General features: G+C 38.9%; 7 protein-coding genes, 1 long non-coding RNA gene, 1 other non-coding gene and 1 pseudogene across 28 annotated transcripts; 5 read left to right on the top strand and 5 right to left on the bottom strand.

Moving 5' to 3' along the window:
• Nucleotides 1–3,029: 3,029 nt before the first annotated feature.
• Ap1g1 (adaptor related protein complex 1 subunit gamma 1) lies at nucleotides 3,030–83,136 on the bottom strand. 2 transcript variants are annotated; one of them, XM_005318394.4, is made up of 23 exons: nucleotides 82,827–83,136; nucleotides 56,133–56,336; nucleotides 47,517–47,641; nucleotides 44,267–44,408; nucleotides 41,071–41,167; nucleotides 39,881–39,957; nucleotides 36,588–36,683; nucleotides 36,050–36,130; nucleotides 35,762–35,860; nucleotides 31,726–31,781; nucleotides 30,516–30,629; nucleotides 28,094–28,234; nucleotides 24,812–24,866; nucleotides 21,629–21,751; nucleotides 21,369–21,458; nucleotides 20,036–20,163; nucleotides 18,427–18,531; nucleotides 17,385–17,526; nucleotides 17,065–17,191; nucleotides 12,406–12,513; nucleotides 12,114–12,274; nucleotides 9,442–9,540; nucleotides 3,030–7,161 (listed from the first exon to the last, which is right to left on the bottom strand). In XM_005318394.4, exons 2-23 carry the CDS (start codon nucleotides 56,331–56,333, stop codon nucleotides 7,060–7,062), a joined length of 2,469 nt encoding a protein of 822 aa, XP_005318451.1. In that variant the 5' UTR covers nucleotides 56,334–56,336; nucleotides 82,827–83,136; the 3' UTR covers nucleotides 3,030–7,059. The 2 variants fall into 2 exon arrangements, with proteins under 2 accessions (XP_005318451.1, XP_077888743.1); XM_078032617.1 differs by lacking the exon at nucleotides 82,827–83,136 and adding an exon at nucleotides 82,145–82,166.
• On the bottom strand, nucleotides 30,131–30,215 carry LOC120888199 (small nucleolar RNA SNORD71). Its single transcript, XR_005731697.1, has one exon. It is a non-coding gene; the product is annotated as a small nucleolar RNA SNORD71 (small nucleolar RNA).
• Nucleotides 83,137–86,795: 3,659 nt separating the features above from the next.
• LOC101965498 (IST1 homolog) lies at nucleotides 86,796–113,269 on the bottom strand. Of its 7 annotated transcripts, none has more exons than XM_078032623.1 (10): nucleotides 112,926–113,266; nucleotides 109,778–109,877; nucleotides 108,916–109,051; nucleotides 105,539–105,719; nucleotides 101,756–101,843; nucleotides 100,971–101,054; nucleotides 99,514–99,624; nucleotides 93,687–93,875; nucleotides 89,533–89,578; nucleotides 86,796–87,630 (listed from the first exon to the last, which is right to left on the bottom strand). In XM_078032623.1, exons 3-10 carry the CDS (start codon nucleotides 109,001–109,003, stop codon nucleotides 87,440–87,442), a joined length of 978 nt encoding a protein of 325 aa, XP_077888749.1. In that variant the 5' UTR covers nucleotides 109,004–109,051; nucleotides 109,778–109,877; nucleotides 112,926–113,266; the 3' UTR covers nucleotides 86,796–87,439. The 7 variants fall into 7 exon arrangements, with proteins under 7 accessions (XP_077888749.1, XP_077888750.1, XP_013221126.1 ...); XM_078032624.1 differs by having other exon boundaries at nucleotides 112,946–113,266; XM_013365672.4 differs by lacking the exon at nucleotides 109,778–109,877 and having other exon boundaries at nucleotides 112,819–113,266.
• Nucleotides 102,256–102,847, top strand: LOC110597154 (E3 ubiquitin-protein ligase TRIM13-like; annotated as a pseudogene).
• Atxn1l (ataxin 1 like) lies at nucleotides 113,198–124,526 on the top strand. 2 transcript variants are annotated; one of them, XM_013366148.4, is made up of 3 exons: nucleotides 113,198–113,420; nucleotides 115,692–115,753; nucleotides 117,110–124,526. In XM_013366148.4, exon 3 carries the CDS (start codon nucleotides 117,230–117,232, stop codon nucleotides 119,297–119,299), a length of 2,070 nt encoding a protein of 689 aa, XP_013221602.1. In that variant the 5' UTR covers nucleotides 113,198–113,420; nucleotides 115,692–115,753; nucleotides 117,110–117,229; the 3' UTR covers nucleotides 119,300–124,526. The 2 variants fall into 2 exon arrangements, with proteins under 2 accessions (XP_013221602.1, XP_005318449.1); XM_005318392.4 differs by having other exon boundaries at nucleotides 113,201–113,420; nucleotides 117,113–124,526.
• Nucleotides 124,527–126,485: 1,959 nt separating this feature from the next.
• On the bottom strand, nucleotides 126,486–147,338 carry Znf821 (zinc finger protein 821). Of its 7 annotated transcripts, none has more exons than XM_021721714.3 (9): nucleotides 147,197–147,338; nucleotides 146,469–146,531; nucleotides 145,204–145,318; nucleotides 143,565–143,681; nucleotides 134,819–134,944; nucleotides 132,061–132,206; nucleotides 130,780–130,884; nucleotides 128,207–128,373; nucleotides 126,486–127,449 (listed from the first exon to the last, which is right to left on the bottom strand). In XM_021721714.3, the coding sequence occupies exons 4-9, from the start codon at nucleotides 143,602–143,604 to the stop codon at nucleotides 126,795–126,797; spliced, it is 1,239 nt and encodes a 412-aa protein (XP_021577389.1). In that variant the 5' UTR covers nucleotides 143,605–143,681; nucleotides 145,204–145,318; nucleotides 146,469–146,531; nucleotides 147,197–147,338; the 3' UTR covers nucleotides 126,486–126,794. The 7 variants fall into 7 exon arrangements, with proteins under 7 accessions (XP_021577389.1, XP_021577391.1, XP_077888744.1 ...); XM_021721716.3 differs by having other exon boundaries at nucleotides 145,204–145,288; XM_078032618.1 differs by lacking the exon at nucleotides 134,819–134,944.
• Nucleotides 147,339–157,993: 10,655 nt separating this feature from the next.
• Ist1 (IST1 factor associated with ESCRT-III) lies at nucleotides 157,994–176,295 on the top strand. 6 transcript variants are annotated; one of them, XM_078032620.1, is made up of 11 exons: nucleotides 158,050–158,147; nucleotides 162,590–162,970; nucleotides 164,401–164,503; nucleotides 165,286–165,466; nucleotides 165,888–165,975; nucleotides 169,134–169,217; nucleotides 169,759–169,869; nucleotides 170,898–171,113; nucleotides 171,964–172,056; nucleotides 173,442–173,490; nucleotides 174,927–176,295. In XM_078032620.1, the coding sequence occupies exons 3-11, from the start codon at nucleotides 164,416–164,418 to the stop codon at nucleotides 175,124–175,126; spliced, it is 1,110 nt and encodes a 369-aa protein (XP_077888746.1). In that variant the 5' UTR covers nucleotides 158,050–158,147; nucleotides 162,590–162,970; nucleotides 164,401–164,415; the 3' UTR covers nucleotides 175,127–176,295. The 6 variants fall into 6 exon arrangements, with proteins under 6 accessions (XP_005318445.2, XP_077888746.1, XP_040135085.2 ...); XM_040279146.2 differs by lacking the exon at nucleotides 162,590–162,970 and adding an exon at nucleotides 159,815–159,946 and having other exon boundaries at nucleotides 158,067–158,147; XM_078032621.1 differs by lacking the exon at nucleotides 158,050–158,147 and adding an exon at nucleotides 159,829–159,946.
• Nucleotides 176,296–188,567: 12,272 nt separating this feature from the next.
• Dhodh (dihydroorotate dehydrogenase (quinone)) lies at nucleotides 188,568–204,049 on the top strand. Its single transcript, XM_005318387.5, has 9 exons — nucleotides 188,568–188,695; nucleotides 191,634–191,846; nucleotides 194,358–194,557; nucleotides 196,904–196,986; nucleotides 199,445–199,632; nucleotides 200,205–200,318; nucleotides 201,001–201,154; nucleotides 201,322–201,481; nucleotides 202,370–204,049. The coding sequence occupies exons 1-9, from the start codon at nucleotides 188,675–188,677 to the stop codon at nucleotides 202,422–202,424; spliced, it is 1,188 nt and encodes a 395-aa protein (XP_005318444.1). The 5' UTR covers nucleotides 188,568–188,674; the 3' UTR covers nucleotides 202,425–204,049.
• A 564-nt stretch (nucleotides 204,050–204,613) lies between these two features.
• Nucleotides 204,614–214,980, bottom strand: LOC144370899 (uncharacterized). The gene is made up of 2 exons (XR_013430977.1): nucleotides 214,180–214,980; nucleotides 204,614–208,819 (listed from the first exon to the last, which is right to left on the bottom strand). It is a non-coding gene; the product is annotated as an uncharacterized LOC144370899 (long non-coding RNA).
• A 5,495-nt stretch (nucleotides 214,981–220,475) lies between these two features.
• On the top strand, nucleotides 220,476–225,207 carry LOC101976500 (haptoglobin). The gene is made up of 5 exons (XM_005318386.5): nucleotides 220,476–220,598; nucleotides 222,179–222,261; nucleotides 222,527–222,628; nucleotides 223,299–223,373; nucleotides 224,262–225,207. The coding sequence occupies exons 1-5, from the start codon at nucleotides 220,594–220,596 to the stop codon at nucleotides 225,038–225,040; spliced, it is 1,044 nt and encodes a 347-aa protein (XP_005318443.1). The 5' UTR covers nucleotides 220,476–220,593; the 3' UTR covers nucleotides 225,041–225,207.
• The last annotated feature ends 1,652 nt before the right edge of the window (nucleotides 225,208–226,859 follow it).

Raw genomic sequence — 226,859 nt, 5'->3', positions numbered from 1 at the left:
AAAATTCCAATCTCCAAGCAATCAAGTATTGGTTTCATAATGCAGTAAAATGATTTTGTCTCTCTCCCCAAGTCTGGTATAAGGTGGAAAAAAAGTTCTTACATTGGTACCTGGGTTTTCCTTCTACTTTGAAATTATTTTCAAGAAAGCTAGTCAGAACCAATCAGAGTGGCTCATGCCTGTAATCCCAGCAGCTCAGGAGGCTGAGGCAGGAGGATCCCAAGTTCAAGGCCAGCTTCAACAATTCAACAAGGCTCTAAGAAACTTAGTGAGACCTGGTCACAAAATAAAACATAAAAAGGGCTGGGAATATGCTTCAGCTTTTCAATCCCCAGAACCAATTTTAAAAAGAAAGAAAGCTACTCAGTGTAGTTGGATTTCCATTTCAGTGTTTATTAGATCATTTTTTCCAGCAAGAACTCTGGTGTCCCAGCACGGTGGCACATACCTGTAATCCCAGCAACTCTGGGGGCTGAGGTAGGAGGATTGAAAGCTCAAGGCCAGCTTCAGCAATTTAGGAAGGCCCCATCTCAAAATAAAAAATAAAAAAGGACTGTGGATATAGCTTAATGATCAAGTACCCCTGAGTTCAATCCCTAGTACCAAAAGAATGGAACTCTGGTGTACATGGGACAAGCACCAATTGGAGCAGAAGTAGACTTGACCAAGGGTAGACAAGTAGTTAAGGAAAAAAAAAAATTTTTTTTTTCAGAGCAATTACTTCTAAAAGTCTGTTTCTTTGAGGTATTACCTTTTCCAGATCGCTTTACTGATTTAACAAGAAAAGTAAAAGATCTTGTCCCAGGACCAAAGTTTGAGATCATGCTGGGGAGCAGCACTGGCAGATGGTTATCTTTTTTAATTAATGGGATAGTACCGCTTTTAAGAGGAGACAGGGGAAAGCCACCAGACCAAAAGTCCCAGAGGATCATTCAATGATTAAAGGTCCCATGATTAAAAGTCCAATCTAGAAGTGACATTCAGTTGATTATTTTCTTTTTAAATCATGTACAGTCATTAACATTGCATATGTTGTTTCAAAGGTCACACATTCATGCTCTCCTCCAATTTAAGGCAATGTGCATTATGTATGCCAAGCATTATGTAACTTTGATTTCTGGAAATGGAAGCAGCTGAGACTAACCCTAAAAATAAATTGCTCTGGGGTTTTTTTTTGGGGGGGGGCAAAAACCCATATGCTGTCAATGCAGGTTCATCATTACAAAAATCACGGTTTGGCTCATGCCAAGAGACAGAGAAGTCATTAGAAATCCTCTTCTCCATATCCTCCCAATAGCAGCTATGCACATTCCCTGCATCCCCAGTTGCATGCACATTCTTTATGCCAGAAGGTTTTCCCAATCTTCACTACAAAATAGGAGGGAAACCTGGAGAAGGAAAGCTCACGTCTATTAGATTTTTGTACAAGTTATATATTATGTCTTACTTATTTAGTAAGTCTTACCTATAATTAATTAAAACTAGTTCCCATTCCATCAATAATCACAAAATCATATGTAGGCCTAAATCCATGTTTTTCTTTTCTTACCACTGATTAAGCAGATTTACGCATTTTTTATTTCGGTTCCCCAAATAAACAGACAACATTTACCTGGCTTCAAAGTCTGAAAGAAATTTGTCCTTGAATACTTTTTTCTTTTTTTTTTTAAATTTGTTAGGGATCTAACCCAGGGCCTCCTAGACAAGCACTCTACCACTGAACTACAACTATTCAATGTAGTTGGATTTCCAAAAATTGAAAATTTTTGCTTTTCACATATGATGATAGAAGAGCAACTCGGAAGACTAAGGCAGGAAGATTACAAGTCCAAGGCCAGCCTCAGCAACTTAGTTAGAACTTGTCTCAAAGTTAAAAAAAAATTAAAATATTAAAAATTTAAAGGAGATAGTAGGGGATTGGGAATGTCGTCAGTGATAAAGCACTTGTCTTGCATGCACAAGGCCTTGTTCAATCAGAAAAACACACCAAATATGGGGACAGTTGAACTGAGTGAGATCATAGCATGAAAAACCCTAAAAGTGCTTAAAATTAGTTTGGTCCTTCTGCACTTAAATTGAAATATAAGCACTGTTCATTATACTGTTAAGTAAATGTCTGGTGTCTATTTATTGGCTAATCTTTTATATTTTCATCTAATTATATGTAGATGATGGTTTCAAGTAAATTTAACATTATAAACATAAATTAATTTTAATTAAGCCATATAGAAGGCAAGATTATAGAAGTGTTACTTATCAAATTCTGCCAAAGGGCACTTCTGTGTTAACCTGATAACTGCTAAGGCCTACACCCTTCTCCTTTTCAATCAAGCAACAGTCACATCCTCCCCTTTCTCACTTAAGGGACTTTCAGGGCATGAGAGTAATAGAAAACCTAAAGCTTTCAACCTCCGAAATGGAATTCATATTTAAATACAAATTGGATGGGCTCAATGGCACACACCAATAATCCCAGCAACTCTGGGAGCTGAGGTGATCCAAGTGAGGCCAATCTCAGCAATTTAGCAAGCCCTAAGCAACTTAGCAAGACCCTGTCTCAAAATAAAAGGAGCTGGGGATTTGGTTAGTGGTAAAGCACCTTTGGGATCAACCCCTAGTAACCTACCCCCCAAAAAGAAAAAGTTTGAAATATAACTCATTTTGACTGGTCAAGCCTTCGTCTTCCTGGTCAAAGATATACTGGAACAATTCACAAAAAGCAGTTTACAACTGAAATCCCATGAGTGTGACAACCCTTAATGTACAATTCACCTTGATATGATTTCTTTGGCTTATTTCAAAATTCACTATGTAGAGAATAGAAGCATGGAAAATCACAATACAGTTAAAAATGTCCAATTGCTCTTATGACTTTTTCATTGTCTACAACAAGTTCTCTAACTGTTCAGATTTCTCTCTAGGTGATATTTCTGTATAAAAGGAACATTAACAGATTAAGTTTAGCTCAAAGCTCTTGAGAAGAATTCATCCAAGGCTTCTAGTTCACTTATAAGAAGTAAGGAAGCAAATTTTAAATCATTGAGTATTGACTTTTTATTATTAGTCACTGTTCATAATTTGGTTCAACCAAAAGACAATACACACAGCAGAATTCTAATGCATCCCATGTAAATGTTTACATCCATTTTATTCCTCACTCGCCTCTAAGACTTATCATTTAATTTTAAATTCTTTTTACATCTCAAAAATATGTCTGCAATAATTAGAACTTCATTAGCTGTCCCACGTGGAAACAGCCTTTTAATATTTTTTACAGTAAAGAAGAGGTGATGGGGCTTATTGAAAAGGTAACTTACAACATTATGAAAGAAAAGGGGACTTATAGGAACACAGTGGGAATTCACACAGGAAAAAGTCCAGAAGCTCTTTCCCATGAGGTCTCCAAATAAAAACAAAAACACAAAGCGCAAATGCAGGTCTGAAAAAAACAAAACTCCAATGCTCCATCTTGAAGCCAGAATCAGCCTCGTGGAAGTTTGTGAAGCAACTACACAAGCTGCTTCTGCATTTACTTCTGTTTAAATGTTCCAGGTCCTGGAACCTTGTCAATGGGACCCACTCACTGCTATTGCTTGAAAACGTTTTGCACTTCCAGTTCTATAAGCAGCCCCACCCTCCTCAGCCAAAGATGATCAGAAGTGTTTTATTAAACTTCAGGGCTTTTTGAGTAACAATAATCCTTCCAACTCCTAAACTCATAAATACACAGACATGTATAACTGTTCCCCAACCATCCACTTATTACTTCCTAACTCTCAGTTTAGGACACAGTGGTTAAAATACATTCGCTAGAAAAAAATAAGCACATTCAAACTCCTTGTTTTCCCTAGTTCTTATGGCCCAAATATAACCCAAAGCAGAAGATAATGAAGTTGAACCTCAAAAGCAGTATTCCCTAACTTCCAACTCCTCTAGAAGAACATGAAAAGGAAAAGTATGTCATGTAATAGACAGAAATGTTCAAACTATTAGTGCTGAACAGTTTTAGGTCTGTTTTCATCCATGAGTGGAACAAACAAAGGGTATGAACCAAACCTTTAACTTAGCAAGAGGAAATAATTTCCTCTTGAATGTTAACATTGAGGAATGTTTCTTTAAGTGAGAAAGACTTTAAAATGAACAGATGATCACTATACACAGCATAAAACTTCCATGACTATCCAAACCACCTCAAAATAACAGCACCAAGGCATTGTAGGAGAAGCTTCAAAAGGGACAGCACCCTTTCTATGTTTTTTGAAATTACTTATATGAATTCTCCCGTAAGATTACTGGGGATGGGAGGGAGGACAGAATACAAACTACTCTCAAAAAGGGACAATGAGGTACAAGTGCATGTGAAATTGCCGAAGTAAGCGTGTGAGGGTCCACTGCTTATCACCCTGGGATTATTAAATAGCCACAGAAATCACCCTTTCTTCACAATGGCTCTGGAGTTGTAAAATCCATCCTAATTTGCTCCCCCTTGAATGGTTATACTCTAGAAAGAAATTATTGAAATGTGAAAGTGTTCACAGAAATTAAGAGATTTCTCCTTCTAGCTGCAAGGCCAAGTGAGAAGAGAACTAATGCTGATCCTAGAAACTAAGGCACGCTGAAGCTTTCAAAGATCAATCATTTGAAACAGTCTTCACAACCATCAGTATCCTAGGCAGTTCCATGGCGCTAGTCCTTCAGTATGGTGCTCAAGTTCAGTCTCTTAACTCTTATTCTACACAGCACCCCGTGTGTTAAGGCCATGATTATTTAATTCCTTTTAGACAAAGCCAGGGATGATCATAAATTCTACCTCAAAACTCTGATCACCCAAGCAGATGCTTTGTAGTACAGTAGACCCTTTGCAGCTCCATTAGCTAGCACTGTCTTACAGAATATTCTTGAGCAGATTTCTTCAGAGAATCAACTTGGTTCAACTAAAAAACAAAAACACAAAAAACCTGAGCTGGTTAGCTACAAATGTAAGGGAGAAAATAAAGCCTCTACACAAAGAGGAATGTTAAGACAAATTCTATTCAAGAAATCCACCAATATTATGTTAATCCTATCATGTTTCACAGCATTAAATATCCATCCAATGAAATCTGTCTGCGAAGAACCTTTAAAGGCTATTTTTCATTGCACAGGCAGAGCGTTTTTCAGAAGTATGCACTAGTTAACACTTATTTTGCCAAAAACAGGAGATCATATCCTATTCTTGACTCCGTCAACCAGTTACCCAGTGGAGTAAGTTTTAGCAGATCTTGCTCCTATATACTTTTAAGACCAGAAATTTTCCCTTTTGGAGCCTTTAGTTCAACTCCAGTTTGTCAAATGTCAGGAATAGTCTAGCATCTGATACAGAGCTAGGTTTGACAAGACACTGAAGATTTTAAGTAAAGGCTTGGTGAAATGAAAGGGAAAGAAAGATTTAAAACTGAAGTGAAAGTAGTCATTGTGTACAATACAGTAACAATTGCAAACATTTTAAAAGCAAGGTGGGCCCCACTTTCTCTTTGTTCTGCAATATATAAGACATGGTGCCTGTATACTTGAACGTACATAGTACATCCAACACGTACCAAAGGAGAATTATTTCACCTCATTCCAGCAACTCCATTTTAAGGTTTGATAACGCAAGGGTCCTTTCTAAAAAGCACTCGGCACTCTTACTAGTTTAAAAAGCTCAAGTCTTTAATGCAGATATTCATGAGATTGGTTTCTTTCGAGAGACTAATTTCTCAGACTCAGGAAAGTATATTCCTACTCTATGGTGACCATAAGATTCTTCTGACATAGGGGGCAAGGAAGCTACAAGGCTTCATTCCAACACCATGAAGTACAATATAGGAAAGATTTCTTTAACCGTGTGGTCTTTATTTCAGTGCCAGTGTTACAGATACAACACAAATGTTCCAGTTAGAAGAAGGAATTCAAACGGAATGCCAAGGTCCAAGCCAGGCTCAGGAAATAAAAAGGGAGGTTTGGAGTAATGGATGACTCCTGTATGCTCCAGGATGAGTCTGACACTCACTCATCCTATGGGCAAAGGTGTAGTTAAGGAGTCTGCTCTTTGAAACTGGTGGACTCCTCTTTCCACCCATTTACCACAGTTCAAATGGGCAAGTGATGGGCTTGGGAGAAACTTTAAAATTTGTGATGGGAATAGCTCATTAATAAGTATTAATGCATCTTTTAGAAGGTGTCCACTTTGCACTTTAAGTGGAATTTACTTTGAAAATCATGGAGAGTATTCATGACTACAGCTAAGGAATGGAGAGAAAAGGGGAGCTGGAAGAGCCTTGGAAATTTCTATTACAAATAGAGCACCATATCCTTCATGCCAATCTCAACAAAAGCTCTTTTTAACTGCATCTGTCCAGTGTTTACAAATAACCTCTCAAGGTCTAACCAGTTCTTGATAACAAACATACATACATACATGTGTGTCTGTCTCTGTGTATACAGCAATGCACAGAAAAGGCTACCAGGAGCCTAATGCCTCTTTCAAACATTGGGGGAACCAGAGAAAAAGGCAGGGCTCCCTAATGTCCATTGTTATATTTCCATTCCAAATGCCAGATGTAAAAAGCGCCTGAAGATGGTCACCCAGCTAGTGAGGAATAAATACCCCACCTTGCCCAGTCCACAGAGAAACAACAGTAGAAAGAAGGGGCACTCTTTGCTGCAGAGACAGAGTGAGTGTTTTCTCGCCAAGAATTCCAGTCCTCTCCTCCAGACCAGCTGCTAATTGCCTCAGGGGCCCAGGGAATGTTGATTCCGGCTGCAAAAGTGGGAGGGGTGGAGAAGTGTGGAAAAGGGAGAAGAGGAAGAAGAGTGCAAAGTAGCCTCCAGAAGCAGCCAGCCTCAACAGTGGAGGAGAGGACATTAGTCTTTAACAATGCTTCAAGGTCAGCAATAACTTCAGGAAAATCCTCCTCAACAGTTCTCTTCAGCTCCTGATGCCCATGGTACAGTTGGGGGGGACTTGCCAGCAATCACAACCTCCTTCTCAGAGTTCCTTTGATTGAGTGGGGTAAGAATGAGAATGGTGCCAGACCCTCATTGCCAGGACTGAGGGGGAAAGTTGTTCACCTCTGCTAGATCTTGCATTGCTGAGCCCTTGTGATTATATGTGAGCTTGATCCGCATTCGCAGCTGTTGCTGTGAATGTGAAAGAGAATCACAAATTAATACACTGAAATAAAATACCCACAATATGTCCAGTCCACAAATAGACCATTTAAGAGATAGACCATTGGGCTGGGAATGTGGCTCAGGCGGTAGCGCGCTCCTCTGGCATGCGTGCAGCCCGGGTTCGATCCTCAGCACCACATACCAACAAAGATGTTGTGTCCGCCGAGAACTAAGAAATAAATATTAAAAATTCTCTCTCTCTCTCCTCTCTCACTCTCTCTAAAAAAAAAAAAAAAAAAAAGAAAGAAACTACTACTGTAGTCTCTCTCTCTCTCTCTCTCTCTCTCTCTCTCTTAAAAAAAAAAAAAAAAAAAAAAAAAAAAAAAAAAAAAAAAAAAAAGAGATAGACCATTTAAAAGAGAGAGAAAGAGAGAGAGAGAGAGAAAGAGGGGGGGGGGAGAGAGAGAGAGAGAGAGAGAGAGAGAGAGAGAGAGAGAGAGAGAGAGAGAGAGAGGGAGAGAGGGAGAGAGAGAGAGAGAAAGAGAGATATCTCACTATGCTGCTCAGGCTGGCACTGAAGCCTTTTTTTTTAGGGGCTGGGGATGTGGCTCAAGCGGTAGCGCGCTTGCCTGGCATGAGTGCGGCCCGGGTTCAATCCTCAGCACCACATACAAAGATGTTGTGTCCACCAAAAACTAAAAAATAAATATTAAAAAATTCTCTCTCCCTCTCTCTCTTTTTAAAAAAAAAAATTTATTTTTTAGTTTTAGATGGACACAATATCTATTTTATTTTTATGTGGTGCTGAGGATCGAACCCAGTGCCTCATGCATGCCAGGCGAGCAGGATACCACTTGAGCCACATCCCAAGCCCCTGGCACTGAGATCTTGAGCTCAAGCAATCGATCCTATCTCAGCCTCACAAGCAGGCAGGCCTAAAAGCATGCACCACCATGCTCAGCTCTACAAAACCTTTAATCATAAAGGTGAAAAAAATTACTAAAAAAAAAAAAAAAAAGGATTACAGGCATGGTGGCCCTGTAACCCCAGCCCTGTAATCCCAGCAGCTCAAGAGGCTGAAGCAAGAGGATCACAAGTTCAAAGCCAGCCTCAACAATATCAAGACACTAAAGCAATTCAGTGGGACCCTGTCTCTAAACAAAAACACAAAATAGGGCTGGGGATGTGGCTCAGTGGTTGAGTGCCCCCTGTCACCCCGCCCCCCCAAAAAGGCAAACCACCAAAATGCCTAGTTGTCTAGCTTTGAGCCAAGAGACAACATCATGCCTTCAAGCAGAGGAAGTGCATCTCAAAAAAACAAACTGTGGGCCCAGAAGTGCATTAAAAAGACAGAATCACTCAAGAGCATTTGCTGAGTGCTTTTTGAAAAAAACCTCAACACTTGTGTCCAAAGTTTTTAGAAAATTAGGTAAACACACACACATCTCATGTTCTGCATTCAGATAAATAGTTGCTTTGCCTGTGAAACCTACAGCAAAACTGAATATAAGCTTTTTCCATTCCCAAAGCATAAATTCAGAAATAGCAGCCATAGTTACAAGAGAATATAATTCTTTTTTTTTATGTTTTACTTTATGTGGCATATTTAAAAAATTAATGTGCTAAGAAAGTTTTTACTATATGTATAAGGGGGCCAAAGGAATCTGTGCTTGTACTAATGACAGATGCTCCAAATACAGTAAATAGCAAAGGAAAGGCAAAGTGTTACAAGAGTATAAAATTATGCTGGTCATTTTAAGTAACTACTAGAAATCTTTCAGGGTAAAAAAATTATCTGAACCATTTTCAAGAACTATCTGAAAATCAATCAGTTAATTACTATTAAATAAAATCAATTTACTTCTTTGAGAAGATATACTAAAAATATTGCTTCATTTCAGTTTCTAAAGCTTTTTTCATGTGACTGCTTCAAGTTTTTATACCTCCACTTTTGCTATCCATACTTAGTAATTATAGCAGTAAATGTGGATATTTGGTTCAACAAATGCTCTTACCTCAAATTTCAACTTTGGCATAGATTTATATGTCTAAGCTTCCCCCTCTCCTCAAAACTATACCTTTAATCCTCAAAATAGAGAAAAATTTTAGCTGCATTTTAATAAGATGTCACTAATCCATTTGAGGTCTCTGGGCTCCATTTATTTTCTACAAAAGAACAAGGAAGTTAGACCATGCGTTTTCATAGATCTCTGACTATGAAAAACCCAGAAAAACAAAGCAAAAAAGTATATTTCAGGAAGCAAGCTTATATCTTGTTCAGATACTGACTTCAAATATGCTACTCACCTTCTGTGGGTTCAGAACTTTGATGACTTGTGTGATGGTCCCCGTATTAAATGCTGGGACAATGCTGCTGCTAGGAGACAGAAGCTGCAGCTGGAATGTCTAAGGAAAACAAAGGGCTTCTTCAGAAAAAGTTACACACAGTGTTATGTCAAAGATATCAACAAATAAGAAAAATACATCCAGCTGATGGATCAATCAACAGATTTACTGTTTTGTTTCCACATACTTCATAGTATGCAAATTGTCACTCATTGTTTATTTTGTTTTGGGGTTGTGCTAGGGATCAAACCACCAAGCTACATTCTCAGTTCATATTCACAGAATTCATAAACACGCACAGTTAGGTCTTTGATCATGAAAACTAGCAATGAGCCATTCTCCCCTTTCTAGCAGAAGGAATTTTAGCCTAATACTTTTCAAAAATTCACCAATTCTTGTTGTGAAAACTTCATTTTGATAGTAACTGATCAACTATGAAAGAAAAAAATGGGTGCCAATGGAGGGGAAAGAAAAAAAAAAAGAGAAACCTAAGAAAAAGCTTTCTAAAAATAGCAATCCAACATTCCCGTCACTAATTATAGGCCTTTATGTTTTAATGTAATTGAATATCTAGACTTCAACTTTTTCTTTTCTAAAGCTTGCATAATCTGGAATGTGTCAAGGCCTTCCCCTGCATGAGAGGTGGAGGAAAGGTTTTGAAAGAGCCAGCTTGTTAATATGTAAATAGAATACTTTAGGATTCTGTTAGGGACATAAGACTGCAACAGAAAAAGGAACAATGCAGAACTAGCCTGTACTGCAAGACTCAGATGAGGCAAACACCATAATTTGTTGTGTGTTGGTGGATTTTATTTGTTTACAGAGATGAGAGGGAAAGTGCTACGAGCAAGCTAACTAAAGCATACTGTACTAAGTAGCTATTTTATATATCATAACTTTAAAAACCTTTCCTAAGAGAGAGACTGACAGTTTTCTCTAAAGCCAAACATTACAACAAGATCAAAGATTCAATCTCTTTCCTTTTTTGAGGTACTGGAGCTGAACCCAAGGGTGCTCTACCAGTGAGATACATCCCCAGCCCCTTTATTTTATTTTGAAACAACATCTCATTAAGTTGCTGAAGCTGGCCTCAAACTTGCAATCCTCCTGCCTCAGCCTACTGAATCACTGGGATTACAGGCATGCATCACAGCACCTAAAGATTTAATCTCAAAAGCACAGACTTAGTATATTGGCTCTTTTTAATAATTCTACTGTCAAGATGAATTATGTTTTCTTAAATGATATTCATTACTACTATATTTCATTAAATTTAAGGTACTATCCATTGTAATTCACAGCATTATTTTATGTAACACTGAGAACGAAAACAGGCTACCCATGAAACTATGAAAAGATAACAATTTTAAAATGTACCCCAATTTCAGATATATTAAAAATGAAAATAGTACCTACAGTAAGACATATGAAATGTGATATTTTGAAGTTCAAGACATATCAAGAAACATCATCAATATGCAGAGTGCAGTAAAACACCAATAATAAGGCTATGCTTTAGTAGCAAAGGTAGCTTGCTAGGATGGCAGCCTAAAGTAACAAGTATAAAATCCTAAATTACAGTAGCTACCACTTAACTAAGCACTAAACACATAAGAGATGCTTCAAACAGCACCCAGCACAAAAAAAATAAAAATCATTTATTCCACAAATCAACCCTATGAAGTAGCTATCACTATCACTGCTCCCTTTGCAAATGAAGAAACTAAGATTAAGTAACTTGATTTCATTTCATACAACTAGCATTAAAATCCAAACAGAATGGCTCTTAAGAGTTTATTAGTGGTTCTAATTAACTTGACATGACAGCTTTAAAACAACTGCATGACAGGCCTGTAATTCTAGCGACTTGAGGCTGAGGTAGGAGGATCCTAAGTTAAAGGCCAGCCAGCTTTGGCAAGACTTTATCTGGAAAAAATAAAAAGGCTGGGGAATATAGCTCAGTGGTAGAGCAACTCTACATTCAATCCCCGTACCTCAAAAAAAAAAAAAAAAAAAGGTCCATGTTATTTTGGCTCCTAAAAATTGTAAGCAAAGAAGGCTGAAAGTCAGCAGTAATCACAAATAAATCATCATCAATGTCTAAAAGCTTGCTGTCTGAAAGTTATCAAAGGGTAGCCAAATACCTGTTTTTTGTAAATAACCTTTTCTTGGAACAGAGCCACACTCATTCATTCACATATTGTCTGCAGCTGTTTATACACATTAACAACAGAACTGGGTAACAGCAAGGAACATATATACATATGCCCTAAAATAATCACTAGCTGGTCTTTTATAGAGAAATTTTGCTCGATCCTCATTCTAAACTATTCTTTATTCAAAAACATATTCTTTAAGATTTGGTATAAACAAAACCCTCAATTCACAAAAACAAAGAGTCATTATGTATCAATAGTAAAGCAGATGTTAATTAAGGATAAACTTTTCTTTCCAATACTGAGAAAAAAAATTAGTGACATGCTTCAATAAACCATAATAGTTTCAATATTATTTAAATTAAATCTACAAATTTAATCTCTAAACATTAAAATATATCCTTCATCAAATGCAAGAGGAAAAAGTCAGCTCGTCTTCAATCAAAGGGAAAAAAAGGAACAAAGACATTAAAGTACCTTTGGTACTGCAGCCTGGAAAACAAAGTCTGTCATGTCTAGCTCTGTGCTGTTAGAGGCCTGTATCGTTATCACAGTTACACTGGGGTTGGTGTTTGACCGTTCAAAGGTGAATTCTATCTTCAAACCGTTCTTACTGTATGCTGTGATGGAGGGGATGCCTGCGAAAGTACAGGAAGATCAGCCTTATTGTAGTTGGCCTAATGCTTCAAGAATAATTATTTCTTTTCCTTAAAAACCACCTCTCATTGCTCTGTGCTCCACGTGATGATGATAACAAAAATAACTATACCTGCAGCGATGTCATTGAAGAGAGGCTGGGATGAAAGGCCATCCAACAAGAAAGGGGGCTGGGATATCTGTGGGACTGAGGAAGGGGCAGGAGCAGCAGCAGGAGCACCTAAAGGAATTTTCCAATGGAAGTCAACTTTAGCAAGCATGACAAACTCATCAAGAAAACACAAATTATTACAATCTCAGGTTAAGGAAAGGATTCTTTAAACAATATGCAAAATGCACAGGCCAAAAAGGAAAATAATTAAAAATTCAAATACGTTAGATTGACTTAACTTCTGTTCATTAGAAACCACCATAAGGGGGAAAGAAAAAAAAAAAAGAAAAAAGACCACAAGCAGGAGAAAATGAATGCTATATAATAATGAACAAGTTAAGTATTCACAACTATACATATCTTCTTCTACAAATCAGCAGAAAAAGAAAACCCAACTAAAAAAAATGCTAAGGTACACATGAAGCAATTTATAAAAGAGGGTACCTGAATTTAAAGGAGATCTTATAAAATGGATGCTCAATCTGACCACAGTAATGATGGAAATGGAATTTAAAGCCACAATGAGATGCTACTTCCATCCATCAAAATAGTGAAAATTCCAACGTCTGATAATAAAAATATGGAGCAATGGAGACTTTTATGCTCTACTAAAGAAATGTAAACTGGTGCAACTAAATTAGAAAACAATTTGATAATAGGAGAGTTGAACATCACTATACCTTCTTAAACTAAGCTCCTCAACATTTAACACTAATGAAAATTCTTTGAAAATTCTAGAAAATTCTTTGCAGTAGGGGGCTGGTGCATCATAGAATATTTAGTAGCACCCCTGGCTACTAAATATCCACTAGGTAAGAACCACTGCCTTTCTTAGTAATGCTTTTTATTAGGTCTTGCATATGTACATAGGAAACATATATAAAAATTATTCCAAGCAAGATAGTTTCTAACTGAACAACAGGAAAGAATCAAAATGTCCACCATCAGCATAATGGTTAAGTCAACTATGACATACTAACAATAAAATAACAAACACAACAAAGAAAATGTGAATTCACTAAAAATACACTTGTGAATTATTTATGGATTTTTCTCACAAATATAGTGCTTAGCAAAAAAAAGCAAGACACACAAAAAAGAACACATGCAGTTAGACACCATTTCTAAAAAGGTAAAAACTGGCAAAACAATACAACTGTACACTCAATTAAGGAATGATAAACATCAATGTGTTTACCAGCTGATTTAGGATAGTAAGCAGTTACCTATGGAATCAAGAGGAAAGTGGGGTTGTACAGCACTTGCCTAGCATGCACAAGGCCCTAGGTTAAGTTCAAACCCCATCACCACAAAAAAAGAAATAAATTTTAAATAAAGAGGAAAGAGAGTGGGGGAAAAACAAACCCAAAATATAACCTTCCATACTATTTTTATTTTACAGGCTAGGTAAATCAAGACATTTATTGAGTTTTATAGATGTTAAAAAATGCATAATAAGGTGGGGAGGGGGTCTGGGGATATAGTTCAGTTGGTAGAGTGCTTGCCTCAAAGGCACAAAGCCCTGGATTCAATCCCTAGCACCCCACCAAAAAAAATGCATAATAAAATTTTACCACATATGTACATTGGGAGGAGGGGGTGAGAGTGGAGTGGGGGTGGGGCATGCCACTCTACCACTTTTATCTGATCCTCCTAAATAAGAACAAAGCATGCATCGTACAATAGAAGTCAAGTCACAGAACATGACTATAAGCTGAAAAAAATTAAGATTTTAAGAAAATTCAGCAAAATATAGAAAACACATTTTGTGTTTATAAAGATTTCAAACAACTTACAAAATTAACTGAAAATACATCATTTTTAAAAGAATGATAGCTCAGTGCAGAGCACATGCTTATATGTGCAAAGCCCTATGTTTAATTCCTACAGCTCAAAAAAACAAACAAAAAAATTTAACACAATGAAATAAAGACAGAGTGGGATATATCTTTTACAAAACCAAAAAAAAAAAAAAAAAGATACTAAAGAACACTAGAAAAAAAATCCAGCATACCAAAAATTAGCAAAGAGGATAGAAATATAGATGGTTAAGCAAAGCACAAGAAGCAAAAACAAACAAGAACACCACAGAATACCCATCCAAGTAGATTATCAATGAAATATACAAAGACATATTCATATAATTCTCCTAGCTTTATAAAGCTTACATAGTAATTTCCCCACCAATTCCCACTTTCAGAAGAATTTTAGAAATGTGTTCTTACAGAAAATTCGAGGCTAAATAAGATCTATGCATAACAGATGGGTCCCTAACTCCCTCAAATTTTAGCTTTTGTCTCCTGTAAAAAGTTTAGTAATTAGTTTTGAGGAGCAACAGAAACTCCCTACTGTCAAACCCTCTTAAAATACATACTAACTCTATTTCCAAATTTCCAATCATTTTATATTACTGAATAATAAGTTATAACTTATCAATTATCAATTAAAGAATCTAGAATTAAAAATTTTAGCCTTAAAAAATGTAAAGAAACTAGGAAGACATTTAAAACATATTATGAACAAGGAAAAGGAAATCTAGGCTTTTAATATTTTATCATTTTGCTTTTAGATACAACATTATAGAAACAACAAACAACAAAAATAAAATGAAATATTAAGGCTCTACAATAAATGAGTCAGAATACAAAAAAGTTCAAACAGGATTTTCACCTGTAATACAAATATAAGTATAAACATTAAACATTCCCTGATTAAAAAACATTAATAAAAAAGAGCGGAAATTTTCATCTTATTTAGGAAGGCCTTTTCATTTGTTTTCTTTTGTGGGGAGGGCAGTACCAGGAATTAAACCCGGGGGTGCTTAACCACTGAACCACATCCCCATCCCCATCCCTTTTATTTTGAGATAGGGTCTCACTAAGTTGCTGAGGCTGGCCTCAAATTTACAACCCTCTTGCCTGAGCCTCCCAAGTCACTGGAATTACAGGCATGTACCACCACACTTGACTCTATTAAGGTTTTTTTAAAAAATATTTATTTCTTTTAGTGGTACACAATACCTTTGTTTTTTAAAAAATATTTATTATTTTTTAGTTGTAGTTGGACACAATATCTTTGTTTCTATTTATTTATTTTTATATGGTGCTGAGAATGGAACCCAGGGCCTCGCACGTACTAGGTGAGCGTTCTACCACTGAGCCACAACCCCAGCCCTCTATTAAAGTTTTTAAAAATTAATATACAGGGGCTGGCGTTGTGGCTCAGTGGTAAAGTGCTTGCCTACCCCGAAGTGAGGCACTGGGTTCAATTCTCAGCACCACATATAAATAAATAAAATAAAGGTTCATTGACAACTAAAAAATATTTTTTAAAAAATTATATATAATGCTCTACAAACTAGTGGCCATATAAATTAAGGAAATCAACAGCTAATAATATTTTCAGGTGCATACTATGTGTCATGCACTGTATGAGTCAGCAGTCCTCATCAATATCCTATGAGGTAAGTATTAATCATCCTTATTTTAATTAGATTCAGAAAGACTAAGTAACAGTCTAATAATCTTAAAATAAGGACAAACTGATATAATGATATTTGTTGAAGAAACTAGATAAGAAAAACCTAGAAACAAACAAATGCCCAATAGTAAGGAAATGAGTATATAATAGTGCAAACTTGTTGATAAAATATTGAACAACCATTTAAAATTATAAAAATGAAGACTATTGATGTTCTTTTCTAATGATTCAGTATAGTTTTCACATTTAAGCATTTGAAATTTAATATATGTAAATGACTCAAAAGTACATGAAAAGTAGTATTTTAAAATTTTCTTAAGACACAGATATAAATCATAAGCTCAGAAAGCCTGCCATATTAAGAAAAATATCATTTAGTCTGTGATGGTGAGCCTACCTGACCATTCAACATCCTTATCCTATGGCTGCTTTCTACTTGGGTCATATATGTTATAATTCCCATTTTACCTTTAAAAAACACATTTTTCAACTATACTTGACACTGCAATCTACAATAAAAATTATGCTCCACAGTAATAACCTCAAACACAAGGGTTCATATTATTACAGAACAAATGAATTACAAATGTCTACCATTATGAAAAAAGACAAGATAAAATATTCCCAAATGAAAAGTTATATTTGAATTAAAATTATGGACAATTTCTCTTTCAGTTGCTACAATTATTATTAGGAAGGGTAAAAAGGAAGGGAAGAAGAAAGGTAAGCAGTAACAGGTTAATATCTCAACAAAAATGGCCACAGCTATTAAAAACTAACCATGAATAGAAAGACAACCAGAAAAAGTCATGTCTTTAGACACCACCTAAAGGTGAAGGGGACTTGGAATATAATCTTTTCAACCCTGAAAGAGGAAGTTCTTCCCTTTCTATCTTAAAATACTACAAATAATTTACTCTCCAAAAATTAAAAGTCTTCAAGGAATCCCTATGAATTATCTTCATAGATCATTAGCATGGCAGCTTTTTCCCCAGATGTTGTAAAGAGTTTATTCTTGTTTTGTACTCAGCCTTTCCTATCTTCAATTAATTCATGTGCTGGAAAGTTTGTGATCAGTGTAGTTTTTCCACAAGGCCTCTATCACCATCCAAGCTTTAAATAACTCTAATCTGGCCTCACCTGTAAGGGTGATGTCTCCAAGCAAATCAAGAAGTTCTCCACCAGCAGAAGCTGGTTTGCTCGTAGGTGCAGTTGGAATAACAGGTGTTATGTCATTTCCTCCCAACAAATCCAATAAATCATTGGCCTAAATAAGGAAACATTACCTCAATTTGTTACTTGTCTATAAACTTCATCTAATGCAAGGCACTTTTAATACTTTAATAATGAAGGGAATCATCAACCAATCCAAAAGCATTAAAAGTAATCAGCCAAAACAAAATCAGTCACAAGATATGAAGAGATCATTAGGAACCCCAGAGAAACAAGTGCAAGGATACCTGGCTGGTGGGCTGCGGCCCAGAGGGTGGTGGTTTGGTCTCTAGGGGAGCTGGTTCTGTCTCTCCATTTGTCTGCACGATCTCAGTAGGGCCATTTGTGGTCACTTTTTCCATAACAGGCATTCTTTCAAGTAGGGCAGACCTAGAAGAATCTGAAGTGGTTAAATTCTAGGCAGTGAACATAGATTCCCTACACAAAACCATCACTATTAACTATTTTGAAGACTCCTTCTCTCTCAAAACACACACACACACACACACACACACACACACACACACACACACACACACAAAATAGAAGGTAGATTATAATAATACATGACCTAAATTCCTGAATAGATTAAGGGCAGGCAAGAAACTATGCATAAATAAACTGTCCAACTAAATACCAAAACATGTATTTCAATGGTAGAGAGACTGAGATGAAAAAAAGATAAATCAATAGGTGGATATAGCCAGGCATGGTAGTGGCGCATCCCTGTAATCTAGCTACTCAGAAGACAGAGGCAAGCGGTTAGCAAAGTCAAGGCCAGCTTGTATAACTCAGGGAATCCCTGTCTCAAAATAAAATTTAAAAGGGGACTGGGTATATAGCTCAGGGTACAGTGCTTATCTAGAATGCACAAGGTCCTGCATTCAATCCCCAGTACTGTCCAAGGGGGAAAAAAAAGTAGACACTCTGTAATGTGAAAAAAAAAAAATGGCAAATACCAAAATGTTAATAGTAATGGGATATGCATGAGATTATTTCTCTTGAAAGCAATATAACTCCCACTAATTAACCAAATAAAATGGAAAATGTTGCCAACTTTACAAACCTAAAAAGGACAGGGGCGTTGCAACAGAATGAAAGAATACCTTTAATTCATTTCTTTAGGAGACTAGGGGCAGAACAAAAGAAGGAGCCAAGCAATGAGAATTAAGTAGGGTTGGTAGGACCACTTATGGACTGCAAAAGGAATGAGTCTCTCTTAGGGATTATTGTGACAACTTATTTAGGATGCTAAGATGCACATGACATTGCTTATTTTCTATTGCTTACCTCATATGGTCATATTTCTTAAAAAGTGCATTATATTCTACTGCCCTCTGCTGGAGCTCTACATCAATGCTGCTTCCGTAGATGGAAACCACTTTCTTAATTCGGCTGCAGGATAAAATAACACATGATATCAAACACTCAAAAATTCATGAAAAAGAAGAAAGAGTGACTCACCAGTTTTCTGGTTAAAATTTCAAAATACTATTTTCTTAATTTACGTATTTTTTCAAAAACAAAATACTTTTATCTTTATTCATCCAATACTCATCATTCATTATATATTTTAATTGTAAAGTTAGCTTTCTGGCTGATATATATCTCATACCCTAAAATCTACATAAAAGTACCAATTATTACTTTACCCCAAAAGAAACTTATACTGTCCATTATCTTCTTTAATAATAAGCTTTTAGCATCCAAATGCTAACCTCAAATTCTTGGTTCACAATTTAAAAAAGTAAATCAAAAATAAATACCATTTCTTACAAGACCTTACAATAAAAACTGAAGCAGAAAGTCTAGGAGAACTAAGTTTGCTTTAAATATGCTTGGCTGGAAAACTGACCCAAGAATCAACTTTTATTCAAAAAGCCAAAAACAGATTGTAAAGATTTAATCACCCTAATACTTGTGATTCTATTCTGATTCAGACATCTCAAAATACTGTAAGTCAAAAATCCTTATATAGGGAAATAAATTCTCTAATTTAAAAAAGAAAAAAGATATTACAAATCCGATATTCTTTTTTTTGTGTGTGTTGTTGTTGTTGTTGTAGTATATGTACTCAATACCTTTATTTGTTTTTATATGGTGCTAGAATGGAACCCAGTGCCTAACCCTTGTGAGTGGTCTACCACTAAGCCACAGCTCCAGCCCACAAATCTGATTAAAATAAATAAATAAATAAGCTTCAAAAGGGAATGAGGGGGTTAGGCTATAGCTCAGTGTCAAGAGTGCTTCCCTTGCATGTGTGAGGCACTGGGTTCGATCCTCAGCACCACATAAAAATAAACAAATAAAATAAAGGCATGCTGTCCATCTATAACTACAAAAAAAAAGACATTTTTTAAAAAAGAGAATGAGGGGGCTGGGGTTGTGGCTCAGTGATAAGAGCACTCACCTGCCACTCGTGAGGCACTGGGGTTCGATCATCAGCACCACATAAAAATAAAATAAAGGTATTGTGTTCACTTATAACTAAAAAAATATTTTAAAAGATGTGGGGAGGGGGCTGGGGATGTGGCTCAAGCCGTAGCGCACTCGCCTGGCATGCGTGCGGCCCGGGTTGGATCCTCAGCACCGCATACAAACAAAGATGTTGAGTCTGCCGAAAACTAAAAAATAAATTTTAAAATTCTCTCTCTCTCTCTCTCTCTCTCCTCTCACTCTCTCTAAAAAAAAAAAAAAAAAAAAAAAGATGTGGGGAGGAATGAGGTTGGGGGAATGAAGAGAGCAAAGTACAGATGAAATTAATCATTCTGGGTGTGGGATAATAAGTACAGGCAAACTCATTTTATCTTCTCTATGCTTCTATGCTTAAAATTTTCTAAATTAAAATTTCTAAAAATTATAAAAGCATCTATTCACCCTACTTTTCCTCAATACTCACTTTACAGTACAGGTGAAACGAGTAGAAAGCTTCATAATGGCAGTGAGGGCATAACCTCGTGTTACAGAGGTGGACATATTAGAGATTAGGACACTTTCTAAAATATCCAACACTTCATCCTCTGTTACCTGTGGATTGAAAAGAAAAAAATTTAAAAAGACCACACAAATGAATGGTAAGAATAAATGCTTAAATCTAATGATCAAGTCAAAGGATGCTGCCCATCATTTTAAAAGCCTCTATCTAGGCATTATGACACCCACCCATAATCCCACTGACTTGGGAGCATAAGGCAGGGAAATCAAGAGTTCAAAGCCAGCCTCAGCAACTTGTGAGGCCCTAAGCAACTTAGTGAGACCTCGTCTCAAAATAAAAAATAAAATGGTCTGGGATGCACCTTAGTGGTAAACATCCATGGGTTCAATCCCCAATACCCACCCCACTCCACCCCACCACCACCTCCCCCAAAAACCAAAAAGTCTCAAACACAACCTGTACTTTGCCAGGGTAACTGTCAAGCTGTTCCATCAATCAGAATGAGGAGGCTGTGGCTGTGGCTCAGTGATAAGAGCGCTCGCCTTAAGAGCGCTCAATCAGAAGAAAGACCACTGGGGCATATTATAATTTTAAGTGGCAAACATAGAGGAAGACAAGTAAAAGATACAAAGAATTAAAGAACTATTGCCACAATTTTCTCAAAAGTCAGTCCTTTGGGCTGGGGCTGGGGCTCAATGGTAGAGCGCTTGGCTAGCATGTGTGAGGCATTGGGTTCGATCCTCAGCGCCGCATAAAAGTAAATAAATAAAATAAAGGTACTGTGTTCATCTATATATAAAAATCAGTCTTTTCCAGGTGTGGTGGCACACTCCTGTAATCTCAGCAACCCTAGAGGCTGAGGCAGGAGGATCACAAGTTCAAGGCCAGCATCAGCAATTTAGCAAGCACCTAAGCAACTTAGCAAGAACCTGTCTAAAAAAAAAAAAAAATCAAAAAGGGCTGGAGATGTAGCTCAGTGATAAAGCACCCCTGGGTTCAATCCCTAGTACTCCAGAAAATAAAGCCCTTTGATGTAAAAGAAAATGGAAACCTAAGTTTTGGTTTTGGTGGTCGGAACTAAACCCAAGGCTATACACACTCTACTACTGAGGTACATCCCCAGCCCCAGTAAAATGGTTTTTAAATCTCAACACTCCAGTAAGTTCTGTCTTCAAAACTGGCACATTTCCCAGTGTAGTTCCATTATTACTTCTTTACAAACTTTTCAAGTAATCAAAATCAACTCCCATATTAAACCTGTTTTTTCCCCTCCTTAATCAAGAGTGACAAGAGGTACCTGAATAGGCTCTTCCTCTTCACATTGGCCAGATACAAGAAGATCACCATATTCACCTATACACCATGCAGCTACTTGTACCAAAGGTTGCTGTCAAAAGAAAGTCAGGACTTTAATTTTTCCAAAAACACTTAATGCAAATTCATCATCTAATCAAAAAGTCAAAACTGAACACATCTAGAGTGTTAGTAACAGTGGAATACAGAAAAACAAAACTATAATTCTTTCCAAGTATAAACAATGGCAAATGAAGTACTTACTTGAGAATAATCACCAAGAATTGCTTTGTACAATCGCTGAACGGTGTAGGCATGCATCTCCACACTATTGGTTATTAACTGGATCAAATTGGGGACTGCATCATCACGAACATAACTTCCTGCCTAAAAGGAAATTCAGAGTTACGCTTAGAAACACAGAGCAATGGTAACAAATGTTGTTCTTAAAAAGTTTTACCAAATGTTATTGAAAAAACCACTATTAAAAACCACCCTCCAAAAGTCAGATTCCAATTCTCAGGTCTACATGCAGCTTAAAATTCAAAGCCTTACTTTAAAATATGTTGTTAGATTTTAATTTTTAAAAAATCATCTCTTGTTCCAAATTAAAAGCAAAACATAAAGTTTCAAAATTTCAAGAAAGACCTAAAATTTCAAAAGTTTAAGACATTAACTAGGAACTTAATTACAACTACCTGTCACTTATTATAAGTTCCCAACACTGGTGTCTGAATCATATGTGCAAAGTAAATGTCACAGGGAACAAGGGCATCTCTGAACATTGCAAAAGGGCATGTTAAGTTTTTAACAACAAGTTTATATTTAAAATAGCAAAATGTCCTTTATAAACTATTTACAAATCTTATACAATCAATCATAGTCCTAGGAATGGAAGATATTTGTATTTAATTATTCATCCTCCATCGCCCACCCACCTTTTTAATTTGCTCAATTTAATGTTCTCTTAACTATTAGAATTTGAGATAGTATTTGCAATCATGGAACAAAGAAAACCATTTAACCTATTGGGAAAATATACCTTGGGCTTATTATAGCATTATAACAGGCTTTGTAGGACATACAAACAGTGACATGCCTAATATTACCAACCTTGGTCAATGGCCCATTACTGAACAAAATAGCAAAGCTGACTTGTAAGACTGAGACCAGGTCTAATTGTGTATTTTTTTTGAGGGGGGGGGATCTAGCTGATCAGAGTGCTTAGTCCAGTTAAGAAACACAAAGATGGGAAAAGTTTCGAAAAATGATCAAAACCAAAGTGAGAAGCTTTTAAAAAAGAGAGTAAGAAAGAAAAGAAAAAGGTAATGTGTGATGAGACCTGGATATTTACATTCTTCCCTAACTAGAAAAAACAAAGTACCTTTTTTTAATGTGGTGCTGAGGATCAAACCCAGTGCTTCACACATGCTAAGCAAGCGCTCTACCACCAATCCAGAACCCCAGACAACAAAGAGCTTTTCTATTGTTTTTTATTTGTTTGTTTTTGGGGGGGTTTTTGTTTGTTTGGTTTTGGTACCAGGGATTGAGCCCAGAGACATTTAACCACTGAGCCATATCCAATGCCCTTTTTGTATTGTGTTTAGAGACAGAGTCTAACTAAGTTGCTTAGGGTTGCACTAAATTGCTGAGGCTGGCTTTGAACTCAAGATCCTCCTGCCTCAGCCTCCCAAGCAGCTGGGATTACAGGAGTACACCACAGCTCCCAGTAGCAAAGTGCTTTTAAGTAAGATAAAGCATCAGTATGATCTAAATAACAATTACAAATTACTACACAAACATCAATCAGCAGGAAACAGCTTTCCAAATTCCTACTGAAACAAAGAGAAATCACATTCTAGGCCATAAAAGAAAAAAAATCAACAAATTTAAATAATAGAAACCATATAAAGTATGTTCTTAGACTACAATGGCATTAAACTAGGTATCAGTAATGAAAAAGGAGAAAAAAAAAAACCTGGAAAATTCCCAAACATTTGAAGATTAAAACAGCACACATCTAAATAACACAGGGGTCAAAGAAGACATTACAAGAAAATTAGTAGACCAGTATCTCTGAGGAACATGGGTACAAAAATCTTCAACAAAATATTAACAAATCAAACCCCACAATGTACAAAATGAATTATATACCATCATCATGGGATATTTATTCCAGTCACATAGGTTGGTTCAACATTCAAAAATCAATGCAATACAGGCAAAAGAAAAAAAATACAGTATGATATTAAGAAGAGAATGCAGGGGCTGGGGTTGTGGCTCAGTGGTAGAGCGCTCACCAAGCATGTGTGAGGCACTGGGTTCAAGCCTCAGCACCACATAAAGATAAATAAATAAACGTATTGTCTACCTACAACTAAAAAATAAAATAAAAAATAAAAAAAGAAGAGAATGCAAGTCAAATGAAAAAGTTTTAAAAGCAGTATTTTAAAAAAAAGTTTTACATTTTCATAAACATTTTAAAAAGCTCTAATTTTCCTTTTCTTCTAGGCCTTACAAAAATTGTCATGGAGAAAACAAGTTTATTTAAAATATCTTATTAACTTTTTAATATTTTATAGTTGTTGATGGGCTTTTATTTTTTATTTATTTATATGCACTACTGAGAATCAAACCCAGTGCCTCACACGTGGTAGGCAAGCACTCTATACCACTAAGACACAACCCCAGCCCCTCTTATTAACTTTTAACCTTCTAAAAAGTTAATTTATGATAGGCAAACCAGAGTGAGATTTTTTGTTTTTTTAATGTTTGGGGGTTTTTTTAGTATCAGGGATTGAACCCAGGGGTGCTTAACTAGTAACCCAGGGGTGCTTAACTAGTGAGCTACATCCCCAACCCTTTTTATTTATTTATTTTTACTTTGAGACAGGGTCTTGGTTAAGTTGCTTACAGCCTCACAGAGTTGCTGAGGCTGGCTTTGAATTATATACCATAATCATGGGATATTTATTCCAGCCACAGTCCTTACAGTCCTTTTCCTGCAGTCTCCCAGTTGCCAGGATTACAGGCATACACCACTGCACCCAGCTACTCTAGACAAACTAGAAACTACCATGCCCCAGACAGAATTCCATGAAATAAATACATCTAAATCATAATTTTAAAGGTATCATTGCATCCTACTGATGTTTCAAAATTAACCAATTCCTCTTTGGGAATTACTAGTGGTTTCTAGTTTGTCCCTATATAAACAAGATTGCGATGAACACTTTTATATGTACTTTTTAGTGCATTTGGACTTTTTTATTTTTCTACAGCATTTTTCCCATAGCATTTATCCCTTCCCAATATTATATTATATATTTCCCCACAAATTTCCAATCTCTCCTACTAGCATCTAAGATCCAGGCAAACAAGGGCTGTCTACCTCATTTCTCAGTCCACTCCATCACTTAGTAAAGGATGAATGAGAAGGCTACTTACGGTTGTTAGAACACGCATAATTGTGTCTATATGCCACCGTTTGGAAGGTGCATACCTGAGAAAACAATGGCACAAGTAAAAAAATTGAAACTGGTAAACTATACTGTATTTAGTGACTTTTGAAAATCCTGCCCCTATTGTCTGTTCTAGGTTCCCTGGTTAAGTGATTATATTTGGAGACATTTTATCATCGAACCTAGCAGTATTTGTCATTTCGAAGGATGATGAAATACAATCAAACTCAAATGTTTCCCATAAGACTGCAACAGCAGTATCTAGGCTGAAAAATGGGACTTTGTCTCAGTTTCTCAGAAAACAAACCATATACAGTCAGAGCAGGAGGAATAAAGAACAAAAAAGAAAAAGAACTTTCCCCAGACCCAGAAAACACTAGGACTGTGAACTTATTCCCTTAATTTTAGGGTGGAAAAATAGAAAGAATACCCATACAGATAAAATCTTGGGGTACTTCCTCCTTCAAGTTCTACACAAACTTCAATTCAGATGCTATATAACTCTTCCATTCTCTTCAAGCAATAACTTCATAGATGAGAGGTTGAAGAATAGATTAAGAGTTGAATTGATTTTGTAAAGGTGGGATTTTGCTTGGACTTGGCAAACATGCTTAACTGTTGGCTATAATGATTTTCTTATACTTAAGATTAGCAGCCTGAAATAAATGATATATTTTTTAGCCAAAATGATTATAGTATTTCCCCCATATTTTAAACATGCTTTCAAAAAGTTCCAAGCACAGGCAGCAAGGTGGTTCAACATATAGAAATCAATAAATATAATTCATCACATCAAGAGACTTAAAGACATAATAAATGATTATATCAATTGATGAAGAGACATGGAAATCAATAAATATAATTCATCATATCAATAGACTTAAAGACATAATAAGAATCATATGATTATATCAATTGATGCAGAGAAAGCTTTTGACAAAATACAGCACCCTTTAATGTTCAAAACACTAGAAAAACTAGGAATAGTAGGAACATACCTTAATACTGTAAAAGCAATCTATGCTAAACCTAAGGCCAGCAACATTCTAAATGGAGAAACATTTAGTTTTTAGAAGGTATTCCTTCTAAAAACTAAAACAAGACAGGGATGCCCTCTTTCACCACTTCTATTCAACATAGTCCTTCAAACTCTAGCCAGAGGAATTAGACAGAGGAAAAACATTAAAGGGATATGGATAGGAAAAGAATAACTAAAACTATCATTATTTACTGACAACACCATTCTATACTTAGAGGATCCAAAAAACTCCACCAGAAAACTTCTAGAATTAATTAATGAATTGAGCAAAGTAGCAGGACATAAAATCAACACCCATAAATCAAATGCATTTCTATATATCAGTGATGAATCCTCTTAAAGAGAACTTAGGAAAACTATCCCATTCATAATAGCCTCAAAAAAATAATATCTGGGAATCAAATTAACAAGAGGTGAAAGACCTCTGCAATAAAAACAACAAAACACTAAAGAAAGAAATTGAAGAAGACTTAAGAAGATGGAAAGATCTCCCATGCTCTTGGACACGCAAAATTAATATTTTCAAAATGGTCATAATACCAAGAGCACTATACATATTCAATGCAATCCCAGTAAAAATCCCAAAGGCATTCCTTATAGAAATAGAAAAAGCAATCACGAAATTCACTTGGAAAAATAAGAGACCTAGAATAGCCAAAGCAATATTTAGCAAGAAGAGTGAAACAGGAGGCTTCACAATGCCAGACCTTAAACTATACTACAAAGCTATAGTAACAAAACAAAAAACGGTATTGGCACCAAAATAGACATATAGACTAATGGTACAGAATAAAAAACACAGAGACAAACCCACATAAATACGGTTATCTCATACTAGACAAAGGCACCAAAAACAAACATTGGAGAAAAGATAGCCTATTCAACAAATGGTGCTGGGAGATTGGAAATCACATGCAGCAAAATGAAAATGAATCCCTATCTCTCACCATGCACAAAACTCAACTCAAAGTGGATCAAGGACCTAGGAATTAATCCAGAGACTCTCTGCCTAATAAAAGAAAAAGCAGGCCCAAATCTTCATGTTGGATTAGGCCTTGACTTCCTTAACAAGACTCCTAAAGCACAAGAAATAAAATCAAGAATTAATAAATGGGATGGACTCAAACTAAAAAGCTTCTTCTAAGCAAAAGAAACAATCAATGATATGAACAGAGCCTACATTTGGGGAGCAAATTTTTGCCACATACATCAGCTAGAACTCTAATCTCCAGGATATATAAAGAACTCAAAAAACTTAACACCAAAAAAAACAAACAACCCAACTGATAAATGTGCTAAGGAGCTGAACACACACTTCTCAGAAGATATACATTCAATCAACAATTATATGAAAAAATGTTCAACATTTCTAGTAATTAGAGAAATGCAAATCAAACTAAGATTTCATCTCATGCCAGTCAGAATGGCAGTTATCAAGAATATAGACAACAATAAATGTTAGTGAGAATATGGAGGAAAATGCACACTAAAAATACATTATTGGTGGGACTGCAAACTGGTGCAACCAATCTGGAAAGCAGTATGAAGATTCCTTAGAAAACGGAATGGAACCATCATTTGACCCAGCTATCCCACTCTCGGTCTATACCCAAAGGACTTAAAATCAGCATACTGATTTTAAGTAACGCAGCCACATCAATGTTCATAGCAGCTCAATTCACAATAGCTAAACTGTGGAAACAACCTAGATGCCCTTCAATAGACGAATGGATAAAGAAACTGTGGTATATATACACAGTGGAACATTACTCATCATTAAAAGAGAATAAAATTATGGCATTTGCAAGTAAATGGATGGGGTTGGAGAAATATCATCCTAAGCAAAGTAAGTCAATCACAAAAAACCAAAGGCTAAATGTTTTCTCTGATAAGTGGATGCTGATCCATAATGGGGAGGGGGGAGGCATGGGAAAAATGGAATAACTTTGACTGAGGAAAGGGGAGGGAGGGGACAGAGTGGAAGGAGGGTGAATGGGGGCAAGAAAGATGGTGGAATGAGATGGACATCATTACATGTACATATGTGACTGCACCTACAGTATGACGCTACATCATGTATAACCACAGATATGTAAAGTTGTGCTGCAATTGTGTACAATGAAATCAAAATGCATTCTGAGGTCATGTATGCCTAATTAAAATAAATTAATTAATTTTAAAATAAGTTCAAAGCACCTTTTACCAATAAAAGTAAAAATAAAATCTTACTTTTCTGCAGCAAGAAAGATTCCAGATGCACAGTCTGCCTTAAATTCTGGCTCACAGGAATCCAGAAAATAAAGTAATTCCTTCATCATGCCTCGGATATTATTCCCATTTACAAGGGCAAAACTCAATTCCATTGCACGCCTTGCAGAAGGGCAAATTAAAAAAAAAAAATTATGATATTTACAGTGGAAATGAAACAAAGTCCCAGGTATGATGTCCCAGAACACCAAGTGCTGACATATGTGCTAATGTCCTTGTATAATCTTGTGAGTCCAATCTTACAAGCAAGGTAACCAAGGAGATTTATTCTTATGTAATCAAATTTAGTTCTGATATTCTGAATCTTAATTCAACACTTTTCTTCAAAAATCCCTGAGAAATACTTTATTGATGACCAAAAATGCAGTTTTGGATTCAACAATCTAGTCCATAAAACTGAAATTTATAATACCCAAGAGGCTGAAAAAGAGAGGCAACAAAATCATTACCCAATAGTAATTATGTCTTTGCATTATTCCTTAAAATATGATATATTCACTTACCACATTATACTTTTAGAAGATATAACACCATTTACATCAAGATATATGTAAAATTAAAACAAAATGAAAGGGAAAATGAGGGCCTTAAAGAGGAAACAAACATGTGCTATGACTGCAAATAAGATTACCTATAAATGCCTATCAAATTTGGTAACAAATGCAAAATTAAAAATATTTAACATAGCAAAATACTACATGTATTTTTTCATATTGGGTAAAAAAATTAAATACTCCAAATATATTGATTTTCAAAATATAACTATTTGATAATTTCATAATACTTTCATACAAGCAAAACCTCAATCCTAAAATGCAACCTGCTCTAATATAATACTTAATTTATATATATATTAATTCAATCAATCCTATATAATCCTACAAAGTAGGTACTCCTCTATCTGCATTTTACATGCGAGACAACTGAGGCACTGAATGGCTAAGTAATTTGACCCACACTGTCAGTGTAGAACCAGCATTTAAAATGAGGCAGGTCTAGCTCTAGAGTCTAAGCTCTTATTGTTCTATATCCTGTCAAAGAGACAAAGGTTTTAGTTTTGAAATTCAAAGCCCAGTAATAAGCTATAGTAAAACAATAAGAGTCAGAAGGCTTTATTTCTATTCGCAGGACTTCCCCTTACAAAGGTTAAGGTTCAGGGTAAGTAATTTGATCTGGTCAGGACTATATTTTAACTACTATATTTTAACTAACTGGGGGGTAGGAAGTAATTGTCTAACCTCTCTCACTGGCTTCCTCTGAGAACCAACTGAGAATGTGCTTATAAAATCCTATACAAGGGCTGGGGATATAGCTCAGTTGGTAGAGTGCCTGCCTTGCATGCAAAAGGCCCTAGGTTCAATCCCCAGCACCACACACACACACACACAAAAAAAAAAAAAAATAATAATAATAATAATAATAATATATATATATATATATATATATATATCCTATACAAGCTGGACATTGTAGTACATGCTTGTAACCCCAGTGACTTGGGCAGCTGAGGCAGGAGGATTACGAGTTTGAGGGCAGCCTCAGCAATCAACAAGGCCCTATCTCAAAATTTAAAAAGGGCTGGGGATGCAGGTCAGTGTAAGATACCCCTGGGTTCAGTCCCCAGTACCAAAAAATAAAATCCTTTGCAAAGCATTAAATGAAAGTTAGTATTCTGAGTTTAGATCTTATCTTTAGATTGTCCAAGAACTTAGACCCTGATTTGTACAAACAAAAGAAATTCATTATCAAACATTTTGTTAACCGAATGGTTTCAAAGATAGTTTTACAACTACTTTATTCTGTATTTGAACATATAACCAAAATTTCTGCAATGATAACTATGGCTAGGTTTTCTAAGAGGAAAACCAGCAGAGTACACCATTCATTGAGAGAAGAGATTTATATATTTTGACAGTGCTATTGGCTGCCTAACAGTCATTCCTAGATGTGAGAAACAAAGCTACCTCCAGTATGCTAGGTCATAAATACTGTGAAAAATGTGTGCTGTCAGCAATTTGAGTTTCAGCATCGTGTAAGACACTTAGCCGATGGATCACTCCTTATTTTCATCCTCCAACACACAAAGCACAGTATCTGTATTAAGTAAACTTTTGACAACTTATCTGTACTGTTATATTTATCAAAGAATCAAAGACAACTTCAGTGTGCACTTAAGTATTTCCTATTGGTCTCCTAAATTGACCTAAATGCCTAAAAAAAGGATTCACTCTACAGAGAGTTCATTTCTGAACACAATGACTAAAAACATAAAATGTCAACACTCTCTCAGAACTCTTGTATGTAGGGGGGCATAGAATATCAATAACCAGTTTCTCTCACTTTATTTAACAAAAACACTGAACTGAGAGTCTCAGTTTGTTACCGTTTTATTGAGACATCCAAATCTTTTAGACAGTCCACAATTGTGCTTCTGTGCCTCTGTACTGCATTATGATCTGTCTGCACAGTCTTCAACAAAGATGTCAGAGCTACATATCTGGATGAAACAAAGTTGCAGAATAACAGTTAAAATGCAAAATTTTCCTCTGCCTAAATGATGACAAAGATGACTTAATGGATAAGGGCAAGCACATATTGTAAAATATTTAAAAGTAAAGACAGAGTTAATGAGTATAAAGATAACATTTTGAAAGGCATAAAAGACAGCATAATCTATAGTGGCAACCAGGAAAAGCTTTGGATTTAGATTTGCTTTCAAAGTCAAAGTTAAATTTCTAAAAGTAATCAACTTAACTCTTTCAAAATCTTCCAAAACACTAAAACAAAATAAGCACCTATACCTTTATGTACCTTTAAAAGCTGCCTTACCCCCAAAATGCAAGAGGATGTTATTTTAATTTTATCATTTGAGTTTTCTCTGCTTTTATTTAATGGTGGTACCCAAACTGACTCTAAAATATTTGAGGTTTAAGATGCAAGTGCTTAAAAATTCTTTTAGGAGAAGATAATTCAAGGTGCCACAATGTTTATTTCTACATCTTCTCCTGCTTAAGATTATTAGAAAGAAAAATCTTTCCTGATTGGAAAAAAATAGCAAGCAAACTATATATACATGAAAATAACTAAATAAAGATAATATTGATCAATTCAAAAACCAGCTAGATTTCTCAAAGATGTTCCAGATTTACAAATCTGAAAATGTACTTTTCTTACTAATTTAGAGCAAGGGTCAACAAACTATAGCCCACCTGCAAAAATCAAGTCTTCTACTATTTTTGTAAATCAATTTTTATAGAACACAGCCATACTCACTATTCATATATGATTTATGATTAATTTCTTGCTAAAGGACAGAGTTGAACAATTGCTACAGAGACCCTGTAGCCCAAAAAGTCCAAAATACATCCATATGACCCTTTACAGAAAGTTTGCTGACTGACTTATGAATAGGAGTAAAAATTAAAACCATAAAGAAAATCTTCAAATTATTTACAAATTGTTAGTTTTAAGATCAAACTAAAGGTTATGAAATTCTACATATATTGCGTAATACCTATATAATCTTCAGCAAAGGCACTCTTGAAAATACTGAGTTGTAATACTCAATACAAGATATTTTTCAGTAGACTTACCTAATATTTTTGTCATTGTTCAATAAGAAACGACCCAGGATATTTATGGCTAAAACCTAAAAAAAAAGCAAAAGTTAAAAATCTAGAAAATTGAAACATTTACATTATTTCCTAATACTAAAGGATCACTTCTTGGTCCCTGGTGGGGGACCAAATTATTTAAAAGTGACAGTTTGTACCTTTAGACTACTAGAACAAATATATCCAAGGGTAAACTCTTAAAAATCGTATTCTATTTCAACAGTAGCTGTTGGAAGATTCAGTTTCAAGGTTTTAATATTGTTAATAGAAAAATATCATTGGTATGATCCCTTTGGAGAACAACCTGGCAATAATTATAAATATTTAAAATAAAAATCTAGGAAACACTTATTCTCATGAAATGTTTCCAAATTCTAGAATAAAAATAAAAATAAAACCAATTGAGATTTAAAAAAAAAAAGAAAAGAGAAACCAAAGTCCTCTGCTTCAACAATTTCAATTTCAAGGCAGGTGCAGTGTTGCACACCTATAATTCCAGTTACTCAGGAGGCTTAGGCAAGAAGGACTCAAGTTCAAGGACAGCGCCTTCAACTTAGTGAGATGCAATCCCAAAATAAAAAGGGCTGGAGATGTAGCTCAGTGATAGAGCACACCCTGGGTTGAATTATTACCAATACCAGAAAAAATAAAAAATTCAATTCTAGGAATTTATCTGACAAATAATTGTACATATGTATAAAAGTCTGTTGCAGCACTACCAGCATATCATAATGGTAGGAGACATCCTAAATGTGCATTATTAGCAAATCTGCTAAATATACTACTAACACAGCTATACAATGGAATCCTAAGCAGTCATTAAAAAGAATGAATTCAGGGCTGGGGATGTGGCTCAAGCGGTAGCGCGCTCGCCCGGCATGCGTGCGGCCTGGGTTCGATCCTCAGCACCACATACCAACAAGGATGTTGTGTCTGCGGAGAACTAAAATAAATAAATGAATAAATATTAAAAATTCTCTCTCTCTCTCTCTCTCTCTCTCTCTCTCTCCTGTCTCACTCTCTCTTAAAAAAAAAAAAAAAAGAATGAATTCAGACACAAGGTACAGCAAGGATAACCTTAAAGATATCAAGCTAAGTGAAATAAAATAGAAAAGAACAAATTCTATTATGATTACACCTACATAAAATATTATGACACTGTAAAATATATTTGGTCTTTGTCCTCATTGCCTGGAACAAAACTCCTAAATCCCTTGGAATTTATTGGGTCATGGTAACACCTTTAGTTCTAGTGAAGTGATTTTTAATAGGCTCCTAGATAACCTCAAGGTAGGGTTGGTTTGCCATAGAAACCCCAGCGTTGGAGTGTTCAGTCTCATGCCCAGGCTCTAGGGATGGCAGGGGTGCTAAAGGTCATGCTGATGACCAACTGCCAGTGATCCAATTAAGTGTGCCTACATAATGAGGCCTCCATAAAAACTCAAAAGGACAGGGTTCCTAGGAGTTTCTGGACAGATAAACACGTAAGAATTTCCTGAAGAGCATCATACATGTAGAAAGCACAGAAGCCCCCAATCATTCCCACATATCTTGCCTTATAAATCTCTCCCACCTGTAGCCTTTTCAATATCCTTTATAACAAATTGATATACCTAAGTAAAATGTTTCCCTTTGTTCTGAGATACTCTAGTAAATTAATCAAACAAGAGTAGGGAATGATATGAGAACCTAGATTTATAGATGTTTAGTTAAAGCATAGGTCATACACACTTGTGATTGGCATGTGAAACGGGACATAGTATTGTGAGACTTTACCCTTATCCTGTGGGATATGATGCTACCTCCAAGTGATATTGCAAGAAATAAATCAATGTGGAAGACATTCAAGTAGTATCTGCTGGAGAATCACTCATTGTATGAGTAACATTCCTACACATCTGGTGTCAAAAATTAAATGTTGAGCCAGGTACGGTGGCACAGGCATGTAATCCCAGAAGCACCAGAGGCACCAGAGACTCAGACGGAGGATTTCGAGTTCAAAGCCAGCCTCAGCAACGGCGAAGCACTAAGCAACACAGTGAGGCCCTGTCTCTCAATAAATTACAAAATAGGGCTGGGGATGTGGCTCAGTGGTTGAGTGCCCCTAAATTCAATCCCCAGTACCAAAAAAAAAAAAAATTAAGTGTTGAGAAATATGTGAGAAGAGGAGCTAGAAAACACTTTTTTCCCCCATATCTTTTCAGAGGTACCTGAAGTAATCAAATTCACAGAGCAAAAAAACAGAAAGGTAGATGCCAGGGATTTGAGGTAGTATAGAATAAACAGTTATTGTTTAATGAAGACAGAGTTTGGGAAAATGAAAATAAGTTCTGGGGAAAATGGTGGTACAAGCTATACAAACGTATTAATGCCAATAAACTATATACATTTAAAAATGGTAAATTTTATGTTACATATATTTTATCACAATTCAGAAAAAAAAAAGACTGGTCTCCAGACATCAATATGGAATGAACTACAAAATAATGTGAGCTGAACAAAATAAGACATAGAGCAATACCCAAGATATGTTACAATCCTGTCTGAAAAGAAGGAAAAAATTTAACCCAAGTTGCTTTGGTGATATGACTGGCTATTGTAAAGATACTATATTCTGGTTAGTAAATCTGTTTCTTTTAAGATTTTGGGTTATCAACTCTAATATTAATAAATAAATGACTGAATTAATAAATACATTTGGGAGAAGGGACAACTTCTCTTTGCAGAACTCCAATTATTTCATAAAGGAAAAAATGAAGGCTATAGAAAACTACCATTAAAACACTATCCTCATATTACTGCAAGCAAGATCCCCAGATGGGTATCAAAACTGATGGGCAAAAGTCTGTAAACAGAAAATTTACAGTTTCCAAGTGTTTCCCCTCCAAATTAATTACAAGGAAAAAACAGTAACTTTACAGTGAGGAGAACCCAGCAATCATCACCTTAACCAAATGATCAATGATCATAAAATATATTAACCTCACAAATATATTTTATATAACATATATATATATATATATACACACACATTATATATGTATGCATTTCCTGATACAATCAAAATGAGAAGGGGACATCATTTTTGTAATAGTTTTGCCCAAAAAAAAGCATAATCTTACTCTACAAAATTACAAAAAAATATCAGAAAGATTCAAATTGAGGCATATTCTACAAGGTAACTTATCAGTACTTTTCAAAAGTCAAATTCGTGAAACAAAGAAAAACTGAGAAACTGTCAAAGATTAGAGGAAACTACGGAAAAAAGACAATTAAGTGCAGTGTGTGATAATGGACTGGCTCCTAGAACAAAAAATAAACATCAGTAGAAAAATTAGTGAAACATTAATAAAGTTTATAATTTAATTAGTAGTATAGTATTAATATTTATTAGTTTCTCAGTCTTGATAATTATGCTATAATTTTGCAAGGTCTTAACTTGAAACATCCTGGGTGAAGGACATAGTGTATATTAGAACTGTGAAATATTTTTGCAACTCTAAGTCTAAAATTATTTGAAATAAAGAGTTTATTAAAGTGGAGAGAAGAAAAATGCATGCATAGACACATTTAAATATGGATAAAATGTCTAAATATACAATAGAAAATACTACCAGCATTTCCTTCTGGAAGAACTGACAGGCTACACACATGAAAGCTACAAGACAAACATTTTCTTTCCTGTGTACCTTTAGTACTGCTTACTCTATTTGTCCATTCCTTAAAAATAAAAACAAATCTATTCAAATATGTCTTGTTTGAAATTGTGGTTCTAGTAAAAGTTTATTCTGAAATGTTTCTTCGTCTTTACAATCTCAAAATATCTAACTATACCTAAGTCTTCCAGACTATTATCAATGGTAAGCCTTCAATGGGAATAATAATTCACATGCCAAAAACACAGCATTATGCATTTTTACAAAATCTCTTCCTTAAGTCTAATTCCAAATGGAATCCAGTTCCTAGATGATCAATCTAAATAAAATGTTTAGGGCAAAAAATATTTGAGACTTACTCGCAGTCCACTCTCTGATTTAATATCCATGATAGTCAAAACCGTTTCATACAGAATAGCATTTCCTACATTTTTACTAGTCTCTGTATTAGTGGCAACCTGAAAAGACAGAGTATGGTACAAAAGTGAGAAAACAACATTTCCAGAAACTATCCAGAGGCAATGAGTTATTTTGTGATTATGGCCACCAATGAGAAAACAAAGTTGCCTCATATAGTAATCACAATCATTCCACTCCCTGCTAGATGAATATGAGTTTTTCATACAATTCAAGTTGGGTCTACTCACCTGTGCTAATATGTCATTCATAGCTTCACTTGAGTCATCATCATTTCGTCCTAAAATTCTTAACAACCGCAAAATTCGTACCTAATATGCAAAATATGGCAAGGATCAATAAATTATGCCTGGCACAAAGAAATCTTAAATTGGTATGAAATTCAAATAGTTGAAATGAAGTCTTAGACCACATTAAAAATACTAAGTCAGAAGAATTTTAAACACTATTTTTAGAGAAACTATCCATATGCCTCTATGCCTAATAAAGTTCTTAGACAACCCATTCTTCACTGCTCCACAGCTAAAGGATACCACTTGCAGACATATTATGTTGATTCAAGTATCTAAGTAGTGAATGATTCTGACTATTAAAATTGTAGTTTTATTCTATTAAAGTAATAAAATGAAGAACTGTGTCCCTGTTCATTAATATAGTTTGCTTAATTATCTAATTTCTAACCAATACAAATTTAAGGGGAAGAAAATAGCCTATTCAAAATTTATTAAGTTCACATGATATTTATTCAAAATGTTTTATCAACCTCACCTGCAAAAAGGGGTCACTGATACCAGAAACATCATGTTCTGGGGAATATCCGGACATGATGAGGTTCTTTAGAATACGAACTAATTGGGGCACAAGCTGCAGAAAAGAAAGATGCATCAAAAACAAAACAAAGACAAAACAGTGAATACCTAAGAATTTCTCTTGAATAAGCAAGTCCTTTGGTTCAAAAAAGGATGCAAGGGTCTGATCCAGGAAATTCTATTGATACAAATATGGTGCTATATTAATGTTTGAAAAATATAAAGTGGAGTACTTAGGCCAAAAACTCAAGAAATAATATGTATTTTGTCAAAATAAAACAAACCAGACTTTTTTACTCCAGAGTTAAATATGCAAAGATATTACAAATAATGATGGATCCAAAAGCCTACAGGAATCAAGTAAAACATATGCCTGTACACTGCATTTTTACTTCTGTACAACCTGACACATATGGTTGGCAAAAAATGTTAGATACTTCCCAAAGGTCTGCTTTTTTATCCATTCAAATATTTGAATATAAAATGCTATCACAACAAAATATAACTGGTTATCTTATTAAAATTACGGCCTTAAAGCCTACCACCTCAAAAAGAGAAAACTTTTCTCTCCTCTTTAGAGCTAGTTATGTCCTCTTGCAACAAACAGGAAATACCAAAGCCATCAACATTAACTAAGTGAAATAACACATGAAGAAAATATATCTTTTGCCTTAAGAAAATACAAAGTTATAAATAATTTCCCCTCCCTCTTCTTAATTCACATGACACAACTTCGTTGCAACTTAATATCAGCACTTATCTATACACACTTCTTTGTGGCCTGTTTTTTTTTTCAATGAGACTACACATTCCTAATGGTGAGGTGCTCCCTTGTCCATTAGAGTCATGACACATAGAAGAGGCAATGTTATTGCCACACTGAATTTAATAGATGCTTTCTTTATATATTGACATGCATTTCACTTCTGTTGATAATTACTTGATGTTAAAACTCTACTCCAAAAGGTTCACCACAATTAACTTCCCTATTTCCAACTAAAAACTCAACTTATGTAAACAACTCTATTGGCCTAAAATTGAATAAAGAAGTATCCAAAGTGAAACACACTACATCTTTTTGTAGTCTATCTAAATAGTTCCAACTTTGCTATAACTCAATTTTATTTTTTTCACATTGTAATTAGACTCTGTTCCCTCAATACTCTTCAAGCTTCAAAGAGGGCTGAAATTAAAATAAAAATCCAATCTATACTCAAGGCATGCACTCAAAACATTAAGGCCACTTCTAAATGCAAGAGAACACAATCTCTGTGAATTTAAGTAAGTTTGGCCATAATACCTCAGAATTTAGTGAGTCATTAAGTCACCTAATCAAAAATCTAATTCGGACAACTTCAAGAATAAGACAAGATTAAACAATGGAGATGTGTAAATTCTAAACAAATCCTCTTTAAATCTGTCAACTGTGGGAAAACTGTGTAGAGATAAGCAGCTCACCTTGCATACTTCCCAAAGGTCTGCTTTTTTATTTTTTAGTACTATACATAACCCTAATTACTTTTCAAATCTGGTTTAGTTCTTGGAGAAGTCCTTTTTCCTTGGGCTACTAAACTGTTTTATTAACATAAGGCCAGAACATCACATACGATTACCCTGGGACAGAAAACACAAATGTCTAGATGTTCAGCATACAAATTCTTGTAATTCAGATTTAATTTCAGACAAAAATATAAGTTACTAAAACTGATGACAGGACAAACAAAATAAAATGACAAAGGGTAAGGCTGCAGCCATGAAAATCAGTTGGTGCCCACCTACTGTACCTCTAAATCCTTTTAATATTCCAAACATCTAGGCAAGATTATGTCCAGGTAAGAAGAAAATAAAATCTCTAAGTCTGAAGTGAAAGCTCAGTAGCATTCTCAGAGCTTTTAAAAGTATGAAGTTACCCACACATGGCTCTAAAATATCTAATGCAAATAGAAGCAATGTTTTGTGTCCAGGCTCCAGATTGATGTGGAATTGCTATCACCAAAGTAACCAGGAAACCGTTCAAAGTTTCTCAAGTATAGATCAAGGAAAGGCAGAGGAGAGGGCATACAATTCAAGAAAGGCTGCAACTGAAATCCAAGGCTGACTCTGGAGTCAGGAGTTTAAATGACAAGACGAAAACTAGACTGGGTAAAGTTAGCAAAAAACACTAGAACAAATAATCCACAGTATTAAGCACAGCTTCAGCATTAGTATAATTTAAAAGCCACATCTGTGGATGGATACACAAAAGCTTCTAAGGACCTAATGCCAGCATGCACCATCTAAAAGAGTGTTAATTCTTACCTTTTCATTCTAACATACAGCAGGATTCCAAACAGACAACAGGAACAAAACATATAAAGCAAGCATTAGGGACAGATACGGGTCTCATACTATTTTACAATAATTTATCAAGACATGAACATCTAAAGGGGAGGAAAAGAAAAAAATAAAATAAAAAAAATCTGCTATTACATCTAAAATGCAAAATGAGCCCCATTCATGGAGGGATCAGCATCCTATAAAAGAAATTAAATACATGTAATTACTCAAAGAACAAACTTTCTTTGAGTCTTCCTGCCTACTGCCTTCTAAATGAAGTATAGAAATAAAACTGTCCACTTTAAAATGCTAGTAAAGAAGGAGGGGGGAACTTAAGAAAGCTAGGACTTCAGGGCTGGGGTTGTAGCTCGGTGGTAGAGTGCTTGCCTAGCACATGTAAGGAACTGGGTTCAATCCTCAGCACCACATAAATAAATAAACAGATAGATACATAAGTAAATAAAATAAAGGTATTGTGTCCATCTATTTAAAAAAGGAAGAAAGAAAAGGTAGGACTTCCATCAAAGGAGTCAATGGCTTAAAGTGAACATGGGGTAATTAAAAAAAAAAAATCAAATTTTGGTTTGCAGTTTTCACCTTTAAAACAAAGAAAACTATCTGCCTTTAAAAAAAAAATCTACTTGCAATGTGACCTCAGGTTACATTTCCTGACTCAATGTGAAAACAGCAAATAAAACACTTACTATGTCTGCCAACAAGAAAAGAATTCTCTTGGAAAAGGAAAACACTGTATTAATGCCAGTTCTTATATACCTAAATCTGGCTTCCAGCCCTACAACACAGCAGGGCTAGTTAAATCCATTATTCAGCTCCATAGCTTGCTTTCAAAAGAAAGTTGTAAGTGATAAAATCATTTACTTTTCAGGAAATCACTTCCCAATCAAGAAAGGCTTAGGCATACAGAATGGCACCTACCTTTCTGAAATGTGCAAGCATATCTGGGCTGCGCTCACACATTTCTGTGAGAAGGACTACAGATGTGTGAAGGACACCTGAAAGAAAAGAACAAAGGAAAACTAAAAGTAAGCCTCTATGACCCAACTTTGTAGAATAGGGCTTTGGTTCCTGAAGATCAATTCCAAATGGATAGTTGCTACTTCTCCTTTTTAGTCCCCTAAAGAATCTAAGCATTGTGGTGAATACAAAGGAGATACTTACTAGAAGCCTGCTGATTGAATACTGGTGAAGTCAGTCAAATCAGAGTATCTTTAACAACTGTGTGACCAAAATAATTATTTAAAAATGACAACAATACACCTTTCCATCTAAGAATGTCCAAAAGGACATGTTCATAGTCAATGTGTTCTAGACCTCTTCTATTCCATACTTACTCAAAAAACTATTAGCTGAGTTCTGACAGCTTAAAAGACAAAAATCTTAGTAAGATTTTAAATTTTCTGAAAAAAAATATCAAAACTCCAAGATAATAATGAATGACAAGATAAATTTGCTCGTTCCAAAGTCAGTAAAGAGAATCTCACAATACTTTTCACTAAGAGATAAATAAGGGACTAAAATATTCATTTGTTATACAAGTATATTTTGAGAATTCTGGGCAAAGCACTGAATTAATTAAATGAAATACACTGTAGCATTTTTTCCTCTTAGAATTTAAGACACATAAATGTTCTCAGAATTTAGTTTCACTGACTTCAAAATAAGAATAAAATGCTTAATTCCTAATAAGATTTACATAAAGATACCTGAGTATCCATTATAAATTCCTATTAGAAGTAACTAACCCAAAAGATTTTTCATTTATCTCATACTCCTACCACATGACAATGAAGAAAATTACTTTTTATTATAAAATAGCCAAGAAATCAAAAGGTTTTACACATGAAAACAAAGGGTAGAATTAGTCATACATTATTCTGAATATTAACAACTTAAAAGAGGACCAGAGATGAAAGACAAAGTTTGTTATGAAGAATCAATCTAGTTATGAAACTAGTATAAGTGAGCAGAAAAGACCTTGCTAGAAACTATCTAAGCACTGTAGCAAGGCAAGTCCACCATCCTGAGACACAGGCGGTCATAGCCTTAAGTTTTTTCTCTTTCCCTTTCTCCCTTAGTACTTCATGAGTTCATCCAAATCACATTACCATGGTTCTTCTCATTCAATAAATTTTTTGTTGCTGGTAAGAACATCTCCATAAGTTCAGGAACCTTCCTGATGACATGAACAGCACACAGTGCTGCCTATAAAAAAAATAAAAGGACAAAAAATTTATTTCAGGTAAGCCAAGGCAACCAATCTTATAAAAACAACAACAAAAAAACTTCACCAACTAGTTCATCTGCTAGAAAAATAAAGAAGATAGTTTACTGTTTATTTATTAACTGGTTGGAGCTTTCCAGTTCATACTATTGCATTAATGAAGAATTTCTAGCTCACCTGCTGTTCCTCTATTCATATATCGCTAGACAACTGGGTAAAAATTTTCTAAATTAGACCATGGTTAATATGAATTTATCAAAAATTAAACAGAACGTATGCAGAGTTCTGGGGAAGCAAAAAAAAATTAGATAAAGACTTCCATTTCTGATACTCATTCCTCTGAATAAGAAAACCAACAGATATAAATACATCATGAAACTGAAGGATATAAACTGCAAATGCTTTAAATCTGCTGTTAACTTTAACAGCTTCTATACTGACTACAACCAACACTGCCAACATTAAAATCATCTAAGTGGGATACGGACCTAGCTCAGTGGGAGAGCACACAGGTACAAGAGCCTAAATTGAATCCCCAGTATAAGAAAGGAAAAAAGTAGAAGGGAGGAAGAAAGAAAGAAAATAATTTGAAATATACTTAACTAGTCTTCACTAAAGAAAAGATTGTCTTATTAGAAAGAAAAGTACATTTAAAGATCAATTTTCAGGCTGGGATTGTGGCTCAGTGGTATAGCGCTTGCCTAGCATGTGTGAGGCACTGGGTTCGATTCTCAGCATCACATATAAATAAATAAAGGTCCATCAACAACTAATAAAATATTTTTTAAAATAAATAAATTAATTAAATAAAGGCCAATTTTGGGGCTGGGGATGTGGCTCAAGTGGTAGCGCGCTCGCCTGGCATGCGTGCGGCCCAGGTTCGATCCTCAGCACCACATACAAAGATGTTGTGTCCACCGAAAACTAAAAATAATAAGTAAAAAATTCTCTCTCTTAAAAAAAAAAAAAAGGTCAATTTTGTGCCGGGCGCAGTGGTGTATGCCTATAATCTCAGCTGCTCTGGAGGCTGAGACAGGAAGATTGCAAGTTCAAAGCCAGCCTCAGCAACAGTGAGGTGTTAATCAACTCACTGAGATCACTGTCTCTAAATAAAATACAAAATAGGGCTGGGGATGTGGCGCAGTGGTTGAGGGACCCTGAGTTCAATCAACCCCAGTACCTGCCCCGCCCCCAAAAATAGACCAATTTTATTTATCCACCCTAAAGTAACCACAGCTATTATTTTAGTCAAAAACTTTAAAAGTTTAGACAGATTAACAAGATTTCTGTTCATTTCCCCCATGGTGAATTGTGGGGAAGGGGCAGCTAATCCAAAGGAATATTTTATTTAATGCAACAATGTGCCTTATAAGAGTAGCTCACATAGTTAAAAAAAAAATACTGGCTTACAAATTAAGGAAAAATTAAACTCTGCATTTTGGAAGTAGCAAGAGACATCACATTGGAGGTATTCTCAATAAAATCCTCAATTACCAGCTGATTTATCATCAGAAACTAAAGAGGACAAAAGACAGTGGAATGACATCTTTAAAGTACTGAAATAGGGCTGGGGATGGGGCTCAAGTGGTAACAGCGCTTGCCTAGCATGCGTGAGGCACTGGGTTCGAGTTTCAGCACCACATAGAAACAAAATAAAGACATTGTGTTCATCTAAAACTTAAAAATAAATATTTAGAAAAAAAAATAAAGTACTGAAATAAAGACTGTGTACCAAGAATTGTATTTCCAGCAAAACTGTCCTTTCAAAAGGAGAGGAACAGGGATGCATCTCAGTGGTAGAGCAGCTGCTTCCCATGTGCAAAACTCTGTTGCACTGCTTTCCAGAACGGCTGAGAAAGGCACAGTAATGCACAAGCATTTCCTTTTCTCTTCTCTTTTGTAAATGCCAAATGGCAAATTTTTAATTCAGTAATTCTTTCTACATTTATTAAATGATATTGCACATTAAGTAACAGCTTTTCAATTTGCATCTGTTTATTTATCAGTATAGGCTTATCGAGTTCCATTTTACTCAGGGGATTAAAATCAATTGCAATCATTGTTTTATGTTTGCTCAATTTGAATCAAGATAGAAGTCCCAGAACGAAAAGAAGGAAGGGAGGGAGGGACCAACGAACGAACCAACAAACTTTGTTGGCAGCCATCATTAAAGGTATATCATTGAAATGGTTTGGCCCTTTCATTGCTTCTTTCTCACACCATTAAAAAAGAGGCACAGTGGCACGTGCATGTAATCCAAGGAACTTGGAAGTCTGAGACAAGAGCACTGCAAGTTCAAGACCCACCTCAGCAACTTAGTGAGGCCCTAAGCAACTTGGTAAGACACTGTCTCAAAATAAAAAACAAAAAAGGGATGTAATTCAGTGGCAAAGACCCAGTAGTAAGTAAATAAATAAATAAAACAAAGAAAGAGAAAGAAAAAAAAAAAAGGCACAGTAAATGCCAACCAGATGATGATAGGTGTTCATTTCATGGACTTTTAAATTCCATACATTTTGTTTACAAAAGCTTTTGGATTGAAGTATAACTTAAAAACTCAACAAAATGTTTATATCAACAAATGAGTGCAGATAAATTAAGAAAACAGGAATAAGTCTCTTCTATTCTCATCAGATATACCAATTTTAGAAAGTGAGTTCTACATCATTCCCTCAAGGAAACTGCCATTCCAGAGATAAAGGCACTCAAAGACATGAGAGCTAATAGTATAAGAGTTAATTCATGAGCTGGGAGTGTGGCTGTGGCTTAGTGGCAGAGTGTTAGCCTAGCATGCACAGGCCCAGGTTCAATCCCCAGCACAAGAGAAAAAAATTAATTCATAAAGACCTTCCTGTTATCAATTTGTTTTAATATTGTTTAAATTATTTAGGAAGTGATATGCCACCTAGGATATCTAATACACTTGCTTGTTTATAAATAATTTCCTAGAAAAATGTGGAATTAAGATTCACATGTAGCCATTTGAAATATATTTTCTGCAGAGAGAAATACTTTATATCATATGAACTTTCAAAATAGTAATCTGCTTTCTAATCCATATTAATTTCATTAAAAGTTACCTTTTTCCTTAAGTAAGAGTTGGAGGTTTTCAGGAGCTTCTCTACCTCTCCTGCAAGATCTCTGCACATCTCTGAGGAGCCCATGCAGCCGAGGGTACAAAGTGCTAGCCCCTGCACAAACTGTGTGCTATGATTAAGATCACTACAAAAGAGAGAAAGGAGGGAGAAACAAACACACTTTACCTAGTGCTCCCATGAACAAACTTCACAATTCAGTGAACAAGTATAGAATGATTCAAGATTTCTCCAATAATAAAAATGACTAACAGGAGTAATTAGAAGGAAAATGTTTCATCCAAATTTATTACAAATTAGTAGTACAGTGAGCCGAATGACAGTCCCTCCTATAAATTTACACCCAAAGTTTCCAAATACCTAAGTACTAGAAATTGAACAAAATGGGCTGGGGTTGTGGCTCGGAGGTAGAGTGCTCGTCTACCGTGCATGAGGCACTGGGTTCGATCCTCAAAACCACATAAAAATAAAGATATTGTTAAAAAAAAAAAGAGAGAAAGAAAGAAGAAATTGGGCAACATGTTATCTGACAGATGTGAAAGACACCCACATTAAAAAACTTAACAAACCAATGGAAATAAAAACTAGCAACAATAAAAATATGGAACAAAAGTGTTTTAAGAGATGTTTAAATGATCTACTACAAACTATATGATAAGATACACAATAGCCAAAATACTCTTTAAAAAAAAAAATCAGAAAAACAATCTCTACCATAAGAGCATACACAATAGAAATTGTTAGCCTCTACAATCTTTGATCTTACGCTTTAGTATTAACTTTTAAGTTACATTAAATAATTTTTAACATTTTGTTCTTTCAAAAAAATAATTATCAGTATCATGATAAAAAAATAAGCTAATAAAGCCACTTTTAATAAACTAAGCCATATATTTTCAGTGAGCCCCTATATCTGATTGTGCACATACAGATGCTGATTATTTGGTTTCAGTGTGTCCCTCTCCAAGGTTCATGTATTAAAAACTTGGTCCCCAGTATGTTGATATGAGAGACAGTAATAAGTTTTTAGAAGAAGAACTTACTGAGAAGTCATTGGGAACTGATCTTGAAGAGTAAGTTAGTAGAGCCAGACTGGCCCTCCTCTCTCTCTGGCTTCCTGTCTCATCAAGTGCTCTCTCCCTCTCTCATGTATGTGTTACCACCATCATGGTGATGTCAACTAAGTGGCTCTTACTAGAGACCAAACAAATTAGAAAAAATGGAAGGAAAGAAGGAAGGAAGAAATGGAAGGAAGGAAGGAAGGGAGGGAGGAAAGGAGGGAGGGAGGGAGGGAGGGAGGGAAGGAGGGAAGGAAGGAAGAAAAAGAAGGAAGGAAGAAAAGGAAGAAAGAAGGGAGGAAGGGAGGAAGGGAAGATAAAATATTCAAAGCTTGAACTGGTAAACTTGTCTGATTAGTATAATCCTTCTTGTTATCCAGAAGCTGAATTATCCTTTGGGTTATGCTACAAGCTTTCAGAGTATTTCAGAGTATCCTTTAGCCCAGCATGGTTCAAAGGGTCTCTGGAAGACATTAAGACTTTCATAGAAAGTCCACGTGATCCAAACTATTTTCATAATCTTAACACATAATTATTCTATAATCCTAACAAATTATTATTACTATATTGACATTCTGACAACTGATGGTGCAAAAGGAATGGTGCTCATTAGAACAAATCAAAGGAAGGGCACCAAACTCTACTCGTAGTCACCATATTCAAAGCAAACTTTCATTATTAAGCAATAAAAACTGCTGAAAACTATGATGCCCTAAAATACAAACAAACTCACCAAAAACAAAAATCACACATTCATTAGCAGATTAAAAGAAATAACAGGTCAAGCATGATAGCACATACCTGTAATCCCAACAACTCAGGAGGCTGAAGCAGGAGGATCACAAGTTCAAGGTTAGCCTCAGCAACTTATTCGAGCCCTAAGCAACCTAGTGAGATGTTCTTTGTTTGTTTTATACTAGGGATTAAACTCAACCATTGAGCCACATCCCCAACCCTATTTTGTATTTTATTTAGAGACAGGTTCTCACTGAGTTGCTTAGCACCTAGCTCTTGCTGAGGCTGGCTTTGAACCTGCAATCCTCCTGCCTCAGCCTCTCGAGTTGCTGCGATTACAGGTGTACGCATCCAGCCCTAATGAGATCCTGTCTCAAAATAAAAAAATAAAAAAGATTGGGGATGTAGTTCAGTGGTAAAGCAACTCTGGGTTCAATCCCAGTACAAAAAAGAAAGAAAGAGAAGAACAGAATGATCTAAACCATGGAATAAAGTAGTTGATCAATTCTCAATTGTTTAAAAAAGTAATAAAATTCACTTAGGGTTTGGCTAGTGCTTATTAAAACTAAACACAGATGTATTCTTTACTTATGTGCCTCATTCAATTTTTATCAAGCTGCAAACCTACACTTAGGTTTGGTATTAACTCTAATATGAACTTGCTACCAGCCAGAACTGCCAAATTAACATGTGACTAAAAGTGTGAGTTATAAGGGCAACAGAGCATGCAAGAAAATTAAAGCAACTCTCTTAGAGGGTTATCTAAAGTAAATGTATAAAGGAATCATGCTGAACATCTAAAATGTACCCTCCATGACATCAAGGATTTCTGACCATTTTTTTCACTCTCTATTCCAGTGCTTACAATAAAGTTGAATAAATCAATCAACTTAATATTTTCATTATTAATGAAAGTTAAGTTTACAGACTTGCTATATAAAATGGGCTGGAGACATGGCTCAGGGGTTAAGTTCAATCCCTGGTATAAAAAAAAAAGCTACATATTAAAAACAATAAATACAATTCCATACAACTGATCTCAGATGAACTAGACTACACTCTCTTTTTACCTTTAAAACATATTTACTCAGAATATGCGCTAGTTATTTTTTTCACTAGTAATTTTTAATACATATAAAATTTCATTATTCATGGTATTTTAAGTCCAAGAAACTTAAGAATGACCAGATATCACCAATGCTTTTTTTCTCTAAAAGTTCAAATGTTCATTTCATTGAAACATATTCTTATACCTGAAGATACATAATACCTTCATTTTCCTTTGCTCATTAGCCTCTTTACATATTAAGCTACTGAACCAAGAGCAATTCAAATACATTCTATAAATTAAATATAAAATAAGTAAATAAAACCTCTTGAAGTTTTATTGTAAGAAATCCCTAAAAAAGGCAAAGCAGTTGTAAGACAGAGAAAAGACTTACTTTTTGATACAGTTGGTCATAAGAAGATGGACATCTTGTCTTTCATCTAGTAGCAGCATTGCTCCTAAATAGCCAATGCGTTTGTCTGTAAATTTCTGAGAGGCAATAAGCTTTAGGCACTCCAACTGAAAAAAAATAAAAAGAAAAGAAAATGAAATTAAGACCTTGCTGTCTGCTGTCACAATCTAAAAAAAGTAATGCATTTAATCTACAGCCACAGATGACACAGAAGTATAAACCTGTATCGTCAACGCTGTCTAAATAAAAAGGCAAAGAGTTAAAACTTTTGGATATCTTAATATTAGTATTAAGTTCTGGAACAGATTATATTGTCAAGATCTCATAACACCTAGCATTTAAAAAAATCTGTAAGTTTTAACTTAGTTCTACATATTCATACAAACTAGTCAAGTATTATATTAATATATCAAATTTCTAATCTAATCCCTCGCTTATATTAAATGAACACCTAATTCATACATTTAAGGCTTGGTCTATTTTGAAAATCAAAACACTCAATAACTGGAAATAATGTAAGTACCAAACAGTATCCAAAACATCAAGAATGTACAATTAATTGAAGAAAGACAATACCTAAATTTAGTATGTGGAAAGTGCCTCATTTAGAGCTTAACCAAAGTATTATGAGACAGGTGAGGGTTTAAGAATCAAATATAGAAAAAAAAAATCCAGAGGAAAACTCAGTAGTAACATTAACCTAAAATGTTCTACATTTATTCTTTACGTAATTGTCAGAAATAACCCCTCACGGCCTAAAACTCCTTGTAGTTGAACTTGGACTTTCTTGAAAGTCACAATCACTTTGATATACTTTATCATTCCATCTTGACAAAACAGGAAAGGTCAAAACATTCCCACTGGAACAGTGGTTTTCAAAGGGCATAGGCAAGTCAGATTCCCCAAGTCAAGTTTTCAAAACTATGTTCCCCTTTAGAACCATGCATTCTAAGGAAAGGGGCTCCAATGGAGACTTGGGTACACAGGAAGCTAAGATCATGTCAGATTACTTTCCATTACAAATTTATCTAGTAAGTTCAGAAGTGAAATTGAGGGACATAAAACAGTTCCACAAATAGAATTGTTTTGAGCTATTTAAAAACTGCTCTTCAATGTACCTGCATTTTTAAGAAAATACCAACAGTTAGTTGATTATCATGAGTACGCCAAAGTCTCCAAAGGAGACTGACAGAATTATGAATATAAAAGTTATTTCTGAAAGGATATTCACAAAACTGATACCACCAGTTGTTCATAAAGAAACTAAGTGATAGAATGAAAAAGAACAGAAAGGATAGTCTTCATCATAAATCCTTCTGTATCTTTTTTTTTAATATTTATTTATTTTAGTTTTAGGTAGACATAATATATTTTTTTATGTGGTGCTGAGGATCGAACCCAGTGCCTCATGCATGCCAGGCAAGCGCTACCACTTGAGCCACATCCCAAGCCCCTTCTTCTGTACCTTTTAAATTTTCAATCAATTAACTATCATTATCTATAGGATAGTCTTCATCATAAATCCTTCTTCTGTAGCTTTTAAATTTTGAATCAATTAATTATCATTATCTATTCCAAAGAAAAATAAGAGTGGATTAGGAGAAAAAATTAAAATACAAACTGCAGGATGAAGTAATATAATTACTTAGGGAAACTGTTTCCAACTCCAAAGTTGAACATCATATATTTCAAAAAAAATAACCAAAAAAAAAGTATTCAAAAAAATAACCAAAAAAAAAAAGAGTCTCATTAGTTTTATGGAAAAGACTTAAAATTGAACACCAGAATCTTATAAAACTATAAGTCCAGCCAGACACAGTGGCACAAGCCTGTAATTTCAGTGGCTTGGGAAGCTGAAACAGGAGGATTTCGAGTACAAAGCCAGCCTCAGAAATAGCGAGGTGCTAAGCAACTAAATGAGATCCTGTCTCTAAATAAAATACAAAATAGGGCTGGGGATGAGGCTCAGTAGCTGAATGCACCTGAGTTCAATCCCTGGTAACCATCCCCCAAAAAATAAGTCCATTAAATATCAGCCCTTCTTGAATAACTTATATTCATAAAGAAAAATAATTGTGGTATTCAATTTTTGTGGACCCTATAGGAGCTTGCCGAAAATTATGTTTCTAATCTCTAATGGGTTCTCCACAATGGCCGTTTTCTCCTGCTGCCAGTTATCTTACATTATTCTTCTTTTATCAATTTCTCCTTTGCCAGGTCGGGGTTGTGGCTCAGCGAGCACTTGCCTAGCATGCACGAGGCACTGGGTTCGATCCCCAGCACCACATAAAAATGAAAACAAATAAAATAAAGGTATTGTGTCCATCTACAATTAAAAATTTTTTTTTAATTTCTCCTTTGTCAACACCACTTTTAACTTCTGTCTTACTATTCTTGCTTTTTCATAGCAACCTTCTCACCTCTCCCTACCTTTCATCTAAAAGTACTGTTAGTGATCTATTTCCTACTCGGAATTTTTATATTTTCTTCCAATTGTGAGGCTGTTTTGAGGTGCTTGACCTCTATATAGGCATTTTGCTTTAATTTGGTAAACTCCATGTATCAACCAACACTCTCACTGATACACAATTTAAAGGCTATATAAGAAAACCAACATTTATAAGAAATGAAATACACATGACACAGTTATACACAAGTTATGAAAACAATTAGGAAGAGCACCCAATTCAGGTCAGGAAAAGAAAGAAAACATCAGAGAAAGGCTCCTATCTCTTTACATAACACATCATGGAATAGAAAGAAATTAATCTACATTAGGAGCAGAACCTCTTATCTTCCTGATTCTACCTAGAAACTTTAAGCTGTTTTAACAGCCTGGCGCTAGGTTAAGTAACTGAGCCACACAGAAGGACAGAAATTAAGAGTCATACCTCCACACCCTGCCTTTCCTTCAAAGAAAAAAAGTCACTCATTTTTTGCAGGCAAAAAGTGAAGTGGCCTCAGAATTCTATTCAGCAGAAACAAGACAAGTCAGCCACTAGCAATAAGCCTAAGAGACTAAAGCTATCAGCCCCTTTGGGAACAAAAGGACTTAGAAGTGGTTCCCAAACCCGACTGCTCAGAATCACCTGCAAGAGGTTTTGGGTTTTTTTTGTTTGTTTCCATGATCCATCTTTCCATTTACTTTTTTAAATTTTTTATTTGTTTTAATTAGTTATACATGACAGTAGAATTCACTTATATACTTTGATATATCATACATAGATAGGATAGAATTTCTCATTTTTCTGAGTATACATATTGTAGAATCATATTGGTCCTACAGTCACATATGTAAAGTAACAATGTCTGTTTCATTCTACTATCTTTCTTATCCCTACATCCCCTGCCTTCCCCTCCTTTCACTTCCCTCTACCTAATCTAAGGTAAAGCTATGCTTCTTCTTTTTTTTTTTTTTTTGCCTTTATACATGTACTTTGTTTTGGGGAGTTTTGGCATTACAATTCTTAATACACATTTATACCACAATTTTTGTATCTCTTTTTGTATATAAAGTATGTTGACACCTAATTCAAATCTTCATACATGTACTTTGTATAATAATGTCAATCATATTCCACCATCCTTGCTAATCCCCTGACCCCCTCCCTTTCCCTCCCACCCCGTCTGAGAGTTTTGGAACATAAGTCACTCCCAGGAAATTCTAATGGAGTAGATTTAAGATAGAGACTGGCGATTTAATTTTTACATTTTTTTCCTAGATAATTTTGCATGTTCTAATTTTTTTTTAATCTCAAATCAATTTTTAGAAAGAGAACTTTTAAAGGTTTCTGGCCTTGTTAAATTTTCCCAAAGTACAAATGTTGCCTTTTATCAATGTTTAATCTGTTGGGGGGGGGGGCTGTACCCATTCTGTTAGCTATTAGAAATTTCACACAAGGTCAAATGCACGTCTGCATTTGCTTTTAAATTTAACAATGGAGCTTTATGATGTAAACAATCTACAAGTGACTGGTTAGATCTTTTCAAAAGCTTTTACTTTACCTTTAATATTCAGAAATAACTCAATATATAAAAACCAATTATATTGTTATATATCTAGAATATGATTACTAAAATTTTTAAGAACACTCATAGCAATGGTAACAAGAGCTCTGGATAACCTATGAATAAATTTCTCCAAAGACATATAAGACTTTATGTAGAATATTGTATAAAGTTTCAAAAAACCTAAAGAAGTGGAGTGCTATACTACATTGATGGAAGAGATAACTCTTATACACAAGTAATAAGGGACAGCAGGCCAGGTTGGAACCAGGAAGAACAGAATGCTGCCCAACCTGTAAGCGGCCTACTGCTGCCATGTGGAAATGTGGATCCAGACAATCTATTCATAAGAGACACTACAAACCCAGATTCTATGAAAATTTCCTTAATTTAGTTTACATATTAGTAAATTCAAAACTTTTAAAGACTATGCAAGACCAACAAAACACATATATGGAATAATTCGGCCACTGTGCCACCAGTTTTCTACTCCTACAATCTACCTAGCTCAACTTTATTTCTGGATTGTGTTTGGTCCAGATACATCGAAGAGTACACATCTTATTAGAAATCTATTATTGCCTCTGTTATAATGATGTTGAGGATACTATATCCTGAACCCAGGATCTTGAGTATGCTAGACAAGCACTCTACTACTGAGCTACATCACCAGCCCTTTTTTATAATTTTTATTTTTTATTTTGAGATAGGATCTGGTTGAATTCCCCAAGCTGGCCTCAAACTCACAGATCTCCTGCCTCAGCCTCTGGAGTAGCTACGATTATAGGTATATAAAACCAAGCCCTATAAAGATGCTACTTCTGATATTACTAAGATATGCCTAAAATAAAAGATCTTTTATAAGAAAATCTTTTAATAGATTTCAGTGCTTTGAAAAGCTTTGTTTCCTATCCTTGGAATAAAAAAAAATCACAAAATGGGTAACATTTAAAGGTTTTTTATGTACAAAATGTAACTGTCAAACATTGAGTAACTCTTGGGCTGGGGTTGTGGCTCAGTGGCAGAGCACTTGCCTCTCACATGTGAGGCACTGGGTTCAATCCTCAGCACCACATAAAAATAAATAAGCAAAATAAAGATATTATGGGCTGGGGATGTGGCTCAAGCGGTAGCGCGCTCGCCTGGCATGCGTGCGGCCCAGGTTCGATCCTCAGCACCACGTACAAACAAAGATGTTGTGTCTGCCGAAAACTAAAAAAAATAAATATTAAAAATTCTCTCTCTCTCTCTCTCTAAAAAAATAAAATAAAATAAAATAAATAAAGATATTGTTTAAAAAAATTTTTTTTAAATTGAGTAACTCTTAATCTTCATAACAACCCTATGAAGTAGGCATTAGAACTGTCTCCATTTCACAGACGAGGAAATTAAGACACAGAAAGGTTAAAGATCTTGCTCAAAGTCATACAGACAGAAAAATAACAGAGCCAGAATTCATATCCATGCAGTCTGGTTCCTACAGTCTTGCTCTTCAATTCTGACAACCACCACCACAGAATTGATTGTATCTTTTCTTGCCTTGGCTTCCCTACCAAAAGGCCCTATACTGGCCTTATGTTTTGAATTCTTCACTCCCAACTCTTAACCTTGTACTATTCTTTTTCTCAGACACTAGTAATTTATGCTATCTCAAATCTTTTGTACAAAAATACATAATAACAGAAATAGCTATTTCTAGATCTGAACTAAACCCAAAGAGTGCATTTTAGTGTTGTGCGAGGCTAGTTCTAATCCCCTAATGCTTACTAGCTGCATGAGTTTAAACTCTAAATTTCAATTTCAACCATGGGTTTTACTATAAAACGTAAATGAGATTTCTTAAGTATGCCTACTAGACATTTTAAAATTTATACATGGTTCATATTTTATTCCTACTGACAGCATCATATTAGATACTGCAGTAAAAAGTAAAAAGAAACAGGTGAAATTAGTTTTAATAATATATTTTATTTAACCAACATACCTAAAATATCACTTCAATATATAATCACCATAAAATTAGATTTTTTTACACTTTTTTTATACTAAGGCTTCTAAATACAGCATGTACTTTTACACTTTCAGCACATTTCAATTTGTACATATTTTTGTCAGAAATACTTGAACTGTATTTAGATTTCATAAAACTTACAATTGATTAAGTATAATCACATATTCAAATTGTTTAAAACATAAAGTTTTCCAAAACCGAATCAAGTACTCAGAATTTATTTTCCTTCAATATCCACCTCAATTGAACTAGCCACATTTCAAGAGATCAATAGCAACATATACCTACTAGCTACCATAAAGAATAGTCTATCTAACAAATAAAATGCAATTAAAAGGTGTCTGAAATACACAATAAAACAAAAATGGCATTGCTATTCATATATGCAGGCAAGGTATTTAGACATTAACCTTTTTACAGGCATATTATAAAGAAAATTCTTAATAGATTGGGTACCAAATTACTCATATGAATAGGGCAATAACTTATTCAACCAGATGAAACAGGCTAAGAGACTTAACATTCCTATCCCTACTCAGAAAAATCTTTATTTTTGTACCAAAATTTTAGCACAGCTTCCTTGAATAGTCACTTTCTAACTAAAAATTAAGTATTTTATCAAACAATTAAAGTTCCAAAATACCCCAAAATGCAATCCAGACAGACCTAGAAAGCACATTTTATTTCACTGTTATAGAAACCAATATTTAAAAATATACATGTTCTACAAAATGAAATCTTTTCCAAAGTCTTAAACCTACTCTTATAAGATTTGAAGATTCAAGAGTTTGTCTTTAAAGAACTCCACAGAGAATATATAAATATACTGTTTCCAAGACATTAATAGTAGTTATTTCTGAGTGGAAGAATAAGTCTTCCCCTACTAGATTATCTTTGATTTTTATAGTCCAATTCCTAATATGTAAGATTTCTATAAATCTAACCAAATGTTTCTACAAAATATATATATATATAAACCATCAAGAATATATAGGCAACCATTTGCTTTATATAATGTCATGCGCTATATGGATAACCACCTGGATCAAATTCGGATATGATAAAAGCTTGCAACTTGAAACATTAAAACCTTGAACTTTAATTACACTCCTCTCTCTGTAAGAATGAAATATGAAATCTATATCAAAGAAGGTATTTATTACATTTTAAAAAACTGTTTATGACAAGTGTGAAGGAGAAGAATGCTACTATAACACTAATTCTGTCCAAAATCAAACATGTAAATGAATATTATTTATAGGAGATAACTGTTCTTTTTTTCTGCTTCCTTTCTCTGATCCAGTTGTTCTTTCTTCTATTATATAATATTATAATATATAACATAATATTATATTATATAATATATAATATAATATTATATTATATAACAACTCAAATTTTCTTTCTCGAACTAATGCTCTCTTCCCACACACAATCATTTATTTCCTTCTCTTTTTTTAAATATTTTTAGCTGGAGATGGACACAATACTTTTAAATTTTTATGTAGTGCTAAGGATCAAACCCAGTACCTCATATATGTGAAGTGAGTGAGGCAAGCGCTCCACCACTAAGTTACAACCCCAGCCCCTCAATCATTTATTTCTAAAGAGGCTAATCAACCCCCTATGGTGAACATAACACTAACCAAAGCCAGTCTAATAAGATTCAATCCCAGTACTTTGTAGTTTTAACTTGTGGGCAGGAGATCTTCTTCAATTGAAGCTGTTGAGCCAAATGTATGAAAATAAGCTGATGATCATCTTTCCTGATAATTAAATACAAGTTATCTTGGAAAAAGGAAACATAAGTGGTTATTATACTCCTTCTTCCTAATGTTGTACATTCTTTTAATTTTTCATTTGTTCCCTAATAAAACTCTATAGCATATAATTCTTAAATAAAATTTAATAGTGCTAATAAGACATTTAAAAAACAACTCACTATTCCATTCTGTGACAATCATGCTTTCGCAATATAAACATGAAGAAAGCTCTTATCACTGAGAATATCACCTTCAAACCCCAGAATAGATACAATAAATAACATGTATTTGTGTGTATGAGAGAATCAGCAAGCAGACCCACAAAGAAGTTGTAGCAATCCAGACATGACAAAATGAATGCTACAAAATCCAGACAAAAATGAATGCTATTACTTGGCAACTAATTTCTTTATTTAAAAACATTTTCATGAGTTTTTATATATAATATCATGCACAGAGAAAATAACTAAGAAAACATTAACAAATACTTTTTACATACTCCTCATAGTTCAGGTCCTCTGGCAGAATAATCACAAATCACTGATTAATCCTAGTCAATTTTTAAGTAAGGCAGCAAAAGACTCTCTGATCCACATAAAGAGCAATTCCCATTGGAAAGGATAATTGATGGCTATATCAAGACTTTCCAGGTCTGCAGCTTGCTCTTTCAATCTTACCCTCAGTGCCAAAATGATTATAGTAGAAACTAAAAGGCTACCAAAAGTACCTCCCTGCCAGAAAAAGACTGACATTCCCTGAGCTATGGTGTCATTCAAAGATGTGTATCCTTGCTAGATGTGGCCCAACCCATCCTACCTGTCCAAAGTGAGCAGGGTAGCCCAGCATGTGCATATATAGTAATTTTGCCACATTTCGACACCGGTATGTATTGTCTTCTTCTCTAAATGATGACCGGATTGCAGCACATTCTTTTTGGATCATTTCTCGTTCTTCGGCTTGGGTTCGGGCTGTCCGGATGGTCCGGATCAGCTCCCGCAATCTGATGGGGGCTGGCATCCTCTGGATTTGGAAAGACATTAAACAGAGATGTTCACATTTTTTGCTACCAAAACAACCTGTATAACTTCTCATATAAAAATTCTAAATGATAATACAAACAACAATAAGTGTTGGTGAGGATGTGGGGTAAAAGGCACACTCATACATTGCTGGTGGGACTGCAAAATGGTGCAGCCACATGGAAAAAGGTATGGAGATTCCTTGGAAAACTGGGAATGGAACCACCATTTGACCCAGCTATCCCACTCCTCGGTCTATACCCAAAGGACTTAAAAACAACATACTACAGGGACACAGCCACATTAATGTTTATTGTAGCACAATTCACAATAGCTAAACTGTGGAACCAATCTAGATACCCTTCAGTAGATGAATGGATAAAGAAAATATGATTGATATATATATATATATATATATATATATATATATATACACATACACACACACACACACACACAATGGACTATTACTCGGCAATAAAAGAAGAATAAAATCATGGTATTTGCAGGTAAATGGATGGAGTTGGAGAATACAATGCTAAGTGAAATTAGCCAATCTCAAAAAAACAAAATCCTAATGTATTTTCTCTGGTATGAGGAGGCTGATTCATGGTGAGGTTGGGAGGAGGAGCATGGAAAGGTTACATGAACTGTAAATAGGGCAAAGGGAAAGGAGGAGAAGAGAGGGGGCAAAGGAATAAAAAAGATGGTGGAATGAGATGGACATCATTACCCTAGGTACCTATATGAAGACACGAACAGTGTGAATACATTTTGTATACAACCAGAGATATGAAAAATTGTGCTCTATGTGTAATATGAATTGTAATGCATTCTGATGTCATATATAACAAAGTAGAATAAAAGATTTTTTAAAAAATTCTAAATGATTTTAAGAATTCAACATTTACTCAATCTAGTTTGCCTAAACAAAGCAAAGTCTGCTAAACTTCAAAGTGAATTTTGGAAAGGCTACAAACAAAAAAGTTAAAGTGTTAAATGAAGCAAAATAAGACTTAGAAACATCAATATGTAAAGTCCATCACTAGTATACTAATATCTTAGGGTCTAATTCAACACAAATTTTTACTCAATCTTTAAAGCAATAAGAAAAGACATACTATGCCTAAGCTTAATAAAAGAGAAAGTTTCTATTCAACTGCTTTAAATTCAACATAGCTCAACAATGTATCAGATGAATATAATCACAGTGATAGTTCAACTCAACAAAATATGAGAAATTAGGAGAGAGAATCCAGTTCTCAGATTAATCAGTAATCATCTATCCAACAGTAATCATCTCAGAACACTGAATATACTAGGAAAACAAGATGAGGAAAATAATAATAGACCAACCTCAGAGGATATGACTATTAGTGTCATAAACACCTTTTAAAAATAAAAATAATAGACCCATAACAGCCCAATAATTAATGGGAGAGAAGGGTAAAGATGGAGAATGTATACTACCTAAATTCAAGAACTACTACAAAGCTACAGTAATCAAGACAGTGTGGAACTAAACATAAGGACAAACAAAGAATAATGGAGCAAAATGGAAAGTTTAAGAATAGACCCATAGGGCTGGGGTTGTAGCTCAATGGTAAAGTGTTTGCCTCACATGCGTGAGGCACTGGATTCATTCCTCAGCACCATATTAAAAAATAAATAAAAATAAAATAAAGATAATGTGTCCATCTACAACCAAAAACATATTAAAAAAAAAAAAGAATACACCCACACAGGGCTGGAGTCATAGCTCAGTGATAAAGCACTTGCCTAGCATATGAGAGGCACTGGGTTCAATTCTCAGCACCATATATAAACAAATTTAAAAAGTCCATTGATAAGTAAAAAAAGAAAAAAGAAAAAAGAATAGACCCACACAATTATGCTCAACTGATTTTCAACAAACAGCCAAAGTTATTCCACAAGAGAAAGAATAGTCTTTTAACAAATAGTACTACATATCTATTTAGGATAAAAATTAACCTCAATCCTACCCTCACACAATAAACAAAAATTAATTTAAAATAGATGATATGGGCTGGGGTTGTGGCTCAGTGGTAGAGTGCATGCCTTGCATGTGTGAGGCACTGGGTTCGAGTTTCAGCACCACATATAAATAAATAAATAAAATAAAAATCCAACAACAACTAAAAAAACTGAAAAAAAAATAGGTGATATAACTAAATGCCAAAGCAAAAACTAAAAATCTTAAAGAAGAGAAAAAAGGAAAAAATCTTTATGAACTTAGGTTAATCAGAGTTCACACACAACAAAGAATTAAAGAAAAACTCGATGAACTCGACTTTATAAAATTTAAAACTTTCACTCTTGAAAAGACACTATTACGAAAATAAGGTAAGCCACAGAAAGACAAAATAATCACAATATATTTCTGATAAAGGATTTGTATTCAGAATATATAAATTATACAACTCAATAAGACAATATTATTTTTAAATGGATAAAAGATTTGAATAAACACTTTTCCAAAAAAAGATACACAAATAACCATAAGCACATAAAAAGATGTTTAGTATCATTAGTTAGCAAGGAAAATTAAAATCACAATGAGATACCATTCCATACCATTAGAATAGCTAAAATTAAGACTAGACATACCAAGTATCAATGAAGTTGTTCACAGGAATAAAAATGGTTCAACTACTTTGGGAAATAGTTTGATAGTTTTTTATGAAGTTAAACATACATTTAGTGTATGATTCAGCAAATCTGCTCAGTATTTACCTAAGAGAAGAATTTACATGTGAGTAATGAAAATTATATACTCTCCAAAACTCATCTGCTCCATGAAGCTTCATTTATAATTTCCAAGAACTGGAAACAAGCCAAATGTCTATAAACAGGTGAATGGACAATGGTGTGTTCACATAATACAAAGCTTCTCAGAATAAACCAATACACAATATAAACATACTGCTGAGCAAAAGAGAGTACATACTGTATGGTTTCATTTATATGAAACTCTAAGAAACATAAACATGACCTATACTAATGAAGAAGAGATCAATGATGACCTAACTTAGGGCAGGGATAGGGACTGATTTGAAGGGATGGAAGGAAACCTTTTGGAGAGACATAAATGTTTTTGATGCATATATGCACTTCTCAAAATTCACTAAACTAAAATTCACATTTAAATAGGCATATTTTATTGTATGTATTTTATACCTCATTAATGTTGATTAAGAAAATAAAAATAGGGCTGGGGATGTGGCTCAAGCGGTAGCGCGCTCGCCTGGCATGCGTGCGGCCCAGGTTCGATTCTCAGCATCACAAACCAACAAAGATGTTGTGTCCGCCAAGAACTAAAAAATAAATATTAAAAATTCTCTCTCTCTCCTCTCTCACTCTCTCTTAAAAAAAAATAGCCAGCAATGTGGTGCACAAAAATAATCCAAGTGTTTTGGGAGGCAAAGGAAGGAGGTTCCCAACTTCTAAGCCAGCCTGGGCAACTAGACCCTGTCTCAAAACAAATAATAAAGCAGGGGACGGAGTTCTGGGGATGTAGCTCAGTGGTAAAGCACCCCTGTGTTCAATCTCCAGCACAAAAAAAAGAAAAATGAATCAAGCATGTTGTCATATGTTGTTATGGTTTGAATATGAGGTGTTATCCAAGAGCTCATGTGTAAGACAATGCAAGAAAGCTTAGAGGTGAAATGATTGGGTTATGAGAACCGTAACCAATCAGTGAACTAATTCATTGATAGGGATTAATTGAGTGGTAACTAAAGGCAGGTAGGGTATGACTGAAAAAGGTGGGTCATTGGGGTCATGCCTTTGAGGAATATATTTTGCTCTCTTGAGCTTCCTCTATCACACTCTTCAGATACAATGTTCCTCATCACGAACCCCAAGGAAAGGAGTTGGCTGTCTATGAACTGAGAATCTATGAAACCATGAGCCCCAAAATAAACTTTTCTTCCTCTAACATTGTTTTTGTTGGGGCTTTTAGTAAAAGCAGCAAAAAAGCTGACTAAAACGCATGCCTTGTTATACTTGGGAGACAGGAAGAATGCAAATCTGATGACAGCCTGGGCAACTTAACACAAACCCTGTCTCAAAATAAAAAGAGATGGTAGTGTTGCTCATTGGCAAAGCTCTTTCATAGCATGAGCAAGACACCTGGCTTCAATCTCCAGCACCACCATTCAAAAAAAAAAAAAGAAGTAGTTGTTTCTCTGCTAAAAAATAACATTTCTCTACTTCTCTACAAAGACTTCAATGATTCTACCAAAAAAAAAAAAATAGAAAAGGCTTAAATCTAGTCACAGAACATATAATCCAACAGGAAAAGAATCATAAGAGTTTAAGCTAGGGGCTGGGGATGTGGCTCAAGCGGTAGCGCGCTCGCCTGGCACACGTGCGGCCCGGGTTCGATCCCCAGCACCACATATAAACAAAGATGTTGTGTCCGCCAAAAACTAAAAAATAAATAAATATTTAAAAAATTGTCTCTCTCAAAAAAAAAAAAAAAAGAAAGAAAGAAAGAAAATCTGGTTATTAAAAAAAAAAAAGAGTTTAAGCTAGCTGAGAGGAAAATAATTCTCAGCTATCAGTCAAAGAATCACAGAAGTACAGTTCATGACACTAACTGTTTATGGAGGAAGTGGAGGATCCACGCTGTTAACTACTTGTACAAGGTCACAGAGTTAGTTACTGGCCTGACTCACCTCTTAATTCCCCAACAGCACTCTTCCTCCAATACTAGTCTGCTCCTACTTTAGAGAAAAGTAGTGTTTTTTTTTCCTTTAGCAGTTACTACTACTACTTGATACCTTTATGGATCGCCAAACAATATAACAGGTTAGTTAAAATGGCAAAATTCGGGCATATATACAAAACACAATCTACCATCAAAACTGAACAAGTTCTGTGCATGCCTGTAATCCCAGTGGTTCAGGAGGCTGAAACAGGAGGAAAACAAGTTCAAAGCCAGCCTTGGCAATTTAGCAAGATTCTAAGCAATTCAGTGAGACCCTGTCTCTAAATAAAATACAAAAAAGGGCTAGAGATGTGGCTCAGTGCTTAAGTGTCCCTGAGTTCAATCCCTGGTACCAAAAAAATCCTGAACAAGTTCTGGATCCAGAGAAGGTGGAATCAATGCATTCCACCCCTTCTTCCCCTCTAAATGCAACTGTATGTCCTGAATAAAATGCATACCATAATACTTGAAGACTGTGAAAGTAAATAAATGACAGCAATTGAAGAAAGTACAATTTTAAGTTCCACTTAACTGGCAAGAAATCATCATTTTTTTCTCCAATTTTGACCAACCCGGATCCAAAAGCAACCCCAAAACCCATGCTCATTGGATAGAGAAAGAAGGAGCTCTAGGAAAAACCCTCTCTTGCTGGCCCAAGGAGCAGGAAAAGGAAGACCAAGGACAATGAAGTAAATTCTCTTTGGGCTTTTTGTTTTTTCCTTTCCTCTTCCCTTCAAAGCCACTCCTACTGGATACTACAAAAGTGGTGACTACAGCAGAAAGCAAAGGCAGTAACAGCCACCGAAGGCACCTAAAAAAAAAACTGGGAGAGAAAAACTTTCTCTGACCAGTGGAGCTGTGATCCCAAAAGTATTGGGTAAATCACTTTCTTTTCCTTTCCCTTTGTCTCTTTCTTTCTCTTGCCTCCCATTGTGTGATAAAAGGATGAATTCACAAAAAAACATAACTGAACTATTAAAATGCACCTAACAAAGCAGACTCGATGGTGTATGCCTATAATTCCAGCAACTCAGGAGGCTGAGGCAGGAGGATCCCAAATTCAAGGTCTGACTCAGCAATTAAGCAAGGTCCTAAATAACTTAATGAAAACTTGTCTCAAAATGAAAATTAAAAAGGGCTAGGAGTGTAGTTCAGCATCCCTGGGTTCAATCCCCAGTACCAAAAAAAAGAAAAAGAAAGAAAGAAAATTTAATAATACTGAAAAACTTCAGCCAGACAACACTGTAAAAAAGAGAAACAGAAATTCCTAGTGTTTTAGTCAGCTTTCTCGCTGCTGTGCTGAAAGATCCAATCAGAACATTTGTAGAGGAGAAAATATTTATTTGAGGGCTCCCAGTTTCAGAGGTCTTGGTCCACAGAAGGCTAGATCCCATTCCTTGGGGCTTGAGATGAGGCAGAACATCATGGTAAAAGAGTGTGGCAGAGGGATGTGGTTCACATGATGATCAGAAAGTGACAGAGATGTCTCCACTTGTGGTATACAAATATATACCCCAAAGCCATGCCCCAATTCCCACCTCCTCCAGCCAAACCCTACCACTTCAATTACCACTCAGTTAATCCATATCAGGGGATTAATTCACTGATTAAGATTCTTATAACACAATCATTTCTCCTCTGAACCTTTTTGCATTGTCTCACACGTGAGCTTTTAGGGTCACATCCAAACCATTAACACCCAGTATCAGAAATAAAAAGGGATATAACTATAAACAGTAATTAGGTAATATTACAAACAACTTAATGGATATCACAACTGAACATGCATTTGCAATAAAAAGAACTTCACCCTAAATCCTATAGAAATATCATCTCAAAATGGATCATAGAATCCAAAGAGAAAACACAGAACTATAAAACTTTTAAAAGACACAGAAAGAAAAAATAGATCACCAGGGTCTGACAGAGTTCTAACAAAGGCACGACAATATAAAAGGACAAAAAATGAAAAAACTAGACTTCATCAGAATTACAAACTTTTGCACTATGAAAACCACTGTTAAGAAGAAGAGGGCTGGGGGCTGGGGTTGTGGCTCAATGTTGAAGCACTTGCCTAGCCTGTGTGAGGCACTGGGTTTGATCCTCAGCATCACATAAAAATAAATAAATAAAATAAAGGTATTGTGTCCATCTACAACTAAAAATATTTTTAAAAAAATAAAAGAAAAAGAGGGCTGGGATAAAGCTCATATTTGACCAAGGACTTGAATCCAGAATATAAAAAGAACTCTCAAAATGCAACACAGTTCAAACAAACAAACCCAGTTTTTAAAAATGGGCAAAAGACTCAAATGTTTCATTGAAGAAAGAAAGGATGGCAAATAACCACATTTGAAAGATTCTCAAGTATATGAGGCATTAGGAAAATGCAAATTAAAATCACAACTCAGGCAGGAGGTTAGTGAGTTCAAAGCCAGCCTCAGCAAAAGCAAGGTGCTAAGCAACTCAGTGAGACCCTGTCTCTAAATAAAATACAAAGTAGGGCTGGGAATGTGGCTCAGCGGCCTATTGCCCAAGTTTAATCCCTGGTATCACAAAAAAAAAAAAAAATTACAATATGATCCCATAGATAACTATTACAATGGCTAAATACCAAGTGTCAGGAGGATGCAGAGTAAATAGAACTCTCAGACATGGATAGTGGGTCACAAAATGGCACTGTCACTCTAGACAAAGTTGGTAGCTTCTTACAAACTAAAACATACTTACCAAATCACCCACATCCAGAAATTTATCCTGGAGAAATGAAAACTTTAATGTTCACACAACAACCTGTATATGAACTGTCTAGAACAGCTCTGTTCATAACTGCTAAGACCTAAAAACAAAATGTGGTAAATCTTTATTGAAACTATATAGCAATAAAAAAGGAATACTCTATTACTGCATACCATAGCATAAGTCCCAGATATGTTGAAAGCAACAGTCTTAAAAGGTTACCATTGCTGGGGTGTAGCGATGGCACACTTGTAATTCCAGCTACCCAGGAAGCTGAGGCAGGAGGATCACAAATTCCAGGCCAGGCTTGACAACTTAGCAAGACCCTGTCTCAAAATAAAAAATAAAAAGGGCTGGGGATGCAGCTAAGTGAATTCAATCCCCAGTAGGTGTAGTGGCAGCAGGGGAGTTATCAATGATTATAAATGATTCCATTTATAAGCTACTCTTCAACCCCCACCCAGTACTGGTAACTGAACCCAGGTAGTAGAGTAGGCTAAGAAAGCACTTTACAACAGAGCTACCCCAATTCTTCTTATTTTATTTTGACACAGGGTCCTGCTAAGTTGCCAACACTGGCCTGTACTCTCCCTGTTCTCAGCCTTCTCAATAGCTAGGATTAGAGGCATGCACAACCACTCCTGTTCTATGACAGTTTTGCAAAGACAAAATTATAATGACAAAAACATGACCAGTGACTGAAAAGGAACCACAAGAAAAACATTTTTTGAGATGGTGGAATAGTGTCTCCTAATTGTGATTACATAAATCCATACATTTGTTCGAACTCATAACTGTACCCAGAAAAAAACAACTTAACTGTATCTTAATTTACTAATTAAAGTCCTTTAAGAAGTAAACATTAAGCCAGGCTCCATGATGCACACCTGTAATCCCAATAATTTAGGAGGCTGAGTAGAAGAATTACAAATTCAAGGCCAGTATCAGCAATTTAGTAATATCCTTTCTTTTTTCTTTTTACTTATTTTTTTAAAAAAATAAATGACAGCGGAATGCATTACAATTCTTATTACCCATATACAGCAGTTTTTCATATCTCTGGTTGTATAAAAAGTATGTTGACACCAATTCCTGTCTTCAAACATGTACTTTGGATAATGATGTCCATTACATTCCACCATCCTTGCTAACCCTTGCCCCTTTCTTTTCCCTCCCACCCTTCTGCCCTAACTAGAATTTGTCTATTCCTCCCATGCTCCTCATCCCTACCCCACTATGAATCAGCCTCCTTATATCAGAGAAAACATTCGGCATTTGTTTTTTGGGGGAATTGGCTAACTTCACTTAGCATTATCTTCTCCAATGCTACCCATTTACCTGCAAATGCCATGAATAAATGTTGGCAAGGATGTGGGGGAAAAGGGACACTCATACACTGATGGTGGGACTGCAAATTGGTGTAGCCAATATGGAAAGCAGGATGGAGATTCCTTGGAAATCTGGGAATGGAACCACCATTTGACAAAGCTATCCCACTCCTCGTTCTCTACCCAAAGGACTTAAAATCACCATACTACAGGGAAACAGCCAAATCAATGTTTACAGCAGCACAATTCACAATAGCTAACTGTGGAACCAACCTAGATGCCCTTCATTAGATGAATGGATAAAAACAAATGTGGCATATATACACAAAGGAATTTTACTCAGTAGTAATATCCTTTCTCAAAGTAAAAATTTTAAAAGGAACTAGGATGAAGTTCAATGGTAGAGTGCTCCTGGTTGAATCCATAATACAAAAGAAAAAAGTAAACATTAAAATCCCTTCAACTAAATAAAAATGTCCTGGTAACTTATAAAATATATACCTGTCCAGGCATGGTGGCGTATGCCTATAATCCCAGGGGCTCAGGAGGCTGAGACAGGAGAATATCGAGTTCAAAGCCAATTTTAGCAACAGCGAGGTGCTAAGCAACTGAGACCCAGTCTCTAAATAAAATGCAAAACAGAGCTAGGGAATGTGGCTAAGTGATCAAGTGCCCCTTATAAACAAAATATATACCTGGGACTAATGAGAGTTATAATTGTTCTAACATGCTTAAAGGTCTATTTTAACCATTAGTGAAATGACACTTTACTACAAAATCTTGAAAAATCTTGTTATATGTAGTAGTATATTAAGATATAGGCATATTGGTAGGCAAGAACTGACTGAAACCTTTTCTCCTCTAAGTTGTGTTCGGTATATTGGTCACAGTGAAAAAATTCAACAAATGTTTGCTGAGCCTTTTTGTCAATGCCAGACATTCCACTAGGTACTGGGAACTGGTAAGGGCTTAAGAACTCAAAAGTCTAGTGAAAAAAACAGGGTCTTACAATTCCAGTCTTATGATAAAAAGAAACAGAAACTGCTGATCAACGATAAAAAAAAAAAAACTTACATTTATAAGTCAACTTTTGTCCTGGCCAAGCTAGTTTAATATATGACCTTTTTTTCTGTTGTGAAATTAACTGCTTTTTGGATCAACCCAACAACTCAAAATCCCAATTCTAGAAAGAGCTCTTCAGACTAGTACAAGTCTACAATCTCTCCTCTAAAAACCTTTAAGGCAGAATTCAGAATTTTTCAAATTTTATAAAGGTAACACAGGATATATACTATATATAGCATAACTGGCCCACTGTGTCTAAAACAGCACTTTAATTATCAAATGATATTTCCACAGCAACCAATATGAATAGTTAAAACTGAAAGAAATACTACAAATAGTTTTTGCTTTGTTTTGGTGCTAGGAATTTGATACAAGGGCACTCTACCACTAAATTACACACCAGCACTTTACTTTTTAGAGACAAGATCTCACTAAATTACACAGGCTGGCCTCAAATTTGCCATCCTTCTGCCTCAGCATCCCAAGTGGTTGGGATTACAAGTATGTGCCACAGCACTTGTTTACAAACATATTCTTGTAAGTCAGATTTTAAACCAAAAGAAGTACAAAAAACCTCCTAATTCTCAGTGTTGCTGATTTTGTTTTTTAAACTCAGAATTGAGACAAGTGATGTGTGCTGACAACTAAACATGATAATCCTTTGGTAAAAATCACCTGAGCTTGAATCCCTGCTCCACCACTTGCTAGCTCTATATCCTTCAGTAAATGACTGAAACTCTCAGAGCTGTTTTTCTCATCTGTCAAATGGGAAGAGTACCTATTTCAAAGGGTTGTTACAAGAATTCAGTAAGAATAAAACGGGGCTGAGGTTGTGGCTCAGTGGTAGAGAGCTTGCCTAGCATGTGAGGCACTGGGTTCGATCCTCAGCACCACATAGAAAAATAAATAATTAAATAAAGTTATTACGTCCAACTACAACTAAATATTTAAAAAAGAAGAAGAAGAAGAAAACAGGCATGGCTCACATCTGTAATCCCAGCAACTCAGGAAATTGAGGCAGAAAGATTATCAAGTTCATGGCCAGCTTCAGCAATTTAGGAAGACTCTAACTCAAAATAAAATGGTCTGGGGATGTAGCTCAGTAGGAAAGCACCCCTGGGAGCTCAATCCCCAGTACCAAAATACAAAATAATTTATAATAGAAAAGAAAAAATAATTGGGGCTGGGGTTGTGGCTCAGTGGTGGAGAGCTTGCCTCGCATATGTGAGGCACTGGATTCAATCCTCAGCACCACATAAAAATAAATGAAGCTATTGTATCCATGTATAACTAAAAAAAATTAAAAAAGAATTCAATAATTGAGTTATAATGCAAGAAAATAATTCAATAATACACGTAAAATTCAACACAGTGCCTAACACATACTTAAGCACTAAACAGATATTGTCCATTATGTTGGCTAAACTATCCCCAGATAAGTTATCTTGAGCAAAAAGCAACTGCAGAAAAAATACACAGTATTGTTCATAAATATTTAAAAGAACATTTTTTAAATTTAGTTGTAGATGAACACAATACCTTTATTTTATTTATTTATTTATTTTTATGCGGTGCTGAGGATCAAACCCAATGCCTCACACGTGCTAGGCAATCACTCTACCGCTGATCCACAACCCCAGCCCCAAAGAAAATATTCCTTAGAGAAAAGAACAGAAGGGAATAAAAACATTCATGGCAAAACCCAACACACTGGCACATCTAGAAGAGAAGGGAATATGATCAGAACAAAGTGAGATACAGGACACCGGTAATGTTTTATTTCTTACACCTGATAGTGGATGAATAAATGTTTATTATTATTCTCCATGTTTATATCTGAATATTTCATATTAAATTCAAACATATAATCTATGTAAATGGATGTAGACCACATAATCTGGAAAACATCACCTATTTGCTTTTGCTGGTAGTTTGAGGATTTTTTTTTGGGGGGGGGGGGGTTACTTGTTTTGCCAAATACAAAAAAAAAGCCATGAGGGGCTGAGGAATCAGTGATATTGCACCTAGCATGCTCAAGGCCCTGGCCTCAATCCCCACAACCAAAACTATAAAAATAAAACAAAAAATGATTTCTTAAAATATGACATCATAAATAACAATACTTTTTAAAACATGGTATATGAATATATATACATATATATATACACGCAACATATATATATGCTACATAAATATAGCAATGACTCAACTATATAGATCACATTTTTATGATCTCAAATAGCCAATATAGAGATGATCACATCAGCAAACTAAAACACCTATTTTACTCCAAACAGAGGTTCTCTTTCAGTTTGTTCTAGAAAAGAAACTACAAATTAGAAAGAAAAGTGGGGCCAGAATATAGATATTGCTTTCAGAAAGGACACTTAAATAATTAAAAATGTCACCTAATAGCTAAGGAAGTAACAAAAACAGCAGCAAAAATAAATAAATAAAAACCTATAGAGCAGAAACAAGCATTTTAAAAGTATAGTCTGAACATGCATCTATGAATAAGTCAAAATGAAGCCCCCTATTATGTAAAACTATAATGCACTAATAAAAATAATATAGATAGTCTGAGGATATTTAGTGGGCTAGCAAAAAACATTCAATTCTTCCTATGGTTCGAAGAGCACCAATAAATCACAAAGAGACCATAATGTAGTTGTTAGAATTAAGACTTCAATTCATCAAGAAATTGTTAAAATACGATTAACAGTTAACATTTAATGCAGAGGAGGAAAACCCAAATACATAATTGTATCTACAGTAATCAATTTATATAAATTGTGTAATTCAACCCGGGCACAGTAGTCAACATCTGTAATCCCAGAAGCTCACAAGGCTAAACAGGAGGACTGCAAGTTCAAGAACAGTCTCAGCAACTCAGTGAGGCCCTAAGCAACTCATTGTGACCCTGCCTCAAAACAAACAAATAAATAAATAAATAAATAGGTAGAAACGTAGCTTGGTAGTACCCCAGGTTTAATCGCCAGTATCAAAAAAAAAAGGAGTGTAGTTCAAATATTTTATGCCTTGACAATTTAACTACATGACCCAAAGACTAAGAAAGATGTCATGTGTTTCTGTTAATTTCTCCATTTATATCTAAACATTTACATTTAGTATTTCAATGGTCAATGTCTAACTGATCCATATTTTTTATTATGTCTTGTACACTTTATCAAAAATATTTTTGCCAGATGCAGTGATGTACACCTATTACCCCAAGTTACTCAGGAGGCCAATACAGAAGGATCACAAGTTCAAGACTCTTCAGCTACATAATAAAATCTTATCAAAACAAAATTAAGTTTTTTTAAAAAAGTATTGATGCAGCTGAGAGACAGAACACTGACCTAGCATATGTCAGGTCCTGCATTCAATCCCCAGAACCATAATAATAACAACAATATTTATAACAATAGTAATCCTCTTTGTCTTATTTCTAAAAACAAATAATAAAAAATAAAAATACTCAGAATAAGGACAAAAACGTAACAGAAAGATTAAAAAATCTGATTTGTTAAGGCAAAAAGATTATAGATAAATTTATTTCAACTTTCATTAATGGTTATATGATAAACAATGATAAAAATGCTCAGCACAGTGCGCACATTTGTAATCCTAGTGACTTGGGAGGCTGCAGAAGGTGGAAAACAATTTGAGACCAGCCTGGGCAATTTAGCAAAGCCCTAAGCAACTCAAAGACCCTGTCTCAGAATAATAAATTAAAGGGCTGGAGATGTGGCTCTGGGGTAAAGTACCTCTGGGTTCAATTCCCAGTACCAAAAAAAGAAAAGAAACTACAAAGGGAAAAAGAAAATGTAAAATTCAGTTTCACACTGATTTATAGGCCGGGCACAGTGGCCCATGCCTATAATCCCGGCAACTTGGGAGACTGAAGCAGGAGGACAGCAAGTTCAAAGCCAGCCTCAACTTAGCAAGGTCCTAAGCAATTTAGCAAGGCCCTGCATCTAAATAAATATTTTTTTAAAATAAAGTGGGCCTGGGATGTAGCTCAGTGGTAAGTGTCCCTGGGTTCAATCCCTAGAGGCCCCCCCAAAAAAAATTCATTTTAGAAAAATTTCTATGCAAAATAGTTAAATAAAATTATGTTTTGGTCTGGGACTGTAGCTCAGTGGCAGAGCACTTGCCTAGCATGTGTAACGCACTGGGTTTGATCCTTAGCACCACATAAAAATAAATAAAATAATGGCTTTCTGTTAATCTACAACTACAAAAATAATTTTTTAATTTAGGTTTTAGTGCTTAAACTAAATGAAATTACTTTAAATACTGAAATAGTAATCAGAATTACAAATACTAAGAAAAAATCAAAAAGTAGAAAAACTCTCATTGCATATATTTAAATTCTCCTAAATTTATACTCAAAATGGAAGGTATGGCTATTTTCCAAAATCTATACAAGGGGCTGGGGTTATAGCTCAGTGGTAGAACGCTTGCCTTGCACCTGTGAGGCACTGGGTTCAATCCTCAGCACCACATATAAATAAATAAAGATACTATATCCATCTACAACTAAACAAAAAAATATTTTAAATCTATACAAATACCTTTAGGATAAAGATTTTCCACAGTGGAGCATGTTTGTAATCCCAGTGACTCAGGAGGCTGAGGGAGGAGTTCAAAGCCAACCTCAGCAATTTAGCGAGGCCCCAAGCAATTTAGCAAGACCCTGTCTCAAAATAAAACATTTAAAAAAGGTTGGGATGTGGCTCCGTGATTAAGTATCACTTGGTTAGATTCCTAATACAAAAACTTTAATAAAGATATCCCTTATTAGAGCAATACTATTCTTAGGCCATGTCTGCTTTTTTTCTTTGAAATACTCATTTTCTCACTCATATAAGTTCCCCAAGTATAGATCCTTGTCTTTTCATTCTGGTATCCTCCTTACCTATAAAAGCAGAAACTCAATAAATACTGTATTTATTAATCCAAAATGCTACAAGAGTCCTAACTAAAGAAAATCAAGTAAAGCTCTACTGGCTACTCACCAACAACTATGGCAAAAAATCAGACAAGACTCACCCCAGTGCTCTATTGTACCTGGCCCAGATAAATGTCTAATTCAGAACTCTACATGCTCTGAGCTCTGAGCTCCTGACAGCCAACAGCCATGAACACAAAACCAAAAAAAGAGTTCCTGGTGCTGTGAGGTCACCTCTAAACCTAAAAGCATTTGAGTTCTAAATTCAAAAACGAATTCAAAAAGTAATTTCAACATTAAAAGCATCTTTCTTGCTAAACAGTGATGAGAAAAGGACTCAACTAAAGGAATTCAACTTCAATTTTTGCCACTGACAATATTCTGTAATATTTGGTCATAGATTTATAAATATGGCTGAGAAAATTCAAGAGACAACCTAAGTTAATGGTAGGCAGAATCCTTCAAAGAAGTTACCGGCATTCCTTCCTGCAGTCTCCACATGGCCTGTATTTTTATATCATGAGCCACACAGAACCCCTATAACAGATTTTTATTCACATGAATATCTAATTTGCTTTAACACATTTATAATTTACAAAATACTATGCTTTTAGATAATGGTTATCATTAAACTAACAATTTCCCCCCCCTTCATTGTCTTTGTGGGGGTTGGGGTTCGAAAAGAGTGGAGTGGGGAATGAGGAAGATTCACACATTTCCTCAGTATGAAGAAATTTGTTAACAGAAGGGAAATGGTCTACAGAGCAAGAAAGATGGGGAGCAATGTTAGCATACTACTATTTGAACAACAGCCTAAATCTGGGAATAAATATTTTGGTCACTGGAGAGGTAGGCACCACTGTGGCACAAGGATAGTTCTTTATTTATTTATTTATTTATTCATTTAAGAAAGAAAGAGAGAATTTTTTATTTATTTATTTTTTAATTTTCGGTGAACACAACATCTTTATTTCATTTTTATGTGGTGCTGAGGATCGAACCCTGCGCCCCGCGCATGCCAGGTGAGCGAGTTACCGCTTGAGCCACATCCCCAGCCCACAAGGATAGTTCTTACATCAGGTTTAGCCATAATCTAGAATGATAAAACACTCAAGATCAACCAACTTTATATGCTTTAGCTTCAGGTTCACAGTACAACTTTCTTATTATTTATCACTATCTCCACGACCTCAACTTCCAACACCTCCCTACAAGAAACAGTGTGCTATGGAAAGCAGACACAAGTAAAAACGAAGCCCTCTTGAGAATTAAAATACTATTATTATGGGGCTGGGGTTGTGGCTCAGAGGTAGAGCACTGACCTACCATGTGTGAGACATTGGGTTCAATCCTTAGCACCACATAAAATAAAGATAAAATAAAGATATTATGTCCACCAATAACTATAAAATATAAATATTTTTTAAAATACTATTATTCTTACCCACAAAACAGCAAGTTTTCAGTGGTCTGAAACATCCCTAAGTTAACTATTAAAATGGAACTTCTGGACTTTCAAGACTACAGAATAGGCTTCAGGATGTGTGATCACATGGAGATACCAACCACACATCTCTAGGCAGCCAGCTGGCATTCCTCTAAGAGGTCTTAAGTTCAATTCTCCCTAAATTGCCACAGTAATTACTTTTATGTTTAATTATTCATCAACAAAATTCACCATAACAGATTTTTAAAAAAATAAGATACATGTAAATGCAAACATGCTACTGAATGATCCAATAGTCTTAAGATGCATAAAAAGCAATAAAGCCAAGAAAATGATAAGCAAACAAGATAAACATCTAATTTGACATTAAGAAATTTTTCACTCTTCCAACCCTAATGTTATCACAAAAGATGTCCTAAACTTAAGAAGTGCCATCAACTTCTCAAAAAATTTAAGACCCAAAAGGGTCTAGTAAATGTGGAGGGTTATCTGTGTTTATTGGTGCATTATAGTTGATTTTCAGAACTCAAATGCCTTTTAAAACTCTCCATATTTTCTGACATCTTTCAAGTAATGAACACATATAACTTACATAATAAAACTTGCTTTAAAAATTCAAACAAACTATCAAAAACCATAAGAATTAAAGCAAAATCATAAACTATGAAACAATGTCATTCATCTCAAAAGACTTTCTAAAATCTGTTAATTCTGGATACACAGAGGTTGGGGAAAGGTTGTCCACAGAAAACATGGACAGTATAATATTCATTTTTGGAATTAAGATGTCACTCAGTGACAGTACATATCTAGCACACCCAAGCAAAAAGAAAAAAATCACATTTCTGATATTAACTAATTAGAAATAAAGGGGAAAGTTATATTAACAACAGTTATCAAAATAAAATACCTAGAAAAATTTAGTAAGAAGGAATTATACAAAGAAAATTATGAAATATATAAAACATGTATTGAAAGTCTTTGAAGACACCCCCATAAAAAGAAAAATTATCTTCGTTAACCTCCAAAAATTAATGTATAAATACAGCATAATCACAAACAGTGAGCTTTGAGATTTTCAGAACTCAAAAACATTATTTTCAAACAATATGTATACAAGAATGAATACTTAAGAATAGTCAAAAATGAAAAACTACAGTGATAGTTTTTTTGGGGGGAGCTGGGGTTTTTTTTTGGGGGGGGGGTATTTGGTTGGTTGGTTTTTTCAGTACTGAACCCACGGGTTTTCTACACTCAGCTACATCCCCACCCTTTTTTATTTTGAGATAGGGTCTCACTAAGCTGCCCAAACTAGCCTTGAGTTTACAATTCTCCAGCTTTAGCCTCCCAAAATGCTGAGATTACAGATGAGCCCACAGCGCCTGGCTTGATGGGAGCTTTTCTTAACAAAAAGTAACTTTCTACAAATTTATTATATCAAAACAAGGACTGAGGGGCTGGGATTGTGGCTCAGCAGTAGAGCGCTCTCCTAGCACGGGCAGGACTCAGGTTCAATCCTCAGCACCACATTAAAAATAAAGGCATTGTATTGTGTCCATCTACACCTAAAAAATAAATAAATATTTTTTAAAAAATAACAAGGACTGGGGATGTTGCTCAGAGGTAGTGCATTTGCCTCACATGCAAGAGACCCTGGTTCCATCCCCAACATCATAAAAATAAATAAACAAATAAATAATAATTTTAAAATTATTTTAAAACAGTAAAACAAGGGTACAAGATGAGAAAAACAAAACTACTAAAAAGAACAAACATACATGGAAACACAGCATATAACAAGTGGCATTTAATTCACTGAGGAGAATGGTTTGTTTATTAGTCTTGGCATAGCAGCCTGTCTATATAAAGCTAAATCATGTAAGAGCCTCCTTGCCTCATACCATGTAAATGTTAACTCCTGATGAATAAATATACTGTTTATTTTTTTAAACCCCATGGTTAAAAAGAATATTTAAGGCAACATTTGTATATTCTTGGTATGGAAGATCTCTCTAAGTAGCATAGTTTCAGAAGTCATAAAGGAAAAGAGGGGTATATATGACTACTTTAAAACATCTAATACAAGATCAAAAGAAAAATGAAAGACAATACAGTTATACTCTGTGGGAGACCAACCTTGCATGTGACTGGGTCACACTTCCCAGCTGGGTGCTGAGGCACTCAGTCACAGAAAGGTGGTAGAGCTTTCCCCACCCTTCTTAGGTTCGAGGATAGGTGTCTCATGCATGGGTGTGTCTTGCTACAGCCCCATGGGTGAAGCTATGCTCACCTGTTCCTTTGTAATATAACTTGCCCTGTTTAGGATAGAATCTTCCATGGAAGTGCCTTGTATGTGTCCCCTCCTCTTACTGTGCCCTTGGGTGTGGCCTACCCAGGTGTACATCCTGGCCTGACCAGATCTGGGCTCTGACAGCAAGTGGACAGCACCCAGGTGTCCGTCAACCTGCTGACAGTGGACATCATGAAGATAGACTCAGCCCCCTGAAACCTGACCCCTTGCCTCATTTGAATAGCTTCTCCTCAATAAAAGGGGTCAGCGCGTGCTCTTACTCTCTCTCTTCCTGCGGACCCTTAAGGTCAGAGGAGCCATCACTGCAACCCCAAAGAAAAAGGTATTTGTGTCTCTTGTGTGGTTATTTTGTGCAGCCCAGTTAGCCCAGTTCAACTGAGTAACCCCTGAGCTTTTTAGTCGAGAGAACTGAATCCCGGCAATACTCCATTTTTGTATGATGGGTCAAAATGCATTCTACTGTAATATATAACTAATTAGAACAAATTTTAAAAGATAATACATATGCCATATGACAATATTCCATAAGGTGCTCCACAGAGATAAAAGGAAAAAAAAAGACAGTGGAAGTGGAGCATGCAATGGGGAGACTGAGCCAGGAGGACTGCAAGCTCAAGCAAATCACAAATAGAAGCTCAAGGAGAGCCTTTTTATTTAATCTGAGAGGAAGACCTTGTCTCAAATTAAATAAAAAGGCCTGGGGATACAGTTCAGTGGTTAAGGGCCCCTCGGTTTAACCCTCAGTACCCTCCACAAAAAGAAACAGAAATAACTTCAAAAAGAAATGAACCAAGGACCTAAACAGACAATTCTCAATAAAGAAAATCCAAATAGCCAATAAGCATATCAAAAGAGGCTAGCCCCAGTAAAACTGAAATTAAGACAAAACTGAGGGGCTGGGGCTGTAGCTCAGTGGTAGAGCGCTTGCCTAGCTTGTGTGAGACACTGGGTTCACTCCTCAGCACCACATAAAAATAAACAAAATAAAAACATTCTGTGCATCTACAATTTAAAAAAAAAAAAAGACAAAACTGAAGCAACATTTGTCATCTAGCAGACTAGTAAAAATTAAATCAAGTATTTACATGTAGTGGTGTGATGATACAGAGAACTCAATGCTAGTAAAGGTGGAAATTATGACAATCTATTTCAAGAATCATCTGAAAATAATACATTAAAAATATATTTCTGTTAATCCTGAAATCCCACTTTGTAGATTCTAGTCTGTAGAAATGAAAGTATCAACAAATAAGGTAACATGCATGAGTATATTTATTGAAGCACTATGTACAGTGACATAAATCTGAAAACAATCTAAATGTCCACAGGAAAATAGTTGAACAAGTTATGGTACATCCATGCTATAAATCATATTAGGACAGTTTAACATATCAAGGTAGAATTATATTAGGGCTGGGGATGTGGTGTGGCTCAAGCGGTAGCGCACTCGCCTGGCATGCGTGCGGCCCGGGTTCGATCCTCAGCACCACATACAAACAAAGATGTTGTGTCCGCCAAAAACTAAAAAATAAATATTAAAAAATTCTCTAAAAAAAAAAAGGTAGAATTATATTTACTGACCATAACACATCAAGAAAGGTTTGGTATACAGTAATATAATTTGATCTCTCTTTTGTAAAAAATAATTCCTATATACACACATTTATATTAGTACAGAATATACTGCAATATATCATGGAGAGAAACACTGAAGGATGCCCATGATCTGGGTAAATTGGTTTAAGAGCAATAATGAAAATGATTGAAGGAAATTAATAAAATCTTCAGGTGTTTTTTTTTTACTTATTACAATGAACAATTACAATTATTATATTATTTTATAGATTTAAAAAATGAAGCCTGACACAGTGGCACACACCTGTGAATCTCAGCAGCTCAGGAGACTGAAGCAGGAAGATCACAAGTACAAAGCCAGCTTTGGCAACTTAGCAAGGCCTTAAGCAACTCTATGAGACCCTATCTTTAAATTAAACATAAAAAAGGGTTAGGGATGTGGTTCCGTGGTTAAGTGCCCCTGGGTTAAATCCCTGGTACCAAAAAATAAACAAAAGATGAATTTAAAAATTGTTTTAAATATCAGAATGATAAAAATAAATTATTCAAACATAAGAAGGGTACTCAGTAACAAATCACTCAAGTACCATTGTAGGTATTATTAGTTTCCTCAGCATAATGAATTACATAATATATATTCAAAGATAATGGAAAAAACAGATTTCTTATAAGCCACCTGAAGCTTTCACTGAGCGAATCACAAATAGAAAAGATTAACATCTATTTATACCCTAAAATTTTCAAAACTAAGAAGATAAACCAGGCGCATGCCTGTAATCTCAGCGGCTCAGGAGGTTGAGGCAGGAGTATCACAGGTTCAAAACCAGCACTATTGGGGCTGAGGTGGTGGCTCAGTGATAGAGCGCTCGACTACATGTGCGAGACCGTGGGTTTGATCCTCAGCACTATGTAAAAAATAAAATATAGATGTTGTGTTCACCAAAAACTAAAATTATATATATATATACACACATATATATACATATATAAACTGCATTAGCAAAAGTGAGGCACTAAGCAACTTAGTGAGACCTTTAAATAAAATAGGGCTGGGGATGTGGCTCAGTGGTCAAATGCCCCTGAGTTCAATCCCCAGTACCCCCCACCCAAAAAAAGAAATATTTTCTATACCAAAAAACAAACTTAACTGACATCAACTCTACGAGCCATTCGCAAATGACCTGCAGTTGATTCTCATAACTCAATCAGGAACCTGACTGCTTGAGACTCTACCATGGACCAATTACTATCTGTCAGAGTACCTGAACAATTTTTCCACATTATTTTCACTTATCTATTCTGCCAGGTGACCCCTAAGTGTCAGGCACTGTGCAGCGTATAGGAATACCATAAATTTGACAGTTCTAGTTCTTTAGAAGCTGGTGGGGAAAAAAAAGAACAGACAATTCAAATAGTACTTAAAAACTGCTCCGCCCCTTTGCCAGGGTTGCCTGGAGAAAAAAGTACTACACTCCTGTACCCAGAGGGTAGAGAGGAAAAGAAAAATACAAAGATAAGCATTCCAGGTATAGGCAGAACATGAACAATGAGAATGAAAGAATAATCAAGGAATAGCAAAAAGTTCAGTGTGTGTAAATAAAAATAATATAACCAAATGTTAGTAAAATCAAAGTGCAAGCTACTTCCTCATTCTACTTTCTTAAATAATCACCACCACGTATTAAGCTTTCACCATGGAAGAGGTTTCTAAGCACAATTCAAAACTCAAACTCTCACTAGTGGGGAAAAAAATACATTTTTTTGGAGGGGTGGGGGCTTATCAGGGATTGAACCAAGGAGCACTTAACCATTAAGCCACATCCCTGCCTCTTTGTATTTTGAGAGAGGGTCTCACTACGTTGCTAAGATTGAACTGGAATGAGATTGCTTCAGCCTTCGGAGTCACTGAAATTACGTGTATGCACCCCCATGCTCAGCAAAATATGCACTTAAAAATCACATATATTGGGTACTACTAGAAAAAAATAATTCTTACAATAAAGTTCTTTCCCTTCAACAACCATATCAAAACCTAATATTTACAAAGATTCAATTAACTCTACACAGTGTACCTAATTATTTTCAGTTAGTTTTCCCCCAACCAATCATCTCAAACCAGTATTTTTATCATATTTTAAAACAACTTTGGAGTTGTGGCTCGGTGGTAGAGTGCTCGCCTAGCTTGTGTGAGGCCCTGGGTTCGATCCTCAGCGCCACGTATAAATAAAGATATTGTGTGCAACTAAAACTAAAAAATAAATAAATATTTTTAAACATGTAGGAAGAAATCAAATCTTTCACACAGATTTTTTTAAAGTAATTTAAAAAATAGCTTCTCTTTCTTTTCTTCCTCTTGAAACTGCACAATTTCTCAAGTGAGATTTAGGAAATAGCTTCACTAACCTGAGTTGTAAAAGCACTAATGAAGCTTTGTTTGTTGTACAGTCATTTACAAAAATTAGCTCTTAAAACAAATTAATGTATATAATATATTCATTATATACAAACATTGTATAAAGAAGAGGGCAAAAAGTGATTTCACAGTTCCAAAGATCTCAGATCACATCTTTCTCAAATTTGCTTCTCCCAGAAATCCACAACATTAACCTTGAAACCTGACTAGCTGAAAAGCCTGAGCACAGTACTGATGCCCAGAACTACAGGAGTACAAAAAGATATAACAAAGCAAAGCAAACACCTGGCATGTTGCACGGAGACTACTGTGCCAATAACAATAAAGAAAAGGGGTAAAAACTACTTGTCTTTAAGATATCTTTAATTATTCAGTGTACAAGGATCACATATATTTTCTCCATCTTTTAAAACACTATGATTTTTCCTTTCTAAGTCTATTTTTCATTAACATTTATAACACTAATTTTATTTATCCAATGGTCTGAATTAAAAAACAAAGGCAAAACTTCCAAGTACTTAATGAAAAAGCATTTTTCATTTCAATCATCTTAACCTAAACCTTGCCCTTTTATACTAAAGTGTTAGCTAATGTTGACTCAACAAGTTTATGAGCTGATTCCCCCCAACACCCACTTCTGGACCCTTCAAACTTTGACAGGTTTGTTCTAGTAACCAGAACTCATACCAAATTAAGTGTTTTGTGTTACTCCTTCAGTGAAGAAAATAAATTCACATTTTCAAAGTAGAAATGAAGGCTTTTTCTTTTCCTGACTTCAGTCAAATAAAATTTATACACAAAAAGATACCTGGAAAAATCCTAATACATTTTTAAAAAGATAATGATTTTCAAAACTTATAAACCATGAAACATAAGATTATATAAATCAATATTTTCTCTTGATTTTAAAATTCCTTGCTACTTTATAAATATTATCCTGCATAAGAAAATGAATGAGATGAAAGAAAACCAAAATCAAGAGCTGAAAATTCATAAAGCAGTGAAAAATTAAATTACAAACACCTAAAACAGCTAAACAAGTTTCTGATATCTGAGGAAAACTAATATTTTTAGATTTTTCTAAGCTAAATCTAAAGAAAAGAGTTGTAAAGTTTTGATATTAAATCCTGCTGTATACACAAATTTTAAACATCCCCATCAAATGCAAATAAAGGGATTAAGCACTGGGACAATCCATTTTGATATGTGGACTCCTAAGTCAATTTTCTTAATTAAAAATAATCCTTTGAGGGGCTGGGGTCATAGCTCAGTGGTAAAGAACTTGCGTAACATGTGTGAGGCACTGGGTTCAATTCTCAGCACCACACATAAATAAATAAAAGTCCATCAACAACTAAAAATATATATATTTAAAAATAATAATAATAAAAATCCTTTGAGCCAGGTGCAGTCACCTGTAATCCCAGCAGCTCAGGAGGCTGAGGGAAGAGTATAACAGGTTCAAAGCCAGCCTCAGCAAAAGCAAGCCTCTAAGCAACTCATAAGACCCTATCTCTAAATAAAATACAAAATAGGGCTAGGGATGTGGTTCAATGATCGAGTGCCGCTGAGTTCAATCCCAGGTACAAATAAACATATCCTTTGAAAACATTCAACTTGTTAAAATTGCATAGTTTTTATGATTCATTAAACTTGGGGTTTGGTTTTGTTTGCCTATCACTGACTTTGAAAACTCCTTTTTAAAAATTAATGGGCTGGGGCTCAGCAGTTGCACACCTGTCTGGCATGTGTGAAGCACTGGGTTCGATTCTCAGCACTGCATATGAATAAATAAAATAAAGTCTATCAACAACTAAAAAAAAAAATAATTAACACTCCAATGAAATATTACCAAGGCATCACTGGCAATTGTGTACTTTACAGTTTCACTTTGAAATTCACCATCATATGCACAATTGCTGTGAGTAAAACAGATAGGATCAAGAAAAGTAAGTGCTCCCAAAAGAAAATGAATGGAAGTCTCCTGAACACTAATTTTAATTGTACATGCAATTCCCAACAAATTTAGACAAAGTTAGACATCCACATGAGCTGATCAATCAATAATGCACTAAACAGAACTCTGCTATTAATTTGTTAAGGCAAAAAGATACTTTCTCAAAGTAAACTTCAAAGTTTATTTTAAATTCTAGTACGAATGGCTTTTAAATTCTAGTACATTATTCTATAACATGAACTGAGTTAAATAACCACCTGACAGCTCTTACAATACCTTGTTTGAAAAGTGTTATTCAGAACATTTCATTAGTACTAGAAGGAAATAGTAAATGAGTGAGTAGTCCATAAGTACTCAGGATTTGACGGTTCTTTTAAAGCAAAAGGGAAAACTGCAGATTCAGAGTTAATACACTGGCAATAGTCACTAGTATCTAATAATAATATACATATTTGAAGGCTCGCTTAAACAGATACCAAAAACACGAAATATTTATGCTGAAAATATTCCGCCTACCGAGACATCATATGACCTGTAAAGGGATTATCTATACTCTCACTTTATAAGAATAATGAAAATTATTAGAAGATTTTACTCAGTTTTCGTTACAAATTTAAATTGCAATAGTCACCTCGCTGTGATCTCTAATAAGCGGTAAAAATTCAGGCTGAGATGAAATACAGGTGATTCAATCACATTCACCTAACCTGAAATGTAGGAAATAATCAGTCGATTATTGTGAAATGCTTTTTATTCAACCATGCTAGACTGCAAACATACTTTAAGAACACAATAAAAGTGATGGGATTATGGGTACCTTGAGGAGTCATATTTTCCGAACCAAAAGTTAAGGTGTATATAATCTGACAAGTACTACGGAGAATAGTGGAAATGAATTACTTGAAATGTAACCACCCCACGAAAAACCAATACATGACGTCAATACGTGTATTTTTTAGAATCGGTCAGCCAAGACCATTACTGTACAAACATCTGAAAATTAAGACCACTAAGAAATTACTCAGTCCTCTCGTCTATTAACTAATCCCTACAGTAACCCCAAAAAAAGTTACTATTTACGTCAGATTAATATTCTTCACAACTTCCAAACTCAGGGATACACGCCGAACATATAAAACTATCAATTAGTACGAAAAAGCTTAGTTTTTCAGAAGAGAAAACATTTGACAGCTCCTTTCCCCCAAAAGCCATGTAATCTGCTTTATAACCATTACTGCCCAAGTACACTGGAGCGAGCGGGACCTCACAGGGAAGCGTAACCAACCTGACTCTCTCAGGCAATCGGGAAGATCGGGAGAGTCAGTGGAAACTGACGTCCGCAGGACGAGGAGTTTGAGAGAAGGGTGAAGAGCGTAGTCGCAGGGGAGTTGGGGTTTTTTGTTTTGTTTTGTTTTTTTTGTTTTAAGGCGGTAAACTGGGGAAGAAGTTAGTGGAAAGGATAGAGGGAGACGAAGCCGAGGTCCGGCTCCGAGAGGACGGCGTAGCACCGACAGACCGCGATTAACTCAGCATGGGGCAAAGCCGAGAGTTCCGAGACCTGACCTGAACACCAGCTACAAGAACGCTGATACGTGGCTGCGAGAGGACACGCGGGGGTGGGGCCAGCCCCGCTAATTCCTGGGCTCCCTGAATAAGCTTTCAGAGGAGGATCGCAGCCTGAGAAAGTCAATGAGTTCAAGGAGGCCTGCCCTGGCCCGGCAACGCCACAGCAAGGAACGCAGCTGCGCGCGGAACCTCCGGGTCTGAGGCCTCGGGGTCGGCCCTGAGGAAGTCGGAGCAACCCCTGGAGCTCCCGGCCCCTCCTGGCCCAACCTCTGTCCTCTCTTATCACCCCCCACAGGCTGGGACCGGACCCCTGGGACTGACAGGAAGCTTCCGGCCATACGCCCGCGACAGCGGCAGGGCAAAAGAAACAATACGCTCTTAGCGCCGCGAGTGACACTCACCGGCCCGAAACCTCGAATGAAACCAGCAGCTTCGGGGGCGGCGGCAGCAGTGGCAGCAGGAACCGAACATCCAAAATGGCGGCTCCCTCGGCCTCACCACCGCTACTGCAGGCGGAGGGATTCTTAGGAGGAAGGGGGTTTTTAACTAACTTCCCACACTACCTCAATAACTTCGGTCCCTATCTCTCTCTCCTTGTCAATCCTGCGCCCTCTGACTGCAACTCCTCGGGCTTCCCCCCTCGGATTACCCAAGAACTCGGACCCCGCCGAGGACTATTTGCCAACGAGGAGGCGACTGCTCCTGGCAGAGCGACGCAAAGCGTAGCAAGGGTCGGGGCTGTCACTGATGACGCTAGACGCGGCTGCCGAGTCACCGCTGAGATGAGTCTGAGCAAGAAAAATCCGGACTACCCCGGGGACGACGCACTTTGGTTCCGCTTGGAGCGGGAGGGCGGGCGGACTGACGGGCGGGCTAACCAGGAAGTGGTGTGCCACCTGAAAGGGGCGGTGCTAGGCAGAGAAGCTAAGGTTGTGGGAGAGAAGCAGGTGGGGACCAAACGCTTAGCCAGGCTGAGCAAGAGAATCCCAAAGTCGTTCCTGTCACCTTTAAGATCTCAGCTTTCTCTTTAACTTCAAAAACATGCTTCAAAGTCCTCTTGGATTCTATGGTTTTATGGTATCTTTGCAATGAACTTTATGAAAAAAAAAAATTAGATGACAAAGCAGGAGAATAGAGTCCAGGCCTAGTCCTGCCCCTCTTGCTTTGGACAAATCTCTTAAAGTCTCCAAGTCCTGAATTTTCTAGTATGTAAAAAGAGAAGATTTGGACTAATAATAGCTAAAAACTCTTTCAGAATGGGCCTTCTATGACTCCATGAATTAATGACCTGGGCCAAAGAAAATTTGACTAGACAGTTCCTGGCTTGAAAAATAATTACTAACATGTGACAGAGTCTTTTTCATGTGAATGTAAAGAGGTCCTTGAGATCTTGGTACATTTAAAGGTGACCGATCTAGACTAAAATCCTTTAGATTGCCAACGAAGTACTCCCAAAAGTAAATGAAACAAAGCACCAGACTGGATTCCAAAAAGAACCATATTAATTGCAAATCCCAAATTTAAGACCTGAGTGTCATAAACAGGAAGTTGCACCTTCTTCCTTAGGCAATTGCAGGGATTTCAAAACACTTTACAAAAATTGAACTGGGTGTGCTCAGCTGTATAGTTTTGTCCTTGAACTTCCACGGCATGCCAAAAGACTGGAAAGAAAGGAAGCCAAGGGTATAAAAGGATTTATCAATTTTTATTATTAAATGTTGATAACACATTGTTCATAAAGCACCTTCATATGTATAATCTAATTTAACCCTCTGGACAACCTCCTGAGACTGTAAATAATTCAGTTTTTTTAAAAATATTTTTTAGGGGCTGGGGATGTGGCTCAAGCGGTAGCGCGCTCACCTAGCATGCGTGCGGCCCGGGTTCGATCCTCAGCAGCACCACATACCAACAAAGATGTTGTGTCCGCCGAGAACTAAGAAAAACTAAATAAATGTTAAAATTCTCTCTCTCTCTCTCTCTCTGTCCCCCTCTCTCTCACTCACTCTTAAAAAAAAAAAAAAAAAGAAATTAAAAATATTTTTTAGATGTACTTTTATTTTGTTTATTTATGTGCAGTGCTGGGAATCAAACCCAGTGCCGTGCCTCACACATGCTAGGCAAGTGCTCTACCACTGAGCCATAACCCTGGCCCAATAATTCAGTTTTATTTATTTTTTAAATATCTTTTTTAATTGTAGATGGATACACTACGTTTTTTTTATTTTTATGTGGTGCTGTGAATTGAACCCAGTGCCTCACACTTGCTAGGCAAGCGCTCTACCACTGAGTTACAGCATCAGCACATAATTTAGTTTTATAAATAAGGAGATAGAGACTCAGAGAAACTGTGACTTGCTAAAAGTTTCCTTCCCCCACTAGATTTCTGCTATATATCGCCATCTTACATTTTAGAAAATTGTACCCACCAAAACGACAAACACAAACACAAGGGCAAAATCAACCTAGGGCAAATGGATTGAAAAGAGTAATACTTATAGATTCAGACCCTCCTATCCCTCTGCTACACATCAGTAAAGTGTAGCTCTAGATCACATGGTTAGTAAATAGAATAACACTAAAATATCATAAGGATGACAAAATGTGGGTTCCCTTGAGCTGTAGCTATGCATGGAACACATGCCAAATTCAGTTTGAGATTTCCATAAAAGAATAGAGGTTGCAAAGCAGAGTTAGTAAGTATTCCATTTGGAATATCACAAAAATTGTTTAGAGGCCAAAATAAAGTGTTTACCATTAAAAACCAAAAAGAAAAGAAAACCTGTCTTCTTAAGAAGAGCTCTGCTAGGCTCAGTAGTGCACACCTGTAATCCCAGCCACTCAGGAAGCTGAAGTAGGATTGCAAATTCAAAGTCGGCCTCAGCCATTTAGTAAGGCTCTAAGCAGACCCTGTTTCAAAATGAAAATAAAATGCTCTGGGCAAATGGAATATTATTCACCTTTAAAGAACAGTGAAATTATGGCATTTGCCAGTAAATGGATGGAGTTGGAGAATATCATGCTAAATGAAATAAGCCAATCCCCCCAAAAAAACAAAGGCTAAATATTTTCTTTAATATGTGGATGCTAATTCACAACAATGCGGGGTACACAAGAGAAGAATAGCGCTACCTTAGATTAGGTAGAGAGAAGTGAAGGGAGGCGAGGGGAGTGGATATGGGGATAGGAATGATAGTAGAATAAAACACACAAAAAATTATTACTTTATGTATATATGTGACTACATGACCAATGTGATTCTGCAACATGTACACTCAGAAAAATGAGAAATTAAATCCCATCTATGTATGATATATCAAAGTGCATAAATGCATTCTACTGTCATGTGTAACTAATTTTTTTTTTGAATTTTTAATATTTATTTTTTTTAGTTCTCGGCGGACACAACATCTTTGTTGGTATGTGGTGCTGGGGATCGAACCCGGGCCGCACGCATGCCAGGTGAGCGCGCTACCGCTTGAGCCACATCCCCAGCCTGAGCCACATCCCCAGCCCATGTGTAACTAATTAAAACAAATTTAAAAATTAATTTTAAAAAAGGGCTGGGGATGTGGCTCAGTGGGTAAGGTCCCATAGGTTTAATACTCAATACCCACCCCCCATACCATACCAATTGTACCATACCAAATGGCAGATAATCAAAGAGAAATTCGCAACATAAACCTCCTCCCTGTATCTTTTTTATATTTTCTTTTTAATTACCAAATCCCTCACCCATGCAACCCAAAATTAAAAAGAATTGCCCCAATTTATGCCATAATTATCATTAACTTGGAATCTTTGGTTTCTGTGGCTTGTGCTTAAAATTTAGAAAGGCTTACTCCCCAACTTCTAAGACATAACCTCAAATTTCAGATAAGTTACACACATTCATAATGGGGACCATTAGGCTACCAATAAAAATAAAATTATAGCTCTAACTTTATAATCATGGTATAGCAGATTTTTCTAAACAATGTAACTAAAATAAGCTTGTAAAAATTGTGTATACATACAGAAAAATTTGAAAAACAAAATTAAAATATAAAAATGGTTATCTTTGGATGATGGGACTATAGAGGATTTTAATTTTGTTTTATTTTTGCAATCAAAAAGAAAAGTTAAGTTGGACTTGTTTTCTCAGATTCTTCTTTATCTAGTCTCATAAAATCACCAAGATTTAGTCTATTAGACCACAACAAATAATAGAAACTGGATAGGAACCTAAAATTTATTGATCACCTATTAAGACTTTTATATGCACTATTTCTTTAATCCTTATTATTGTCCCCATTTTACAGATGAGAAAAAGAAGCGGCTAGTAAGTGGCAGAGTCTACATTTGAGTCCAGACATACAGGATTCCACTGATTTTCTGGAAACACTTATTTTATTATATATGTACATTCATTCTTCCAAATACTTATTTGTTTTGTTGACTCTTTGGATTTGTTCAGGGTTTGGGTTGGGTTTTTTTGTTTGTTTGTTTGTTTGTTTTTGCAGTACTGGGATCAAATCCAGATCCTCACACATGATAAGCAAACACTCTGCCACTTAGCTATCTTCCCAGCCCCGCAAAACTCATTTATTAAAAGATCTTTTCCTCTAGCTTTTGAGTTCTTTCATATAAATTTGACAGGAGGCACCATTTGCTAAAAGTCATATAGGTAGTATGCAATGGGATTTAAAATTCACACCATTCTGCCTACCTGAAAAAAAAAAGAGATAATTATGGGATAATTAAAGATCCAGAGGAAAATTTATTGACCTCAATTAATAATATTCTGTAGGTCAAGAATCTTCATCTAAGTATTTCAAATTTGAGGGGACAGAAATAATTACAAGTGTGTACACAGACACATTTACACATTATTACAGTAGGCAGAGATATATAGAATTTAAGAAATGGAAGGAATTGTGAACGAGAAAGCTTCAGACCCACACAGAGATGGCTATGCTAAAATTCACACCCAGTCCTGATTCCCAGGCAAATGCTCAATTCAAGGTCCAAGAAATTAATTCATTTTCTTCAGCATTTCAAGTCTCCGGTTAAGGTCTTCCAAGTCAACCTCTTCGGAATCATAAGGGTCGATGGATGGGCTTGCTTGAGGTTTTACATCAGGCAAATTAGACAGCATAAAGTTATGGAAACCAATCTTGGTTCTTGATTCTGGCTTTGAAGAAGTTTGGGGGCTGAGTCCTGGACCTATGTATTTCAATATATGTAATTAAAAGTCATAACAAGGCAGTCCTCCAGAAAAAAATCCCAGCCTCAAAGAAAGAGGCTACTATTGCATTGTGAAGAAATTAAGAATATACTCTTTCAAAATATGCTGAATTGGTCTATTGATTATTTCAAGTTGAAATCACATGTAGCTTCAAAGAGGACTATTTGGCCCATCTTTTCCTACACGCAGCAAGTCATAAAGATTTTCTTGGATGTCCTTCCCAGTCCAAGCCACTAGACTCTGGTAACTGGGGCTTAGTGAACCTCAATAAATGCCTCTAAGTAACCCTTCCTTACCTTCCACTAGCTTTTATTTCCCACCCCATATACCTCTTAGTAATATCCCTAGAATTTACTACTCTCATCCAAAGATCCATTTATCCTGTCATTCCTGCAAATTTATTTTCTAAAAAAAGTATATAAGCATTATGCCTTGGCATAATTGAACTTTACTCTCTAATGTGCAAAAGTAATAAATCTTGGGGCTGAAGTTGTAGCTCAGTGGAAGAGCTCTTGCCTAGCATGCGTGAGGCACTGGGTTTGATCCTCAGCACCACTTAAAAATAAATAAAGGCTTTGTGTCAATATACAATTAAAAATTATAAACAAATAATTCTTGTTGCTTTTATCTTATTAATCAGATCTTATGCTAATTCAGTTTCTAGACCCAGCCCAAAAACCCATTTAAGAACCTAGGGTTGGGAGAGGGGATCACTCCCTCCCCTACAATGGCTTTTAAGAATGCAGCATATGCTATGACTGGAAAACTTAACAATTCTCCCTTCATGCAACAGGTGGTATTGTTTATCATTTGCTGGCAATCTTCTTTAAGGTTCACTGGAGCTTTTAACAAAGGCACAATTTTCAAAATATGTAACAGGACGATCTCTTATAATATTGATTCTTTGTGTTAAAGACTCCCGAAATCTGATGAAAGCAATGAATCCTTTCCCTTACATATCCAAAATTGTGCCTCTCACTTAGTGGACTCTATACCAAGAACCCCTGGTTTAATGCAAACAAAGTTATTCACATTAGAGGCCTTGCCACAGGAACTCTGTATACTTGCATTAGACCAAGTTCCCAGAAGTGAGGCCTCTAATGGGAGTAGTTTTATTTTCCTACTAACTTTTAGCTGCTAATTTTTTGGGGGGATGGACACCAGGAATTGAACCCAGGGTCACTTGATCACTGAGCCACATTTCCAGTCCCATTTTGTATTTTATTTAGAGAAAGGGTCTCACTGAGTTGCTTATTGCCTCGTCGTTATTAAAGCTGGCTTTGAACACACAGTCTTCCTGTCTCAGCCTCCCAAGCTGCTGGGATTATAGGCATGCAGCAACATGCCTGGTTTAGCTACTAATTTTTAAGTCTGAACATTGGAAGGTCTATACCTCCTAAATTGTATCATGGATTTCAAAACACTATCCACATCCATGATGAAAACTGTTAGCTACTATAAAGGAACAACTGTACCCCTGGTAAGTCACTAATATACTTCTCTCACCAGTGTAGACATAGTCTTTTTTTAAAAAATATTTATTTTTTTTTTAGCTTTTTAGGTGGACACAATATCTTTATTTTGTTTTTATGTGGTGCTGAGAATCGAACCCAGTGCCTCACGCATGCTAGGCGAACGAGCTAACACTGAGCCACATCCCCAGCCCCCATAGTCTTATAATAATTGAAATAGGGGCTGGGGTTTGGCTCTGTGGAAGAGCACTTCCCTAGCATGTGTGAGGAACTGGGTTCAATTCTCAGCACCACATATAAATAAATAAATGTCCATTGAAGACTAAAAAGTTATTTAAAAATAATTTTTCAAATATCTTCAGTGAATAGCAAGCAACTCCAACTTCCGCCAGCATTTTCTCTACTTACTAGGAACCAGTGAGGGAAGCAAATCATTCTTCTTATAGTCATCATTCTGAAAGAAAAAAAATCACTAGGAAGTGAATAGTTTGAGTTACAAATGCATATATTTTTCACACAGCAAATCTTCAATAAGTATTTCTTAAAATTAACTTGAAATTAACTAGTACAATCAAGCTTCCTTCTTGTTTAGGGTAAAAATTTTTTTCTCTTAATTAAAAAAAATAATTTATTGTCAACAAAGGTGATATATACAACAGGAAAAGAGGTGAAAGAGAGAGTGGAGGTGAATGGAGCCCCTCTGCAGGGATGGAGTGGGAAGAGGTAATGGAGGCCTCCTAGTGTAGAATCCTAAACAAGTGGGGGAGGAGAGGTGTCCCCTGAGGTAGTGGGACTCAGTTCAAACCCCCTGATGACCACCTCTGTGTAAGGCACTGTGCCAGGGGAGAATGGTGGGGAGCCAAGAGAGTGCGGGAGGAGGTGCAGGGGACAGAGGTGTGGGTCAGTAAAGGACTAGGGTAAGTGTTCTCCACTGGCCCAATGTCCTACCACATGACAGCCTCGGCCACCCTCTACCTGGGATCGGGCCTCAGACCCAGCCAGGGGCAGGCATCCTCCAGTGCTCTGAAGCAAGAGTGGATAGGCACTGCCCTACCCCTCCCTCCTGCCCTGGCACATGGTTTTAAAACTCTGGGTGGCTGAGCTAGGGTAAAATTTTTTTTAATATATTGTTTAATTGTCAATGGATCTTTATTTTATTTATATGTGGTGCTGAGAATCGAACCCAGTGCCTCACGCATGCTAGGCAAGCGCTCTACCACTGAGCCACTAGGGTAAAATTTTATCCCAGCCCTAGGGTAAAATTTTTTAATACCTATGGGCAGAAAGTCTTACGAATGACTACGGGGTTTGCTTTTTCTGTCACCTGTGACCTTTTATAAGACCCAAGAAAATCTTTTATCTCTGTGCCTGAACATGCTATTTGTAAAAATTATTTAGTTTAATAAAATCAGAGAACTCTTCTTCCAAAAATAAATGGTGAGATAAAAAAAAGGAAGAATAGGAAGAAGGGTTATAGATTAAAGATTTAAAATATATATCAACCAAATACAATGTGTAGATCTTTTTGGATCTTAATTTGAATAAAATAAATGCACAAATTGTACTTGTGAGAGAGACTTAATATAGATTGAGCCTTGTATGATATTAAGGAGTTATTTTCATTATACTGAACATAATGACACTGTTTTTTTTAAGAGAGAGAGAGAGAGAGAGAGAGAGAGAGAGAGAGAGAGAGAGAGAGAAAGAGAGAGAGTTTTGTAATATTTATTTTTTAGCTTTCGGCGGACACAACATCTTTGTTTATATGTGGTGCTGAGGATTGAACCCGGGCTGCATGCATGCCAGGCGAGCGCACTACCGCTTGAGCCACATCCCCAGCCCAATGACACTGTTTTATATTATAAAAACAAAGAATATGTGTTAGAGCTACATATAGTCACGTTCACATGACAATGCTTCAGTCAAGAACTGACCACAACATTGTAGTACAAGGCATTACTCACATGTATGTGGTATAAACAAATCTCCTGCACTGATACTTATATAAAAGTACAGCATATACAATATGTACAGCACATAATACTTGATAATGAGTATAAATGACTATGTTATTAATTTACATATTTACTATACTGTATTTTTGTTATTTAAGTTCAGTATAAAACAATATTCTAAGCTACGCTGGCAGCAGCCTCATATATCTTGAGTTTATTTATTTATTCTAATTTATTATACATGACAACAGAATGCATTTCAATTCATAGTACACAGACAGAGCACATTTTCATGTCTCTGGTTGTACACAAAGTAGAATCACACCATTTGTGTCTTCATACATGTACTTGGGGCAATGATGTCCATCTTATTTCACCTTCTTTCCTACCCCCTACTTCCTCCCTTCCTCTCCCTCCCTTTTGTCCTATCTAAAGTTCCTCCATTCCTCCCATGCTCCCCCATCCCCATTATGGATCAGCATCCTCATATCAGAGAAAACATTCAGCATTTGTTTTTTTGGGATTGGCTTACTTCACTTAGCATAATATTCTCCAACTCCATCAATTTACCTGCAAATGCCATGATTTTATTCTCTTTTAATGCTGAGTAATATTTCATTGTGTATATATACCTCAGTTTCTTTATCCATTCATCTACTAAGGGCATCTAGGTTGGTTCCACAATTTAGCTATTATGAATTGTGCTGCTATAAACATTAATGTGACATCATTACTATAGTATGCTGTTTTTAAGTCCTTTGGGTATAAACTAAGGAGTGGGATAACTAGGTCAAATCTTGGTTTCATTTCAAGTTTTCCAAGGAATCTACTGAATCAAGAGGTCATGTCAAGGGCTGTGATTGTACCTTACTGGTACAGCGCTTGCCTCGCACGTGTGAGGCACTGAGTTGGATCCTGAGCACCACATAAAGATAAATAAATAAAGGTATTGTGTCTATCTACAACTAAAAAATTATTTTTAAAAAGAAGGCCATGTCAAAAGGCAGGGAATGATATTGGCCAAATTACATTGCTATATTGTATGTACATATGTAATATGTAACAACAAATCCCATCATTATGTACAACTATAATGCACCAATAAAAATGTAGAAAAACATTTTTTAAATTAAAAAAAGAGGCCATGTTAAGTTATTGGCCTAAACCACCTAGGTTTCTGTAGCTACACTCCTTGATGTTTGCACAACAATGAAATTGCCTAATGACATTTTTCAGAATGCATCCTGTCATTAAGCAACACATGACTATACCAAAATAACTACAGTTGAAATTTTATAATGTCTGAGATTTATAATGTCTGTCTCTTCTCCCATCCTTCTCTAAACAATGTTAGAAAAAGACAAAGGGACAAAATAAGACAAACAGAATGTCAAGAATGGTTGAAAATGAATGATGGTTACATGGCAATTGACTATATTATTCAAATTTTATATATACTTAAAATTGTCCATAATAAAGTTTGTTTATTTTTAAATCAGAGGATATGTATTCCAAGAATAGAAGAAAAAAATACACAAGGTGTAGTTTAGACAAATACTTTTAACAAGGAAAATCAGAGTTAGTTTATGTCTAAAATATAAAATCTTAGAGAAAGAACTTTGGAGTAAAAAATGCCTATAAGGGCCAGCACTGAGGTGCATGCTCAAGAGGCTGAGACAGGAGGATGGTGAGTTCAAAGCCAGCCTCAGCAATGATGAGGTGCTAAGCAACTCAATGAGACCCTGTCTCTAAATAAAATACAAAATAGGGCTGGGTATATGGCTCCACTGAGCGTCCCTGAGTTCAATCTCTGGTATTCAAAAAAAAAAAGACTACAAGGTGAAAAAGAATAAAAGCATTTTTCTTTACATACTGCTGAATGAATAAAGAATAAAGAAAAGTAATGTCTATGGTTCTTTCATTTTTACCTATTTGATCTCTCCAGATTTACGTATGCAAAGTTGTTGTTTAAATTCACTATAAAACAATATTCTATGTTATGCTGGCAACAGTCTCATATATCTTGAGTTTATTGCATCTCTTTTTTAAATTTATTTATTTATACATGACAACAGAATGCATTTCAATTCATAGTACACATATAGAACACTTTTTAAAATTATTTTCAACATGAAAGTAAATTGGTTTCACTATATATGAATTGAATATATCTAATCTGACCTGAGTTTAAATCACTGTACATGAAGGATTTTCAAATGTGTTCAGCTTGTAAGAATGTTCTTTTCAGGGTAGCTGGGGCTGTACTCAGTGGTAGAGCACTTGCCTAGCATGTGTGAGGCACTGGGTTTGAGCCTCAGCACCACATAAAAATAAATAAATAAAATAAAGATATTGTGACCATTCACAACTAAAATAAATAAATAAAATGTTCTTTTCAGTGTATATTTGGTATCATCCAGAGGTTGATAAGAGACAATAGCTTTCTTTACTCATGACTTCAGAATAAAAACACACCAACATCAACTAAATGATTGTAAATACCTCCCTGGCCTTAAGATCATTTTGTTCTCCAAAAGGCCCAGCTAGAAGTATAGTTTAACACTCATGCAGTCCCATTTCAATTTCAGTTTCCCTATCTGTACTGACCTGTCTTTCAGGAGGAAAGGACGGGAAACAAGGGCCTGGGGATGGCACATGTAGGGGCCCTGGTGCAGATATCGGCAAAGCCCCAGGTGGATCACCTGCTCTCACTGCAGTGCTATCTCCTCTGCCAAGGGCATCTTTCTTGACATCCTCTGTAAATCCAACACAGACCAGGTCCGCTGGGGCTTCAGCCTTAGACAAGAGGATAAGAATCCCATCAGGTTTGCAATTTATTATACACTTATTTATTTGCATACTTATTACATATTAAACACTCTTGGAAGTACTGGGAAGAAGTAATGCACAATGCAACAATGTTCCAGCCTTTATGAAGCTTATAGTCTAGTCAGTGACAGTTAAAAGAAAACTTAAGTTTTTCTGGTCGACTGTCTTCTTTTTTTTTAATTTTTATTTTTTATTTTATTTATTCTAATTTGTTACATTTGACAGCAGAATGTAATTAACTGTCTTCTTCTTTCTTCCAATGACTTTGAGTACCAAAGAGGTCAGGCACTGTGGTACACCAATTAAGAGTAATATGCAGGGCTGGGGCTGTAGCTCAGTGGCAGGGCACTTGTTAGGCACTGGGTTTGATCCTTAGCCCCACATAAAAATAAACAAATAAAATAAAGGCTTTTGTCCATTTTTTTAAAAAATTAATAAGAGTAATATGTAGGTCTGGCGTTGTGACTCAGTGGCAGAGCACATGCCTAGTACGTGTGAGGCACTGGGTTCAATCTTCAGCACCATAAAAATAAATAAATAAAATAAAGGTATTGTGTCCGTCTGCAACTAAAAATATTTTTCAAAGAAGAGTAATAAGTAAATATGTATAGATATGTCTAAATAAAGTTTATTAAACTTGAGCAATGATAAACTCTGGATTTACTAGTTCACTTGACAAAGTCTCTTGACCACCTAATATAAGCCAGCAATAGTTGCTGGGGATGCAACAGTGAACAAAACAGACAAAAGTGCCCATCCTCAGAGAGGTGACTTTCTAGCTGGGGAGACAGATAACAAACAAGATCATTAAGTGAGTTACACAGTATGTCAGATAAGAAACAAGTGCACTAGAGAAAAAATATAGAGAACTACAGAGGGAAGAGTTTGAGATTTTAGAAAATGTAGCTAGGAAGGATCTCACAGAGAAGAGAACATTTAAATACAGACTTGAAGCAAGTAGGGAGGGACCAGGTAGATATATAAAAAAAACAGAGTACTGGAAGGGAGTACAAAGGTCCTGAGGTGGGAAAGTACCTTGTGTGTTTGAAGAAGTGTAAGGAAGGAGGCCAGTGTGGCTGAGGCAGAGTAAACAAAGGAAGAGTAGAGAAAATGAGGCCAGAGAGACAAGAGACAGGAGGTGTACATAGCCTTGTCAGTCACGAGAAAGACATTCCATATTATCTTAAGTGAAATAAAAATCCACTGGAGGGCTTCAAAGGCAAAGGAGTGACCTGATCTGACTTAGATATAAAGATCTTTGATGCCATATTAAGTATCAATTAATGGGGGATCAACGGTAGAAGCAGGAAACGCAGTTAAGTGACTTATTGTAATAATCTAAATAGGAGGAGATGATTGCTGATTAGACCAGAATATTGGCAGTGGAAATGGTGAGAAGCGGTAACATTCTGAATATTGCTTGGAGGTGGGGGTTTAGAAAAAGAAGAGACAAGAAAAATATCAAGCTTTTTGTCCCAGCATAGAATTACTATTAACTGTAGAATGAGTAGGGTGGTAGAGGGATGAGAGTCCTTTTGGACATGTTCAGTCTGAGATGCTTCTGAAACATCCAAGTGTTTCAGATATTAAAACCGCAGGTGGATGGATATATGAACTGGAATTCATACGAGCCTAGAAGTCTTGGCTAATGGTATGTAGAAATTCCCACCATAAAGAGATATAGGGGCTAGGGATTGTGGCTCAGCGATAGAGTGCTCACCTTGCACATGCGAAATCCTGGGTTTGATCCTCAGCACCACATAAAAATAAATAAGTGAAATAAAGTTATTGTGTCCAACTACAACTAAAAAATAAATATTAAAAAAAAGAGATGCAGATTGAGGGGCTGGGGCTGTAGCTCAGTGGTAGAGCACAGCTTGTGCTTGAACCCATTGCCTAGCTTGTATGAGGCAATGGGTTCCATCCTTAGCACCACATAAAAATCAACAAATAAAATACAGGCATGCTGTCCAAACAACTACCAAAAAAATTTTTTTAAAGAGATGCAGATTGAGCATCCCTAATCCAAAAAACCCCAAACCAAAACATTCTAAGTACCAACATGATACCATAAGTGGAAAATTCCACACCTTACCTCACTTGATGGGTCACAGTCAAAACACAGGCACACTAAATATATTGTATAAAATTACACTCAAGGGTTGGGGTTATGGCTCAATGGTAGAGCTCTCACCTAGCACATGCAAGGCCCTGGGTTTGATCCTCAGCACTACATAAAAATAAATAAGTAAAATAAAAAGTTATAAAAATATTGCATACTCTTTAAAAATAAAATAAAATTATATTCAAGCTATGTGTATAAGGTTTACATAAAATATAAATGAATTTCATGTTAGACTTGGGCCCCATTCTTAAAATATCTAATTAGGTACATGAAAATATTCCAAAACCCCAAACATCTGAAATGTGAAATATTTATGGTCCCAGTGATTCAAATAAAAGATCCTCAATCTCTATTGAAAACCACAAGGTTGGATGAAATCCTCTCTGGTGATTTTTTTTTTTTTTTTTTTGGGAGGGTACTAGAACTTTAACCCAAGGATGCTTAACTACTGACCAATATCATCAGCCCTTTTTTATATTTTATTTTGAGACAGGGTTTCACTAAGTTGCTTAGGACTTCACTAAATTGCTGAGGCTGGCTTTGAACTTGTGATTCTCTTGCCTCAGTCTCCCAAGATGCTGGAATTACAGGAGTTCAGACTCTAGTGACATTTCATGTGGCTTTTGTTTCTTCAAAGTCTCTCTCTTTGTTTAAATTTTTACAACATGCCACTTTTCAACAATAATTCTTTGGACAAGAAAGAGAAAAAATAAAGAAGAGTTAAAGAGTTCCTATCAGCAGCAAAGCATCAGAAAAGATAAATATGCCCCTTAGTCACAATGTGCCACATTCCACATTAGCAATTTGAAGGCAGTGCAGTGGTAACACAGAGGATAGACCAGACCCCTTTGTTGCTTCATGTCCTCACTAGCATAAGTTTGGCACCTGAGTATGAGACCATCTTTTTATAAAATCACAGGACACCACCTAAACAATCACTGGAAGCATTGGGAGAAATCCCTCTTAAGACAGTTCATGACCATCTTAGGGAGGATAGTCTACCCTCCATAACAATGATATTATACAAGGCAAAACTTGAAAATCAGATGGGATAGAGCATGCCTGTAATCTCAGCACTTGGGAGGTCCCCTTGAGCCCAGGAGTTTGAGACCATCCTGGATATCACAGACTCCATCTCAAAAAAAAAAAAAAAAAAGAACAAAAACAACTAACTTGATTATATTTATTATGTGCTAGGTTTTACATTCCATTTAACTTCTTTATTTGTATGGGCCCATTTAATCACTTCAACAAATTTATGAGATGGGAACTATTATTATCCTCCTTTCTATAGTCCAAAGAACTGAGTCTTTGAAAGTTGCCTGAGGTCTCATGGTTAATAGATAGTGGACCTAGGATGTGAAAATGGCACATTTCACTACTGAAATAACACTCTTAAGACTACATGATACTGCTGTGTTCCTTTGCATCTTGTAGCCTTTATTCCAGGAACTTTTTATTAAAATGTAAAATATGAGCCCAGCATTGTGGAACTCACCTGTAATTCTAGCGATCCAGGAGGCTGAGGCAGGAGGATTGCAAGTTGGAGGCCAGCCTAAGCAATTTAGTGAGACTCTGTCTCAAAATAAAGGTTTTTTTTTTTTTAACGAATTGCAAAACTTTATTTTTAAAAATGCCTTCACTACAAATTTAAAAATCTAAAGAAATTACTTTTCTCCACCACAAGAATAGTACTTAAATGTGGACTGCAAAGAAAGTTCTTAATTTAAAACAATAATTTTTAAATAACCATAGGCATTTAGTCCAATCTCCAATAGGCACTGCAATTCTCAGGCAGCCAAAGTACCAGGATTGGTAAAGCAATCTCCCCATCCAGAATTTATAGCTTCATTCCTATACTTAAATGAGGAGGGATAAAATGAATATGATCCACTATCCCAATCTGTCACTCCTAGATGTGTCCCTGAAATTTTCACATGATGCAAACTTGAATATTTCTTTCCCATTGATATTTTGGATTCATGACTATTACTCCTTTTTATTTTTTTCCCCATAAGAGATTGTAAACTTTCTTTGAATATAGTATAATATGGTAAGCAACCAATGATATCTGTATTTACTGATTCATAAGTGTTTGAACTTTCAATGAGAATACCTGAGAATACCCATGGGCACACTTCAGCTTTGATCCCGTAAGAAGACAAAGGATAAAGGAACTCAAAGAAATCCAAGTCTTCCAGTTACAGTACAATCAGTTCCCAGATATAGGTCATATACCTAGAATTGCTGGTAGTTCAAATCAGGCCTTTGTTTAATTCTGACCTGCAGCCAGTATTCACTACAGGTTATAGCCACATCCTCAAAACTATGAATGGGGGCAGGGCTATAGCTCAGTGGCAGAGCACTTGCCTAGCATCTGTGAGGCACTGGGTTCAATCCTTAGCACTACATAAAAATAAACAAATAAAATAAAGACACTTTGTCCTTCTACAACTACAAAGAAAGAAACCATGAGTGAACACAAAAAGCATGGAGAGCCCCATTACCACACCAACAATCTTCAGCACTTCAGATCTCACTGTGAGGTTACCACACGAAACAGGAAATTCCAAATAAAAAGTTTTTAAAAAGGGGTTGTAGCTCAGTGGTACAACACCCCTGGGTTCAATCCCCAGTACCACCAAAAAGTAAAAACCACAAAATAAATGCAAAATATGTCCAGGACAAAGTTGTGATCTTAAGAACTAGGAAATGTTTGACATACTCCTTGATCTAACACCTTAAGTATCTTGATATTTGTTTTCTCTTCTGTTGTTAATAATATATATGGGTCTATTAGGAATGATATGTGGGCACAGAAAAAGTTCAAATTTTACCTGCTTTACAATTTTTCCAGTAACTCTGGAAACCACATCTCTATAAGTAGAAAAAACTCTTCTGAAGCACAATAAAAATCGCAACCTCAAATCTTTTCTCTTTCTGTCTGTCCCTGTTTCTGTCTCTGTCTCCTAGGCTCAGGATTAAGCCCAGGGTCTTGTACACTCCAGGCAAGCACGGTACCATTCAACTACATCCCCAGCCCCCATTTTTCCTTTTTTTTTTTTTTTATAATGGAGATTGAATCAGGGATGCTTTACATCTCCAGCCTTTTCTATTTTATATTTTGAGACAGGGTCTTGCTAAATTGCTTAGGGCCTTGCTAAGTTACTGACACTGGCTTTAAACTTGCTGTCTTCCTACCTCAGCCTCCCAAACTGCTGTTATTACAGGCATGTCCTACCATGCCCGGCTATTTTTCCCCTTTTTTAAAGAGAGAGAGAGAGAGAGAGAGAGAGAGAGAGAGAGAGAGAGAGAGAGAGAGAATTTTAGTATTTATTTTTTAGTTTTTTCGGTGGACACAACATTGTTGTTTGCACGTGGTGCTGAGGATCGAACCCGTGCTGCATGCATGCCAGGAGAGCGCTCTACCGCTGGAGCCACATCCCCAGCCTGTATTTTTCCCTTCTTGAAAGTACTCACCATAACGCTTGTCTTGGATGTATAGGGCACATTATAGTTCTTAGCAATTTCTACCAGGTACTGTTCCACTAGAACCTGGGGTAGAGTGTTCACATTTAATTTACACATTAGCTGCAAAATAAAAAGCACAACAGATTTACTTACACCCAAACTTATAAAATACAAAACAAAGAGATTAGGTGGTCTTTCAACTCCAAATCACTTTTTTCCCCATCTTTCTATTCTGTTGTCTAAGAGGTATAATTTTTTAAATTTTTTGTAGTTGTAGATGGACAGAATGTCTTTATTTTATTTGTTTATTTTTATGTAGTACTAAGGATTGAACCCAGTGCCTCATAGATACTAGGCAAGTGCTCTGCCACTGAGCCACAGTCCCAGCCCTAAGAGGTATATTTTTTAAGATGTATAATGTAGCCCCAAGAAGGGGTCCAACTTGTGAATGTATTATAGGACAGTGCTATCTTAGAGTTAAGGAATGTCAAACCAAACAAAGTTAAGAGGAAGAAAGTAAACCTAAGAAAAAAATATTTGAGCTGGGCGTGGTGGCACACATCTATAATCACAGCAACTTGGGAGGCTGAGGCAAGAGGATTACAAATTTAAAGCAAGCCTCAGCAACTTAGTGAGGTCCTAAGCAACTTAGAGAGACCTTGTTTCAAAATTAAAAAAAATAAAAAGGGTTGGTTTGTAGCTCAGTGATTAACTGTCCCTAAATTCAATCCCTGGTATCAAAAAAAAAAAAAATCAAGAATTCTGATTCTATGATAAGTATTTGAACTTTATTAGGGGTGATAAATGAATATATTTAACAACCAATAATAGACACTCTGAATAATGAAAATGTCCACCAGCCTGAAACAAATGTAGTGGCCAGATCTCTGTAATCCAGCTGAAATGTCAGTCTTTAATTACTTATATGTGATCATCTGCTTAAAAGTTGAAATTTCTAATTTTCATTAGCTTTCTTCCAATTGGTAGGCCAGTTACACATAGGAAAATGTATGCTTTCTTAAAAAAGAAATCAATTCATGTTTTTTGGTGTTAGCTTTTTTCTTTTTAAATAAAGATCTGATTTTAATTCTCTAGTCTTAAGGCTTACCCAAATTGTTCTGCCTCTAAAGCAAAATTCATTTGTCTACATCTTTTAATCTGCACAAAATTACATGTTTTTGAGTTTTCTCAATTTCCTTAGATTCCTGAGTTTATAAAAGTGTGTGTCTCTGACTGGGTGCAGTGGTACATGCTTGTAATCCCAGTGACTTAGGAGGCTAAATTAGAAGGATTCCAAATTCAAGACCAGCCTCCGTAACTTGGCGAGATCCTATCTCAAAATAAAAATAAAAAGGGCTGGGGATATGGTTCCATGGTTAAACACGTCTGGGTTCAATTCCCAGTAGCAATGAATAAATAAATAAATAAGACAATAGAAAAGTGTACATCTCTAGAAATGATACTACCTGAGAGTTGACAGTTCCAATTTCATTTGTTTGACAGAGTTGACCATACTTTTGGCTGTATTTTGCACACAGCTGATTAGATACCTGCAGAAAACCAATACCAAGAAAGAAAGGCAAAGCTCATGAAGTTATGGAAAATTTGCTTGAGATAAAGAACAATCTAAGAAAGCAAAAATCACTTCCATGTTACCTTTTGGAATTATGTTCTTTAAGCATCAAAACAACAATAACAAATGCTTTGTTTTTAAGTAGGCTGATAAATGTAAAAGTTAAAACCATTAATTCTAAACATTCATAAAGTATAACCCTCCTCCCCAAAAGAAACCTACTTTTTTTGTGTGTATGTGTGGATATCGGGGATTGAACTCAGGGGCTCTCAACTACTGTGCCACATCCCCAGCCCTATTTTGTATTTTGAGAGACAGGGTCTCACCAAGTTGCTTAGTGCCTTGCTTTTGCTCAGACTGGCTTTGAACTCGTGATCCTCCTGCCTCAGCCTCCCCAGCCACTGAGATTACAGGCATGCACCACCGTGCCCAGCAAGAAATCCACTTTTAAGTTAGTTTTGATTTACTTAAGGCCTGTATATTTTCTTCTACCATTCTACCATTCTTCAAGCATTTACTTTTCATTTAAAGATTAAGAAAAAAATCTTTTTTTTTTTTTTTGGTCATCCCTTAAGAGAAGAAAGGATTTTCCAAATAATCCCACAATTCAAACAAGTGACAACAGTGATACTCAAACCTATAATCATGACACAGGTAACTGAAACTGGTCAAACTTACTATTTTCAGCTCAGGTACTTCTGACTGCAGTCTAGGAGCTGCCCAGATTAGTGTAGATATGTATTCAGCCAGACCAGAATCTAGTTCCCTAAGGAAATCACAAAATTGTAAAACTCAGAGCTTCCTGTTTTCCTCTTTTTCCTACTTCTAATGTTCACAATATGATGGTAAATAAATTATTTTTTAAAACTAAAATTGGAATATAAACCTATATGTAAATATATATGTAAATACACACACAGGTATGTTTATACATAAAGTAACATATACATATACTTATGTAGATGAAAAGGAAAGATATCACAATTTTGTGTGTGTGTGTATGTGTGTGGCAGTGTTGGGGATTGTGCATGCTAGACAAGCACTCTACTACTGAGCTACATCCCCACACCAAGACATCACAATTCTTATCTCAAGATTTGGAGATAGCATGATTATTTTACCCTGAAAGGTAGTAACACTGCTGAATACACCTGCTAGTAGGGAACAAAGTGTATATAATGGAGCTGCTAGAAGTTGTTCCTATGTGCCCAATTTGCTATAGTGTATTTAATGATCCTCAAACGTTACAGAAATTACTTCACTTGCACAATTTATGCAAAATATGCTCAGAAGGTATCTTATAGGGGATTGTGCAGGATTTGTTGCAGAGACCATCTCCATTCAAATGTCCTGGTTTCTTAAAGAAACGTCAGCTATTGGAGTCAAGGTCTCTTGACTCTTGGGTTAATTACTCCTTGAAGGGTACTATGGAAAAATATAACAAGATCAAAATCTCTCCCAAAATGCTAGTGTGCAAAGGGCACGTGAGGTGGCCTTTCAACATTTTTTGCCTGACTAAGGGGCAGCTGATTTATGGTTGCTACTCCAGATGATCACACCAACCATGTTTCCCAATGATACCTGAGCTCAGGAAAGAGATGCCTTAGAGTCACTCTTTTCAGAGCTTTGAAACCTAACTTCAGAGAGAGTCTCTTTCCTACTTGCATACTTGCAAGAGAAAATCCCCATTGACTAAAAGATTCAGATAAAGTAAAGGAGTTTTTTTTGAAAAGTTACAACACTACTGGGCATGATAGCACATGCCCGTAGTCCCAGCAACTTGACAGGGGGAGGCAGGAGGATCATAAATTTGGGGATGGCCTCAGCAATTTAGCAAGACCCTGTCTCAAAATAAAAAATTAAAAGTGCTGGTAACGTAGCTCTGGAGTAAAGCACTCCTGGGTTCAATCCCAAGCACAGGGAAAAAAAAGATACAGTACCGAACACCCTGGATCAAAAGAAGAATGAAATCCCATTTGACTTTAAGATCATGAGATTATGAAACTTGCAATTATGCAAGCCTCTGACCCAGGGATGATCCACATGTCATCTTGCAAGAGCAACAAATGGCATTTAGAATTGCTGAGGCCTTTGGGGGGATTTTGTTTGTTTGTTTGTTTGTTTGTTCAGTTTTTTGGTGGTACTAGGTTTTGGATACTCTAGGCAAGTGCCCTACCATTGAGCTACATCCCAGACTTTTATTTTATGAAATAGGGTTCTCACTAAGTTGTAGAGCTGATCTCAAACTTGGAATCCTCAACTTCAGTGTCAGCCTCAGACTCCCAAAACAGCTGGGATTACAGTGTGTGCCACTATACCCAGATTCCAGCTCTTCTTAAATTTTATTTTGAGACAGGATCTCTCTAAATTGTCCTGGCTGTTCTTTGAACTTGGTAATCATCCTGCCTCAGCTTTCTGAGTCTCTGATTACAGACATGAGCTACTGAGCCCAGATTGCTAAGGCTTTTAAAGATGGGTCAGAGCGTATGATTTTCTGCAACAAATGTAGGAATTTAGGGAGAAAAACCAAAGCAAACCAAGATTTCACTCATATGAAATCTAAAAAAGTTGATCACATGAGAGTGGAAAGGTGGTTACCAGAGGCTGGGAAGAGTAAGAAGGAGGGAGGGTTGGGGAAAAGTGGACCAATGTGTACTAAGTGATAGTTAGATAGGAGTAAGAAGTTCTGACGTGGGGCTGGGGTTGCAGCTCAGTGGTAGAGTGCTTGCCTGATGTGTGTGAGGCACAGGGTTCAATTCTCAGCACCACATTAAAAAAATAAATAAGTAAAGGTATTGTGTTTATCTACAACAACAAAACAAATTAAAAAGAAGTTATGATGTGCTGCTGTACAGTAACTATAGATAACAATATGTACTGTATATTTCAAAAATCTAGAAGATAGAATTTTGAATGTTTTCACTCTAAAGAAATGGTAGGGCTGGGGTTGTGGCTCAGTGGTAGAGTGCTTGCCTAGCATGTGTGAGGCACTGGGTTTTATCCTTAGCACTACATATATAAATTAAATAAAGGTATTATGTTCATCTACAGCTAAAAATATTTAAAAAAAATAAATGGTAAGTGGCCAGGTGCAGTGACACATACCTGTAATTTCCCCTACTTAAGAGGCTAAGGCAGAAAGATCTTAAGTTTGAGGCTGATCTCAGAAATTTAGTGAGATCCTGTCTCAAAATAAAAAATAGGGTTGAGGTTATAGCTTAGTAGTGGAATGCCCCTGGGTAAAAAAGAATGAAAGCAAGAAATAATAACTGTTTGAAGTTATAGATATAGTTGTATATACTATCAAAACATCACAAAGTACCTCATAAATATGTACAATTTTTATACTTTCATAGATCGATTAGAAAATTAAAAGAACTTCTTTTTTAAACCCCTGGGAATTGAATTGAGGGCCTTGCACATGCTCGGCAAGCTCTCTATCACTCATGTATATCGCTAGTACTTCAATAAAGACCTTTGATACCCATCAGTAGAAGGACATAAAACTAATTGTATATAAATGTTCTTTGCCTTTTTTGTAACAATCCAGCTTCTAGACCACCTTGTTTTCTTAGATACTACTGTATTTCTTGACTGGTCTTTATTTAATGAATTTGTAAAATGGAAAGACCATCTTTCAAACTTCACTTCCTATCTTAACTAAAGCAGCCAACTTTGGAAAACAATCCGTTTTTACTGTGAACAGATGACAGATGGGTTTTTTCATTTTCAGTGAAAGATTTAAGAATTGTACATGAGTGCTACTGAACAATATGGCAGAATTTGTGTGCACATGTAAAATACTACAAAAGTTGTCTATGGAAAATGCTAAACAATTTTTAACTGAAATTGGAATATAACCATATATATATACATACACGTATGTTTATATGCACAGTTACTCAGAGATACTTATATAGACTGAAAGGAGATATACTAAAATTTTTATCTCCAGATTTAATGATTATGGATTTTTTTCTGATTATATATTTTCTGACTCTACCATAACTTTACATTATACCTTTACAGCTCAGAGGAAAAACATAACTATTTGTGTTTTTTTTTTTAATGGCTCTTTGGACTAAAATATTTTCTTCTCATCGAGCAGAGGTAGTTCTTCCTGTGAAAGTTAGAGACAACCAGGTGTGGTGGTGCACCTATAATCCCAGTGACTAGAAGGCTGAGGCAAAAGGATCACAAGTTCAAGGTCAGCCTCAACAATTTAACAAGACCCTGTCTCAAAATAAAACATAAAAAGGGCTGGGGATGTGGCTCAATGGTTAAGCACCCTGGGTTCAATCCCCAGTACAAAAAGAGAGAGAGAGAGAAACAGGACAGACAGACAGAGACAGAGAGAGTTCTTCAATGGTCCCAACAAGCTAGAATCCACACTCTCCCTTACCAAGTACAAGGAATGCCTTGTCATGTCACTCTTTTGAGTCTATGAAATGATGCACTCACTTTGTGGCCTGAATCAAGCTAAACCGAGCCAGTAGCAGGTCACAGTACAGTTCCAGAACTTCTAGGGCCTCCACAAGGTAGTCTTCCCGGATAATGTGCTCCACACGGATCCGGGCTCTCTCATCCTTCCCAGTGGCCATGTGGTCTGCAACCTCCTTCCTTGCTCTCTGAGTCTGTTCAACTGCAGCATGAAGCCATATAGAAAAATGAATGTGTGACAGGCGCAGTGGCGCACTCGTGTAATCCTAGGGCTCTGGGGGCTGAGACAGGAGAATTGCAAGTTCAAAGCAAGCCTCAGCAATGCAAGGCAGGCACTAAGCAACTGAGTGAGACCCTGTCTCTAAATAAAATACAAAATAGGGCTGGGGATATGGCTCAGTGGTCAAGTGCCCCTGAGTTCAATCCCCGATACAAAAAAAAAAAGTGTGGCTGGGGATGTCACTTAGTGGTAAAGTGTCTATCAGCATGTGAGAGGCCCTCGATTGATCCCTAGCACCACAAAGGGAAAAAAAAAAAAATGAATCTGTAAAAAGAATAAAAAAAAGAATTTTACACAATAGAGTAAAACAATGGTTTCATAAAAACAAATGCAGGTGGTAAATTATGTGTTTCAAACTAGATGTGGAGGGTCTTCAAAATCCCACTCCCAGATCAACAGCATTTGCATCACCTGGGAGCTTGTCAGAAATGCAAATTATTGGGCCCCACCCCAAAAATACTGACTCAAAACTCCAGAATTAGAGTTGTAATAAGCCCTCCATGGGATTCTGAAAACTGTTAAAAGGTTGAGAACCCCACTTTATGCTGTGACTTGATACGTGGCTTTTATTTTCTCCTCTTAGGTTACCTTTATTTTATAAAATATTCCAAAGTGAAAAATTATAATTTTTGTAATAAAAAGATTAGTTATTTTTAAAAGGAGAATGGGGGTTAGGAGTGTTGCTCAGTGGTAGAGCACTTACCTAACAACCCTCATCCCCAAATGCATGTGGTGTTTTACATTTGAAAATGTTTTCATATAAACATTTCTATTTGATCCCAGTAACACCTGTGTGAGATTTGCATTGTTATTTGAATTTTAAAGTTGAGAAAACTGAGACTCCAAGGGGTTACATGGCTTGCCCATGGTCAAGTGATTAGGAATAGTTAGTTCAACTGGAACTAAAGGCCAAATCTTCAGTGTGCAAATTGCTATGCTTTTTACATTATTCCACAGGATGAACAAGAGATTGTTTTGGAAAGGTAACAAATGTAACCTGTCCCAGGCCAATCTATTGGGGGCAATAAAGGCTTACTCACTATCTTGTGTTATCAACTGAAAACTGAGTTTCAAGAAAGCATTTCCACAAGCCAAGAAAATTTCCAAGTCTCCGAATTATATACTCTGTCTGCCATACCCTAAAGATGATGCTCACCATCAAATCATGATTACATAGAGTTGCTCTCACTGCAAAACATGTTGACATGAAACCACATTGAATCTGAAATAAACACAAAGCTCAGTGCTTGGAAAGGAAATAGCCAAGTCCAAAGTAGACAAATGTTTTCTTTAGACATCTCATGGGAAAAAATCATAACAGAATTGGACTTGTTTCCTACAAATGCTAAACTGATGTTAAACCAACTCTAATACCAGCAAAAAAATTTTTTTTAGTTATAGATGGACACAATACCTTTATTTTATTTATTTGTTTTTATGTGGTACTGAGTGCATTATGAGGCTAGGCAAGAGTTCTATCACTGAGCTACAACCCCAGCCCTCAGCAAAAAATTTATTGTGTGCCTTCATAATATTCTGTGATACACAAAGAACCCTGGAGAGATATAGAAGGTCATGATTTTTGTCTCATTTCAAGAAGGAATAAATTTAGGTAAGAGAGGGCTCATTTGTTCTAACTTAACTCACTCTTGTGCTCCATATTTAAATTTATTCATTTGCAAAAAGAAGATAAATATTTATATCTGAGCAATAATATGCATCACTGGATTGTTAGGGTCAAATAAAAGAACACAAATTCATGCTTTTGGAAATTATAAGTGCTGTGCACACCATCATTGTCATTCTCACTATTCAAAATAATGGGTACCACTGGGTTTGCCATAATTTGTTTTGGATAATTTCCTAGGACTCTGTTACCAAAATTGTGCCCCCAAACACTTGCATGATCTTGTTAGAGAATGCTCAAAAATCAAATTGGAAGTTTGAGTAACAGCTACCTTCCCACTAATACATAATGGTATTTTAATATAACTATTTACTAAGCACTCAGAGAACTGCGTTATGTGCAATACTTATTTCATGTGAACACTTCTTATAATTGACAGGTGTCAGTTTTTCAGTTAGTTGAGGAGTAATGGCTCATGTAACCCATGGGAATAAAGAAATAGTGGGGAAAAGAAAAAAAAGATCAGTTAGACTTTAAGAAAGCAGATAGAACTTGTTTACATCATCCCTGCTTCTGGGTATAGCACTACTTGGGTCTGTCAACTGGGAGAAGGAACAGCATTTTTTGTGTGTTTGAAAAAAGATAAAGAAGCCTTTCCAGAAAAAATTGCCCAGAGGGATCAAACTTAATGGCTACTCTACCTTTAAAAAGAATGATTAAAGAGGGCTGGGGATATAGCTCAGAGTGCTTGCCCCTACATGCATAAGACCCTGGGTTCTGATCCTCAACACCACAAAAGAAAAAGGAGTGGAAATTGTTGGGTTGGGGTTGCAGCTTAGTGGTAGAGCACTTGCCTAGCATGTATGAGGCTCGGGGTTCAATTCTCAACACCATATATGAAAGCAAATAGATGAAATAAAGGTCCATCAACAACTAAAAAAAAAAAAAAAAGACTAATTAAATTTCTCTGTTTTGGTGGCAGGTGGCAAGAAGTCCAGAAACTTGGAGATATCTTTTTTACTTTTTAAACCTGTGGAAACTTTTAAAAATAATTTATACAATGTAAGAAATAATTCAGAGACACCTAGGGTACCCTTGTACTCAGGTTTCCCCAAAGGTAACATCTTGTTAAAGTGTAGTTCACTACTAACCTGGATATTGGTGTTGATATAGTCAAGATACAGAATGTGTTCAAAAACTTATTTTTAATACATTTATTTTGTTTTTTTTTTTTAATTTTTATGTGGTGCTGAAGATCGAACCCAGTGCCTCATGTGTACGAGGTAAGTGCTGTCACTGAGCTATAGCCCCAGCCCTAGAAACTTTTTAAATATATTGATCACCATAGTAAACATGATCGCATTTCCAATAGTCAGAAACTCTCCTTTAAATCCCCAAACTGCTAAATGAGATCTTAGAAAATAAATCAACTTGAGGATTTCACCAGGATCTAAGAGCCCGCATGCGGTGTTGCTTTGAGTGTTTACTTACTTTTCTTTTTTTTCAGGAGTTTTAAGCGATTGATAACCAGATGCAAGTTAACCCGGAGGCGATCAGCTTTGAAGGTAGAGCTGAACATTATTTCACCACAAGAGGAAGCAGTTCACGAGCCACCTCGATGAGCAAGCTTCCCAAAGAAAGAGAAAGTTATGAGTATTATGAGGGACTCATTCCAGTTTTCTGGCACCCATTTCAATAATACCCACGTAAGAAATTTCTGGTAGCTCAGCAATGGCCTGAATGTACTTGCTTCTCTGTGGACCATTCCTCAAAATGACTCATGTAATTCAAATAAGGGTTAGGTTTCCTTCAACTTATTCAAATTGTTTTTACAACCACCTTTTAGAATTCTGCAAGGAGTTTTTAACAAAAATGGAAGTCTTTGGCAAATGTCTGAGGAAAGTAGACCAGAGAGGGAGACACTTCCCATTCCCTGCAAAGGACATATCAGTCCACAAAGGAATAAAGTATAAGGCCTCCTTTAAATAAAACATTCATGAACTTGTAAGGGAATTCCTCCATGGAATTTGAGAGGTCACATAACATTAAATGCATGTGGAAACAAGGACACAGAATTAGAGAAGTAGAAAAGACAGAAACTTGAAAATTGCATATTTCATTTGGACATTTAGAAAAGGTTTTAAAACATAATCAAATACCAGGCATCAATACATTTTTAGGAAAGCTAAACCCACTAAGTGTTTTTATGATTTCAATGTATGCTTGGGATTAATTGTTTTTTTGTCTTTGGCAGAAAAGGATGGAAGTTCCTTTCCTTAAATACCACTTTACATGCTGAAGCATACATGCAGGAAGGTAAGACAGTATGAGAAAGGTGACTTAAGCCACCTACTTTTGTGATGACACACATTTTCACAAGTTACAGCACTCTTCTCTCATTTGATGTCAGATCAAGTTGGGATAGTTGTCTGTGCTTACTCTTTATTACAGTTCTAGAAAAATCATCAGTGAGGAATTAGGCAGGTCTCCTACCTGCTTAGGAAGAAGAATAACCAGCATAGCAAGATTCTGCTATTGCTGTTGTTTTCCTTCCACTAGAGAAAATCAAGCTCTCCCATCATAAAAATTCTGTCTGCACACAACAAAGGAATTCGATAGGCATCCAGGGAATGGAAAGTGGATAAAACAAAATTCTAGCCAGGCACAGTGGCACACGCCTGTAATCCCAGCGGCTTGGGAGGCTAAGGCAGGAGGATCGTGAGTTCAAAGCTAGTCTCAGTAATGCATGAGGGTGCTAAGCAAGTCAGTAAGACCCTGTCTCTAAATAAAATACAAAATAAGGCTGGTGATGTTGCTCAGTGGTTAGTTCCCCTGAGTTCAATCCCCAATACTCCCCCCCAAATAAAATAAAAATAAACTGTATTAGTTTACTTATCATTAATATTCCTGTTAAACTGTTCCTATAGAAGTTCCTACCGTCAAGATGTACCACCAAACAAATGAGGATTGCTGGAAGAGTTCTGGAATAGGATACAGACAGCAGAGATGAGACCCACCCTTTAGGGACTGGCACACCAAAACAGGAAATCAATTGTGTTTCACCAATCAGAATGTCCTGTTTTTAAAACAGACATGCCTTGGCATTACATCATTGTGTAATGGCTGGTAGCCAAAAAACTTTTTTGTTTGAATCTACCTGTGCCTGCTCTTTTAATTTGTACAAAATCCAGCTCTCTGAGTGTGTATCTTGATCTAGGAGAAAATGGCTGTCCTTGAATACACCTGAATTGTTGGAGAGTTTCTATCTTGGCAGTTTTAATGTCAGTTTAGTGAACTAAGCAATGAACTAGAAACCAGGATGCCAGTTAGACTAGAATGGGTTCACTGAGTGACCACAGGACTTCCTTCTTGGCCAAACTGAGAAAGAGACTGCCATAAATAATATTAATATTCATAAAACAAAGCCCTCTGCTGACTGAGATGACAGTGTAGCCTTGCTGTTTTACCCAGTGGTTGTGTGTGTGTGTGTTGCTCCATAAATTTGAAGATTCTTTGTGTCCACCCATATGAGAAAATATCAAAATTAATGTCTAAGAATTCCCTAGAAAGAAACTTACAAATCAAACTATATTTGTATTTTTACTTATTATTTTTTGTAGTGCTGGGGATTGAACCCATGGTCTGTGTGCATGCTTGTCATGTATTCTACCACTTAGCTACACCCTCAGCCCAATTTTTATATTTCCAAGATAACATTCTCATAAAAATTCAAGCAGTAATATAAGTTACTTTTGTTCCTTTTTTTTTTTTTTTTTTTTGGCGGGGTGGGGGGTGGGTACCAGGGATTGAACTCAGGGGCACTCAATCACCGAGCCACATCCCCAACCCTAATTTGTATTTTATTGAGACACAGAGTCTCACTGAGTTGCTTAGTACCTGGCTTTGAACTCGAGATCCTCCTGCCTCATCCTCTCTAGCCGCTGGGATTACGGCGGCGAACCGTCCAATTCTACTTTTATCCCCAAAGATAATCAATATTTACTAGTTATGTATCCTTTTTCCTGTACAGGTACATGAATATAAGCGTTGTATAAGATGTTGTATCTTTTAACATTAAATGCAATGTCATACTGTGTATACTTGCTTATTTTTTTCATGTAGTAAAATGTCTGAAGAGCTCTTCTATCTATTTCATCCCACTCATTTGAGTAGTAGAAACACGGACCTAAAGTGCTAAAATTACTTTCCTAAGGTCAGACAGCTGCATCTTAGGGATCAGAGACCAGCCAATACTTTCTTCAGAAGGTACTTTTTTCCCCCACTTCCTTTCCTTTTTGCAGAGCTGGGGATCAAATCCTGGGAATCAAATCCTGGGACTCAGGAGCTGCTAGGCAAACACTTCACCTCTGTGTTACACCCCAGGCATTTTTTACTTTGAGACAGGATCTCACTAAATTGCCTAGACTGACTGACTTGGAACTTGCAATCCTACTGTCTCAGCCTCCCAAATTGCCACCATATCCGGTTTAGCTAATACTTTTTTTAAAACCGGGGATTGAACCCAGCATTCCCAGCCCCATTTTAATTTTTTTTTTTTTTTTGAGACAGGGTCCTACTAAGTTCTTAGGACATCGCTAAATTAGCGAAGCTAGCTTTTTAAAAAAAAAATAATTTATTTTTTAGTTTTAGGTGAACACAATGTATTTATTTTACATTTATGTGGTGCTGAGGATCGAATCCTCATGCATTGCAAGGCCAGCACTCTACCACTGAGCCACAATCCCAGCCCCGTGTGGGGGAGCAGGGATTGAACCCAGGGGCACTCGACCACTGAGCGAATCCCAGCCTTATTTTGTATGTTATTTAGATACAGGGTCTCACTGGGTTGCTTAGCCCCTGCCGTTGCAGAGGCTGGCTTTGAAGTTGGGATTCTCCTGCCTCAGCCTCTGGAGCCCCTGGGATTACAGGCATGCATCACCGCACCCAGCTTCAGCTAGTGCTTTAAAAAAATAAATAAATAAATAAGCAAAAATCTATTGTTATTGAAGAGTTTGCCAAAACTTAAAGGGGAAAAAAAAATCCAATACTCCAACTTTTTTTTTTCTTGTTTGTTTTACAAAATGTGCTTAACTACTTTTAAAAAATGTAGTTGTAGCATTTGGGGACATGCCAGTAATCTCAGCGGCTCAGGATGCTGAGGCAGGAGGATCATAAACTGTAAGCCAGCGTTAGCAATTTAGTAAGACCCTGTCTCAGAATAAAAAGGGCTGTGCATGTAGGTCAGTGCTGGAGAACTTGCCTAGCATGTGGAGGGTTCTGAGTTCAATCCCTATACCCCGCCCCCCAGAAAGACAAATTCTACTGTTCGTTTTTAAGTTAATCAGATGTCGCTGGGACTGCGACAAACTTTCGGGTCTATCATACTTGCTTCACCTTCCCCTAGATCCTGGCTCCAGTCCATCTCCTATTTGACTCAGGCACATTTTTCAACGTTTTCAGAGTTCCTATCTTGATCCTGCCCCCAGGAGGGATCTCCTTACAATCCTGGGCCTTGGGTCACCTAGGGATTTTCGGAGTTTCCCGGAGAGCCGGCTTCACGTGTCAGGACCAGAAATCTGGGCACTGGAGGTCTCCGACGGTCACACTCCAGGGTTCGGTTCCGGAACCCCCCAGAATTTACTAGAGATGAAAGAAGGGGTCATTGTAGGGTCAGGGTGAAGAGGCTGGGCCCAGCTCTGTTCACGTGACCCATCCTCATTGAGAGGAATGCGTTTTCCCACCAGACGGGGCGCTGGAAGCGAGGGGCGGGCGGCCAGTCCCCTCCCCGCCGGGGTACTCCGGGGCGCCGCTCCCCGGCCCAGGCCATGACGCAATCTTTCCACGCCGGGGGCGGGACGCACTTGACGCCATCTCCGGGCGCCCGGCTGGGGGGTGCTGGGTGTGGGGCGGCTCCGGGGCCGGGGATGGCGGCGGCCGCGTTTGCGGCGGCTCCGGGACAAGCAGGAGGAGCCCGGGGAGCGCCGTGAGATGGGCCGGTGAGTGTCGCCAGGAGCGGTGGCCGCCTGACCGGCCTGGCTGAGACCAAACAGGCCTGAGCTCGGAGCTGCGGGGGAAGTGGCCCCTGGAGCCCGTTGCCCCACCGGGCCAGGGCCTGAAAACCGCGGACAGAGGGAGCAAAAGAGGCCGCGCCCAGACTCCCGTACGCTTCTCCCCTGCCCGCCCCGAAGGAGGCGTCAGTCCCTGCTGCCGTGTCTCCACGGGCCGGGGTGTCCGAGTCCTAGGTCGGGAAGGGGCCTTCAAACAAGGAAGCGTCGCCTACGGGGCCTCGATCCTGCCCGGTGACTTGAAGGCCGACCCTCTACTCTCTAAAACGCAGAATTGCTGTTTTCGGACCCTACCCCGTGGGAGAAAGAATTGCAGGATCACGGGAAGCCATAACCCCTAGTCTCTTCCAAGCTTTTCCCTTTCTGTTCCTCGCACTTCTTGCCCTCAGCGAATTCGGGTCTCCTGCAGAGTCCAATCTCTTGATTCCGACCCAAGAGTGAGGAGGTTCTTCATCCCGGGCTCTTTTGACAACTCTCCGGAATGTTTCCGCTTGCCCATTAGCTCAGTTGGGGTCACAAGCTGTGTCTTCCCCTTGAGAAAGTCTCATTAAACCCCTCCAGAGGCTGAGATTTCAGATTCTGAAATGTGTTTTGCCTTATGAGAACCTGGGGCGGACACTTGGCTTTATGTTGTTTTTCTCCCAGAACTTTTGCCTCTTTCATTCCGTTCATTAGCTTATGTTTGGTAATCCCTTAGTGACCTACAGGCAGGGTTTCTTCCCTGTTTTAGTTATAGAGAACAAGGATCATTCTGGGAGTGAAGATGCAACCCTCATTTCTGCTAGGAACGAAGGAGAAGGCTAACTACCTGTTCAGTTACCGAATCGGAGAAGGGATGCATGTCTTGTGCCCACAGTGTAATTTGTGGGATTGGGAATTTGCTTTTCCACCTTGTTTTCCTATCTTTCTACCTTTTGCATATGCCTGCATCATGCCAATCTTAAGAGATAAATGTTGCCTTCGGTTTGGATTAGGCTTGCAGTGTTCTATGGGACTTGGACAGGACAGTCAGTAGTTTCTCAGAGTATTCACCAGTACTGCTTTCTCTGTGTCCAAAAGTTAAGGCTCTGTCCTTTAGCACTTGACGTTTCTGGAAAAATATGGATCCAGATATTGATAGTTTAATGGTAATTTTGTTTCCCCATTGTTAAGTACATGAAGATCAAATTGCTGTTTTCAGTTTCCATCACACCTGATTCAGCTTGAGGTAAAGTTGTCCCTCAGAAAACTTAATACATTCACATCCATACGCCCATTTTTGTTTAACCCTGAAAAATTGTTAATAAGCCTTCCCCTTTGAGTGACTCCCCCTTGACCTCTTTTTCTGCCCCAGAAACATAAATAATTATTCTTTTTCCTCTAGTGGTAACTTTAATTTAAATAACCTCCATATATGTGCATTCATAGGCCCTGAATAAAGGTGCAATTCCCTGCTTCCCATTGCTCACATGGGAAAAGTGTTAAGTCTTCCGTTTTTATTTGTGCATTTAAACTGAAATATGGATTGGAAATAAATTTAACTTTTGGAAAATAAGGCAGAGAATGAAGTGTATGATGGCCTGGGGTTGTGGCTGTGGTAGAACACTTGCCTAGAATGTGTGAGGCACTGGGTTCTATCCTCAGTACCACATAAAAACAAATGAATAAGGGCTGAGGCTGTAGCTCAGTGGTAGAGCACTTGCCTTGCATGTGTGAGGCCCTAGGTCCGAACCTCAACACCACATAAAAACAAACGAATAAGTGCTGGGGCTGTAGCTCAGTGGTAGGGCACTTGCCTTGCACACGTGAGGCCCTGGGTTAGAACCTCAGCACCACATAAAAGTAAATAAATAAATAAAGATATTTAAAAAATGGGATATTTTTAAAAAAACAAATGAATAAAATAAAGGTCTTAAAAAATCACACTGATTAATCCATCTTTTTAAAAAAGAATATGATGTTAAGTAAAAGAAGTGAAATTTGGCACATGGAAACTTTCAGGGATGTCTTTTTACAAATTAGAGCTTAAGGGATGACTTTTTCTTTCTTCAACTACTTGGCCAATCTGGATAAATATGCTGTTACCTTTGAGAAGAGGATGAGGCGAGTACTCATTGTGGACTTTAATGTTTTTTTGTTGCTTTGGAAATACCTTACATGATGACCCTGTGTAAGATCAGAGGTCAGGCTTCTGTTTACTCCATACCTATTTCTGTCTTCTAGGCTTCCAAGGCAGCCGGGAGGACACTTAATACAGCTGCTCAGAAGCACCAACAGAAGCTCAGGTAATACAGGCATTTTGAAGTCCTTGTTGCAGAATAACATCTGGGATGCAACAATGGAAAAACATAAGGCTTTTTTCAGATCCAAAGAACTGGAGCCTTATTGGAAGAAATAGGTGGCAAAGTTCATGTGCATTGAAGTGTTCAAACCAGAAAAGTGCTTTTTTTGACAGTGGACAAAAAAATTTGTGAAAGGTGACAGGGGAGAGTAAACTTTTCTAGGAATCAAACAGACCTAAAATAGAAATAAATAGTCATATTGGAGCTGGGCACAATGGCCTGTAATCCCAGTGGCTTGGGAGGCTGAGGCAGGAGGATCATGAGTTCAAAGCCAGCCTCAGCAAAGGCAAGGCACTAAGCAACTCAGTGAGACCCTGTCTCTAAAATACAAAATAGGGCTGGGGTTGTGGCTCAGTGGTTAGTGCCCCTGCGTTCAATCTGCAGTACCCCCCCCAAAAAAAAATATTGGGAGGAATGGAACCAGAATTTTATGAAGTGGTATCTAGAGCAGATCTACAATGAAAAAATGAGCCATTGGCAAAAGAAACAAACAAAAAAAGAAGTGAATTGAAGGTGGTCAAGGAAAAGAAAGAAAGTCTTGCCAGAGTATGGAATCAAATTCTAAAGCAAGTTAGTAGAGTCATTCTTCCTACAGGGCCCAAGGTAGAATGTCGTTTCTTGGGGCAAAAAAAAAAAAGTACTATATTTCTTATCACGTTCAGGAAGCACAGATTATTAAAAAAAAAAAAAAGAAAGAAAGAAAGAAAAGAAAAAAACACAGGCAAACCTCAGGTCTTATTGAAGCACTGGTGATATGAGGTAAAGGAGGACAGGAATTCAGCCAGGCTTCGAGTGGAAGAGATGGGAGTAGATAGGTGAGATCATAACCCAAATTAGTCTGGCGAAAGGAAGCAAAGATGAGGTCATATATTCAGGGAAAGAAGATGGCACATTAGTCTTTGGTAGCAAAAGGAGAAACTTAGGGAAAAAAGCCAGCTGTAAAGACTTTGTTTTTAAATCCCCCTTAAGGGAGAAAACTGAGAAGGGTCAAGGTCCTCTTGGGAGACTAGACTAATCCTGAAGCTTTTGGTCTCTAAGGTTATGGAGCCCTCAGGTTATTTATGTATCATAGAATGCTAGTCCTTGTAGCTGTTTGTGCTTTGTGGTTTCCCTGATTGTTTCTTTTTTGTCCTAAGCTGATGAGTGGGGAGATAGCCTCCTTGTCTGTTCTTTTTGTAATACCTCCTTTTTTTCCACCAGTCCCCTTTGTTACATCTTCCTCCCTGGACACAGTTTTTGCTATTTACCTTGAACTGGTTCCATAGGTTACTTTTTTTTTGCCTCTGATTTGTTCCCTAGCAGATGTGGGCACCCCAGCCAGCAGCAGAGAGGGGTGCAGGGAAGCTACAGAGAAGCCACTTCTGATGCCCCAAGGAGCAAGCCAACCCCTTCCAGACTCCAGGAACACCACAAAGCAATATGAAACCTGTTCATGAGAGGAGTCAGGAATGCCTTCCACCAAAGAAACGAGACCTCCCCGTGACCAGCGAGGATATGGGGAGAACGACCAGCTGCTCCACAAATCACACACCCTCTAGTGATGCTTCTGAATGGTCCCGAGGGGTTGTGGTGGCTGGGCAGAGCCAGGCTGGAGCCAGAGTCAGCCTGGGGGGTGATGGAGCTGAGGCCATCACTGGTCTGACGGTGGACCAGTATGGCATGCTGTATAAGGTGGCTGTGCCACCTGCCACCTTCTCACCGACTGGCCTCCCATCTGTGGTGAACATGAGCCCCTTGCCCCCCACGTTTAATGTAGCGTCTTCACTGATTCAGCATCCAGGAATCCACTATCCCCCAATCCACTATGCTCAGCTCCCATCCACCTCACTCCAGTTTATCGGGTCTCCTTATAGCCTTCCCTATGCTGTGCCACCTAATTTCCTACCGAGTCCCCTCCTTTCTCCTTCTGCCAGTCTCACCACCTCTCACCTTCCACACTTTGTGCCATATGCCTCACTCCTGGCAGAAGAAGCCACCCCTCCCCCACAGGCTTCATCCCCGGCCCACTCGTTTAACAAAGCCCCCTCTGCAACCTCTCCGTCTGGGCAATTGCCACATCACTCGAGTACTCAGCCACTGGACCTCGCTCCAGGACGGATGCCCATTTATTACCAGATGTCTAGACTACCTGCTGGCTATCCCTTGCATGAAAACCCTCCAGCAGGCACAAGCCCAGTTCTTACCCCTCAGGAGGGCCAGTCTGCTCTGGAAGCAGCTGCTGCCAATGGAGGACAGAGACAGCGAGAGCGAAATTTAGTAAGACGGGAAAGTGAAGCCCTTGACTCTCCCAGCAGTAAGGGTGAAGGCCAAGGATTGGTGCCAGTGGTAGAATGTGTGGTGGATGGACAGTTGTTTTCAGGTTCTCAGACTCCGCGGGTGGAGGTGGCAGTGCCGGCACACCGAGGGACCCCAGACACGGACCTCGAAGTCCAGCGGGTGGTTGGCGCTTTAGCTTCTCAGGACTATCGTGTGGTGGCAGCTCAGAGGAAGGATGAACCCAGCCCCCTCAATCTGTCCCATCATACCCCCGACCATCAGGCTGAAGGACGAGGGTCAGCCAGGAACCCTGCAGAACTGGCAGAGAAAAACCAGTCCCGTGGGTTCTACCCTCAGTCCCATCAGGAACCGGTGAAACATAGACCTTTACCCAAAGCAATGGTTGTAGCCAATGGCAACCTGGTGCCCACTGGAACTGACCCAGGCCTGCTGCCTGTGGGCTCGGAGATCCTGGTGGCATCAAGTCTGGACGTGCAGACCAGAGCCACCTTCCCAGACAAGGAGCCAACGCCACCCCCTATTACCTCCTCCCACTTGCCCTCCCATTTCATGAAAGGCGCCATCATCCAGCTGGCTACAGGGGAGCTGAAGCGGGTGGAGGACCTCCAGACCCAAGATTTTGTGCGCAGTGCCGAAGTGAGTGGGGGGCTGAAGATTGACTCTAGCACGGTTGTGGACATTCAGGAGAGCCAATGGCCTGGATTTGTCATGCTACATTTTGTGGTTGGCGAGCAGCAGAGCAAAGTGAGCATCGAGGTGCCCCCTGAACACCCCTTCTTTGTGTATGGCCAGGGTTGGTCCTCCTGCAGCCCTGGGCGGACTGCACAACTCTTCTCTTTGCCCTGTCATCGGCTACAGGTGGGAGATGTCTGCATCTCTATCAGTTTACAGAGCTTGAACAGTAACTCAATTTCTCAGGCCAGCTGTGCTCCCCCAGGCCAGCTGGGTCCACCCCAAGAAAGGCCTGAGAGGACAGTCTTGGGACCCAGAGACCTATGTGATAGTGAGGGGAAGAACCAGCCTACAGGAGAGGGCTCCCATGCAGTAGAGCCCTCCCAGTCTGAGCCTGGTGCTCAGACCTGCTGGCCAGCCCCGAACTTCCAAAGATACAGCATGCAAGGGGAGGAGGCACGGGCTGCTCTGCTCCGTCCCTCTTTTATTCCACAGGAGGTAAAGCTGTCCATCGAAGGGCGTTCCAATGCAGGAAAATGAACCTCTTTCCCAGACCAGGACTGGGACTTTAACCCCAGAGGTGAACCTCACGGTGAGCAGCCAGAGGATTTGCACATGCCGAGCAGGGAATGGCTCTCTTGGCAGTGAGATTTTAGGGGTAAGGGGAAGTGTGAACGCAGCCTCCAGAGGCAGGATCTGCTGCTCATTACCCCTTGGCATTCTTTCAGGATAGCCCCAGGGGGTACTATGATGGGGAGCAGCAGGCCTGGGGCAAGGAAGGAAGGGGGTGCACACAGGATAAGAAACATTCCAAAATCAGGGCCTCCCTGTTCTTTTCTCCCCACTCCTAGCTCCTGCAAGGGAAAGTACAGGCTTTGGGAGCAGGTGGCAGAGGGAGGGAGCAAAGAAAGAGCCAAAAATGATGATCCACAGCTTATAGTAGCAGTAAAACTGTCTGAAGTTTTTTTTTTTTTCTTTTTTAGTGGGAGGGCAGGAGGCCCCATGGTTGGAAATAAGAGGGTTCCCACCCAGAACCCTTCTTGTGAGAGATGTGCACTTTAAAGGGTGATTTTGTTACAGATGTCTATGGCTGGGTTTGTGGGGGAGGAACACTCTCATCTACAGGACTCTGCTTGATCCTCTGCTTCAGCCCTTTTCCCATGTCTCCTCACTATCCCTCCTACAAGGCTTCTAGCAGCTTAGGGGCCAGGGGAGAGAGGACCCTACAGGGTTTGGAGTAAGTACTGCCTTGCCACGACCCACCCGGGGAACTTCAGGAGAAGGACCTGACAACCAGATGATGCAGCTCTAGGCAGGGCTTCTGGAAAGGTAGCTGACTTAACAAAGCACCCCTTATTCAATATGCCAGACCTGCTTTGAGATTTCATTGAGTCTCTAGTTGGTATTGGTAACTTTGGGAAGAACCAGTGAACCCTTTTCCCCAGGCACCCCTCTGTTGTCTATGTTGTGCCTAAGTGCCTGCGCTGACCCCACCTTTTTGCTGCCCTAATCTCTGCATGGTGTCTTGACCTGGACCTCATTTGTAGCTGCATTGCCTTTCCTCTTCTGCAAAATTGGCTTTGTCCAGTCTAACAAAACCTCTAGTTTTTGGTGTGTAGGGGTCTCTGGTTTCCCTATGAGCTATAATCTTTGTTTTTAAAAACTCAAAATCATGTCCCTTCCTCTCCCACTGCCAGACAGTGTAGTGGGAACCATGCCTTGGGCCAGGACAAAGGTGCCTGGCTGGGCAATTCCCATTCTGATATTTTTACATGGCCCCCTCCTATCTTTTCCCACTGCCTCTCCTAGCATTCACTCATCTCCAGGCCGTCACCTCCCACTGCCAGCTCTAAGAATCTAGGGTAGTCTCAGTAACATTTTATTACCTGAAGTATGTTTTATTTTGTGGTAGTGTATTCCTCTGCAAGGAATATTTTCATAGTTGCATTTGCTTCCCTGTGTCTTAAGCCCACTCCCCCCGACCACCACCGTCCCACACAACTTTTAGCATCAGCTTAGACTGTGGGATTCCACTGGGTAATGGGATTTAGGCTCCCCTACCAACTTTCAGGTGGGGTGAGTGATCTTTTTGTTTGTTTTTTGGGGGTCTTTAGACTCTTGAAGGCAACTCAGGGTATTGTCCACCCAGCTCTAACTAGAGTTCTCCCAGGGTGTGATCCTGGCATTTCCTTTATACATGTACCTGGACTGGCCAAGGCCTGGCCTGTCATCAGGAGTCCCAAACTTTTGAGGTCTGAGCTCTGTTCTGTCGGAAGCTTTAGGCAAGTCTTATGACCTCTTGCTCTTTCACTTCCTCCCCAGCTGCCAAATGGGGATAAATAATCTTACCTACCTCCTGGGGGGGAGGGAAAGTTCTGAGAATGGAGTCATTCTTAGTGTTCAGGTGCTAAAGGTTGTTCTCCTGGGGGAACAGAGTAATTGAGACTGGCTTGTTTACTACAAGCCCTATACTCCACTGTTTCATTCCTTGGGAGCAGTTACCTGGTCAGTGAGCTTTTGGGGGTCCATCCAAAGGGGTGCTGACCTGACCACAAGTACTTTGGTTCATATCAGAACCAAACACCAACCTTGTACTGCATTTGAGATCATGTCCTTTCCTTTCTCTGTCCCCCATTCTCAGAATGCTGCTTTTCTGGCTTGTTTCCTACAGTGGGGGCCTGTGGGGTTGAGTCTTCAAGAATCCTGTCAGATGAAAGCCTTAGGAGAAGGCCTCATCTCTGGCTGTTTCATGAGCAACTCATTCCTAGAGATTATTGTATGCATGTGTTTTTCATAAACATCCTTCCTCATAGGAAGGCTCATCAACTGAAAATAGTGACATGCACACAACAGATGCTCAAGAAACGTCCACCATGGATACCAACTGAGCTTCGTCCTTTAAGGAGGAAACCTAGATCTAACTACATACAGGCCAAGAAGTTAAGTCAAAACACTCTGCATTCAGGCTAGTTGTGACTTCTCAGTCTGGTAACTTCCACTGAATTCTGGAAAGAAAAATCGTTGGGACTTTGGCATGTTGGACCCTGACTTTCTGCTGTGCTTCTGTCTCTTGCTATGAAGTAGTATCAGCAGCTTCCCTAATAATCGTGCCATGCATTTAATTTGTTAATACTTGATTTTGCTGCACTACGGAGGTATCTTGCATAAAGTATGGTCCCCCAGGAAAAGAAGCTCTGCTCTAAATCATTTGGTCAGAGCTGTGGCGTTGCCCCTTGCATCTTCCCTCTGGTTCAGTCTTTCCGGGCATGAGAAATAAGAATAACCTATGGTGTGTGTGTTCTTCTTTATAGGAATTGCCTAAATTTGCAAGAAACATGGGAACTGGGTTTTAGAGCATTTTAGTGGAAAGTTGTTGACTCTTTGGGAATGAGCAGTTGACAGAGACCAGCCAGTCCCTAGTAAGTGGTAGGGCATTCCCAGAGTTTAGGGATAGGAAGGAGGATGGTTGACTCCCTGGCGCTGTACAGAAATACCTACATACCAGTTTGGCAGAAGGGGAACCTGATAAAATGTAATAATCTAAGTCTTAGATCATCAGCCCTATCAGAATTAGTACTCTTTGGGGAGAGGGTCTGGGAGTTCAGACTGAGTACTTGTACCTAAGGGGAGGGGCCCCTGCAGATCTGGTCTGACCCTTCTGCCCTCTTGGTCCCAGTTGGACATAACACCATGGAGTTTGCTATGTGCTGCTTTGCCGCTACTGCTGCCTGCTCACTTTCCTGCCTGCTGCCTTCTGTAGCTCCCCATGTCTTCAGCCATATAGATTAAATCCAGGCATCCTCTCCATTCTTAACTTTGTTCTGCCAGTGTTATATAGCACAGTCATGTTGAATAGGGATTATATGAAATGCTGCTGGTGGACTGGTGAATCCAAAGGGATATGCTTCAGTGCTGTCAGGAGCCCCTTGGCTCCAAGATCTGCCTGTCTTGAGGGAGAAACAAGCAGGTCCTGCTAGTGAGTGTTTTCTGTTGTATTAATTCTTTCCTTTGTGGTATTTTGTATCCTGTTTTCAAAACTGAGTGAAGGGGAACCACATCAGGGGCTGCGCCAGCATCCCAGCAAGGTTCATCTAGCTCCAGTTATGTGGATTCTGGGGCTGGGAAAGGGTTGGAGATTTGGGTGAAGTAGCCCCGCCATTTGGAGTTTAGTTTTATTTCTACCAGTGGGCATCAGAGGCAATTTAGGGGAAGCACAGGATGGTAGTATGATTTAGACCTGCAACAAGCACGCATGTTTAAGGGTTGAGTGATCACACTGGAGTTGAATGTGGACATGGTGTGACTGGGAAAGGACCCAGGTCCATTGGAGTAAAGATAACCGGATTAACTGAATTGGCCATGGGAGATTAGGCCACAGTCTTAGAAGAAAAGTAAGTAGGACAGAGGCCAAATTTTAGGGAGATGTCTTGACCTCCTAGGGCTAAGTTTACTAAACCACACTGAAGCTACAATACTTTTCCAGATGGGAAAAAGTGTACACTACAGTTGAAGAACTGAACCCTACTAGATTGGATGTTGATCAGGAGCCTATTAGCCCTTTGCTGGGAACCCTTCATACTCCAGCTTCCCTGGGGTAGGAAAGGTCTCCCACATTATGCAATAATAAAATCAGCGTCTGGATCTTTGCAGCTGTCTGTTGCTCTTTCAACTCTAGGATCCATCTTTGGACCAGAAGCCTGGCCCTTGATGCTAGAGTCAGCTGCATTCTCCTTACCTGCAGACTATGCACAGTGCCTGGGGCAGAAGGAGGAAAGGTGGTGCAGTTTGCCCTGCTGAACCTCCCCAGCAGGAACAGTAGTAATAAATGCACTTTTCACACTAAAGTTTTATTAGTTCTATTACGCCTAGATCCTCCCCTAGTAGATTGCAAATTCAAAGTCTGTGTAATCCCAAAGCCATTCCACTGCAAATACTCAGCAGTAAAGATGGCCCCAAATTGGGTTCCTGTCTGCAGTGTATGTGGCAGCAGCCCATGTGCCTTTACCTGTTGTCAAACTTGCAAGCATTTATTCTGTCTTTGACTGTCATGGGGACTTAGGTTCTTCAGAGAGAGAGAGAGCAAGAGAGCTGATGACAGTGGTTTTACACCCACCCCCAAACAGGGAGTTTGCATGTAGTTACAAGCTGTGAGGGTTAGTGAGCTGCTGATATTGCTGAAGGCAGGGTTGATCCCTCACTTGCTTCATACTTGCATTCAAAATAATCTAGATTGTGTTGGGGAAGAGACTGACTGTACTCATGGCTAACTTTAAGTATTAAAACAAGATTGTCCCCTACAAACTTCCTTGTCACCCAGGATCCCTGTAGCCAAAACAGTATATGTTCCAGCTACAGAGAGCAGTCTGCTCTCAGCTTGCACAGCACCTTAGGGGAGGGAAGAATACATGGATAGGGAATGGGGTGGAGAAAGGATGGGAATTTTGCCATTCTGGTGGCTTTAGGGTCCTAAGAAATAGATAAGAATGGCACTGGGGAGGTCTGGATGGATCTGATTTGTGTAGGAGTTCCCTGTAGATAAATTACTGATCCCCCAACTACTATCCCCAGTATGTAATGGCTGAATTAATATGTAATCAACTGCATTGTATCTAAAGCCTTAGAACTAGTCAGGTGCTCCCCCAGCCCAATACCATTTCTTACCCTCTAATCCTACCTGATCTTTAACAAAGCATTAATAATTCTAAGGATAATCTCTATTTTGTTGTGCTTTTTTGTAACTGTTTTAAATAAATCAATTTGTACTGTATATTTGTACTTTTGTGAGATCCTTTTTGCTGTTTTACCATTTTAAGTCTCTGTACTTGGCTACACACAGATTGTATTTTTATTGTTAATGCTCTTCTTATGGATACCTGCATTTAACTTGTGGACTATGTAAACAATATATATCAATATCTATATATCTATATATCTATCTATATAAACTACTAGCTTTTCCTTTTGGTGTTTGCGCCTTCTTCCTATCCCAGCTTAGATGGTGGCCCCTGGGGATGGGGGAGTGGGGTTGAAATGCTTTGTGGGAATACTTGGAATGGAACATAAGTGGTGCCTGTCTTGTTGTGAGCTTCAGGCAAATGGTAGAGGCTACCTCTAAAGCATGGTCTGCTGTCTTTTGGTGTGAATTTCAGAGCTCAGAGGTCTACAGTAGACTTACCATCAGCACCAGTTACAAGAACCTGTAGGTATCCTCACTGCTGGACTTCCCTTCTATTCTTTTTCCTTACTCAGGAATACTGCCAGAAATTATGAGAGTAAGTCATCCCCATCATAGCTACTTCTAACTTAGAAAGCTGGCCACCAGTGAGTGATAAAACATTCATATTCATTTATTGAACACTTACTGTGTGCCACAAACTATCCTAAGTACTTGATATTAACAATCATTTACAGCTATTATTTGTATTTTGTGGCTGGGGGAACCAAGACATTGGGGTTAAGTAACTAACTGTTCAAAGTTACACAGCTAATAAAAGTCAGAGCAGCCTTTTGTTTTTTAGTTTTGATTTTTGCTGGGGATTAACCTATAACCTCCCACATGCTAGGTAAGCACTCTACCTCTGAGCTACCTTCCCAGCCTTACAGAGCAGTTCTGAACCCAGGCATCTAACTCTTGAGTTTGTAGTAACTGAGTGTTTTGAAAATTAAATGTGATGATCCATTTAAGTGCTCAAAGTAATCCTTGGCACATAGTGAATGTGCAACCATTTTGAAACATCCCAAGTAGAACCTCAGCATGGAGCTCTATGAGAGAAAGGCATTTGGATTGATTAACTACTTACTTTCTTTTAAATGTAATTTTCAAGACAAATATTTCATGCCTGGTGTGAATGAACTCTAGTTTGGTGGGCAGACATTTAATACTATTAACTCGCCTTGGACCTGTGGAGGTCAGAAAGGAGTTTAAGTTTCCCTGTTTTGATATTGGAAGAGGTCCACATTCCTGGCATAGTTATTTTTCTGGCTACAAATTAACTAGGGCACTTCCTTCTGGACCTCCAGATCTATAATTATCTAAACTGTACACAACCTTTGGTGCAGACTAAGGAAAGTTCTGTGCTTGTTCTGTACCATCACTGAAACTTTAGAAATGACCTCAGCACTTGTCTCTTCCATGGCTTGGCAACCACACAAACTGCCAGAGTCGTCATTCAGCTCTAATCTTTGCCACTGTTGACTTGAACTCTTCTATCATCTTAATTCTGGTTTTTCCTCAATGGATTTTATGCCTACCTTGACTGAGAAATAAATAAAAAGATGGATTACCTGTTCTGTGGTGCTATGGACCTTAATGTTGCAGCCACTACCATGAACATATTCCTAGATGCAGTTGATGGCTGTTTGAGAACTTTTTAAGTATAACAAACTACATTACCGAGAAAAGTACTGCATAATCTTTAGAAAATGCCAATTGCGAGGAAAGGCTTCTACTACTTTTGAATTTGGAAAGGCAAGTTAAGTTTAAATAGTCCTTGGGACTATAGTTATCTTCATTATGGCTGTGGGAATGAATTTTCACAAAGGCAGCAGTGGGTCTTTCTTCAGTGCCATATTCTTATCAACTCAGAGAACTCTGCTTAGGTAGCCCAGGTTGAAGAGCACCCTGCTAGCAAGCCACGAGAAGTCACTGCCTGAGAACTCCCACCCAGCTCTTTCCCACCTCACTTCACTGGCTAGAATGAAACAGACAAAAGCAGGAAAGAACCAGTAAAGATAAAATTAATTTATTTGCCCTCACAACTTCGTGGGTTGCACTGGGCCCCTAAGTCCCATAAGCCCAGCCTGCTGCAATGGGCTGGGGAAGTCAAGTTCTCTGGAGTGCCTGCTCCCTTGTGTAGAGCTGCCTTGAGCTGGGTCCCTCCTGACCCCAGCATCCTGTTCCCACATGCATGGGGTGCACAGATCTTCCTACAACAAACCAGGGCCTGCTTCTGAAAGCAAAGCTGGCTTTGCAGGTAGCTGTAGCACTGACCCCTGTGGGCTTAGGTGGATTGGAGGGCAGGCAGGAGGGTGTGGTTCAGTGCAGAGAGCTGCTATTCTGCTCTTCAAAGGCCATCTTGCCCAGAAGCTGGCTGTCCAATTCTACCCCACTCACAGGCAGCTGGAAGAAGTTCATTTCAGCTGCTAAGGCTGCCATGGCGGAAGGGTCCTGGCCAAACTGAGCTCTCAACATCATGTCCATTTTCTCTAGTCTCCTCTTCAGTCGCTTAGCCTCCCGCTCTCGGATGAGCCGGGCCTGCCGCTTTTCTGGTGTTTCATTGGCCCTTTTCAGCCTCATGGCCTCCCGATCTCGCTGCAGCCTGCGTGCCCGCTGCTCATCTGTCTCCTGCATGCGCTGTAGGCGCTTGGCTTCGCGGTCCCTCATGCGCCTCACCTCCCGCTCCTCTGGGGTTTCATTGTCGCGCCGACTCTTTTTGGCTGTGCGCTCCCGTTCTAGCCGCTGCAGCCGTACTTCCAAAGGCTCATTCTGTCGCCGTAGGGCCCACTTGCGTACACTGGGGGTCTGGGCTTCCAGTAGCTTCCGGTAGGCAGCACAGTTGTTGCACACAAGCAGAATTCCAGCAGGGTACACTGGAGGACTAAAGGTAATGTCCTTCCCCTCAGTACTGGAGGGGCCCTCGCTGTGGGCTGGGGGTAGGGATTCCATATTAAGTACTTCAGGAAGTTTCTCGCTAGAAAGTAAAAATTTTGGATGATTAATGTTTCCTTTTAGCAAGGTTCAGATATCTATCCCTAACTTACTTTTTTTCCTTCCAGGCCAGTTTCTCCAGGTTCAATTCTGGAGGTTAGTTTGAATGGTTAAGAGACCACTTCTCTTTGGGCTAGGGCATCTCCCAAGTCTTAAAGCCCACCAGAAATTGGAGATTAAACCACCTGCCACAGCAACCCAGCAGAAGTAAAGGAATCCTTACAAGTGGAGCTGGAATACCTGTGTTTGGGAAGAGCTGTGCAGGATCAAGCCTACCGTGTGAATGAAGGGGCCTGGAGGTGGAGGCTTCCTTTATGGCAGGGTACAGTCATTCCACTGTCTCACTAGCTCCCACTTGGCACTGCCTGCAAGAAAGGCAGCCTCTGTCTTGTATACCAGGCAAACAGGATGAAGACAGGGTGTTCAGAGTTCCAGTCTTCCTAGGACCCAGTGGAGACTATGTCCTCACACGAGAATCTATTCAGCATCCTGAAACCCTTTCTCCACAAGTTAGCATTAGTGTTCCTGCACTTCATTACATCTCTTTCTAGTTGAAAAGGTGGGGGTGGAGTGGGTGGGGTGGGATTGGAATTCATTTCTCTTTGAGGTCATCTAATACATAATGTCATGTGTCAGTCACTTTTGCATTACCTATCTCTAGCCTTTGTTTTGACTTGGAAAAGTAGAACCCATACCCAGTAACTTCCTCCCAGCACAACAAGGTTAGGTGCCCAACTAACCTGTTAAAAGTGGCATGGCTGGTGAAACGGGCTCCACACACAGCACAGTTAGATCGTTGGTCCTCCGAGTGGATTAGGAGGTGGCGACCCAGTGACCCTGGGGAGCTAAGGGCCCGTCCACAGACGGGACACATGTAGCTCTTGGCGCTCACCACTGCTGCAGTGTGCTGTAAAATAGAGCCTTAATCTGTCAATCATGCACTACCTTCAGGAAAATCTGTACCCACAGAACTTCTGGAAAACATCTCCTTTCCTTAGTCTCAGGACAAAAGACTTAGAACTATTCTAGCTTAACTCCTGGAAAAGTCATAGCCTGTTGTGTTAGTTGACCTTCAAAAGGTCTTGGCCACTCAAATCACTGTTTAGATTAATTAGCTTGAATTTTTGTTTTTCCTCAATTCGTTTGTTTCCTTTTTTTGGATGTTGCTGGGGATTGAACCCAGCGCCTTGTCCATGCTAGGTAAGCACTCTACCAACTGAGCTATATTCCCAGCCCCAATTGGTTTGTATTCTAAAACATATACAACAAATCTGTGCCAATTAAATACAATAAGGTTGAAAGGAAATATAAATTACAACTTTTCTTTTTTTAATTAATTTTTTTAGTTGGAGATGGACATAATACCTTTATTTTATTTATTTATTTTTACGTGGTGCTGAAGATTTAACCAAGTGCCTCACATGTGCTAGGCAAGCACTCTACCATTGAGCCACAACTCTAGTCCAATTTTTCCTTTTTTGAAACAATGATAATATACTATAGTCAGCTCTATACAAAAAAAATCATGAATAGCAGCTTTTCTATAAAGTCTCCAATATCTACTCATTTACCAATGCTAAGAACTTAAAGAACAAAAAGACACAGCAAGCTGTACACATTAGCTTGAGTTCTGACCACATTCTGAAACATGTGGCTGGTTTGAAGAAACAGCAGAGTTCCAGATCCCTCTTCAGAGGCTGAGAGGAATTCACACTTGGGATAATTTCTGTCTCCCTGCTCACACTGTGCATGTACATTTGTTTTATTAAAACCTTATTTTTTTAAAAAAATATTTATATTTTAGTTGTAGTTGGACACAACATCTTTATTTTATTTATTTATTTATTTTTATGTGGTGCTGAGGATCAAACTCAGGGCCTTGCACATGCTAGGCAAGCACTCGCTCTACCACTGAGCCACAACCCCAGCCTTTTAAACCTTATTTTTATTTTTTTATTTTTTTATATTTTGCTGAGGATTGAGTCCAGTGCTCACAAATGCTAGGCAGGTGCTCTACCACTTAGCTACAAACCCAGTACATTTTAAAAGAATGATCAAAATCCAAATCTAGGAGCTACCTGGGAATATTGGCATACAACAGGTATTTGTATCCTGCCTTTCCTCAATCTTTAAAAAAGTTGTTTTGGTTTTTTTTTTTTTTTTGGTATTGGGGATTGAATCCAAGGGTACTTCACCACTGTTACATCCCCAGTTCTTTTTATTTTTCATTTTGAGACAGAATCTTACTACATTGCTAAAGGTCTTGCTAAGTTGCTGAGGCTGGTCTCAAACTTGTGATCCTCCTGTTTCAGCCTCCTGGTTACAGGTATGCTCCATAACTGGCTTCTCAATCTTTTCAAGGCATTCTTTGGGAGAAACATTTTGCACAAACCAACTGTCTTTATGGCACAACCCAGCTGCCCTATGTACTGATTTCTTGTCAATAGAGATCACAAGACACGGGAGGCCTGTAATTGGATCAGGGTATAAACAAGTCTATTATTCCTATCCCCTTGTTTATACTAACTTTCATTGGTATTTCAGAAACATTTATGTTGGCTTCTTTTTCTTAAAAGTCCTTGTAATTAGTAGATATTAGCTTCTATTTCATTATTGAATATATGCACTAAGTAATTTAGAAAAAATGTGGATACTTAATTCTCACAGTGTGTCTGTCTAGGAATCAAGAACATATTTACTCAACATATCACACTTATTTGCTAAGGTATTCTGAGGAATGGAGTTGGGTTTTTTTTTTGTGTGTGGTACTAGGAATTGAACTCACAGGCATTCAACCACTGAGCCACATCTCCAGCCCACTTCTGAATTTTCTTTAGAGATAGGATCTCACTCAATTGCTTAGTGCCTCGATAAACTGAAATTGCGATTCTCCTGCCTCAGCCTCTGGAGCCACTGGGATTACAGGTGTGCAACACCACACCCAACTTCAGCTAATACTTTTAAAAATTAAGCAAAAGATCCCCCTGCCTCTGCCTCCTGAGCAGCTGGAATTACAGGTGTGTACCACCATGCCCAGCCTAGAGTCTTTTTTTTTTTAATATTTATTTTTTAGTTGTATACAATACCTTTATTTTATTTATTTGTTTTTATGTGGTGCTGAGGATCGAACCCTCACACGTGCTAGGCCAGTACTTTACCGCTGAGCCCCAGCCCCAGCCCTGGAGTGGAATCTTGATGGAAGCAACAACCTACAAGTCCTTTAGGAAGCAGAGGCAAAGGCCAATGCAGGATCTGCGTCATAATCAAGCTACCAGTGTTCAGGTTCTAGAGCTCACAGCTCCCCATGTCATACCTGGTACACGTGAGCGATCAGCTGTTCCCGACTTCCACAGTCTAGCTGGCAGAGAGGACACTGGCAGAGCTCAAGCAAGGGATCAGAATTCAAATTCTCTGTGACCTGCAATTCAACAAAGAGGCAACTCCTGAAGATTCTTCACTAATCTCTTCCTTGTCCCACCTCTCTAAAACAGGTATCCTGTTAAAAGGAACACCATCTGATATCAAGGGTCAACCTTAGGTTTTTGGTATAGGCCAAAGGAAAGAGTAATAATGTTTGAATAGGAATTAAATTTTATTGCACTGAGCCAGGGATGGTGGTGCATGCTTGTAATCCCAGCTACTTGAGAGGCTGAGGCAGGAGGATTATAAATTAAGAGGCAGGCCTCTCACAATTTAGTGAGGTCCTATCTCATAATAAAAACCAAAAAGGCTGGAGACTATAGCTAAGGAGTAGAACACCAAGGGTTTCATCCCTACTCCTGACAAATAAATACATAAAGCTCGCATCTTTTTTTTTTTTAAGAATTTTTTTTTTTATATTTATTTTTTAGTTCTTGGCGGACACAACATCTTTTCGGTATGTGGTGCTGAGGATCGAACCCGGGCCACACGCATGCCAGGCGAGTGCGCTACCGCTTGAGCCACATCCCCAGCCCGCATCTTCCTTTTTTACAATTTTTTTTTTCCCTGTCACAAGGCTAGGATTGCCCCAGAGAGAGCTGATATTTATTTATTTATACAAACATACATAGCAGGGATTGAACCCAGGGGTGCTTAACAACTGAGCCAAATTCCCAGTGGGCTTTCCTCATCCCCTGACCTTTTGCCTTAGCCTCCTGAGTCTCTGGGATTACAGGCATGCACCATAACACCTGGCTGAGAGCTAATCTATTTTATTTCCCTAAAATAAATTCTGCAGGGAAAGGATTAGCTTCCCTTTTATGAATCTTTAGGAAACAACTTAGTGAGAAGGTGATGCCTCACTAAATTTGACTTAAATTTGCAAACATACTCCAGAATACATCTCAGAAAGTTAGCTTCCCATTTTGCAAAGGTGGTTCTGGTTCTTCTGTCTAAAAAGAGAGCTGTATGTGGGTGCAGGAATGTGGAAATAGAGAAGGAAAGCCAGTGTGAGGAAGACTGTGTAGGAGGTGTGGGCTTCCATGCCACGAGGGAAGAGACATAGGAAGGCCCGGGAGACTGGAAGAGGCAAGACTGTGACATGTGGGTGAGAAACATCAGGGCAAAGTATAAGGGTAGGGCTTTCCTGGACTTAGGAGCCATTTTCACTTGCCTCATGCTCTACTACTTCTTTCCCACCAACAGGATGCTCTGCATTTTCTAACTCTTTTTCCACTTTGACCACCCCGCCATCTTCCTCTGATGTGTGGGAAGAGACTTCATCTTGTGTGGTCTCCTCTTCATCACCCTCACTGTCACCTGGAACACATAAACTGGTCACTTGTTCTGATTTTTTTGCAGAAATACATCCTCAGCTGCTGTCCACCTAGAGCTTACAAATATAATGGAAAACATTTTCAGATCTTTTGTAGTAGAGTTTGTTATCAGTTAACAAATAAAGTTTGTTGCATACAAAATTATGATTAAGTGGAAAGCAGCTATCACTGTTATTTATGATGCCACATGTACACTAAAGAGAAAACCTGAGGTAAAACTGTATTGGAAAATAGTCATAAAAATAATACTTCTTATGCATGGTTCTCAAATATCTGAAACTTCAATTCACACTTCCCCAACCACCTCACACTGAGTCATTCCCACAACCCATCACCTCTGATTACTAACACTTCTCACTGATTTTATTACTTACTTTTCTCCATAAACCTCTGCACAGTATCTCCATGGTGTCACTGACTATTCTACTGTGAGCCTCACTCATTTGTTCCCAATAAATCCCAAGACACACTTAAAGAAACACTAGCAAGTTTTTTTTTTCTCTTATGTCAGTATGTGGGCCGTACTAAATTAGTTAAAAATGATGTCACTTTGTAGGGAAAGGCCTCTTTGTTACAGTGGAAAAATCAGCACAACAACCAACCTCAGGCAGTGCGGTGGTACCCAACTCACTGTGTTCTTACTCCACTAATGACACAGCAGTCTAAGCTGAATAATATGTTTCTGTTGGGTTATTATTATTATTATTATCTGATGGATAGCTAAATGCATTTAGTTGAAGGAATGTGCCATCCTTTACTTTATAATGAAATACCATTTCTTATGACTTGATTAAGAATTGAGCCTGTTTTAGTATTGGAGGCAGTATGTGGCTGTGGAGAGGTCCACCCATGGCTGGGTAATCTGTAAAATTTATATGAGCTGATTTCTTTCTCTATTACTTATAAAATAGAAAAAAGATGATAAAAAACAAAAACAAATGGAATTTTTTCAAAAAGGAAAAAAAGTAGTAGTGGCTTGAAGGTCACAAGGAAGAGGAAGCCAAGCCTAGAGAAGCTATCAAACTCTAGCCCTCACCCAATCCCACAGATCTCAGACTCCTGGGCCTGATGTGAGGAGAGAGAAATACACTAGGCTCTCTGCATCTGCAGTGAGACTCAAATTTCCTTGCTAACAGTACTACTTGTCTTCTAATATCCCTTACATAATTTCTAAATCCACCATTGTCTGGGCAATGCCAATTCCATTTCCTTTCTTTTTTTTTTTTTTAATTTTTTTTATTTATTTTAGTTATTGGCGGACACAACATCTTTGTATGTGGTGCTGAGGATCGAACCCGGGCCGCACGCATGCCAGGCGAGCGCGCTACCGCTTGAGCCACATTCCCAGCCCCTCCATTTCCTTTCTTCATGGGAAGATTTAACCAGTTCATCTGCTAGTAGTTACATATGTTGTGTTAGATACACCATCAGTTGGTGGACTATATCTGACCCTGGAAAGGCAGTTTAAATCATACTATATTTTCTCACCAGCTTCCTACTTGGTACTTTGAATACTTGTAGGCTTAGTCTAAGGCAATGTTGTATCAAATACATTTTTGTAATTTATCCATTATCTAAATAGTCTACCAGAAAGATTAAAAAAAAGAAAGAAAGAAAGAAAAAGGAAAGGTGTGTTGCCTACAGGGATGGTGCAAGTTTTCCACAGTGGAGACCTATTAGATTCTGGTAGATGTTGTTATTCTTACCTGTTACTTGGGAAACTGGTGAGTCCCATAGATTTTTGGAAATTTGGGACTCATTTTTCTATACATAAGTGATTTTTAATTGCTAAATTATTTTTGTGGTTGTTGTTGCTTAATGATTAGTTTGGGGAAAATCGTAGTTCCTACAAGTTGCTGAACTCTCTCCCTCTTTATTCTCCCTAGTCTCAAATGGAGAGAAATCAGAAATGTTTCTCTGAATTGATATTTACAAATGACCAATATCTAGTGGATGAGATCAGGACAGTATGGAAATCTTCCTAGGAAATAACGCATCTCAAAATGTGTCTGTTCAGGCAGGCTATGAACAAACCATGAGGCTCAACTTGTGAGAGCCTATCTTTTCCATCTCCTAACCACAGAGATCTACCAAGAGCTTTGGTATAGGAAGATCTGGACTTCAGCATTTTATGTGTTGCATAATCCCATTACTAAACAAACCTATAAAACATTAAAACTGGAACCTCAAGCAAAAATTCATCAATGCCACACTTATGTTTTATTAATTATAAATAAATAGATCTTTGGAGACAGGGATTTTTTTATTTTCATTTGACTTAACCTAGGAACTACTTGAACACTAATAATTCCTATGTCTCTATCACAACCATCACAAACCTATCTGTGTATGGCTATGGCCTGTGCCAAGTACTGTAGTCCAAGAGTTAAAAATAAATATAATGCCAAATCTGTCCTCTTTCTCTGAATAAGCATATGCTCATACATCTTAGAACCCTTGTAGGGACACTGAGGATCCACATATCTCCTTCTGTGTATCTTCCTCCCAACCCCCATGCATAATCCCCAGAGCACACACACTCTGATAATTCTTCTCCCATTGCCCTGAGTCATTACCAGAAGGTGCAGAACTCACTGCTACTGGAGTCCTGATCTCTTAGTTGTTGGATAGCTTGTCGCTGACTGCCAAGGTCTCCAGGAAAATCAGTTTTCATCATCGCCTGGCGGGCTTGCTCTTCTAGCCCAGCAAATACTTGATCCCCTGGTGGTCACAAGGAAAAATAGTCAGGCCACCAGCTGGGCAGCACATCCCCAGGCAAGCTGGTTGGAAGGTCAGACCATTCAAAGATAGGAGACAGGCAGGTACCCTGTGGTGGGGTCATTCATCTCCAAGTCAGCTTGCTGCCTCCAACAGCTTCTGGGCACAGCTGTTCTTCCTGGGCAGTAAGCCAGATGCTCTAGAAAGCATTGCTTACTTTTCTTAAATCCCCTATTCTTGACTCTTCAAAAGGTGATCAATTGGTATTTTATAAATTAACTGCAGAATCTCAATTCCATTTACAACCTTCCATCAGATTGGGAAGATAGAAGCAAAAGAAGCAAAATGATGGGATGAAAATAGGGCAGTAAATCTGGGTAAAATCTCTACACCTTAAATTACTTGCATTATAGTCCTCACTCAGTGTCTACCTTGGACTATAATCAAGTGCTTCAAATAATTCTTCTTATTAAATTTCTCTAATCACATCTTTCAGTCACTCTCCTTCCAACACATGTTCTATAAATTCTTTCTTGACTTTCTAATGCCTATCAGAATTGCCATGAGAAAATCAACTGACTGAATAATGGACAAGAAGGAGAAAAACAACATATGAACTAATTTCTGCTGAAGAAAAACTTCCTGAAACATGCCAACTGATTTATAACAAATAATATTTATCTAGTCTTCTTGGGCCAATGCGGTTAGGATGGTTTTTTTTTGGTATGCAGTACCCCTAATCCCTGGACCTTTCCTTGATTTTGCATTTCCTTCTGATGAACTCTGTCTGGGATCCATGTACTTACTGAAGAGGTTAATATTTCACATTCTTTGATTTCCAGGAGACCAGGCATAAGGAGAATAGAGCATTGGGTTTTCCTAGGTTTCCATTATCTCAGATGGAAACTACTGTCCCTACTGTCCCTACTCCTCAGCAGCAAGAGGGAATAATAGAAAGCCTGAGTGAAACCTGTGACAAGTGAAACCTGTGACAATAAACCATGCTCTTTCTTACTAAAGAGAGAAAGAAAAATAAATAGACTCAGCTCTGAGACAATACAATAATGTGAAAGGAAGAAACTAGTGAGTTGATGTGTGCTACTAGTTCTTGGATAGTGAAAAGAATGATGTGGGGCAGGCTTCATGTGATGTATTTTGTCTTTAATTCAGCAAATATTCTTGAGTAAGAATAAGAACTGAACAGCAATTATAGTGACTATTTGACATTTGTTAGTTCCAGACTCTATTTTACATGCTATGTGGTAGCTCTATGTTACAGGCTGTGTGGCAGGTATTACTACATATATTATACATATAATATATATGTAATATATATTCATTTTTTTAATATTTATTTTTTAGTTGTAGTTGGACACAATACCTTTATTTATTTTTATGTGGTGCTGAGGATTGAACCCAGGGCCTCACAAGTGTGAGGGGAGTGCTCTACTGCTGAACCATAACCCCAGCCCCATATATTCTTATTTTTAACATTACATTTTTATATTAATAATAATAATAATAATAATAATATTTTGCACCAGAGACTGAACCCAGGAGCATCTACCACTGAGCCACATCCCATCCATGACTACTATCTATATTTTACTAAGGAGAAAACAAAGGTCTATAGTGAAATCAAGTATTCAAACCCAGATCTGTGCTTAGAATGGTGCAAGGCCCTATGTTCAATATTCTCGGCATGGGGTAGGGGTAGGGAGTAAGGTAGTGATGGTCAGGAAAAAACCTTCTCTGTTCCTCTCTAATGTCCCTTTTTTTTGATGGAGTGAACCCAAGGCTTTGCTCATGTTAAGCACATGTTCCATCCCTAATGTCCATATTTTTTAAACTGCTTTCTAGTAAAGATATTAAGTTCAAGGTTAGAAGGTTCATCAAAGTGGTTTTACTGAAAACAAACACTGGTCTATGTGTGGCTCTGATCCTAGTATTGATGTTATCTTCATACCATGAGAAATTAATACATACAACTCAAATGTCAAAATAATGTTTTTAGGACCAGTATATGAGAAAGGAAAAATGATGGTTCTGATACCACATTGACTTACCATGCATGGATTAGAGTAACCGACATTATGGCAATTATGACTCATCCTGTGGGTGGGAATGGAGGTGGATAGTGTTAAAGTGTACTTGTAGCTACACATTGCTCAAGTAAGGAAAAAAATAAGTTGCTTTAAGTTCACCTTCACCAAATCTAAGGTGACACACCGAATATAATTCACTGTTAGAGAAAGACAAAATGAGTTCTGTATTAGAGTGTTTCCTCTTCCCTCTTTGCAAAAGTGAAACATTTAATTTCTCCATGTTAGTTTTACTGAAACCACAAGACCTTGGCCAACTGGCAGTCACTGAATTCTGGCATGCTTTTAGATCTAGGGACCATGAGCAGATATGGTACTATGGAATAAGTTATGTACGAGGCATATAATTATCAAGGGCAAACATTTCTTATCAGTGATACTTCTGGTCACTAAAGAAACCTAGTCAGAAATCAGTAGGTTTATAAAATGCTAAGAATGGCTGGGCATGGTGGCACTTGCCTGTAATTCCTAGCTACTCTGGAGTTGAGGCAGGAGGATCACAAGTTCAAGGCCAGCATGGGCAACTTTTATCTCAAAATAAAATTAAAAAGAGCTGGGGATGTAGATTAGTGGTACAGCACTTGCCTAGTCTGTATAAGACCACGGGTTCAATTCTCAGTATTTAAAAAAAAAGCAAAGAATAAATAATACGGAGCTGGGGTTGTAGCTCATCGGTGGAGCGCTTATCTAACACGTGCGAGGCTCTGGGTTCAATTCTTATCACCACATAAAAATAAATAAAATAAAGGTATTGTGTCAAACTACAATTAAAAATGAATATTAAAAAAAAGAATGAACAATACATTTTCTCACTTTCACAGTAGAGAATTACCATTGGATGAGTAGAAAGATATCTAAAAGGATATGTACTTTTCAGGAGTCATGAATTCAGCTACTCTTTATCAACATGAACTCAAAATTTATTTTTGCCTACTGATGTTGTCTAAATATTTAAGCCTTCATACATCAGAGAGGAGTCTATTCAGTACAATTTCCCCATCTAAGGCTCCTGTTGGCAATCTCACCTAGGATAATTGAGATAAATCAATTCTTTCCCTCTTTTTTGGCAATTTGGAAAGAAACACTGCACTTTTATTCTATTATTGACTTGGGAAAAAAAGCTAAGGTTACTATTATTCCTCAAGGTTATTCTTACTTTAAATATCACCGTAAAGTAAAATATTAAAAAAAATTAAAAACACATCATTGGAAAAAATTAAATAGATTATCTTCTGGTAGCTTTTATCTAAGCTCTGGCTCTGATTCCCTAGAATTATCCTTGCATAAAAAAATAGTGAGATTTGCTAAAACTATGTCCTGTTAACTCAAGTACAATGTGACCCATAGAGATATTAGTGATTAACAAGTGTTATAGAGTTGTCTGATTTTATAATATATAATTATTTTTTCATTCTTGAAACTGTTGGAGTAAGTTAAAAAAATATCCACTGGTTTCTAGATATTAATGTAGAGCAACCATCTTATTAAATGTGGGTATTTATTTGCCTGTTAATATTTGGGTTCCATAATAAAAAGCAAATAAAAATCTCCCTTTTTCTTTGATATGAAATCAAAATACTGTTTGTTTTGGATTTGGCTAAGGTTCTGGAGACCAGATAAAAAAGAGGCCATGCAACCCACTTTGGAGAACAAAGTGGCTTCTTGCCACTTTTGAGGCAAGAAGACTGAGATGAAATCATTAGAAAGGAAAAATATTTTATAATTCTCTTTCTTGGGTCCTTGGTATTCTAATATGTTATACATGATGGCAGAATGCAAAATTCATTTCATATTACACATATAGAGCACAATCAAGACACTGTTGTACACAAATATTTTCACACCATTTGTGTCCTATACATGTACTTAGGATAATGATGTCTAACTCATTCCACCATCATTCCTACTGGTTTGCCCCCTCCTGTCCCCTCCCTCCCCTTTGCCCTAACTAAAGTTCCTTCATTTCTCCCAAGCTCCCCACTCCCAGTTGCCATTATGTGTCTGCATCCTCATATCAAAGAAAACAATTGGCCTTTGTTTGGCTAACTTCATTTAGCAATATATTTTTTCAATTTCATCCATTTACCTGAAAATGCCATGATTTTATTCTCTTTTAATGCTGAGTAATGTTCCATTGTGTATATATACCAAAGTTTCCCTATCCATTCATCTACTGAAAGACATCTAGGTTGGTTCCATGATTTAGCCATTGTGAACTGTGCTCCTACAAATACTGATATGGCTGTGTCCCTGTAGTATGCTGTTTTTAAGTCTTTTGGGTATAAACTGAGGAGTGGGATAGCTGGGTCAAATGGTGGTTCCATTCCCAGCTTTCCAAGAAATTTCCATACTGCTTTCCATATTGGCTGCACCAATTTGCAGTCCCACCAGCAATGTATGAGTGTGCCTTTTTCAGCACATCTTCACCAACACTTATTGTTGTTTGTATTCTTAATGGAGTGAGATGAAATCTTAGAGTAGTTTTGATTTGCATTTCTCTAATTGCTAGAGATGCTGAACATTTTTTTCATATATTTGTTGATTGATTGTATATCCTCTTCCGAGAAGTATCTGTTCAGTTCCTTGGCCCATTTATTGATTAGGTCCTTGGTACAATTTTTAAAAATGAAATTTCAGGCTGACTGAAATTAAGTAAAGCAGCTAAAACATATTCTCTAAGAGAGCAAATGTCAGCTTCAGAGAAAAGGAGCTAGTCCTGGGAGTGAGGAGCTTAGGAGTCCATTTCTAGATGACAGTCTTATTTGTAACCCAGAAAACATTTGGCCTTTGTTTTTTGGGGATTGGCTTTCTTCACTTAGCATTATATTTTCCAACTTCATCTATTTACCTGCAAATGCCATGATTTTATTCTCTTTTAATGCTTAGTAGTATTCCATTGTGTATAAATACCAAAGTTATCACGTTGGGAACATAGCCATTACCACACAAGAATGCTTACAGAATGAAAGGAAGACAAAACAAGCTGTGCTTTTTAGAAAAGACCTTAAAGCCTTTTATTCTTCCTTCTCTGTGAAAAGCTTTCAATTGAAGTTAAAGGTTTCTAGTCTCTGATGCATCTTGTAATCTGAAAGCAAAAGTTTCTTAAATAAAAGAAATTTTCCTTTACTTAGTGGTTTGCTTGGATCAAACACACTAAATGTGAGTGTTAAGGGACTATATTTTCAACCTCTCTAGAAACAGTGAACAGAAATTTGTTCTCAGAAGGAGGTGAGATGGGAAGGAAATAGGGGGAAAGATATAAATAGATCTTTTAAGCCATCAGTAGTTTCTCCATAACTAATAATTCTGGGCTTTTATTCCAAAAGCTTTGCATTGGCCTCTATTATTGAAGCAAGTAGGCTAAACACAAATCTGTCTGGATGTTTCTGGGGAAGGATCATGCCAGTAATTTAGATATAAAAACAGTCCTAAAGAAAACCAAGGGAGTGCCAAAGCAGCCTGTTCATTGGCTTCTAAAGTGGATCTGACAAATGTTGCTGGGCTACGGCAGTGGGATTCTTAATATATCCCTTTAGGCGTGTTTTAGCTTCATGCCACATAACTTTTTTCCAGAAAGCAGATGTAATGAAGCTCAGCCATTACTCTGCTCAAGTGCTGATTGGCTTTGACATTTAAGCAAAGCTTCTGCAGAATTTCCTGTCTCCCAGACCTTGAGTCCATTCCATTTACTTTAAATAAACAAGCATCATTAAGTTCGATAAATATGACTGGTTCCATTTCACAAGGTGATAGGAGACTCAAGTCTGTTTGCCATTATTGTTATGGCCAATGAGAAGGTGATCTATTAAAAAGGTTAGGGTTAGCTTTAGTCCCTAAAATAATAAGTAAACAGAAGATCTTAGGAAACCAGCAAATCTCAGTTTCTTGTCTTCTTTGGTCAAGCTAAGTCAATCACCTGAAAAGCCCTCCCAGCTCCCTGCCTAAATGTATCACTGAAAACAGCCCCTTCCTGGGGCGTTTAATTGCAGCTGAATGTTTATGTTCACAGCCCCACAGTAAAGGCCCTTTTAATATTCACCATTGAAGAACCTGCAAAGTCCCATTCACTCCACAAACAGTATAATGTTCACTTGCTTGACTCTGGTAGCTGTGTTTCTGCACCTATAGACATGTGATACTATCCCCTCCTCCCTGGCTTATTGGACAATCTATTTTTCAACTCCAATAAAAGTATCAGCTTATCTCAGTTTTAATTAACTATCATGGAAAGAGATACAATTGATGGATATATAGTACATGGACACAGACATAGGCCACAAAAGTCTTTGCTAGCTCCCCTGTCCTTACTATAATCCTGCCATCATTCCACCAGCTATTTTTCCTCAAATCTAAGAAGTCTTTCTGGCTTAGGCTGGGCATAGTGGCATATGCCTGGAATTTCAGCTACTCAGGAGGCTGAAGCAGGAGGATCACAAGTTTGAGGACAGCATAGGCAACTTCATGAGATCCTATCTCAAAATAAAAAGGGCTGGAGTAGGGCTGGGCATATAGTTCAGTTGGTAGAGTGCTTGCCTCGCATGCACAAGGCCATGGGTTTGATCTCCAGCATCAAAATAAAGAAACAAACAGATAAATAAATAAAATTAAAAGAGCTGGGGATATAGCTCATTGGTAGAGTGTTTACTTAGCATGTGCAAGGCCCTAGGTACCTCAAAAAAAAAAAAAAAAAGGAGTAAGCAGTGTCTTTAGACACGTAAGTTTTATGGGTGAACATTCAATCCTACAATTGCCTTACTTGGAAACCCATATCTCCACTAAGGGTAACCTACCTGCCCTGACTTGTGGTCTATGTGTCTTATCAATACTCATCTTCAACCAGAGAGAAGGCAAACCTCCTGAGCCTGTTGTGAATGACCTATCCTATAGACACTTCAGGTTATCTCCCTTGACCATCCTCACATTCAGTACACTGCATCTTACTATTTTAGCAGCAAATTCTATATTGTTCCTAAACCATTCACCTTCACATTAGCAGCCAAGCACATCTACTTATTTCAAAATACACTTCTGGAAGCATGCAACTGATTACATTTTATACAACTTTCCCAGGACTTAAATAGAAGAATGATCATGTAGAGAGGTTTGCTACCCTAATGTCATTAATATGTCAAAGCCATCTTAATTCCTCTGTTCAACTATTTTCTCTCCTACTCTTGAAACTACCCAGAAAGATAAGTACATAGTGCCTGACATATAATGTCTTTAATTACTTTTAGTTCTTTTTTGGGGCTTGTTTTGTCTTAAAATCTTTCATATTTTTTACCTCTGAATTCTTTTCAGATGTTGTTATACTTTACTCAATCAGTCCTCCTTAATCTGTTTCTTATATGATAATTTGAGTGAGAATGCTTATCCCCCTACATTACAGAAAAATGGCTAATTATCCAAAATGTACATAGATATTAATAAGGCACTTTCTGAACATTCTTTATGAGCAGTGCTAGAAATACGAGATACATATGGCAGAGGGACACACATGGCATACAGTCCCAGCTCTCCAGAAGTTTACAATCTAATGTTACATATAGTATACATATGAAACTGTTGAGAAACAACACAAAGCCATTGCACATGCCTGGTCTTCCTGTTTTTAATCTCTCCCTCATGTGATCCATCCCACGCACTACTTCATACTATCAAAACATTGCACTCTAAATGTCACTCTATACTCTCCCTGTTTAAAAACCCTTGGTAACTTCTGATGGTCCACAGAATGAAGTCTGAACTTGGTCTCATGTTCAGACCTCCCCAATGCAAACATCTCTAACTTCATGTCCTCTGACTTCTGGACAAAAGAAGCTTCTGCTTTATGAAAAGTCTCCTTATCCTCTGAATACATCATGTGCATTCCTTCTTGTATCTTTACTCACATCATTCTCCCTACCCAATTTTCCCTTTCTCTTTTTCAACCTATTTTCTCCCTCTAAGGCCCAGTTTAAGTTCATGGTCTAGGGCCTCCTTGCTATTTTAGTCAACAGAATTCTCTTAACATCCCTTCTCTTAACTTGTATAGTACATATGGTATTTAACCTATACTAATGTTGTATTTTTATATTATGTGTATATGTATAAGAGGCTACATTACAGTTTATTTTGTTTTACAATCCTAACATCTATATCCTATAACTATTTATTAATGTTAATGCTAAGGATAAATCAAACACATATACCCCAAGTAAGTTTCTAACATCTCATCCACTAACCTGACATATTTAAAAAAAAAAAAATGTTTTTGTAGTTGTGGATGAACAGTATGACTTTATTTTATTTCTTTATTTTAATGTAGTGCTGAGGATCAAACCCAGTGCTTCACACATGCTAGGTAATCACTCTGCCACTGAGCTACAGCCCCAACCCATGACATATTTTAAATCCATATATCCAAAACCTTTAACCCTTTCTTAACTAATTAGTGTGAGCTGCTCTCCCTAAATTCAGATTACTCTTTCATTCCCTCCTTCAACATCCCCAAATTCTGGAATACAAAGCCCAATACTCACAGTGAACTTTATTTGGATTTGTCTGTTTCCGACGGGACATGTTTCCCTAATCCAAGAGCTCTGGCCTTTCCCAGTTTCACGACTGGATATAATACTTCCTCCTTGCCAGCTGCTAAGCTATAATAAAAAAAGATATTGTTAGCACATGTCATCTTTGTTTTCAAAAAATATACAAAATTAAAAGACAAAAAGACTTTTAAAAGTAGTTCCTAAGCATATAAAGCTCACCCATCACAATAAATAATTGAACTAATGAAAGAGAGAAGTGAATAAATCTCTACCATAATATCAAGGTCCACCATAATGTCAAGGTCCAAGAAATTTAAGAGGAGATTCCCTCAGATGACTTAGAGAATTTTACTAAATTTTATTTAGATTTATTCTAAATCCATCTGTGGAATTCAGAATCCTGTTAAGTGATCATGATCACAGGAGAGAAAAGGATGCAAAATTCAGGCAAAAAGGTTAGAAGTATTGTAAGCTCAAAAGGATAAGTCCTATGGATGTGAGAGGAAGCAAAAGAAGCCAGTGTGGCAGCTCATTTGTCACATGCCCACTGGAAGTCAAGTCCTGCAATCTGCATGAATGGGAGCCTCTAGACATTTTTTTCTTTTTTTTTTAAAGTTATCTTGCAAGCCGGGTATGGTGGTGCACACCTGTAATCCAGCAGCTCAGGAGGCTGAGACAGGAGAATGGAGAGTTCAAAGCCAGCCTCAGCAATGACAAAGCATTAAGCAACTCAGTGAGACCCTGTCTCTAAATAAAATACAAAACAGGGCTGGGGATGTGATTTAGTGATTGAGTGCCCCGAGCTCAATCCCTGGTACACCCTACCCCCCAAAAGAGAAGTTATCTTGCCTAGAGGTAACAAAAGCATCATATCCCTGTGAGACAGAAAAGTCTCAATGAAAACATGAGAAAAAGAGCCTGTACTTAGTGATACAGGACAGTGCTGAGCACCATGGATGACAGGACACTAAAGCAAATCAAACTTCCAATGCTAAAGACTGGCTCTTACCAGAAGAGCCAAATGCCACCCACATTGCTGAGTACTGATTCAATTTCCCAATGTGGAACCCAAATCTGGTCCTGCTCCCATGTTCTGGAGAGGTGGGCAAAGCTTTAACCTTAGCGCCTTTTTCAATTTCTGCTCTGTGTAGCAGAGACCAGTGGGAGGAACACAGAAAAGCTCCCTTGGTAAGAAGTGCTGCAAAGACATGCATCTGCCCTGCTTATATGGAAAGGGACAGATACTTAATTCAGGAAGATCCTGGTTTACTACAAGAAAGACTGGCCCAGTATATGCATTGTAGAGAATCTAAATGGATTAGTAGCAGAAGCTATGACATTTTCTTTGAAAGAGTGAATAAATGATATTTTAAAAAATTATCTTTCCTACCAAAGACACGAATATGGATCTGGTCACCCAAGTTTTCTTTCAGTGCCTGCCTTCTCAAATTGTACTCTTACATAAAAATATAGAATTGTACTTTATTGTCTTTAGAGGAATGATGAGAGACTACTACTAGCTGTCCTTAGCACTCCAGTTAATGAAGACCTGCCTCATGTTATGCCAACTAATTCTTCTACATAGTGAGAAAGGACCTCAAACCTGTAATCAGATCCTGCCTCCCCTTACCAAAAGAAAGAAACCGCAAATGGCAAAGACAGGCCTCCACAGGAAGTGGCAAAGGAAGCAGCTTTCAGGCAGTCTTCTATCATATCTGCATATCAAACACAGTTCTTTTTCAGACCTTTAATTAAAAAAAAAAGAAAAACTCCAAATGTATACAATAAAAACCAATTATAATTATTTAGAGGGTAGTATGCTGATATCTACTACTAATAATATGTGTTCTCTTAGTTTTGTATATATCATTTCTAATCAAGTAGTTAGTTATTCATGGAAACAATGAATGAATATCACTTCAGATCTTTTCCTTTATGTCTCTGGAATCACAAAGAGGAGAGTTAAATGAAATGCAGGTTGTCTGTTAATCTTTCTAAAATAGATGCCTGTATTGTATAAACAAAAAAATGGAATCCTGACTAATCTATATTTTCTCCCCCATCAAGATCAGAAATTGAAATTGTGAGATAAAGGTAATAAGGTCTCTTCTGAAGGAATGCCAAATAAATTGAATCTGGCTCAATTCAGATAATCTTCCCAAGACAACAGTTCAATACAAAAGCTACAAGGTGCAAGAGATGAGCATCTGCATATTTAAATAGTGTCCACTGCCTCTCACAGTCCTCCTAGTGGCCTAATGGGGAACTGACCAGATGGTACCCCCATGGGACTTTACACCTGAGGGATGGAGGGAAAATAAGCAAATGCTCTCCCCTCTCATAAAACAAAACAAAGCTACAATAACAAAAACATCCACCAACAAAGGTCTGTAGGGTCATGGACTCTTGAAAATAAATATGGAAATAAATAAATAAACGGCACTGAAAGGACACTCCTGACCACACAGCAAGATCTCAGAGGTTAGGCAAGTGTTTTATAGGAGGTAAAAGCTAATAAAAACCCATTGTCAGGTTACTCTAAAGGTCATTCATTGCGTTTTACATCCAGCTGTGCCTCAATTTCCAAGCCCAAATCTGAAACTAAAACCAAAACATAAATGGAGAGCTGCCAGAACATCTTCATCAAGGAAACTGGAATGGGAAGAAAGATAAACCGAGGTTCAGGTCTACAAGGGATTCTATTTTAAAAGGAAAGCAGCTTTTTTCCTCTTTAGAGCGACTTTGTGTCTTCCAGAGGGTACGACAGCTCCCCTTATCACGGTCTCTGCTCTCCCACAGGTGTTAAGATTGCAGTTTCCAGGGCACACCACAGATTTAACAAGGGAGTGGGTACGGATGCAATGCCAGTCTTAAGAAAAGAGGGTGCACTCCCACCTCCTGCTCTGGTGCAGTTCCCACGGAGCAAAGTAAACTCGCCTGAATCCAAGTGACGTGTATCTGCCAAAAAGGAGAGGGCAAGAAAGCTGTTCACTCAGCTGCTTCGCTGTTCCCAGGTGCCCCACGGGTCGGATAAGGAGCGTGTGTATGATCAGCTGAGATATTCCCTACGGCTTTTTCAAGCACAAGCACAGGTAAATTTCCAGGAATTTCAAACAAGAGCCAGAGGTCTTCTGAAGCGGCTCAGACAAACCCTCAGACAACACAGTCGGCTCCAAAATCTAAATTTAGAAGCTCTCTGCAGGACCGAGACTCGGGCACTAACACCCCCGGGTCGGCACTCCCACGCTATCCTCCCCTCCCCCAGCTCCACCCAAGCCTGTCAGACGCCGGGGCCGCCCCGGTTGTACCCGGCCGGAACGCGGCCTGGCACCCGCCGCAGGCTGACCGGGGGCCCTGGCAGGGAGGGTGGTGGCGCGGACGACCCCGCGCCGGGGACCGCTGAGGGACAGAAAGAGGAACTGCCGGGGTGGGGCCGCCGGGAGGGCTGCTGGACCAAGGGGAGGGGTGAGCCCTGCTGCTCCCGCCCCTCAGGCCACAAGGAGCCCCCGACCCCCTCCCCAGACGCAGACAGACAAAAGGACCGACAGCCAGCGGCCCACAGTGAGCGAGGAGTCCCTGCATCCTCGGCCGGGCCCCGAGGAAGGACGCGGGGGCCTCTTTACCCGGCGCGTCGGCGCTCGGCTGCGCTCAGGGTCCCTGGGCCCCGCCTCCGGACAGACGGACCGCCGGACAATGGGCCCCGGGCCGCAGCTCCGGCCAGCTGGGCCCGGGCTCTCCAGGACCCGGCCTCGGCGGGGCGAGGGCGGCTTCGAGCCGAACCGGTGGCGGGGAGCCGAGGGGCGGTGCTGCAGACGGACAAAGCCAACGGCAGACAGACGGACGGAGGGGGAAAAAGATGGCGACGCGGGTGGCGGGAGCGCGCTGCTCGCGCACCCTCAGCGAGTGGAGCGCGTGCACGAGTCTCACCTCTCCCCCTCCCCCCTGCTCCAGCCTTGTCCCCCTCCCCGCTCTTCAGGCGCGTGCCTGGCGCTGTGGGCGGGGCTTGAGGAAGAGGGGGTCCAGGGAGGCGGGACTTAAGGAAGCATCCAATCACTAACGTTCAAGAGGGGCCTCCCTACATCCTTGAGACCCCGAGACCACCCAGCCTCACACCCTCCTCGGTCTTTCTCAGGTGCTCTCAGCAGGGCATGTGAACTCCACCCTGACTATCTGCTCTGATCCTGGTTTCCTACCTCACCATCGAGCTCAGCCACAAAACCCACATCCCCCAACCACAGCTCCACCGCAGGCTACCCCTCCCCTTGGCCCAACCTTAACAACGCCCCCCATCGCAAACCTCTTCACCGCCCCACACCTCACCGTATCTTCAAACCCCGAGGCATTCAGTGTAAGCGAGACAGTGGGGCCACAGCCTCTGTGGGCGGGGCTAAATTCAGCTGTCAGAACCTCAAACTGGAAAAATGCTTATATTTCTTTTGGACATTAATTTCTGCAACATGATAGTGGACTAATAAAATAGCAGAAGTTGTAGGCCCAGGGACAGGGTAACTTGTGATCACCGGTGCCACTTAAGGGACATTTGGGGTGATTGAGAGCAGTCCTAACTCACTTCCTAATAAAACACCTCCTCCTGTCATAGTCCCCTTCTCCACTATTTCCCGGTTGCCTTCCCTTTCTTTCTCTCATTCTGACTTCCTGTAGAATGCCCTACCCTGCCTCTGACATGCCTGCTTAGAAAAGTAGGGAATGCAGTGGAAAGAAGATGAGATCTGGCAAAAGATACAGCGTTTAGTCCCAGCTTTGCCACTGACCGGTTTGATGACTTTGGGCAAGTCACTTCCCTACTCTGAATCTCTGCTTCCTAAGATGTAAAATGGATAATAATATTAGAATTCCTGGCCTCCATTCCCATGTTGCGCTGGTTAGGTAAAATGAATTTCTGAAAGTATTTTGTAACTATTTCTTGTGAACTGATGAGGATGCTGATGCTTGCTGATACAATGACAAGTCTTGGTATTCGCATAAATCGGTCTTGCAAGATGTCCTTCCCTCAAATCTCAATAAGATATCACTGTTTGAAGTTTGTATTTATTGTGATAGAATGGCTGTATTGGAGGATCTTGGTCCTTCACAATTTTGTGGTAAATAGCTCATTCATTCATTCAGTCATTTATTGTGAATTAAATAATTTATTATATTTGGATAGGGATTTTTGTTTAATGTCAGTGAAGGAAAATTTTAATTTCATATAAAAAATCTAATTTCCACATAGCCAGAAAAGGAAATATTCTCACCCAACCAGTAAGCTTTTGTGTTTTATGTAAGAATGCAAACATTAGTTTTTATAATACAGAGTAATTCTTGATCAGTTTAGATTGAGAAATGCAACCATGGCTTTATTATGTCACTTTGAAGTTGACTTAGTTGATATTTTCAACAGGAAAGTAGTTTAGAGGTAAAATTAGCTTCCAATGAAGTCTCTTGCATTATTAAGTGTAAGGCTGGGCAGCATGGGCTGGGCATGCAGCAAAGTGACTGAGCACCTGCTTAGCACATTTGAGGCCTGGTTTCAATGCCCAGCACTGATGGTGGTAGGAAAGCTGGGCAGCTTATTCCAGCTTCTGATAAAAATCATATCATGATAATAATATTCTTATAATCTTCCTGTACTCTAACAGTGTCCCTGAGGTGTTGTGATTCAGGGTTATGATCAAATAATGAAAAAAAAAAAACAATTAAAGAAGGAATTAGGGGCTGGGGATGTGGCTCAAGCAGTAGCGCGCTCGCCTGGCATGTGTGCGGCCTGGGTTCGATCCTCAGCACCACATACCAACAAAGATGTTGTGTCTGCCGAGAACTAAAAAATAAATATTAAAAAAAAAATTCTCTCTCCCTCTCTCTCCTCTCTCACTCTCTCTTAAAAAAAATAAAATAAAATAAAAGGAATTAGTTTATTTCTCTTCTGCTCTCACCTAAACTTGTTCTAGATCTAGAAGACTTTTTAATTAATCATGGATTTTTTTCAAAATTGCTTTTATCTGTTTTCCCATCTACTAATAGAGTTGTGCTATTATTTTGCCACTTCAATTATATTACCTTCCCCTTGAAATATCTTCTTAATCCATTTTTCCATTATTTGGACAAAATACCTGACAAAAACCAACCTAAAGGAAGAAAGGATTATTACTAAATTGAAACCAGGGTTTCAAGCATTCTAAGCACATGCTCTACCACTGAGCTACACCCCAGCCCTGAAATTCATTTTATATTTATTGGCTCCTGCAATGACTTTGTTAGGGTATTATATTACAACAGCAATGATAGGAAAATTTTAAAAGAACTTTTTTTTGTTTTGTTTGTTTTTGTAGAACTGATGATTGAACCAAAGCAGGAAGAGCACTCTACCACTGAGCTACATACCCAGCCCTTTTTCTTTTTTGTTATTTCGAGGCAGAATCTTACTAAATTGACCAAACTGGCCTTGAAAATTGTGATCCTCCTGCCAAAGCCTCTGAGTTGCTGGGATTATAGGCATGCACCATCACACCTGGCTCAAGAACCTCATTTAAAAAAATTATTAAGCTTTAATTCACATGCCACAAAACTCACCCTTTTAAAGTATACAATTCAGTAGTTTTTAGTGAATTTGCAGGGTTGTGGAATGTCACTGTATTAGTCAGCCTTCTGTCACTTTGATAAAATACCTGAGGAAAAACAACCTAAAGTAGGAAAGGATTATTATTTTGGCTCATGGCTTCAGAGTTTATTCCTGATTGCATGGCTTCCTTACTTTGGATTGTGGTAAGGCAGAACATCATAGCAGAAAGGTTTTGTGGAGCAAAGATGCTTATTCATGGTGGCCAGGAAAGAAAAAGAGAGAAAAAGTGGCCAGGGTCCCAATATCCCCTTCCAGGAAACACCCCAATAAACCAACCTCTTTCCACTACACCACACATAATAAAGGTTCTGTCACCTCCCAATAACTCCACATGTTGAGAAACAAACCTTAAACATTTGAACTTTGGGGAACTTAAGATCCAAACCATAACAGCTGGCATTGTCAAATTCAATAACATTTTTATCATCCCAAAAAGAAACCCCATACCATTAGTAGTAAGTTCCCATTCTTCCTTCCCCCCAGCTCCTAGCAACCACTAATCTGCTTTCTATCTTTCTAGATTTGCCTATCCTGGACATTTCATATAAATGGGATCATATGATATGGAACCTTTTGTGTCTGGCTTCTTAGTTTGCTTAGTATAATGTTTTCAAAGTTCATCCACACTGAAGCATATATCAATACTTTATTCCTTTATGGCTGAATAATATTCCATTATATGGATACACCACATTTTATTTATCCTTCTTCAGTGATGGATATTTGGCTTGGTTCCATATCTTGGCTATTATGAATAATCCACTATGAACGAGTGTACAATTTTGTGTGAACACAGTTTTTCAATTCTGTTGAGTGTATTCACATACTTAGGAGTAGAATTGAGGTCATATGGTAATCTATGTTTAGGATTTTTGAGAATTGCTAAACTGTTTTCCAAAGTGGCTATACTATTTTATAGTCTACCAGCAATGTATGACAGTTTCAATTTCTCTACAATTTTTTGTTTTCTTTTTCATTATAATCATTAAAGTAGATGTAAAGTCATATATAATTGTACTTTTGAATTTCCCTAATGACTGAGGATGTTGTACATAATTCCAAGTGTTTATTATTGGCCACTTGAGAATGTCTATTCAAATCTTTGCCCATTTAAAATTTGGGTCATTGGGGCTGGGGATGTGGCTCAAGCGGTAGCACGCTCGCCTGGCATGCATGCGGCCCGGGTTTGATCCTCAGCACCACATACCAACAAAGATGTTGTGTCTGCCAAGAACTTAAATAAATAAATAAATAAATATTAAAAATAAAATAAAATAAAATTTGGGTCATTTATCTTTTTATTATTGTGTTATAATGGTTTGTATATATCTTGAATACTTGATCCTCATCTGATATGTGGTTTGCAAAAATTTTCTTTCATTGTATCACTGTCTTTTCATTTTCTTGATAATGTCCTTTGAAGCACCAAAGGTTTTTTTATTTATAAAAAATTAATTTGTTCAATTTACCTTTTCTTTGGTTGTTTGTGATTTCAGTGTTATATCTAAAAAACTATCATGAAATTTACACCAGTGATTTTTTCCTATTAACTTTACAATTTATTTCTTACATTTAAGTCTTTGATCCATTTTGAGTTAGTTTTCCTATATGGTATGAGATAGAGGTGTTCATTTTCATTCTTTTGCATGTGGTTATCTGGCTTTCTCAACACCATTTGTTAAAAAGACTCTTTTCCCTATTGAATTCTCTTGATAGCCTTGTTTAAAATCAATTGGCCATAATGTATGGGGTTTATTTCTAGACTCTCAATTATATTCTGTTGATCCATATGTTTGTTCTTATGCTAGTATAGTACAATCTTGGTAAGAATCTCATATTTTAAAGAACATAGTTTACTTTTTTGAGTTATATTTAAAATCTAGAACTACCAGTTTTGTTTTGGTACCAGAGGTTGAATCCAGGAGCACTTAACCACAGAGCAACATCCCCAGCCCGTTTTTTATTTTGAGGCGGGGTCTCACTAAACTGCTAAGGGCTTCCCTAAGCTGCTGAGGCTGGTTTTGAACTTGCAATCTTCCTACCTCAGCCTCCCAAGCCACTGGGATTACAGGTGTACACCACCACAACCAGTTTAGAACTACCAGTTTTATTCCTTCAAATGCATTTGAGGAAAAATTAAGGGTTTTAGGATTATTAAAATGATGATAAATGTCATGAAAACAATTTTACTTGATAACTCTTTTTTATTTATATATGAACTCCAAAATAAAGTAGTAATTGTAATTTAATGCATTTTCTTTTCATTTACTAATAAATTCAATATAAACAGGCTGTGGCTATGGCTCAGTGGTAGAGTGCTTGCCTAGCACGAGTGAGGCAATGGGTTTGATCCTCAGTACCACATAAAAATAAACAAATAAAATAAAGGCATTCTGTCAATTTTACAAACATTAAAAGAATAAACAAATTCAATATAAACAAACTGAAAGTAAACAAAAGATGCAAATTATTATGGTAATAGGGATATATAAATTATATATGATATCACGTCATAAAATCTGGGTTCAAGGTCTAATCTGTATTACTCAGCCATAAAAAGAATGACTTTATGACTTTTTCTCATAAAAGGGTGGATCTGGAGACTATCATGTTAAGTGAAATAAGCCAATTCCAAAAAACCAAAGTCAGAATTTTCCTCTGATATGCAGATGCTAACACATAATAAAGGGGGTAAAAGAAAGAATAGAAGTTCAGTGGATTAGACAAAAGGGAATGAAGAGAAGGGAGTGGGGAAGGGAATAGGAAAAACAGTGGAATGAATTGGACACAACTTTCCTATGTTTATATAGAATATAACACCACTGAAACTCCACATCATGTACAACTTATAGGATCCTAATTAGAATAAATTATACTTGGGGCTGGGGCTGTAGCTCAGTGGTAAAGTGCTTGCCTCACATGTGTGAGGCACTGGGTTCTATCCTCCCACTACATAAAAATAAAGATACTATCCGTCCATCTACAACAAAAAAATAATTTAAAAAATAAGTTACACTCCACATACGTATAAAACGTCAAAATGTACTCTATTGTCATGTATATCTAAAAAGAACAATTAATTTTTTTAATTAAAATCTAATCTCAATGATTATTGCTATTGGTCTTAGACTGGTTATTCATGGATCTTAGATTCACTTTTCTCCTCTATAAACTGATCAAGAATCCAAGTGTGGTGGCATATGCCAGCTACTTGGGAAGTTGAGGCAAGATGACCACAAGTTCAAGGCCAGCCTGAGCAACTTAGTAAAAAATCTTGTCTCAAAACAAAACAACTTTTTTTTTTTTTGTACCAAGGATTGAACCTAGGGGTGCTTAACCACTAAGCCACGTCCCCAGCCCTTTTATTTTTTATTTTGAGACAAGGTCTTGCTCAGTTGCTTAAAGCTTCACTAAATTACAGAGGCTGGCTCTGAACTTCCCATCCTCCTGCCTCAACCTCCCAAGCCGCTGGGATTACAGGTGTACACCACCATGCCCAGCTACTTTTTTTTTTTTAATTAAAAATGGGCTGGATAGAGTAAAGAAAAGGGGCCAGGGGGAGGGAGCAACAGAGTGAAAGGGGGAAATTATGTGCACTTACAAATATTTAACAAGTTACCACTATTATGTATAATTATAATGCACCAATAAAATATGGAAAAAAGACAAAATGAAACAAAAACATAATAAAAATAAAAGGGCTAGGTATGGGGTGGGGGTGTAGCTCAGGGGTAGAGCACTGCCTAGTATAAGGGAGGCCCTGGGTTCAATCCCCAGATGGGGGGAAAAACCTAAAACAATAAAAAAGATTTCTGACTACTGATGCTTCATAGACATGTCATGAGCCTCAAACTGAGGTAAGTGCTTTTGTGAACTGAAAATTGTCACAGAAATGTTTACCATTTGTATTCAGCCATAATTAGTAATAGTGATGTTCTCTGAAGAATTGTTCCTGAGGTGCTCTAAAAGTGATCTTGATTTTTCTCCCGAGCTCTTGGAAGCCATCCAGAGTGGTTCCTATTCCATGTTAACTTCTTTAGTCTAAGAGCTGAGACTTTCCCCTTTCTAAAGATTAGTAGTTAAAGCAAGCACAGCTCTATGGCCATCATTCTTCCCTTTTTTACACAATGGGTAGCACTTTTTATTTACCTTTTCTGTAAAGGGTCAGATAGTAAATATTGTGGGCAACATAGGTCACTGTCATGTGCTTCTCACCATACCTCTTTTTCCCAACCCTTTAGTAAAAGTAAAAGCCATTCTTAGCTGTATAAAAACAGGCCTGATCCTCAACACCACATAAAAATGAAATAAAGATATTGAGTCCACCTGAAACTAAAAAATAAATACTAAAAAAAAAAAAAAAGAGACCTGATTGATTTTGGCCTATAGGCCTATCACTGGGAGACTCTTATTCTATGGGGTTCAAATGTTATACCAGATTTTAGTTATGGCCACTAGTTATAGTGATTTACATAAAAAGAATACATGATCAATTAACTAAAGATATTATGTATTAATATTTGTCCTAACAACAGAATAGGATTTTCAAGTGAAACACTGTGAGTCATTTGTAGCTTTTGAATAAAACTGGTTTGTTCAGCCAGGTACAAAGATATTTTCCTTGCCCCACACTCCCAGAAAGTGTTTGACTAACACTGGCTGGTTGGAGTATAATTGATAGTTGATATATTACAGTATCTGAATAATTAGGTGGATTTTGCTAAAACCCAGGTCACCGGGGATGATTGTTGAATCCAAACAATTGCTGAGTAGGAAGCAATTGTTCTAAATGAATCATGTCACTAAACTGGGGCTTAATGACATTTAAGCTCTTCTTTACTTTCATTGTTTGAACAATGTTTCTATGTCAAGAATCCCAAAAGTTATCTTAGTACATTCTACTACTGAGGGTATGGGGAAATAGAAACTCTCATATTTTAGTGTTAGTGGTAAACCGATACTTCTTTTTTTTGAAAGCTAAATAGACTATCTATTAAAATGAAAAATGTATCTACCTTTGACCCAGTTCTGTTTCTGGGAATTTTACTCAAAAAGTACAATTAATGCTGGCAAATATCTATCCACAACAGCATTGTTCAGAGAGGCAAAATATTGGAAACAATCTAAATACCTATCACTAGAGCTCCACCTAAAATATATGGCACAGTATACCATGGATTATTCTGTAGTCCTTTAGAAGAATGAGAATTACTGATAACTATTGATGTAGGACAAGATTATCTATCTATACCCATCCACCCACCTCTTCCTATATATAATTATATATATTAATATATAATATTATATATAATATAATATATTAATTATAAATATTATATATAATATAATATTATATATTTTATATATAATTTTTTTGTGGTCGTGTTAGGGATTGAACCCAAGCAAGCACTTTAACACTGATCTACACTCCCAGCCATACACACAGACCCAAGCAAATTATAGTATGTATAGTATGATACTATAAGTGTCTAAAAAAAGGGATGGGGGCAGGAGCAGTGGTGCATGCCTGTATTCCCAGTGGTTTGGGAGGCGGAGTCAGGAGGATCTTGAATTTAAAGCCAGCCTCAGCAAAAGCAAGGCAATAAGCAGTTCAGTGATATCCTGACTCTAAATAAAATACAAAATAGGGCTGGGGATGTGGCTTAGTGCCCCTCAGTTAAATCCCTGGTACAAAAAAAAAAAAAAAAAAAAGCTATGGTGGCGCACACCTGTAATCCCAGCAACTTGGAGGCTGAGGCAGGAGGATTACCAAATTAGAAGTCAGCCTCAGTAACTTACTGATACTCTGTCTCAAAAAATAAATAAAAAGGGCTGGGGGATGTGGCTCAGTGGTAAAGTAACCCCGGGTTCAATCCCTAAGACCAGAAAAAGGCAAAAAAAAAAAAAAAAAAAAGTAAACAGATGGTTGTATAAGCTGAGAATATCATTGGAAAGATATTAATAGTATTCAGTGCTAAGGATATAGCTCAGTTGGTAGAGTACTTGCCTCACATGCACAAGGCCCTAGATTCAATTCCCAGCACCACCCCACACAATGAAGACAGTGATAGCGTTCAGCATTATCTGTTGGACATTGTTCTAAGAGCTTTTCATAAATTAAAATACTCACAGCTTTATCAAGGTAAGTGATATTATTATCATCTTACAGATGAGGAACCAAGGCATAGAGATGAAGTTTCTAAACCAGCAATAGTAGTTACTCCACTTCTAGAAAGGGAGACTGTAAGACTAATGGTCAGAGGACAAAGACTTATTTTTTTGATACCAGGGATTAAACACAGGGTTGTGCCACTGAGCCACACCTCCAGCACTTTTTTTTTTTTTCCTGAGGCAGGGTCTCTCTAATTGCTGAGGCTAGCTTTGAACTTGCCTCAGCCTCTGGAGCCATTGGAATTATAGACATGCCAGGCCAAAGGCTTATGTTCACTGTATATCTTTTTCAGGTGTGTATGTGGTTTGCCATGCCAAATTTATGCATTACTTTAATTTTTTAAAAGTTGTTTACTTATTTTTGATACTGGGGATTGAACATAGGGCATCCTTCATGGTAGGCAAATGCTGTACTATTGAGCTGCATCCCTAAGTGGGTCAATTATCATCAATTTTACTATAATTTTGCCCCTACATATACATTTCAAAATTTAAAAAGGTAATTTTCTTACAAAATAACAATTCTTAGGTTATTTGGCGTCACCTAGTAGCTAATTTCCCTAACTGTCTCAAAAACATCTTTTATAACTGATTTGTTTGAAGCTGTAGAGAAACAAGGTCCACAAATTACATTTGGTTGCTGTTTCTAGGTTCTTTAAAGGAACCAAATACTGTGTATTTTGAAGTCCCGGGACCCGTTTATATTTCTAAATGGTTATAAATATAAAATTTCTAAATTCAAGTAAACTTCTTAAGGTAACACATAGCTCAGTACTTGTCCTATGACCGCCCCAGGACATTAAGCACAATTTTGGTCTCCATAGATGCAGCGCCTTACAGCAGGGGGCAGGATTCCCACCTGGAAATTCTGAGCCCGGGAATTCCCTTCTAACACTAAGCTGAGAAATATTTTTCAAGTTAAAAACAAAACCAAACGAAAACGGTTCCTCTGAATACAGAGAAAAATAAGAGAACATGGTGCTGAGGAAGCATTAGTCAAGACGGAGACCAGAAAGAGCCTGGTTGATCAGATTTGGCTTTAAAAATGGGAGAAGAGGGGCTGGGGCTCAGTGGCAGAGCGCTTGCCTAGCACGTGTGAGGCCCTGGGTTCAACCTCAGCACCCCACAAAAATAAATAAAGGTATTGTGTCTATCTACAAATAAAAAAATATTTTTAAAAATGGTCAAAGATCTAGCGTTGGCAGATGGATAACCGAGAGATGGAGAGAGGGATCTTTCAGACCCGGGTCGAAACCCGCCCGCCCCTTCACCAGGGGACAAAAACCGAGGCGCAGAGGAAACCCGCTGAGGACGAAAGGAGAGACGAGCCAAGGCTGCGAGCAAATCTCAACGAGGAACTCCGGGAGTTCTTCAGCAGGTTTTTCCAGGGGCTGAAACAACCCCGGATAAGAATAACCAGCACCGAGTTGGAGGACTACCTGCCACCGCCTACCTCACCGCGCCCAGGGCAAAACCCAGGGCGCGCCCCCCCAGCAGGTGACTCAGTTGGCGTCACGAGTGACACGTCACGATCAGGGACTCCGCCGCGGGAAGTAGTCCCCGCCGCGCCCGCTCCGAAGGGATCCGAGGGTGGAAGTCCTCGGCGTGTGGGTCCAGGCAGCGGCCGGCGCGCAGCCAATCCCTGGAGAGGGGGCGTGGCTTTCTGGGCCCGTGGATCCCTCCGCCCGAGCTTGCTGTGCTGAGGCCGAGGGAGCCGCCATTTTGGATGCTGGGCGACGTTTGCGAAGTCGGTCTCTACTGTTTTCACGCCTGGATTCGACCAGGTGAGTGTAGCATCCTCAGCGTTAGGGGGTCTTTGTCTTTTAGATTGAACGCCTTGAACTTAATAGTCCCTATTAGTCGCTATTAGACCTTCGGTTCCGAATGGCCACGGGATGGCAGAGGAGAAAGGGAAGGGTCTCGGAGGCGGGGGTCAGGCCGGAGGTCGGGCGAGGGGCCGCGGCGCGGGAGGCGGGCCCCGGCCGGGGTGGGAGCACCGCAGGGCTGCCAGCTGATAGGAGACCGCCGCCCTGGACGCCAGAGCCGCCAAACTTTCCCTTCCTCTTCCCTGCCCCGAGGCATCTCGTTTCTGGGGCGGCAGCGCCGCGGTCTGGGCTTTTTGGCGACCCTCGGAGACTCGCTCAGGGCGCCCTCTTTAGCCGGAGAGAATTACCTTTTTTCTCGCTGTCCCGTTTCGCAGACCCCTCTGGTGAGAGCCCTTGTGAAGAGCCTGCGGCCCTGTGCCTGCCCTTCTGCTCTTTGTGCCAGGCTCTCCTCTTCTGGGTTGCTGGGGTGATTCTCTGAAACTCGCCAACAAAATCTTGAACGACGATCGCGATCATAGTGTCAGTTTAATAATTAGGACAGTAGAATAATAGCAGAAGAGGGCCACTTTCCCTCTCTGTGCTTGTAAACTTTCAAGTCGCGTTTGGGGCCTGTGGCTTCTGAAAGATTGAGAATCCTCAACTCTAGGCTAATTTTCCTTTTTAAAAAAATTTTTTTTGGGGGGTGTGCGGTGCTGGGGAGTAGAACCCAGGGCCTCGAACATGTTAGGTAAGCAGTCCCTCTACCACTTAGCTGTACCCCCTGTTATGGTTTGTTTGTGAGGTGTCCCCAAAAGCTTATGTGTGAGACAATGGGAGGTTTAGAGGAGAAATGATTAGGTTATGAGAGCCTTAGCCCAATCAGTGAATTAATCCCCTGACAGGTTTAATTGGTAGTAACTGAAGGTTGGTGGGGTGTGACTAGAGGGGGTTCATGGAGGGGGTGCTTTGGGGTATCTATTTTGTCTCTGTTGAATGAGAGTCTCTCTGCTTCCTGGTTTTCATGTTGTGAGCTGCTTTCCTTTTCCTCCTCCACACCCTTCCACCATTATTTTCTGCCTCATTTGCAGCCCAGAGCAAGGGAATCAGCTGTCTGTGGACGAGACCTCTGAATCCGGGAGCCCACCCCCACCCCAAATAAACATTTCCTCCTTAAAATTTTTCTTGTCAGATCTTTTAGTCACATCAGTGAAAAAGCTGAGTAAAGCATCCCCTCAGCCTCTCTAGTCTACTTAAGCTCTCATTCTTTTACAATAATTACAATCAAGTTCCACATAACATGTAGCGTATTCTGATTTAAAAGTAAAACTAGAAAACAAGGTATGGTCTGATTCATTTCAAATACAGGAAAAGTGAAATGCATATGAATGCTTATTTCAGCATTATTGATATGATATAAACGTGGAAAGGTTGGAGAATTTGTAAGAAAGTTGTCATGCTGTGGGGTATTAGGCAGCCATTAAAATAGTTTCTGTAACATCTGATTGCAAGTGATAAAAAGGATTTGTTAGTGCTCATAGTTCATGAGTACGACTTTGTTAAAGTATGCCTTAAGAAATATTTTTGGTAAAAGTATACCCAATGAATTTTCTTTCTTTTTTTTTTTTAACCCAATGAATTTTCTACAGTGTGTTTATATTTTATTGAGAAACAAGATTTTGTAATGTATGTGCATTCCAGTATTAATGACTGCTGCCAGAAAACTTTGATGGTATCTGAATTATGAAGCCAATACTTGGGAATTACATATGCTGCTGAAGGTGTGGTAGTTGCTTTATTTTATTGATGTTTTAATCGTGATTCGTTTGGTCAATAAAGATTTAATTACAGTTTGTAGTGTGAAAATACAGTAAAATTCCTGGCAATCTGAACATGAAATGCTTTATTATTTGTTATGTTTTTAGTTGTTATTGGACACAATACCTTTATTATTTATTCATTTTTATGTGCGGAGGATTGAACCCATGAACCCAGGGCTTCATACATGCTAGGCGAGTGCTCTATTGCTGAGCCACAACCTTAGCCTCATGAAATCCTTTTTTTTTTTTTTTAATATTTATTTTTAAGGTGTAGATGGACACAACACAATGCCTTTATTTTTATGTGGTGCTGAGGATGGAAACCAGGTCCTGCCCGTGCTAGGCGAGCGTTCTACCGCTGAGCCACAATCCCAGCCCCACATGAAATGCTTTTTAAGGAAATTGAATTATATTATCTTGAAAATGCATTCTAGAGCAGATTTTTGTGTATGTTTGTGCCATTGTGTCGTATCTTCATTAACTGCAATACAGTGGTCAACCCTAAGTCTGTTTACATCATATAGTTTATAAGAAAAGTATTCAGAATAAATAAAATGATACATTTCAAATATAGAAGTTTTTGTGTATATGCAAAATGTCTCTCTTAGTCACTTCTGAGACTGCTGTCTTCTTACCCTTTCATACTCTTGGCACTGCAAGCCCTAAAGCTGGTCTCAAATATTTGTTAGTTTGCTTGTTTTTGTGGCATTAGTTATTGAACCCAGTGGTGCTTTATCATTGAGCTACATCTTCAGCCCTTTTTTGTTTTGAGATAGGGTCATGCTTAGTTGCCAAGTCTGGCTTTGAACTTGGAATCCTTCTGTCTCAGCCTCTCAAGTAGTTAGGATTACTGGCATGGGACACTAAACCCGGCCCTTTTGTTTATTAGGCTATTTTTTAGCTTTTTTGTTGTTGTTTGGTACTGAGGATTGAATTTAGGGGCACTCAGCCGCTGAACCACATCCCCAGCCCTTATTTAGAGACAGGGACGCACTAAGTTACTGAGGCTGGCTTTGAACTTATGATCCTCCTGCCTCAGCTGAGCCCCTGAGAATTACAAGCATGCACCACAGTGCCCAGCTTATTTTTAGCTATTTTTAATAGAGCTTTCAAAATCTCGTCTCTGGGCAGTTCCACTATTTTGGGCAGTAGTTCTGAACTGTAACATTCTCTCCTTTCCTCTTTAAAAATCATCAGATTCAAAGAACTCAATCCATGCAAGGTTTTATACTTCCCCCTTATTCAGAATGGAGAGATTGATTAATTAAGCAATTTGGTGAGACCTTGTTTCAAAAAAAAAAAATGTTAACCGGTTATCCCTTCCTCGCTATATACCCAAAGGACTTAAGTAGGTATATTATAGTGACGCTGCCACATCAGTGCTTATAGCAGCTCAATTCACAATAGCTAAGCTGTGAAACCATGAAAACATGGTATATATACTCAATGGAATATTACTTAGCCATAAAGAAGAATGAAATTATGGTGTGTGCTTGTAAATTAATGGAACTGGAAGCTGTCATACTAAGTGAAATGAGCCATCCCCCCAAACTAAAGGCCAGATGTTCTCTCTGGTATGTGGATGCTGACATACAATAAGGAAGGGGGAGAGAAGTATAGAAGTTCGTTGGATTGGACTAAGGGGAATGAAGGGAAGGGAAGATGGGTGGGAATAAGAAATACAGTGGAATGAATCAGATATAACTTTCCTATGTTCATATATGAATACATGACCAGTGAAACTCCAGATCATGTACAACTGCAAGAATGGGAGTCTAATTAGAATAAGTTATATTCCATGTGTCTATAATGTGTCAGAATACACTCCGCCATCATATATATCTAAAAAGAACAAACAAAAATTATTAGTAAAATGCCTTAAAAAATGATCTGGGGATATATTTCAATACAGAAGTAAGATAAAAACTGAAAAATGGGATTGCAATCATGAGGTCATATACTTTTTAAAAAATTTTTTTTAAGTTGTACACAATACCTTTATTAATATGTGGTGCTAAGGACAGAATCCAGTGCCTCACATGTGCTAGGCAAGTTCTCTATCACTGAACCACAACCCCAGCTCCTCATAATACTTTTTTAGGTTTATCTATAGTTGTTTACTTTTCTCATAGTAAACATCATTAGATTGTGAATTTCTTGAAGCTGGGATCAGCTCTCATTTAAATGTATCATTTTGAAGGGGTCTAGCAGTCAGTACCTATAGACCACCACTCAATAAAAAGGGCTGGGGATGTGGCTCAGTGGTTAAATGCCCTTGGGTTCAAACCCTGGAACAAAACCAAAACAAAAAGGTCAGTGAATGCATAACAGTGAAGATACTGAGGCCACAGTGATCTTAGAATCACAAAAGAATTTTAAATAAACTGGACATGGTGGTGAGTGCCTGTGATCCCAACTACTCTAGTGGGTGAGACAAGACATAGAAAAAAAATCTTAATTGGGTATCTGTAACAGTGGTCCACTTTATGTTCTGAATATAGCCCTTGCTGCTCTGCCACTGTGACTTATTTTTAAAAATGGATATGTTTCTTTTTCTTCCTCTCTTCCTGCTCCTTTCTAATTTCTTCCCTTTCCTAATCTCAGGGGAAACAGAATTACCTTCCCCATCCTAGGCAGAATTATCTGTCCTTGAGCACACTTCCACTACAGGAATGAAGTAATTCAGACTGTGGGGATGGTACCAGAAGATCTCAAAATGATTATCTTCTAAGCTAACAAGTGAATCACAACTCCAACCGAGAACACGTGGAATACAGTCTTGGAATCACCTCTTTAAAAGTCCCGTGCTCCCTTTGATGGGCAAAATAACAGCCTCTGGGACAGGAGTCCCCTGTGCAGCGTCTTTGCTAGCAAAGCAATAAATTTTTTTTTTTCCTTTTTGTCAAAACTGTGTCCTCAATATTGAATTGGTATCAGGGACAAGGACCAAGCTTTTGGTAACATATTGGACAATATTAGTATGTGGTATGTATGTAATGTATTCACATGAACAAATATTTGCTTCTATATTTGTGGGTTTATATACACACATATGTAAATACTGTTTACCTGAATATTAACTTTTAGGTTATTATCCCTAAATTAATATTTTCATACAAGATACAAAGTTTATGTTAGTTTTAGAAACATAATTCAGAATCTGAACTAAACTTGTCAGTCTTGTATTAAACTAGTTTTAAGTCTAATGATTTATATCATATACTGATAATAATTTAGAACATACCCTTAGTCATTTCTTTTGTGGCTTAGTGTCGTTGTTTTTAGTTATTAGATTCTTTGTAGAATAAGGATCTATTAAAAAGGAGTTGATGGGCTGGGGATGTGGCTCAAGTGGTAACGCACTTGCTTGGCATGCACAGGGCTCTGGGTTCGATCCTCAGCACCACATTAAAAAAATAAAGATGTTGTGTCCACCGAAAACTGAAAAATAAATATTAAAAAAATTCTCTTTCTCTCTCTCAAAAAAAAAAAGGAGTTGAAAATCTGCAATACTTACCAAAATAGTTTAGCAAATTCTTTTTCTTTCCTTAAATCTAAAATAAGCAAATTAGATAATATAAATTAGTAGAATTAAAAGAGAATGTTAAATTTAAATTTTCAAGTAATTAACATACTAACATTATAAATGAGTAACAGCTTTGTGCAAGAACACTGTGCTAGGCAGTGTGGGAGTGACACTGGCACCTAAGAAGTAGTTGAAGTCTTCCAGTGAGACTAAAGCAGATTAATCAAAAATGTTAAAGGTTGGGGCTGGGGTTATGGCTCAGCAGTAAAGTGCTTGCTTAGCATGTCTGAGGCCCTGGGTTCGAGCCTTAGCACCATGTAAAAATGAATAAAACAAAGATATTGTGTCCAACTACAACTAAAAAATAAACTTAAAAAAAAATGTTAAAGGCTGGCCACACCTGTAAACCCAGCTTTTTGAGAGGCCAGCCTGGGCAATTTAGTGAGACCCTGTCTCAAAATAAAAATTGTTTTTTTCAGGTCTGCCCTTAAAATAGATTTCAAATCCAATTGCTTCTGTTACTACCACTGCTAACTGCTTGGTTCTAAGCTATATTATTTCTTGCTGGACTATCGTATTAGCCTTTTCATGATACCCCTGTGCTCAATATTATCCTCTTTTAATCAGTTTTCTATATAACAGCCAAAGTAATGTATAAAAAATATCATTTCGATTATGTCATTTCCTGTATTAGAAAAACACCCTGGGGGCTCAAGATGTAGTTCAGTGGTAAAGCATATGCTTGGCACATGTGAAGCCCTGGGTTTAATCTGTAAAACCAAAAGGAAAAAGAAACTCTAGTTTAGTGTGTCAGATATTCCCCTTCAGTAGTGTTAGTTCCAGAACTAATTTTGACTCAAAATAGTCACTGCTATGCTTCTTTTTACAGGAGGAACAGTACAGCATGCTGGGCTCCGGATTTAAAGCTGAGCGTTTACGAGTCAATTTGAGATTAGTCATAAATCGTCTTAAACTATTGGAGAAAAAAAAAAGTAAGTAGTGAATGATTGCCTTATTTTACTTTCCCAAAATACATCTCCAGGTGTACTGGATCTTTCAGGCCAGTACTGTGAAATCTCAGGTGTCTCATCTTTTAAGCTTTAGCTGTATCTCTGCCTTTTGTGACTAGTTAGACTGAATCACTTTGTTGCAGGGGAGGGATGTACAGTTGACCCTTCATGTTCATGGTTTCCATTTCTGTGGATCCTACATCTGGATTCAACCAAGTACAGATCAGAATTTTTCAGAGGAAAAAATTATATCTGTATCAAACATGTATAGACCTTTTTTCTTGTCATTATTCCCTAAACAATACATTATAGCCATTATTAACATAGCATTTACATTGTATTAGGGATTATAAATAATCTACAGATAATTTAAAATGTATAGGAGAATGTGTATAGGTTATTTATATGCAAATATTATACCATTTTATATAATGAACTTGAGCATCCTTGGATTTTGGTATCCATGTGGTGTCTTGAAATCAGTTTTCTTAGGATACTGAGGGACAGCTGTACTCTCTGGGAATGGAATGGGTAACATGACTCCTGAGTTGGAAATATCGGGCTGTGCTGTATTCTTATGTACACAGTAGCAAATTCAAGAGGAGTTAAGGTAGAAGTAGATGAGGTAGGATTAGATTTGCTAAGGGAGTGTGAACTAGGATGTAATAGAAACACCCAGTTCTCTCTGTTGGGGTAAAAGTCTGCTTACAGCCCAGTTCCCAGTGCACTACTGTTGTGTGACTGCAGTGGGATTTGTGCCTTAGCGGAACTGGCCCAGAAAGCAAGGAAGGAGATTGCTGACTATCTGGCTGCTGGGAAAGATGAGAGAGCTCGTATTCGTGTGGAGCACATTATTCGGGAAGACTACCTCGTAGAGGCCATGGAGATCCTGGAGCTGTACTGTGACCTGCTGCTGGCTCGGTTTGGCCTCATCCAGTCTATGAAGTAAGATTCTTCCATTCAAAGACTAAATCAAGTCTAGAATTTAAGAATAAGTAATAATGATCTCTTTCTACATGTACATTGAATGGGCTGGTGCTTGTGGGCTATTTTATTTTCCAAGGATCTTTTTCCTATCCTATCATTCACTTGAAGTGTGATTTCAATTTAGGTAACTTGTAAAATAAAGATTCTGAAACTGAGAGGTTTGAGTTTTGGCTCAGCCATTTCCTGACTTTGTGACATTGATTAAGAGTTTCCCCAAAAGTAAAACAAGTAATGAAATGGCCAGAAATCAAGTTATTATTATGATAATTCAGTGAGGTTCATGAGATAGCCTTGGATACTTAACAGATGTATCCTATAAAGGCTAAGATTTTGTTGCTCTTAAAAAACACTAAGTCATATTAATTTTGTTCTTGATTAGGGAGCTAGATTCTGGTCTGGCCGAATCTGTGTCTACACTGATCTGGGCTGCTCCTCGACTCCAGTCAGAAGTGGCTGAGTTGAAAATTGTGAGTACAACCAGTTTGTGTTTTCTGTAGTTTTTCATATTGTTAGAAATTTTGGTTAGCATGCCAGTAATCCCAGCTACTCAGGGGTCTGAGGCAGGAGAATTGCAAGTTTGAGGCCAGCCTGGGCAACTTAGCCTGGGCAACTTAAATTTTTGAAAAAAGAGAAAGAAGAGCCAGGGGTGTAAATCAATGGTAGAATACATGCCTCGTAATGTGCAAGGTCCTGGGTTTAATCCCCAGTATTACAAAAAAGGGAGAGAGAAAGGTTGGTTAACAGAAGTCACTTAAGGCACTCTTGCTTATTTGAACAGGCATTTTTTTTATCCTTGCTTCTTTTGAAACAGGCTTTGTAAATTTGTCCTCTTTTTCAGGCCTATGTCACAGGGTAGAACATTGTCTTGTAAATTTGAGTAATTTTTTAAATATATATTTTAGTTGTAGTTGGACATAATATCTTTATTTTATTTATTTATCTTTATGTGGTGCTGAGGATTTAACCCAGCGTCTCATACGTGCTAGGCGAGCACTCTACTGCTGAGCCACAACCCCAGCCCCTTGAGTAATTTTTTTAGGAGCATAATTCTATATACCTCCAGTTTTGTCTTATTTTTGTTATAATGTCATTTAATCTTATACAAATAGAACAAAGTTTGTGTGTGTTTTCTTTTTTCTGTGCTGGGGATTGAACCCAGGGCTTCGGGCATGCCAGTGCTTTATCACTGAACTACACCCCCAACCTCCAGAAAAGTTCTTGTATGCCTGTAAACCAGTAAAGTTAAAATAAAATTGACATAAGTTCACAGATATTATGAGCTAGATGAGCACTGGGAATAATGTGAACAAAATATGACAATAGTCATACGTGTGCGTGCGCGCATGTGTTTATGTGTTGCTGGGGATTAAACCCAGGGTCTTTGTCTTATGCTGGGCAAGCACTCTACCACTGAGCTATGTTCCCAGCCTACCAGCTATACTCTTGTAGCTTAGAGTCTAGTGGAAGAGACAGATATTAACCTAAAAATTGTTATCAAAATGTGGAAAAGTACTCATTGCTAGGTACAAATTTAATTGAGTTGTTTTCTGTTTCTCTGCACTTTTGCCTTTTTGTTTTATTTCCTAGGATATTATCTCAATCTTATCACCCAACCTATATGTTAAGATCACTGAGTTGCTTAGTGTTTTTATTTTTCTATATATTTTTATTTTATTTTTAATTCTCAGAATATTTTTGTAATCTTCTTTGTTTTGTTTCATGGCTACAATGTCTTCTAACTCTTTAAGGATAAATTTAAAAATACATATTTTCTGTACCCCTCCCCCTCCGTTAGTACTGGGGATTGAACCCAGGGGCCCTCTACCACCCCCATCCCTTTTTTATTTTTTGAGACAGAGTCTAAGTTATAGAGACAGTCCTCATATTGTGATCCTCCTCCTTTAGTTCTTTTTTGGTACTGAAGATCAAACTCAGGGACACTTAACCACTGAACCACATTCCCCAGCCTTATTTTGTATTTAGAGACAGGGTCTTACTGAGTTGCTTAGTGCCTCAGCCTCCCTAGCCGCTGGGATTACAGGCATGCGTCACTGTGCCCGGCCTGCTTTAGATTCTCGAGTTGCTAGACAAAAGGTGTGTGCCACCATGCCTGGCCTAAGGATATTGATTATATTTTTAAATTTACTCTTTTTAGTTAAGGCTTTTTTGAGAGGGGATGGGTGGTACTGGGGATTGAACCCAGGAGCATTCTACCTCTGACCTTCATGCCCAGCCCTTTATTGTTTCCTTTAATTTTATTTTGAGACAGGTTCTGCTAAATTGCTGAGGCAATTTAGCAATCTCTCTGCCTCAGCCTCTCAAATTCCTTGGATTACACGTGTGCCCACTGTCCCTGGCTGGAGGATATTTATTTTTTCTGTAATGAGGATTGAACCCTTTACTACATGCTAGAGAGTTACATGCCCAGCTTGCCCCCACCTCCCACTGCCCTACTTTTCTTTTTGTAAAGTTGCCCATGCTGGCCTTGAATTTAAGGATCTTGCTTCTGCCTCTAGAGTAGCTGGTGTTACAGGATGCACCACCATGCCTAGCATGTTTTTTACATATTTTTCATATATCTACTTTACTTTTTTTAAGTCAATTCACCATTCAATCTGAACAACCTAAGTGTTTTGTTTAAAAGCTGCATGAGAGCTTTAAAGCTTCCCAGTAGCTTTCTGTTATGTCTGTGATAGAAACAAAACTGCATTTTAAAAAATAACTTCATTGTACTTATTTTTATGTTGTGCTGAGGATCAAACGCAGTGCCTCATATGTGCTAGGCAAGCGCTCTGCCACTGAGCTACAACCTCAGCCCAAAACTGCATAATTTTGATTTATATGACTGCATTCCAGACAATCCCATCTTTCTCAATTGATTTCTTTTTTCTTTTTTTATATATACATATATATTTTAGTTGTCAACAGACCTTTTCATTGTATTTATTTATATGTGGTGCTGAGAATAGAACCCAGTGCCTCACATACGCTGGGCAAGTGCTCTGCTACTGAGCCACAACCCCAACCCTCTCACTTCATTTCTTACCTTACTTGTACTTGGGCTTAGCAGGAAAAGCTCACTGGCTTTATTTCAGTGTTGAGTTTTAGCCATGTTTTATCAATAGGAGGATTCTTCTGCACATGCTTTTTTCATTTCCTAAACTATTCTTTCTTCCCTTCTTAACTTTGGGTTTTAAATCTTGGTAAAACATCCTGTCTTTGTGCAGCCTCACCTGACTTTTCTGATTGAATCTGAATCTCCTGTTAGAATGTGGTGATAGCATAGTGTACTTTCCCTCAGTAGCACTTCCACAGCTGCAGCTTTACCTTTGTGTAATTATTTTATTAACTGTAAGACTATAAAAAGTATGAACAGTATCTGTCTTTGTTCGTGACTGTATTTATAGTGCATATCATAATAGTATTAGCACTTGGTTGCTGCTCATTGGATAGATGAATGGGTGGATGGATGGATAAACTAATTTGTGTGTGCTCATTAAGCCATTACAGACCTCAGTTTTTTGGAAATCTTGTTTAGAAGCATGTTTACTGTTGATAGAGGGAAGCTTGAAGTAGTTTATAGAAGTGATTTGGGGTTTTATTTAATCATCTTTTTTCTCTGTAGGTTGCTGATCAGCTCTGTGCCAAATATAGCAAGGAATATGGCAAGTTATGTAGGACCAACCAGATTGGAACTGTGAATGACAGGGTAATGAACATATTTGGTAAATGTGAAACAGTGTGTATGTGGTGGGAACAAGTTATCTTATTGCCTGTAGTAACTCTTGTAGTTCCACGGCATGGCTGAGTTAGTAGAGGCTGCACATTTCATACTGAGTATGAGAAGTAAGCCTATATGGCTGGCAGTGTTGAGGGAACACGGCGCCTACACCTATAGACCTCCTGCCCAGCACCTGATTATGATGCTCTCTGTTGATCCTGATCTGCCCTTCTCTTCCCCATTCTTGTGCCTCTTGTAAGTTGTGAAGGTAGGGAGCGAGATGGGGAGAAGGGTGGAGGAGTTGAAATGTAGAAGGCAGTAGTGTTAGACTTTTCAGTGTTTGGTTAGTGTATAAACAAAAAATTGAAAGACATGGGTCCTGTAGTGTGCCTGGTGGTTCTGGGGGGGAAAAATCACTTATTGGTTCTTTTTCAATATTACCCACAAAATGAGAGAAATTAAGTGTGACAGACTAGGATTAGGCTGGTTTGATATAGATGCTTTTTAACCCTGGGTCTTCTACTTACAGCTAATGCACAAACTGAGTGTGGAAGCCCCACCCAAAATCCTGGTGGAGAGATACCTTATTGAAATTGCCAAGAATTACAATGTACCCTATGAACCTGACTCTGTGGTCATGGTAAGTTTATCCCAGACTGCAGTGAAAATGAGTCTGTAGATATGACTTTGCGGGGGGTGGGGAATATATATATATATATATATATATATATATATATATATATATATATATATGTATGTATGTTCTTTGCATTAACTTAGGTTAGTGTGAGTTTAAGCCTTTGTTTTGTTAGATGCCATTTGGCCTAATAGCATGCCTACATAGCTCCCAAGGTACTTAAGGATCAGATTAGATGACTGACATTGAAAGCTCTTTGAAAAGGTAGGAACTTTGATACAAATGTAAAATGGCTTTTTAGTGAACTTGAAGGAATTGAAAACTCCTCCTGGAGACAGCAAGAAATACCCAAGATCTGAATAGTTCATTTATTGTGCCCATCATGTGTCAGATAGTTCACAGAAAGCCGAGAATACAAAGATGTATAAAAACAAGTTCTTTGTCCTGAAAGGCTTACAGTGTAGGAGGGTAAACATGCAAATAATCATTCAGCTGGGCCAACCTCAGTGGTAGGCTCAGGTCTGTAGGTAGGTGTAGGCGCTGTGTTCCCTCCACACTGATAATGTGACCCAGTTCCCCCTCACCAGTCTGTTGGCAAAATGTCTCTTTCTGTTTTTTTTTCCACTTAAAATACATTATTTTTCATTGAAAATAATCATTTAGATTGCCACCTTTGGTGGCCATCTCCATCTTCCCACATACAATAGAAGTCTTTATTTCCCCACCTTTCAAGAGTATTGATGAGTGGTAGCTCTCACACCAGGTGTCCCTTTAGAGATGGCCCTCCCCTGGAAAGAGTAGTCTTACCCAAAGAGTCTTTCCTGGGGGCAGCCTGTATGCAATAACTGATCAGTCCAGGGGCTTATTCCTCCATTCATGGACACACCTTTGCAGGTTCCTCTCAGCTTCAGAGCTCCATATAGGTGCTTTGACCCCAAGAGCACCCTGTAGTAAGCTTCCTTCATGCTGATCTACATGTCAGTTAGCTGGTAAAACTACCCTTGGAAATAATATGGGTTTCTTTTTCTTAGGCAGAAGCTCCTCCTGGAGTAGAAACAGATCTCATTGATGTTGGATTCACAGATGATGTGAAGAAAGGTGGCCCTGGAAGAGGAGGAGGTGGTGGTGGGTTCACAGCACCTGTTGGTGGAACTGATGGAACAGTGCCAATGCCTATGCCTATGCCTATGCCTATGCCCATGCCATCTCCAAATCCTCCCTTCTCATATCCACTGCCTAAGGGACCAGTGAGTATGCTTGTAAAGTGTGGATATAAACTTTATGACAAATGAGATCTATAAATACACTCAAGAATTGTTGGTTGTCAGTAGCATTTAGCACTTAGAATGTTTGGTATTGGCTTAATGGTCTCAATGTGGAAACAATATTGAGATTCTGAGAAAGTCTTGGTTTGGCTATAGGTAACAAAGTGAAAAAATCTAGAGATGTAGTGCTTAAAAATGTTTTTCGTGTTGGCTTATTGTGTATCTTTGGGACCAGTTGCAGTTGTGCTAATAGCTTTTTCCAAAAATGAATAACAACTATTACCAGGCAGAAAACCTCCACTTGTAGACAAGATATTAGGTAATTAATAGTGAAGTCTAATTATAATTTTCCCTTGTAGACAGACATTGAAACATTTGAAGAATAGCAAAAAGCTTGAATCTTTCTGTTTTTTCAGGGACGGGGGTATCGGGGATTGAACTCAGGGGCACTGGACCACTGAGCCACATCTCCAGCCCTATTTTATATTTTATTTAGAGATAGGATCTCACTGAGTTGCTTAGCCCCTTGCTTTTGCTGAGGCTGGCTTTGAACTCGTGATTTTTCTGCCTCAGCCTCCCAGGCTGCTGGGATTATAGGTATGTGCCACCATGCCTGGCAAGCTGGAATCTTTCTGACCACATGTGGTCTTTTTGAGCATTTTCTCAGGGAGGGGATCTTATATATTTTCATTCAATTTGAGTGCATCCATAAACACATGTATATGTATACACATACATACATGTATATGTATTCTGTCCTTCTCATACACAAACCACAAAAATTACCAAAATTGAGGGCATTGTCTCTGATGTTGCCTTTCTCCTCTTGCAGTCGGATTTCAATGGCTTGCCAGTGGGGACTTATCAGGCCTTTCCCAATATTAATCCACCTCAGATACCAGCAACTCCCCCATCATATGAATCTGTAAGTGCCTGAGCCTCTTTTATAAGCAACAGGAGAGTGAATCGCATGGAGAGAACAAAGTAATGACCACAGGGAAGGCAAAGTTTTGATCAACTCTCCTATATTGGCATTGCTCCTGCTTTGGAATTCATGTTGCTTTAAAACTATCTTGGAGATGGGGAGCAGTGGTGGTGGCATTATTGGTGGGAATGCTTTATTGGTGGAAGCCAGGAATCAGGAAGGAGCTACAGTTCTCTTAGGAAGTTGTAGTGCCCTAGTCAGAGAATCATATCAAGCTGTTGTAGTCTTAGTGTTAGATTAGTATTATAATAATCTAACACCAAGGACTTTGTTCTCAGCATTCGTATAAAGAAATAACAACCAGGATTTTTTTGCTAGGAGTAGCGGGTACCAGGGATTGAACCCAGAGGTGATTAGCTATTGAGCCATATCCCTATCCCTTTTTTGTATTTTATTTGGAGACAGGGTCTTACTGAGTTGTTAGGGCCTCACCAAATTGCTGAAGCTGGCTTTGAACCCACTATCATCCTGCTTCAGCCTCCTAAGCCACTGGGATTACAGGCATATGCCTGGCAACTAGAATTATTTTTTTTACCTTTATTTATTTATTTGTTTATTTCTTTTTTATGTGGTGCTGAGAATCAAATCCAGTGCCTCACATGCCAGGCAAGCACTCTACCACTGAGCCACAATCCCAGCCTGACTAGGATTTTTTTTTAATCAGATTATAGCATTGATTTCACATTTTAGTTTCATAGTTAAAACTTGAATAAATAGTTAATGTGGTTATGATGCCTAGAACTGCAGGTTGTAACAGCTTTGCTTCAGAATTAGTTTCATTTTCTTAGTATATACCATTTGAAACTTGTGTCTGTCTGATACTTCACTGAGAAGACAAATTGGAATGGCATTTGCTATGTGAATTATTCATCTAGAGGCGCTCTGTGTTCCTGAGCTTGCACGTTCTTTCCATTGGTTTTTATCTCTAGCTGGCATGTTCTACCTTGGGTCTTAGTTTTTCTCATGCTTCAGTCTTGCATGTGTTGAAGCATGGATTACAGTTATTTCTAAGAATGAGGTAGAAGATCATCATTATTTGAGGACTTTGTTCTTGTCGGTATATTTGGGGATTTAGCGCTAGAAAGTGAAAAAAAGAGGTCATGATATGGTAAGAATTTTCTTTTTTGTCTTGGGACTTCAGAGTTTAGCATGGTGTATACCTGATTGGAAAAGTGTAGGAAGTAGAGGGGCAGTTTCTTTGGAGCAGGTTCTGTTGCTTTTGGTAAGCAGCTGAGCTTTTGGAAAACTCGGGCTGGAACCAGTATTGGTACTTTCTTCAGGGTTCCATAGCTCCTCTGCCTGTGGTAACAGTCTTTGTGTTGCAGGTTGATGACATTAATGCTGATAAGAATATTTCTTCTGCACAGATAATTGGTGAGTATGAATCAGAATCTTCAAAGGCTCAGTGTTAACCCCTCTGCTGTTTGTTCATTCTTCCTCCCTCAGAGACTGCTGGCATGAAGATTTTCCCCAGTCCCAAAGAATCTCCTATTTCCTATTTCTGTCAATGGTATCATTATTCTTTCCACTTATTCTAATTTTTTTGTCTTCTAGTTTTCATTTAACCTCAAATTCTTTATTATGTTATTTTTAAAATTTATATATGATAGCAGAATGCATTAAAATTCTTATTACACATATAGAGCACAATTTTTCATATCTAAGTGTGGTATTGAAGAGACATTAGAGAGGGCAAAACAGGCACAAGTCACAAGGTATAGCTCTGTGAATTTTCACTAAGCAGGCATGTTTTTTTAACTATGACTCAAAAAAATATATAGTTGGGTGAGGTGGCACATGCCTGTAATTTAGCAAGACCTATCTGAAAATGAAGGGCTCTGTGTTAGAGAACTTGCCTAGCATGTGTTCAATCCCACATATGGGGGCAGAGAGAAGGGCAGAAGTCACCAGAAACCTGGAATAGTTTTAGAGATGTTTATTATATTGAGGTATAACTTATACTAGAAAACATAGACTTTGTTGTCTGATGTTTTTGTGTGTACCATCCACCACCCCAATTAAAGTAGAAAGTGTTTCCATCACCCCTCTTGTAAGTCCTTACGTTCCTTTCCAATTAACTCCATCCATCCTCCCAAAGAAAATCATGCTCCTGAGGTACTATGATATGTTTTGCCTGTTCTACAACTTAAGATATAAATATAATCATACAGTAGGCAGATAAGGGGGTGATTTTAATATAGTATACAAGTAGAAAAACAGAAATACAGAATACATGGGCTGGGATTATGGCTCAGTGTTAGAGCGCTCGCCTAGCACGGGCAGGACCCGGGTTCAATCCTCAGCACCACATAAAAATAAAGGCATTGTGTCATGTCCATCTACACCTAAAAAATATTAAAAAAAAATACAGAATACACTCTTATATGAAATAATATGGGTGTTAACATTCCTTATAAAAATTTTTTCTTCCTAAATCTTAAGTAGTTCTTACAGAAGCAGAAGTTGGTTCAATACTACTAATACTAGTCTTTGGGCTTGTCATAGCAGCTGAGCTTTGTGAAAAGGGAGTCTATTAGATGAATGATCAGTGGACCTGGCCTCATGAACCAAATTTGATTTCCCTTAAATGGTTTTCTCACTAAAGAAAAGTAAAACAGGTAGAATTCAACTATAATTAGAAAATGTAAATGTTAATTATGAGGATTTTATTGACTTTTAGAATTAAATGTTAGTTTTTTTAAACTAATGTTTTTTTTCTGTGTTTTGATCTTACTTTTCCTCTGTTAAAGGGAATCTGAGCTGTTGCTCTTGTGTTTGTAACATTGTATTCCTTACCTTAATTTAATTAGGACCTGGACCCAAGCAGGAAGCCTCTGCAAAGCCCCCTTCTAGACCTATGGATAACTATGACAACTTTGTACTGCCAGAGTTACCATCTGTGCCAGACACACTGCCAACTTCATCTGCTGGTGCCAGCAACTCAGCTTCTGAAGACATTGACTTTGATGATCTTTCCCGGAGATTTGAAGAACTAAAAAAGAAGACATAGGTCTCTTAAATCAGGCAACCTCCACGTTCTGGAAGTTGAGACTGAGTAGTTTCTCCTTGTAACAAAGAATCTCCATGAAATTCCGTTTCATCTATTAACCATCACTGAGCGTGACACTCTTCCTTGGGGCTCTCTTCCTGCTCTACCAAATTCTGTTGCTTTCCAGTTCTCTATTGAGACTAAGACACTAACAACTGGAGACTGAGGCCAGAACCCTGGCTCCTGGCAGTTGTGCCTGTTTCCTGACAGAGAGATCCCAGGTTTTCTCCCACAATCCTTCCCCAGGAGAATGAGAAGATGAAGCATTGTGAGGAGAGCCACTGGAGATGGCTGGACTGTGGAGGAGAGCTCCTCATGAAGTGTCTCAGCCGTCAGTTGTGGTTCCAGACTTGGAAACACTTCCCTCTGTACAGAGGGATTGTGCTGAGAATCAAAGCCACTGTGTGTTTTCTCACTCTCTCATAAGTAGGAGAGAGAGAAAGTGGCTCAGGAAGCCATGGTAATGGTTCTTGGAAGCTGGGCTCTTTCCTTGGCATGTACACTACTCCTTGCTGCAGGGCACTGTTCCACCTGGATCCAGTTGCAAAGTGGATTTCAAAAAAGTTGAAGGCCTCTCTTAGTTCTACTGGATTCTCAGGGAGCCCTCTGTGGCCTTTTACTTTATTTTGAGTGCTGTTTCCCCCTTTTTACCAGAGAACAGCACTGTAGAATTTTGTTTTTGCCCATAGCATGTTAATAGCAGAGGGAGGACAGGTCACATATTGGGCAGAAGTTGCTGTTCAAGCCTAGGGTGGGCTTCCAGCTGCCTTAATAGAAATACTCAAGTCTCTTGGGTAGTGAGCTGGAAGGCCTACAGGAGAAGAGGGGAACCTGTTTTCATTTGAAAACTTTATGATTAAGGGAATCTTTAAAAACTGATTTCATATTTTTAGTGCCCATGTGACTATATTTCACTGCTTTTCTGGGTGGATCAGACTTGTTTATTGTAACTTATGTGCTCCTTTGTCCCCTAAGGTCATCCTTCCACACAGGGTTGGCTTTGAGATTAAAGATAGGATTTTTGCTTCTGTGTAGCACAGCTGTACATAACCTGTTTCAAGCAACTTTCTTCAATGTTATTGATTTGTATTTCATAGCTTGGTAGTTGCTAATAAAATTAGAAGATCCTGTGTCCTGCTTTTTCAGTTGTTGATTAAATGAAGTATGAATTTGGATTTTAGTGAAAAATATTTAAGCAGATAGCTCACATTGGTACACAAGCCAGAGCTGGCCCTCAGTTTTTGGTTCCCTTAGTAATTACAGACCACCCCCCCCCCCCAGGGCCATTTAGCAGGGCTCATTTCCATCTCTGTATTTAAACCCAGATAGGATTTGTGAAGTTTCTTGATTACTCCTATGGCAGGACTCATACTTTTATCTTTATTTTTAGTAATTTGCAGTGAGCCCATATCTGACTGACTCATAGGTGGCAAGTGTTCTGTTACTTGCAGCTTGGCAGCAGAGCTGGTTTATCCTGTGTAACAGTTATTCCCTTCCTGACAGTGCCAAGATCCTCAAAAGAGAGTTAGGAACCAAGGTGACTTTGATTTCTCATTAACTTACAGAATTAAGAACCAAGTGTATTATGTGCATTTATACCCATTCAGATAATGTTCTGAAAAGTAATAAACTAAGATGAACTGTCTTCATCCTATTACCTCCCAAGACTTTAGAAATACCAGTGCCCATTGTCATGACTGTTTCTCAAATGAGCAAATTTGAGGGCTTCTGTGGCAACATATATGTCAGTACAGCTTCTGAGTATTTGAATATTAAAGGAGAAGAGTGAGAAAATTGACATTTTTGCTAATGTTAGAATTAAAAAAAAAATGCCAAAGCCACAAAAATCAAAACCAGTAAATATATAGTAAACAGCCTGGTGTGGTGGCACCTATAATCCCAACAGCTGAGACAAGAGGATGGAGAGTTCAAAGGCAACTTCAGCAAGAGCGAGACGCAAAGCAACTCAATGAGACCCTGTCTCTAAATAAAATACAAAATAGGGCTGGGGATGTGCTGAGTCAGGCTCTGAGTTCAATCCCTGGTACCATCTCACTGAAAAAAAAATATATATATATATATATATAAAACAGTAAAGATGCTATTTCAATGATTTACTGTTAAATGCTGTGGTGTTTACTTAAATAGTTGAGGGCCAACTACTTAGGAGACAGTGGCTATAGAACATAATGTTAGGCAAATTTGGTTTTCTAGACAATTGTTGAGACTGCTAAAGGGAATATGCTGATCCTATGCATTGTCTGTCTTTAATCTTAAAAGCAGTGATGGGCTGGGACTATAGCTTAGTGGCAGAGCGCTTGTCTAGCATGTGTGAGGCACTGGGTTCCATCCTTAGCAGCACATAAAAATAAACTAAAGGCATTCTGTCCATCTACAACTACCAAAAAATTTTTTTAAAAAGCGCAGTGATGGTTATCCTTTTTCAGTGATATGAAATAATTTATTTTTCATTTACTGAACCAGAGTTACCTACCTTAAGGAACTTAACTTTCTTTTCCAAAAGCTCTGAGAATGGTAGAAACAAAAAAGATAATATGAGTACCATCTAGACGACACTGGTGAATCAGAAACCCAGGACTAGGTGTAAAGCAGTGACCTGGGAAGAAACTCTGGGGCCAGTTGCGGTGGCTTGGGAGTCTGAGAAGGAAGAATCGCAAGTTAGAAGCCTCTGCAAATTAATGAGGCCCTGTCTCAAAAAAAGATGGTGGTGGGGGAATGGGGATGTGGCTCAGTGATAAAGTGCCTCTGGGTTCGATCCTCAATACCTTCCCCAACCCCCTCAAAAATAGTAAAATTTTAAGTTTTTACTTGACAAGCATGGGCTCACATCTGAGAGATGTATTTTTTAATATATATTTTTAGTTGTAGTTGGACACAATATCTGTATTTTATTTATTTTTATGTGGTGCTGAGGATTGAACCCAGTGCCTCACATGGGCCAAGCAAGCGCTCTACCACTGAGCTACAGCCCCAGCCCCACATCTGATATATGTTAAGTAAACATTTGTATCTGGTAGAAAGCAGTGATAGGGGCAAAAATATTAATAAAGAGAAGTGCACACAAGAGCAGGTATGACTCATTCTGAGGATATTAAAAATAATTTTTTACCTTATAGCTTTTATGAGAAGAAAATAGGTGAATTGTAGTGGAGTTGTAAATGATTCAAATCCTATGTGAATTTTGGCAATTCTACATACATGGAAGCCTCAAGGTTTGCAAATTTATGTGAAAGAATGCATGTCAGAAGTGGTCAGGAAAAACTGCCATTCTGTGAAGCTTCTCTCAACACAGGAGCATTCCAATTAAAGGTTAGTCATAGAAAACTGGCCTTTTTTTTTTTTTTAAGTATTTTTTTCCCCTGTTGTCATATTAAAAAGGTTTAAATACTGAGTTCTGTCCTCCTTTTTTTTCAAGTCTTTATAGGATGTGATCTATAGCAATATTTTTTAAGATATTTATTTTTTAGTTTTAGATGGACACAATATTTTTATGTGGTGCTGAGGATCAAACCCAGTGCCTCACACAAGCCAGGCGAGCGCTCTACCACTGAGCCATAGCCCCAGCCCTATAGCAATATTCTTTTACATGTACTTTTAAATAATTGTTTAATTTCCCTTGGATTTGGCCCATTGTTGTTTCTAGGGCACTGTTTTAAACACTAATAACTCACAGGATTAAACAGAACTCTGAAGAAAAGATGTAAACAATATTTCCAAGTATCGAAGTTTGGATATCTTGAGTTTGTGATACAAGACTTTTTCCCAAAAGTTTACCCTATTTTCCTTTCACATTCCATAATTATTGTAAGCAGGAAACCTGTTGTTTTTTAAAGTGTTTTTAAGTTAGTGGGTATTAGCAAAAGTTTATTATTCTGATGTCAATTCCTTTATAGCTTTAAAAGATACAAAAGGTTCCGGGGTGAGGGTTTCATTCTCTAGTGATTGCAGCTAAAACCATAACAAAATAATATAGCCAAAAGAGCATTTAACATTCTTTATGGAAAGGTAGTAACTTTCCACATTAGAAATTGCAATTTACTTATCTTAATTAGTAACCTTTGAATTCTAAATTATCAGAATGATTAGCTGGGCCGGAAATCTTGGCAGTTTAATTCAAGTGTTTAACTTCTGTGATCAAATGTACATTCTTTATCTGAGTTGCCTACTTTATCTTTTCCCTGCTATATTTATTTACTTGACACAAATTGTACATATTTATGGGGTATGTGATATTTCATTACATGCATATATAATAGGCATTGAACCAGAGATACTTAACCACTGAACCACATCGCCAACCCTTTTTTATATTTTATTTAGAGATAGGGTCTCACTGAGTTACTTAGGCCTGGGCTAAATTGCTGAAGTTGGCTTTGAACTCACAATCCTTTTCTCTCAGTCTCTGAGCTGCTAGGATTGCAGGCATTCACCACCATGCCCTGCCTATACTATAATTTTCTAATCAGGGTAAATCATTTTATTGTCCTTAGTTACTTGCATTATATGATTTCAAAGGACTGTTAAGAAAGCAGCAGAATAATTCATGTTATTCTGGCCAGGTGTGAGCACAAGTTTAGATCAATGCTACTGACTATGAGATTAAGGGTGCAGGAAGTGAGGAAGCAGGGACAAAGGGTTTAGGAGACTTTGGTGGGTGTGGTGGTTCATGCCAAAAATGGACCAGGGATAGGCTCAATGCCCCTGGGTTCTATATCCAGTACCACAAAAAAAAAAAAAAATAGGATTTCTGAAGGTAATAACTGCTCAAAAGTTGTATGCATAGGTAGGTAGTACTGGAAAATAGAAAAAGATCTAAATTCTCGCTTTTCTAGTACAGTGGGGAATTGCTTTCATAAGCAGCACACCCCCTACGCCCTCCCTTTTTTTTTTTTTTTTTTTTTTTTAGCTCTTTCAAGTCAAACTGAATTCTACAGGGAAACTGAGATTTTTTTTTTTTTTAACCTCCTTATGGTGAGAAATGCCAGGGGACCAACAATCGCCACTGTTGAGCTGAAGAGTGGTAGTCAGAGACACTTCATCCAAACAGCAGATTAAAATGAACAGGAGGAGAGAGGCCAATCATTGGGAGCCAAATGCAGTCTATTGGGCCAACACCTCAACAATGAAATGGAAATTCCTTGTGGCCAAATTACTATGCCTGAAAAATATATAAATTTTTTTGTAATTCCATATAAATTTATTTGACCTTCATATTACCTTATGCCCTAGTTTTACCCCCATTTTAGAAAGGAAGAGACAAATGACTAGGTTGGTTGGTTTTGATTACTGGGAATTGAACACAGGCTTGCTTTATTATTGAGCCACATTCCAGCCCTTTTTATTTTGATAGAGCATCTCACTAAGTTACTCAGGGCCTTGCTAATTATCTGAGGCTGGCCTTAACTTGGGATCCTCCTGCTTCAACCTCCTTGAGTGGCTGGGATTTCAAGGTGAGAGCATGCTTGACACAGGTAAGGAAAACAGAAGATGAGTGGCAGGAGAAGAGAGGGTTAGAGGAGGAAGAGATAAATAACCAACAGGTAGCGAGGGACTGGATGTGGCAGGCCCTTTGAAAGGATTTGGCATTTCATTTCAAGTGTGATGGGGATCCATTGGGAGGTTTTGAGTGAGACTGATGTGAACCCCCAAAAGAGACCCATACTATAATTGTAACATAAGCTTCTCTCCTTGTCAGCAAGATTTTTACAAAGAATGTCATCAGGATTTCTGCAGAGAGCACATTGTGATTTGAAGCTTCCTCTTTCTTGTAGCTGCCAGGTTTGCAGACAAATGGTATGACAGACTCTGTCTCCAGAGTTTGCTGTGCAAGTTACTATCTCTATTTTCCTTGGTAAAAACTTGTGGAACCTCTGTCTGACCTAAAATATGAAACAAAAAGTAACTCCATAGCCATCCACTGTATGTAAACCCCCACTGAGCATAAATCTAAAAGAATTTCCAGACCTGTCCAGAGATTTTTAGGCATTAGCACCTCTGAACTGCTGCAACTTAAATAAACCTGCTTCCTGAAAATTCCTCAGGTGTCCAGAATCATCTGTCCTACATCAGGACAATAATACAGATTTATGTTCTTAAAATCATACTATGTGAAGATAGGATGAAAATGGGCAAAGAGCAGAAGCAAGTCTTGCTCATATGAAGATGAAAAATGGTACCTTAGTTCTAACTTGCATTTCTGTCTGAGTGCAATTGCAAAGTTATTCATACATTTCAGAGCCCCTTGGGTAGACTTTTATGCTCTACTAATTACACTTTACTAAGAGGAGTGTTTGTTGGTACAATCTGGCAATATCTTTATAAATAATGTACATATTTTGCCGGGTGCAGTGGCACATGCCTGTAATCCCAGTCTCCTTTGAACTCAGGAGGCTGAGTTCAAAGCCAGCCTCAACAAATTATCGAGGCACTTAGCAATTCAGTTTGACCCTGTCTCTAAATAAAATACAAGAAAGGGCTGGGGATGTGGCTCAGTGGTTAAATACCCCTGGGTTTAATCCCTGGTACCAAGATAAAAATAAACATATTTTGACCTAATGCAGCTTTTTCAAGGTTATTTATCATACAGATACATTTACACATGTATGAAATTAAGTACACACGAGGATATTAATGGTAATAATTATAAATTATTATAAATGATGAAATGTCTACCACTAGGGAGCTGGCTATGAAAAATGTAGTGCATCCATGCAATGGAATACTATATAGTAAGTGAATGAAACATGATAGGAAGGCTAGATATTATGGCTTACTAAGCCCCTTGTATTGCTTGAAAACAACTGTATTGCTTGTATTGCTTGTATGGTATTTGCCTAGCATGCATAAAGCCCTGGGTTTGATCCCCAGCACTGGAAAAAAGAGACAAAGAACCCCAATATCAAACACACACCAAACCAAACAAAAACATGCTAGGCAAGCACTCCACCACTGAGCCACAACCCCAGCCTAGATAGGGACAGCTTTATATATACTTAGGAAACCATACTGAGATAAAGGAAAAAAGAAAAATGCAATACACTATAATATGCCACCGGGTATTATCAAGCAGTTTCCCAAACCTGCCCTGACAAAACTGGAGAAAAGTCAGCTGGCTTTTACAATATGGGTACAACACTTTGGACACCCTGAATGGTTTGGGTTTTAAGCCATTTGTTCAGTTCCTGAACAAAGTGGGAGTAGCCAGCTAGACTACATCAAACCCCAAACTAAAGATTTTCGGGGGCTGAAGAGAGAAACCCTGTTAGCAGTGTCCACTTTTACTGCTTTTCATCCTGTGCCTACTTAATTCTATTATCTATATTCACAGATTTGCTCTAGCTGTTCTTTAGCATGCCCAGATAGCTAGTATCAACTGTGTTGCTCTAGCAGGTTAGTGGAGCCTTAGTAGCCACGGTTAATTACAGTGTGCCGGACACTGTTTAAGAACTTAGATTTATTGACCTCTGAACCTTCACTCAGTTTTTTAGGATAGGTGTTAAGATTACCTCCATTGCATAGAGAAAGAAATGGAGGCAAAAAGGTCAAGTAATTTAGCCAAGATCACACTGCTGGTTAAGTGAAAAGCCAGGATTTGAAACTGGGCAGTCTGACTTTCAGCCTGTACTTTTTAAAAAATATATATTTTTAAATTGTAAATGGACACAATACCTTTATTTTATTTCTTTATATATTGTTTTATACACAATATCTTTATTTATTTATGTAATGCTGAGGATTGAACCCAGTGCCTCCCACATGCTAGGCAAGTGCTTTACCACTGAGCCCCAGGCCCAGCCCCTTCTTTATTTTTATGTGGTATTAAGGATGGAAACTGGTGTCTCATGCATACTAAGCGAGAGCTCTACCACTGACCCACATTCCCAGCCCCCCCAGCTTGTACTTTTAGAGCATGACACTGTACTACAGAGCTAAGGAGTCCAAGAGAAGACCAGGCCTACCATGATGGCATAAACTTCTGCTGCCCAGGGTTCAAGTCATTTTGATCCACTCAATATTTAATTTAGCATCAAGCTCCTACTGCAAATAGAATGTACTCTGAGGGCTGGGGGTGTGGCTCAATGCCAGAACACTTGCCTAATATGCACAAGGCCTGAATTTGACTCCAGTATGCAAAATAAATAAAATGAAATATATATTTTTAAAAAAAATGTTCCCTGAGCCAAAAACTCATCATCTAAAACTGAACTGAAAAAGAATCAACATGCAACAAGCAGGAGTTGCACCTGCAAGAATGCTCCTCATACCAAGTACTCCTCTAAGAAAAGACAGCTTGTTTGCAAGGTGAACATGTCTTTTAGATTTTTTTTTTTTTTTTTAAGAACTGGGATTGAACTCAAGGGCACTTAACCACTGAGCCAGATCACCAACCCTTTGCTGGGATTACAGGTGTGGGCAACCATGCTCAGAATCTTTCAGATTCTTTTAGAAATCTAGGAATTTTTTCTTATTTCATTGAGAAACCACCAATCATGAGATAAATACAATCATTTCCAGAATATAGCTTATTTAATGAGAATATAAAGTTATATAATGACAAAGCATTGGTAACTGATGAAAGATTCTGAACAAGAAGCATTCCAGGGGCTGGGGGATGTGGTTCAGAGGAAGAACACTTGCCTAGAATGTGTGAGGCCCTGGGTTAGATCCCAGCACTGGGGGAAAAATAATATTTTAAGCATATTTTTTTATGTGGCGCTAGGTAAGCACTCTACCACTGAGCTATATCCCTAGTCCCTTTAGTCTTTCTTCAACATTGTTCAGGGCAAAGCACAATAACTCCTCCTGTTGGTGAGATTCTATCTTTTCTCCATTAACTCCTAGGACAGTTCCCAGCAAACTAAACATATTCAATGCTTGTTTGTGGGACCAGACTGGATAAGCACACAAGAATTGCACAGAAACAGTCACAGAGCTGGGAAAAATTACACAAGATCAAAATATCATCTCCTGTGGAGATCCTTCCTATCCCAGGAGTCACTGAACCACGGTTATGTCCATGCTGTAAGTGAATCAATCCTCATTTTTGTTTTCTAGTTTCTTTTGACACACACTGATGGGACTCAGCCTCCCCAGGCCTGATCCTGCTGGATGAACAGTCATAAACCAAACCTGCTTAGTTGGGGTACAGGGAATAGGCTCTTGGGATGCCCAGAGATGCAGCCATTTTTTTGGTGCAGCCAAAGTCTACTGAGATTTCTCCAGCTTCTCTTGATTATGGTAGGAGCACTTGGAAAATGAATTGCACCTCCTTTTTAAACAAGTGGGCCCCAGGATCACGCTCTTACCTCTGTAATCCTTTTACAGGTTAGGAAAGAGATGATTGACCTTTAGGTAGAAATCCTTAAGTCTGATTTCTAGCCAGATGTTGTAGAGCGTGCCTGTAATCCAAGTGACTTAGGAGGCTGAGGCAGGAAGATCATAAGTTTCAGACTAACCTCAGAAATTTAGTGAGACCCTAAGCAAATTAGCAAGATCTTGTCTCAAAAAGTAAAAAGGGCTGGGGATGTAGCTCAGTGGTAAAGCACTCCAGGTTAAATCCCCAGAACCGCCCCCTGCCCCTCGCCTCAAGATATCCTTCAATACAGAGCTAGACCAGTGAACCTAGACTTTTAGAAGTTCCAAGGGTTAAATCTCAATTTAGCCCCCCAAATTCTTGGAATCTTAGAACTAAGACCTTAAGTATCTCCCAGTAGAACTATCTCCCATTCCTTACAATTCCCCTTGACCTCATCTCACCAGGAAGAATCTGCATGGGGGCTGGGATGTAGCTCAGTGGCAAGCCCTGGGTTAAACCCCCAGTTCCCCCCCCCCAAAAAAAAAAAAGAATCTGCATAGGTGATTTTCCTCTCTGCAGTGGGCTTGACTGCTGAGTGCTTTATGCTGTTCTGCATGTGCTTCCCAGGCATAGCCAGCAGAGGAGATAGAGGCCAGGGGGTAAACCACCAAGACAGAGGCTTGGTGGGTAAAGGAGGGCAGGAGGTCCTTCTCACTACCCCCACTTTTGCAGTTCTGGGTATGGGGTGGCAATTCTAGGTGTCAGCTCTGCAGAACTAAAGTCGCCCTCTAGTGGACTGTCTCAAGAACTAGACTTGGTCAAGGATGGTCCTGCCAAGTTTTCCACTGCAGAGAGACTAATTGTCTCTTTTGTCCCTCCTTCTAACTTTCCCCCCAAACTTTTTATTTTTTAACTAAATGTTTATTATAAAAATTTGGAAAAAGGGAAAATTAAAAAATATTGAAAACCAGATATTTATTAAAAAAAACTTAAAATTTGGAATATACCCTTATTTTTGTTTTACTTAATGTATGTGAGATAATTCTACATATTGTTACACTTTCTGTTTTTTGTTGTGTTTGCTCTAGATTCTTCTACATGGTTGTCTCAATGTTTTAACCAATACCTTATTGTTGGACATTTAAGTTGCAACTTATTATAAAACCTCTGAATTTTCACAGGATAATCCTTAGAGGTGACACTTCTTAAGGAAAAGGATGCAGAATTTGAAGGCTTTTGCTATATATTGCCAGATTTTCCTCTACCAGCAACCAAGTGTCCATTTCCTTGGCATAACTACATTTTTCTTTGCCATTTTTCAAAGCAAATATGGGATCTAATTTTCCTGCTTCGTTGGACACATGAACTTGAAAAAGTTTTCACTTTTTTTTTTGCCATTGTAATCTCAAAGTATTTTTTCCTTTTAAAAATGTTTATTTTTAGTTGTTGATGAAACTGTTTACTTTATTAATTTATTTGTATGTGGTACTGAGAATCAAACCCAGTGCCTCACACGTTAGGCAAGGGCTCTACCACTAAGCCACAACCCCAAACTCTTAAAAATATTTTTATTGGGCTGGGCATGATGGTGCACACCTGTAACTCAGGGATTCAGGAGACTGAGACAGGGGGATCACAAGTTTGAGACTAGCCTCAGCAACTTAGGGAGGATTACAGGCACGCTCTACAACATCTGGCTAGAAATCAGACTTAAGGATTTCTACCTAAAGGTCAATCATCTCTTTCCTAACCTGTAAAAGGATTAACTAAGTAACCTAGTGAGAACTTGTCTCAAAATATAAAATAAAAAGGGCTGGGAAGGTGATTCAGTGGTTGACCACCCCTGAGTTCAATCTCTGATAACTCCTCCCCACCGAAATATGTACATATATGGCTGGGGATGTGACTCAATCATAGAGAATTTGCCTAGCATGTGTGAGGCCCTGGGTTCAATCTCCACAATAAAGAAATAGTTTATGTACAATTAAAAGAATCACTCCTGTCCAGGAATTCCAGCTTCCTGGGAGGCTGACGCAGTAGGATTCTAAGTTCCACGCCAGTCTAGGCAATCTAGTAAGACCTTGACTCAAAATAATATAAAAAGGGCTGGGGGGTATAGGTTGGTACAGGGTTGGGGGGCATAGCACTTGACTAGCATACATGGTACTGCAATTACCAATCCCTGGTACTGCAAATAAAGCCAAAATTGTAGATTTACATACAACTATAAGAAATAGGGCTTATATACCTTTCATCCAGTTTCCCCTAAAAGTAATGTCTTGTAGAACTGTGGGACAATATCACAACTGGGAATTGACACAATGCATTGACTTTAGTCAGATTTCACCAGGTTTACAAGCACATGCATATGTGTGTACTTCTAATTTTACCACGTGTAGATACATGTAATCATAAAAAAGCTTAAAAAGATGGATTGTGGGGTGGATACAAGAATATATGTTATAAAGTAAATTTTGTAAGATGTCAATTGTAGAATCTTTAAATACGTGGATGTTCACTGTAAAAGTCTCTCAACTTTCTGTATGGTTGAAAGTTTTCATTAAAAAAAAAAAAAAAAACTTGAAGGCTGGGGATGTAACTAAGTGGTAGAGCGCTTGCCTAGTGTGCATGAGGCGGCCCTGGGTTCCTTCCTCAGTACCAGAAAAAAAATGTTGAGACTGACTGAAGAAGGAAAGTTCCAGTCTTATATATGTTTAAAATATGTATTATAGATGAATAGATGTGGAATACATATATTTCAACTTTATTTCTAATCTTAGACTTGGGTAAAGTTTAGAGATATCTCAGTAAGTTGTGGTATTAAGGCAGATAATGACATAATTATTTAGAAAAATCAAGAATTTTCGAGACATGTGGGCTTGGTAGCACACACATATAATTCCAGCTACTTGGGAGACTTAGGAAGGAGGAGTACAAGTTCAAGACTAGACTTGACAACTTAGCAAGACATTGTCTCAAATCTGAAAGGGTATGAGGATGTAGCTCAGTGGTAGTAGACTTGCCTAGCATGCCTGAATCTCTGGTTTCAATTTCAAGTACTAGGAAAAAAAATCTGAGACATATAATAGTACTAGATACATTAAAGCATGTTCTGTGGATATAAACTTGAAATGTAGAACTGAAAGGTCTTAAAGAGCTACTATTTTAAAATTGTTGGGAAAAATAATCAGAATCGATGAAGCATGTTGTAGTTTCCCTTCACAATAGTCTGTTCATATGGAAAGAACTTTTTCTGGGCCTCACACAGTCCTCATTAACACAGGAAGGATAACTTGAGGAAGGTAATTCTTCCTGTGTTAGTGAGGACTGCTTGAGGCCCAGAAAAAGATAAGTTTAAAAAGATGACTTAAAAAGTTATCCTTCTGGAGGTTGGGGTTACGGCTCAGTGGTAGAGTGCAGGGGTGGGGGTGAGTTTAGGTCTCAAAAAACAAGGGCAGGGTGACAGATCGCTCCTCGGTTCAATTTCCAGTTCAACAGCTTAAGAATAATTTACTTCTAAGCAGAGAAAAGTTTATACGTATTAGTATATTCATATTTATATTAACACAATAGTAAAATTATTATTATTTAAATAGACAAGTAAAAATTGGATTTGTGCGGTACAAGGTATTTTGATGTGTGTAGACTCTGTAAAATATAATATTTTTAGGAAAGGGCCCGTGAAAATCACAAAGCAACCTTCGGGCTGTGGTTTCCTTTCTTGGGTCCTGCGGCTGTGGAAGCCTGGGGGCAGGACGGGAATCTCCAGGCGCTGGGGAAGCCCGGTGGGTAAGAGTTCGACTCTTCTACAGACCTCGGAGGAGTCCACTCCCCACTTTAGAGACTTCTGGGAGCCTTTTCTTTCCGCCCGAGATGCGGCTCCTCACAGGAACAGAGACATCAGACCGCAGACCGGGGTTGGGCAGCAGCCCCGTACCCCGCCTGCCCCTCAACTACCCCAGGCAACTAGACGACGCTTGGAGTCTGTGGCGGAAGAGGCGTGGCCTCTAGAAATGCGCACGCGCGCGAACGTCCAACCAGAACCTCGGGGCGGAACGCGGCCTTCGCCGCCGCGGCGGGCCCCTACTCCCGCTACCCGCCCCACGATTGGTGAGTTGGCACTCCATGGGCGGGGCCTCCGCCATTTCCGCCAATGAAGACGAGACAGAGGCCGGCCCAATGGTAGAAGGAGCATGGCGTGGAGACAACTGAAAGTGAGTCTGGAAATGGGACTTGGGTCGGCAAGGGGGTTACGCCAGGCGAGGTGTGTAAAGAAGGTGTCTCCGAGCGCAGGTTCTTCTGGAACGTTTGTGTGTCTCTGGGGGCACTTGCAAATCCTTGTGCATTTACCCGAGTACTTGGTGTGTGTAGGACACGTGCCACGTCCGGGCAAATGCGGATTTGACTAAATGCACGTAGGCTAGGCCACTTTTCGGTTGAGCCAGCACAGGGGCTTTAGTAAACCTATGACCGCCTAGCATTTTGTACAGGATCCAAGAGGAATGAAAGTAGAGTCAAACACGGTCCCCCAACCCTTTTAGGAAAAGTTTTTGTGGGGATCTGTGTAACGAGTTCTTAGTTGTATCACTAAGGTCTAGTATGTGATAGGTGCTCAAGTATTTGCTGATTGACTTGAGAGGAGATTTACAGTCTTATGGGATGAGAGGTGAAAACTCGGTCTACATTAACTTCTTGGAGCGGCCTTTAAAAGGCAAATCTGATAACATCACTTCTTTGTTTAGAGAACAAAATCCAAATCTTTATTCTAGTCCAGGCCGATTTGTCCTATCTCGTTTAAAGTCATGTTTTTCCTCAGTTCCAAAGAGACTTTCTCTGCTCTCACATTCCTGGGAGTTTTTCCTCTTTGCTTCCAAAAGAGCCTTTATGCTTTTCCCTCCCTTTACTGTTTCCTGGTTAACTCATCCATTCTTTGAAGATCAGCTTTAAGTCACTTCCTTAAGAAGCCTCTACTTACCTTTGGGATTTTTTTGGGTCCTTCCATTATACTATACAATACCTTTTTCCTTCATAGCAATTGTCATAGCTACATATTTGCACGATCATTAAGTTCACCTGTCTGTTTATGAGATTGCAATTGCCACAGAGCTGGAACCAGGTCTGTTTTGCCCACTTTTGAGCTCAGATTTGTTGAATGATTCAACTAATAAAGAATGGGGTGTCTTGGCATCTGTTAGTGAGTGAAAAGAATTGTGAACCACTTTTGAGCTAGGACAGCGGTCCTCCACCTTCAAAGACCTTTTGAAGCATCCTCTGAAGCTCTTTTTATATTGCAACCCCCTTTATAATTTTCCATTTCAGGGTAATAATCTTCCTATTTATAAGCTTAAAACATCAACAATGTACAATCTGCATATGTAAATGTCAGGACATGACTCAGTTAAGTGAGAGGTCTGGTGGGGTATTTAAACTTCTTTTTTGGTGGGGGTGTACTGGGAATTGAACTCAAGGGCACTCAACCCAACCACTGAGCCACATCCTTAGTCCTGTTTTTGTATTTTATTTAAAGACAGGGTCTCATTGAGTTGCTTAGCACCTCACTAAATTGCTGAGGCTGGCTTTGAACTCGAAATTCTCCTGTCTCAGTCTCCCTAGCCGCTGGGATTACAGGCATGCACCACCACACCTGGCAGGGTGTTTAAACTTCCACTCGAAAAATCAAGTTCCACAGATGTGTTGTTTTGTCAAACACCCCAAGCAAAGCACCATTTTTTGAAATGGTGACTGAGTATTTTTGTAATGTTTTGTGCAAAATAGTATAGTTGTCCCTCAATTGACAAGGTAATTTTATTCCTGGAAAAGTCAATGCCTATGAAAACCACGTAGGAACTAGTTTATGTACTTCTTGGCTCAGATAATATGAGGGTTTTATTTTTTGGGTGGGTGGGTGGTACTGGCAATTGAACTCAGGGACACTCATGTTATGGGCCATGTTATGTAGACAATGACCAAACAGACTCCATTTTACCCTGAGACTCCATATCAGGTAAGAATTGCTTCTCCCATGGGAAAGCCCCACCTCTGTACCCATTAATAGTTACCTAGTGTAGCATACTTGGCAACACAAAATGGTAATTCTTATATAATGTAAAATTGTTCTCTCTTTGGTTCCTATTTTTCTTGGGCAGTGTACCCTGTCAGAGATTGATTGTCTAGACATTAGTAACCATTCTCTAACTTTTACTCAACTAGGGTCATTTTAACCCACTTCCCTTTTGCTTGCTTGCTGCTATGCCAACCTGGAAAGTCCAGTAGGAAATACCAATGTACCCATTGCATTGTTTCGCTAACTGCCGCTCGATTCAGCTTCTGTACCCCTGCTTGCTTGCAGCTACATCAACCTGGATGTGGTTTTTGCAGTTTTTGCCTTTAAATACTCTAAAATGTTGAATCTTGAGGCTGTTTTCTACAGAGACAACTTGGTCCTGTGGGAAGCAATCCTGGCTGGTTGGAATAAAGACTCTTCAGTTTGGACAAAACTGGGACTTGGTGTGTTTTCTGAGCAACTTGCCCCACAACACTAGGCCTCTGAGTCACATCTACAGCCCTATTTATATTTTATTTAGAGACAGAGTCTCATTGAGTTGCTTAGCGCCCCTCACTTTTGCTTATACTGGCTTTGAACTCATGATCCTCCTACTTCAGTTTCCCAAGCTGTTGGGATTATAGGCGTGTTCACCGCACCTGGCATGAAGTTTTTTTTGATGACATGAACGTCAGTAGTATGTTCAAAAGTCAATATGGACAATGTGTGTCAGCCTCAAGCAAAGAAGAATGTATGACTTTACTGATTTCTACATGCTAAGTCTATTAGCATTGCTCTGTCACTGTAACCAGTAAAAATGCCCCAATATGTCTCCTGGAGGATAGTATTACAACTCTTGACTCCTGGCCTACCATCCTAAAGAAAGTCTTCAGCCAGAGTCTGTAAGTACAGTGTATATATAACTATAGAGACTGGTCTATAAGATGGACTGTAAATGAAGGAGATTAGTATCAACACATGGTGAGGGATGTTGCTTCTTGTGACATATCATTTTGCCCTATCTGCCTAGGCTTAAAGGGATCAGGGAGGATGCTGCAGCCTGGCCTTGTTAGGATTCCTCTAATGGACATTTTTTTTTTCTTCCCCAGAAGCGAGCTCTGGATGCTGTAGTCATCCTGGGGGGTGGAGGACTTCTCTGTGCCTCCTACCTGACAGCCACAGGGGATGAGCATTTCTATGCTGAATACTTGATGCCAGCTCTGCAGAGGCTGCTGGACCCAGAGTTAGCCCACAGGCTGGCTGTTCGCTTCATCTCCCTGGGGCTCCTTCCTCCAGCCACATTTCAAGACTCTGACATGCTGGTAGGTACTCTTGGAATGTCCTGTACCTTAGATACAAGGGGGAAGCTTGAAGTCTCAGAGCCCTACGTTAGCAGAGGAAATCTGGAACTCAAATCTAAGCAATCATTTTTATCATATATCATAATTACATAATAATAGTGGTCATTATATAACTCATATGGAGCTTAATCATGTAAGGCAGTTCCCCTTTAATCCTCACAACTACTTCCTGAGGCAGGTCCTACTGTCATCTCCAGGTGCAGGTCAGGAGTCTGAGTTAACAGTGATTAACCCAAAGCCACACAGTTAGAAAATGGCAAAACCCGGGTTCAAACCTAGAGTCTGGCTCTGGCATCCAGCCCTGTCTACTATCCTGTCGTGCTGAGGTCTTGAGTAGCTGAAATTTAGTGGCAGATCGGGAATCCTGCTAGTCATTAAACTCTAATGTGACACAGGTATGTCTGATCAAGTCTGTGAGGTAGGCATGAGAACACATTCTTCTGCCTCCTTCAGCCACACATAAGGGCCCCTTGGGGCACTATTATTGTGATGTTCTGGGGTTACTGCAACAAAACAGAAGAAGGCTGTTCTCACAGAACTTGTATCCTCGTGTAAGCCTTGGAAGTTTCCTTTTGAGACATTTTTTTCTCCCAAATAGGTGACAGCAGAATGATTTGAACATACAAACCCAAGCAGGAAGCTCTCAGAGCTCTTTAAGGGAGGGTCACTGTTAGAGAATAAGGGGCCTTTGCTACATATCTCCTTGCTAACTTAGAGCCCTTTTCATTTTCCCAGTGTATAATCTTGAGCAGCCGTGTCATTTTAAGGCACTGTAGGATCAGGAAGAACCTTCCTTTTATTAAGCCTTCCTCACTCTAAACTGCTAGTGTGAAAGCCCTGGAACCAGAAATGTGGGAGTAAAAAGTGTGATGCAGGGGCTGTGGCTCAATGGCAGAGCGCTCGCCTAGCACATGTGAGGCCCTGGGTTCGATCCTCAGCACCACATAAAAATAAACAAATAAAATAAAGATATTGTGTCCAACTACACATACTAAAAAATAAATATTAAAAAAAAGAGTGTGATGCAGAGATGGTAAAATTGGAAGGAGGTGAGCTTATACCTGGAGTGGTAATGAGCCGTGTCCAGTAAGCACAGCCTACAGAGCCAGCATGGCCCATGCACTGTCAATCTGCACACAACTGTGTGGTTTACACCTGCAATAGCTCATGTAGAATTGAGTTTCCCAGCTATTGAGATAGGGTCTCACTATGTTGTCCAGGTTGGTCTCAAACTTGTGGGTTCAAGATGGGACTCCAGGTATGTCATTGTGTCTATAGTTTATAATTCCTCAGCTGACAGTCTGGCTTCTTGATCTTCTCACTCAACCTTTCTAGTTTCAGTTCTTCACCATTTCCTTAAGTCCTTGGTTCTCTTTCTCTGCCCCCGATCCCGCACCCCTTTATTTATTTATTTATACTGAGGATTTAACCCAGGGACAATGGCAATTTACTACTGAGCAGCATCCCCAGCCCTTTTGTATTTTGAGACAGTGTCTCACTAAGTTGCTGACGCTGACCTTGAACTTGCAGTCCTCCTCAGCTTCCTGAGCTGCTGGGATTATAGATGTGCACCACTATACCCGCCTTCTTGGTTCTCAATCATGGTTGTATGTTAGACTCTCCAGAGGTGCTTTATGACATACTTGGATTCTGCCGTCAGACAAGTGTAACCATAATCTCTGAGGCTGGCCTATAAGTTGCCCAGGGAGTTTATGGTACAGCCGGGGTTGAGCACCACTGTCCCTGAGGAAGGCCCTGAGTCCAGCCACACTCCTTGCCTTACAGCCCCAAAGTGCCTCACGCTCATTCTCACCTTCATCGTTGTTGTTCTCCCTGCTCAGAGACCTTTCTTACCTCCCGCTTCCAGCATCAGGTGGCCTCACCTTGAGAGTTACTTGCTCTTCCTCTCAAGTTGCTGGAGCCAGCACTGAGTTCTGCCTGGCTGAGCCCCATCCTTCCTCCAGCTCTCTGGAGACTGGGGGATGTGGCTGGGGCTGCTTATTAACCTCTCTTATTGGAGACAAGGATGCCCTGGGGCTGACTTATTATAATGATATCTGGATTTTGCTGCCCAGCGTTCCCTGCAGGGTTTAGAGTAGCACAACCTAGGGGATGACTCAGGAGTCACCCTCTCCTGCTCAAGAAGATACCAGTCTTAACCATAGGAAAAGACAGTGCCTGTGTCCTGTTCAACCTGTGGGAGAAATGCTGTTTTCTCCCCAGGATTGATAAGGTAAATAAAGTCTCATAGTTTTCAAACTCCAGTAGCCTCAGAATCACCTGAAGAGTGCTGTTGCAGATAGATTTGCTCAGCTTCATTGCCCACTGCCCCCTGCTGAAGGCCTGATTCTGTAGTTCTGGGGATGTTTAATAGGCTCTCAAGGGAATTTTGATATGGGTGTTCCAGGGAGCACACTTTGAGAAACACCACTATAGCTTTGTGTACCTCTGTCTTTGTCTATATCTTCCTAGGAAGTGAAAGTCCTGGGCCATAAATTCCGAAATCCAGTAGGCATTGCTGCAGGATTTGACAAGCATGGGGAAGCTGTGGATGGCTTATATAAGCTGGGCTTTGGCTTTGTTGAGGTAGGAAGTGTGACTCCCAAGCCTCAGGAAGGAAACCCCAGGCCCAGAGTCTTCCGCCTGCCTGAGGACCAAGCTGTCATTAACAGGTGGGTTGCAGCCCCATGTTGATGGGTTCTTCTGCCCTGCTGGGCTCCCAGGCTGCCTCAGTGTTTTATCTCATACATAGGACATTTTTCTGTCATTTCTGTCACTCTGTTCAGCAATCCTGCTGAGTATCTAGTATGTGCCAGGCAGAGATCCTCACACCAGCCTTGGAAACTAGGTGTTGTATCAGTTTAACATGGCTTTACACTGAGGCTCAGAAAGCCTAATAACTTAGCTAGGGTCACAGAGATAATAATCAGGAGAGGGCTGGGGATGTGGGTCAGTGGTACAACTTCCCTGGGTTCAGTCCCCAGTAGGAGAGCTTGGTATGCCTTAGGTTCATTGAACTTCCTGTAGTTCGTGCTTTTTTCATATTGTTACTCCAGTGCTCTTGTTCAATGAAGTAGTATGAGCCCCGTGTGTAATTTAAAAGATCTAGTGACCACATTAAAGCAGAAAAGAGAAATGAATGATATTAATAACATTATTGATAATTATGATTTCATTATAAATAATATATTCTAAATATCATCATTTAAATATGTGGTCAGTACAAAAATTATTAATTAGTTATTTACCTTCTTTTACTTGCACCAATTCTTCCAAAGCTAGTGTTCCTTTTGTGTTCAGTACCTCTCACTGGACCAGCCACATTCTAGTGCTGAGGAGCCACTAGTGGCTAGCAGCTCTGTGTCCTCTGTGTCAGCCCCACCTTCAGGAAATAGGATTATTTAGTATTCAGTACACATAGCTGCTTTTAGGAAAAGAAATCCTTCTAGATCATCCAAAACCTTTCTTTTTTTTTTTTTTTTGGTGATTTTTTTTTTTTATTTTAAACTTCAACAAACCCAGAAAATAAAGAAATTCCTGCCTTTTTTTAAATATTTTTTTTTTTAGTTGTAGTTGGACACAATACCTTTCTTTCTTTATTTATTTTTACTGTGGTGCTGAGGATCAGTCCTAGTGCCTCACACATAGTAAGCATGCGCTCTCCTGCTGAGCCACAATCCCAGCCCCATGATCCTGCTTTTTGATAACAAAAGAGTTTTGGAGAACCCCTTTGGGGAGATTTTTATAGGCATCTTTGGGGCTTTAATGGCCTTCTAGGAGACTGACCTATCCTAAGTTTATGTCACTGGGTTTCTTGCTTTATTGTGCTTGTTTCAGGGAAATCTGGCATCTGAGATCAAGTTATTGATTTTTCTGCTATAATGCAGGCTGTGATCAGTAGCTTTAGAACTGGCCAGGCAAAATGTTTCTGATTTAGCTGCCCCAGGTAACTGCAGGTCTCAGGATGACGTTACTTGGCAGAATCCTGTTGATGAGTGGGATGGATAAGAATCTGGTGCTCTTGGCACTTGTGTTTTCAGCCTCCTTACTCTGTGTGGCACAAACAAGGAGGAAGGGACAGAGGTCAACACCCCACAGTGGAACTGAGGATTCAGGAATGAAAAAGAGATATGAAGTCCCTGCCTTCTTGGGCTGTTTAGTGGTACAGATGATAGGGGAGGAAGACACATCTCTTGCCTTGAAGATTATAACCTGGTGTGGAAACTTTAAGCATAGATGCGTATCCTGTTCCAGGAGAAAGATAGGCATAAAGTGCCCTGTGAATGCCAAGGTGAGGAATCCCTTGTGGTTGGGGGCTTTATGCAAGGAGAGAGGCAGCATTTGATCCAGGCCAGGAAGGAGGAGTGATTTTAACAGGCAGAAAGAATGGGGATGTGGGGTGGTAGGAGTAGTGTGTGGAGGTGGAAACAGGAAGTGGAAGTGGGAGGTGGAGAGTCTGTGCTTATCAGATAGTGGCTTGGCCCTGTAGGAGTGGAGGTAGGATCCAGGCAGGGCTGGGCTGCTTCCAGTGGTAGCTGACTGAGTAGCTTTTTCACACATTTTAATTTTTGCCTTTGTGTGAGTGTGTGTGCATGTGCATGTGTGTGCTTTGTGGTACTAGGGATTTAACCCAGGGCCCTCTACCTCTCAGCTATATCCCCAGCCCTATTTTTTTCTTTTTCTTTTTTTGGGACAGGGTTTCACTCTGTTGCTTAGGGCCCTTCTAAATTGCTTGAGGCTGGTTTTGAATTTGCCATCCTCCCATCTCAGCCTCCAGTTGCTTGGATTATAGGCATGTGCCACCATGCTTGTTTCCTTTGTCATTCAAAGTGTTCTGGCATGTTCTCTAGAAGTCCTAGGGGAGTTTAGACCTTGGAACTTTAAGAACTGATTCTGATTTTTTTTTTCTTTTGATTTATAAAGTCAGTATTTAGTATATGGTAGAAGTGCTTATGGTGCTTTTTCCAAAATCTTGCCTTCTAACCTTGCCCCCTTCCCTATTGGCCTGTGTGCTACAGGTATGGATTTAACAGCCACGGACTCTCAGTGGTGGAACACAGGTTGCGGGCCAGACGGCAGAAGCAGACCAAGCTCACAGAAGGTAAAGTAGAGGTGCATGGGAGGGCTTTCTTCACCCATTAGAGGAAGAAATGTTGGGAGCATTCCTCGGGAAATGAATACAACTGAGCAATAGGAAAAGCCACTGAGGAACTCAGGCTCCTCTCCATTTTCCTGGTTCTAGTACAGCCTCCAAGATTTTAGCTCAATCTCACAGTTTATTTAGCAAAGCCTCACTGGTTCTGCTTCACAAGTGACCTTTGCTGTATCATCTAGGGGAGCCTGGAAGTGAGCCAGGCAGAACTCTCCCCCGTACCCACCAGCTTAGCCAAGATGTGAGCGGGACTGAGTGCCGACTTCGTCTTGCCTACTATCCTTTTTTCCGTGTATGAGTAATAATATATATTTTAGAAGAGTTAGTAGGTACAGAGCAGCCTAAAGAAGGAAAAGTAGAGTTACTCCTACTCCTCCCATTTAGGGGCAGTTAATGTGAGTGTTGGGGAAATATTCTTCAAGACTGATCTCAGAAACAATATGCACTTCTGAAGGCCGCCCTCCAGATACTGCTGCTTGTTCCCTGTCGCTCTGTGCTTTGCTGTCTCTAAGGGTAGGGGCACTTAGGGATCATAGTCCTGTGTTGTGTCATCCTGACCTTGGCTTCCCTGGCACCCTCTGGGATTATGTGGGCTGCAGGCCAGGAGGAAGAATCTTCCTCCTTAGGTCCTTCTGGAACTTCCTGGGTCTTAGTCTCATTAGATGTCCTGGTGATATATGAGGAAACATGCATTTATTTCAGGAAGTGAGGCAGAAGATATTAAACTATTTGGCAATTTCACCTTGTGGGAGCAGGAAGTGATCGTGTTTAGAGACCCCTAGCTTTGGCAGAACCAGACCCTGCTACACAATAGGTCTTCCCATTTAGGAACTTCGAAGGTTGTAATCTGACTTTCATGTTTTGTAACACTCTTCTGCCTTTTGTCTGCCTTTTCTTCATTTATACCTACAATGCTCTGGTGCCAGCTTTATCTCCTGCTCTCCCTTGCCCACCCTGTCACCCCCGCTGTTCTTGCATTCCCTGGAGCGAAGCACAGTCTAGAGTCATGCTCTGTGCATCTAGGAGCTAGGAGCCTTGAAGATGGCTTCTTGTTAGCACCATGCCAAGGAATAAAAAGTGATGGGCCCTTTGGGGAAAAGGTAGTTCTGCAATTCTCAACTCCAGAATCTTGTCATTCTGGTCAGATGACTATTAATGAAAGCTTCGATCACTCCATAAAAGCCACACTCTCAAGACAGTTTACCTGTGTGGGAAAGCATTGAAGCTTACAAATGATCCTGGCTTGGTGAGTGCTAGATGTGGGAGGTTGGAGACCTGCTTACATAATTTTAATTGGGTTCCAATCCTAACCCTCAGCCCACTCAGAAAGTTCGTTACACATCTTATATACTTCAGGCTGATGATATAAATGTGATTGGGATCTGAGAAGGTGACTAGCTTGACTGGGTGTTGTCCTTTAGTTTTCCCTGGATGGACATGTTGTGAACTAACTTGGTGTTCTAGATCTTTTCCCAGGAATCAGATGGAAGAAGCAGCCTGTACCATTGCTGTACCCTTGACTTTCAGATGAGATAGTGTCTTAGGAGAAGCCAAGTGTAGACAACTCTTTCTTTCACACATAGCTTGATTTTGTAAATGTATTTTTCTGGAGACCCAAAATGCAAGTCAATTGATAGTGCTGTTGATTTTTAATTATGGTAGCTGTGTCAGTGATGTGCAAATTGAGGCACTTTTAAAAGTGAAAGGAGGACAGGCATGAAAATTAAGCCCAGGCCACAGGGGTAATCAGGGCTGTCCTATAATGTATGGTTGCCATAATCTTAAGGGGAAGTTCCTTTCCTCAGAGAAATAAGATTATAAATTTATAACTATGCTTCTACATTTTAGGCATGATAATTGAAAATACTTTCTAGTATTTTATACGTTTTCTTTAATTTTGTTTTTGCTACACCACTGCACAGCCAATCTCTTGACCCAAGACCTATGAGCATCTCTTGGTTAAAGTTGCCTCTCTGACATGCTTGTTGATGCATATCTTCTCTCTGTTTTGTTAAATTTATGAAGTTTTTTTTTTTCTTTTTTTTTGGTGCTGGGGATTAAACCCAGGGCCTCATGCATGTTAAGCATATGCTCTACCACTGAATTACGCCTTCAGACCTATTTTTTTAGCATTAGTATTTGCACTCCTAATTTCTGTATTTTCCATTTAAATTTTAAAAATAAAAAGGGCAGAATGCAGTGAAACCTCCTTGTAGTTGCCCAGCCTTTCCTGTTCAAAGATGTCTGCTCTTTTGAGGTCAGCAGGCAGCAGCAACCTGTAGCAGTTAGGGCATTTGTCCCCTGGCGTAGGAAAGTTCAGGTTTGGAAGCTATTCACAGGCTGTGGAGTCAAGGATGGTCTCAGAATGTTGCGCGGGAGACGGAACCTTGACTGGTGATATTTACAGATGGGCTGCCACTGGGAATAAACCTGGGGAAGAATAAAATGTCGGTGGATGCTGCTGCAGACTATGCAGAGGGGGTTCAGGTCCTGGGCCCTTTGGCCGACTACCTGGTAGTGAACGTGTCCAGTCCCAACACAGCTGGGCTGCGGAGCCTTCAGGGAAAGGCCGAGCTGCGCTGCCTGCTGACCAAGGTGGGCCATTGCATCTCTTCTCCAAGTCCCATTCCACTAGCCTATCCTCCTTATGCCTCTCCTTTGTCCTGGGCAAAGCTTTAGCATCTTCAATGAGAAGCTGTCCTTCGCACCTGGACCAGTTAAGAGCCCTTGCTGGACCTGAAAGCACTCTCTGATTCCTTAACACAATACCAATTTGTGTAATAAGGAATGTTCAGTTGTCTGTGCTGCTGTTAAACTGTATGGTCCATAAGAGCAGGAACATGTCTCTCTGGTTCATTATCCCTTGCACCTAGCACGGTGCATGAATTGATTTTTATCACTCATGCTTGTGAAGTATTCCTTGTTATTTTTTTTGGAACAAAAGTCAAAACCTTTAAGATATTAGCTGTTGCAGTGGGGATCTCTTGGTTCAAAATAGTTGAACCAGATCTATCTTGGTGGGGTTGCTTCAGGAAACAGTAGGTTTTCTGAAGAGGAGAAATTGCTCCTGCCTTAGTTTGAAGCTTGTGTGAAAACATTGACTTGCACCGCAGGTTGCGGTTGTAACTCCGGGCTGTGGTTCCTGTCTCTGGCCTGTGCTTCCCTAGGTGCTGCAGGAGAGGGATGCTTTGAAGGGAGTGCAGAAGCCGGCAGTACTGCTGAAGATTGCCCCTGACCTCACGGCTCAGGACAAGGAGGACATTGCCAGTGTGGCGAGAGAGGTTTGAGTTGGGCCAGGCCTGGGGGTGCCTCTCATTGTTGTTAGAAGCCTTTTGGTCCACTGGGATATCCCAGAATGGCATGATTTGTGACTAATTCTCTGTGATACTGGAGGCTTGTTGGGTGTTTGTCATCATGTAACTCATCTTATGGTAAAGAGGGTATGTTCAAATAATTGTTTGAATGTGTCTTTTTCTCATGCCTCTTCCTTTCTCTTTGCTTATCTTCATCTAGCAAGGGCCTTACGGCTTGTGCTTGCATCTCTGACCAGTGTCAGTTGGGACAGGAGTATTGTTTGCCTTGTCCTCTCCGCTGGGTCTGAACACCAGGCCTCTATGGTGTAGGGGAACAGTAGAAACAGACTGAGCCCAGCAATGGGTTCAGATCCTGGTCCCACCACCCACTACCCAGGGCCTCAGACAATGCACTATAAGCAGGTTGTTCTGAGGATTAACCCTGTTCTAGTGGAATGTTGTGGGTTGTCAGATGCGATGATGGCTCCTGTGTCACACTGAGCCTCATTCTGATACTTGTTCACCACAGGAAGTGGAGTGAGGCCCATGTAGCTCTTGCTTCCAGGGCAGTGAGTGTAGGCCCTGGCTGATGGCTGCCTCAGACCTCTAGAGAAGCTTCTCTGAGTTCCTCAGAGCCATGACTCAAAAGACTCTTTGTCTCTCACTGCAGTTGGGCATCGATGGGTTGATTGTCACGAACACCACAGTGAGTCGCCCTGCTGGTCTCCAAGGTGCTCTGCGCTCTGAGACAGGAGGGCTGAGTGGGAAGCCCCTCCGTGATTTATCAACTCAGACCATCCGGGAGATGTATGCGCTCACTCAAGGCAAGGTTTCTGCTGTCTGTCTGTTGCTGTGTGTGTGGCCTACGCCTCTGGTTGTGACTGTTCCCTCATCTGCTGTGTTTACGGGGTGGGGACTTTGGGGCTGAAGCGAGACTGAGGTCCTGGCTCTCACATCCTTCTTCACAGTGTTGCCATGTTCTTTTCTGCAGGCAGAATTCCCATAATTGGGGTTGGCGGTGTCAGCAGTGGGCAGGATGCGCTGGAGAAGATCCAGGCTGGTGCCTCCCTGGTGCAGCTGTACACGGCCCTCATCTACCAGGGGCCACCTGTGGTGGGCAAAGTTAAGCGGGAGCTGGAGGCCCTTTTGAAGTGAGTGTGGCCATTTGTGGCTGGAAATGAGAAGTTACTCAGAGTTAATTCAGAATGACCCAAATCAAAGGGTGTTATTGCCAGGCACAGTGGTGTACACCTGTGATCCCATCAGCTTAGGAAGCTGAGGCAGAAGGATCACGAATTCAAAGCCAGCTTCAGCAACTTATTGGGGCCCTAAGCAATTCGTTGAGACCCTGTCTCTAAATAAAATATAAAAAAATGGTTGGGGGCGCTGGGGCGGTAGCTCAGTGGCAGAGCACTTGCCTACCACCTGTGAGGACTGGGTTTGATCCTTAGCACTACATAAAAATGAACAAATAAAATAAAGGCATACTATCCATCTACAACTAAAAAAATAAGAACAAAAAAAAATGGTTGGGGATATGGCTCAGTGGTGAAGTGTCCCTGGGTTCACTCCCTGGTACCAAAAAAAAAATCAAAAAAAAATCAAAGGGGTATTATTCATCCATTCATTGTTCACAGAAAAAGGATTTGAGGGATATACTGAACATAGGGGAAAATGACTTAATTACTTCTTTGACAAAGACTGTGCCAGGGGAGTTCAGGAGTAAGTCTAAGGCAGCAAGGTTAGCCAGTTATTCAGGCCTGAGGAATCCTGGTAGAATTAAGCTGTTTTTAAAGTTACATTGGCTCAATGGCAGGGAGCTGTTGGTACGTGAAGTTGATTCCCTTCCTGCTCTGAAGGCCTGGGTGGAGATATCTCCAGGTTCCTGGTTGTGAAGGAAGTGAAGAGGGCATGAGATGTGCCTGGGATGGGATGGTTGTTCAGGAGAGAGAAGTGTGCTTGAGTGAACTCGGGCTTCTTCTGAGAGCAGGGCCTGTCCTTCACCTTTGCTGAAATTGCTTTGTTTCCTCACTTTCCAGAGAACAGGGTTTTAGCCGAGTCACAGATGCCATTGGAGCAGATCATCGGAGATGAGGATGCTTGACAGAAATCCATGACTGGATCATGTGAAGAAGGACTCTAAAGCCATGTCTCCCAAACCATGGCTTAGCAGGACTATAACAGCCAATCATAAGGGGGTCACCAGAGTCAATGGAGACTTTTTTCAATTGGTTGCTCAAACATAAACTTAGTTGTGCTTCTTTCTGGATCCAAATCCCAGGATCCTTCAATTTGTAAGGATATTGAATATTTTGGGGGGAAATCATGGAAAAGATAAAGTCATTTAAATCCTGGCTTTGAACATATCCTCTTTCTGTAGAGCCAGGGCTTCGTCCAGTGTTGCAGGTCTTTCCAGGCCATACTCCCTGGATCTGCTGTGGGCTTCCCAGGACCATGACTTTCATTTTGTCACTGTTTTTATTTATCTTAAAACTTTTAACTTTATTTTGAAACTATTTCAAACAGACAAAAGTTGTAAGAATGGGGCTGGCTGTTGTGGCTCAGTGGTAGAGCACTTGCCTAGCATGTGTGAGGCACTGGGTTCAATCCTCAGCACTACATACAATGAATGAATGAATGAATAAATAAATAAATAGAGTTGTTATGCTCAACTGCAACTAAAAATATTAAAAAAAAAAAAGTTGCAAGAATGGTGCAGTGATGCTGGTTGTGGTGGTGCACGCCTGTAATCCCAGTGGCTTGGGAGGCTGAGGCAAGAGGATCACAAATTCAAAGCCAGCCTCAGCAACTTAGTCCTTAAGCAACTCAGTGAGATTCTGTCTCTAAATAAAATACAAAAAAGGGTTGGGGAAGCCAGGTGTGGTGGCACACCTGTAATCTGAGCAGTTCAGGAGGCTGAGACAGGAGGATCACGAGTTTGAAGCCAGCCTCAGCAAAAACAAGGTGCTAAGCAACTCAGGGAGACCTTATCTCTAAATGAAATACAAAATAGGGCTGGGGATGTGGCTTAATGGTTGAGTGCCCCTGAGTTCAATCCCTGGTACTTTAAAAAAAAAAAAAAAAAGAAGTGCTGGGGATATGCCCAGTGGTCCAGTGCCCTGAGTTCAATCCCTAGTACCTAAAAAAAAAAAAGGTGGAGGAGCGCTGGGATGCTCAGTGTCGAGTGCCTGGTATGCAAAAGAAAGAAAGAAAGACACTGCCTCCAAATAAGGTCAGATTTTGAGGTACTTGGGGGTTAACTTTAACATATTAATTTTGAGGGGACCTAGTGCAATCCATAAGAGGAAGTGAGCTTGCTCTTCCCCATTTCACTTATATTTATTTATTAATACTGAGGATTAAATTCAGGCACTCGGCCACTGAGCCACATCCCAACTCTACTTTATATTTTATTTAGGGACAGGGTCTCACTGAGTTGCCTAGTGCCTCAACATTGCTGAGGCTGGCTTTGAACTCAATCCTCCTGCCTCATCCTCCCAAGCCGCTGAGATTACAGGCATGTGCCATTGTGCCCGGTTCTTCCCCATTTTAATAGTGTCTGTGACTTCGGTGTGTGACAACATTAGATGAGACTAAAGGGGTCTAGTTGTAACTAAAACAATGTCAGTTTTAGCAATCTTACAACATAAAGTCTTATTTCTACTTGTACAGTGGTAATTTGATATATTGCATAATAAAAAAACTTTAAAAATCTAGAATGCACAAGTATTGCAGTTTGATCCCTAAATCGTTAGTTAAGCAAACCTCATAAAACAGCTTCATGTCAGCCCCTGCCATAAACTCATCAACACATCAGAACTGACAGATATTTTAGTTGTAACTAAAATAATGTCCATGTTTTCAGTGCCAAAGAGTGAATGATTGGGGCTGGGGTTGTGGTTCAGCGGTAGAGCGCTTGCCTGTTGTGTGAAGCACTGGGTTCTCAGCACCACATACAAATAAATTAAAAAAAATAAAGGTCCACTGACAACTAAATATTAAAAAAAAAAAAAAAAGAGTGAATGGTGGAATGAAGTTGGGAACCACTATTGACTCTGGCTTTCCTTCACAGCTCACAGAGACTCTCCTGGTCCTGTTACCTGAGCAAGGCTTGTAGTTTAAGCTCTTTTGTTTGTTTTTCCAGTGCCAGGCCCCATGCATGCTAGACATGTGCTTTACCACTGTTGTATATCACCACTTCCACAGCTTTTATTTTATTTTATTTTATTTTATTTTTATTTTTTTAAAGAGAGAGTGAGAGAGAGGGGGGGACAGAGAGAGAGAGAGAGAGAGAATTTTAACATTTATTTATTTTTTCTTAGTTCTCGGCGGACACAACATCTTCGTTTTTGTATGTGGTGCTGAGGATCGAACCCGGGCCGCAAGCACGCTAGGCGAGCGCGCTACCGCTTGAGCCACATCCCCAGCCCCCACAGCTTTTATTTTAAATTTGAGTTCATGGCACTTTATGGAGAGACACGGAACTTCAATGGAGATAACAGGTCATGTTGCCTAACTCTGGGCTTAGACAGTGCCTCCCCGTGCCACTCTGCCAAGAAGCTAGTAGCCAATCTCCCACTGACCTGTTCAAACATCTTTTCATGGTTTTTATTTTTGAAAATATAAACAAATTTAAATAACACAGAACTATAGGAGCCCCCAAACAAAAGTCCTATTCCCCACAAAACAATTACACTTTCCAGAGCTAACCACAGCTAACTTTTTGCTATTGTCTAGATTTTTCTAGACATTCTTCTTTTATCTGGACATACACATGTATCCATAGTTTTCTGCCTTTTTGTCTCTGCAAACATAGAAAAGTTCATGCAACTTTTTATATACTGAATCATGAGAGTAATAAATTGATAATCTGATGTTCCATTACCTTGAACATTTTAGTGTGGACTTCCTGCAAATGAGTGCATTCTGGGTAACCACAGTATGACCATCAGAGCTGCGTTACAGCAATGATTCGCTGAGTTCATCTAATCTTGAGGCATTTTAAGACATGGCTTTCAGGCATAGCTGTGAGCGGGTTTCCAGATAAGGCTGGCGTTTATACTGGTGGGCTCAGTGTAGTAGGTCACCCTCACCTATGTGGGTGGGCCTCATCCAGTCTTGAGGGCCTGAATATAGAGCCTGAGGAAGGAGGAATTTGGCATCTATTTGCACCTCGCCTGTCATAACTTGATGGGGAGCATCTCAACTTATTGTCACCTGCCCCATGACTGGGATTTATATCATCCCTCCACTGGTTCTCTGGCCTTCGAGTCTTGACTGAACTATACCACCTGCTTTCCCAGCTCTCCAACGTGCAGACAGCAGATGAGACTTCTCAGCCTCTAATCAAAGAAGTTCCCTGATACATAAGATGCCCCTCACTGTGATGGGGCCACATCCCAACAAACCCATTGTAGTTGAAAATACAAGTAAAAAATGCATTTAATATACCTAACTTACCTGAAATATGCTTAGAATGTTTATATTAGCCTATAGGTGGGCAAAGTCATCTGTCATAGTCTATTATTAAGTTTTAAATATGTACACATACATTTTATACATACAACATGATACAAAGCCTAAGACAATATCCAAAAATCACTGGCAACATATACCACTTTGGAGTATTGGTTGTTTATCTTCACGATTATGTGGCTGACTGGCAGCTGGGCATGACACAGAGTCTCATATTGCAAATTGCTGAACTGGGCAAAGGTCAAAATTAAGAATTTCAGGTATGGTTTCTATGGAATGTGTAGTGCTTTTACACCATCATATTCAAAAGTATCCAGGACACAAAGTCAAGTACAGAGACACTTTCCCAGACACAAGGAGACTAAGAGGACAATTGAATGCAACCTATGATTCTGAATTTTACCTTTACAATAAAGAATATTTTTAGGACAATTGGTTAGACAGGAAGCTGGCCTCTATTTTTTCTATTGCTGTGTAACAAATCGCTATAAACAATGATTTGAAACAATACCCAGTGATTAGCTCAGCTCAGTAGGGCAGAAGTTGGAAACTCAAGTCAGTTGGGCTCTACCATCTATCTCTTATTGATTCTGTATCTTTGGAGAACCATACTATAGTCCTACGACCACAAAGAACAATTTTGTCCTGAATGACCTTGAACACTGATTCTTTCCACAGACTCTGGGTAGTAAACTGATCCAGCTGGCCCGATGATGTCCATGATGTCAGCCTCTGATCCTCAGCATGGAGTTCAGTTGAGCAGCCTCAGCTGTCCTTCTGAGTTTGAGTTAATCAGTGGTATTGTTTCAAACCATTGAGTTTGTAGTGATTTGTTAAAACAAGTGTAGACAGCTGTCCCCATAATGTTCTTTATTGTAAAAGTACCCAGTTCAAAATCACAGGTGGTCCTGACTCCAGTCTCCTTGTGTCTGGAGGAGTTTCTCTCTGTCCTGGACACTTTGGAAGATGATAGGCCAATTACTTTCTAAGTGCCTCTCATTTGGGTTTATCTGGTGTTTTCTTATTGGATTCTGGTTCTGCAGTTTCATTGGGAACCTTATAGAAAAAATGCCATCTGATCAGGTGTCATTGCATCTTATCAGCCTCTGTTGGGGCCTAGGACAGTGAGTGCAGTGGTGCATGGAATTCCTAATATTCTTTGTATCATATGCTCTTGTATTTTTGTGGAGTGTCTGATGGGCATCCACATTATAAATGGAGTAAGTTTAATTGTATCCTGTAATTTGCTCTTTTCACATATCATTATAATGAGCAATTTGATATCTATGCCTTAAGTCTACCTTGGTCTTTCTAGCAGAGCCAGCCTTGGTTTTCATAGTGTAAATATCAATGTGTGCTTAGGTATAAACACGTTGGCTGGTTCCATTCTCCACATTACAGAGTACTGCACTGACTGGTTATAATTTTTTGCTCTTCAGCACTGCTGGAGAGTGTAACCCCAGAAGATGTGTTGCTCAGGTTCTGAGCACTTAGCTGCTTCCAGTACTGCTGCTGGGATTACAGGTGTGCACCACTGCGCCCGGTTATTAGTTTTCACTTTTGACAGGAGGAATGTCAAAGAATTTGTGGAGATTAAAAATTTTTTTTTTTAAATTTTGAGACAGGGCCTTGCTAATTTGCTTAGGAGTCTCACAAAGTTGCTGAGGCTGACCTTAAACTTGCAATCCTCCCACCACAGGCATGTGCCACTGTGTCAGCCACTACAGCAGGGGATTTTGAAAAAGTTCATTTGGTCTAATGTATGTGGATAGGTGCTTGGGAGTCTGTGAGGACAAAGCAGTAATATTGGGATGAGCAAGGTCATCTTCCTAATAATCTTGCACATTTACAGAAAATCCCACATAATATCTTTTTAAAAAACATTTTTGTAGGTGAACACAATATCTTTTTCTTTTTTTTCTTTTCATTTTATTTATGTGGCGCTGAGGATCGAACCCAGGGCCTCACACATGTGACATGAGTGAGTGCTCTACTGCTGAGCCCCAGTCCCAGCCCCCCACATAATATCTTATTTGATCTCCTGACAGCTCTCTGTGACATATGATTATGATTCCCATTTTTAGAGATGAAGAAAATGGGGTTAAGTGCCTGCTCTTAGGTGATACAGGTAGGCATGGTGGAGGGAGGACCGTTTCTTCTCATCTCGATGCCAGCATCTGTCCTACTCTGCTTGGGGGTCCTGTTCCACTGTAGGCCTCCATGTGTAAGTTGTCTTGGCTCTCTTTCTACCCACTGCTGTTGTGCTGCCTCCAACACATGATGGAATGGATCATTGCTGCATCCCAGGTGATGAAGGAGGAGAGGCCGAGGACCAGGATGCAGTCTTCTCTCCTAAACAGACTCTGCGATGCAACCCAGCGAGGGATGTGAGGATTCCACCCATCACTTGTGGGACCTTTGTACTGGCTGGCTCTGGAGTGCTCCAGGAATGTCATGCTTTTTATCAGAAGGCAGTCAGCCTCATCTGAGAAAGACTGGGATAGCTAAACCAAATAGAGAATGACTCTCCCTCTGATGTGTGAACTGATCAATATAATCAATAAGTCATAGACATAGATAACATAGATAAGCAACAGACATAGTTTATAGATAAGTTCATCAGGAGTAAGCCTAAGTAATAGTAATAAAATCATGAAACTGTAAGACATAGGATTTAAGCCACAGGAAAAAGATGGAACAGTGAAAGGTGATAAGTCAGTATGCCAGTACAGTTATAGATAAATATAGGCTGATAGGTTAGTATAGATGTAGACAAGGTTAAGTCAATATAGTTGTGAACAATTGTAAGGCTTATAGATACCACTAATAAATTGATGAGTAAATGAGATAACTACAAGCATCAAATAAGTTACCGGTCCTGTGATAGCGGGAATGGAGTCACTGTGGCTATGCGAACAAAAAGTGTGGCTGTCGGGACTCCGTCTTAGCTGTTCTGACTCCGTCTTAGTTTTCCTGTTACTGCTCCTGTGAAGAGGGAACTGCATGGCCCATTTCTGAGAAACAGAAATGAAAGCTGTCTTATAAAAAAATTGTTTTTCTACTTTGTACCCCAAAGAATGTACCCGACTCAGGATATGGTGGTGGTGGTGAGCTACCTCTGGGGTTTGAGTACATTTATGGGTCTATATAACTTTAAAATGGATTATCACCCTCGCTCAGCTGAAACTCAGGATAGGTTGTCTAACACTTTTTTTGGACAGAGATGCGGTTAAGCTAACTGCTTTTTTTTTAGCTTCTGTAACTTGCTTGCTTACTAACTGGAAAATTCCAGTCCTCCTTTGGTCCCACTGATTACTGTTTTTAGTTATAGTTGGACACAACATCTTTATTTAATTAATTTATTTTTTACGAGGTGCTGAAGATTGAACCCAGCGCCTCGCATGTGCTAGGTACACGCTCTATCACTGAACCCCAGCCTCAGCCCTGATTACTGTTTTAACTTCTGTGATTGGCTTACTTACATGATGATAAACAAGCCACTGAATTGTGGTTTTCATCCTTATATTCCCAAGACACAGGCCAGGAAGCTGCTGTTCTCCACAGAGCATCAGTCTCTATGCATGGGTGACAGTCCCTGGCCAGGTAAATAAAACTCTCTTTTGTTTGAATTTGTTTTCTGAGGTGGCTCCCCATGACACCTTTATTTTTTTTCTTTAGTTGTTGATGAACCTTTATTTAATTTATTTATATGTGGTGCTGAGACTCGAACCCAGTGCCTCCCACATGCTAGGCAATGGTAGAGTGCTACCATTGATCTACAACCCCAGTCTCCTCCTTTGACTATAAAAAATCTTAGACATACAGAAAATTAGAAAGGATAGTATATCCATTGTCCTACCTAGACTCCTAATTCTTACTATCTTTTCCATGTTTGTTCTGTCAATCTTTTAAACTATTTATATACTGTATTTTGAGTCACTCCTAAGTAGTTCATAGCCTGTATTAAATATATGTTCCTATACAACCATAATTACATAATCAACCTAAAATTAGCTGTGATTCTTTAATATCATCTAATATCTTTAAATTTCTCCTGTTTCCCCAAATTATCTTCCATAGTCAATCAAGATTCATCCATGTCTCTAGTTTCTTTTAATCTAGAACAATAACTTCTGAAGAGATCAGTCAGTTGTCTTGAAGACGTAGATTCCCAGAATAAGTACTACATTTCCCTATCATTGTTATATCTGGGTGTGGTCATGTGACTCAGTTCTATTCAATGAGATGTATATGAAAATACTGTGTGAAATTTTGGGAAAGTAGTCAACTGCCTGAAACCTGGGTATGATGGCTGGAACTCTGGCAGTCACTTTATACTTCAGGATTAGGGTCACCTACCACTTAGAAAGGATAAGTGGCAAAAGCAGAGCTTCGTGAATGGCCAATATCAGTTCTGTCTGCCTACTCCACTAGCTCTAACTTGTGTGCTTAAGTCATTGTGAAATTTGGATTTTATATTCAACCAAATTTAATCCCAGTTGGTGAAGAGGTAGGTTGAGGCCTACGACAATCTTGTATTGGCCTGGAAAAGATGTCATTTGTTTCTGCTTGGCTAAGACAGGTTTCAGGACTTCTTTTTCCTCCAGGTGCAGATCTCTAGTGTCAGACCCCATGAGAATGTTCTGAAGCTGTCACCCTACCCAGCCTCCAGTCTTGGCAGTTGTGGAAATTTTCTGTAAGAACCTTGTGGTTATACATGTGGGAAATGAAGATGGTGTGGCAAGCCACAAGTAAAGGACACCAAGGGACAGGGCTGAGAGGTGTCTGTACAAGAGCAGAGTGGGAACAAGCTGAAATTGGCACACAGTGAGGTTGTAAAGTACCTGGGAAGCAGCACAAGGGCATATTTATGAAGGGCAGGGCTTCGAGTGAGGAAATTCAATAAACATTGGCATCTTGAATTGCCAGCCAAGAGCAAGATTCCTGGGTGTGAACAGCTCCATTTGGAAAGTGTTCCACTGGACACAGGAGTCACAGTACTTGAGGGCAGTCTGGCTGACCACCTGCTGCTTGGGTAATCACTTGACTTAGTGGTTTGAGAACAGAGCTGTGTCCAGGGGTGGGAACATTTCTTTTCTGCCCCAGCACATGGAAGACATTCTCCTGAGTAGTGTGACCTTGGTGCTGGCATTTCATCCTTGGTTTCTTGAGAAGACTTTGGTTATTCTCTTGGATGTTGAAATTTCAGTTCTTAATCTAGTGACATCCTCCTACCTCAACAGAGCAAGGAGTGTGGATTCTAGGCTTGGGAACCTGAAATAAATCATTCTGGTTGGATTAGGATTTCAATTATATTTGAGTTTCTGATATGACCATTAAAAATAAACACACACACACACACACACACACACACATACACATATACACATATTGTTGACCTATTTTCATCAGTTCTTTTATTCCTCCAAACAGTCATTTATTGAGATCCTGCTTCTTGCCTGGGGCTGAGCTATGTGTTGGGGATGAAGAAAACTGAGTTTTCTAGCATCTCTCGGTCTCTCAGAAGAGACACATGCAAACACAACTGTTCAGAATCCAGTGGATCACACCCAACAACAGAGGAAGGAGTCTGGTGCTTTGGAGTAAAGAGGGAATTCACTTTAGGGTTTAACAAGTTTATATAAGTCCCATATTTCTTGCACTGACTGCTCAAAATCAGAGCTCTATTTCAATACCATTCCTTCTAGAGAGATCTGTCAGGAGACCAGGATGGATGATTCAACTCCTTCCAACTTCTGGTGGCACAGGGGAACTCTGTTGTCCGAATGCTCTGTGAAGCAGTTTTCTGGTCTGTTTCTGTGGGTGTTCCTCAGCTGTTTCTTGGTCAGCTGCTCACAGACTCCCTGCTGCAGTGCTTCCGGGGCCTGGGCAGAGACTCATGCTTGGGGAAGAGCCTCACTCCCTCTGAAGCACAATAACCAGGACGGAAGCAGCCCTCAAGTGGATCAGTAAGCTCTCCTTTATCCTGCAGCACAGTGAATCAGTCAGGCACAGGAGGACCCATTTTCTGGTTGCGGAAATGGCCCCCGGGTTACAGAAGGAGTTGAGTTTTACAGTTTACAGTGAGGGTGAATTAATCATTAGAGATTGCAGACGTGCTGTTCAAACAGTCAGGGACCTAGATGTGCAGGTTAAACTCGGGAAGGCAGTTGTAAGAACTTTGAAACTCATTGTCACTGGGAAAAGCTCAGAACTCGGTGTTCACTGCTTATCTTACTTCCTCTGGGACCCTTTGTTACCTAGAGCTTCACTATTTGCTTTTCTCTTCCAGGAAATGGGAAAGGGCAAAAGTCCATGTTAGGCCAAAGTCCATGTTAGGGCAGGCTGAACGAATGTTAGCTGCAGGATAACCCACGCACTCAACCCCCTCTGTCTGGTTCTTTTTTTTTTTAATATTTATTTTTTAGTTTTCGGTGGACACAACATCTTTGTTTGTATGTGGTGCTGAGGATCGAACCCGGGCCGCATGCATGCCAGGTGAGCGCAATACTGCTTGAGCCACATCCCCAGCCCTTCTGTCTGGTTCTTTATCACCTGTTTGCCTCAAGTGCTCACCACCACCCCCCACAAGGATGAACACTCAATGCCCCCTGCTCATGGCTGAACACTCAATGCCCCTGCTCAAGGCTGAGCACTCAATTCCTCCACTCAGGGCTGAACACTTAACCCCCCTTATGCCAACAAGGCAGCTTGCAAACCCAGAGACCCGATTAGATTTAGGCAGCACAGCAGAAGGACTATAAAACCCTTCTCCTGCCGATCTTTCTCTTTCTCTCTCTCTCTCTCTCTCTTTCTCCTCTCACTGCTGTAATAAAGATCACTTGGTCCCTCTGAGTGTTGTGGTCACTTTCCTTTCATCTGGTGCCAAAACCCAGGAAGAGGATTAAAACCCACTTTTGGGTCCCTCTTCCTTGGGAAGTGCCCCTCACTGGACAGCCTGAACCCATTTTCTCGACCGCCAGAACTGCAAGTACCATCAGCCTTCGATTGGTGAGTTTCCACTTCCTGGAGTCCTAAACCCAATGGGAGGATTTGAACGTAGATGGTTCGGCAAAACTCTTTGCCCACCTGCGGGGAGAAAAGCACCTCACCGCAGCCTTCAAGGCCACGGTGGTCCTCAGGGACTCTGTCCTCCCACAGATTCGACCCTCAGGTCCAAAATTATTTCCCTTCCCCTTCCCTGCCATAACTTTATAGGTCATCCTCAAAGGATGTGTAACTCTGGGAGCACATAACAGAACTGAAGACACACCCCACCCAGACCTTCGTGGTCCCCGTGGCTCTCATAAAGTCCTCTCACCTTTAAGACTCGGCCGCTAGAGATACACTTACCCTCCCCTCCCACTCTCCTCTCTCTGGCCCTGAGAGTCTTCAGCCCCTCCAAGGGGGGTCCTGAAAAGCCTTGGCCAAGTCTCCCACGGCTCTGGCCCCGTCTGGGACGGGAGCTTCGACTGTCAGGATTTGGTGACGACCAATCTCTGCAGCTTGAACCTGCCACTAGGCACTACCTGATTTTTGGTTCTAGTGGGGACACCCCTTTTGCAAATAAATCAGTTCCTTCCCTCTCCCCTTATACTACGTTTGCAGGTCCTCCCCCCCCCCCCCCCGCCAATCCCCCCCCCCTTATACTATGTTTGCGACATGGGTAATGCGTCTTCTCTGTGGTCGACTCTCCCTTACAATGCCTTTTAGACAACCTCAAAACCCTCTCCTTGACACCAGCTAGTAAACCCCCAAAACTGATCTATATTAAATATAGCACCCAGGCTTGGCCCACTTATCCCCTAGAAAACCAAAGCAAATGGCCCCTATTTGGGTCTTTAGATCCCTCTATTCTAAGGGATCTTTACAATTACTGTGAGCATTTGAAAAAATGGGTAGAGATCTCTTATGTCCAAGCTTTCTCCTTCTCCGATCCAATCCTGCTCTGCACCTCTTGCAAACCTCTACAAATTCTTCTAGCTTACAAACCAACCCCCTCAACCTCCTATCCTCAACTTTCTCCTCTGGACTCATCCACTGCTTTTGATCTTGCTGATGAACCCCCACCCTATTGCCCGGCTCGAATAGGTCCTCACTTTCAACCTTCTGCCCCAGCCCCTCCACCGTCACTCCAGCCTCAACAACCTGCTTTCTCCCCTCCAATTTCTAGATCAAAACCCCAAACCACCATCCTTCCTCAGATCGTTGCCCTCTTGCGTGAGACAGCAGGTACTGAAGGTATTGTCTGAGTGCATGTCCCCTTCTCTATGGCTGACCTTTTCCAAATTGAAAAACGACTAGGCTCATCTACTACCAACCCGGTCCTATATACCAAAGAATTCTAATACTTCACACAGGCCTACAGCCTCACCTTCCATGATGTCTATATGATCCTCTCCAATACTTTACTTCCTGAGGAGCAGAGAACAGGCTTGCACTCCTGCAGACGAGATCCATCAGACCAATCCGGCACATCCCACTGGGCCCCAAGCAGTCCCAGACCAAGATCCCCTCTGGGACTACGACACCAGTAATGGCATCACAAACCAAGATCATTTCACCACTTGTATTCTAGCAGGCCTAAAAGGGGCAGTCCAGAAAGCAGTCAAGTTTGAGAAACTTCAGGAAATTATCCAAGATAAACATGAGAACCCATCAGCCTTTCTGGACTCCCTAACTAAGGCTCTCTTGTAGTACACTAATTTGGATCCGGAAACCCCTGACTGCCGATGGTTATTGATGACTTATTTCTTTGCCCAAAGTTTTCCTGATATTCGGATAAAACTTAAAAAATTAGAATGTGGCCCCCTCACTCCCCAGACTGAAATTCTTGCTACTGCTTTTAAGGTGTATCATAATCAAGATAAAAAGACTAAACGCCTAAAGAGCCAAATGCTGGCTCAGGCCTTCTGTGGGCCTTCCCAAAACTCATCTCCTATGTTGCGAGACTATCCCCCAAGGTCAGAATCCCCTGGGGCCTGCTTTAAGTATGGACAAGAAGGACCTTGGAGCAGGGCCTGCCCAATCCAAGGCTACCTACCAGACCCTGCCCAAAATGGGCCACTAGGCTCCAGACTGTCCCAATACCTGAAGGCCCTAGCCCCCATAATCTCGTGGGACTGGCCATCGACGATTGATGGGCTGATGGGGCCTCAAGACTCCTGTCCCAACAAGTCCCATCATGCTGGAACCCAGAGTCCAAATGACAGTTGATGATTGCAAAATCCTTTTTAAAATAGACACTGGAGCAACATTCTCGGTCTTACAGGAGTTTGGGGATCCTTACTTTCCTCTCAGTCCCCTGTTGTTGGGGTAGGTGGACAAACAATATACCCCAGAACCACCCCACCCCACCCTGCTTATCTCAGGCCACCCGTTCTCACACTCCTTCCTGGGTCTGGCAGGATATTTTAAGGCTTGGATTCCCAACTTCTCACTCCTGGCCAAACCACTATACGAAATGGCCAAGGGGGACAAATGGGAGCCCCTCCCCTTGTCACCTAAATCTCATTTTCTTTCCATACAACAAGCCCTCCTCCAAGCACCAGCCCTACATCTCCCAGACATCCAACAAACCTTTCTTCTTTATGTTCATGAAAAAAATAGGCTTAGCCCTTGGAGTGTTGGGTCAGAATAAAGGGCCCACGTTTGCTCCTGTTGCTTACCTTTCCAAACAACTGGATTTAACTGTTAGGAGGTGGGCTCCATGCTTGCGTGGTCTAGCTGCAGCACACATTTTACTACAGGAGACAAAAAAACTGACTTTCAGAGCACGAACTATTATCATTTCCCCTCACACTCGGGAGGATCTTCTCACTTGCAAAGGCTTACAGACCTTTCCCCCTTACCACTTCCTTTCCCTTTTGGTCTCATTCCTCCGTGATCCCTCCATTTCCTTAAGGCCTGCTCAGCCTTAAGCCCAGCCACTCTTTTTCCCAAGACTGAAGCACCTGCCTCCCACCACTGCCTCGAAATACTAGAAAACCTTATGCCCTGCCCCACTCATATCCATGGAAGACCTTTTTGCCTTACACCTGGTTTACTGACGGCAGCGCCTTCACACTAGATGGTCATCATTATGCAGGCTACGCTGTTATCTCCCTGACTGACCCACTCGGCACAAAATTTTCTACAATGGAGGCAATCCCTGCCTCCACACCCCACCAACCAGCAAGCTGAATTAATAGCCATCACTAGGGCATACTAAGTAGCAGCTGAACATTCCCTAAATTTATACACAGACTCTAAATATGTTTATCACATAATCCCCTCCCACTCTGCCATATGGAAAGAGAGAAGACTCCTTACAACTAGGGGCTCCACAGTCACCAATGCTAAGCTCATCACTGATCTCCTTAGAGCCTCACTCCTTCCCACTAAAATCAGAATCACACACTGTCGCTCACACCAACATGACCCTTCACCTGTCACAAGAGGCAATTCAAAGGCTGATCAGGAAGCCCGACTAGCAGGCCTTGCCCCATATTGTACCCTAGCACCAGTTATCCCGCAACCCAAGTCCTCAATGTCAACCAGATCCCTGCTCTCATACCTCCATTCCATCTTTCACACTAACTCCCAAAGCCTAAAAGCTTTCACAAGCTCATTTCTCACACTCAACCCCGACGATGTCTACTTCTAACTGCTCCATCTGTAAAAGAACAAATCCTCAAACCCCATTGAAACCTGGAACCTACCTCACATATCGAGCACGGGGCCACACTCCAGCAGCCAACTGGCGGTTAGATTTTACCAACATGCCACGAGTCCGCAAACTTAAATACCTACTAGTTCTAGCAGATACTTTCTTAGGATGAGTTGAAGCCTTCCCAACCGCCAACAAGCCTTCCCAACACAAGTGTGTGCCACTGTGTCTGGCAAATATATAGTTTTAAATGCATGTATTAGAAATTAAAAGTTAACTTTTATTGATATGAGTTTCTACTTTAAAAATCCAGAAAAGAACAAATTAAATCTAAAGTAAGTGGAAGAAAACAAACAACAACAACCAGGGAACTGGGAAAGAGAAACAAGAAAGAGAACACTAAGGATAAGAATGGGAATCATGAAGCAGAAAAGAGACTAACAATATAAAAAACTAAGTAAGGGAAAAGTTTGAATTTTTAAAAAGATTAATAAAATTGATAAACCCTTGGCAAAGTGTTCAAGTAAAAAATGAAGGAAAACAAATTATTATAATCATTATTTGATTGTTATAAATAAAAGACAGGCTATCACTACTAATCTTACTGATATTAAATAAATAATGTTGGGAAGTTTTATGCCACTAACTTTGACTTCTTAATTGAAATGGCAAATTTCTAGACAAACACTTGTCACTAGAAAAAAGAGAGTATCTAAAGAATCTTTTAACTAAGAAATTGAATCTGAAAGCTAAAATCTTCTCACAAGATTAACTACATGACTTCAGTGGGAACTTCTTTCAAACAATTAGGAAATTAATAATATCAATCTTACACAAAGTCCTTCATGGAATTAGGGAATGCTGCTCACTTGCATTAAGAGATCAATATAACCTTAACGTGAAATCCTGGTGTAGACATTACAAGAAAGGAAAGTCATCCGTCAATATTTCTTAGAAACTCAGATGGCAAAAGAAAACCCAGCAAATCAAACCCAGAAAACATAAAAATCATACTACATCATGAGAAACTGAGGTTTATTCCCAAAATGCACAGTGTAACATTAAAAAAATCAGTGAATGTTATTCGCCACCATTAACAGAATAAATAGATGATCTTAATGAATAAAGACAAAGTATTCAACATCTCTCTTTTTAAAAATATCTTTTATTTATTTATTTATTTATCTATTTATTTATTGCTGAGGATCCAACCCAGTGCCTCAAGCATGTGAGGCAAGCGCTCAACCACTGAGTCACAACCCGAGCCCAACATCTCTTTCTGGTTAAAAAAAAAAATCAGTGAGCCAGGAATTGTAAGGAACTCACTTAATCTAATAAAGGATATCTATAAAAACAAAACAAAGCAAAACACACAAATGATAACACAAAGAAAATAACAAAACAAAACTTCAGTTAACATAATCTTTTTTTTTTAAAAGATTTTATTTATTTATTTATTTATTTATTTAGTTCTCAGCAGACACAACATCTTTGTTTGTATGTGGTGCTGAGGATCGACCCTGGGCCGCACGCATGCCAGGCGAGCGCGCTACCGCTTGAGCCACATCCCCAGCCCCAGTTAACATAATCTTTAAGAGTGAGATTTTGACTGCTTTCTTGAAAGTCTGAGGGAAAACCAGGATGGAAACTCCTGATTGCTATGGAAATTCTAGTTAGTACAACGAGGTGAGAAAAGAAACAAAACATAATTATTATAAAAAAACTAGAAGAGGTAAAAGAGTTGTTATTTCCAGAAGACATAACTGCGGCTAAGATTTTTAGAATATTAATCAAACTATTAGGTTTAATTAGTGAAGGTTGGGCACACACACCTGTCACCCCAGTGACTCAGGAGGCTGAGGCAGGAGGATTGAAAATTCAAAGCCAGGCTCAGCAATTTAGTGAGACCCTGTCTCAAGATAAAAAGGATATAGTTCAGTGGTAAAGTGCCCCTGGATTAAATCCCTGGTTCCAAAACCAAAAATGCTGGGAACAATTATCCTCAGTACAAAAAAATATAGTTCTTCTTATTAGTAGCTATATGTATCTACACAATATATTGCAGTTTTATTTTTTCCCTCAAATAAAAAGTTTATTTACTATTTATTTCTTGAAATTTTTTTCTTGTGATAAAATGTACATAATACAAAATTTGAAATTTCAACAATAAAAAGCCATTCTTTTTTATTATAATTGTAAACACATATTGATTTGAACCATTCTTAAGTGTACGATTCAGCAGCGTTCATTACATTAGCAATGTTACACAACCATCACCACTGTTTCCAAAATTTTTTCCTCATCTCAAACAGAAACTCTGTACCTATTGTGCAATTTTAAAAAACCCCATTCCTCCTCCCCCAGATCCTGGCAGCTTCTATTTTCTGCCTCCATGAATTTGCCTATTTTAGACTTTAACACAAGTGGATCATATAATGTCTGTTCTTTTGTGTCTGACTTGTTTCATGTAGCTTGTTTTCAAGGTTTATTCATGTTGTAGTATTATCAACTTCATTTCTTTTTATAGGCGAATAATATTTTATTGCATTGTTTCTGCATTCTCCTGCTGTTTCCACCTTTTGGCTGTTATGAAAGTGCTTCAGTGAATACTGATATAGGAGTCTCTGATTTCAGTTTTTTTGGGTATGCATCTGAAAGTGGAACTACTGCAATTCTATTATATTTTTGAGTTGTTATCCACAGAGAACGCACCATTTTATATTCCCACTATCAAAATATGAGGGTTTGGGTTGGGGTTGTGGCTCAGTGGTAGAGCGCTTGACTTGCATGTGTGAGGCACTGGGTTCAATTCTCAGCACTGTATATAAATAAATGAATAAAATAAAGGTCCATCAACAACTAAAAAATATTTAAAAAAAATAGAGGGTTTCAATTTCTCCACATCCTTGCCAACACTTGCTACACTGTTGTTGTTTCTTAAATGAGTTCCATTCTGGTAGATATGAAGTGGTTTCCCATTGTGACATTTCCCTAATGACATTTTTTAATCAGGTCGAACACTTTCATGTGATTTCTTTCCATTTATGTATCTTTTTTGGAGAAAGTCTACTCATATTATTTGCCCATATTTTAATGAGGTTGTCTTTTTGTTGTTGTTGTAGGAGTTCTTTGAATATTCTGGATATGAAACCTTCAGCAGATAGATGATTTGCCAGTATTTTCTCCTATTCTGTAGATTGCCTTTTCACTTAAAATTTTTTTTTTTAGTTGTATATGGACTTAAGGGCTTTATTTGTTTTTATGTGATGCTAGGATCGAAGCCAGTGCTTCACATGTGTGAGGCAAGCGCTCTACTACTGAGCCACAACCCCAGCCCTGTCTTTTCACTTTCTTGATGTTGTCTTTTAATGCACAAAAATTAATTCTGATGCACAGAAAGGATCAAAAAGGTGGGAGGTAGAATGACTATAAAAGGAAATATTTTCTTTACAGCCACCATCTATGCTAGAAGTATCTACACAGGGTTTGAAAGAACTCAAAGAAGGCCTTTTTAAGTGATGAAAATCCTCCAGAATAGAGACAGATTTGTGGTTCTGTGTCAATCAATACCATAGCTGAACTACTTATGTGATTTCCTGCGAAGAGCAATCAGAGAATAAGACAAAACAGTTTACAGATTTCAGGTTGGAAAGATTTTAGCAACAGGAAGATGTTCACACAGGATGGGGAAACTGATTGTGAAAAGGAAATGCTTTCTTTACTGTTCCAGCTAAGCTAGGTTGGAGGAGAGTCCATCAGGGGTTTGAAATAACTCAAAGGTCTTTTTCTCCAAAAATTAGGCAGATTAGCAGGCCTCTCTTCCAGGCATTCTGCTCTGTCGCTGTTTTCTGGAAACATTTGGCAGGTACATGGGGACATAAAGTTGCCAGATTTCTTCAGGGTTGTAAAACAACACCACGGGAAAACCAAGCATGAAGCAAGAGCTCAACTCTTAACAGGGATATTGTTTGTGGTTTTGTTACTGGAAACTGCCAGTGACCTTAACAAGTCCTGTTATATAAACACAACTTTGGGTAAACACAGGAATTACAAATTAAGAAAGAGGTGGGGTGAGATTTTGAGGCATAAAAGGCTCAGCAGGTACCCCACAGTACTGCACATCCAGAGGCCAAGTCAAAGATGAGGTGAGTTTATAGCACCCGGCCCCCTTCCTTATTTTATCCTTCTTTATATGTATTAATATAGAAGAAGCCTATAGGGGAGATGCACAAATGTAACAAAGAAACAAGGCCAAGGGCTAAACTGTGGTGGATTAAAGGGCTTCCTGTATTAAGGCATTTCCTTTTTTTTTTTTTTTTTTGTATCCACAAAAGGCGGTATTGTCTTTCTCAGGAGATAGGATCTACTCTAAGGAGGATCTCCCTGCTCCTCCTCCTTTTCCTTCTCTTCTTCCTTCTCCTTCTTTTTCTTTTGCAGTACTGAGGCTTGAACCCAGGGTTGCTCTACCACTGAGCTATATCCTCAGCCCAGATGGTTTTTCTTGAAGTTACAGTTTTCCTCTTCACAAGGGATGCAGCAGCTTCTTGGCATTTTAACTTTATTTACTAGCAATTTTTTTTAAAATTAGACCAATAGCAACACATTTGAGTGATACAATTAAGGATTTAGATTTGATCAAAATAAGACTTTTTGAAATGTTAAAATGACAAGAAACTAAACATCACCAAGTAATACCTGGATGATTGACATCTGCCAGCAAGATGGTTATGTGGTTATGTGGTAAGTGTGGCCTGTGTGCTAATGTCCATGGCCACGGTCATGTCTTCAGGAAGCCAGTTCTCTTTCAGGTAACCTCCTGGCATTTCTTTTTTAAGTTTTTTTTTTTAATGTGTGTGTGTGTGTGTGTGTGTGTGTGTGTGTGTGTGTGGTTGGTACTAGGAATAGAACCCAGGAGCACTTTACCACTGAGCTATATCCCCAGCCCTTTTTATTTTTTGAGACTAGGTCTTGCTAAATTGCTGAGGCTGGCCTTGAACTTATGATCCTCCTGCCTCAGTCTCCTAGTCACTGGGATTACAGATGCGCACTCGGGCTGATTATATACCATTTCTTAAAAGCAAATGATTATAAAACAATTAAAACAATCATATGTAGATTTTAAATTGCATATTTGGGCTGGGTCCAGTGGTGAGGGCTTGTAGTCCTAGTTACTCAGGAGGCTGAGGCAGGGGGATTGCTTGAGCCCTGGAGTTTGAGACCAACTTGGGTTGACCCCACCTCAGGAAAAAAGCAGTAATATTTAAAAAGTCTTTTATTATAGAAATTTTTAAAAAGTAGAGAGGTTAGCATAATAAGCCCCATGTTCCCTTTCTTTAAGTCCACATTGTATTGGGAGCATCTTTGTAGCCTAGTTTAGGGGTACCCAGTGGAGGTTCCTCTTGGCTGGAGAGCTCATATATTATTGCCAATTTAGTGTTTCCTGAAGGTGGCCATAAATTGAGGCTCCCTTAACTCTGTGCCTTCGTATCTTGGTGGTTACTCTCTGAAGTGGACGTATTATTCCTAGCAGCATAGAACTTGCTAGAACCTGGGTGTGTTCAGAAGAGCTACTAAAGCATATATGTGGGTGGAGGAGCAACTTCTTGGTCCTGGCACGTCTATATATCTATTTTCTTTCCTGGGTGCTTGAGGGAGGTGTGTGTGTGTGTACGTGCTCTGTAAAGCAGGGGATCATTTTTGCATTCCTTCCTTCATCTCTCTGCAGCACCCTGGGAGCTCTGGTTGCTCTCTTGCTCTGCGGACAGCTTTTTGCTGCAGATTTCAGCAACGATGTCACAGATCTTACAGGTAGGTCTTTGGGTTTGGGCAGCAGTTGTGCATCCCCACCTCTGCTGTGGCCCACTCTGACCCACTGGATCTGCATTCTTGGAGAAGACCCAGTGGTGCCTTCTCATCCTATTGTGTCCTAGCAATGAGGGTAGATGCCCTTTATTGTCTTCCAAAGGTTGGAAGGAGGTTGATATGCACAGCAGCTTCTTCTCTGACTTTTTATAGGTCTCTGGGAGCAATAATTGAATATTAACTTCCTTTACTGGTTTCCTTTGGTTTGCAGATGACAGCTGCCCGAAGCCCCCTGAGATTGCAAATGGCCATGTGAATCACATGGTTCGCTACGAGTGTAACACCTATTACAGACTGCGCACTGAAGGAGATGGTAAGACCCGGACAAGAGTCTCTGCCCAGCATACACCCTAGCCCTGACATCCCCATAAAGGCCAAAAAGTTTATTTGCACTTCTTGGACCCAGGAGATTTAGATCCTGAGTTAGTTTTTGTCACCAGTAGGTGGTTCTGTGAGCAAACTTTTCTCAGCCCCAGTTTCTCTTTTGTTAAGTGGAGTCCAAGCCATGGAGTCTACCTATCTCAGAGTAAGCTCTCCTCTATGAAAGGAGATATAGTAAAAGAACAAATGACAATGACAATGGGTAACCCTTCCCATTGTAGGCAGCACTATATTCCTGGCACTTTCTAAGTGCTTCCTGTCTAGTTAGAGCACTTAGTTCTCACAGCACTGCTCTAAAGAGATACTGTTATTCTTATTTTTCTGATGAGGAAACTGAAGCACTGAGAAAATGAATATCTTGCTCAAGTTCAGGTGGCCTTTGAGAGGTGGAGTCAGCTCTCCAGCCCCATCTCTACTTGTCCTATATCTTGTCATGAGCACAGTCTGTCCTGCTGGGGATGCCTGGAGCGCCCAGTGCTTGATGTGAAGCTCAGTGCTCCTCTCCTCCCTCCTTTTACAGTCTTCTCTTTAAATACCTTCTCATCCTGCCTGAGGTCCAGAATCGCTCTCTCTCTGGGCTCATTTCTTTCCTTTTGTTTCAGGAGTATATACCTTAAACAGCAAGAAGCAGTGGATCAACAAAGACATTGGAGAGAAACTTCCTGAATGTGAAGCAGGTGGGTGCTAGGGTTAGGTCATGGGTAGGCAGCTAGGCTGAAATGTTGCAAAGCCACATCCCTTTTCTGTGGCTTCCTCTGAGCATACAGGAGCCAAGGCAAGGGATCAGGGAGAACCATAGCCAGTAGGGTCAAGACCTGGACAGTGAGGAGGTGACTTCTAATGGAGCTTACTGAGCATCTTGTTTCTTTTGGGCTTGAAGGGCATTGTCTTTACTGCCCCTGGATTAGGAGACCCTATGCATATAGACAGCCTACCTAGAGAGCCTAGTTCAAAGGTAAAATGAGAAAAAACAAGTCAGGGAAGGTTGAGCAAAAGCTTAACCCATGGAGGTACAAAACAGGGGGCTGAAGATGAGCTGGGACTCCTGATTCCTTGCTCTTTCCCTTTCTTCTGGGAACAGAGGGTCTTGTCCACTTTCTGCCATCAGGGCTGTGGAACTGCTAATCTGCCTTGGATCAACTGCAGTGTCTATAAAATCTGCATTCCTGCCAGTGCTAATACAGCCCTCGATAGTCAGGAAGAAGGAATTAGATAGCATCCAGCCTTTTTAAGAGTTTCAGGGAACTGTGGAAATTCCTTTGTGGTGACAAAATTATTTAAATATACAAATAGTTTATCAGCTGGGGCTTAAAAATCTCAGTGCTACTTCTTTTTTGTTGGAAAAGCAGGGACTAAAACTCTATTTTGTGATGTACAGAATGAAAAAAACATTATTTTAAACTGTGAACATTGGCAGTGAGATGAGCAGATGGTAAGAGCAAAGCATTTGAGCATTTCCAATTTTGAAAAGGGTAGACAGTAAGAACATCAGTGCTTTTACTTGTCTTTCCTGGCCTGGGAGACTTTCACATGCCTGCTCTTGGGTTTCTTGCTCTCCTTGACAGTGTGTGGAAAGCCTAAGAATCCGGTGGATCAGGTGCAGCGCATCATTGGTGGATCTCTGGATGCCAAAGGCAGCTTTCCCTGGCAGGCTAAGATGATCTCGCGCCATGGTCTCACCACAGGGGCCACGCTGATCAATGAACAATGGCTGTTGACCACAGCCAAAAATCTCTTCCTGAATCACACAGAGAATGCAACAGCAGAGGACATTGCTCCTACTTTAAAACTCTTTGTGGGGAGAAGGCAGATGGTGGAGATTGAGAAGGTGGTTCTCCACCCTAACTACTCCATGATAGATATTGGGCTCATCAAACTCAAACAGAAGGTGCCTGTGAATGAGAGAGTGATGCCCATTTGCCTACCTTCCAAGGATTATGCGGAAGTGGGGCGTGTGGGTTATGTGTCTGGCTGGGGGCGAAATGTCAACTTTAAGTTTACGGAGCGCCTCAAGTATGTCATGCTGCCCGTGGCTAACCAATCCAACTGTGAGCTGCACTATGAAAACAGTACAGTGCCTGAAAAGAAGACCCCAAAGAGCCCTGTGGGGGTGCAGCCCATCCTGAATGAGCACACCTTCTGTGCTGGCATGTCCAAGTACCAGGAAGACACCTGTTATGGTGATGCTGGCAGCGCCTTTGTCATTCATGACCTGGAGGATGACACCTGGTATGCCGCTGGGATCCTGAGCTTTGATAAGAGCTGCACTGTGGCCGAGTACGGGGTCTACGTGAAGGTGCCTTCCATCCTGGACTGGGTTCGGAAAACCATAGCCGACGAATAATACAAGCTGGCTGAAGTCTACTCAGAGGGGTGGTCTGAAGCCCTTGCCTGACAGTGAGACTTCATCCTGAAAGAGGGAAAGGTAGATGGGACAGGACACCATCTGAAACTGATAGGCACTAGCCCTGAACTGATGAGTCTATTAATAAAGAACTTGCTTATGATTAATTTTGGTGCTGTTTTTAGTCTGGGCCTTTTTTATTCTTTCATTTATGGTACTGGGGAGACAAGTGCCATAGAGTTTACCGGAAGTATGTCAGAAAACACTCCAAGCTGCCTGGAAATTCCCAACATGATACAAATTGGTTCATTTTGGGGAACTGTGCATTGATTGAATGCCTACTGAATGCCCGATCTCAGAGAGATAACTCTTATCCTTGTTTTACAGATGAGGAAATACAGACTCACTTTGCTTAAGTTTCCACAGCTTTTAAAAATGGAAGCTGAACCAGAACCTAGGTCTATTTAAATACAAACTGTGAGTTCCTTTTAACTGCATCCTGTTGCCTCTTTGAAGTGGATTAGGAGAAAGGGCACAGGAGTTATGATTTAGATAATCGTCCCTCCAAAGCCTAGGAGTTATAAGGCATGGTCTCCAGCCTGTGGCACTACTGGGAGGTTGTGGAGCCTTTGAGAGGACTTATGGGAGGAAGTTAGGTCAATGGGGGGTGTGCCTTTAAAGGGGACTATGGGACTCTGGTCTTCTGCTCTTCCTCTTTGCTTTCTGGATGTCATGAGGTGAGCTGTTTTTTGCTCTATCACGTGTTTCCCTTCACGATGTGCTGCCTCATCACAGGTCCCAAGCAACAGGGCCAACTCTGAAACTCTGAACCAGAACAAAACTTTCCTTTTCTAAAGCTTATTATCTTAGGTATTTTGTCACAGTGAAGGAAACTGATACAAGCTAAAGTGGGATGAAAAGAATGTGTTCTGACCCAGACAATACTTTTACTGTTGTGTTTCAACTTTCCAGGGCCCCAGAAAACAAAACAAGGAGATATAAAGGAGGATCTCTGATTTGCTGGGTCTAAATCACAGCTCAGGCATAAAACTGCTAAATGCTTTAAGCTCTCTGGCCATTATCAGATCCCTGGTCTCTTCCATAGGGATTTAACAGAGGAGCTCCAAAGTCTCTACCAGCTGCAATGCTCTGGGACTCTGTAAAAAGTTAGGAGTCTCTTCCACAGTAGGAGGAGATGTTTGTCAACCTGAAAGAAACCCATCCTCTACCAGGAGTCAAAAGCAAGCTGTGTGATCTTCCATTTCACAAAGATAAGGGGCTTGCTCCTAAGGGTCTCACAGGTGAAAGGTGAACAGGAGGCTTTTCTCTCTGAATCCTTTCTTGCTCTAAGCCTTTAGTACACTGACCCTTCACCAATCCATCTTCTTATCATCTTAACATATGGCCTTCTTCTCATGGTATGAAAGGTCAATGATGTCACTATTCGTTCACCAGGATCTGGCCTGGTGATTAATGGAAATGTGGAAGAAATAAGACAGAAACTGAAAATGACACAGTTAAATGCTTATAAAATGCCTCTCAGAATGCAGTCACTTATACCCTTTTCTTTTTTTTAATATTTATTTTTTAGTTGTAGTTGGACATAATACCTTTATTTATTTATTTTTATGTGGTACTGAGAATCGAACCCAGGGCCTCACATGTTCTAGGCAAGCATTTTACTGCTGAGCCACACCCCAGCCCCTCTTTTTTTTAAAACTTTTATTTTATTTTTATGTGGTGCTGAGGATCAAACTCAGGGCTTCATATGCGCTAGGCAAGCACTCTACCGCTGAGCCACAACCCCCGCCCCTCATTT

This window comes from Ictidomys tridecemlineatus, chromosome 15, assembly GCF_052094955.1.
Source record: "Ictidomys tridecemlineatus isolate mIctTri1 chromosome 15, mIctTri1.hap1, whole genome shotgun sequence".
NCBI lineage: Eukaryota > Metazoa > Chordata > Mammalia > Rodentia > Sciuridae > Ictidomys > Ictidomys tridecemlineatus.
The sequence above is the reverse complement of the archived record's forward strand: the minus strand, read 5'-3'. Positions and strand labels throughout refer to the sequence as shown.

Excerpts from the sequence above, each read along its gene's own strand:
- Ist1 (XM_040279146.2), top strand. Across the intron at positions 169,218-169,758 it reads TTGGAACTGTGAATGACAGG|CTAATGCACAAACTGAGTGT; the intron begins GTAATGAACATA and ends TTCTACTTACAG. Across the intron at positions 169,870-170,897 it reads AACCTGACTCTGTGGTCATG|GCAGAAGCTCCTCCTGGAGT; the intron begins GTAAGTTTATCC and ends TCTTTTTCTTAG.
- Ap1g1 (XM_005318394.4), bottom strand. The coding sequence starts at position 56,333 with ATGCCAGCCCCCATCAGATTGCGGGAGCTGATCCGGACCATCCGGACA. Across the intron at positions 39,958-41,070 it reads ATTGAATGAGAAGAACCATG|GTGTCCTTCACACATCTGTA; the intron begins GTAATGTGATTT and ends CTTTTCTTTCAG. Across the intron at positions 12,275-12,405 it reads CTTCAATGACATCGCTGCAG|GCATCCCCTCCATCACAGCA; the intron begins GTATAGTTATTT and ends GTACTTTCGCAG.
- Atxn1l (XM_013366148.4), top strand. The coding sequence starts at position 117,230 with ATGAAACCTGTTCATGAGAGGAGTCAGGAATGCCTTCCACCAAAGAAA.
- LOC101965498 (XM_013365672.4), bottom strand. The coding sequence starts at position 109,003 with ATGTTCAGCTCTACCTTCAAAGCTGATCGCCTCCGGGTTAACTTGCAT. Across the intron at positions 99,625-100,970 it reads TTGGAACTGTCAACTCTCAG|CTAATGTGTAAATTAAATGT; the intron begins GTAGTATCATTT and ends TTTATTTTGCAG. Across the intron at positions 87,631-89,532 it reads GCTTCCCTCACTGGTTCCTA|GTCCAGGACTCAGCCCCCAA; the intron begins GTAAGTAGAGAA and ends TGAAATACATAG.
- Dhodh (XM_005318387.5), top strand. The coding sequence starts at position 188,675 with ATGGCGTGGAGACAACTGAAA. Across the intron at positions 196,987-199,444 it reads GCAGACCAAGCTCACAGAAG|ATGGGCTGCCACTGGGAATA; the intron begins GTAAAGTAGAGG and ends TGATATTTACAG. Across the intron at positions 199,633-200,204 it reads TGCGCTGCCTGCTGACCAAG|GTGCTGCAGGAGAGGGATGC; the intron begins GTGGGCCATTGC and ends GTGCTTCCCTAG.
- Znf821 (XM_021721714.3), bottom strand. The coding sequence starts at position 143,604 with ATGTCCCGTCGGAAACAGACAAATCCAAATAAAGTTCACT. Across the intron at positions 134,945-143,564 it reads AAATCCAAATAAAGTTCACT|GGGATCAAGTATTTGCTGGG; the intron begins GTGAGTATTGGG and ends TGTGACCACCAG. Across the intron at positions 127,450-128,206 it reads AGCCATGCCACTTTTAACAG|CGAGAAACTTCCTGAAGTAC; the intron begins GTTAGTTGGGCA and ends TTTACTTTCTAG.
- LOC101976500 (XM_005318386.5), top strand. Across the intron at positions 222,629-223,298 it reads ACTGCGCACTGAAGGAGATG|GAGTATATACCTTAAACAGC; the intron begins GTAAGACCCGGA and ends CTTTTGTTTCAG. Across the intron at positions 223,374-224,261 it reads ACTTCCTGAATGTGAAGCAG|TGTGTGGAAAGCCTAAGAAT; the intron begins GTGGGTGCTAGG and ends TCTCCTTGACAG.